Source organism: Sceloporus occidentalis, unplaced genomic scaffold (genome assembly GCF_023333645.1).
Source record: "Sceloporus occidentalis isolate IW3139 unplaced genomic scaffold, rSceOcc1.0.p SCAF_23, whole genome shotgun sequence".
In the NCBI taxonomy this organism is placed as follows: domain Eukaryota; kingdom Metazoa; phylum Chordata; class Lepidosauria; order Squamata; family Phrynosomatidae; genus Sceloporus; species Sceloporus occidentalis.
Window position 1 is genome coordinate 9,853,907 of NW_028317003.1, and position 288,358 is coordinate 10,142,264.

Sequence of the window (288,358 nt, forward strand, 5' to 3'; positions counted from 1 at the left end):
AAACACACAAATAAACACTTAACTCTACACCATGCTTCCCGAAGACCTGGAGGATGCTGGTGAAAGCTACCTTTTGGAGACCCCCCCCCCCCGATATACACTATATTAAGGGAAACTCTTAATGCATATGATAGCCACATGGCCCGTTTACAATTTTTGTGTTGTCTGTTTTGCAAATGCATGGACGCGGGATTTCACACCAACTATTTTCCCCTCTTGATAGGACAACCCCAGTGGCCTCCTGTACACACGCCATCACTTTCAATTGAAATTCAACGGAAGGTTACAACTTGTCTGGTGGCAGTCTGGTTTGGTTGTTTGGGGAAGCAATGAAAAAATAACTAAAAATAAAAAAGAATTAGTGTAATGTTGTTATAACCAAGAAGGGTTGGCTCTTAAGACTTTTTTTTATGGCAATGGAGATAAAGTCAAGTTGGTTTCCAGCAAATCTTCCCAGAGGATACAAACTTGTTTTTTTAACAGTCAGAGCAGTAAAGAGATGGAATGTAAAATGTGTTGGCAGATTCCGTTAATGCACAAAAGTTAGAACCGTTTACCTATAACCCCTTAAGGATCGGTGACCTAGAGGATATGTTACCAATGGAGCGCATCACTACATTTGCTTTAAAAAAATATATGGCTTGATAGGTGTAAATTAGATTGGCCTTTTAACCTCCAAACTACCCAACAAACCTATTCATGCGTGGTATCCCTGTAGTCAGGAGTAAATACCACCAAAAAGGCTGGCGGTAGAATAAGTGCATGGAAAATGTTAAATACCACCATTGGAAATATCCTGGGATTTCTAGGTTTCAAAGACATATAGTTTGATTTTGATAAATGTCCCAAATAGCACATGAGCCCAGGACGACCATATTTAAGAAAAAGAAAACAAAAAGTTTTGAAATAGCAAAACACTACTTGTGTACTTATAAAACTTGCAAAAAAAAAAAAAGCCTAAAATTATAAAAACATTGGGTATTTTTAAACTCAAGACAAATATTAGAATCTATTTAGCAGGCTTTCCATTTGTTTTTCTAGATGGGTGAAAGATTTTTAGATAAAAAAAAAAACAAAAAAAAACAAACAACTTTTATTTCCCACTTTTCACCATATTTTTCTTTTTTAGCAAATTAGATGACATGATGAAAATGGTATCCAAAGAAAGCATTTCTTGTCCTAATGAAAAAATATATATAAAATAGAAAAGAAAATTACAGGTAAACAAAAACAGCAGAAATATTAAAACTCAGGAGAGAAACAAACATATGAAAAATAGACCAGTCCTTGAGGGGTTCATTTAGGTAATGTTCCTAAGAATAGCCGGGTGGTCATGGAGTCAATAAGCATTTTGCTATCTCTTTTGGATAAAATGATAAAGTTTATTGGATAAGTGTATCATGCGTGTAGAAGGGTTTAACTTAATGTACCTTTTGTCTTTAAATATGTAAAATATATGCAACAACTTAATGACCCTTTTTTTATTATTACTAAGCAATGCCGTATTAAAGAACAGTAATGTTTTATCAGTAGAATATCAAGCATTTCTAACCTCCAATTGTGCTCTCTTGGAATTCATGAAACTGTCCCTTTACGAAGCGAAGAACCAGGCTGGACTTCCCAACAGCAGACTCTCCTAAAAGGACAAGCTTGAACTGACAGATTTTATTCCCAGCGTTTGGTCCGTTGGGTCTGGTGGCACCTCCTCGGCTAGCCATAGTTAAACTCTGTCACAAAAAAGAGTCTTTTATCTGTTCAAAAATTCCAGTAAAAAATAAAACGATGATGTGGTTCAGGGCTCTTCTATCCTTCTGATAATCTATAAATCAAGAGACATATGATATTGTAACAGTATGAAATACAAAGTACCTGCTAACATGTGTGTATACATGATGGGGATCTCTCCAATTCAACAATGCTTTTACATCATTTGCATCTGTGACGTGTTTACGGCAGTAAAATTGGGGTAAAGGTGATATATACTGTGTAAAATTATATAAATATATACACACACAAATCCATAAAAGCTAGACACTCATGGACACTTATCAAGATGGTCAATGCGTGGAAGTGAAGTCCTATGAGTGCTTTTGAGTATTAGTATCTACAAACACACACACACACATTCCTTAAAGTCTGTAGACCGCATGTTCTTATATTCATATACACTTATCAATGCTGGGTACACTTCATGTGCTGTTTTAATAGCTAACAATTATAATATGATTAGTGAATACTGTAAGCCTCATTTAGCTGTGCCATGTAACAGTCTGTTCCAGCAGCAAAAGGAGGTTTGCTTACTTGTGTAGGAGGATTTCACTTGCCGTCACAGTAATGCCATTGATCTGGCCAAAACAAAACAATGCTGCCCCATATCTTAAGACTTTTTCATGCAATCTAAAAAAAAAAACTAGACAATGCCTGTGTTGTGCTGTGATGTTAATAACCTCTTTACAACTGAATAATATCACAGGAATGCAGAAGGTTTTCCTGCAACAAAAAAAGACTTATTTTGATACTAGGGCAAACATTTAGAAAACTGAAGCACTAGTGATTAAATTATTAAAAATATAGCTTCTTCAACAATCATTCCATAATTTGAATGCGGCATTCAGACACAAATTAATTCAAAAGAAACAATCCACAAATGGCGTCAATGGAATACTTGAATCATTATAAGAGATTATACAAACAAAAAGTGCTATTACATAACTAAAAACATTTTGGGGGCAATGGGTTTCATATTTGTGTATAATACATGTATAGGCATTAGTCACTCTAAAGTGTTTGAATAAGACGCAAACAAGAGAACATGACAAAATCAAGTACGGAGTAAGGCCCAAGTCTTGCATCTACTTTGTGCCGAAAATACGGTGTAAAACTGTAGCACAATAAATATGAAAAGGGCTGTGGAATTAAAAAAAATAGGGTTTATCATGCCCTACAGAAACCATTTACTAGGAACCTGAAGAGCACTAAACGCTATATAGGGATAGGTTGACAAATGGAAACAACTAACACGTTAAAAGATCCCTTCCTGAAGTGGCCTCTTTTATGCTTCTCCGCAGAACCATAAGCTTTGGGACGGTGTAATGGAAACATGGTTTTCCAATAGCTTGAGAAATGCAGTTGCGCAAGAACGGTGAATTATGAAGGGACCCAAGGTCCTAATAATGTCATTAACTACCTGACCTAATGAGCCTGCCATTTTTTTAATTCTACACAAAAGCTACACACATCTATCACTACCTGGAATTATAGATGAGATGGAAACGGAATACTTGTGTATTTGTTTCAAGAGAGGTGGCAGAAGTCAGCACTGATAATGTATAAAGAAAACAATCTGAAAGGGCTCTTTACTTAATCTTCCTGTGGAATTCGTAGACACGCCTTAGGTTTTCAAGGTGACATAACCCTTCAGGCTGAAAATCGACATTCAAAATACTGCATTCACGCCAAGAAGTACATTGCCAAAGTGGCTAAAACTAAAAAAAAAAAAAAAAAAAAAAAAGGAAGTTCCTGTTCTCACTATTAGAACAACTTTACTGGAATTTTCAGTAAATTACACAACGGAACTATATATGTTTCAGTTTCGTAAAACAGCAGTCGATGATGTAAAAATGACAAACATTCTTCCCAGTTAAAATATAGTAAAGGCAGAGAGCATTAAATATTTACACAAACACAACTTGTCCCCAGCTATGTGAGCTCACCAGTTTGTATTAACAATGTACATATTAGCGGTTCCATTAACTTTAGCAGACATATATATATATATAAACACACACACGCACATATTACATAACACTATTTAAGATCTTGAAATCAAGATCAAAACATGTTTTACAATGAAAACACTGCCCAGAAATCTGGAAAGTACATGCAGCTCCACTTATTTCACAGAAAGTACCAGAATCTGCATGGGTCATACAGAGTGGGTGAAACAACCATTGATGGGGGCAATTAAATGATTCTGATGACCTTTTCATATCACGATCCATCCTGAAAAACATCTTTGCTTTAAGGGGAGAGACAGTCCGTCATTTACCCATCGTTTTTTTTTGGAAACAGTGTGAGTATTGCAGGTTGACATTACTATAGTAATAAACAATGGGGTTTATTTACTAAAAGGGAGAGATGGCATATTTGTGGTTTCAACTCTCACTGTGCTGTTTGTTACAAAGGGCAATACCATCGGGTTTCTCCAACTAACAGGGCCAATCTGGCCATGCACAAGGCAGAATTCAAGAGACTGAAGAAATGTCACCAGCTTAGCTATGCATTACACATGTATGGCTAACCTTTCCATGTGCGGTTGCACCTACCCAATGTATAGAGAAGTCAATTAGTGGAGACCACAAATCTCCCTTTAGTGAATAGACCCCAATGCGTGTTTCACTTAGATAATTGTTAAATGGGGAAGTGTCCACCAGCACATGAAACAAGACAGACTGAAGGTGTAAAGAGCGCACAAAGCAGCGGATAAGCGGTTATCAGTATGCCCTTCCAGTTTTTGAGCTGCCTCAGTTGTTTTTAAAAGTGCTTTAATAAATTGTGGGGGGTTTTAAATCCAGACTTAGACTTGTTTGAGGGGCAGCCTACAATCTCCGGTTAATTGGTAAATGACTCCATGCGGGAATCCAGTCAGCTGAAATAAAATTATCGCTAAAAAAAAAGCTTAGGGTTCCTGAGACGGAAGATAAGGGCAGAAAAGTTTCTACGACAAACATCAAACCCTTCCGAAGCAGAAATATTACTGAGGAGGTTATGGTTCACATAATCAATATAACGTAACAGCACCTAGATGTAGAGTTTCATCTTAACCCCTTGGATGCGTTCCTGAAAGCAAAGCAGTTGATATGTACTTTCACTATTCACCCATGTTTAAGGAAGCGAGACCATCTATATTTTCCTGATCCTATAGTACGTAAGCTTTTATATGTCTAAAGCAACAACATATACGTGTATACAAACGTTTCTAGACTGTAGGCTTGTTTTAGCAGGGTCTACTACCTGTTATGTCCTGCTTACCCACTGTACAGAGAGGGGAAGATGATCATCAACATTACAGCAGTATAAGGGTTCACTTTAATAACACAATACTCATAGGTATTACATGCTGGTCAAAATCTCCTGCAGTGAACAAAACTCCAGAGAGTCAAAAGAATCTTATCCTTACAGGAGGTAATTACCAGGGACCAAAAAGTGGAAAAAAGGAGTAGAACACGAGTCTTGGGTTGATTTTATCAGTGGGAATACTTGTTCACGTTAATATCCTTAATGTTCTTGCTAAATAGTTTTTAAAGTCTTGGAAGAAACATTTAGTGGCAATCACGGGACAGAGGGATTCTCAAACACATGCAAGAGTATTGCTCACAAAACACGTAGTTATAAGCGCAACCTCCTTCAAGAACATGGGATAAAATACAGCAGTCTGCCATTTGAAACAGGAAAAACCAGAAATAAAATGTATATTATACGATAAAAAAAAATAAACAACCTGAATGCTTCAGGTTATATAAGTAATAATGCAAAAACAAGGAAGCGATTATACAATACTTCCTCTTGTATGACACTGATGTACACCACATTCATGTATATGGTGGTAGTGTCGCAGCGTCTATTGTCTGTCAGTTGTGCAGCCTAATGGTACAATATGAGGGGCAGCATTTCACAACAATAAACACAATCCTCTTGGTGTTAGGTGTGCCGCTGTACCATATACTGGGTTTAAAACTGTCTGAAAACATGATGGTTTCCAACATAGTGGAGACTGTCAGGAATAAATTATTCTAGAGGGGAAAAAAAACAAACAAACCTAATCTCTCCAATGCTTCTTAACAATGGAATTTCTAACTAAAAATGCTCTCACTTTTCTGTTCTGCGCACAACAGAGACGTCACGTTCAGCTACGATTGGATAATACGTGCAGGTGATTGTGTTATTCGATCATGACATGGAATTTCCATTCCCAAGAGGAGCATGACAAAGTGTATTTCCTTGTAAACAGCGAAAGCACAAAACAGTGTATCCCAGTAAGGGAGGATACCGCACAGAAAGGGCAATAGTACCAAGTAAATAGTAGCAAACACACAAAAAAATCAAACAGCCTCACGACAGTTACAGAAAGATGCGCCACATTATCTGGCCACCCATTATTGTTTGTAACCCATTTCATAAAAAAAAGTAGCATCAGAATTATTTTTTGGCAGTGCTGAATGACCAAACCCTTCCCAGAAATCATTTAATCATGTTAGAAGTTGCCTAGTTACTTTTCAAGGGAATGCCTTATTATCATGTGACACATAACCAGGCGGTTGCCAGGGAAACTGGAAAAAAACCAAAACTCCTAAAGTTTCTTTATTGTTTTTATAAAATGAAATCTTCAGAGGAAACCTTAACATGACAGAACAGCCAATGTTAATTTGGTTAACATGCTAAAGACTAGAATCCATATTTATTCTAAATAAAACATGTACAAGTACCCATCATTTCTTTAGGTAAATGCGCTGTACTTGTACTGCCACAGCCAATAATCTTCTCAGCAGGCACATATTACAACGCTGCTCCTTTCTTCAGTGTCTATTTGTTTCGAATGAATCACTAAGAAGAATATTGTGTAAAAAAAGGTGTGCTTAACCATGTCGTAAATACAAATGCAACAGCAATGGAAAAAAATTATTCTAGTTAATTACTAGGAATCCAGATTTGTCATCACCTGCAAATCATATTAAAAAGTTACTTTGAATCACCAAAGCTCCTGGACGCTTAGCAATCAAAAAAACTATTTAACGACTGAAAAACTGAAACATCGGATTCTCTTTGCTAAATCCTCCCCTGATGCCTTCAGAGGAAAAGAAGTCAACTGAATGTGTGTATTTCGACACAACGTATATGCTTCAGTTATTAGAGGAACCAAACGGATCTTAAGATAAAGAGGAATACATTGAAAAGAGGTTTCTCTGGTATTACCGTATCAGCGCTATAAATTATGTAATTAGAGAATTCTAGCCACAATAATGTCATTTCACATTATAAGATACAATGCACTATATTGAAATAACTGAAACACAATAGCATAGCAGGCTGGGAATATATATGTATGCTCCTGTTCTGGGGCCAGTTTGCTGAGGAAAAGATTAGTGCGCAGCAAACTGGCCCCAGAACAGGAGCATACACAGAATGGCACTGTACCATGCAACACATCCCGCTGCAAACTTGTCCAACATATATGTGACAGCAACACAGCCAGTCACAACAAAACATACAGCATCAAAGATTCTTACTCATGTACATCGGCAAACGTGGTGTACATGATACAATGCTCTGCATGTGACAAGGGGTGCTACATTGGAGAAACGGGGCTTAAGCTGCACCTTAGAATGAACCTGCACCGAAGCTCCATCAAAAACCATGAGGAAGAAAAATATCTGCACCCCGGTAGGACATCATTTCACACAGAACAATCACTCCATCCAAAACCTAAAAATTAAAGTATTTAAAATTACAGAAACTCTCAGGAAAGAAAAACATTTGAGATGAAAATGGTAACACATTTTAACACCATAAAAGAGAGACTTAATGTGGATTCTGGTTTCCTTACACACTACCAGAACTTCATATGAACTTCATCTAGTCATCCAATGTCTAATTCCTGTTATTATCTTATAACTTATATTATTAACTTATATATCTTATATATCTTATATTATTGATGTTTTACTGTGGTTATTGGTTCCCTAAATTTATTTGTTCTGTCCCTGGGTTATCTCTCTACCTCTCTGCATTTCTCACCTCCAGACCTATTATTTACGACACCCCACTCAACCCCCCCCTTCTCTTATACCATCATTTGTTTTAAGTTGTAACCTCTATCATGTTGATTAGTATTGCTTTGGACCTGATGAAGAGAGGATAACTCTCAAAAGCTTGTCTTTTAAATATTATGTTAGTCCAATAAAAAAGGTACTCTGCAATACTCTATTTTTTGACATTGTGTCTACTGGACTAATACGGCTTCACCCTTTTACACACACATATACATACATATATATATACATACATACAATATATATTTCAGTATTCATGTGGCACGATGGTGGAAAAAAATCAGAACAATACCAAAGCACCTAATATTTCCTTGTCTTGTAGATACCGTATGCATGGAGGTAGCTGTATTTTTAGAAAAAGAAAAAAAAGTGAAAGAAAAATATACCATATATACCATCAATTAAAACACTGGGCACATTTGCATTCACAATTTCTTATATCTTCATTCCTCACTATGCCTCTAAATCACATAAATGGAACGAACAAATAGATTACCTGTAGAATATTCTCTAGCGTCATGATGGAAAATGTCTAGAATAAAGCTGGTCTGCGAATGTATCTATACATTTTTTTTTAAATTCCTCTAGATAAAAATATTGCATGTGCTCATTTACTGTCACTTTGGCCTTTAAAAAGCACCTGGGTATATGAACCTTGTTATACATATATATATATATATATATATATACACACACACACACACACACTCATACTAACACATTAAAGGCCTGTACTGTATGGTCAATGGGGAAATTCATTAACATCTTCACTTAAGAGACACTAATGGTTGCTGTCACCATGGTAACCATGCCCTAAGGACCTTTATCAAGTCTTGACTTAAAAGTGTTTATTGCCGCCTCTCTTTTCTGGTTGTGTTGCAGAGAAGCACAGAACGAATCCCGGGTCCCCTCAGTTACTCAACCCTAAAAGGCCCCACAGTGTGCTCTGGTAGGGAGGCGCAGGGTAGATTAGGAAGGGCCCTTAACACCTATCCGTGCACCCAGACCAGGCAAACTTATTCCTGAACGTGGACTCTCCGTGCACGTTTCCCGGGTTAGCCCTTCTTGTGCGGTAATACACCGTGATATCCGTTTCACTTGCTGGGTTGGCGCCATGTAAATAAAAACATACACGCATACAAATCTGGAGCCTGCCTCTGTCCGCGGCCTCCTCCCTCTTCAGAGCTCAGATTGCCGAGGAAACCCCCAGTATCCGCAGCACGTTATTACTAGTTACAATGGGAATCACTCACATCAGCCGAGCACTAACGACCATATCATGTGAGCGGTGCCCGCCCGGAAGCCTCTCCTTTTCTCTTTCCCTCTATCGCGTCTCGGTTCTCTGCCAGGTTCCTGGGCTGCCCGATCGCTCCGGTCTGGCCCGATCACATGACCGAAGTGACGACATCATGATTACGGGAAGTGGTTGGACCAAACCAGCTCAATAACCTTTAGGCGTTTTCTGGTGTGAATGGTGTAGTGTGAGGAGTTTGTTGGCGTAAAGTACGCAGATTTAGTTAACAAAAGCTTTGCAGGAGGAGAGAACAGGATAGAAGTGGTTAAAAGGGGTATGTTATGAAAGAAAACCCAGATGACCTATTATATTGTGTGTAGATGCCGGGTGGATTATTGGTAACAAAAACATTTATATATTCTGGTTACCGGCACGAATAGTCCATGGGCAGCAGTGGAGAAAAGAACGCTTTTAAAACTTTGCATCGGAATCAATTACTGCAACCGTCAATGTATTCTTTAGTTAGAATAATCAGGGCTGGACTGAGATAATGAGGTGGCCGTGGCTCTTTAAGGCCAGCAGCTGCCAACTGACGTAACCACAGCCGACAGCTGGATATGACAGCCCGCATGTTACATTGTTAGACTCACGTAGTGTGGGTTCTGCCATATCCAGCCAGTGGCTGCACACACGGCAGATCGGTGACAAAAGCAGTTATTCGTGGCCACCAACTCCAAGCCGGGAATTGACGGTATGATGCCACTATAGTCCTATTGGGTTCCAATGCATTGAAATTTTTTTTAAAGTAAAACATTCACACAGTGTAAGGGGTGATGGTTGTGTTATAATAACTTGTGTAAATGGACAATTTTGACAAAAACATTTTTCTGTTTTGGCCCATTAGTTTTCAGACAACAAATTTAGTTTCCGGCCTTTTCATTCCGGGTGTTCATTCAAAAATGAACTTTGTTGACGCTCAACCTCTCTTATGCTTTCACTCACTCACTCTCTCATTCACTCTAACATGCTCTTTAAATGTCTCCCTACCTTCTCCACTGAGAGCTTCTGTGTCCCTGTCTTTTTTTCCGCAGCTCTGCCTCTTCTCTTGCCTCTTGTTCTTTCTTCGTCTGCTTCTCCCCGTCATACAGATCCAATAACCAGTCCACCTGAAGGAATTCAGCAACAGGGGAAGCCTCAGCACGCACCCTGTCCCAAGAAGCCAGAGTATTGCAGATAGATCTGCAGAGAAATAGAAGAAATTCTACCCCTCTTTTTTTAAGTGAATCCAACTGTATTATCCTGGCTTCTCAGAGTACTGTACTTCCACAAAAGCCTGCAGCCACGGGGACAGCCTCTCCCCCGTTCCTCCAACAATCATTAAGTTGGGATCCCTTCAATCTTTAAGGCGTTTTCTATATACACATAATTGTAAGGAAGGGGTTAACAGGCATTTCCTGGAGCTTTTTATATATATTTTTTTAATATTCATGTACACAGTTTAATTTTCAGGCACGGTCTACCAAGCTGCCCCATTTTTGGGTATTGTGAGGATCATGGGCCAGTGTTGGGATCCTTGAAATCAGAAGCTCCCACATGGCCACCGTGAAGTGGATTGAAGCTATGGTGCACAAGGGGACCAGAAGGGTCACCTGCCTCTAACCAAGCTCTCAGCCATATCCTGATTCCTCCGCAACAAAAGCATCCTAATTTGGACGCCTGAAACATTATACAGAATAGTGACACTTTTAGGACTGTAAAAATGCTGTAATACACTTATTCCTGACCAAATTCTTCCCTAGAAGGGACTTTGGTGGAGAGAAGAGGAGGATAGGCATTCAGGTAAGAAAGTGGGTCTGTCCATTTATAAGAGGGACACTTTGGAGATGTGATTCCAGTGAAACTTAATTGAGCTCTAGTGTGTTCTATACAGTTTTTGGAAAAGTAGCTAAGTGTTAGCCGCACAGCCCAACTGACAAGAAAAACATATAGTTTCTTAAACTGGAGAAGTACACACCATGCAAACAAACCTATCCCTATGTTTGTACAAAACACGGACAAATCTAAATCAAGTATATACAAGGTCAGATTTCTCGTTAAAGGGGAAGTCCCGTGGAAAAATACATATTTTCTTTGAGCATTAGTTTGTCATTTTGTCATATACATAAATATAGCTTAACAATCAAGAAATGTGGGTTTTCTTTTCGGTTTGTTCTGCAGACCTTTAGTTCACCATTGCAGGCAGTCCTGATATGCTAGATGACTTTGGCTTCTCAAACGCTACGCTGAGATGATTCTCCATGGCAGTGCTATTGAAGTCCTCTTACCTTTCCTCCATATATTTTTGGAGTCTCTTTGGTTATTTAAGACTGCATAATATCATACAAGGCAGTATGATACGGATTCAAGGTATTTGTCTAGTAGATTGGGCTAACAAACCTAAAACTAAGATAAAAGGGAAACTCCGGCCATCATATCTACTTTATTACATATGATAGCAGCATGGCCTCTTCCACTTTAAGTAGTGTCCCTTTTGCAGTAACCCCCCCATAGCCATTCCAGGCAGCCACCCTCTTCCTCTGTAGTTCGATTCTTGAAACTGAAACCAATAGGAGTACTTTCAGCAAATGCACACAGGGGGTCGGAACAAACATCTGATACTGTCCTTTTACAGAGATTAGACTGGGGACCTTGCTTTTTGTTTGCTTGCATGTTATTTCTGTACATTGATAACTTCTGAATCTTAAAGGACACTCCAGTGTAGCCCCACAAACAAAGAATGCTTATGAAAGGCGTTTGAAAAGTTTCCAGACTTTTATATATATATTTTATATTAAAAAAGTGCAGAAACTAGTTGAATATCCCTTGTACTGGTACTGTACATTAATATGCAGCATTATATCCAGAGCTTGTCTTTGGGAAATAGACGTATGAGTGCTGCCAGCATTGCTGCAGAGGTTGAAGGGGTGGGGGGTCAGCCTGTCAGTCCCCAGATCATACACTGCACACTGCATCAGATTGGTTTGCATGGATGTCGACCCAGAAGGAACCCTCTTCTAAAGATGATGCACAAGAAAGCCCACAAACATTTTGCTGAAGACAAGGACATGGATTACTGGAACCATGTCCTGTGGTCCGATGAGACCAAGATAAACTTATTTGGTTCAGATGGTGTCAAACGTGTGTGGCGGCAACCAGGTGAGGAGTACAAAGACAAGTGTGTCTTGTAAAGCATGGTGGTTCATTGAGGGAACCATGAATGCCAACATGTACTATGACATCCTGAAGCAGAGCATGGGCTGCAGGACAGTATTCCAACATGATAACGACCCCAAACACACCTCCAAGACGACCACTGCCTTGCTAAAGAAGCTGAGGGTAAAGGTGATGGCCTGGCCAAGTATGCCTCCAGACCTAAACCCTATTGTGCATCTGTGGGGCAGCCATAAAAGGAAGGTGGGGGAGCGCAAGGTCCCTAACATCCACCAGCTCCATGATGTGAAGCTCTGGTGAACTCCATGCCCAAGAGGGTTAAGGCAGTGGAAAATAATGGTGGCTACACAAAATATTGCCACTTTGGGCCCAATTTGGACATTTCCACTTAGGGGTGTACTCACAGTTGTTGCCAAGGTTTAGACATTAATGGCTGTGTGTTGAGTTATTTGGAGGGGACAGCAAATTTACACTGTTCTACAGGCTGTACACTCACTACTTTTCATTGTAGCAGAGTGTCATTTCTTGAGCGTTGTCCCATGAAAAGATATAAGAAAATATTTACAAAAATGTGAGGGGTGTACTCACTTTTGTGAGATACTGTATATACAGTATACAATCACAGCCGGGAAGAACTGAAAGGAGTCAGCTCCAGACTGTGTGACCCTGACACTCGGGGTCAAACCCTTAAAGTTCACAGTTATGCTCGTCATCCCCAGTCTGGCCTTGGATTGTGTGGGTATAATGTAAGTGATGGGTTAAGGAGGGCAGATTCTTTCCTAAAACCATACAAATCAAACCTCCTAACAGTTCAAATGGCCAAGGAGGGACACCTTAGTTTTATGGGGTGTGGTAGAAGGTGTAGTTTGTGAGTTCTCAAGAGTGTGGTGTCTAAAGATTTAATTCAGCAAATAAATTCACTGCCTTTTGTGATCCATCAATTTAAACTGTGCAGGAATTACTTAGTAGATTTTTTTTTACCTAATAAAGTGGCTTCTGAAGTCCACAAAACAATACCAATAACCCCAGCAACTAAATAAAAGCCATTTTCAGCCATTGTGTTTTTACACAGAGATGGAGATCTTTGTGAAGATAGACTGAAGATCGCAGCTTTTATATATACAAAGTCAAAACATTGCTAATCGGGTTCCATATAAACCACTCATTTACGTAAGGTGGGAAAGCGGCTGCGTGCTTACGTCCAGCGCGCCCACGGAATTCCTGGGCAACAAGAGAGTGTTTGTGACCGCCGTTGCTAGGGGCTGATACTGGGAGGAGACGCGAAGCTGACAAGTTGTGCACCTCCTGTCGGTAACTTGTTCATCCCGTACAGATGGTAGAATGATGGACCGAGTCCCTGTCTACCAGGGGAGGTTCACAGACCGATCCCCTGGTGTTCGCTCAGTGAGTACCCGATGCACTGTTCTGTAAATGCGATCTTATTGTATTAATGGTGCTTGTGACTGATATTAGCAAATTCACAGCTTCCCTTCGATGTTACTCTGCAGAAAAAAAGTCGGATGGTAGTTATATGGTCACAGCCACAATCTATATTTTATCATTCAGATTGTGTAGATCTCGGCATACATTTCCCAGTTCTTTGTTGGGGTGATTAACGAACAGGAGAGAAAGTACAGAGTTGATCTTAATTATCAGTGAAGTCTTATTTAATTATTTTTGGGTTACTCCGTACCGTTTGATCAATAGTTTCCTACACCCTCGACACATTCTCTGAATTAATATAAAGTAGTAATTAACATGTTTTGCATTGTAGGCTGGAAAGCTTCTTCCTATCGGAGATAGAGCTCCAACCTGCTTGACTGAGAGATATGTAAGTAATAAGTTAATCATTCATATTTCAGTGCAATTATTTTAAGCAAAATCAGTTTTTCTCTTTGATTGGTCAGTTGACATATACCATTAAACAGCTTGTGAGTTTTTTCGTTTGCTCATGATATAAAATATGTAATATATAAATATTTTATATATATATATATATATATATATATATATAAATAATATGTTTAGTTTTTATTACTTTATATATATTGTCTCTTTTTCCCCTTCTACAGCCCTCTGCCCCGCCAGTGGTGCAGAAATTTCTTAATTTTAGACGTCCAGATCCTGGTGTTCGGACCATATTTTATGGCAAAGCATATGATCCCTATTTTGAGAAAGACATGACACATGGTGTCAAGAACCACTGTTTATTAAGTGTAAGTGCATATGCATTTTTTTATTACATAAACTATACATATATATCCTTACCTGTTGTTTCTCTCAAATTGTTATATTCTACTTGTTATGTTCTGTCTACCCATTGTACAGCGCTAGGGAATATGATAGTGCCATATAATATATATATATATTTATATACTCGGCCAGGCCATTATATGTTTTGCTTCCATTATAGAATTTATGCTTACCTTAGCAGATAAATTATGTTGTATGCAAGTCATTATTTTAACCCATAGCGATACAAATTGAAATTATTTATTATTATCTTATTAATTATATTTTGTTTCTCACTTGTTTTTATTATTCTCCATTTAGGCTGGCTCATTAATAAATTCACAACCCATAACATTATTCCAGCAAAAGCTTCTTGAAAAAAGAGAGTCCATATACTCCAACCACAAGCAAGCTCCCCTTGGAAAATCACATGATCAGTCAAAAGCTGTACCTGCTTATATTGACATCAATGAACTTACATTTGGACGAAAATACAAGAGAGGTTAATATTTATCTGATATTAAATATATTACATTTTTAGCTGAGCCCTTTTGGAATCTGACTCCAGAATGTATACCTTTTTGTGTTCATAATGGCATATTGGTAGTGATGTTCTATTTGCTTCAGTATTAAATGTTTCTCAGTGTATGTTGAAAGCTATCTGACATAGGCCATCAGTTCTAATGGAGTATCTGCCCATAAGTGAGGGTATATCATGTTAGCTGGCACCCCACTGCCCCATGGGCCTACTGGGAAGATCAGCGCTCTCCCTTTTAATGGATCCATTTACACTATGGAGAACTGTGCCAGCTACATTTCCTTAATGCTGTGCACTGGTAAATGGCACCATACACCGGCGAAGGAGTTGGAGGTAAGTTATAGGGCCTCCAAAATGTTTTGCTGCTGAGATTTCCTGACCATCTTGCTTTTTCGGTCCTTAAAGTGGAAGGTGACCAATCTTGTTCCTCAGGTGAAAAAAATAAAATGGACATTAGTTCATCTGTGTTTTGGGTATGAAGTAAGGGAATAACATTATTTTTGTGGTGGTTGTCAATACAGGCATGACAGTTGGAGGACTTATTAATCCACGTAAAACCTTTGATGAACTTGATGAAGAGTCAAAGAAAGGACACGAGTTGTATGTGGTTACACATAATGATTATAATGTTGGTGAGTACAATTATATATAAGAATATATCAGTTGGTGATTGTATTTTTTCGTATTGCGTTTTTCACTGAGTTTTCAAACGTGTCAACCAGCTTGATACATTTTGTTTGTTATGCCTGTCTTACATACTATTTTTTCTTAAAGGTGAGATAAAAGATAGACAATATGATTTGACAAAATTTAAAAAGGACAGACGATTTGGAATTGAAACTCCACACTTCTCTGATGGCAGGACCACTAGACGGACCATCCAGTGGCTTCAGGAAAAAAAGTAATTTTGACAAAATATAATTGAGAGGACATCTTGGTTGTATACATTTAGTGTTAACTAAATTGTTAATCCATCATTAGGTCTCTGTTTCTGTCCTTTGTTAGTCTCTACGTATAAAATGCTTGTTGTTTTTTCTTTTCCAGTAAAGAAGGTGCAGTCATTATATCTAAAAGACTACATGACTTTAAGGAGCGTACACAGCCTCAGATTGGAAAAGTCCTTGACCCGTAAGTAATGTTCAGTCGAAACATTTGAGCTGATAGATACAATGGAGTTTATCCACAAGATGAGACATTTGCAGATTCCCATGATGGTGGTTTCACAAAGTATCTTCAAGGACCAGCCTCTTCCAGAGGAGCTTTGTTGATCCTCATTAAACCGATAAGATTTCTTGCAAGTCACTCATCAAGTAAACTATGTATTACCCAGGCTTATAATAAAGTTTCTGGCTTGAGAAAATTGTCAGCATTTACATTCTATTGTGTATAGGGGAATCCAATGAGTTGAATCCAAAACTTTCTTGCAAACTAACCTACAAATTCTTTACTCAGAAATCTCTAATTTAACAATATGTGTCTATGGGTATTCAGATATAAAAACAGTCAAATAATTAGCACGATCTTATTTTGACTAGCCTGTTTCTGTTATTGACATATTAAAAAGAAAATGTTGCACTGCAATCTCTTGTAATTATGTAACCCTTAACTGAAGTGTCTCTTTATTACAGAAACGCAGATACAAGGAATCTGCCAGCAGACCACACATTTGGATTGCCTGTCCGTGCTGCACAAAACGGTATACATACTGGTTTACAGTTATTTAGTATGAACTCCTTATTTTTTAGGATAGCAAGTTAGTTAATATAACCACAGATTGACAATATGTAAAAATTTATGTTAAATGAGAATTTATAAAAAGTATAAAATATATATAAAAATACAATTATGGAGATCAAGTTAATGTTTTTGCACTGCTCATCCAATTAGTCTTCTAATGGAACATGGTCTACAAGAAAAATCTTTTCAAACCCCGTTCTAAAGAAGAGGATTACAAAAATAGTTCTTCAAACCGTTTGAATTCATATTTTTTACATTTTGTCACACATGTAATAATCTCAGATAAATTGTTAATATAAAATATGATTCATTCATTCTACCCTTTTTGAATCACCTTTTACCAGTTCTTTAGAATAGCTTTATACACATCATGTGCTTTGTTGACGAATTTCCCTCTAATATGAAATCATGACCTCTAGTTCCTTTTTTAACATGTTTTATTGAGGGCTTACATGGTGATTACAAAAATTCACATAATATTAAATAAAGATATATGTTGCTTTACGATACCATCCAATATTCAGTTTGAGCCCTCCACCTGCTATCTTTGACTCCATAGCTGTTCGAGTGCTCTGTGTCTTCCACCATATCAACAGCAGGTAAGAGAACAAATAATTAAGAACAGAACCTCAGTTTTTAAATTTTTCTATTTGTGCCTTCATGTTCTGCAGAGCTGCAGAGGCCTAGATGGGCTGCAAAAACCACATCAGAATTCTGATCGCTTAAAACTTCTCCACTGGGCGTGCATTACTAGATTTGTTATTATGCCATCTGAAGCCAAGTGTCTCGATATCCCAACACCGTGACATGATTTGTTAATAAACATTATAAAATAAAACAATTAAAGAAATGTCTCAGTGCCTATTTCTTTACATAGCAGTCACAGTAAAATAGATTGTTAGAAATCTTTGTTAAAGAGTCAATCTCCCCATTTTGTTATCCAAAGTCTCTGGTATGCTAGATGTGGGATTGTAGTCTAGGCATTGATGAGGTGGGGGGGGGGCTTTACTTGTTTCCATTCGTGAGTACAGAAGGGGGCTGCTTTATCAACAATGTGGGACAGTAACAGGAAGTATATACTATATCTACAAAGGTATTGGGACACCTGAGCATTACACCAACAGGGACTTTTATGACATTGCATTCCAAATACATTGACATTAATATTTAGTTGCCCCTCCCCCTTTGTAACTATAATAGCTTCCACTCTCCTTTGGAAGGCCTTTTGGTATTTATTCATTTACACCCAGGCCCGGACTGGCCATCGGGCACACCGGGCATTTTCTGATGAAGCTGAGGCTCCAGGCCCCTACCTTAAAATAGGCCCAGTCAGGACCGAACTGACTGGGCCTATGCGGCCTCTACGGCCGTCTATAACACAGAACAAAAGGGGCACCTGCCCCTTAATCCTGCAGCAACTGCAGCCGGGACCGCCACTCTAGGGGGCCCGGGCAACCCCCCACGATCAATTCCGCGGGGGCCCGCTACTTACTGGGCAGACTCGCGCGAGCCGCGGGTGTAGGAATCCAACAGAGTCACGTTACGTACGTGGCGTACGTCACATGACCCTGCTGCGCTTCTGCTTCCCCTGTACAGGTTGGTCTGCGAGCGGCACATACTTTTACATCTTCAGTTGTTCAGGTAAGGGGAGGCTGTATGAAGGAGTATTTGAGATTGAGTGAGTGAATTAATGAGTATCTGTGAAGGAGTGAGTGAATGAATGTCTGTGAATGAGTATATGTAAATGAGTATCTGAATGAGGGAATGATTATCTGTGAATTAGTGAATAAATATTTGTGAATTAATATGTGTGTGTGTGATAGCATGGATGTGTAAGGGGGGGGGTAAAGATGCCACAGGCGGGCTGTTTTGGTGGAAAAGATGCCACAGGCGGGCTGTTTTGGGGGCAAAGATGGCAAGTCCTATTCTTCCAATCTGGGTCCTAGGCAGATGGGGCAATACGCAAGGGTGCGGGGGCATTAATTCACAAGTGGGTGCTGGCTGGGGCATCACATAAATCAATACTAAAGTGGGGCTGGCTGGGGGCATAAATACACAATGGGGTGCTCTCTTGAGTGCATAAATACACGTGGGGCTGGCAGCATCAATACACAAGAGGGCCAGCTGCGACCATCACATAAATCAATACCAATGGGAAAGCGTCTGTGGAAACCCTCCGGATGCGGGTGTCGGTGTGACAGAGCCTGTCCTGGGGTGTGTGTTTGGGTGTTGGTGTGCCAGAGCCTGCCCTGATGTGTGTACGAACACAGAAAAGAACCCCAGCACTCCAATCAGCTTACAATCCTTAGGTTACTCTATTCAGAGAAAGCAAAACAAAAAAAGCAACGTTTCGGCCAAACAGGGCCTTTGTCAAGCTCAAAAGGCCCTGTTTGGCCGAAACGTTGCTTTTTTGTTTTGCATTCTCTGAATAAAGTAACCTAAGAACTGGAAGCTAATTGGAGTGCTGGGATTCTTTTCTGTGTTCGTATACTTCAAGAGGGTTTATGCTGTCCCTTTTTTCCTGATAGCACCCAGCTTCCTGGGAGTTCAGTGCTGGACCATTTTTTCTTTTTTAACTGTCCTGGTGTGTGTGTGTCTGCTGTTGGTGTGGCAGAGCCTGTCCTGGTGTGTGTTTGGGTGTCGGTGTGGCAGAGCCTGTCCTGGGGTGTGTGTCTGGGTGTCGGTGTGGAAAAGCCTGTCCTGGTGTGTGTGTTTGGTTATCTGTTTCCTTAGTTTAAAGTAGGAACTATTTCATTTTTACTTATCCAGAGATAAAACGCCCTCCTGAATTTGTAGTGACTTCAGGGGACAAAACATTCAAGGCCCTGAAATCATTTAGTGGAAAAGATAAGGTATTGTGTTATTTACTCTATAATATTTATTTTTGGTCCCAGTCCGGGCCTGTTTACACCAGTGGTGTGTGTTTGCTTTTCTTATGCAGTAGAGCATTTGTGAGGTCAGGCACTAATGTTGGACCAGAAGGCCTGGTTCGCAATCTCTGTTCAAGTTCATCAGAAAAACAGAAAAGCGTGATTAGTTACTCCACAGAATACGTTTCTACTGCTCCAGAGAAAGTGCTTTACACCACTTGATCTGACGTTTGGTATTATACTTGGTGATGTGAAGCTTGCATGCAGCTGTTTGGCTGTGGAAACCCATTCCATGAAGCTCCTATATTAATGCCAGTGGAAGTTAGGAACTCTTCAGCTAGGGAATCAGCAGAGTGTACGCAGCATGCACCTCAGCACTCGGTGACACCACTTGGTGACATTACATGGTCTTCTGCTTTGTGGCTGTGTTTAATTAATACCACTTACAGTTGACGTGGAATATCTAGCAGGGATGAAATTTCACAAACTGATTAACTGCAAAGATGGCATCCTTTCACAGTACCATGCTTGTAAATGCAGACTGCATGGCTAGGTGCTTGATACACCTGTGACAATTGGTCTGATTGAAACACCTTAATTCAATGTGTTAGCATGGATTTGCAGATGTTAGTGTTTGTGTGATAGTATAAATGTGTATGTGTTGGTGGTGAATCTGTACATATTTGAGTGTTAACATGGATGTGTATGTCTTAGTGTTCGTGTGTTAGACATCACATCCACTTGCTGCATGCTGATCAGTCTGCATATAGCATGGAGAACTGCTTCTGTGGAGTGGTGCAGACAGGGGCGCAGTCAGGCTGTTTGGCAGCACTTAAAAGCTGTTTGGTGGCAAAGATAGCACATGCAGGCTGTTTGAGGGAAAAGATGGCTCGGGAAGGCTGTTTGAGGAGATTAGCAAGATGTTTGCTGGAAAAAGGTGGCACAAACAAGCTGTTTGGAGGCACGTTCAAGCTGTTTGGGGACAAGGCAGAAGAATAACATATTTTACTTAAACAAATTGCTATTAACACAAATTCTGCTATTTCTTCACAGATTACTGTGACTTTTAGCTGGATATATAGACAGACAGACAGATACACCATCCCCATTAAACATTAAGAGCTTTTAGAAAAGAAGGACATAAGTGAAGGGAAATGGGAGAAAGGGATTTGCGTCCAAAAGAGGCACTATCCTTCCCAAATAAAACCTATGCAATAAGGAAGAAAATACATAGGTTCCATGATTACAATACATAATAACTTACCATGTTCTTAGAATTAAACGCTTACCAAGAGCTACTAAAAATCCATGCTAGATAAAATAGTATACATTTCTTCAGAAATTTATACACACAAACCCTTTTCATTTTGTTTTTTGTGGATTTTGTATGCTGCTGTTCTTAATTGTTTGATGCTTATTCATCTATAGACACACTGGTGTATTTCCTTATTTTTCTTCAGCCAAAATGTTCTACTCAGTTCCACTGCCGAGAAAAATAACATTGTTCAGACAGTGTGTCTGCAAAATCAAAATGAGGACTAAATAAAAAAAGACTCATTCCGTTTGCCAGTGTGTTCTTGCTGAGTGAATAGAGGCTCTCTGTTGAAGTCAGATTTGAAGTGAACTTCAATCAATGCTTCTCCAGCCTTTTCATCTCTCAGAAAATCCATTATGGGTAGGTCTTAGAACAGGCTATTGAATTCTGCTTTGACTTTGGCAATATGCACTAAACAGTTCTGAAAAACGCAGACACCCAATTGTGTAGATACGAGGGCATTGTTTGAATGTAAGTGACTTTATCACACGTAACACTGGGATTTTGAAGAATAACCAAAGTTGTGATTTAAAATTGCAAAAACTAGTAATCAGATATAGCCATCTGTATTTTATAGTTAATTACATTAGATATATTTAAAGAGAGCCAGCAGATTGTGTAGCACCATTACAATCAGAGAAGACTAAAAAAAACTACAACATATTATTAATAACTACATAAACTAAATACCAAATCATTATAATTTTATTTAAATACTGGAGACTATATTTTTGAGTGTAAGAATTTCATGGTCAGAGAAGCAGCCATGCCACCACATTATTAGTGATGTCATCATCCCATTGATTGCTATCATTAATTGATAAGACTACTTTTCAAATTTGCAATGGAATGCCTCCTTATCAATAACCCTGGCTCATTGTTTGCTTTATGTACCTACTAATACGAGGGACGTTCAAAAAGTTTCTGCATTTTTTGAAATAAATAGTTAAAAAACTTTTCGATTGTCCCTCGTACATTTGTGTACCCCGTAACAGTTATCTAGGGGACAGTATCATGAATAACTGACATTAAACATTCTGTTCCACTCAAAGAAATTAACAGTAATTGCTTTCAATATAGATATGTTATGTTAAACAAATAAATCTCAACCGGTCTGCCATTTTAATTTTTTACTTTAAATTTTAATCACATAAAAAAACAATGTGCACATTTTTATGGAGCATTTTCAGTTTTTGGCAAATGCTAATGTTTTAAAGGGTTGGGGTATTCAGCATTACTGAAAACAAAATATTAAGGAAGAGTGTATAGAGTGTACTGATCCACTTAAGGATTATTAAATTGTCATGCAGTGAGGTCAATGTGGTCCACATGGTTTTTAGATCACTAGAGGAACATCTGCAGGATATTGTTTGTATGATATCTTTTACCAGTGTGTAGAAGACAAGACAAGGATACTTGAAACTACAGATTCTACCTTATTGCTAGATTTCACTTCACTAGTCTTGTTGGTATATCTCACAAGGATTTTTTTTTTTTAAGTAGGCCATCCCTGTTTTTTACCTAAACATGCTTGGTGGACAGAAGACAATCACAATGTTATAAAGTATATTTTAAAAATGCCTTATAAGCAACCTTAATAGGTTACAGCAGCACATCAAAAATTATGATAAAGCTCCTGCCACTGATCATGTCTCTACACCCACCTCCTAAAACAAGTGTCCCTCTTTGCCTATTTGAACTGGGATATGTATAGCATAACAAATAAGTGTATAAAAATGGAAGGGATCTCAGTAAGTGGTTCAGAAGTTATATTAATAGGTATTTCATCTAAAGAGGGGCATTAGAATGCTGTAGGTTAAATCCACCCCCACACACACTAATGCATGGATAAATTTGTACATGGTATATCTAGGACACACATGTTAAATAGCAGTAGCTTTTATGGAGGCTACTGAAATAACAAAATAATGTGGATTTGGTGGTGATTATTAAGACCTGCTACAAAAAAGATGACTGGAAAGTTTGTAATAGGAGGATATTGCTATGTAGCCCTTCAGATGAAACAAATATCTTACATTTTAATCTGGTACAAGGCAAGGAAGAGAATAGAGACAATTGAGGGAACTTTTGGAAATAAAATGTGTAGGTGCAGGTGTAATCTATATATCACTGGCACAATCAAAGGTGATTAATCTTGTGCTACATGTGAAATACGTAAGATGACAATGACATGTGAGGTTATTATTATAGGAAACATTAACCCCCCTGATGTAGACTATAAAAACAATGTTGCTGGTTCAACCAGAAGCAGACACATCCTAAACTCATTGCAGGGAATCACATAAGTGTCATAAAGCAAGTACTTACCCCAGCCATCGTTCCCACGCTGACATCTCTGCTCCTTCCCGGCTTACTGACACAGCAGCAAGCAGGGCCTCTCCAGCTACACTCCCACGCAGCTGCAGCCGGAGGTTAACAGGAGGGAGGGGGCGCTCGCTCCGTTGCCAGGGAGACGCGTCTCTCTCTAGCTGCCGGCAGAATCCAGTGAGACGCAGGACACGCTCCACCGTTGCCATAGCAACACGTTTCAAATACTGACGTCATTTTGGCGCCAAATTCGAACGTATTTAGACGCTTCAGTCCCAGTATCCTTTGCTGAAGTATCAGTTGAAGTTGGATTCCTATACCGAAGCGTTCTCTGTGTTTTGACCCTTTGTGTACCAGACCCTATTCTCGCTTACTGACCATTATCTATTTGCTGCCTGCCTCTGACCCCCCTGCTTGTTTTTTGACTCTGCCTCCGCTCGTGCCCTATTGTACCTCGCCTGGATTTGTGTCCTGTGTGTATTGGAGTTTTTTGCTATTAGGAACCTTTCACTTACCAGCTCACTTCCGGATAGTGACAGTATACTTCAGCCATTACTATGGTTCCTGCAGGACTCCAAGCCACACTTTCAGATATGAACGACAAGATGGAGAAGCTGGCCCAAATGATGATGGACATGCAAGCTCAATATGGAAATCTTCATAATGAAGTAGCTGACCTCAAAAACCAAGTTGCTGCTCCTATTAACCCTTCTCCACCACCTGCTCCCTCCGTTGCAGCTCCAGAGTTAGGACCGTCGTTTGAACCCCAAGTTCCTTTACCAACCAAATTCTCCGGAGACCGAAAGACTTTCCGTGCATTTATTACTAATTGCGAACTCATTTTTTCTGTTAAACCACGTACTTATAATTCTGACTCCGTGAAGATTCGTTCAATGATTTTGTTAATGGAGGGTGAACCTGCAAGTTGGGCACATCGTTTATTATCTTCAAATGATCCTGTTATTCATAATTACACCTCCTTTATTGCTACTTTGTCCTCACTATACGATGACCCACACCTCCACTCCTCGGCATGTTCAGCTATCCGTACCTTATCGCAAGGCCGCCGTCCAGTGGAGGAGTACATTACCGAGTTCCGATGCCTCGTTGCAGATACTAAATGGAACGATTACGCCCTTGCTGACCAATTTCGCCTGGGTCTTTCGGATGCTGTTCGTGACGAATTGGCTCATGGCCAAGTTCCCGATTCACTTGAACCTCTGATGGCTTTGGCTCTTTCTATTGATCGGAGATTGCGAGAACGTAGGGCCGAGAAACAACGTCCCTGGACTCCCTCATGGAGAACATCTATGCCTCGTTCACAGGATCCTACTCCTACACCCTCACCTCTATCGGAGGTGGAACCTATGCAGATCGGGCTAGCCAGATCTTCTCTGTCCGTTCAGGAAAAGAACAGACGTAGGGACAATAATTTATGTTTATATTGTGGAGCGGATTCCCATCTCCTGTCGGCCTGCCCTATCTGTCCTAAATCACCTAGAGGTGAGTCCAGAAACAGATCCTATTGTATTTCGTCCATACTTCTGGAGACCGCTACTCACCTATCTGTTCCTCTGCGTTTACAGTGGGGATCTCATCAACTTCATCTCCAAGCCATCATCGATTCCGGGGCAAGCAGCAATATAATTGATAAAGAATACCTCGCCAAACAGAAGATCCCTACCTCTTCTAAGAAACATGAGGTATTTATCCAGACCATTGATGGCTCACCCGTGTCTTCCGGACCAGTGCATTTAGAAACTGTCCCACTCACCTGTTCTATAGGGAATAGGCATACAGAGAGAATAACCTTTGATGTCATCAATTCCCCTTTATTTCCATTAATCTTGGGCCTGCCCTGGCTCAAGCAACATGATCCCGTCATTCATTGGACTACAGGACAAGTAACATTTTCCTCTCCGTTCTGCATCCGCCATTGTCTCAGTACTGCACATATTTCTCTTCAAACGTCCCCTACTGTATCCAGAACCTCCATACCGGGTTTGCCTTCATGCTATATGGAATTCCAGGACGTGTTTGATGAGAAGGGAGTTGAATGTCTTCCGCCACACCGTTCATACGACTGTTCTATAGACCTCATACCTGGATCTAAAATTCCTTACGGCCGTATATATCCCTTGTCGGAATCAGAACTGAAAGTACTACGAGATTACCTCGACGAACACCTAGCCAAGGGTTTTATTCGTCCATCCACCTCTCCGGCCGGGGCAGGAATATTCTTTGTAGGAAAGAAGGATGGGGGTTTACGGCCCTGCGTGGACTACAGAGAACTAAACGCTATAACCATAAAAAATCGATACCCTCTTCCTCTCATCCCGGAATTATTCGAACGTTTAAAGCAAGCCGCTATTTTCACTAAACTAGATCTACGAGGAGCATATAACCTTGTGCGTATTAAAGACGGTCATGAGTGGAAGACTGCATTTCGTACTCGTTATGGACACTTCGAATACTTAGTGATGCCCTATGGACTATGTAATGCTCCAGCTACCTTTCAAAACTTTGTCAACGATATTTTCCGGGATTTATTAGATACTTTCATGGTTGTCTATCTTGATGATATATTGATCTTTTCCGCTACCCTCCAAGAGCACCGCAGCCATGTACACCAGGTTCTTTCACGTCTTCGTGCCCACCGTTTGTTCGCCAAAATAGAAAAATGCAAGTTTGAAACTAATAATATAGACTTCTTGGGATTTCACATTTCATCCAAAGGCATCGAAATGGACAAAACTAAAGTGAAGGCCATTGAACAGTGGCCACAGCCTCAATCACGTAAAGATGTGCAACGATTCCTTGGATTTGCTAATTTCTATAGGCGTTTCATTCATAATTTTTCCAGAGTCGTCCTTCCTCTCACAACCCTAACATCCAAAAATACCAAGTTTTTATGGAGCACAAAGGCCGAGGAGGCTTTCGCCACGCTTAAACAAAGATTTACCTCTGCTCCTATACTGGTACATCCCAATTCTGATCTGCCTTTTATTTTGGAGGTAGACGCCTCTACAGTAGCGGTGGGGGCTATCCTTTCTCAAAGACAAGGACCTAAAAATCTACTTCACCCTATAGCATTTTTCTCTCGCAAACTCTCACCGGCTGAGAAGAATTACGACATAGGCGATCGTGAGTTGCTATCAATAAAGTGTGCACTAGAGGAATGGAGACATCATCTCGAGGGGTCTCGACATCCGTTTGTTATCTTTACCGACCACCGCAATCTGGAATATCTTCAACGAGCCAAGAGACTACGACCTCGTCAGGCGCGCTGGTCTCTTTTTTTTACAAGATTCAATTTTCACATAACTTACAGACCAGGAAGTAAAAATGGCAAGGCTGACGCTTTATCTCGCCAATACGTCAATGAACAGGATGACCCCAACACCACCCAACCAATAATTCCCCCGAGACATTTTTTGGTCACCAAGAAAGATTTTATTAGCTCCCTGAGGGACTACTTCAAATTCAGAGTTCATCGTCCTACAGTTCAACCGTTGCAGAGGAAAGGAGGACTCTTTTACCATCAAAATAAATTGATAATACCTCCACCTTTTGTGACCGACGCTCTCCGCATCTGCCATGACGCCCCGTTGGCAGGGCATCCAGGGATCTCAGGAACGCTCAGTTTGCTTCGCCGTCGCTTCTGGTGGCCTAACATGGCAATGAATGCAAAAGACTATGTGAACTCATGCCAAGTTTGTGCAAGGAACAAGACCTCACACCAATGCCCTCCGGGATTGTTACAAATTATTCCCACTCCCCAATCGCCATGGTCCTCCGTATCAATGGACTTTATAGTGGAATTACCTTTATCTAACGGATATAATACCATCATGGTTGTTGTAGACAGACTGACCAAAATGGCGCATTTCATACCACTGAAACACCTCCCATCAGCAACTGAGACAGCTGACATGTTCATAAGAGAGATTGTTCGCTTACATGGAGTTCCTCTTCAAATACTGACTGACCGGGGTTCTCAGTTCACTTCAAAATTCTGGAGGTCATTTTGTAAAGGGTTGAAGATTGAACCAGCCCTATCTTCTGGTTATCACCCTCAAACTAATGGTCAGACGGAGCGAATAAATCAAAGTCTAGAACAATATATTCGTTGTTTCACATCTTACCTCCAATCGGACTGGTCCTCTTTGCTACCTATGGCAGAATTTGCACACAATAACATTAAGAACTCATCAACACAAGAAACCCCGTTCTTTCTGCTATACGGTTATCATCCTCCTGACCTACCTATATCCATAACCCCAGTAATGGTGCCAGAGGCGGCGAAAAGACTGCGAATAATACATAAAGCATTACGTATGGCAAAACAAAATCTGACGATTGCTCAACAACGATATAAGGGTCAAGCGGATAAACATAGACGTACTGGCCCTGACTATCAACCCGGGGATAAAGTATGGTTATCTACTCGAAATATGAAACTAGCCATACCCTCTTTAAAGTTGGGACCCCGATTTATTGGTCCATATACCATCACTCACCGTATTAACCCAGTCACTTATCGACTTGCGTTACCGCCATCTGTCAAAATCCATCCGGTTTTCCACACCTCTCTGCTCAAACCAGTTATTGCCAATAGACTGGCCACACGGTCTTCCTTACCTCCTCCTCCTGTCATTGTTGAAGGTTATCCTGAATATATCGTTCAAGACATTTTGGATTCCCGTCTTAGGGGAGGCCGTTTGTATTATTTAGTGGATTGGGAGGGTTACGGACCTGCTGACCGTTCCTGGGAACCGGCCTCTTTAGTTCACTCACCTGTCTTGGTTCGTCGGTTTCACAGGAGTTACCCCTCTAAACCTGGTCCTATCGGTTCCCGGAGGTTACCGTTCGGGAGGGGGTACTGTCATAAAGCAAGTACTTACCCCAGCCATCGTTCCCACGCTGACATCTCTGCTCCTTCCCGGCTTACTGACACAGCAGCAAGCAGGGCCTCTCCAGCTACACTCCCACGCAGCTGCAGCCGGAGGTTAACAGGAGGGAGGGGGCGCTCGCTCCGTTGCCAGGGAGACGCGTCTCTCTCTAGCTGCCGGCAGAATCCAGTGAGACGCAGGACACGCTCCACCGTTGCCATAGCAACACGTTTCAAATACTGACGTCATTTTGGCGCCAAATTCGAACGTATTTAGACGCTTCAGTCCCAGTATCCTTTGCTGAAGTATCAGTTGAAGTTGGATTCCTATACCGAAGCGTTCTCTGTGTTTTGACCCTTTGTGTACCAGACCCTATTCTCGCTTACTGACCATTATCTATTTGCTGCCTGCCTCTGACCCCCTGCTTGTTTTTTGACTCTGCCTCCGCTCGTGCCCTATTGTACCTCGCCTGGATTTGTGTCCTGTGTGTATTGGAGTTTTTTGCTATTAGGAACCTTTCACTTACCAGCTCACTTCCGGATAGTGACAATAAGCAACACGCAAGGAGGCCATGTTTGGTTGGTAAAAGCTGTGATGGTGCTCTTTCCCCTTATGTATATTTTGTCTCTCATAGCCTGGATGCACTTATTAAATACCAGTCAAATGCATACAGAATTCATAGATGGTCAGATTTAGATGGCAATAATAAAATGTAGGAAATTATAAATATACTACCATGAGGGCAGTGATTGGATATTTGGTCTGAAATGATCAGAAGTCTTACATCATGGCAGGACTGAGCACAGCAGAAAGACACAAGATAGTTATACTGCATCAGCAGTGATGAAAGACACATGATGCTTACTTTCCTTTGCAATCAGCAGTGCCATGAGCTCAACATTGGCAGAAAACAGTGGGACTCTGGTACATGTGTTTAATGTTCGTAGAAGTCTGGTCAGAAGTGGTGTTCATTTGTAATCTTGCAGCTAGAAAGCCATACCTTTGACATAGAAGCAAGGTCAAGAGCAGGGCCGGCCCAAGGCAAAATGCCGCCCCCCCCCTTATCTACCCTTCCTCTCCCTCCGTCCCTGCCGCCCCCCCCATTATCTACCCTTCCTCTCCCTCCCTCCCTATTATCTACCCTTACCCCCCCCCGTACTTACCTTTCAGCAGTCCTGCGGCGAGTCTCCCTGTTCGGTTTCGGTGCCGGCTTGTAATGCTGAGCGCCAGAAATGAGGTAATCTTCCGGCACTCAGCATTACAAGCCGGCACCGAGACCGAACAGGGAGACTCGCCGCATAGGAGAGAGAGAGGGGAGCCGGGCGGGTACTGACAGCTTGGTAAGCGAAAACCACTCGGCGCCCCTCTCTCTCTCTTTCGCTTTAAAAAAAAAGGTCTTCAAAAGTGCCGCCTGGAGTGGTTGCCCCACTCAGCTCCATTGTCGGGCCGGCCCTGGTCAAGAGACTCAACAAAAACACAGTGAGGCTAGGTTTCCACTTGTTTTTTTTTTGCTAAAAACGCCCATAAAAACGCCAATAGCGCCACCTGGCGTTTTTTTAGTGAAAAAACGCTGCGTCCAGATGTTAGCTGTTCTTCAATAGGAAATCGCACAATGCCATATCCACTTGGCGTTTTTCTGTTTGGCGTTTTTTCAGTCCTCTTTGGCGTTTTTCTGCTTTTTTGGGCTCTGTGGCAGTTTTTCAAAATCGCAGCATGTTGACACTCTGGCGTTTTTTGCAAGGAAATCTTGGCGTTTTTCTCCAATAGAAGTCTATGTGAGAGTAAAAACGCCATGAAAAAGCCATGTGGGTTTATTGCCTTGGCGTTTTTTTATGGCGTTTTTTCCACAGTTACAATGCAGAGGATGGACCCAGTATCTGTGTGTCCTACGAGAAATAGGCGGGAAACAAACAGTTTCACACAAAACAAAGTTCATATTGAATTCTACACCATTTGGAACAAACATGCCATTACAAACAAACATGCGCGACGCATCAACTGGATCCTGCGTGCCAAAAGCAACAGCAAACAATTTGCACCATCATTTGGGGCCAATCTTCCTAGAGGAGCAGACATTCGGAATAAAGCATGCCTTACAAACCACAGAAAAGTGACAAAAGAAAAAAAATGCAGGACAAAAGCCCAAGTGGAAACCTAGCCTGAGGCTAGGTTTCCACTTGGGTTTTTGTCCTGCGTTATTTTCTTGATGAAAAACACCAAGAAAACTGCCACTGCATTTACTTGCGTTTTGGCGTTCTTTCTGGAGTTTTTTCTGGCGTTTTAGCCTTTCTGTGCAAATTGCTTTTTTGACCTTAGGCAGTTTTTCCAGCCTTTACACATTAGAATTGTCACCCAGCTAAAAGGGATTAGGATAAATGGCAAGTATCTGCCCCCTCCTGATGTCATTTCCTTGGTAGAGTTCTACTTAAACACGCCCCGGCGGACCCTTTTGTCTCTTTTCTGTGGTTTGTAAGGCATGCTTTATTCCGAATGTCTGCTCCTCTAGGAAGATTGGCCCCAAATGATGGTGCAAATTGTTTGCTGTTGCTTTTGGCACGCAGGGTCCAGTTGATGCGTCGGGTATGTTTGTTTGTAATGGTATGTTTGTTCCCAATGGTGTAAAATTCAATATGAACTTTGTTTTGTGTGAAACTGTTTGTTTCCAGCCTATTTGTCGTAGGACACACAGATACTGGGTCCATCCTCTGCATTGTAACTGTGGAAAAAAACGCCATAAAAAACGCCAAAGCAAAAAACCCACATGGCTTTTTCATGGCGTTTTTTCTCTCCCATAGACTTCTATTGGAAAAAAACGCCAAGATTTCCTTGCAAAAAACGCCAGAGTGTCAACATGCTGCGATTTTGAAAAACTGCCACAGAGCCCAAAAAAGCAGAAAAACGCCAAAAAGGACTGAAAAAACGCCAAACAGAAAAACGCCAAGTGGATATGGCATTGTGCAATTTCCTATTAAAGAACAGCTAACATCTGGCTGCTGCGTTTTTTCACAAAAAAAAACGCCGTGTGGCTGAATTGGCGTTTTTATGGGCGTTTTTAGCAAAAAAAACCCAAGTGGAAACCTAGCCTTAAAGCAGCCACTGAATGTACACAATTTTGATTTGTTAAAGTTAGATCTACCACATGGGGGCACTATAGGATTGTATTGATGAATGTTAAAAAGTAACTCAACCATACATGATAATTCAACACTGGAAATGCTAGCAGCACGAAACAGTGAAAGCAAGTCAAGTAACAATAGTATACCTGCTAGGGAAATGGACATCTTAGTGCCTTACTGGTTTCTTAAACATAATTTGTTTACTTAAAGCACTCTAGAGATTGCTAAATATTAGGGCTTATTGCTTATTAACTATACTAATTGCTAAGCACTTCAGCTTCAGCTCTAAGGAGAACAGCATTTTAAGTGAAAAGCATTTTAAGTGAAATAGTGATACTTTGTTCTGTTTTAACATACTTTGCTTGTTTTATTCAATTTATTTCCCTTAAGAAGCTACATTTGTTCTTATTTAATATGACAGCTCTAAGATCTACTTTTAGCACTGTAAAATGTATCTTAATGTCTCCTTTTTTATTTTTGTAATTTAGAGGTAATGTCATTGTAAGTGAAATGCAGAGACAAGACATAATACGTTTTGCTAGCAGAGTGGGAAAAGGTCCTTATTCAAGCTGACAAGCAAGCTTGGGCCTAGTATGCAGAATTAGTAATCGTTTGTCCTTATATTGTCATAAATCATTTATACATAATTTAATCCTAAAAGCATGCAAAAAGTATGCATTTTTGCTTTTTACCCTTTTTTCTTTTAGCGGGTAATAAAACCTCATAACTTTTAGTGTTGATGTATAATAAATAGGATGGGAATAAATTATTGAATCATTTTTTTTTTAAAAGCAAGTTAGCGGAAAGAACAACATGAATATATATCTCACCTGAGTGGCTAATTTAACCATTTATCAATGTTCCTGGAGAAGGTATGTATTTTTAATATAGAAATTTCTTTGCAGAAAAAGGGAATTGTTCTGTATATCACAACTGGGGAATTCAAGTGACCTATTTATGATGATAGTAAGTAGCTCAGCGGCATTGATGTGAATATAGGAAATTATGAAGAAGCGTACAAATGAATGTTGCACTCCCAGGAAGTCCAATAAACATTGAATGCATTCTTTTAACCCAAAAAAGAAACCCTTGGAGCATTCGCTGAGCCAGAGCTTGAGCTGACTGGAGGTGAATATGGTTGGGTTGGGTATCAAGTTGGTGACTGTACATACATAATTTGATGTAATTTCACTGTTTTATACACTGAATAAACTTATGTGATTGTAGTAATCAATTTAAAAAATCTGCATAAAGTATATACTGTCTTGTAAAGCAGTATTGATTTTGTTTCCAATAGCAGCTTCACCTTAAAGCAGATCTATTTGTTTTCCCAAACACCACATTGTATACATTTATACACAAAATCATGTAAAATAAGCACTGTGTACATATATTAAAATCCCCACCTTATATGTAGGGACGTTTCTCGTCTCAGGATTTGCATAAAAGTTAGATTTTTTGATGTCTGGTAGCATGGAAATAAATCTACATTGTTTATTTTGTGTTAAAAATATCAGTATGTTGAAAGTAACAATATGACTAAAATCGACATGATTTGATTCCTGGATCTTCCTAAACCTGCTTATCCAATGAATAACTGATGCTAAGAGTCATTTGCAAAAGAACAGTTCACGTTTTTGGCATCATCATCCAAACTATTTTTTTAAAAAAAGGGCAAATTCCATTTTTTGTGATCATTAGCAATAATAAAGGGCCTGTGGTACTGCCAGGTAATTTTTAGTGTAGAGGGATCTCATTTGGTCTGGTGGTTCCCCTATATGAGGCATAATTAAAAGACTGGTGCTATAACACAACTTGCTTGGTCCTCTACTTCAAACTTCTTGAGTTAGCTCTGTTTCCATGTTTGTATCATGTTTGTGATCTACTACCATTATCTCATGGTATTCTTTTATTTAACAGATAAAAGCATGATCCCACCACTAAGGGCAGTTTAGACATCAAAAGGCAGAATTCAACTGGCGACTAATTTTTAATCAGTGAGGTACATTTTGGATCTCTTGGCACATTCTTGATCTTAAACGGAGACACTCTCAAATGTATCTGCAGCTTTTGGAAGAATTTAGAAGTTGTACCTAATTGTAAAAAAGAAAAGTCCAAACATGGACTACCTTACTGTGCCTACAAATGCACCAGCCTCACTTTATGAGGCCAATGAAGACTGAAAATTCATGCGTTGGGGCTTTTAATACTCATATGGAACTTACCATATGCCAAGCTTTTAGTGACACCATTTCTCATCAGTAACCTCACATTTTGGGTATGAACTGCTTTATGGTTGTTGGGAAGTTTTTTTTGTGGAGAGAAAGAAATCAGCCTTGAAAGCCTGGACATCGGAAGTGTGGCAAAAGCAAACTAAAGCCAAAGGGAAAGCAAGTTTGGCCAAAAGGTGTTTAAGAGAGAGAAGTATTGTTAGGCCAGGATTTCAGAAAATCCAATACCTTCTGGATGTCCCATAGAGACGAATACCTAGGACCCAGGGGACGAGATAACTCGGCCCTGCGTTAAAGACGGCAGACCAGAGGATGCCTACCCAGGGGAACACACCCAGGACCAGAGCATGAGAAGTCGAGATGGCTGATCTCAGACATTCAGGGTACGGTAAGACTTCCCCTGGGAGAAAAGGTGAGAGAGAAAGTGAAGAACAGCAATTACAGGGGCCTAGAAAGGATCATCCTGCTCTTCCAGACACCAAGACCCAGGACCTCCAAGCATAAGTGTAAGCTCGTCCGGGGCCTGGGGCAAGGGGGTCTCAGAGAAGCATGTGAGCATCCTCTGAAAGTTTGAACAAATCTGCAGGTCGTTGGAGAGGCTCCATGCTATTAAGGATCAGGGGGTGATACTGTCGGTCTAGATCCTGAAGAAGGTGCAGGATTGACAGAAGGAGAAGCTGTGTCCTTGCAGGCAGTTCCAGGAGTGACGGGACCCAAGGTAGAGGCAGCCAAAGTGGTATGGTGAGAAGCACAGATCATATAAAGCGCCTGAGGAATCAGAGCGAAGGGCGAAAGGAGGTCCGGATTGTCCGAATATAGGTCGGAGTCAGGAGAATCGCCTCACCACTCGTCTAGGAGTGCGTTGTAGGTGCCTGCAGCCTCGTCTTCCTCAGATGAGGAACCATGGATATCCCCACTGAGCTCTGGGGCGTAGCCAACGGGAGTGCATATCGCACATTGCTTCCCTTTAGACGTGTCAACATAATGCCCTTATGCGGGCGTTTGCTCACTGAGCCCTCTGGATCAATATTCTCAGAGTCAAAACAAGGTTCACCCATGGCATTGAGGGCACCAAAATCCTCTGGTATTGCAGCAGCTCTGGATGGAGTCATCAGATAAGAGCCTGCAGCCTGGGTATCCAAGGCCGTCTCGCCCATCCTGCGAGAGGTAAGGAGGTCCGGATTGTCCGAATCTAGGTCAGAGTAAGTAGAATCGCCTCGCCACTCGTCTAGGAGTGCGTTGTAGGCGCCTTGAGCCTCGTCTTCCTCAGATGAAGAACCATGGATATCCCCACTGAGCTCTGGGGCGGAGCCATCGGGAGTGCATATCGCACATTGCTTCCCTTTAGACGTGTCAACATAATGCCCTTATGCGGGCGTTTGCTCACTGAGCACTCTGGATCAATATTCTCAGAGTCAAAACAGGGTTCACCCACGGCATTGAGGGCACCAAAATCCTCTGGTATTGCAGCAGCTCTGGATGGAGTCATCAGATAAGAGCCTGCAGCCTGGGTATCCAAGGCTGTCTCGCCCATCCTGCGAGAGGTAAGGAGGTCCGGATTGTCCGAATCTAGGTCAGAGTAAGGAGAATCGCCTCGCCACTCGTCTAGGAGTGCGTTGTAGGCGCCTTGAGCCTCGTCTTCCTCAGATGAAAAACCATGGATATCCTCACTAAGCTCTGAGGCAGAGCCAACGGGAGTGCGTACCACACGTCGCTTCCCTTTAGAGTGCCAACATAATGCCCTTATGCGGGCGTTTGCCCACTGAGCCCCCTGGATCAATATCTGAATGTCATCCCGAAGAGCCCTGGGAGGCCGACAGGGGATGGGAAAGTGATGCTAGGGCTTGTTGGAGGGGCAAATCAAAAGAAGGCCATGGCTACGTAGAGCCATGATAACAGGTCTGCCGCTGAAGGTGTGTGGGTCTCGTCTGCCATAGTTAAGCACTACTCTTGGTGGTGTTCACAGCAAGAGAGTATGAGCAGAAAACATTTGAAGATGTTGGCACCAGAGATCCGGTGAGAGATCAGCAATAAATGTGCAAGGCACAGTATATAAAACCACAAGGTGGCGGTAGAGGCTAGTAGTACAGTAATAGTAAGGTCTCAGATGTAGTAAAAGTATCACCCAGATGGGGACAGGGACCAATCTTAAGGGAGGCCCACATCTGGTAGGTCTCTCTGAATCACCCTGTATAGCAATATGTCCTTTTTAGTATTAAAACAGGGGACCCGGTGAGAAAATGTGCCAGCAACCACCACATATGTCAGAAAAAATGTAATATATCGTTTCAATAAATAAATAATCTAAAAAAACTGAAAAAAGAGGCAAGATTCCTTAAAACAAGAATTAGGCCTAGAGAGACCACCTAGAAACTGTAAGAAACAAGGGAAAAACAGCCTGAAACAACTGCAAAAAAGCAAAAACTGAATAGCAATAGAAAAGAAAGTGAAAGTAAAATCGCAATTGCTTAAGAGAGAGAAGGAACCTAATGGGGAGCTGGCACCATGAGGTAGGAGGGCAGAGAAGCGGAACGCGAAGAGCAAGGGAAGCATCTTATTGCTACAGACAGGTAAGGGAAAACCTGTTAGAGAGGGAAAAAAAGCGGGAGAGCACAAGAAGAAGGTTTAGGGCCTAAAAGAGGGCCCTAAAAGCAGAGTCTCTGCAGGGAGCAGAGATAGGGAAGAATAGGAAACAAATAGAGGTGATGTAATTGCAATAATAATATCAGCAAAATAAAGATAATAACGAAAATCAATAATAGAAACAATCCATATAGGAAAATTGAATGGATAGCTGTTCTGACCTGTTGGTGGCATGCCCCCCAACTGTCCCAATTTACGCGGGACAGTTCCGATTTTGGGTCTCTATCCCTTCCTCTGTCCCGCTTTGCAGGGGCAGAGGAAGGGTGCGGCGAGAGCGATACTCACCTCAGGTGCAGCTGAGGGGGGGGGGGGTGCACAGCTGCAATCTCCCTCTAGTCGGCTCAACATTAGGGAGCGCGAGGTCTGTCACTTAAGCTTTACTGCTCCCTAATCACTAGCCACTGGCAAATATTGCACAGCCTGGGGATATGACATCATCCCTGTGCTCGGCAGCAATAGCCGGCACGTAGTGATGAGGGAGTAGTAAAGCGAGGTCTGAAGTGACAGACCTCGTGCTCCCACCGCAGGATACAGGATGGAGGCAGAAGGCAGACAGCAGAAGGAAGAAGGATGGTGGAAGAGGTAAGAGATGGGGAGAAAGGGGTGTAAGGGCAATGTATGTGTATGTATGTATTTGTAAGCTTGTGTGTGTGTGTGAGGGCAGTATAGGTATTTTGTTAGCTGGTGTGTAAAGGCAGTGTATGTGTAGATATGTGTGTGTAAGGGCAGTGTACATGTATGTGTGTGTGTAAGGGCGGTGTACATGTATATGTGTGTGTGTGTGTAAGGGCAGTGTACATGTATGTGTGTGTAAGGGCAGTGTACATGTATGTGTGTAAGGGCAGTGTATATGTATATGTGTGTGTGTATGGGCAGTGTACCTGTATATGTGTGTGTCTAAGGGCAGTGTACATGTATATGTGTATATGTGCATGTGTAAGGACAGTGTATGTGTATATTTGTGTGTGTAAGGGCAGTGAACGTGTATATATGTGTGTGTAAGGGCAGTGTATGTGTATATATGTGTTTATGAGCAGGTGTGTATAAGGGCAGTGTACGTGTGTGTTTATGGGCAGGTGTGTGTAAGGGTCCTGGGAGGGAGGCTAACATTAGCCTTTTTTCTGCTGCTGTGGACTACTCTTCCAATGATACTCAGCCAGCGTTATGGTGGACACCTGGCTGGCTAAGAATCATGGGAATTTTTGTTCACAGCTAGCATCTGCAGCTTTACTGTTGCTGCATTTCCCTAAATGCTCAGCCAGCATCATGGAAGTAGTGTGTCTGGCTGAGCCTCATGGGAATTCAATTCAATGTGTTGGTTATTTTTAATATGCATGACTGCTGACAAAATGAGGTGTGTTTTAAGTGGCGATGCAAGCGCTACATTGTAAAGTGCAATTGCTTGTATCGGTGATTTTAAAAAAAAAAGTGTCCCTCTTTCACATATAGTCCCTGTTTTATGTTGATTGGTTATATATTTTGATTTTCATGTTTGTCTCTTTGCTGCTATTGGTGGTAGAGTAAAATGTTATACAAATTATGAAGCCTCCTGTCTTGCTATAAAATTAAGTATAGGTGCTTCCAGGGCTATCTTAACAGCATTGTAAGCCCTGGGCCTACCCACCCAAAAAAACAAAACCAAAACAAAACATGATGTGAAACAAGGATTAATCAACTTTTGAACATTAAAAGCCTTCAAAAACACAAACATTTCATCATATAAATTATAATTTATTGGTAAATGGTACAGTAGGAATTAATGAATTATTTCTTATTAATCAACATAAATGTTTGTGAAATGTATTTGTTTTATAATTGGCTTGAAGTCAGTGGCCTTCAGGATAGGGTGACCACATGTCTCATGCCTCAATCTGGGACAATGCAATTGAAACGCTGTCTTGCAGAGCCTCTAACTTGGTGATGTCATATTCCAGCGCTCAGCATTGAAGCAGCGCGCACCGCGGCAGAGCAGTGAGGCAGAGGCTTCGCTCTCACCCACTGCAGGACCTCTACAATGTAAGTGAACTACAAAGGGGGGAATAAAGGGAGGAGAGGTAGCTAGTGAGGAAGGGGTAGTAAGAGTATTGAAATAAATAAAGAGTGAGAATGAATGAAAATTAATGAATTAATGTGTGGATGAATTGTGTGAATTAATTGTGTGAATGAGTGAGAGTATGAATTAATGTGTGGATGAATTTGTGAGAATGCATTAATGAATATCTGTAAATGATTTGTGTGAAAGAGTGATAGAATAAATGAGTGTGTGAATTAATTGTGTGACTGTAAAAGTGTTTGTATGTATCATAGATGTGTAATTGATTTGTAGAAAGGCAACAATGGCACAAGCAGGGTGTTTGAGCCTTGAGGACCAAGATGGCACAGGCAGGGTGTTTATGGGACAAAGATGGCATAGGACTGGCTGTTTGGGGACAAAGTTGATTTTGACCTGTGTGTGATCTCATGCGCTTCAAAGTGTGTCCCTGAATTACAGAAATAAAATGTGGTCTCCCTACTTCAGGATGGCAAATAAACGCGTAGCTCTCTTAAACAATTAGAACTACAAATGTGCAAATGATTCTTTAGAAGTAAATATGTGCAAAACATTTATTAAACAATATTTAATTAACAGTCCTAATAAAAATATGTTTGTAAGCTGTATTGCAAATGCCCAAAAACATTTATCGGTCAAAATAGACAGAATTGGTTACTTAATATGACCAGTGAAATGAATATGAATTTCACTTATTGTTACAAAAGTAACATGTGACTCTCTCAGTCACATTACTTCTATTTTAGTCGAGGTATCCATTGTTTGTATTATAAATCTTAATGATCTGTGAATAAAAAAGGAAATAAACCATAGTGTGTACTGAAGAAATAGCTTATGAGATGCGTGCATTTAATTCCAAAGCTCACGAGATAAAAGATATAATCAGACACATCAAAAGTTCGGTAAACACAAGGGTTTCTTTAAGTCTCGTGCTCACCACTCCTGTTCAAACAGTATCCGTTACCGGGTCCCCAATGTCTTGGGGCAATTGCTGTAACAACGAAAGTTCCTACCTGTGTGATGGCTGAGTGAGAAGTCCCAATCCATCCTGCATGGTTTATTCCTGCAAACCCAAAATTGCTTCAAATCAAGTGCCAGGGCAGGCACCCGAGATCAGTAATAGAAGCAAAGTGGGATAGGTAAAGGACAGTACAACTTTTAAATATTTGGCTTATTCAGAATAAAACACCTGATTGATCAAACTGATTGACTAGGTTATCTACATACTGACATCCCAGTTAGATGCTCCTCTGCTCTTGTTATACAGAGCGGGGAAGGGCTAGCTGATTTTAGTCCGGTGAGCAAGCACAGGCAAATGGCCCAGATGTAAGGCCGTTCCTACCATGGGTCCATTGGACCCAGACGGCACAGAGTGAGTTTGACAGGGGAGCGCCATGGCAGGTGCACCCTACAGTAGCATGGCAGCGGCAGCTCTGCTGCTGACCAAATGAGAACCACATGGAAAACTAGCGATCAACTGAAAATCACGTGCAAACCCTGCATTGAGGGTATAGATCAAATGAGAAGTATATTGAAACACATCAACTGTATGATATGTGCAAACCCTGCAATGTGGGTATAGATCAAATCAGAAACATACAGATTAACAGAAATCCCTATATTATTTTTTAATATAGTATTCTAACAAGACCTCCAATTAAATAAAAACTTGTATGTATGTATTAGTGTATAGTGTTCAGAGAGAGTGTGTATATTTGTATGTACGTATGTATGTGTAAGTGGCTTGAAGTGTCTGTGTGTGTACGTATATATATATTTGTAAAGTGTTAGACTGTGTTTGCGTGTGTGTGTGTGTCAGAGCCAGCCCAAGGCACTGTGCTGCCTAGGTCCAAGAATAAAATGCTGCCCCCCCAAAAAAAGAAACCATGCCCACATTCATTATGTGACACCCACATTAACACACACTTATGAACCCAGACACACAGACACTCACGCTAAAACATACCACACTAACAAACACACTAATATACATACACTTATCACACCCATCCACATCATAATTCATATAAATCATGTCCCTTAACTACCATATTCATACCTCCCACCATCATATTCCTCCCCACCATCATTTCCACCCTCTATCATCAGCACCCCTTATTGTACTAAAATCATCCCACTCCATCATTATACCCAGCATTATCTCCCCTTCATAACCACCTCCAGGATGCCCAATTCATATTTTTTATATATGTTAATCCCCTTACCCCCCTGTCATATCCGGTGCAGTGCTGACTGACAGACGCCCAATAGATGGGAGGTCTCAATCAGCACTGATTTCTTCTACATTTGCGGCCGCACATATAACCAGATGGGTGACCTCAAGACCAGCCCCAGGTGAGGCACCCTTCCGGGAAATTTCTCAGTATCCTGGTAAGCCAGTCCTGCCCTGTCAGCAATGTGAGTCACCTGTGCAACTGCCCAGTGTGCCCACACACTAAGGCAGCACTGGCTGCCTTCATTATCTGTCTTAATTCATTGTCTGATACAGAGTTATACAAACATCTCATATAGCATACAATATTGCTTGTACTTATCAATGAATTAAGACCACTCTAGAACATCCAAGCATAGAAATAGATACAGTACATAGAAGTATGTTTCAAAATTAAGAAGAAATTAGATTAAAGCTGCATTATCGTTTTCAGTGGGTTTCGAATGGATTTGAAAATTAGCTGTTTTCCTTTCTGTTGCTATTTGTTGAAATAGATATAAAAAGCCCCTCACAGGACAATGACAATGGGTTTGTCATTTCTCTCTTTATGAAGTTTATAGGCCACTGTAGGTCAACATTTTTTCACAACTGAATTGCACCCTAAGAATCTGACATTTAGTATACTTTGATGTTACTTTTACCGATATAATAAAATTTAGCTTTTAAAAGGTAAACACTCTGCAGCCACAGCAAAGAAGATATTGTCCGGACTACCAAGTACGTTTATATAAAACTGTCTATTGTTTCCTGCATGCTTTCAGGTGATGATGATTTCATATTTATATCATGGATACAATATATATTGCAATACAGGTATAAAGATTAATTTTTGGAAGACAGAATTCTTTTATACATCAGTTCACAGGTTCTATTGCCTTTTTCCTTAAAAAAAAAGTACATACAAGTTTTAAAGATAGTCATCCCTAAAATGTGTTGTCTTTTTAAAAAAATACTATATAAAATTCTTATTTTCTGCCTATACACTGCATAATGATTCTGCCAGAAACACAGCCCTTCCTTTTTACACACCCATCTGAGTCCTGAATCAAATGAGAAATGCATTTCTAAGCATTCAGAAGGGTATTTTCTTTGTATTTCCTAGGCCTAAGCCAGAGCAGTGACCCAGTCAGCCTTCATGATTTACTTCTATTGCCTACTGCCGCCATCTTTTCATGAATCTTTTGTCAGTCAGGGTCATGGGGATCTGCTGTTAGGAAAGTTTTATAACAGTAGATTAGCTCACAAAGTCTTGTGCGAGGCAACCACATCCAAAATGGAAGCACTAAGGTTTCTGTGGTCACATGCCAGGCATGTGTGACAGTGGTACGCCTCTGGCAAGGGGAAACGACAGGAGGGGAATAGTGACATGGCCTGGCATATATGAGAATTAAGATTTTGTCAAAGATGTTGGCTATGAGATGTTTTGCTTCCCACCATGCCAACATACTTGGTACATTATTGGAAAGTATTTACTGTAAAGAAGTGAAAAGACCCGATGAGAGTTAAAAGTTGAGTGTAAAACTGGGACACTGAGGGTTACTCGAAAACATCTTCAGGGATAAATGAAACAAGGATCCATTGAGTGGGAGAGTGGGTAGAGACTTCCTGAGCAAAATCATCAGCATTGTAGTTAGCATAGAAGGCACGTTTATATAGATTTATGGGGGGTTTAAAGTGATAAAGAAGAATTGAGTATTGGTGTAAAGTGTTTTTACGTTCTGTTTGTCAGGAGCCAAATAGTAAGGACAGTGGATAGATTTATTATATATACAATCTGTGGTTGAATATGGGTTTCAACTATGTTTAACAGCTTGAGAGCACATTTGGAAGAAACAGGTTTGTTTGCGTGAGTGACAGGATAACTGCAATGTGGTTGTAGCAACTTTGTTTAGGGTTGACATATGTGTGCGGGAAAACATTGTGTGTTTGTGGGACAGTAGACTATAATGTGAAAGAGGGAAGTATACAATGGAGAAGTTAGAAGGAGGGGGTTAAGAACGGCATTTCAATGTGGTAGAAGAAAGTGGGTCATCAATAGATATGTTGAAATTGCCTATGATTATGACTGGGATGTCAGAGGAAAGAAAGTGGAGAAGGCATGCAGAGAAGTGAAATATAAAAATTTAATTTTTCTGTAATAATATTAAAGCACACTGGTCTTTGTGTGTGCTAAGATCTTTCCCTATAAATAGCATCCTAATTTGTGACACAGTTGGAGGCTTTCCCTTCGTCAAAAATCTTCCTACTAGAGGATGCAAAATAAAAAATACTGGAAGGTTTAGGTCAGAAAATATATTCTAATTAATTCACCAAAATTCTTGAAAATATCATTAGGCTGTAAAATGTTACAAAATCTAAGGATGTCTTAATAGATTTTTTAAAAATAACTTTCTTTTTTATTCGTTTGTGCAGAAAGATAGAAAGCCTACAACAATCAATCCAAATGTATGTATGATAAATAGTCACATTCCATTAAATTAACATGAACAAAATCATATTTAAATTAAATCTGTACCTGTCCAAATGATTTAAAAGAAAGGGCAATGTTGCACCCTCATCTGTGCCAGGAGGTTAGAGTGCTTGGACTCCCTGTAATGTGCCCACTGTTATCTGCTCTATATCTGGTGTTACAAATAAATTTCACAGTTCCTATACCTTTATGTGCTTTGGACATTGTTCCGTGCCTGATGGGGTGCACGATTGTATTGCCTGTTTTCAGTTATGATGCTCTCAAGTTGAGCAACAATATGGACCTATTGTGATTTCCAATGTCTTGCTAGCATGTTTCTGTTTTTAGGCAACATATATAGTAATACTATACTGGAAAAACTATTGTTAGAAATATCTTGTTAAGTATACAGAAAACAAAAATGAGGATGTGAAACATATGACCCTTTATGTCAAAACACAAGAGTTTCTAATACTAACAACTACATATAATGATTTGACAGGCATCAAAAATAGTATACCAGCATTATTTTTATGTTTTAAAATTGACTGTAAGAAATTACAATTTTATGCCTGAGAGATATTTAAATGGTCATACCATGACCTGGACCCTTGCAGAGCTGTTCACTAATTGACCTCAGTTCCAAAGTACACAGACCCAATCACACAAAGACACACCTACTGACATACTTTCACACTAACAGGCCCCAAATTCACACACTATCATACCTAGACCTATAAACACACCCAGACACCCACACTAACACACTCACACATCCAGAACGTCAATTGAGTCCAATATAGGATGCCACCAGCCAGTGGTTTACCGGCAGGTGGGGGGACCCAGCTGTGCACAAGGATGAGGACAGCCGGTATTGGGCAAATAAATAGTTGGACCAGGACAGAACCAGACAGAGAAGACAGAGCACAATGATCTGCCCTGTTGGCTTGGGAATCACTTATGGTACCTGGGGTCTCTGTATATACCTGGATATGATTACAAGTCTGGTTAGATAATTATCCCCAAAATAAAAAGTAACAGATGGTCTGCTTAAATGTTTCATAGGCTTTATTAAACCCCAGGCGATCAAAGAACGTTAGGGGCTATGTAAGAGTAGCAATTCTGCTGCAGTGATAACGTGGAACAATCACCATAGCAACGACTGGAATGCCCCTGCTGATTGCTACATTTTTAGCACTTTGCACCAGAACTAACTTATATGAATAACCTCTATGGAGTTATAAATCAGAAAACTATGAGAGAAGAAATGTATACACTTACCATGTTTTTACTGTTTAGAATCCTATTTCCTACGTATTTAAAGCATTGTATTACAATGACAGCTTATGGTTTCTCTCATTGATTCCCGCAACCAGAGGGAGCAAGCATACATTCCAGCAAATGGTCAAAAAGGGTCACCTATGTAGTTAGAGGTGTACAGTACCTAGGGGGTATCATGGCTGTAGATGTCACCTGAATAGTTGAATAATCTATTGATAGTTGTTTGTCTAACACATTTAGAAAAATGTATTTTATTTATACACTATGTTCTAACATGTTCTTTACAGATTATTGACGTTCAAGGCTGAAGCAAATTGTTATATACTCATATTCAGCAATCTTTCTGAGTTACTAGCAAAGAGAGACATCAGGGAAATATAGAGGAATGCTGTCTCTTCTGTAATTGTCTTATGTAATTGTTGGTGTACGCTAGGTAGTTTTACCTTTTAGTGACTATTAAAATGTACACTGAGCAGTGGTGTATGTAAGGGGTGACTGCCTAGGCCAGGCCCAGGACAACTTCACCAAGTTCCACCTCAATCTGCATGTGGTTGTATGGTGTAATGTTTGTAACCAACTGTACCAATAATAAATAAATGACAACTGAAACAATTTTTGGATGAACAAAGGCCGTGGTCTTTTATTTAGCTTATATACCAATTTATTACACAATAACCAATCAAAACAATTTGTATCAACAAGTATCAAACCAAACAGAAACTCTTGGCCCAAACCACAGAGTAATCAAATAATTTTAATCAAGGCCAACTGCCCCAAAAGCCAGTCAGCCTGACACCTATAAAGACCCCCAATTGTTCACTCCCTTTGCAGAGAGCAACTTAACCCCAATAAAAGCCACGACAAAATAAAACAATATTCACTTTTTTTTTTTTTTTATTAAATTTTTATATACAATATAAATAAAATGGGAGGGCGGGCGACAATTCAGCAGCTCTTCTATGCTGCTCCCCGTGGCACTGCTGAAAACCGCCGCTCACCAGAATCTAAGTACAGTGCAGTCGGTTAGCGCTAGCCAGGGGTAAGTGAAACGGACGCCTCAGATGCCCTTCTTTTATAGTTTAAAATCCCGCCCAAACATAGCGCGAGCGCAACTAAATGCAAAAGCGCGGGCTAACTAAGTAGCGCGAGCTGCTCGCGAGCTCATTCCAAGATAAAAAGGCGATAAAACTAAGCGGCGAGAGCGCCTACCAGCACATTCTTAAGGTGTCCTTTGTTTGACCCCTTGCCATTAACCCTTACAGCTTAACTACCTTCCCCAACAACCACATGCAACCCTGTGTTTATTCCACAGGGTTTTCTCACATACTCTGTTCTGGGCATTGGGAAGGTACAGGACATCTACCTTTGTGGGAAAAAAGACTTAGCGTGTGCCAGTGAGTCCTAGGTCTATGCATTGATATTAACTCTAACAATTATGAAGTTGTTATGGTAAGTGGTTATTGGAACATTTGTTTTGTCAATGAGTGCTTTAGATATGACCTCTAAAAGTTTTGGTCATTTATTTTTATCCCTTTTTGTCCCCATTATATTAGGCTCTTTTTCATAAGACAATGCTCATTATATTACTGTTGTCAATATTTCACTTCCTGTTCATCTTATTATACTACACATGAGTACTTGTATTAAGAATTGTGAAGAGTAAACATATGGATGCTACTAAATTGTGTGGATTCTATAGCATTAAGAAAACTAGAGCAAGGCCACCAAGGGATTTAAGAACATGCAGTTCTATTTTTAGTAAAATGTTAAACCTTTGTATCCAAGCGGCATTTCTTGTCACTGCTCCTCCTGAGATCTTAATGTTTTTGAGCTAAATTGAGTTCAAATCATATAGAATTTTAATTCAGCATATCAAACAATGGATGTTACAAAGCAACGTAATCAGGGTCTAAACATTGGGACACATTCGCTTAGTCAGGATAATGAAAATAATATTGATTTTAAGGACACATATGCTGGCATAAAGGGCAAACAACAATTTATTCCTTAAATTCATTTACAGCTACTGAAAAACAGCATGGTAATTGTCATTTGTGTTAATTTATTATTCAGTTTTGACATACATTATTTCATTTCGAAAGTTCATGTTCGAGGTAGCAATTGCATGGTGGAATATAATGAAACTCTTCTACTAGTTAGTCTTGCAGTCATTCTCATAGTTGTACACAAATTAATATAGTTGGCAGCTTAAAAGGGCAAACCTTGCATAGGTGGTAAAAAATGTGAAAGCTTAGTGCATAAATATAAGGATTCATAATTAAAATAGTTAATTCTACACTTTTCTCCATTTTCAGTGAAATATAATAAATGATCATGATGATTCTTGCAATAAATATTTTAGGTGTAACATTTTTAAATCAATGTTATTTAAATTTATATTAAATTAACCTGTTATTGGTCACAAGGTACCTGAGATGGTGTATTGGGCTAATTGAATGTTTACGCACTGGCACACATATTTACACACACATTAATACACTGACACCCTCATGCTAAAATGCACAGATTTACACAGTCATGTTAACACATACGTGACCCTCTCACACACACACAACCATGCTCACACACTTACACATACATGCTCACACACAAATATACTCATTAATGTTCACACACACGTATGCACAAACATTCAGAGCCGGTCTTAGGTGTTCTGGGGCCCTGTGCGGACTACTCCTCTGGTGCCCCCCCATCCCCAAAAAAGAAAGGAAAAAAATCTTGTCACTATCTATCCCCTTCTCCCCCTTTATCACTATCTACCACCTCTGCCCCTTCTGACTGCCTTCCACCCTCTGTCCCTTCTGACTGCCTTTCCCCCCTCTGCCCCTTCTCACTATCTACCATCTCTGCCCCTTCTCACTGCCCCCCCGCCCCCCTTCTCACTGCCCCCCCTCTCCCTTACTTACCTTGTTGAGTCCTGCGGTCCGTCTTCCCGTTCTGCCGCGGTGCGCACTTCACAGCTGAGCGTGAAATGCCGGCACCGCGACTGAGTCATGGAGAGTGGGGGCGCCGAGCGGTTGCTGAAAACTTCACGAGCGACCACTCGGCGCCCCTGCCCGGGACTTAAATTAAAACATCGGGGGTTTTTTTGTTTTAACTTTAACATCCTCCATTTTAAATAAAGTTAAAAAAGAACTTTATTTAACATGGAGGATGTTAAATAAAGTTAAAAAAACAAAAAAACCCATGTTTTAATTTAAGTCCCGGGCAGGCGCCCCTGTAGCCATGGCACCCTGTGCGGCCGCACAGGTCGCACACCCCTAAGGCTGGCCCTGCAAACATTGATGCTTAAACACACATACACATTCATGCTCACAGACACATAAATTACGCATTCATGCTCATACACTTAAATATACACACTCATGTTAACACGCAAGTACTTACACATACATATTACTCTACTCACCTGTTGTCTCTGTAACTCAAATTGTTATGTTACATACTACTTGTTGTGTCCTGTCCACCCATTGTGCAGCAATATGGAATTTGATGGCGCTATATAAAACAATAATAATAACATTAATGCTTCACTAGACTTGTGCATTTTGATTCATACAAACTATATTTTTTAATGCATTTTGCCAATTCTGTGCGAATCTCTCATAGATAGGAGGGACCTCAATAAAACAAACAAAAACAATTGGCAAAACCTCGGAAATTTTGTTAAGATTGCTTCATTTATTTACCTGCTGTAGCTGAGTCATCTCTCCCCCTCCTTCTCACACATTTTCTTGAACGGTTACCAGTTAATTAGAAGATGCGACTTTTGTTTGGGGTCAAACAGTGTTACCCAAGCTGTGATTGGCAACTTTGCAATGTTCTTTATATTAAGTAACATCCCAGGGGTTCCCTGGACGTGAAGCTATATGAATGAAATAGTACTATTTTTTGCTACAGCTGTGGGGGCAGCACAAGATTCCCCAAAATCAACAAACAGTGGCTTGACTGGAAAACTAGTGCTGCCTTACTCAGCTGCCCTAAAATATGACATAATCCTAACTTACACAAAGAGGTTAAACAACTAACAGGGATCCCAAGTGTAGTGTGGATGAAGTGTAAAGATTTCCCTATGACTGTCATGTCTTTGACTAGTCCTTTAACCTCTGGGATCCAGAGAGGAGACTAAAATTGGTATCCAGAGGGCAAAAATTTGAAAACTAGTACCTGAAGGTCCACAGAACCCTTGGATTTGTTACTTTTATTTGATGTCAGGAAAATGTACTGACATCCTGGCAGACATGGTACAGACTATGATAAGTGAGGGAATTTAAACATGCATTGGATAGGTATATGGCTCCTGAATCTGAAAGGGCGTTTTTTTTTTTTTTTCTGAAGACGAATGAGCCAAAAATGAAAAAAAAAGTTAATCCAAAATGTTTTACAGACAGTTTACCCATTTCCACATGAGTTCCTCAGTTTTTTTATGGTCCCTTCAAAATTCTAGGACATATTTTGACAAATTATTCAGATTTTCTGTTCAGGTTCAAGATAACTACACATAATATGTTACATTGTGTTAAAGGTTATATAAGTCAGATTTTACTTCCAAATAAGCTATGGGTTCTTCTTTTAACCTTTTGTACTAGTTGCCGTGATTTATTAGTAAATAAATAAATGAGTTACAACTGAGAACAAAGTGACTTGTAAGACAGTTTTACTAACCAGAGCTTTGGTTCACTTTGTAAATTAGGTTATTACTTCTACCAACTTCAGTCGAACCACATATTTTGTTTGTCATATAAGATTGATTGAAAAATGCTGGTTCTTAGGTAAGAAAATTAGATCAAGACTAAAGTATATCAGAATATATTTTACCCTGTCATATTCCCATTTGAATTTTCTATATAGGAGCAAAAAGCATCATGCCAAGTATGGAGCCATAAATCATGCTTTGCCGCATGACTCTCCTACAATATTCTAAACTTCAATAACAATCGCAACATTTAAATGACAAACCTATGAGTAAGGTGGGCTTTTTCTTTTTATTTGGAGCTTCACTATTAGAATAATATAAATATAGTTTTTATAGCTTACTTTATTTTTAGTGGACATAATAGATTTTTACTTTAAATGAACTAAAGCATATATTTAATTGAACACAGGATATTACAAAGTGACAAGGCCAATAGTCACAGAAGTCAGAAGAGAAAACAAGTGTTGCTTAAAGGGTACATAGGGTGTTGATCAGGGCCATAACTAGAAACCACGGGGCACTGGTACGAAAATTGGCCCCGAGGTCCCCCAACTTCAACAGCAAGTCTGCGCCATCATTGCCCCCACACAACTGGTCTGTGCCTTCTTTGCCTCTTGCTCCCCCCTTCCAACATACAACATATGTAAACACACTAACACAAATTACACTTACACACTTACTCCATCCATGCTCACGCACAATTACACATTCATGCTCTCACACACACACAAGTACACATCCATGCTCACACACAAGTATACATCCATGCTCATACACACACGCACCCAAGTGCACATTCATGCTCAAACACACACACACAAGTACACATCCATGTTCACACAAGTACACATACATGCTCATACACACACACACACACACACACACGTGCACATCCATGCTCTCACATACACAAATACACATCCATACATACATATATGTAAACACACATATATATCCCACCTCCCACCCCCGCTTACCTCTCACCGCTCCTGCACCTTTCTCTCTGGCTGCTCGCACAGTCTGCATCAGTTTCACGTGGAAATACCTAGTGAAAAATAAACATTATGGGAGGTGACAGCCTGTGTCACAGCCAGGATTATCTAATCAATTTCCTGTCCTATGGTTCTCTCCGTTCTCTTCATCCACTCATACAAATACTTCCTCCCAGTTCTCTCCCTTTTTCTGGGATGTGGTTTTTGTATGGGGAGGGACTAGCTACACAACAGTGCTAGCCCCAGAGGGCCTTTAGTGGGAGGGAACTAGGCAGGGAGCAGGGGAAATGAGTGAGGAGTAGGCAGAGGTCATGCACTACTCAATTGCCAAGACAAAGAAGCAGACCAAGAGACCTTAGCTTTATCCAGAAAATTCTCAGGTATAAACAGTAACTTAAGGATACCTTTCACTTTGATGGAAAAAACGGTTAATGGATATGGATTGCTGAAAAAACCCCAAAAGGTTTTTGGAAGCCACACATCAGTATCCATTGTGTAGACTAGACTAGAAATAAAGAAACAGAATTATTTTAGTAGTCGTGATAAATTCTCAATGAAAATGAAATTCTTTGTTGGTCCCAGAGTATATAGATATATAATCTAATATAATACTATAATCTTTTAGTGCACCAACATATTCATTGAATAAGTTGTAGACTCATATACACGTTAGTACCTCAAGTGTCTTTTATTCAAATGTAACAATGAAATAACATTATATGGGAAAAATTAAATAAAATACAAAATATAAATATTTTATCCAGTATCAGTTTTCTAGCCTCGCAATAAAAGATAAGGGTAGGATATCTAGGGTAGAATATAAGTCTATCGCCACCTTTCTAAGAAACTAACATGAACAATTACACGCTAAAACATTATGAACGTTTAAATAGGATAGGTCATGATAAATCATGATATAGGGAAGCAGGAATAATATGCACTAATGGAGGAATTTGGAAGCACTGTATATTTCAGACTATATAACAGAAATTTGTACGAACGGAGAGTTTTCAAAGAATGTATTTTTAGATGACCTAGAATTTGACAACAATAAAGAAAATATCTAAGAAAAAGACTTGCATATTGGTTTTACAATTCGAAGAAATATATTTGTCTGTGCGTTACTGCTTAAACTTCCTGTTAATGAGAAAATGGATTAGAAATTAAAATTTAAATTGCCTTTGGGTTTTTGGCAGGTCTGAAATGCCTTCTAGTATAACCCCAAGCCAAGACTGAGCACGGAAATGACAGCTGTACATTTTTCAAGGAATAAATGAATATCTGTATTTTCCCTAGAGCATTAAGTCAAGTTGGCTATCTATACAGAGTGGGTATTATTTTAGACTGAAACTGCCCATTAGTTTCTTAAGAAAATGTCACTGCAGAAGCTTTGTCTAATGTAAAATGATTAAACAGACAGGGGGTTCCTTACTAATATAATGGTGAAAAGGTAATTTTCGGAACAATTATTAATTAATAGTTGTGGTAGCATCAAAATTGATTTAAAATCGAATTATGAATATCTGTGCTTTAATGAGAACATAGTTTACAGAACAGAATATATTATATACATGCAGTTGATTAAAACTATTCACAGCCATGCTGGCCTAAGGTACGCCCTGACACGAACATTTCTGCAAAATTCCCCCTCAGGGCAGAGACCTAAATTAAGGTCAAAACATATCACAAAAGTATTACAGTTACTTATCTTGGAGGAAATTGGTAGAAAATTTGGAAACTCAGGTTTGCCCTGTAAACAGTGAACACCCAGAATCGCAAATAATCTTGGGTAAATTGACATTACCTAATGATTTTTCTACATACTCATATGTATTTTGTTAATCCCATACTAATTCCTTGTTTATGCCTCACCTACAAATTCTTCTACAAATTGTAAAAGGCAACATATTGGATGCAAACATGGACCTCAAAACCTTGTCTCATTTGATTGGCCTTGTATAATTTTGCTGTGTCAGTGATATAATCCAGATATAGATAATTATCGAAATCCAAGAGGAATAATAGTACACAATAAAGAAGCAGAGGCTCAGCACTCAAATGGTAAGGTGAGTTTATTTCACACAGGCAGCTCCACTGCGAGGCTTCAGCCCAGGCCTCGAAGGACCGGCATGCGCAAGGAACAAAAAAAAGAAATAACATGAGATTGCGCAAAACGTCGTCTGTAAGCGCTCTGGCGAATGGTGAAAATTGCTTTGGATTCCTGAAAATTCTGATACTGCAAAGCTAATAGGTGAGCCCAAAGAAAAAACATTGCTTTTCAGCTTTCCAGTCTTCCACGGGTCAGCATAAAGTGTGTGGGGTTAATTGAAATCTTACCTGTTTTTTTTATCTCCCTCTTTCAATATAATAATTCTTCTCCCCAGTTCTGTCCCACATGTCCTCCCTACTGTCCAGGCCCGGACTGGGACAAAAAATAGGCCCGGGCATTTCAGACTGAGCAGCCCATTTTTATGAAAAAACATGTACATACATATACATAATACTTGGTCATTCAACATGGGAAGCCTGAAGCCACAATTTAGTGCGACTAATCCTTGAAATAAATATTATAGAGTAAATAACACAATACCTTATCTTTTCCACTAAATGATTTCAGGGCCTTGAATGTTTTGTCCTCTGAAGTCACTACAAATTCAGGAGGGCGTTTTATCTCTGGATCAGTAAAAATGAAATAGTTCCTACTGTAAATTACAGAAATAGATAACCAAACACACACACCAGGACAGGCTTTTCCACACCGACACCCAGACACACACACCAGGCTGTGCCACACCGACACCCAAACACACACCAGGACAGGCTCTGCCACACCGACATCCAAACACACACACACCAGGACAGTTAAAAAAAGAAGAAATGGTTCAGCACTCAACTCCCAGGAAGCTGGGAGCTAGCAGCTAAAAAAGGCAAAACAAAAACAGAAAGCATAACAAAAATATCAACGTTTCGGCCAAACAGGGCCTTTTGAGCTTGGCCGAAACGTTGCTTTTTTGTTTTGCTTTCTTTGAATAAAGTAACCTAAGGATTGGAAGCTGACTGGAGTGCTGGGGTTCTTTTCTGTGTTCGTATACACACCAGGACAGGCTCTGCCACACTGACACCTGAACACACACATAAGGACATGCTCTGCCACACTGCCACCCAGACACACACACCAGGACAGGCACACCGACACCCAAACACACACACACCAGGACAGGCTCTGTTACACCAACACCCATACACAAACACACACCAGGACAGGCTCTGCTGCACTGACACCCACACACACACACACCAGGACAAGCTCTGCCACACCGACACCCACACACACACACACACCAGGACAGGCTCTGCCACACCGACACCCACACACACACACACACCAGGACAGGCTCTGCCAAACCGACACCCACACACACAAAAGGACAGGCTCTGCCACACTGACACCCAATCACAAACACCAGGACAGGCTTTGCCACACTGTCACCCACATCCGGAGGGTTTCCACGGACGGTTTCACTCAGCCTGCCTGTGGCATCTTTGCCCCCATAACAGCTTGCATGTGGCAACTTTGCCACCAAAACAGCCTGCCTGTGGCATCTTTGCCACCAAAACAGCCTGCCTGTGGCATCTTTGCCCCCCCTTACACATCCATTCTATGACAGACACATATTAATTTACTTGTTCACAAATATTTATTCACTAATTCACAGATAATCATTCACTCATTCAGATATTCATTCATACATTGATACTCATTAATTCCCTCATTCAGATACTCATTTACATATACTCATTCACAAGCATTAATTCACTCACTCCTTCAAAGATACTCATTAATTCACTCTTTCATTCAATCTCACATACTCCATACGGCCTCCCTCATCCCCTTACCTGAACATATGATGTACGCGCCGCTCGCAGACTTCCGCAGATCTGGACAGGGGAAGCAGACGCGCAGCAGGGTCATGTGACGTACGTGATGGCTCCGTTGGATTCCTGCGTCCCCCTGGCGGTAGAAGAGATGGTGCTCGCGCGCGTCTGCCAGGTAAGTAGCGGGCCCGCTGCTAGAGTTGCGGGCCCGGTCGCAGTTGCTGCGGGCTTAAGGGGCAGGTGCCCCTTTTGCCCTGCGTTAAGGACGGCCGCATAGGCCCAGTCAGTCCGGTCCTATTTTAAGGAAGGGGCCTGGAGCTGCAGCTCCATTAGCCCCTAAGCAAATGCCCGGTGTGCCCGATGGCCAGTCCGGGCCTGGTACTGTCCCATTCTCTCTCTGCCCCACATGGTAACTCCTCCTGGTTTGCACCAGCAGGGAGATTGGTTATATGTAGACCTTGCTTTGGCTCACAGTGAACTCCATCAGCCTACTACCTTCATGCAGCTCGTCTTTGAGTCTGTCTTTTTGTTTTCACTGTGAGCTGGGATCATATAGATACACAGTCTTAGGGTTTAAAAAACCACACAGGGCAATTCCTCAAGTCTGCTCTTTTAAAGTTTGGCCTCCCCCGTCTTTTTCTCCAAGCGGTTATGGCCCTTTACACCTCCCCGTCGGCATGCATTTCTATGATGGGCTTCCTTTCCTGCCCTATACCCATTACTAACGGCACCCGGCATTGTTGCCCCTTATCCCCTCTTCTCTATGCTCTAGCCTTGGAACCTCTTGCCGCGCGCATCCGCTCTGACCCTCTTATCTTAGGTTTCATGCTTACTTCTACCTCTACCTGCACTCTGGGACTATTTGCTGACGAAATCCTGGCTTCCATAACGTCACCCTCTACCACGCTACCTGCCCTCCTGACACAACTGGGACATTACGCACTGGCCTCTTACCACAAAATGTTTCTAAGACCCAAGCCCTCTGTTTTAATATAGCCGAATCAGAGAGGCTGCAACTCTCAGCCTCCTACTCCTTTGACTGGAGGGATTCTCACCTCACTTACTTGGGCATTAAATTGCCCAAACACATGCACTCCCTTAACACCCTAAACATAGTCTCTACATGGCAGCAGATCAGACGCGTCATTTTGCGTTGGAAACGCTTCGAACTTTCTTGGTTGGGGCGTATCAATGCATTAAAAATGACTGCACTCCCCAAACTTCTTTATGTCATGAGAACTATACCCATCCAACCCCCTCCTTCCCCAAACGTTTTTTGTTGACTTTACCAAAATTCGGGGCCGTTCTCGTGTTGCCAACTGCACTAGATTTACCCCTCGACTTCAAGGTGGACTGGGATTACCCCACATCCACTCATATCATGAAGCCTGTATATTGTCACAAACCCTGATGTTCCACGCACGCACTAACCGGCCGGTCTGGGTTTCTCATGAAAATAGTCTTCTCTCCCCTCACACGATTCCCCAATTTTTCTGGACTTCACGCACCCATCACCCTCCCTTACCCCCTCTCCCACCCACGACATCATACATGCTGGACATGTCCTGGACTAAATGACAGAAACGGTTCCCTTCCCTTGCTCGCCTTTTTCACCTCTGGAAGTACTAGACTCCCTCATACCAGACTTACACGTCCATAACTGGCTCTGTCCATCCCTGAGGGTACTGGGAGACCTATATCACAAGGGGACCCCGACGTCCTTCTCTCACCTCACATCTTCCCATCACATTCCCCGTCATGATTTCTTTAAGTATTTACAAATTCGCCACGCATTATCTACCGCGATCTCCCCTGCGGCCCCCTCTCCCTTTGAGTTCCATACGATCCTCTTCTTGTTTCGTAAAGCCCCTGATGTCAAGGGGGCAATGTCTCACTGGTGCTCCCTATTGGTCTCCAAATTTTCCGCTCGTAAATTACCCCACATGTGAGCTTGGGAGAGCTACGGCAAACCTTCGTGTGAATCTGAGGCTATGATGCGAGGGGTGTCCCACTGTCTGAACCATTTGGAACTCCAAAAGAAAATTAGTTGTAGATGGTATCTGACCCCAGTGAGACTCTCTTATATGATCAAGGGCTATTCCAGACTCTGCTGGAGGGGATGTGGTCAGGAGGGCTCTATGCTCCATATCTGATGGTCCTGCCCGGTCCTATCCCCTTTGTGGGAACAAATTTTCTCCACCATACGCCATGTCCTCCACCTTAGGTTGGACCCATTGCCCGAACTCGCACTGCTACACATCTTTCCTGATCCCCCCCCTGGTCCAGTGCGCAAACTGGTTATACACTTTTTCATTGCCACGAAGCTATGCATAGCACGCCACTGGAAGACTAGCCCCTCACCCCAACTTGCGGAGGTTCGCCTCACTTTAGAAAAACATAGGATAATGGAAAAAATGGCTCACCACTCCTCCCACCCCCCCTCCTCTATCAGTCGGTTTGGTCTCCCTGGCTAGAATGTAAGGACACTCTGCCAGCGGCCCCATAGGTTGGAGACACATCGTTACTGCCCCATTTCCTCGTCGCTACCTTGAACCGCGCCTGGCCAGTCTCTCTCTCTTTCTCGCTATAGAGAGTTGCTGATCTACCCTTTCTGGTCCGCACATTTATTGTACTATTCCTGTAACGGCTGTACCCCTCATCGTATGACGTCTGGGAAGTTACTCCTGGAAACCGCTGCTCTTTACACTTGCCATTATCAACACTGTATGCCTTTCTGTTTTTTACTGTTTATTTTTGTTTATTGGTTCTGTTACTGTTTCCATTACGCATCACACACACTTGGAACGCCTGTACGCCTTTGCATATTCACTTTGCCTCGCCTTTTCCACTATCTAGGCGCTTTACTTTACATGATGTTCTACACTTACATGATTTATGTATAAACCACCATAAAACACTTCGGGTCCAGCTCATTTGCTGCTCTAGATCTCAGCACGCTTCGTCGTCATGACTGCTCCTCGTGGGCTGTCGTCCCATTTCCCAGAGCAGCTTCTTGTATTCTATTGTACTCTACATCTGGATGTGTACCTTGTGCTCATTCCTTTCGTGTTTATGTCAACTGTTACACTGTCCAACTGCATTACTGTATCTTATTTTGTTACATGGATCTGAAAAAAAAACCTTTTAAATTTAAAAAAAAAACCAAAAAAAAAAAACCAACACACTGGGTTATATCTTTTAGAAATTAGAGTCCTTTTTATTAAAAGGTCTGGCAAACAAAACAAATATAAAACAAACGAAAAAGCCCTCTTCTCTCTGATCACTAACAATTGAAGCTAACTATAGTTGGACGGCTCACCCGCTGCCAACAAAAAAACAATATGTAGCACAGACCTATTCTTCTCAAGAAATATTCCTGTCAACGCTTGTGGAGATAAATGCAGTCTTACACACTGCTTGGATTCCCCACCACTGAATCCCTCCCAAGAAACTTTGTAGCTGTCTCCTGCTGCTCAATGCCCACAGGTGATGACCCACCTGGGAGATCCAGAACACCCAGACTGGATGCCCCACCTGCTGGAAGTAAACTGTGGAGTGGAGCACTGGCCCTCCACCCCAGGGACCCAAACTAACTCACAGAATGTCTCTATTCTGCCTGCCACAAAATATTCACTGCCACCGCACACAGATCCCAGCCACCACCATGCCCCTCTCCCTGTCACATCACTTTAAGACAAATGTATTACTCTTAAATGCGAGGCTCTATATAGGGAGAAGAAAAGCCTGCTGTTCTGTCACAAATCAGCAGCTTCTCTGAGAGCAAGTGAAAGTAAAAAATATAAAAATTAAAAAAAATGGCTTTAGGAACTAATCAGAACTAGCAGTCGATTTGTCTCACTTTCACTATGGTAACCACTGATGCTACCGAAAATGTGACATGCTGCCAGCTGATCTATTGTGACATCAGATGACTGGCATGCTATTAGAAAACCTGACCTCTCCTGGTAACTGGAGCTGTGACATCTTTGGTCCCCACTAAAGAAAAACATCTGGAGTTGGGCAGGGTGAGGGCTGAATGTGCTTTACCGAGCTTCCTTAGGTGGCCACTTGGGAGCTGCAGTAGAGGTCAGTGCTCTTGGTATCGATTTTACAGTTCCATGGACTGTCAGTGCATATCAGAGGATTTTCCCAATAGGCCCATGATTTCAAAGCCTGCAAAAGCACGACAGTTTCCTGAAAATTGCAACTGCCATTTGCAACTGCAAATACAGAACTGAATGTATGTTAAAGGAGGTGGACATTTTTTATTTTGTTTTAGTTGTTTTTACTATTTGGTTTGGAATTTATTGTTTGCTTTGCTACTGGGTATGTATTTATTTTTTAATATCTAGATTTCAGTAAGGGTTTTGACACTGTGCTTCATAGAAGACTTATCAATAAACTGCAATCTCTGAGTTTAGACTCCAATATTGTTGAATGGAGTAGTGACAGACACTTGGTACCAGTGGAATACGCCAGGGATCTTTACTTGAACCCATTCTCAGAAGGTTGTGAAGGTAAGTCTTTTTGCTAATGACACAAAGACTTGCAACATGGTTGATGTTCCTGGAGAGATAAGTCAAGTGGGAAATGATTTAGATAAACTAGAAAGTGGTCAGAGCTGGGGCATAATGCTCTGGGTGGACTATAGAATATTTGATACTGTCCAAACCTCAACATCTGAGGAAATGGATTTAGGGGCAATTATCCATGAAGAATAATTTGCAAAGGCACCATAAATACATTGCTTGAAATAACATGTATACACTAACAGACCTAAAATCATCAACCTACCAAAACATTGTATATCAGTAAAAACCATTGAAACAAAACTTTTATTGCATCTAAATAAACCGTAGCTCTATATACTTCATTGAAACCATTTTTTTTACAATTTCATTTCTTTATTGTCCCAATGTTTCTCAGTTTTAATGAGACTTTAAACCGTTATGTAGCATCAATTCAGTCTTCTTACTAGGGGCATATAAATCCTTTTTTTAAAAGGTTTTAATAAAATAGTGAAATCTGTACATATGACAAAGAGTACAATAACTTTTTTTATAAATATAGATTATATTAAATCAATTTCCACTTTAAAAATTCATCAATATTGCTATTTAAAATCTACTGAGAGATTTACAGAAAAGAGCTAATTGCCTGGGCTAACAAGCTCCACAACATCTCGATCCTTGACAACCCATCCTGTTTGCTTGTTACTGTGACAGTGATATGGTACACACAAGATTCTAGATATGTGTATGTTTCACAAGAGAATATAATTTACTGCTCCCTCTGTTCTCTCAGCAAACCAACATCTATTATTAGCCTACAATGGTGTCAACACAGGGGGGATGACTTATTATTATTTTTTTAAGTCATCAGTTATAAAAACAATCTCTAAAGGCTCAGTGTTTTGAGCAATGATTGCCTGTCATTGACTTCGGAACAGGTAGTCTTATAAATCCTGATATATTATGAGATATTCCTCTTGTCAGTTGAGGGCTTATGATATGTCACGGAGAGAAGGAGACCTTTGCTGTAATGGAGAAAATTTTAATGACCACTATCTCTTCATCCAAATTCATCTTCATTCCAAAAGGCTCAGTTCATTTAATACAGAGGAACCAACACTGTATCTGTTCAACTATTATTGATAACTTGATAATGGATCCAATCAATTTCATCAAAGTCATCCTTAATAGAACTCCCTTTTAATTAATACCAACCATACAGTATAATGTCCAAACATGTGCAGGATAGCACTGTTAGGGATATTAATGAGACAAAATAGGCAAAACCAATATTTTGTCACACACACAAAATAACGACGCTACCAAATATTGTAGTACCACATCCACAATATTAATTTAAGGAGATACCCTATATTTTATCTCCGATCCTAAATTCTTTCAGATCGCCGAAAATTATAATTCAAATTAGATAGCTATCGCCACGATAGTCGATAAAAATATTATTTATTGTAAACACAATTTATAAAATATATATATGAGTCACACAGTGCATGATATATAGTTGGGCACCAGGTTTGCACCCAGCTATGCTAATTTATTTGTAGCGGAATGGGAAGATCAATCGGTTTGGAATAACAATCCATACGGTGCAGACCTGGTGCTCTGGAGGAGATATATTGACGACATTCTAATTATCTGGAAAGGGACAGAAGACAGATTACAAGGATTCATAAAACATATAAATGACAATAACTATAATCTCAAATTCACTTCAAACATCCAGACCACCCAAATTGAATTTCTGGATGTAGAACTATTCACAGAAAATAACCAAATTTTATCTAGAAACTACACAAAGCCCACAGACAGAAATGGCTACATTCACTATACCAGCTGCCACCACCCACAGTGGTTGAACAACATCCCTAAGGGCCAATTCACACGAATTAGAAGGAACTGCTCAAAAGATGACGATTTCAGGAAAAAAGCAGATGAAATAACAAAAAAATTCATTGATAAAAAGTATCCCATAGAAACCTTAAAGAGCAGCCTATCACAAGTCCAGGGACTAAATAGAGAACACTTTCTTGACCCCAAAAACAAGAAATCCGATCTGAAAAGAGATTATAGCTTTTCCTTCTTCACGAAATATAATACCCATGCCAACCAGATAAAAAGAATATTCAATAAACATTGGCATGTATTAAAAAATGACGAAATTTTGGGGACAGTCCTACCTGACAAGCCACAAATTATCTTTAGAAAAACAGGCTCCCTAAAAACCATGCTTGCCCCCAGTGTACTCTCTAAACCAAAGCCAAATATATCTTCAGGTACGTTTTTAGGGGCCAAACCTAATGGCTTCCACAAATGCGGCCACTGCAAAATGTGTAGTCCATTACCCAGAAAGACTGAACACTTTACAGGACACATAACTGGTTTAACATACACTATCAAACATTTTATCAATTGTTCCACCAAAAATGTTATATACTTGCTCCAGTGTGGCTGTGGCCTACAGTATGTGGGAATGACAACCAGACCCCTAAAGGAGAGAGCCTTAGAACATCTGGGCAACATCAGAAATAAAAACCTCAAACACAGTGTCCCCAGACACTGTAATGCTTGCCCTCTCTTTTCACAGGACACATTTAAAATCATAGGCATAGACTGGGTGCCCAAACATTGGAGGGGAGGCAACACAACGGAGAACCTCATCAAAAAGGAGACAGAATGGATATTTAAATTAAAAACCTTTAAAAGTGGGGGATTAAATATGGAGCTTGACATTTTAGCTCATATATAATAATATATATATTTTTTTTTATTTATTTTTTTTTATTCTAATTTTAATTTTTATATATAATAATTTATATACAATAACCAGCCTCAAAGTCTTTTTCCCTTCATGGATTCAGTTTATTTAATTCAATACACACATACAATCACATGATGCTCATTCATATATATCCATTTTAATTCATTCATTTATGTATTGGTATATATATCAGCATAACACATTTCATATACATCAGGCATCTCCTATCATCAGGCCATGCTTTATCTTCTGTTTCGTATGTTTCCTACAGATCCCCGTTTTTTTGTTTGTATATATATCTCTTTGTATCCCCGTTTCACTGCTCGTTTTCGGCAAACATCACCGCTTCACTGCCCCGATACCTTCACCCTTTGATCTCCGTAACAACCGCATACATCGGTACTAACACCGATTAAGATGTTCTCTCTGCGGGAGTAGCCTGCAACATAAAAGACAACAATACGATGACATTGCTTTTATACTTACCTCTAATCCTACGGTTCAACGAATCCTCCGATCGGGATCCAAGCTCCACTAAAGGCAGCGACCCCGGCATGTCAATGAATGAACTGAATCCGGAAGTAATTGTCCAGCTGACGTCAGACGCCACAACACGGAAGACAAGTAGATGGCGCCAAACAAACATTTAAAAGGACCTTCACTTCAGAGAAAATACTACTCCTGATGAAGCCTTACACGGCGAAACGCGTTGAGTGATTTTTCAAGGACTTTATGATATAATTTTATTTTATCAGTACTTTTATATGTTTTATCACTTTTATGTTATTTTAAATACTTTTTAAAGCTGCAGTGGATATGGATCCAGCTGGCTGCTAATTTAGAATAAATATTTCTTTTAATATACCTTATATGTGAATAGTGGTTGGTTTTATACACCACACACACATCGGTATCTCATCATTGGACTCTTCAAAGCAGAAGGATATACAGACGCGACCAGATTATCACCAGAAATTACGAGCATCTTGACACTTATTTTAGTGTAAGTATATTTCTACTTGTTGCGTATCTAGCGCCATATACTTTACACACTATTGGATCCTTTTCTGGTTTGTCTTCTCGGTTTATATCCTGGCATATGGACCTCAAGGCCCTTTCTATGACGCACTGAACTCCATCAATACACTGTGAGTGGGAAATCTGCGACACGCAGGGCAAAACATACTGTTTTACTCCTACACTATATATATTTTCTCTTTGTTTTATTTTGCATTTGAATGGAACACACGAGCTCCTTGTAGAAATTAATCCAGGTTCAGTGGCAAGAAATTAAGTAGGCAAGAATATAACTTTCTACAAATTATATAGGTTAAAACTCAAAGTAACTCTAAGAGTGAAATATGGTGCCAGGATCTTAAGATTCCAATTCTCTGGGGTAAATTTGGTGAATAAGTCCGTCAGGGTAAGTCCATTTCAGGGTGCGATTTTTATTTATTTATTTATTTATTTTTAAAGACATAAGCTTTTAAAGACAGGGCTTATTATCAGCCTCCACCTTTTGATTGGAATTCTCCAATCATAACGGTGGGTTTTACCCATTATAATTAGGATTTTTACTCATATTTACACCGTTGTAATTTCTTAATTTACCTGTGAGAGACGCTCTTGTCTAAGAATTAACTTAAAACCATTACATATGTGTTTGGAATTTCCTAGATAGTAACTCAGGTCTTGGTAGTCTTCCCATGTATCCCCCATTCCAAGTTACATTTCTAAAGATATGCAGTGTCTACTCCTTAACCCCTTTGCGACCTTTGCCGGTTCAGGACCGTCATGACAAGAACCGTCAAAAAATTAAATAAGCTTAGAAAGTGATCAACGATCACTTTCTTCGCTTAAACGGCGTTACTGTAATGCCTCAATGTCGAGGCATTCAGTAACGCCGAGATGGGCATCGGGGGCCATGTCTGGCCCCTCCCCGGGGCGTCAACAGGATGCCCGTTTTAAAAGCGTTTAGGAGGCGATCAACGATCGCCTCCTAAACTTAAATGGTGTCTCTGGAATGCCTCGATCAGGAGGCACCCAGCGACACCAAACACTTACCTTTGGATGGGCTGTGACCGCTCCGGAGAGCGGTCACAGCCGCAGCTGCCGGTGATCTTCGCCATCAGCAAGATGGCGGCGGCCCGGGAAAAAACCCAATAAAGAAGAAAGAGTTCGCTAGACGGTCTCCTGACCCTCTAGAGAACTCTGGCTCCACTTGCAGGTTGAATACAGGTACTGCATTCAACCAAGCAAGTCAATGGAACCCAGCTTTCTAATCACTATGTGATTAGTAAAATATTCCAAAAAAAAAAAAAAAATGGAAAAAAAATTAAAAAAAAATGTGCTAACATTTAAAAATAATTATGCAGTGATGTCACTTGATGAACCATCCAGTACCAGCAAAATGTGTAAAAAAAATATAAAAAAAGTATTAAAAAAATAAAATAAAATAAAAAAATAAAGTTTATTATTTTGAGCAAGTGCTAAAATTTCTCAAAAATCTCAACAAAGTTAAAATAAAAGCACTTCAAATACCCAAGGGGTGTCTAATATATATAAAAAATGGCTGATAGGGTAAATTGGAGTGGCCGAGCTCAAAGATAGGGCATAGGTACAGACTGACCAAAATGGAGAAAAAAAGCGCACTTCCCAAATGTGGCATTTTAAATCTCAAACAACCCGACAAACCCATGCATGTCGGGTATCACTGCACTCAGGAGATGTTCCTGAACACACATTGGGGTGTTGTTTGACAGTGGCATATACCAGGACCTGTATATCTATAACTAAAGTACAATTTGTGTGAAAAAAAATTAAAAAAAATTACTATTACAAAGTTTGACAAAGTGTAGTTCTATAATTGGTGCATGGAAAGGGTTAAAATAACAGCATTTGGAATACCCTGGGGTGTCTAGTTTTCAAACATATATGGTTTGAATGGGTTAAATTGAGTTAACCCGCTTCAAAGGTATTCCAAAGAGGAGATGGAGGCAGACTGACCAAATGACCACCTGGATTACGCATGCCCCAAAAGTAGCCTTTTACCAGCCAAACAATCTGACAAACCCATGCATGTGGGGTATCGCTGTACTCAGATGTTCCTGAACACATATTGGGGGGTTGTTTGACAGTGACATATACCAGGACCTGTATATCTATAACTAAAGTACAATTTGTGTGAAAAAAAAATTAAAAAAATTATTACAAAGTTTGACAACGTGTAGTTCTATAATTGGTGCATGGAAAGGGTTAAAATAACAGCATTTGGAATACCCTGGGGTGTCTAGTTATATATGGTTATATATATATGGTTTGAATGGGTTAAATTGAGTTAACCGGCTTCAAATGTATTCCAAAGAGGAGATGGAGGCAGACTGACCAGATTTGTTAAAAAAGATTTGGAAATCATAAAACGCTGCTTGTACTTATTGCCCTATAACTTACAAAAAACAGCAAAAAAACATAAAAACATTGGGTATTTCTAAACTCAGGACAAGTAGTAGAATCTATTTAGCTAGTTTTTTTTCTTGCTTTTTTAGGTGAGTAAAAGATTTTTCAAATAAAAGTCATAAAATGTGTTTTTTTTCCAATTTTTCACCATGTTTTTTTAATTTTTTTTATAGTAAATAAGATGATACGATCAAAATAATGGTATCTGAAGAAAGCCCATCTTGTCCTGAAAAAAACAATATATAACTTATGTGGGTACACTAAATGGGTGAGGAGAAAATTACAGCTGAACACAAGCACCACAAAAGTGTCAAAACAGCCTCGGTCCCACAGGGTACAAAACGAAAAATGAGCCCGGTCCTTAAGGGGTTAACTAAGTTATGTGGAAGTGGTCCTGAGTTTCATAGAATTTAAAAGCAAATAACCATTTGACCCATCTTGTCTGCCCATTTTCTTGATGTAAGGACTTAGACCTTAATCAGTCCCTGATAGCTTTATGCCTGCCCCATGTGTTATTAAATTCCCCCACTGGTTTAGCCTCTACCACTTCTGCTTTGAGGTTGTTCCAATTATCTACCACCCTCCTTTGAATTAAATGTATCCACGTGTACTTAGTTAAATCCCTTTGTGTACTTAAATGTGTCAATAACATGTTGTCACGGACCGAGTCCAAACAGATGACTACATAGACCCAGCGCGCCCAAAGATTGTGTGCAGGAGTTACGGTGCAGTAGTGGAGTTGGACAGGGCCTGGTTGCAGGGCAACCACACTCACCCAGGTATTGAGCACCTAGGGTCGTGCAGCCACATACCAGCACCCTGACATAGCAGCAGATGTATACCAAAATGAAACTAAGTGATATCCTGCAGGCACCCTGGAGCAGGCATGAAACATATCACTAGAATCACATGCAGGATGCTGCAGGCTGGAAGTATGGAAGCTAAGCAAAGGATATAGCAGAAACATAACAAGCAAGGGACAGAGCAAGGAACAGGGAGACCAGGCACGAAACGTAACCAGACAAGACATACATGATACAGGGCACAACAAAGGACAGGGAACAAGGCAAGGAACACAGGGGAAGGAGTGAGGAGCCGGAATCCTCGGACGCTTCTCCTTTAAGCAAGGATAGGCCATATTGACTAGGACATGGGGAGAGGAGAGAGGAACTAGAATCCTCAGATGATACAAGGCAGAAGGGCAAAGGTACATAAGAGACAGACAAACATGAATACAGGAACTAGCCTAGAACTATGTGATAACAATTGGAGATTGTCACATCATATGGCCATAGTATGCTTAGCCCACCACTACGCCAAAGTACTCCAATGACAGTGGGTCCTAACGCTAATCCCTGCTGACATTGGTATGAAACAAACCAAACATGTAATCCAAACACATAGCACTGAGACATACCTTTAGACTGCAGACTGAGACAAACAGAACACATGGGTGGAGCACACCTTATAAAGGATACAGAGCTGAAGCAAAGAGCTGAAGCAGAAGCAAGGAATGGAACATCAGAACAGAGCAAAAGGAAATCCAGGAATGGATCGAAGCAAAACAGGGAAACAGAAGCAAGACAGATATGCAGCTCCGCAGCCTGGGCAGAACTTGACACATGTCATCTTTCTCTTCTTTCCTCCAAATTATACATATTGATATCCTTTAGTCTTTCCAGATATTTTTTATCCTGCAAACCATTCTTAATTTTTGTAGTCCTCTTTTGAACTCTCTTCAAAATGTCAATACCCTTCTGGAAATTGGGTGTCTAAAACTCCAGCTGCCACACTCTCAACCATTCTTCTAATCATTTTTAAAACCTCTATTCATCTCCAAGGGCAGTCCAGAACCAAAATGGTAGGCAAATGTCCCCCTTCACAAGTGAGCCAACAACGCCAGATATTTGTTTTGGTCTTTATTGGCCTTTTTAGTAGGGTACAGTTGGTATCCTTCTAGGCACAAGAGAGCAAGGAGGTCTAGCTCTGGGCTCACCTTTACACTTGGGATGAGCCCCAAGAGATCCTCAAAGGTTAAAATATCATAAAAAACTAATTTGAGACACTCAACCAAGGACCGACTGCCACTTTATAGCCTGTCCTACGGTGTCCCCCTGCTTGGGAACATCTCAAGCTTTAGCTGTCTTATGCCATTATAGAGGAAAAATCTCCATCAACGTATCAGTCTGATTCTGCCCCAAGGGTAGTCCAGAACCAATATTAGAGGCAAATTTTCCCTGCACGAGGGAACCAAGAACCCCAGATGTATATACAGTTGGTATGTGGGTCTGTATTACATCACAGTGCATGATGCATGTTACTTTTTGGACCAGGACACTTTATGAAACACTAAAAGCCCAACATAGGGAGATTGGGCTTAAAATGTGTTGCGCACTGTTTCTAGTGTATTTCCAGTGGTATATAGAGTTTCAGTAGGATGTGTATATGCTCTCCGATCTAACAGAGTGAAGAGAAATTTACCTGTACTTAAATAGCAGGTGTCTAAACCATTATAAGCTTGCAAAGGCAAATTACAGATACATGCACAAATACAAACATATTAAGAAATAGCATGCCAAAGTCTAATTGTACACTAAAATTATTCATTTTATTAATTCTAATACTTCATTGTAACAATCATTCTACTGTACATATCCTTTTATCCCACTTCATTGTTTCTTATATAAACTTGAATTTAAACATACTGTTCAGTCAGAGGTAATTGTTGTTTGTGTGGTCTATAAAGTAATTTAAAACGTTAGTGTTTAGGATTTAAATAATCGTTAAGTAAGAACCGGAGATCATGTAATCAAATTAACTTTGGTGCATTTTTTGATTAGCCATACCTTCATCTTTAATAAACTTGGTCATTTATCTCTTAATGTTAATGCCACATTTCCCCAGGAATGTCACACTGGGCTGTAACAATTTTACAAAACGCATACCACTTAATCATTTTTGAAAGCAAGATTAAGCTAAGCTATAATTATGACCTCTATAGAACGGGAAAGCTAATAGTTGATATATGTGCATGGAAGAGGAACCGATCTTTTCTCTTAGGTGAGATAGACAGTAGTAAGATGAAAATTCTGGGCCAAAAACTCTCCCTAATTCTAGTAGTTGATAATTTTTATATATTACATTTGTTAAATATTTCTTGCCCTATACTTTATTTTTGCTGGTTTCTTCTAGTGACACGGAATCTACTATTCTAGAAATACCAAATACATTCCTTTAACCAATTGATTTGCAGCTTAATGTGGTATGAAGGTCATCCAAACTGTATCCATCCCAAAAAAATGTTTTACACTAATGATTTCAGCTACCATCTGTCCATATTTGGGAAGCCACTTGTATCTTGCTGTTCACATTTCATTTAAGGATATGATTGGCATTTTGTTTTTAACTGGGTCTGATTGTCTGCTACTAGCTGGCGTTCAGAGACACGCATTGCTAAATTGTGAACATGTTATTGTCTGAATTTATCAAACTTGCAGTCAATTAATTATACAAAATATACACGAAGCAAGCTGGTATTCTGGCTCGACTAGAATTTGTTTCATAATATAATCAGAACATTAGACTAATATGTTTTTCCAGCAGTATTCTATGAAATGTTTTATTGTAATTTATAATAAAGTGTTGCACAGAAAAAAAAATAAAAAATACTTATCAACATGAGAATTCACAGTATTTGAACATGGAAACTAAAACACAAAATACAACAAATGTGTGATTCTGTAAATGTATGATAATATAGTGAAAGGATGGTTTGGTGACCACTCACATTTACTATAGCCACAGAAATACAGGTTCTAGAATTGAAAGGTATGATAAATCCAATCCTCCTGATCGGTGAACGAGGAGTTACAGGAACAGAGGGTGAATCCACGTGACGCCAATACATGTAAATCACCCAATATGGTATGTGTTGGGTGCTGAAGGTGCCAGACGTTGGCTTACTGAGCACAGTGAAGGTCCTTCTAGATTTTACGTACGTTGATGTATGTCATATTGGAAGAACAGTCAGTGCTGCCGATTTTAAGATCTAATGTTGAAATCACCTCCTAGTATGATTCCTTCTCCAGAGTAACTCTTTTTTTTTCAGTTTTAAGGGGGATCCTGACTGCAGTCAGTAAGTGACAGCTGCTTGCAAGGAAAAAGGTAACAGGGAACGTTACTGTGTCAGGATCCCCCTTAAAGCTGCATGAACAAAGAGATACTCTGGAAAAGGAATCATACCAGGAGGTGATTTCAACCCAACTCTAGATCCTAAATTCGACTGCACTGACTGGTCTTCCAATATCACTGTCCTCAGTTAGCCAATGCCTAGCACCCTTGGCACCCAACACATACCATATTGAAGTGATTTACATGTTTTGGACCTGGATTGACCCTCTGTTCATTGATTCGTGTAACCCCTTGTTCATGATCCGGAGGATTGGATTTATCATGCCTTTCCATACTAGAGCCTTTATTCTGTGGCTCTAGTAAATGTGAGTGTAACACCAAACAATCATTTCACTATATTATCATACATTTACAAAGTCACACATTTGTAGTGTTTTGTGTTTTATTTTTCATGTTTAAATACCATGGATTCCCACATTGATAAGTATTATTTTTTTTTTTCTTCTCTATTTTCTATTATTATTTTTTTCCATCTCTATTTTCTGCGGAACACTTTATTATATACACCTTGTAGAATTCTTGGGGTTTTTCGGTGGAACACAGAGTGTTTGCAGCACTATTTCATACACTTTTGGCGCCACTGTCACATTTGGGACTGTGACAAGGTGTACGTGCAAAGCTGGTCAGACAGAATGGGCAAAATGGACCATTAAAGGGTTGGAAAACTAAATGAGAACCTGGGGCCCTATCTAACATGGGAAAAACAGCAAGTATGGCATAACCTGGCTGGATAATCAGCCTGGGTAATACTAATAAATTAAGACTCATATTACATTATATGTCACCCAATTATAGCTTTGCCCAAACAGACCAGTGCAAGAGAGGAATGGGAGGCGACTGAACAAATCTAGCATTTTTAAAAAATAGAAATAAAATATGTGTTGTAGAAAAAGTACATCAAATTATTCCTACAAAAAGCAAGAACATTTTGTTTTTAATTTTATAGAATGTAAAACATTCTATTAGCTCAACTATTACAAAGAATACCATTTAAATGATCCAACACATTGGGAAAGGGAACGGAGTACAGTGACTAATAATCACAAGCTAGCATGGAACTTACTGTATTTCTAGAAAGTTCTGGTTAGTGTGAATGACTCAGATATGAAAATTATTTCTCACCAACTTCATAACTTCCTATATCCATCTCCTCCATCTGTGCCTGCTGTCTCAAGCTGTCCTCCTATACTATTTCAGTGGCTTCCATTCTCATAATTCATTCTAGACATAGCAAAGTACTGCATTTGTCAGTGTCTTTTTGAAACCTCATTAGCATAAGCGCTTTCCTTTCCGTCCCTATTTTTTCTCTTTTATTTCTCAGCACCAGCGTTCTGTTCCTCTGTGATTCCAGATCTGCCAACTTTTTGTTCTTCCTATTCTTTTGTTTTCCTCTGTCATTGTGTATAATGTTTAAGATTATAAAATATAATGTTATAGGTTATACAGGTAACACCATTTATACACGTTACACACATTTCTTGCCCTAATTGAAAAGTTGGGCTTTCAGATATTCTGTATTACTAGCACATTATTTAAGGGAGATATTCTATAAAGTAAAATGTTTGGTTGGCATTTTTATGATGACAATGGTAAGTATATTTTAATGTATTTAAATATTTTAAGCAAATTACCTGAATACTAAATTTATAATAATTTTTGTTGTTATAATTTAGAATTTACCTTAGGTTTAATAGGGTATTATAGTAATTGCAAATGTCTTAATTAGGCTACGGTCCCTTGAAAACAAGGACATTTATTCATTTCATTTTTTTAGTTTTTACAGTATTATGTTTGTGTGTCATTTAAAACATTTCATGAGGTCAGCTCTGAAATAAAACTGCAAACTGGGGAGATGCTCTATTTATAGCGAACTGTGTCACCTGAAGTATACCAGGGGATTATTAATAATGTATATATGAATCGTATTGGGATGGATTACTTGCTTTCTACACATACAGAATTTACCTTTAGTGCTCAAGAGAGATTTCAACAAAGGCTAAATACAAAATCTTCATGATTATAAAAAAGGAAATATGGGTAGAGATTTTCCGGGACTTTAAGCATTAAGCCAAATAATCTAACGTTAAAGTAAAATCTTTTTGCCACACAAAATGTTAAGTAAGGTGGAATTTGTATAACAATGCTAAATAATATTTGTTTATGTATTTTATTGCAGTTTATGCAAGGGGATACATTGTTGCTATTTTCATGGCACCAAACTACATAAATATTTCAAATGTATCACATCTCAGAAAGAGATGCTTCAGTCATCATTACGCTCTTTAATGCATATGATAGCTGAGAGGTCCCTTTCAATTTCAGCTGTGGATTCCCCATATGTATTTGCCCCTTGTGCACCACCCTGCCATTTTATGTTAAGCCAAACATATATCCTTACATGTTATATACAGTACTTACCTCCAGTTAGCTCCACGGATGGCTTTGCGGACTCTGGAGGTGGGTGTATATCCAGAAACTTGCACATTCCCCAGGCCCCCTTACTCCCTCGCTTCCCCCACATTCTCCTGGCTCCCTCACTTCTTATTTCTCCACCACAGAAATTCAGGCTGCCTTCTCCTCATCATATCATTTCCTCCTCCTCCTTCCCACTATCTCTACTCATTTTTGCATTTCTATATATCTCATTTAATGCAACCAACCCTCAGAAAGTACAAAATAAATGTAAAAAATACAATAATAATTCAATATAATACAATATGTCCTTTAATACAAGACACATTTTTTGTTCATCTTAGGTATATCTTAAAGAATGGAGACCCCTTACTCCTTAAAGGGAACCGATACCAAGGGGACAGGGGGGAAATTGCCACCCACCGGGCCAGTCCAAAATTCCTCAAAAAAGGTTGATCCAAGTGAGACCATCTTACATGCAGAAGCATGGGGGTCATGTGACATGAGGTAAAAGCAAGACTGCCAGCACAGTGTGTGTGAGCAACAAGAAAGAAGGCTCCAGACAAGGTAAGGTATATGGTTGTGAGTATGCATATGTGTATGTATGTGTAAGTATGTGCTTTAGCATGAGTTTGTGTGTGTTAGCATGAGTGTGTATGTGTCAGTATGTGCATGGGGATGTGTGTGTAAGGGCCTTACCTGCCCCCCCCCTCACTTGGCCAGAAAGTGGCTATCCTCCCCTGGGCCTAAACAAGTTTTTCTATTCTACATTAAGTTTGTGCCCTGGTTTTACTTACGCTATATGGACAAAATTATTGGGAGACCTGACTACTACACCAACAGGGACTTTGATGACATTTTATTCTAAATACATAGACATTAATATGAAGTTGGTCCCATCTTGGCAGCTACAATATAACAGCTTCCACTCTTCTGAGAAGGCTCCTCACATTTTGGAGTGTCTATTCATTTATCCAGTAGAGCATTTGTGAGGTCAGGCACTGATGTTGGACAAGAAGGCCTGGCTTGCAATCTCCATTCCAGTTCATTCCAAAGGTGTTTGATGGGGTTGAGGACAGGGCTGTGTTCTTCCACATAAAGTTCATCCATCCATAGCTTTATGGACCTTGCTTTGTGCACTGGAGCACAGTTATGCTGGAAAAGAAAAGGGTCCTCTCCAAACTGTTCCCACAAAGTTGTTCCCACATAGCATGGTCCAGAATGTTTTCTTTCACTGGGCCTAACCCAAACCCTGATTTCAATAATGAAGAGGTGTGTCCCAATACTTTTGTCCATAGAGTAGTGCACAAAGTAAAGAGATCCTGGAAACAAGGATGATCAGGGGATTGTTTACTCAACCCATGGATTGCTTCTTTTGTGTTTGGAGAGATTTTGCTATCCTTTATCACCTTGTCTCTTTTATACACTTACCTGTTAATTGTACCCATGCTACACTTCCTTCCAAGATCAGGACTTCTCGACTGAGAAAAGGAAACCGGAAGTGACGTATCGCATGGTCCCCATGTTTTTGGTATCTTCTATTGGCGCCACTGTTTTTTTTTTTGTTTTTTGGGGGGCTTTTACCCCACAGCACCCAATCTTTGCACTAATGAGCATTATCTTTTTTTTGGTGTCTTCTTCGTGTTTTTGGGACCTTGGCTTGCTTCTTAACCCTGCTTGACCACTGCCTGCCTCGATCTCGGCTTTGTTTGGACTCCATCTCAGCCTTTCCCTTTGGTAACATGCCATGGAATTTGATCCCCAATCTGGGATGTGTTCATGCCTCTGAGTCTGGCCTGGCTCCTATAGTTCGCTCCTGATTTCTCCGTGTTGTACCCGTTTACTCCAGTCTGGTCAGTCCATGTGCCTTCTATTACTCTAATGGTTTTGGTGAAGTGTTCAGGGTGGGAGAAACAAAGTCCTGTCAGCCGTGGAGTACTCTGGGGCTCAACCTACCGAGGAAAAGGGGCTGTCAGTGGAGAAAACCCCCATCTGGGCACTGACCTGACTCCGCATAGAGGGTCCTTTTGGACTTGGCATAGCAGTCTCCTTGAACATCCTGGCACACACCATCATGTCTAGCATGGTACTGTACATGAAAGTAAACTTATATGTATAACAGCAAATAACAGATATGATGAATAACAGAATGAAAACTGTAAACACAAAACAGTACCTTTGTACAGATAAAAAGAGTTAAGGTATATTACCTTATCAGAAAGAGCTTTACAAGCATTCAAACTAGGGACTTTTGATGGAATATACTTTAACCATATAAGATGCCCATATAAGATGATTGTAATGAAAAGAAGCCTCTGGGTCACATACAATGTTTACTGATTAGGCTAACATTCTGAGGGATATCCGTGACTAGAGGTAGAGAACACAATAATGACTTGTCACAGACTTAGAGGATGTCAGCATGAGGTAAGGCTAGATTAAACAGAACATATATATCACAAACTCACAAGATGACATTGAATCAGTGATCACAAACAAACCTCTGGATTCTCGAAGGAAAGAAAATGTTGTTTCAGATACTTCTGAATTTAGAAAGGAAGCGATTCATCTGTAACACTGTTGTTAATGGGAGTAAAATTAATATGATACCCTGATAAAAGAGTTTCAGATTATAACAAAAAACATGTCCATATGTAAGAAATCCATGTTTTCTTAGCTCTAAGTACACTCATTGGCTACTTTATTAGGTAGACCTGTTCAATTGCTTGTTAACACAAATAGCTAATCAGCTAATCACATGGCAGTAACTCAATGCATTTAGGCATGTAGACGTGGTCAAGACAACTTGCTGAAGTTCAAACCGAGCATCAGAATGGGAAGAAAGGGGATTTAAATGTTGCATGGTTGTTGATCTGAGATACTGATCTGAGTATTTCAGAAACTGCTGATCTACTGGGATTTTCACACACAACCATCTCTAGAAAATGATCCGAAAAAGAAAATATCCAGTGAGCGGCAGTTGTGTGGACGAAAATGCTTTGTTAATATCAGAGGTCAGAGGAGAATGGGCAGACTCGTTCGAGATGACAGAAGGGCAACAGTAGCTCAAATAACCACTTATGCAGCAGCAGAAGACCACACTGGGTGCCACTCCTGTCAGCTAAGTCCACCAAAATTGGACAATAGAAGACTGGAAGAATGCTTGGTCTGCTGAGTCTCAATTCCACCTACAACATTTAGATGGCAGGGTCAGACTTTGGTGTAAACAACATGAAAGCATGGATCCATCATGCCTTGTATCAAAGGTTCAGGCTGGTAGTGGTGGTATAATGGTGTGGGGGACATTTTCTTGGCACCCTTTGGGTCCCTTAGTACCAAATGAGCATTGTTTAAATGTGACAGCCTTCTTGAGTATTGTTGCTGACCATGTCCACAGCATACCCATCTTCTGATGGCTATTTCCAGCAGGAAAATGTCACAAAGCTCTCATCTCAAACTGGTTTCTTGATCATGACAATGAGTTCACTGTACTCCAATGGTAGGCATTCAACACCAATTCAACACAAAGCACCTGCAAATGGTCGATGATCAGTATTGCAAATAGACTTCATATGTCATAACCATCAGAGGAAATTAGTTAAAATATGCCTTAGTGGCTTAGTGTGTTCAGCACATTATTTATGGAGTTATATCCTTAACGGATGGGGTTTTCCTAGAATTCTTGAATGTAGACGCCAATAGCTGGTCAATAGACGAAAAAGTGTCCATTTTGGCTTTATTTTTGTTCAATACAACCTCACGACGCAGTGCAATAGGTCATGTGTTGTTGTTCATCTGAGGTTGTATTTACCTAATTTTTAGACTTGCTAAGGAACAGAGGATTGTTATTATGTCCTGATATGTAAAACCATAGAATTCAATAGAATTTTTTTTTTCACACTGTACAGATTGCTCCAGGGCCCTAGAGTGGGTCCCCATCATGTAGCAGACTTAATTTGTAGTAGCCTGAGCTGCTCTACCTCTTTGATAAAGTGCAGTTCCTGCAAGATCTGGATTATTGTGATGGACTGTCAGACACTAGCAGAGAAGAGCCAATTTTACTGCAGTAGTTTGTACCCTGCTTCTGATCCTCTAATCGGGGAAATTTCAACTGAGGGTGATATGGCAGCGCTTGCAGTGATGTCATCTCCCCGATCCTCCAATCGGAGGAGAGGAGGTCACTGTAAGGGCCGTCATATTGTTCTCAGATGATTGGAGGAACGGGGAGGATATCACTGCAGCGCCGCCATTTTGGGGGAAGTTGGCAGGTTTTGTCTGCAGAGATGCAGACGAAGAAAGAAGATTGAAGATACAAGAGAGAAGAAAAGGGAGAAGATGCAGATGCTGAGGAAGTTGCGGAAGTGGTAGGCAGGAGCAGAAGTGGACAGTAGAGAGTGTGAAAGAGAGAGTAGACAACAATGAGAGTGTGAGAGAGTGAAAAAGCAAGAGAATGTGGGTGAATGTAGACCCATGAATGTCAGACAAAATTTTGGAGCTTTTTGATTCTTTTTCATCTGATTGGTGGGGGGTTTTGCCTCATTTTTGGGGCTTCGTACTAATCGCAGAATTTACCAGAATTCAAATTCGAAGTCTAATTATTATATTTTGTTCATATGGACAGGGTGTGACATCATAAAGGAATGTAGAGGAATCTGTTTAATTATTTAAATTATGTTTTATTTTTGTTACTCTAGAAAAAGACTTGGGTACAAATAAAAGGGGCATTTTTTGTATAGTGCTATAGGGCACCATGCAATTTAATCTGGCCTTGAGTGTAGCTCAGGAAGCAATATATGTGAAAACATATATACTTGTTGTTTATTACTTTATTTTAAATAGTATAGGTCTTTGGTATTAGATCATTTATGTCCAGCATAAATGATGTCTTATTGCCACAACTTATTTGAATTCAGTTTTGCCCATAAAGATTATTCTCCCAAGAGAAAACAATTTGAATTTAATTAACGTTAATAGCATCAGAGCCACCTAAATACTTTTTAAACTATTGAACTGAGGACAGCAGATGCTAGGAAATATTACAGTAATTATGCTTTTCTCCCTGCTGATTGATTGGTTTTTAATTTACTTAAAATCAAAACTCATTATACAAGATTTAAAGGCATAAAGGTACATTAGGTTGGCTTTCTATGTTTGTGCTTTGTCACTAGGACTAATGTTCTTTTCCTTTTTGCAGGATGGTAAGATACATGTTTACCTAACATCCTAACTATTGTTCTGTGAAATGATGCATCTCCAGCTTTAACACAGGGCCATTAATAAAACTGCTGGATTCCCCACAGGGTAGCTAGTTTCTGCTTGGCAATGCCAGATACAAATAATTCTATCACAAAGAGGGAAACCTGTTTATACAATTTAACCCCTTAATGACAAAGCCCGTACATGTACAAAATGCATTGTTTTCAATGGGTTTAGGGACCGCCCATTGTCCTTAAGGGGTTAATTTCATTCTTTTTCTTACCGACATGTCTCTTCCCTAGGTCAGAGAAACATCAGCAATTTGTAAAACAATAATTTTAATAGTACCGTGGTTGTCTATTACTGTTCTCTTATCGCCAAAAAAAGTCGGTCCTCTAAAATATATATTTACATACTAAACTTATCAATACATAAGTTAAAATATACCAATATATACAGTATGTCAATAATTCTCAACCCATTCCTCAAGGCACACTTATAGGTCTGGAACAAGTTGCTAAATGTTGCTACTTATGTAAGGAGAAGGAAGACAACTACTAGGACAGAAAATAGATTACGTTATACTAACATCGACACAGGCTGCTATAGATATCAGATTCTATCATATGAACATTTAAACTAAATATCTTCAAAATAATAACATTGTTTAGGTTTTAAACACCTTAACTCTTTCTTTACTGAGGATGTTTTGTGCCCAAACCTGAGAGTTTTCAGCATTTTTACACTATGATTAGCTTCTCATTTTTTAACTGCTCATGCACCCACACAAATTTAATGTATATCCCCTTAAGGACAACCGCAGTCTCAGGACTATTTTGTTTAACCTAAGACATACCAGATGCATCATTGGTAGGATTATCTTTTCATGACATACCTGGGACGTCATTGGTCACGAAGGAGCTAGATGCCATGAAAAACAACTTTGAGATTAGCGAATCTGTGAGCCGTTTTGCAAGTGTTTGCTTGCGAGTCTGATCAATCAGCTGACTACTCAACCTCTTACTGACCCATCTCCCTTCCATGCTCATGCCATTTTATCTTCTGGTTTTTTGCTGTACTTTATCTTGGCCGATCCATTAAATTTAGAAAACAAGATCTATCCCTTTTTTTTGTTTGTATGAAGCAAATATACAATATATCTATGCTTCGTTTTTACTGATAATGACTACAGCTGGTAAAAATATTTACCCATCTCTGAATGATGATAGAAAGTAACAGTTTCCATCTGATTTAATGCTCATCAAAGCTTCTACAGGAGCAAAAAATAAAGCTTTGCCTGGAAACTGGAGCATTTTTCAAATGTTCACAGCTCAAAAAATGGCATCACAGTGTTACAACTTACAGCTGCCCATAATGATAATATGGGTTAATTGTATATTCCTATTGTTTTGAAATGAGTGAATAAAAGTTGCTTCTGAAAGCAAAAAAGTAAAATAAAACAAAACACTGTTTGCTTTCAGGAATTATTTGCTGCTGGGCACAGATTACTAAAACAGGAGGCAGCAGTTGGGGGTATCATAGCTACTGAGATTTTTATGTCCCATTAGGAAGCCATTACAAAGGAGGCATACATTACAGCCATATGGAACCAGTCACCATTGCTAAAGTTAAGTATGAAAACAAGAACTACATGGAGATTTAACAGGAATGAGAATATGATGCCATTATAATTTCTGCTACAAACAATAGGTTGAAAAGTAAATTGTACTACGTAATTAATGACATGTTTATGTGCTGCTGTCTTTATGATCAAAAAGAAATTACCTAAATGAACATTTTCGCCAAATAAAAGCCATTCAAAAATGAACATTTGATATATTTTGAATTTTTATTTTCAATGCCAAAGGAAACATGTCCCGTTAGAATTCCTAGTTTCATGTTAAAAACGCTCTGATCTGTGATTAGCTAAGCACTTTGAATAGTAATTTTCCCCATGCTTTAGAAGAATAACTACCAGGGTAAGTCAAGGATGCAGGCACCTGGGTACAATATTTTCACAGTGCCCCACTGTAACTTACACATATACAGACATACATAGTAACACTCAAGCTCGCCCTAACACTCACAAACTCTAACATCATACACTAGAATTTACTCACTCCATACAGTTACACAGGCACACTATCTCTTTCCTTCTTACTCCGTACTGTGACACACTGATGCTAACACTGTACACTAACACCTACACATGCTCACACTAAATCCTACCCAAACACACACCCACGCTAATGCCATACACTAACATAAGCACACATTCATACTAACACTGTACACTAATATGCACACCGGATACTACAAAAATATAATCGATTATATCATTTTTCTCAAATTATCTAAACTCAGCTTAGTGAGTAAACCCCAAAAATAGTTCCCGTACTATGACTGGCCTCCCACTGTCAAAATGGTCAACTGTTTCCTTTAGATTTTAGTTAGTGAAAAAGTATTATACTGTATATCACCAATGTGGCCATTATTGTATCCATCTCTGAATGCCATCAGGGATTAAATTTAAATTTATAGAAAGTTCATGATTTCATCTCACATTTATTTTCATTTTCACTTTCCATATATCTTAGTGCATATTTAATTTTTTTTATTTTTTACTTTCTATATATCTTAGTGCAAAGCGCATCAAGTACAAAATTTGTCTAATTTCCCTATCACAATTAAGAAAATCAAAATAGCTGCTTTTTATAGTGGGCAAGTACCGTAATAAAGTTATCATATTAAATTGTTTAATGGTTTTAGAAGGGTGAATTGAATTGGAAATCTTCATCCATTTTACCTAATCTCATGAAAAAAATATGAAACACGGTTATTCATGCAGAAAAGAAATACACAAATCATACGTCACATAGTGTTTTCTCAGCTCTTTCCTAAGAATGCACTTTACAATACTAATAAATGATTAATAATCATCTGGGGCATTATTAACATGCACTTTTGGTTTGGTCCCAAGCAGATTCTACCTTTTCATTGTATTTTTAAATGTAATACACACAGATAATATCATAAATCTAACTTTGTTTAAAACCATGTATGCTAAAGACCAGTCTAACATGGTTTTCTTTTCATATGTAGGGTTGTACAACAGCCTTGGGTAAAATGCAGGACACCAAAGACTTATGTTAAACCAGTGGATTGAAATATTTTTTTTAAGCTCCTGGATACTCCATTGTAAAGCCGTATCCCCATCATTTGAAATGGCTGGTGGGACATTCTTGTTTTAGGAGGTGAGGGTAGGGTGTTGGCTTGTTGCAGGCTTTACCAACATTTTTCTTGTCACTTTGTGACCTGTTCATGTAACTAAATAAGGGATTTAAAAGTCCAGTAATATATTTTAGAGGGACATCAGGGAAAGAAAGAGGGACACAGGCTATCGTTCTAAAGAAGGTCATTTGGGAGGTATGGCAATTTAAAGACAACTGATAAACTGAGGATTATACCTACAGAAATCACATTATTCTGTTTTCTGAGGTTTAGTGCTCATGACCATATTGACAAGATAGAGGTTCCCCTCACTGAGGTACAGTAAGGTGTTATACTATAGATAAACCATTGATATAATAAGCCTTTAGATCCACATGTGAGCTGGAGTCTCTTAGCTTCAATGCCTTAACTTTTGCTTTTTATTTCTACCAGTCTAATGAAAAGCAGAGTGGGCCCCTTTGCCACTAGCTCTGCTGGAACTTGTTATCAAATGATGTTATTCTAAAGAATGTCCTTGTGGGATTGAGAGATCACTTATAAATGTCAGACGTTTCTGGAAACATCACTTAAACCTGCAGGCTCAGCAAACACAGTTACCAGATGCAGCATAGCAGGGAATTTAGCTCAATTCCAGTCTGTGCAATCCCTGGTTCACTGCTCCAAATAAGGTTAATTCATATACTAGAAGAATTCTTCTTGCAACGCAGAAGGTGGTCCAAAACTGTCCACGAGGCAAGCAGGAGATCATCCTGGCAGCTCTTCTAATTGGTAAAAATGGAATTTTGCAAATAACCTTCATAATAATAGTGCAGGTCTCACAGTGCACACCTGGTAATCAGTATTTTTTCACTGGCCAATTGTGGGGTTTAAGAGGCAACAGCAGTATCACGTAGTTTTGTCATGTAATTTAGCAATTTCTTCATATTTTATCACTATTCACAATTTCAAAAATAAAAGACATTGTATAAGAAAAGAATGTTTATTTTTTTTTATTAAAATACATCATGCATTATTTATATCATTTTAATTTATGAACATTCACAATAAGATATATTTTCACCCATTAGTATTTACATATATGTATATCTTCATATAAAAAGTTACCTTTCGTGTGGATAGTCATTTCATTCCATAAGTTATTTTTGAATTAAATGCACCATATATTGGAGAAAGGGCTTTTTTTTAAAATAATGAATAGTACTGTTTCTTTTCAGACAGATATCACAGTACATTAAGAAATAATACATCAGCCTATGATGTTTTACATAAATATATATATGTATAAATTATTCCACCAAAGCAGCATACACAAGCTATTTCAAGCTTTACAAGCCTATACAGGAAGACTCTAGATTTCCTATTGATATATGTATACATATATATATATATATATATATATATATATATATAATGTTTCCAAAATGTATATTTACTGCAACAGTATAAATTCTTACCACAGGATGTAGTTGTAAGAATATTTCTTTACTCATGTTCGTCTGCGTTAATAAAATATTCAGTTTTTGTTACTCCAACATGTTCTTTTATTATAAATGAAAATTTACTGGTTATACAAAGTGCAATATCTGACTGTTTAAAGTCACTTACTATAAAAAATAAATTTGAAAATACTTATTTTATCTATATTGCCTGTTCTTGTTCTGCAATGCAGAGTATTTTTTTAAATAATGTATTCAAATTATTTGTTTCTGTGTTACGACATTTACTTTACAATATATATTTTTACCCTATTACTTTTTTGGACATTGACTTATATCAGCTTTTTTTTTTTTTTTTTTAAATATAAAACAATGTACATAACTTATCAAAATCCAGTTCTAAAGAGACACAAGTAAATAATACCTACTTATTATTATTCCTAATAGTACACTTAACAGAACATAAACCACAACCCTGAAATTGAATATTACTTTCATTATTCAGTTATTTGAAATTGGCTATAGTGTATAATTTCCATTTAATTATTCCATACCACATTATTTATTAGAAAAAAGTTATGTATTATGCTAGGCCGGAGTAGACTAGGAAATCCTTGGAACTTCTCAGGGTAGGCTACCCAGACCTCTAATTCTTTTGAGGAAGATGCTTTGTGATGGGGCAGGGCTAGGCCCAGACAGCCTTTAGTGCAGGGGTGTCCAACCTGTGGCCCTCCAGCTGCTGAAGGACTACATCTCCCATAATGCTCTTTCAGCTAAGGACCTGGCAGAGGAGTATGGGAGATGTAGTGCTGCATCAGCACACCCCTGCTTTAGTGGGTAGGGAGTAAGTGGAAATTGGGAGGGGAGTTAGTGTGACCAAACATCACTCCCTGCCAGGAGAAAGAAAGAAAGAATTGACTCAGAGACTCTGGGACACCCCAGAGAGTTCCCAGGCATGTGTCTAGAGCATAATCTCTGGATGGAATGAAACTGGAGGGACGTGATCATAGACATGGCCTCTACTACACTTGCCTTTTCTGACTACATCCACTGATTTACTATCTGTTATAAATTCTCTTTGGTAGGCTTCTTTATATATTGAGTACAGTGTGCATCAGTGGTTTTTGTGGTTAGGATTATCTAAAATATTAATCCGGCATTCAAAGTGTGGCCTAATCATTGTCTCTGTGGCTATTATTATTTATGGTATCTACAGCTCCATCATATTCTGCAGTGCTATTATATCTGATGTTATCAATTATTTGGTTAAGAACTTCAGTGCCCACTTTTTATTTTATCTTTCAACAAAATACCGATACTAGACTATGTGAAGGCTAGTGGCAAAGACAATCCTCGTGAAATGTATACATTGAGAGTATTACAGATAATCTAGTAAAAGTTTTGCATGTAGGAGAAAATTATAGATTTTTTTTTATTTGTTTACTTTCTTGAGGGTATTAACTTTCCTTTTGACATTGGGAAGCCTAATTTATTTCCCAAAAAGTCACCCAAGACACACATTTTCATTGCATGACTTTGTAATTCATAATATAAAGGGCTATCGCTCTGAAAATCTGTGCTGGTCAAGAAGTGAATTAATTGTTGGTATTTATAAATGATCCATTATGTTACTAAGATTTCCACATAACCATTGAAAAAAATGAACACGGAATTGACAGCAGATAAGGACCATTTTGCCCATCTAGTCTGCCCATTGTTCCTTCTGTAAAGACTCAGACCTTAATCAGTCCCTGGTCTCAGATACATGTCTATCCCATGCATGTTTATGTTCCCTCACTGTATTAACTTTTACCACTTCTGCTGGGCGGTGTTTCACCCATCTACCACTCTCTCAGTAAAGTAAAACCAGGGTGTCTTATGTACATTTTTCTAAATTTCCCACAAGCCCCTTGTGAACATTGCATTAGAATCCATCTGTCAGTCCAAGCAGGACATTGTAATGTATATTGTGGACTGATTCTGCATATTCCAAGCAGTCTGCTCATAAGTTTCTATAAGAAGAAAATTACATCCGTGTAGATCAGCAAAACCATTATAATAAATATTTTCAAGCCGAGTATCAAGACAAGCAGCTCCAACATATGTATCACAACAGAAAATAACAGATGCCATTTTATATTAATATTGCGAGGAATAGGGAGAGATAATGGATATGCACACTGGGAATAAAATGAATTGTTCCAAAATTTAAAAGGTTATTTTTTAATACATAATACATGTTGAATGTATCCACCCTGTTTTACTATTCTGCTCTGCCAGAATTAGGAGTTTCCATAAAGCTATCATTTGATTAATGTTTTATTGTGTCAGTTGCATACAATTATCCAACTTGCATGCAAAGGGGAGATTATTTTATTTCATACAACATTTTTTAGTAATACAAAAATTTAATTCAAAATGCATAAGAATTGTGCACTTCTTAATGCAAGCTCTTACCAAAAAACACAGTTATAAATATTTTAAATTGTTTAAATACATATTTCATACCAAGAATATAAAAATAGCATTTTTTTTGATAAATAAATTAAGAGATTTCCTTAAAATGACAAATAACGTGCAACAACTAAACCACCATCTACCAGTTCTATTTGGTTGATTGTCTAGGAGATGACATGCAGCGATAATTGTCCCTATTTCTTGTCCACACTGACAAACAGACCAGCAGGTGTTATGGTCACCTGAAGCAAGCATTGACAGTATATTGTTTGCAAATGACAATCAGGCACTCAGTAAAGAGCTTTTGCTTTGAGATATAATAGCTCCCTATGACATATCTGGTCATGTGTTCTTTTGTGTATGGCTCCCAGCTGTTCTGACCCTTAGGGCCTTCAATCTGTAACAAAAGTCTGAAACACAGACCAATAGCTTACATAAGTAACAAAACGCACCCACTATGCTTCTAGATATATATGGTAAAATGCTTTCTTTTTGTCCATACGTCCTCTTTCTGTATTTTTCATGACAGAAATTTTCAAGAGCCACTGCTGCCTCATGCCCACTCCTTCCATTTAAAAATGTGTACTTAGAATGTTACCATTATACATTTATGGCTTTGTCATCTTTATAATCTAATGTACTTGCCACAACGTCATGGGAAAAATCTGCTGCTGATTGCCCAGAAATTGTTGTCCCTTCCATGTCCCAAGAACCAGGCAGATTTTCCAGGCTTAGTGAACTAATTGCTCCTTGGCTGAAGCCCTCCTCAGATTGACTAGGCAGGACAAGTTGCAATGAAGTCCCAGAGGATGAGCACATAGAAGGAGAAAGAGTTGCCGAAATAGACTGAAGGGGAGTTAAGGTTGTGTCTGAATGGGGTGATGTGCACTTAAGAAATGGAAAATGTTCTGCCTGAATAACTTGGTAATGCGAGGGAGAGTACCCAAGACCTGAAGCATAATAATATTCAGCTTCTAAGGAATTTTGTTCATTCGATCCATTCCTTTGTGGACTGCTTCCTACTGAAGATGGATCCATATTCCAAAGATCAGACACAACAGTACCTTGACAAAGTTGTGTTGGGGAGCCAACCAAAGTCTCACCTTGCCTTTGCATGCAAGGGTCATTAGTTGTCCATGTCATTCTAGTTTGTAACTGGTCCATTGGAGAGCCTATGGTAGTTCCCATTGCATCCAGTACCGTTCCATACGTTGAATAGAAGCCTAATGGCCTCTGTGCCACCAATAAATTCTCTAAAATATTCATAACAGTCCTCATATCTTTCCCCAGCTGGGAAACTTCATGGGTTAAAGTACTGACCTAAATGAAAGTAATGAAGATAATAAAAATAAATATCTTATGTACTGCAAAAGGATATTCAGTAAAATAGATCCTAACAATGCATACAAAGACAGATTCAAAATATTTCCTTCTGAGAGATACTGTATCTGGTGCATGCCTAGTATATAGAATGAATATACAGATATATTTAAGCTTGTCATGGAATTATATCAATGGTCACAGTGAAGTAAATAGAAATGACATGTCTCAAAATTCCTGCATACAGTATTATCCGAGGAAATTACTTGTAGACGAATGGTTAAGGGTATATCAGCATTTTTTTAAAATCCTTCTTATTCAATGTATCTGAAGAGAAGCAAATTTGATTGCAATGGACAAGGATAAAATCCTTCATTAATATGTATACACCAATATAGAAAAACATGTTCTTACTATTATAAATAGTCATGCAACAGAAAGTGTTATATATAGAACATAATTTACAATTAGGTGGTTATTGTATCCAGGTGGTATATCAGTAAATTCTAATTTATGTAGTCTTCTTTAATACAGATTATAGAGGTTAACAGACATGAGAGAACAAACCAAAAGAAAAAACATATAGATATTATAGTATATACTATCAGGAGCCTCGTCTCCTAATGTCCAGATATAGGTTTGCAGTGCAATGTAAATCGATGATTATGTGCCAGTAAGAGACCATTGTACAGCTATGTCTGCACTGAGATACCATACACAACACAATAACACACACTGAAATATTATTGTGTGTAAGAACATTTAGCCTACAGAGATCTGTGAATCGGGTGACATGTTCATATGTTTAAAGTAGCTTAAAGAAAGTATATTCTACAAATTCATGATTTACGTATAGATGCTCTATACACAAGCCTCTTATAGTGTAGTGTCAAAAATATGTTAATCCTCTGTCCTCAGCAATGCTTGATGTTGTAACTTAGTGTGTTACGAGAGAATGTTCCGATGACTACAATTAATCCTTGCCTTATGGCACTGCATGAGTTTAGAATTTCTTGGTTTGAAATAACTTAGAGGTGAACATGAATAAACACAGTTTCTGCATTACAGAGAAAAGACCAGCCTTCTAAGCCTGTTAAATATAACATGACATAAAGCAAGGTTTCATATCCTTAAATTTCTATTTCTGTTGCCTATGATCAACCACTTTTCAATATTACCGGTAGACTTGGGCACCAGGGGGCTCTTCGTCTTCGTGCTCGTCTTCGGGGGGAAAAAAATCTTCGTATTACGCGAATATTCGCCCGTTCCCGTCTTCTCTTCGGGCGAATATTCGTGGACATTCTTCGGTTTTTCTTCGTTTCCCCGGTTAAGGGGTTAATACAGGGTTAACGCAGCTCTGGCGCCAGGAGTTTAAATGTACGTATGAGCAACTCTATTGGTCGGCAGCAGGGGGCTCGTCTGCCATTGGTTGATGGCAGACGAGCCCCCTGCTGGCAACCAATAGGGTTGCTCGTACAGACTGTTAACTCCTGGTGCCGTAACTTACCCGGCACATCCCACTGGTCTCCCTTCCTGTTCAAATAGTTAAATGTCCGTACGAGCGACCAATAAAGTCGCTCGTACGGACATTTAACTAATTGAACAGGGAGAGAGACCAGTGAGATGTGCCGGGTAAGTTGCAGCATTGGGGTTTTAAAAGTCTGTACGAGTGACCAACAGAGTCGCTCGTGCAGACTTTTAAAACCCCAATGCTGCAACTTACCCGGCACATCCCACTGGTCTCCCTCCCTGTTCAATTAGTTAAATGTCCGTACGAGCGACCAATAAAGTCGCTCGTACGGACATTTAACTAATTGAACAGGGAGGAAGACCAGTGGCATCTGCAGGGTAAGTTGCAGCATTGGGGTTTTAAAACCCCAATGCTGCAACTTACCCGGCAAATCCCACTGGTCTCCCTCCCTGTTCAACAATTAGTTAAATGTCTGTACGAGCGACTTTATTGGTCGCTCGTACGGACATTTAACCCGGCACAGACTAACTAATTGAACAGGGAGGGAGACCTGTGGGATGTGCCGGGTAAGTTGCAGCATTGAGGTTTTAAAACCCCAATGCTGCAACTTACCCTGCTGATGCCACTGGTCTCCCTCCCTGTTCAATTAGTTAAAGACCAGTGGCATCTGCAGGGTAAGTTGCAGCATTGAGGTTTTAAAACCCCAATGCTGCAACTTACCCGGCACATCCCACTGGTCTCCCTCCCTGTTCAATTAGTTAAATGGGATGAGCCTATTGGTCACCTGCAGGGTCTTCCTCTGGCATCAACCAATTGGAGGTCCCTGTAGGCGACCAATAGGCTCATTCGCACTTCCCTGTAACCCGTGACGGCAAACCTGCGGATTTCCACTTCCGGGAACTGCCGCGATGCCGCGAAGACAAGGTAAGTTAGAAGGGGGGAGGAAGAATGGTAGACGAAGACGAAGACGATCACGAAGATCTTCGTGGTGTGTGTCTTCGTCTTCGCCTACGTTTTACCGCCGCTGTCTTCTCTTCGGCGTGTCTTCGGAACGAACACGAAAACGCACTTTTCGTGTTCGTTTTCATGTTCGCCCGAAGACGAATGCACAAGTCTAATTACCGGTATATTTAACTTATATGTATGTCTACCTATAACAAATCTAATGAATATAATATACATTCATTTCTATAAATCTCTGAAATGAGAGGCACTCAAAAGAATCATTAGTACGGTCTACAGGGACATATTAAATACACTACTTTATTAAAAAACAAACTGTGGTTGTTTTCTAACTTTATGTCTTAGACCTATGTACCCTGATCCTTCCAAAATCTAGAGCCAATAGAATTTAGGTTTCTACTTTCCTTGGGATATAGGCTTTTTAAAAAAAATTTCATGAGGAGTGGCCACAATTTTCAAAGAAGCTGAGGATGTTCTTCTTCTATTCTCTTTTTTGCTATTGAAGAATGATCCATTCAGATAATGCCTTTGTACATGGTTACATGGTGTGTCAAGGTGGACATTTTTTAAGGATCTGTTATACGGTATTTATGATGATTTGACAGAGTGTTACTGCTGTTGATGTCTGTCTGGCAAACCACATTACTTGATTTAAGCTTATCCATGATGGTATCTCATGACATATCTCTTTCTCTATGTGTAAGCACGCCTTGCAATAGCTTTGTATGGTGTGAACATTAAGTATGGCTGTCTAGAAATGGATCTTTCAAAGCTCTTTGTATTTCTTGATATACTGTATGTTTCATGTTTGGCTTGTGAACCTCATTTTAATGCTGGTTATGTTCAACATTTTAACCCCATTTCCAGTTTACCGGTTCGCTTCAGCTTTTCAGAAAAAAGTGGTGTAAAAAATAATAATATTTAAAACATACAATAAGCATTTATGTTTCATGTAGTCACAGACATAGTCTTTCTATGATGCATACCACCCTATTTTCTTTAACTGCGAAAAGATGATTTCTTAAATAAAATATTTTAGGTCACTTTAATTCCACTAGTCAGCTGAAAATAAATATTGCAATTTGTAAAAAAAAAATGATGTTACCCTGACATGACAGCACATCCTCATTATAAACATAAATTCAGCTGTCAGGCAGATAGATAATGTGACAGCCACATTATTTACTGGCATTCTAAACTATGTATACCACCAATTAGACTCAATAGTATAATTGCTTATTTATCTGATTTCTGGCACACATCTGACAGTTTAATAAATTGTTATTATGAATATTGGACAAATTTACTATTATTAAATAGCCATGTTGCGTAACATAAAGCTAAGTATATTTTGGGAAAATGGTGACATTAAGGTTGCATATTTATTAACCACCAATAAATAAAGCACTTGACTCAATGTGTCTATCTGTTACAAATGTCATGAATATTATTGGAACATGTATTTGCCAGTTCAACATGCTATAAAAAAAAGTAATATTAATAAGCTTTATTATCATTTCATATAATGATTACAATTAAGAGTAATGTTCTCAACATATGATTCAGAAGACTTAACTTTCCAGTTTAACAACTGTCTGCTGTATGTAATGAATAACCGATCACTTGGTCTGGGGTGACTAGGGAAGGTCTAGGAGAGAAGGCTGCTTCTCTCAGAAATCATAAACCTTTGATGTCAAAACTGTTGTGGCAGACCGAGTACAAGCAACATTGGTAAGACAAGCCAAGGCCAAACACCGGAAATATCAAACAGCATACCCCAAACCCACCTGATTGGCCCACTACACCGGCAATATATGGGCAGCAAAGGCATAATTTTATGGTAGTAGGGCAGCACAATGTGTCTGGAGAAGATGCCAGATCTACGTGTGACAGAGAAATGATTGAATGGCATCTATATATATAGTCTTAGAATTTTAGTAACAATGGATTAAACCTATCTAGTATATATCAATGGCAGGACACTTAATTATATTGTTCTGCTGAATGTAGCAAATCTTTATCACATTTTCTACAGTTAACACAGTACAACTCACCCCTTACTGAAATATAGGCTTCATTTGTTTTTCCATTTTCTCCCTATTGGACAAGTGGATTTTGTTTTGTATGTTTTTTCTTTTGTTTGTGATTGTTGATTAATGAGGACTAACAGTAGATTGTATCTTTCTTTTTGGTAGCATCTGTTAAGTAATGTTGGTTCAAACACATGTATATTAATGGAATATACATGTAGTGGCAATCTAATTGCCAACAAATTAAATGGGTGGAATTTTTGGATGAATTTACAAAATCATGTCTTTGGTCTACAAGAAGTGTGTGGGGTACTCAACAAATTCAAATACTGGCTCCTACAAGTTGTTACTCGCCATTGGTTTAGACTGGTGCGGCTCATTAGAAAACTTGTGGCATCTGAACTGTCATGAATTTATTGTAAATTGGGGTTATTGTATTGGGGTTTTGTAAATACATTGTGGTTTTCCCACTTTCCCAAAATTTTACCACAAGTTTATTCCCCAGACATGTTGGTTTTTCTATTTCTATTTCTATTCTATTTCTATTCATTCCTCTCCTATCTCACATACACATCTTTTACTTTTAACAATTTCGGCAAATCCTAGGTTTTATGAGGATTATTTTACTTTTAACAATTTCGGCAAATCCTAGGTTTTATGAGGATTATTCCATAATAAATAAATGCAAAAACTGACTTCATGTTGTCCCTTCATGAGTTATGTTTATGTTGCACCGAAGTGAATAATGAAAGTCAGTTGTTCCACATTAGTTCTAATGGAATAAACCTTTGAGGTTCACATTTATGCACTTTAATGAATTAGATGTAGAGATTTCTGACTAATGCTGTGACTAATGCACCGTTCACTTGTAACAAATACTATAAACAAGTGTTTAGCAGTGCATTGAATGCACTTTTATTACCCAGGAAAACTACATTGCTTCCAGGGTTTGTAACTAGCTATAGAATGTAATTTGCTTTTTACCCAGAATTTTTTGTAGGTATATAAAAATGTGGATGCTTTCTTGGAATTTATATGATTCTGCTGATTTCCTGTGCTATGCAACCGCTCGATGTATAAAAAAATATTGCAGCATTTTTTAAATAAATGCTATAGCCAATTAGATATCAAAATATGTGAGCCCTGTAATTTATTTGATGATTATAAAATTGTGGTGCCTTGTCTGAAGCATGTACAGTGCAAGGGGCAAGGAAGATCAGGGATAGTATGGCATGTGGCTGTCCCTCTTTAACTCATCAGAAAAGGCACATGCTTTTTCTGCATGTATAATTTTACTGGCCACCAGAGTCAGACCGGGGATTACAATCAGCCATGGTACTTTAAGGTAAGCAGCTGATAAATGATGTAGGTATGGCTACCACAAAGTGGTGCTGCAAAGTGGAACCATGTGTATGGTTCTGGCAATAAAGGTAAGTAGGAGGAAATCCCACCGGGCATTTAAAAATAAAATAAGTGAAAAAAATATATTAATTGATAAACCTTAGGAATAAAATGTACCATACCTCATGGTTCAGTCTTGTTATCTGTTGTTTGGTTTCTTCAGCAGTAATAAAAAGCATTGCCGGATTGAAATCAGAAACTTCTGTAAAGGATAGCATCAAAAATATAATCACATGATCTAACACACCTCTAAGAAGCAACACTATTAAATAAATGAAAACATAATGTAAATTGTTAATAAACCACTGCATTTTAATTAAATTGCATATTTCAGGTAGACAAAAACCTTATTTTTGATGAGGAATATATTTATGCCAAAAGAAAATGTTACTTGTATATTCCCACATATACTTAGTGAACTTCTTTATTTTTTCATGTCAAATGACTTATCCATTACTGGCTTTGTTAAGTTATATCTTCTCTCAATATGGATATATAACACTTTTTTAAGTTATAAAATGTGTGTGTTTGTGTGAAATACTTCTGCATAATAAGCCAAGTGTGTTTATAGTGCGCAGAAAATATATTTGTTATAAAAAGTGTCAGTTAAAGTATCTTATGTTATACAATATCCAATATATATCAATATATTACATTAAAGCTCATTTAACACATTTAATGCCCAAAAGTGCATTCAATATACCTAGTGTATTGTTTTTTTAAAGATTTATTGACATAAACGTCCAGGGTGCAGGGGGTCACATTCTATTAATTAATGAATAAACCATAATTAGCTGCTGACTAAGGCTATTCTTAACAGAGTCTGTGGGTCATTTCTGACATTAAGAGATCAATAGCATAGGACAGGATTCCTTAGTAATGTCAGATAATTAATGCAATACCATAACCACATGCTGAGCGGAAGATAAAAAAGGCACCGTATAAATAGGATTGATACGGTTGGTTATATAAAAATTTCTAAAATTAGATAAAAGAAGCATGCTGTAGACGTCTTGAGCAATCTTTGAAAGAGTTAACACTTATCGCAAATTTGTATAGATTATGGGAGATCATTGAGATACATAGTTTTTGGACTGTTATGGAAAATATATAATCATTTTATTTCCAACGAGATAAAAGCTCTTGTTTTCCACATTTTACAATGTGGGACATTAATAAAGGTGGCTGAACTGCATTTTTATGATAGCATTTAGAAGCATAACAACATACCTTTTTTTTTAAAATAAATAGAAATGCATTATTCTTATATGATGAGTTAATACATCGTTCCTGAAATAGATTGAAACTAACCAATTTACTTACTTGATTGGCCCACCCTCTACAGACTCAGACTTATGCCACAAGAATCCAGTGTTCGGTGGGGAATGTGCTCCCTCCTTGCCCCCAGTCAGCCCCTATATTACATTTTATTGTCTGCTGAGCTGGTATTGTTCTGCTTTATGTCACACTGTGTGATATTGGCTGCATTTATTTTTTGCAACACTTTTAGTAAATGTAACATATTGTTGTTATACTTTTAAATGCTATCATAAAAATGTAGTTTAACTACCTTTATAAATGCTATTTTTTGTTTAATTTTCTTGTTTACTAAACGTTTTGAAAAACAGGAAAGTAGCCACTATATCCAACAATAAAGCACAGAGCAGCACAATCAATCACCAGTGGAGATCAGCAGACAATAAAATGAATGTGTCGCATGTGAGGTGTTCTCCTTTTGCTAAACAATTTTGTGTTATCAGATGCCTTTATAGTACATTAATAAATTTTTCATTCTCTACCGATACCCAGGGATAATTGATTGTTTCTACGTATGCCTTAGTAGGGGTTTTATTGCCCTTTCCGTAAATTCTTGCTCCGTCTGCGGTTTTGGGACAACCGCCCATACTGTCCACTTGAAGACCATGGTGATATCTATTAATAATAGTAAAATCTGTTTATATTTATCATTAAAAATGATCACCCACATAGACTAAACCTAGTGTAGCCTTGCAAAAGTCTCCATTAGTTGCTAATCTGATCTTTGGCATTTGGTAAAGGTCAGACTTGCATCTTAAATTGGCCCTAGCACTTTAAGGCCAGCAGGCGCTAAAAGATGCAATGTGGCTGCTGGCTGTATATGAGCAGAAACACACTACGCTCTTACTCTCTTGCAAAGTGCAGCCGTGTATATCCAGTCAGCAGCTGAACACTAAAAAAAAACAGATTGACTGCTCAAGTGGCTGTAAAGGTGTTTGCCTGATGGCCATTCGGACCGACCATAAAGGTTATAGTCTTACTAGAGAGCTAACTGTGTTCTACCCCGGCATGAAAATGTGTAATATATGTGATATCTTCAGAAACAGCAAATGCTCTCTTTAAAAAAATAAATAAAAATAATTCCACTCCAGTAATTATGATGCTGCGCATGGAAAATAATGGAAATTATACAAATTTTGGTGGCAAGCTCTTGATTGCAATACATACCTCTCATTGTTTGATTTAATCGTGCTTCCTGTCTCATTTGATAAGCTTCAAAATCAAAAGCTTGACCTTCGTCATTGCCATTGCAATCTTCAATTCCATCAACAACTCTGTTTAAGGTATAAATAATGTTACTGATTTTCAAAACTGAGTGTTGTATGGCCGCTATATGTCCAAAAACTATTTATAAAATCTGACTTGACTGAATATTAACTGAACTTCCTTCTTTGCAGTCACATTCTTTATTTTTGTGTGTCATGATAAAGGAGCATGTAAGATGAAGGTTGTGTAGGGAGCATGCCCCCCAATGTCTGCCCAACCCCAGTAAACTTTAGCAAGAGGAGCAACGATAATCCTGCATGATCTGTGAGATGATTTCAATAGAACTGCACACATTAACACATAAAAGTAGGCTCAGTCCACAAATAAACTAAATGTCTTTACCTCCATAACTCTATTCCCATGATTACATTCCCCCGAACAAATGCAAAAAATACCTCAACATACACTTGTATTAACAACTACAACAGGGGAGGTCGGCAACTCTGAGTTAATGGAAGGCAAGAATCCACAGGTTGCAATGTAATGAACTAAAAAAAATCTTTATTATAATCCAAAAATAGAAAAAAAAAAATGTATTAATAATAACAGACAAACGCTACTTGTGCAAAAGGAGGAAAGAGAACGCTTGACGTGTTTTGCACGACTGCGCTTTATACAAAAGCAACTTTGACAAAATGGATCCCCAGGCATTTAAATACATACCCAATGCCATAAAAAAACAGTTGAAGGAAATTAACACACACTACCTCACAAGAAAAATAGCCCACCTAAACTGAAAAGTGTCAAAAACATATTAACACAGACAGGATAAATATCCATATACTAACAAAAACACATAGCATTCGCTTTTTTTCTTTCTGCACGAATAGCGCTTGTCTCTTCTATTATTACTACATACACAATAACAATTTGGGGTACAAAGTGTTGCGCAATAGAAAAAAAAATCACTAAATAAAGATATACTTATCAACCAATGTCTAAATGATCTTGTAAGCCTCAAATCATCATAGAAAAATTAAAAAAAATACCAGCAATATGATATTAAAGATTAATTTTACATTATCATGCTACCACTATCAAATTCTTGCCAACCTCAACTTTTGGAGTCATTAACTGTCCACATTAGCTATGCATTTTACAGTTCTGTTTAGATTTTATTGCAGGAGAAGCTAATAAGTTTGGTCTTCATAATAACTAGTGACATCAGTAGCTGGAAATGTTCAACAGATTCCCACAAGCTACCAGGGTAGTGAATATACCTCTTATAGCAATAGGTATATTGTGTTTTCACTGACAATTAATTAATGGTTGTTTTTGCATAGCAACTTGAAATCAGGTTCATAGGTTAAAATAATTGTATTACCTGGGGCTTAGATCAGGAGGTCCAAGACTTGTGACTGTTGGCAGGTGAAGCATTAGGTTCTTCTCTCGTTTCCTGATATTAAGGTTGGATTCATTGTCCGACCTTCCCTTTGTAGCATTACTAGATTTTATAGGGGATTTAAATGGAGTAGTCCCTGAGAAAGGCTTCAAGTTAATCCCCAGAGAACTATTGTTGTTGCCAGATTTCTTGAATTTAGAAGTGGTATTCCTCGTACGAATTGGAGAGGGGGATGAAGGCTCCTCCTCTCCGGTATCATCTTCTTCATCTTCAACAATTGAGGAGAGCCTTTTATTAATGCTGCCATTCCCCCTGGATTCTGTCTGAAAGAGAGAATAAATAGTATTGCAGAATGGCCTACTGGCCTATTATGCTTTTATGACCATTCCGTGTTATAGTTATTTAGTCACCAAAATCCTGATTTCATTTGTGTCTGATATAAACTCTACTTATACAATATAAATGATAAAAATTATGGAACAAAACATAAGAAAAAAATTGAATACAAAAGGGATAAAATGACTGATGGACAGAAAATGGGAAAAGACTAGATGGACCAAACAGTTCTTACTTTCGACGATGCACGTCTATTTATCCTTAAAAAGGTTTTTCTTGAGTGTAGACTTACTTAAGGTATTGGTAGAGTTGAAGAATTAAGTCCACTGGCATAACTACAGAAGTCGCAGTGGCGACCTCTTCTTCCTGTCTCCTCGTACCGGTTTAAAATCATTTAGAAAGGGCCCTTCCGACCTGGGCCACACCGATCCAGGTCAAAAGTATTGGGTATGGGTATTTGTGCGTGTGAGCATGGATGTGTACTTTTGTGTGTGTGAGCCTGGATGTGTACTTTTGTGTGTGTGAGCCTGGATGTGCAATTGTGTGTGTGTATGAGCATGGAATGTGTACTTTTGTGTGTGTGAGCATGGATGTGTACTTGTGTGTGTGAGCATCGATTTGTGTGTGAGCATGAATGTGTAATTCGATCTAGAATTACTGCGGAGAATGCAAGTTCCTCCCTAGCCCATTGGTGTATAAATATTAAAAATAAGAAAGAAGTCCCCAGACCAGGGGGTGATGATCACCCGTTTACACAACCTTATTTCTGTGGTGCGGGGGAGGGGTAGAGCTAATCTATGATGCCCCTCATCTCTGATTCTTTGCTCAGTAAATATACCATATGACACAGACATTATATTGTGCCTCACCCAATGGGTTAAAGTGCTAAATAACCTTTGGGAAGGCAGAGTACCATCCAGTGCATCTCCCCCTCTCTCTGCTCCTGCCCTGTTGGATTGGGGGGTAATGCTTTAAATAAAAAATAAAAAGTCTCAAATGGTTGGCGGATGCATTAAATTGCATCATCTACCAATTTGATTGGGTCCTCTTCAAGTGTATATATTTCATTTGGGGCATATGTTTTCATTTTTAGTGTCTTTTTTTCTGGATGCCCTTTCCCACGGACAGAAGGCGAGGACTCAAGTAGTTTGCTAATCATCAATGCATAGACAATAAATGCTAAAGGAATATATTTTGTCCACTGGTTGAACCTTTTGAGTGTCAAGGGGTACTGTCTTCTACTTCTGCACAAGAGTGCTTGGATGGACCTCATCCTCGCTACCTGAGGGACATAAGGTAAGAAGGTATGTAGCTTTTAATGTTTTTTTTTTTTATTTTTTTTATATAAAACACTACCCCATCAGGACAGAGATGAAACAAGGGCACGATGCATGGGCTGAGGTGTGTGTATTTCCAAAGGGTTATTTAGCACTTTAACCTCCTCACCCCACTGGGCAGGCGAAGGTAGTGAAAGGGGTCATAGCATCCGGCCCATGCCTCCCACAGGAACTTTTTTTAATTGAATAACCGCCCCATCCCACTGATCAGGAGGTGGAGGTTTAGTTGGAGTCTATAACCTCAAGGTTATTTTATTACCTCTGACCTCATCACACAGGGGTACCCCAAATGTTATTTGCTTTAATTAACTTAATTTTAAATGTGTATTGCAGTGGGCTGTGTCTATTGCATAATGGAAAATGAGATCTACCATAGCAAGTAATATATCAATTAATTATTAACTACCAAGGTACTTGATTACTGTAAGTAGCCACACCATATTTGTGTTCAATCAATTAAAATAACAAATTTCTTTTATAAGGCATGTCACTCAATCGTATTTGTTATTCACTAAAAGTTGAGTTGAGAGGAGAGTTGTGGAATTTACTCTCTTACTTCACTAGGCTAACCCTAGCAAGTTTCTCCAGCAAGAAGGGCTTCACTAGCCCTATAGAAAGCATAATTCAGTGGGGGAGGAAACTTTGAACCTTTGAGGAAACATTCACAAAGAAATCTCACTGATTTAACTATACATTAAACAGGGCCAGCCAAGCTCTTCCTGCAGCAGAAGCTCACCGGGGTTTGACCTTCACAATGAAAGTCAAAAAGCTGAAACACACCTCTCCTGTCAATTCTACCTTTAGTGGATGCACCCCACATAGTAGGCAGAACAGAGCAAGGTATGGGTGGATCTAAATCAGTTTTTCATAAATACATACATTGAAGAGCGTTACCAGTTTGAACCACTGAAACCTATGTTAGAGCTTGTAACAAAACAATATGACACAAAAATCTCATAATGTACTGTACCTGTGACAAAGTAGATTTGCATGAGAGTCTTGACATTCTCTAAAATAACAAAAAAAGAGTAGTTTACTACTATTTATAAAAAATATTATCGTGTGTCATTTTAAAACTATATTAGGATTGGCATAATATTGAGTGAAATAGCAAAAGTGATTGAATTAAATGCCATGTTTTGGTATGCTAACTAGGAGTTATATTGTTTATATTGTTGACTGTATTAATAATTGGTTTCCAACAAACATAGAAATGGTTCATTTAAATTTAAGAATTACATTAGAATTGTATAACTTAATGACATTTCACTATAACAGTCAACAATTGATACAAATAATGTTTTTGCAATGCCCCCAGTTCTCTAGTAGTTTGTATATAGGTGGTGCAGGGGTTGACATTTTTTTTCTCTGTTTATCCCTCATTTCATGGAATAAACATGGAAGTTGCACATGATGCTTTTCTTTATCACAACACTGGCAGTCAATGTGTGAGAGAGGGTACAGAAAAACTGAAATGCTCAAAAAGCCATTTTAATGATGAGAATTTATGTAATTCATGAATACACAAGTGCAAAGGAGCAGAGTGCATTTTTTCTTCATAAATCACAGGTTTTCTCTCATTGCATTTCCTCCAGTAACAGATGTACTCATTGCTATAAAGCTATAGCTGACAGGACTCTAAACCGAGTTACTTTAGACTGAGAGCAGCAAACAACTGGCTCTTCAGCTGTTGCACCTACTGTACGTGGCCATGAGCCAGCTCATTCCCTGTGAAACCTGGCTGAGGACCATGGTGACCTAACATTAGGAAAGCTGTTGGGACATCCCTTATCAAGCAGTAGTACAGGCCAAAAACATATTTGGTGGACAACATGCTCGAATACATACACTGTCCATGCCTTCACCAAAACTTTCTGAAGAGAAAGCATACAAGTAGATCAGAAAAAGGATCACTTCAGGGCATAAATGATGCCTTAAGAACTTGAAAATACTGGCCCAAGAACTTCAAATCAGAACAGATTAGAGGACAATTGTCAGTCATGCGCTGCTCTTGGTCAACGCTGGATTCTTTGAAGCAAACTACAAAGTTTTGTTTTTATGTGTTGGACACTTGTAGTCCATTTATGAACAGTACATGCTTTTAACCCTTTAACGTCCATTGCCGGGTCAGGCACGTCATGCAAAACAGTCACTTAACGACCTATGTCGAGGCATTCAGCAACACCGAGATCGGCATGATGGGCCATGTCTGGCCCCTCCGCGGGGCGTCAACGGACGCCCGTTTTAAAAGCATTTAGGAGGCGGTCAACGATCACCTCCTAAACTTCAATGGTGTCGCTGGAATGCCTCGATCAGGAGGCATCCAGCGACACCAAATACTTACCCCAGGGTGGGCTGTGACCGCTCCGGAGAGCGGTCACAGCCGCGGCTGCACCCTCTAGAGAACTCTGGCTCCACTTGCAGGTTGAATACAGGTACTGCATTCAACCATACAAGTCAATGGAGCCCAGCTTTCTAATCACTATGTGATTAGTAAAATATTTTAAAAAAAAAAAAAGGAAAAAAAGAAAAAGCTTAAAAAAAACATGGTAACATTTAAAAATTATTATGCTTTAGAGGAACTATCCAGTTCCAGCAAAATGTTAAAAAAAAAGTCCAAAAAGACTAAAATAAATAAAATAAAAGAATAAAGTTTATTATTATGAGCAAGTGCTAAAATTAGTGCTGTATCTTCCTAAAAATCCTGACTTGGAAAAATAAAAAAAAAAGCATTTCAAATACCCAAGGGGTGTCTAATTTAAAAAAATGAATGGTTTGATGGGGTAAATTGGAGTGGCCGGGCTCAAAGATAGGGCATAGGCACAGACTGACCGAAATGGGGGAAAAAAAAGCGCACTTCCAAAATGTGGCATTTTAACCCCAAACACCACACAAACCCATACATGTGGGGTATGACTGAACTCGGGAGATGTTCCTGAACACATATTAGGGTGTTGTTTGATAGTGACGTATACCTGGAGCTATAAATTTATACCCAAAGTACAATTTGTGTGAAAAAAAAAAAATATATACTACCACAAAGTGTGGCAAAGGCCATTTTAAGTACCTTGGGGTGTCTAGTTTTCAAAAATATATGGTTTGATGGGGTAAATTGAATTAGCCGGCTCCAAAGATGGTCCTATTAGGACATGGGGGCAGAATGACCAGATGTAAAAGTTCCAAGTTAAAAAATGTGCACTTCCTAAATGTGGCGTTTTACCTCCCAAACAACCCGACAAACCCATGCATGGGGGGTATGACTGTACTTGGGAGATGTTGCTGAACACATATTGGGGTGTTGTTTGAAAGTGATGTATACCAGGAGCTGTAATTCCATACCTGAAGAGCAATTTTAGCGATAAAAAACACAAAATAAATTACTACCACAAAGTTTGACAAAGACTGGTGGTAGAATTAGTGCATGGAAAGAGTTAAAATTCTAGCATTTGAAATACCTTGGGGTGTCTAGTTTTCAAAAATATATGATTTGATGGGGTAAATTGCATTGGCCGGCTTCAAAGATACCCGAAATGGCACATCGGGGGAAGAATTACCAGATTTGGAAAAAATGGTTTTGAAATAGCAAAACGCTACTTGTACTTAATGCTCCATAACGTGCAGAAAAAAGCAAAAAAACATAAAAACATTGGGTATTTCTAAACTCAGGACAAATAGTAGAATATATTTAGTAGGTTTTTTCATTAGCTTTTTTGGAGTAAAAGATTTTTGGGGTAAAAGTCAAAAAATGTTTGTTTTTTTTTACATTTTTCATCATATTTTATTATTTTTTTTATGGGAAATTAGATAATATGATTAAAACAATGGTATCTGAAGAAAGCCCTTATTGTCCTGAAAAAAACAACATATAATTTGTGTGGGTTCACTAAATGAGTGAAGAGAAAATTTACATCTAAACACGAACACCGCAAAAGTGTTAAAACAGCCTCGGTCCCAATGGTACAAAAGGTAAAACACAGCCTGGTCCTTAAGGGGTTAAGTTGCAAATATTCCTTTAATTTATATATGATACATATACAGTTATATGTGGGAAAAGGGGCCTGGATCATTAAATTCAATAAAAAAAAACCACTTAACAGAAAATATTTTATTTCTGTCATAAAAATAGCTATCCAGATCTTTTAACAAGCTTTTTCTCTAGATCTGACATTTGTGGATGCTAGAAGAGCAATACTTGCATTACACTTAACACGACATTTCCCTGAAGACTTCATTAAGATTTATGGATTGGCAGTTCTACATTTGTGTCACTAAACACATGAGCTGTTCCCTATTTTTACATGGATCTGGAATTAAATTACACATTTTAATAACCTCACATTGCGCCTTTTTTTGGTTATGTATAGGTTTTAATGAGGCAAAATACAGATAAAATTAAAGCCATTTTACAGTGATTTTTCTTTATTATCTGAGAATTATTATCTATTTTATGATTTAAATTGGATGCTTGTGATGAAGAGTGATATGAAAATAACTTTAGGTCATAATTATACAACCTGCTGGACCACACATTCAACTGATGGCACACGTGTATGTAATGTACATTACATTAATATGTATAGATCTGCCAAGTAATAGCTAACGGAAAGTACTGTGTAGGAGCTATCATTTCTACAAAGGTATCAACCTTTGATGCCATAAGAGTATACAAATCAAGTTATCGTATGGCAGATGCAGTGGCACTACTTAAAATTAATCAATAGAGAGAAGTGGTGTTTGTATTGTAGATTTGATACTACTTGTGCTTAACTTCAGATGACATTGATGTATGTATTTGATTCTGAAACAGTGGTGGTGAAAATATTATACTTATCCTTGTCTTTGTATCTAGGTTGCTATACTGTGAGTTTTGGTAGAGCAAAGTGCAATACTTATTGCAACTCATATTCATGGATATGGCTGATGCATAGCCCTTTAAATGTTTGTGGTGTCCCCCTTCCAATTCAATTTGCCCCTTTGATCCACCCCCTGAACAGGAGATGTAAACACATCCACATGCACACGATATACCTACCCCCAGTCAGCACTGCCTTAGTTTGTTGTCTGTTGAGACCAATGTGTGTTCACAGAGGGTGCTACCATTGATTTCAATGGGAGTACTTTCCTGCTACTGATTGTCTGCTTCAGGCAGCCAATTAGTGGCAAGAACCATTGGGTCACCAAATAGGAGGGCATCTGCAAAGCTTTACTTTGTAACTCGGGTAGGTGCTTTTTTATATTTTTTAATTTTGAATAATGCATATTAGAATATTACTTTAAATACATTCTTCCTTAGTAGGGTTTTATGAGGGTTTTTGTTTTACCATTGCTTTCAATGGAAACTTATGTGGGGAGAGCATAAGCCACCAATAGAATACAATATAATAGGATCAGCATTTCTTTTAATATTCTGTTTTTAGTTACAAATCATTGTATGAGAGAGTAAACTTGCCTCTTGGGCCAAGATGCAGTGTTTTTTAATATTCACATGAGCACCTATACGACAAGTTTATTACCAACATTGTTGTTACTTACTGTGCGTGATTTTATATATCACTGAAGATTTAAACTGCTTTCTAATTAAACTTGTTATAGCTTAGGGACTTGTAAAGTTGCTATAGCATTCTTTATATTTTTTTAGTTTCCATTTTATTTTCCATTTCTTTATAATAGCATGCTTATTCAACCTCAGTTTTTAATTTTAGTAATTTGCAAATATGCTTTTTTATTGGCATAATAGATCATATAGAGCACATTACAGTTTAATGTTAAATAAAGGTTGTATGAAGAAAAAAATTATCTCAGAAATGGAATGCTCAACTTGGAGCTCAAAAATCTATCAAGCTGTCATCATTATTCTTTAAGAATTCATTATAACGTACTTGACATGTTAGTCTTTCTCTAGTTATCATCATAGGTGTGTATAGGCTATCCAGAGGTTTCCTTCCTCATGGAAATGGCTTCATGAGGGGCAGAGATAACCATGCAAAAAAGAGAGGCTAGCTGAGCGAGGGGAGTGCTTAGCTATGCAAGGGGCAGGGTTAGCCACAGATAGTAGTGAGAGTGGCAGGGGAATTGAGTGGGGAGTGGGCATCACTAAATGCTGCTGTGGTGCTCATGTAGCTGTAATTTTCTTCTCTCTCATTTAGTGTACCCACTTATATATTGTTATATATTGTTTCTCAGGATAAGAAGGACTTTCTTTAGATACCATTATTTTGATCATATCATCTAATTTACTATAAAAAATATAAAATATGATCAAAAATTAAAAAATGACTTTTTCTGACTAAAATTATATTATGTACAAAAGCACTTAAAAAACCTACTAAATAGATTATATTATATGTCTTGAGTTTAGAAATAACCAATGTTTTTTTTCTCGCAGGTTATAGTTCAATAGCATATTGCTATTTCAAAACATTTGTTTTAATTGGTCAATCTGTCTCCATGTCCTATTTGGGACATATTTGAAGCCAGGCAGTTCAATTCACCCCCTCAAACCCCTCAAAGGCATTTCAGCATCATCATTAGAACTTAGGAGGTGATCGTTTATCCCCTCCTAATGTCTTCTAAAGTTGGTGGCCAGAGCATATGTTGTCGCACTGGGATCAGACGAGGCCCCTGTTGCAGTTTTCAGTGTTGGTGAATGGCTCGACAAAACCTGTTTAACCTCATGACATGCTAGGCACGTCAATTGTCACCAACAGGATGAAGTTCCTTGATGTGTTAGATATCAACATGAAAACTCAACACCTGCAGCCCATGAATGTGTTAATTCAATCAGCATTACTTTAAAATAAAATGTAGTTATGAAGACAAACATAAACCCATGAAACAAATAACTATTTGCAGAAACACCCACAAGAAATTGGTGAGGCGCAACATAGTGAAGCGGGAAATATTTTAAAAATTTATACTAAATTGTAACACAAAGGTGGAGTTATTTGATTTTTTCCATTGATTAGCCACATTATCAACCTAGAAGTCATGATGTGAATATATTGTATGGTTGGAAAATACCATGCCTTATTTATAGGAAGGTTACTGAAAAGTTTAACAATATTTTTATTGATTTGAAATAAAAACTTATAGAATTACAGACAGTTTATCCACTGAAGAAGTTTGCCACAGATTTGAGCGTTTCAACTCTATGATATCACTATGTATTGTGAAGTGAGAGCATGAGCTTCTACTGCAAGAAGGATCACGATTGACCCGCATAATGCATGTTCAATGCGGGAGATTTCTTAAAACTTTCCTCACTATGCAACAATGCATTATAAAACGGACATTATTAATATACTGTATATACTAATTTGGTCAACTTCCATTACAAATACCAACTTTTAATGAGGTAAATCAACTTACATCACTTTCATGGCCTTCTCTGAGATTGTATGTAAGATCCTGTTGTATGTCATCTACAAACTTGTGTGCATATTCTGGATAAAAGTCCAAAACTTCATAAAGACCTTTAAGGATAATACATTGGAGGTCGCAGTAAGTGAGAGCTTTAACATCTGCATTTGTTTTGATCACTTGATCTTTAATTGATAAATTTGCTCCAATTAGGTCTCCTTTGCCTGTAAAAAAACAAAGCAATGTTAAACAGTGTAAGCTATATATGTAAGAAATTAAGGGTGCCTTTAAAATGGGACATTACATTTATTGCATAATGTTTTGGGGACGATTTGGGTTTCTATAAGGTGAGATATCTGGTTTTACAATGTAAGGTAATTTGCATAGTAATGCATTACAAAGGGTTTGGAACAAAGGCTCCAACAGAGGTGGGATACCCCACAGGGGGTCAGACAACTGAAGCCGATGTATATTAACATAACTGTGTGCATGTTTGCATAGACTACCTGTCTCCTCCATAATTGGGTCATACAGGAAATGTCTGAAAAGAGGGGTTGGGTGAACCACTTTCTGGGAGGTACAAGGAATTCTGGGATGACTAGTTAGGGGCTGCAGGAGAAAGAGCAGTCTGAGAAAAGGAGAGTCTGAGAAAAAGAAGAGTCAGAGAAAGAAGAGTAAGAGAGAAAGAAGAGGGAGAAAAGAGAGTCTGAGAAAGGAGAGCGCAGCAAACAGAAGTGTCCTGGGTCAGGAGACTCAGAACGAAGCTGCGCAAGATGGCGTTCGGGAGAAGCCTGTGAGCTGAGAGAGGTTTCCCAAGAATGTGCTTAAGTATCCCTTTTGTTTTGTATTATTATCAAATGTTTTCTGTATGTTATATGTTTTATAACCTGTAACAGTAGCCTAGTTCAATATCAATATACATTTTTCTATGCGCTTGTATTTGTGCTTTATTCGTCACACATTCCCTAAAAGAATAACCCTGTAAGAGGGTCATAATTTCTTACATATATATACACACACACACTTTATGATCAGAAGTAGGTGGACACCATCACACTTATATGAGCTTTCTGAGAGATCCCATTCCAAAACCATGGGCATTAATATGAAGCTGGCTCCTACGTTGCGGCTATAACAACCTCCACTCTTCTGGGAAGGCTTTCAACAAGATTTTGGAGCGTGTCATTGGGAACTTGTGTCCATTCATCCTAAAGGCATTTGTGTGGTTAGGCACTGATCTTAGATGAGAAGGCCTGGCTTCTAATTGGGGTTTCACTTCATCCCAAAGTTGTTCCTCCACATCAAGCACATCAAACCTTGTCTTTATGGAACTTGCTTTGTGCACAGGGGCACAGTCATGCAGGAACCGGAAAAGGCCTTTCTTAAACTTGTGGCACAAAGAAGCAAGCATACAATTGTCTAAAATGTCTTGGTATATTATAGAATTACCTGTACCCTTCACTGCAACTTGTGGTGGCCCATGTTTCCACTGATCCAGTAGCGACCTGCTTTACACCACTTGAGGCGGTGCCTGGCATTGCACTGATTATGAGCTTGTGTGCAGCTGCTTGGTTGTTTCAAGAGTCAGTTTGGAACTCTAGTGAGTGATAATAGGGAGTAGACTTGGGCACCAGGGGGCTCTTCGTGTTCGTCTTCGTCTTCGTGCTCGTCTTCAGGGGGAAAAAATTCTCCGTATTCCGCGAATATTCGCTTGTTCCTGTCTTCTCTTTGGGCGAATATTCGTGGACATTCTTCGTGTTCGGTTTTTCTTCGTTTTCCCGGTTAAGGGGTTAATACGGGGTTAACGCAGCTCTGGCGCCAGGAGTTTAAATGTACGTATGAGCAACTCTATTGGTCGTCAGCAGGGGGCTCGTCTGCCATTGGTTGATGGCAGACGAGCCCCCTGCTGGCGACCAATAGGGTCGCTCGTACAGACTGTTAAACTCCTGGTGCCGTAACTTACCCTGCAGATGCCACTGGTCTCCGTCCCTGTTCAATTAGTTAAATGTCCGTACGAGCGACCAATAAAGTCGCTCGTACGGACATTTAACTAATTGAACAGGGAGGGAGACCAGTGGCATCTGCAGGGTAAGTTGCAGCATTGGGGTTTTAAAACCTCAATGCTGCAACTTACCCGGGACATCCCACTGGTCTCCCTCCCTGTTCAATTAGTTAAATGTCCGTACGAACGACCAATAAAGTCGCTCATACGGACATTTAACTAATTAAACAGGGAGGGAGACCAGTGGCATCTGCAGGGTAAGTTGCAACATTGGGGTTTTAAAACCTCAATGCTGCAACTTACCCGGCACATCCCACTGGTCTCCCTCCCTGTTCAATTAGTTAGTCTGTGCCGGGTTAAATGTCCGTACGAGCGACCAATAAAGTCGCTCGTATGGACATTTAACTAATCAAGTCACTGCAAGACCTACTTTTCCAGCTTGAGACTAAAAATTGTGTGCATCATCAGCATATTTTTAATTAAAATGGAACAGCACAAGATGATATACATAATAGATTGATAGATCAGATAGATAGATAGATAGATAGATAGATAGATATTGTAAATGTTAACTTGGGGAAACTTAAAAAAATATGAATCAAGTCTAAAGTTTTACATATCTTTTACTGAAATGTACCGCATGATAGGAAAGATGGATTTGTTCAGATTTTTGAATTCCAGTCAATTAATCTCCAGCAGGGAGATAAGCAAGCTGCTCACACACAATTATCTGGATATCTGTCTCTATACCTCATACAACATTGCAAAACTAATTGATAGCTTCTTTAGATAGATTTACTGATATTTTTTTTATTAGATTTAGATTTCTTCAGACCAGCAAAATGTCTTATAACCATGCGCAATCAGAGCCGGCCTTAAGTGTTCTCGCGCCCTGTGCGGACTACTCCTCTGGTGCCCCCCCATCCCCCCAAAAAGAAAGGAAAAAAATCTCCCCCCTCTGCCCCTTCTCACTGCCTCCCCCCCCCGTCCCCTCTCATTATCTCCCCCCCTGCCCCTTATCACTATCTACCAGCTCTCCCTATCCTTACTTACCTTGTTGCCGGAGTCCAGCGGTGGGAGCGGGAGGCGTCCGTTTTCAGCAACCGCTCGGCGCTCAGCACGAAACGCAGGCACCGCGACGGAGTTTGCTGAAAACTTTACGAGCAACCGATCGGCGCCCCTGCCCGGGACTTAAATGAAAACACCGGGTTTTTTTTGTTTGTTTAACTTTATTTAACATCCTCCATGTTAAATAAAGTAAAAAAAACTTTATTTAACATGGAGTATGTTAAATAAAGTTACAAAAAAACAAACAATGTGTTAATTTAAGTCCCGGACGGCGCCCCTGTTGCCATGGCGCCCTTTGCGACCGCACAGGTCGCACACCCCTAAGGCCCGCCCTGTGCGCAATAAAGTAAAATAATAATCCACAGCTTGTGTTTCCCATCCCAAAATTGTACTGGTTACATTTGAAATTATAAGCAGGAAAATAAAAACATTTGCAATGTCGCCTGCGTACAATATACCGTATTGGCTCGAATATAGGCCGCACTTTTTCCCCCCACTTTAAGTTTTTAAAGTGGGGATGCGGCCTATATTCGGGGTCTAGCGCCCGACGCCCGGGACATGCAGTCCCGGGCGCCGGGCAGGCAGCGGGGTTTGGATACAGATCCCCCGCAGCGGTGCAGGGGATCTGCATCCTAATCCCCGATACGCTCAGACAGCCTCCCCTGCCAGCACTTCCCACGAGGGGGGGTGCCGGCACCGGAGGTTGTCTAAGTGCATCGTGCGGACCGTCCGCACGATGCGTTTTACCTCTGCCCCCCCCGACTTACCGGAGCAGACTCCCTGGATGTGCCGGCACCGGAAGTTGTATACGCGTATTGCGTAGATGTCCCCCGCCGGCCCCGCAAGACACCCGGGAGTCTGCTCCGGTAAGTGAGGAGGACAGTGGTAGCATATCTCGGGCAGGGAGGAGGACAGTGGTAGCATATCTCGGGGAGGGAGGACAGTGGCAGCATATCTCGGGGAGGGAGGACAGTGGCAGCATATCTCGGGCAGGGAGGAGGACAGTGGCAGCATATCTCGGGGGGGAGGAGGACAGTGGTAGCATATCTCGGGGGGGGAGGAGGACAGTGGTAGCATATCTCGGGGAGGGAGGACAGTGGCAGCATATCTCGGGGGGGGGGGACAGAGTGGCAGCATGTTTTTTTGGTGCTTTTTTAAAGAAAAAAACTTTTTCTTTAAAAAAGCACCAAACTTTTAGGGTGCGGCCTATATACGGGGGAGGCCTATATCCGAGACAATACGGTACATAATGGCCATACATTTATATGCATGTTTATATTAAATCCTGTCCTTACATTTTCTCCAGCTCTAGAAGTGACTATTTGGAGAACTGCATGTATTGAGCTCATTCAACCTGTCAGAATGTAAAGCTCCTCATTTTTGCCAATGTGATGTGTTAGAATTTGATGGCAAATAAGAACCATTCGGTCCATCTAATATTTATGTTTTTCTGCTTTAAAGACTCAAACCTTAATTAGTATAGGGTCTCATCTTAGATTATAGATAGCTGTATGCCTACTTCATGCATGTTTAAAATGACTACGTTTTCCCAAACCTAGTACAGGATTCTATGCTGTTGGCTTAATGGACTGAGTTCCTGAAGAAATAGAGTGTGTATAATTATATTTATTCCATTTTTTATAGCTATGCATGAAACCACCATACTGAAAAGACATACCTAAAATAGCCAGGACCATTCCATCCTTTAACACTTCCATGGATCCTGAACATACCAAATAAATTGCCTGTAATGCATCTCCCTGCCGTAGAAGGTACTCTCCAGGAGCACAGAAAGAGGTTTTAATATGCAGAGACAAAGACCTGAGACATCCACGACTTGCACTCTCAAAAAGGGATAGTTGTAGAATCTCCTTGTTCAAGTACATGGTAATGTCTGAACGCAGCTCATCTGGAAAATCTTTCAAAAGCTGTCAAAATATATAAAAGGGAATTAATAGGACTCAAGCTTTCATGTAGCTTTTTATGTGTAGAGAGAATTGGAGCTTTCACTTTTCGTGATTTGTGACAAATATCTCTTGTGTGTACTTGTCTGGTCGCCGTTATAAAGGAGACAAACTAGCAGTGGCGTCGGCAGGGGGGGCCAGAGGGGGCCATGGCCCCCCCTACATCATGCTGTGCCCCCCGGTGTGCCCCCCCAATTGAAACGCCGGCTTTTTTTTTTTTTTAATAGACCCGGAGGAGACAGTGAGAGGCGCCGAGCGGTTGCTGAGGAATAAGTTCTGAGCAACCGTTCGGCGCCTCTCACTCTTCTCCGCGACCGCGAGGCCTCTTCCTGGTTCGCAGTGCCGGCATTTCAAGCCGAGCGCCGGTATATGTCGTCATATCCGGCGCCCAGCAGTGAAGCCGGCAGAACCAGGGATACAGAGACCTCGCGATCTCACTGCTGGACAAGCCCAAGGTAAGTGAACTTCAAAGGGGGGGTTAGAAAGTTAGGAGGGGGTTAGAGAGAAGAGGTAGATAGGAAGTGAGAAGGGGTAGATAAGGATAGATTGGGAGGGAGAGGGGGTAGATTGGGAGGGAGATGGGGGTGGATGGGATACATTGGGAGGGAGAGGGGATAGTTAGGATTGATTGGGAGGGAGAGGGGGTAGATAGGATTGATTGGGAGGGAGAGGGGGTAGATAGGATAGATTGGGAGGGAGAGGGGGGTACATAGGATAGATTGGGAGGGAGAGGGGGGTATATAGGATAGATTGGGAGGCAGATGTGGTAGATAGAGAGGCAGATGTGGTAGATAGGGAGGGAGATGTGGTAGATAGGATAGATTGGGAGGGAGAGGGGGTAGATAGGATAGATTGGGAGGGAGAGGGGGTAGATAGGATAGATTGGGAGGGAGAGGTCTTTATGGGACAAAAACGGCGTACGTTCAGCTGTTTGGGGACAAAGTTGACATAATGTGTAACTTAGGTGCTGGTCAGGTTCTATATGGGCAGTGTGGACACCAGGGCTGGCTTTGGGGTGTGTGACCAGTGATCTATGCCTGTAATTTAGGGGGGTTTATCTATACCTTTAATGCAGAGTTTATATGTAATTTCCAATTGATTTATATCTGCAAAGCTGGGTTTTGTGTCATTCTGTTCATCTGTATCGGCTATATTTCCATACATTATTAATGTTTACCTGCAAATATAGGATTTGCATGTCTTATTCAGTTGATCAATACCTGGAGTGCTGTTTCCATGTGTTGATTATTTGATCTAAACCTTCAGTGCTGAGTGTACATGTGATTTCCAGTTGATATATACCTGCAATGCTGGGTTTGTGTGTTCTGTTGGTTTATACCTGCAATGCTATGTTTCCATACATTATTTATGTATACCTGCAAATACAAGGTTTTTTTTAATCTCATTCAGTTGCATGTGCTGTTTCCATGTGTTGTTTATTTGATCTATACCTGAACTACAGGGTGTAAGTAAAAGAGCGCTATGGTTTAGTGAATGAGGGGACAAAGGGACTCTGGGGATGATTACAGGGGAGAGGACCTCTCAATGTCACGGTGCAGTCAGAAGGAGGGAACACTGCACTGACTCTCACTGTCTTCCCCTGATCTGCAGTCAGTGTGGCAAATATATTGGCAGCAGGGTCTAATATTAATATATATTGGCTGCAGGGGCTAATATTAATATATATCGGAAGCTGGGACTAATGTTTATATATATCGGCTGCAGGGCCTATTATCAATAAATATTGGCTGCAGGGGCTAATATTTATATATATTGGCTGCAGGGACTAATAATATATATCGGCAGTAGGGGCTAATATTAATATATGTTGGCAGCAGGGTATAATTTCTATGTATATCGGCAGCAGGGTATAATATAAGTATGTATCCGCAGCAGGGGCTAATATTAATATATATCTGCAGCAGGGGTTAATATTAATATATATCTGCAGCAGGGTCTAATATTTCTATATATCTGCAGCAGGGTCTAATATTTATATATATTGTCAGCAGGGGCTAATATTAAATAATGAAAAATAACTGTCACTTTAGCTGTTATTTTGAAATCATATTTTAATCACAGTCTTTACTTCAAAGAGATAAGTGCATATTATGTAGTTAAAAATGCACGTCTAACGTGTGTGTGTGTGTGTGTATATATATATATATATATATATATATATATATATATATAGTGTATATGTACCGTTTTATAATTGGCCCCCCTACTTTGGTCCCTGGCCCCCCATGTGCCCCCCCTAAATATGAAACCTGGAGACGCCACTGCAAACTAGATCACAAAAGGGAAAACTGGGGTTGTGATTTGAATAAACTTGGAAAATAATTACCAGAAAATAAAGCTGAAGAAATACAATTTATTTAACCCTTTTTTGTATGCTGAAATGTATTAATAACACTACAAACTGGGTTATTTGTACACTTAAAATACATATTTTTGATCGTGCAAGGAAGGGGCATTTTTTCAGCCCAATGAAAAACATACTTTATAGTTTTTGTAATTGGCATTGTTTTTGAAGATTCCTTTATATATTTTGTAGAGATTTGTCTTCCGGTTTCATTATAAACAATTGAGTTAGATATGTTGTCACGGCAGCTGGTACATTGTATGAAGTCAGAATGAAATCAAGTGATTAATATTTCAGTCCACCCTTAGGATTCTTATTGAACTATAATGGTCGTTTTCACATCATACAAATATGGTAGGTGCATAGATTACCTCGTGAGAATCTATACCATTATTGACAGACCAGTTGGTTTGGAAATATTCAAGCATTCTTTGCTTTAGCTGCTGTGGTAGATGATGTACCCGTATAAAATCTTTCAGATCCTTAGTTCTTGTGTGATAAAGCGACCATCTATTATACAGTCGTTGGATTATAGCAGTGACATTACCAAACACCAAGGCATGCATCAAGGCTGTAAAAGAAAAGACATCATTCAAAAAATCTGCTCTTTACTGTCTCAGCTTAGTTTGGTGAAAAAAGGAAAACTGTATGCTAAACAGTATCACTTAAACCAAAATCCTTAAATGTATTTTGCTAAGATATTTGTTAATAAATCTCTTATGTATTATTCTACAAAATAGTTTACCTCTATTATGTAAAACAGCAAAATGTTAGATTACAAAAGTAAGTGGGTCTACTGATATTTGAATTTAATATTATCTGTAATGCGTGTATAGCACTAGTGCCAATATTGTATTAAAAAAACCCAGTAAACACTAGATGTCACATGGAAATTATTGATACAGACTAGAAGTGATTGAATTGTCATTTTCTATACAGAATATTAAAGAAATGGGGAATACTTATTTTATGACCTGGTTAAATAACTACATTACTATGTTTAAGTAGCTTATAGAAAGATAAAATGTGATGGCAGATAAGAACCATTAGTCAGCCCTGATGTAAAGACCTTAATCACTACTTGGTCTTGGCTTAGAATCAGGATAACATTAAGCCTATCCTATGCATGCTTATATTTTCTCACTGTATTAGCATCTATCACTTCTCTGTAAAGACAAAACGTATAATATTTAAATTTTAATAATGTTTTTTTTTAATGAAGTAGAAAAATAAGACAAGATATGTAACATAGTAAGAGAGATCTTTTAACTATTTGCACCAATTTAAAGCCATAATAATGCTTGTAAATGTATGTAATTCTCATTAATTATATTGCAAAAAAAATTACCCTTCCAAGGATATCTCTGATTATAGTGTTTTAGATCAAGTATATGCTATGATGCCTTTCTTAACCTTTTTGCACATATAAAGTTCCAATAAAATGTTTTTGTATCATTCCATAATAAACAGGATACTCTATAGTACAAATCAAACATGTATAATATGGCTTTTTTAAAAAGGCACATTCGCTGCACAGGATAGGGAGCTACAACCTTTTTAATACTTGCCAAAAACATAAATCGTATCAATATTTAAAAAGTATGTATTAAGTATTTTGCCTACCTCCAATCAGCATGATACAAATTGAGAAAATCTTTTCAGCATCGGTGTTGGCGGAAACATTTCCAAATCCAACACTAGTTAGGCTGCTGAGTGTAAAATACAGTGAAGCAATATATGTACTTTTGATGGTGGGGCCACCTTGGGTATTATTGCTATAAAATGGAGATTCTAGTCGTTTTCCCAGCTCATGAAGCCAGCCTAAAAAGGGAAAAATATAAATATGTAGTTAGAACATAACACTAATTATTTTATCTTAAAATGTGCTTAATATTAAATTATTATGCAATATCATAAATTTGAGTACAGTTGACATATCTTATATTATCAAACATGGCCTTAACAGAATTAAATTCTTTTAATAAAACTGCCGATGGCTTCTTCTTTTTGTTGCACGCTGCTCACTAATGGTCTATTGAGCTTGGCCCAACCCTATGCAAAATCGCTCAACCAAAAAAGGAAGGTATAACAGAGCAGTAAGAAATGACTTTGTAAGAAATCAGGATTGTAAGAAAAGTATTAGTGTAATTCAATATACTAATATTGATAAATACTATCAATGGTGATAAAATAATTGTTTCTTTTTCACATTACATTTTTTTTCCATTAATGGTCTGAGGTGGATGTGGAAATTCAAGGGATGCTCAGATATAAATCTAAACCAGTACCCACAGTGATGAACAATGGCCAAAATATGCTCCGATCACAGTCAATGAGCAGAAATGCAAATAATAGAAGTATAATTTCACCCCATTTCTTTTCACATAATAATGTTTAATGGAGAAACTATAATTATATAATTGGGGGAATACATTGTGCGGGTTCTGTTACATTTAATGACTATATGTAATTCTACCTTATCCAAAGAGCAAAACTCAATAACCTGCCTATCTCTTTCTCCCGGCCATTCTGTCTCTCTCCTAATTGAATAATATAGAACGATTAATAAAATGCTGCTTTGTTTTAAAAAGGGAATGTGTAGGCATTGGTGTAAGATGGGTAATACTTCATAAACTGTATGTAAAGGAGAGGTATTTGCCAATTCATGGTTGTACTGGCTCTCCTAAGCATTCATGATAAGCATACATAATTGTTCTGGAGAAAGAAATCCATCACTCAAAGTATGATATAAGTTATTAAAATGTGATCTTGAGCCCAGTATCGAGATAAGAGAAAGAATGCACACTGAAGCCAAACTGGCTAAAATGCCTCTTGTTGGCAGGAGAGTTTGCAGTTTCATGTCCCTGACTTTACATTGTGATTGGCCAACCCCAGCCTCATAACCTAAACATAAACCTCATAACACCTCAGTTTTGCATTCTTCTTAGATTTTCCACTTCTCTTGAATTTATGTGCACAAATATTTTCCAAATAGCTCCAAAAAATAAAAATTTTTGTGAAACTCCACTAAAGATCTATATGACGTGACTTAAATACTCTTGGTAATGCATTTCCACTAAACATCTTTTGAGATAAGAAATGTAAAATATATGGGAGGACATTTGTGTTGGCAGTAGACTGTTAACTAGACATACAGAGAAGAAAAAACAGGAGAGTACAGCAAAAAGCTTTCACTTAATTCTGTACAGCCTCTACTGTTAGAGTAGTTTGGTTTTCTCTCGTAGTCTTCTTCTATCTGGTCTCTTCCAATTCACTCTGGCAGCTGCTCCTTCACAGACACAGAGTCTCCACCATGGTAGCGATGCAGTTTATATGCTGCAGACTCAAGGTAGTTTATTTTAAACATGCATTGCAGCTAGGGTTAGTTAATACTTCAGCTGATGAGACTATAATAAGTACTCAACAACTGTACTGCCAAAGGTTAGGTAGTTTATCATTAAGGATTGATACTGCAGCTGCTGTGGAATGTACATCTCATGATTCTCGGCCATCCATTTGGTTGGCTGAACATCATGAGAAATGTAATAACAGCACTTTGAGTGCCAAATGTTAGCCACAACTGCTGCAAAACTACCAAGGGTCATATTTTGGTTCTGAGCTATTTTTTCCCTTTTTTACTACCCTCTTACTAGATTGGCTACTTTAACTCTATAGGGCAAACACTAACTTCTGTTGACTGTATCTACAATGATATCCAGCAAGTCATACTGCTAGCTGAATTGGGAATAGTTGTTATACTCTAGAGTTTTGGTGACCTACACTGATTTATTTACTTTTGTTGTTGACTTCAGCTCCCATGATATACTATCATTTATCACGGCCTGATGTAGTTCCGCAACCGGGCGGAGTCAGAGCACACACCCTCTCCCCGATTGAAAGAATGGGGGAGATTCTGTCCCTGTGTTGTGCAGAGAGGCTCCTCTCTTTTGCAGAAGTACTATACCAGGCCAGAATAATGCAGATGGATCAAGGGAAAAAGAGAACTATTATTACAGGATACTGCAGCAGAGAGCTGGGAAAAGAAGATGAAGAAGAAGAAGCAGAAAGGAACAACAAAAGGAGCTGCAGAGAAGGAGACGGAGAAGCTGAAACAAGGAATCGGCTGTTAGAGGAGATAGGTAGACACTGAAAACAAGGGGATAAAAATCAGTGGCGTCTCCAGCTTTCATATTTAGGGGGGGCACATGGGGGGCCAGGAACCAAAGTATGGGGGCCAATTATAAAACGGTACATATACACTATATATATATATATATATATATATATATATATATATATATATACACACACACGTTAGGCAGTTATTTCTCATTCTGTAATATTAGCCCCTGCTGATGACAATATATAGAAATATTACACCCTGCTTCTGATATATATTAATATTAACCCCTGCTGCGGATATATATTGATATTAGCCCCTGCTGCGGATATATACTTATATTATACCCTGCTGCCGATATACATAAAAATTATACCCTGCTGCCGATATATATTAATATTTGACCCTGCTACCAGTATATATTAATATTAGCCCCTACTGCCAATATATATTATTAGTCCCTGCAGCCAATATATATATAAACTTAGCCCCGGCAGCCAATATATATTAATATTAGCCCCTGCTGCCGATATATATATAAATACTAGACCCTGCTGCCAATATGAATATAAATACTAGACCCTGCTGCCAATTAATATTAATATTAGCCCCTGCTGCCAATATATGTTAATATCTCCCTCTCCCTCCCAAACTATCCTAACTACCCCCTCTCCCTCCCAATCTATCCTAACTACCCCCTCTCCCTCCCAATCTATCCTAACTACCCCCTCTCCCTCCCAATCTATCCTAACTACCCCCTCTCCCTCCCAATCTATCCTAACTACCCCCTCTCCCTCCCAATCTATCCTATCTACCCCCTCTCTCCCTCCCAATGTATCCCTATCTACCTCTTCTCACTTCCTATCTACCTCTTTTCACTCTCTACCCTCCTCCCCCCCCCTTTGAAGTTCACTTACCTTGGGCTTGTAGAAGTCCAGCGGCGGGATCGCGAGGTCTCTGTCTTCCTGGTTCTGCCGCAGTGTGCGCGGCTTCATTGCTGAGCGCCGGATATGACATCATATACCGGCGCTCGGCTTGAAATGCCGGCACTGCGACCAAGGCAGAGGCCTCGCGGTCGCGGAAAAGAGTGAGAGGCGCCGAACGGTCGCTGAGAACTTATTCCTCAGCGACCGCTCGGCGCCTCTCTCTCTCCTCCGGATCTATAAAAAAAAAAAAAAAAAAAGACGGCGTTTCAATTGGGGGGGCACACCGGGGGGCACAGCATGATTTAGGGGGGGCCATGGCCCCCTCTGGCCCCCCCCTGCCGACGCCACTGATAAAAATAGATAATTTTTTTCTGTTAAACTGAGTGTAATGACATGACATGTACACTTTATTATTTCAAGATGCCATTGTGCCATTAATATGGGCCTTGGTGAAATGTACAGTAACTGGATGCTTTTAAAATTGTTTATACAGAATAGGTTATGCGACATCTGTCATACAAGGCTTTATACTATTATTTAACCCAGTGTTTAAAATTATATCAACACTTTGTATATTATTCATGGATATTTGTTTTCTTACAGATTTTGTCACTAAATCAAATCACTGAAATATAACTCTCTAGTTGAGGGCTAGCATTTTCGAGTAAAGCTCAGTGCCCACCCCCAGGTTAAATCGTACACACTATAACATATTCACTCTAAAATACTCACTCACTGACACCGTATTTGCTCGATTATAAGACGACCCTGATTATAAGACGAACCCCCAAAATCTAAATATTAATTTAGGAAAAAAACAAAAAGCCTGAATATAAGACTACCCTATAGGAAAAAAAGTTTTACTAGTAAATATTAATTCATGTAAACAATTTTTTGATATTTAATAAAAGCTATGATTGAGAAAAATATATATTTTTTTATTTCCTTTTATTTGCCAACCTGCCCCCCCCTAGTTATGCACATCTGCCCCCAGGGTTGCCACTCTGCCCCCAGAAATGCCTTATACCCCCTATGTATATGTATAGTGGCATATAGGGGGTTAAAAGGCATATCATGGGGCAGAGTGGCATATAGGGGGTTAAAAGGCATTTCTGGAGATATATATATATAACTTCTAACAGCAATCACACTCCTATCAAGCCAAGGCAGCCAGTACATGCTGGAACCTGGGGATGAAAGGAGTGTGAGTACAGCCTCCCTATGCCATGCTACCACCACCACCCCCCTTACACATACTGGAGTCAAGCTATCAGACAGTTTCAAATCAGTGGTCATGCCATCAGACGCTTTTTCTTAAGATTAGCAAAATGTGCCTTAGACCTGGAAATGTGATAATAATCATATAATGTTACAATTTTTAGTGGATTTTGCAGAGTTCTCACACAAATATATCTCCCTGCAAAATTAGATACGTTTATTAAACAAATTAAAGGTAAATATCCGCTCATTTCTAGCAAATTACCTTTTATAACATTTCTGCATATATTACAAAATTCCACCGTTGGACCAACACATTTACACTGCACATATCTCACACACACACCCCTATATAATATCTTACAATATGGTGCATTTTTACTGTGGAAATTTAAAGATATAGCACCCCAAATAGCAGTGCAGTACTTGATAAATGTCATATTTCAACATTCTACATGGAATTAAAAAAAATTCCCCCATTGGACCAATACAGTTACACTGCAGATATCTCAAACACAACCCCCTCTATTATTTCTGAGAATATGGTGCATTTTTACTGTGGAAATTTAAAGCTATAGCGCCCCAAATATCATCCCAGTACACAGCAACTGGCATTTTTCAGCATTCTACAGAGGGTTAAAAAAAAATTCCCCCATTGGACCAATACAGTTACACTGCAGATATCTCAAACACATGCCCCTCTATTATTTCTGAGAATATGGTGCATTTTTACTGTGGAAATTTAAAGCTATAGCGCCCCAAATATCCTCCCAGTAGACAGCAACTGGCATTTTTCAGCATTCTACAGAGGGTTAAAAAAAAATTCCCCATTGGACCAATACAGTTACACTGCACATATCTCAAACACAACCCCCTCTATTATTTCTGAGAATATGGTGCATTTTTACTGTGGAAATTTAAAGCTATAGCGCCCCAAATATCATCCCAGTAGACAGCAACTGGCATTTTTCAGCATTCTACAGAGGGTTAAAAAAAATTCCCCCATTGGACCAATACAGTTACACTGCAGATATCTCAAACACATGCCCCTCTATTATTTCTGAGAATATGGTGCATTTTTACTGTGGAAATTTAAAGCTATAGCACCCCAAATATCATCCCAGTAGACAGCAACTGGCATTTTTCAGCATTCTACAGAGGGTTAAAAAAAATTTCCCCATTGGACCAATACAGTTACACTGCAGATATCTCAAACACATGCCCCTCTATTATTTCTAAGAATATGGTGCATGTTTACTGTGGAAATTTAAAGCTATAGCGCCCCAAATATCCCAGGAGAAAGCAACTGGCATTTTTCAGCATTCTATAGAAGGTTAAAAAAAAAATCCCCATTGGACCAATACAGTTACACTGCACATATCTCAAACACATGCCCCTCTATTATTTCTGAGAATATGGTGCATTTTTACTGTGGAAATTTAAAGCTATAGCGCCCCAAATATCATCCCAGTAGACAGCAACTGGCATTTTTCAGCATTCTACAGAGGGTTAAAAAAAATTCCCCCATTGGACCAATACAGTTACACTGCACATATCTCAAACACAACCCCCTCTATTATTTCTGAGAATATGGTGCATTTTTACTGTGGAAATTTAAAGCTATAGTGCCCAAAATATCATCCCAGTAGACAGCAACTGGCATTTTTCAGCATTCTACAGAGGGTTAAAAAAAATTCCCCCATTGGACCAATACAGTTACACTGCAGATATCTCATACACATGCCCCTCTATTATTTCTGAGAATATGGTGCATTTTTACTGTGGAAATTTAAAGCTATAGCGCCCCAAATATCATCCCAGTAGACAGCAACTGGCATTTTTCAGCATTCTACAGAGGGTTAAAAAAAATTCCCCCATTGGACCAATACAGTTACACTGCAGATATCTCAAATACATTCCCCTCTATTATTTCTGAGAATATGATGCATTTTTACTGTGGAAATTTAAAGCTATAGTGCCCCAAATATCATCCCAGTACACAGCAACTGGCATTTTTCAGCATTCTACAGAGGGTTAAAAAAAAATTCCCCATTGGACCAATACAGTTACACTGCACATATCTCAAAAACAACCCCCTCTATTATTTCTGAGAATATGGTGCATTTTTACTGTGGAAATTTAAAGCTATAGCGCCCCAAATATCATCCCAGTAGACAGCAACTGGCATTTTTCAGCATTCTACAGAGGGTTAAAAAAAATTCCCCCATTGGACCAATACAGTTACATGGGCAGATATCTCAAACACATGCCCCTCTATTATTTCTGAGAATATGATGCATTTTTACTGTGGAAATTTAAAGCTATAGTGCCCCAAATATCATCCCAGTACACAGCAACTGGCATTTTTCAGCATTCTACAGAGGGTTAAAAAAAAATTCCCCATTGGACCAATACAGTTACACTGCACATATCGCAAACACAACCCCCTCTATTATTTCTGAGAATATGGTGCATTTTTACTGTGGAAATTTAAAGCTATAGTGCCCCAAATATCATCCCAGTAGACAGCAACTGGCATTTTTCAGCATTCTACAGAGGGTTAAAAAAAATTCCCCCATTGGACCAATACAGTTACACTGCAGATATCTCAAACACAACCTCCTCTATTATTTGTGAGAATATGGTGCATTTTTACTGTGGAAATTTAAAGCTATAGCGCCCCAAATATCATCCCAGTAGACAGCAACTGGCATTTTTCAGCATTCTAAAGAGGGTTAAAAAAAATTCCCCATTGGACCAAGAGTTACACTGCAGATATCTCAAACACATGCCCCTCTATTATTTCTGAGAATATGGTGCATTTTTACTGTGGAAATTTAAAGCTATAGTGCCCCAAATATCATCCCAGTAAACAGCAACTGGCATTTTTCAGCATTCTACAGAGGGTTAAAAAAAAATTCCCCCATTGGACCAATACAGTTACACTGCACATATCTCAAACACATGCCCCTCTATTATTTCTGAGAATATGGTGCATTTTTACTGTGGAAATTTAAAGCTATAGCGCCCCAAATATCATCCCAGTAGACAGCAACTGGCATTTTTCAGCATTCTACAGAGGGTTAAAAAAAATTCCCCCATTGGACCAATACAGTTACACTGCAGATATCTCAAACACATAACCCTCTATTATTTCTGAGAATATGGTGCATTTTTACTGTGGAAATTTAAAGCTATAGTGCCCCAAATATCAGCCCAGTACACAGCAACCGTCATTTTTCAACATTCTACAGGGGGTTAAAAAAAATTTCCCCATTGGACCAATACAGTTACACTGCACATATCTCAAACACATGCCCCTCTATTATTTCTGAGAATATGGTGCATTTTTACTGTGGAAATTTAAAGCTATAGGGCCCCAAATATCAGCCCAGTAGACAGCAACCGTCATTTTTCAACATTCTACAGGGGGTTAAAAAAAATTTCCCCATTGGACCAATACAGTTACACTGTATATATCTCAAACACATAACCCTCAATTATTTCTGAGAATATGGTGCATTTTTACTGTGGAAATTGAAAGCTATAGGGCCCCAAATATCAGCCCAGTAGACAGCAACCGTCATTTTTCAACATTCTACATGGGGTTAAAAATATGTCCCCATTGGACCAATACAGTTACACTGCAGATATCTCAAACACATGCCCCTCTATTATTTCTGAGAATATGGTGCATTTTTACTGTGGAAATATAAAGCTATAGTGTAATTTAGTTATAAATATAAAGGTCCTGGTATATGTTACTGTCAAACAACCCCCCAATATGTGTTCAGCAACATCTCCTGAGTATGGTGATACCCCACATGTATAGGTTTGTCAGATTGTTTGGCTGGTAAAAGGCTACTTTTGGGACATGCGTAATTCAGGTAGTCTTTTGGTCATTCTGCCTCTATATCCTCTTTGGATCATCTTTGAAGCAGACTACTTCAATTTACCCCATCAAACCATATATTTTTGAAAACTAGACACCACAAAGTATTTCAAATGCTGGTATTTTAACCCTTTTATGCATGAGATTCTACTACCTGTCTTTCCCAAAATTTTATTTTGTATTTTTTTCCACACAAATTGTACTTCAGGAATGAATTCATAGCTCCTGGTATGCGTCACTATCAAACAACCCCCCAATGTGTGTTCAGCAACATCTCCCGAGTGCAGTGATACCCCACATGCATGGGTTTGTCGGGTTGTTTGAGATTTAAAATCCCACATTTGGGAAGTGCGCTTTTTTTCTCTATTTTGGTCAGTCTGTACCTATGCCCTATTTTTGAGACAGGCCACTCCAATTTACCCCATCAAGCCATTTTTTATTAAATTAGACACCCCTTGGTTATTTGAAGTGCTTTTATTTTAACTCTTTGTATGTTGAGATTTTAGGACTTGCTCAAAATAATAAACTTTTTTTTTTTAATTTTTATTTATTTATTTTTTTTACACATTTTGCTGGTACTGGATGGTTCCTCTGGTGACATCACTGCATAATTATTTTTAAATGTTTTTTTTTAAGCTTTTATTTTCCTTTTTTTTTATATTTTACTAATCACATTGTGATTAGAAAGCTGGGCTCCATTGACTTGCATGGTTGAGTGCAGTACCTGTATTCAACCTGCAAGTGGAGCCAGAGTTCTCTAGAGGGTCTGGAGACCATCTAGCGAAATTTTTCGTCTTTATTATTTTTTTTTCAGGACGGTCGCCATCTTGCCGATGGTGAAGATCACCGGCAGCGGCGGCTGTGACCGCTCTCCTGAGCGGTCACAGTCCATCCCAGGGTAAGTGTTTGGTGTCCCTGAATGCCTCCTGATCGAGGCATTCTGGCGACACCATTGAAGTTTAGGAGGTGGACCGTCAAAGGTCGTTAAGTGACCGTCTTTCCGTGATGGTCCTGAACCGGCAAAGGTCGTTAATGGGTTAAATAATATAAATATTTTTTTTAACCCTCCGTAGAATGCTGAAAAATGCCAGTTGCTGTCTACTGGGATGATATTTGGGGCGCTATAGCTTTAAATTTCCACAGTAAAAATGCACCATATTCTCAGAAATAATAGAGGATGGTGTGTTTGAGATATTTGTACTGTAACTGAATTGGTCCAATGGAGGAATTTTTTTTAACCGTCTAGATTTTTTAAAAATCCCATTTTCTATATATTGGGCTAATATTTGGGGCGCTATAGCTTTAAATTTCCACAGTAAAAATGCACCATATTCTCATAAATAATAGAGGGGGTTGTGTTTGAGATATCTACAGTGTAACTGTATTGGTCCAATGGGGGAATTTTTTTTAACCCTCTGTAGAATGCTGAAAAATGCCAGTTGCTGTCTACTGGGATGATATTTGGGGCGCTATAACTTTAAATTTCCACAGTAAAAATGCACCATATTCTCAGAAATAATAGAGGGGGTTGTGTTTGAGATATCTGCAGTGTAACTGTATTGGTCCAATGGGGGAATTTTTTTTTAACCCTCTGTAGAATGCTGAAAAATGCTAGTTGCTGTCTACTGGGATGATATTTGGGGCGCTATAGCTTCAAATATCCACAGTAAAAATGCACCATATTCTCAGAAATAATAGAGGGGCATGTGTTTGAGATATGTGCAGTGTAACTGTATTGGTCCAATGGGGAATTTTTTTTTAACCCTCTGTAGAATGCTGAAAAATGCCAGTTGCTGTCTACTGGGATGATATTTGGGGCACTATAGCTTTAAATTTCCACAGTAAAAATGCACCATATTCTCAGAAATAATATAGGGGGTTGTGTTTGAGATATGTGCAGTGTAACTGTATTGGTCCAATGGGGAATTTTTTTTTAACCCTCTGTAGAATGCTGAAAAATGCCAGTTGCTGTCTACTGGGATGATATTTGGGGCGCTATAGCTTTAAATTTCCACAGTAAAAATGCACCATATTCTCAGAAATAATAGAGGGGCATGTGTTTGAGATATCTGCAGTGTAACTGTATTGGTCCAATGGGGAAATTATTTTTAACCCCCTGTAGAATGTTGAAAAATGACGGTTGCTGTCTACTGGGCTGATATTTGGGGCCCTATAGCTTTAAATTTCCACAGTAAAAATGCACCATATTCTCAGAAATAATAGAGGGGCATGTGTTTGAGATATCTGCAGTGTAACTGTATTGGTCCAATGGGGAAATTTTTTTTAACCCCCTGTAGAATGTTGAAAAATGACGGTTCCTGTGTACTGGGCTGATATTTGGGGCACTAAAGCTTTAAATTTCCACAGTAAAAATGCACCATATTCTCAGAAATAATAGAGGGGGTTGTGTTTGAGATATGTGCAGTGTAACTGTATTGGTCCAATGGGGGAATTTTTTTTAACCCTCTGTAGAATGCTGAAAAATGCCAGTTGCTGTCTACTGGGATGATATTTGGGGCGCTATAGCTTTAAATTTCCACAGTAAAAATGCACCATATTCTCAGAAATAATAGAGGGGGTTGTGTTTGAGATATGTGCAGTGTAACTGTATTGGTCCAATGGGGAATTTTTTTTTAACCCTCTGTAGAATGCTGAAAAATGCCAGTTGCTGTCTACTGGGAGGATATTTGGGGCGCTATAGCTTTAAATTTCCACAGTAAAAATGCACCATATTCTCAGAAATAATAGAGGGGCATGTGTTTGAGATATGTGCAGTGTAACTGTATTGGTCCAATGGGGAATTTTTTTTTAACCCTCTATAGAATGCTGAAAAATGCCAGTTGCTGTCTCCTGGGATGATATTTGGGGAGCTATAGCTTTAAATTTCCACAGTAAAAATGCACCATATTCTCAGAAATAATAGAGGGGCATGTGTTTGAGATATCTGCAGTGTAACTGTATTGGTCCAATGGGGGAATTTTTTTTAACCCTCTGTAGAATGCTGAAAAATGCCAGTTGCTGTCTACTGGGATGATATTTGGGGCGCTATAGCTTTAAATTTCCACAGTAAAAATGCACCATATTCTCAGAAATAATAGAGGGGGTTGTGTTTGAGATATCTGCAGTGTAACTGTATTGGTCCAATGGGGGAATTTTTTTTAATTCCATGTAGAATGTTGAAATATGACATTTATCAAGTACTGCACTGCTATTTGGGGTGCTATATCTTTAAATTTCCACAGTAAAAATGCACCATATTGTAAGATATTATATAGGGGTGTGTGTGTGAGATATGTGCAGTGTAAATGTGTTGGTCCAACGGTGGAATTTTGTAATATATGCAGAAATGTTATAAAAGGTAATTTGCTAGAAATGAGCGGATATTTACCTTTAATTTGTTTAATAAACGTATCTAATTTTGCAGGGAGATATATTTGTGTGAGAACTCTGCAAAATCCACTAAAAATTGTAACATTATATGATTATTATCACATTTCCAGGTCTAAGGCACATTTTGCTAATCTTAAGAAAAAGCGTCTGATGGCATGACCACTGATTTGAAACTGTCTGATAGCTTGACTCCAGTCTTACACATCCATGCTATCACACACTCATTCACAAACATTTAAATACTCATTCATTCCATGTATCACACATACTTCACACATTAATCACAAAAACCCTCCCCCACCCCCTTACCTGAACTGCAGATCTCTCACTCCAAGACTTCTGCAGAGGCCCGGCTGTGCGAGCAACTTCTCTGGCCCCGCCCCCAGAGGAAGGAGGGGGGAGGCAGAGTTATGTGACACTCTTCTAGCTTCCTGTTCTCCTGCCGCTGGTAGAAGAGAAGCTGCTCGCGACCAAAGCACCGGTAAGCAGCCTGGCCCCAGCGGAGGTCTGATTAGAAGACGACCTCGATTATAAGACGAGGGGTATTTTTCAGAGCATTTGCTCTGAAAAAAACCTCGTCTTATAATCGAGCAAATACGGTACTTTCCTTGTATGGAGTAAGGTGTATAGGCTGCTGCAATATTACCTCTGGGTCTTGTCACAATGCTTTACGTGACCCCACTGCACTCTCACCTCAGACCTACCCTGTGTGAAGAAGTTTGGACCGACCAAACTGCCTGCCACTGAGGGTTATGTTTCGATAATAAAAATATAATATGTTCACATTCACTGTACAGGACCAGGATTACCACAGTGAGCTTCACTGAATGAATCAGTTCAGTAGTTCAGATGACATATACAATAAAAACAAATAGACAATGCCATGCTTATATACTACTGAAATCAGAGACGCAAACTTGAAAATTTTCAGAAATGCATAGGTTACTAGATTGTAATAACAGAGGGTTATATAAGTAAGTCAATGTGTATCAATTAACTGTTCCAGTCCATTTCAGTCTACTGATAAGAAAATAATAGAAATAGTGTATTTTACAGTTAGCTAGCAAAATGTACTCTCCACAGCATTCTTCTAATATGGCTGATATAAAATTATTATTATCACATTATTGATTAGAAATGGTTGGACACCAAAACAGCCAAAAGTCCTTTGAACTGTAACAAAAGCAAAATCAGAAGACTATTGAGCAGTCAAGTCATAGCTTCATGGTCTCTACAGGGTAAAAAATGATTCTATATAGAATATATTGTAATATAAGTAGTTGTGATGTTCTAGATGTTATAAATAAGGTTTATTTTATCAAGCATTTCTTGCTTTATATGATGGTCAATAACATGAAATGTGGTGGCTTTTTGTTATTGAACTGATATTTGTCAGATAAGAAGTAGAATAGTCAAATAACTAGCAAATTAAAAAAAACATACTCCTTTGCTGTACAACAAGATTTTGGTGTATGAAACAACCGAATTGGTCACCAAGGCAATCATGCCAAATGCCTTGTTAAAATATAGTGCCTTGCCAAACATAGAGAGAAAGTAGGTACCACTTGGGGTGCCAAGCATTTGGGAGCGGCACTTCCCTGTGTAAAAACACATATATATCTTATTAGAAATGTGTATAGTAATTCAAATATGAAATAATATTGTGTAGAGCTACAAAGAATACAAGTTAACCTTCTAAGATAAAGTACTAACTTCTAAGATGTTCTGTAATGTTTTTCCTCAAAAAGGTGTTAGATGGCATAATTTTATCTTTGAAGACATATTTAACTGTTTATTATCTGATGCCAACTTGTAGTAGTTGCATAGTTGTGCTTGGTCTTACTTTACTTACTTTTTATGTACTAAACACCTTATATATAAATATTGTTACCCATGAATAGGAGATCTAAAATCACGCAAAAACATTTTTTTTTCTGTGATAGCCAGTACATTGTGTGGCTTAGTTAAAAAAAATAATGATTGATGCAAAAAGTGTTGTAATAATACATTTAGGGTGGGTAGGGGGGCTTAGTTGGCATTGGCCTACCAGGCATTTTATCAGTGTGTCGGACTACCAGGCCTCACGATCTGATTCAACTCATCTTAGCCTCTATTTTATTTATCCTGCTTAAAATGTCTGGACATATGACCAAACCCTTTAAAGGATCAATTACTTTCCAAGAATGCTCTAAAATGGTGCACAATCACACTATTCTAATTGTAAATATTACATAAACATAATTTAAGGTCAGTTAAAGGGAGACATACAGACATCTTTACTGACAATGCTTAAATTAATAGATTAAATGTTTTACCTAACATAACATAACATTAACCTCACATTTGTATAAAGCAGCTGCATCTATATGCAGTGTATGTGGGAATTTAAACATTATCCCTATATTGGTTGCATCCACAAACGAAAAACTACAATATGTTTACAATGTATCTTTCATTTAACTACACACCAGCTAGGAAACAGAAAATATTCTAATTTAAAGCTTCTCAAATTGGCTTTAAAACCCATGAACTTAAAATAATAAGCATCCAATCTTTAACTGACGCTTTCCTATTAAAATAGAATCTTTTGTGGACAGAGCTCAGTGATATGGGTTTATATTACTAATGAATACATTTTGCGGTCTAGAATGTTTTTTAATAATAAATATCTGTTACTGATGGCTGCTACTTAGAATATTAAATGGAAAAAACAATATAATATTGAATTGTGGGTAAAATTGTTTAAATTTTTTGTTCGTTACATGAAAGGTGGGCCAACTTGTAACTGACTTATCTATATATGCAAAAAATCATGATAAAATAAGGCACTTACTTTTAGGGCGAATTTTTAGAGCCTTAGATTCAATGATGTTTGATTCAGTTACAATCCACTTTCCAGACTTATTTGTTTCTTCTTGTGAATACACCCCGAGAAACAAGCAGGGAGAAAAATGACAAGAAAGAGTGGTGTAATAATGATCCAGGCTTTGTTGTTTTGATACTTAATGTTTTCTAATGTGCTTCAAATTAAATTTTATTAAATATGTGGGTCGTTTTTAAACAAGAAGCAGGTTATTATTTTGACCAGCTATAGTAGGTTAAACTATGATATTCTACCAAACTATATTTAGCTCTGCTGTGCAAATATTTCTATGTCAGGGTCAATTATACACTGTTGCTTTGAATCACTTAAAACCATATTTATTGTGTAATCTAACATTAAATTAAGATTGTTAATTTTAACAACAAGAGATCAATTTTGGTATAAGCAGGAGGTGCATGCAACAGACAATTATCAATAAGCAGGCATCAATATTATATATACCGTATTGGCTCGGATATAGGCCGCCCCCATATATAGGCCGCACCCTAAAAGTTTGGTGCTTTTTTAAAGAAAAAGGTTTTTTCTTTAAAAAAGCACCAAAAAAACATGCTGCCACTCTGTCTCCCCCCCCCCCGAGATATGCTGCCACTCTATCTCTCCCCCCCAAGATATGCTGCCACTGTCCCCCCCGAGATATGCTGCCACTGTCCTTCTCCCCCCCCGAGATATGCTGCCACTCTGCCCCCCCCCCCGACTTACCAGAGGAGACTCCCAGGTGTCTTGCGGGGCCGACGGGGGACAGCTACGCAATACGCGTATACAACTTCCGGTGCCGGCACTCAGCTGATGTGCCGGCACCGGAAGTTGTATACGCGTATTGCGTAGATGTCCCCCGCCGGCCCCGCAAGACACCCGGGAGTCTCCTCTGGTAAGTCTTGGGGGCAGAGGTAAAACGCATCGTGCGGAGGGTCACTGGCTGCGGCGATGCGGGTAAACAACCCCCGCAGCCGGTGACCATCCGCACGATGCGCTTAGACAACCTCCCGTGCCGGCACCCCCCCCCCCGTGGAAAGTGCTGTAGGGAGTAGGTCCCCTGCACCACTGCGGGGGATCTGTATCCTAACCCCGCTGCCTGCATGTCCCGGGCGTCGGGCGCTAGACCCCGAATATAGGCCGCACACCCACTTTAAAGACTTAAAGTGGGGGAAAAAAGTGCGGCCTATATTCGAGCCAATACGGTATTCAAGGATAGGGAAGTCATTGTGTGGGTAGGAGCCACAGAGGATAGAGAGAGATGATGGTACACTTGGGAAGGTCAAGCATATATGATACAAATTATATTAAAACTGTCAGTGGGCAAACTGATCTTGATTATTGGTTATTTTTTTGACATTCGGATAAAGCTCTAATAGTGCTGTCTGTAGTAACACACAGTGTTGGCCCTAACATAAAGAGAAACTAGGTACTGCTTAGGGTGCTAAGGTTTTGGGAGAGACAGTTTGCCTATGGTGAAATAATTCTAGAGCCAGCCCAAAACACAACTCTAGATGTCTTATTAGTCATTATTCTATTACAAGTATCATCTGATAGAATCATTGTCACCAGACTGAGAATATCGATTGTCCTACATTAAGGTCTATTCACAAAACAACCTACCTGGGTGAAAATCCAACTTTGTAACATAAATAATTGGACTGAAGTTAAACAACCATATTCTCTACTGCCAGCTCATGTGTACACTTGACTTGCTCAATGGGATAAACCTCAAGTTAAAACAAGTTAAAAAGAATAAGCAACTTGAAAACATATGAACCACCACATTGCTTGTGAGTATACACATGGGCATCAGCAGACCCAAGTGGTCAGAAAATGCATTAGATTCTCCATTGGCTTGAATGGAAGTAAAACTCTTCCATCCAGTCCATGTACCTACAGCTTCCATCCTTCTTCCAGTTCTAATTTCTTTATGTTGATGATTTATCGATAGTTAATTTAAAATTGGAAACTCTCCCATAATGCTGTATGACTTTCATCAGCTCCAATAAGGAACTTTCTGGGGACCCTAATGTTAATATCATATTGTCTGCATAAAATGCTATTGATTTGTCTTGTCCCTATTGATACCCCCTTTATCTTTTCATTTAATCTGATTTTCTGGGCCAGTGGTTCTGTTGACAACACATAAATTAATGGTGACAGGGGACATCCCTGTCTCGTGCCATTATATATGCTAAACCAGTCAGAACTTATTCCATGCCCTAAGCAAATGTTCCATAAACTCCCATCTGACCCTGTCAAATGGTTTTCCAGCATCCAAAGACAGGGTCAGAAGGGATGTCTTGTTTTTCAAGTCTAAATCCAAAATATCTACCATTCTTCGCATACTATTTATAGCGGATCTATTTGGGATAGCATTCATCCTATTAACCAGAAGTGCAGAGTAGATTTTGGAATCTGAATTTAAAAGGGAAATTGGTCTGTAGTTAATACGTTTTTCTGGGTCTGCCACTTTTGGTATCGTATATAAACTGCGATAGTATTTATTAAAAGCTAGACCTATTTTTTCTGGGGTTAAATATTGAACCTTGTCATCTACTGATTGATAGTCCTCTTTGATCTCTTCCTATTAACCCTATTTGTGAGGAGCTTATCCGCACGATTCCCAAAATAATAAAACTTTGTTTTTAGGTATTCTATCTTCTTTGCTGTTGATTCTTTGTTGATTCTATTTATTTTCTCTTTAATTTGTGCCAGTCCAATAGTAGGTGTTTACTTATTTTGAGCAGATACTTCATGCATGGATATATATAGTTCTGCTAATGATAGGCCCCTAGTTCATTTTATTTGATGTTCTACTTTAATCAAATGGGCTCTTATTACTGATTTGTATGTGCACCACACACCACAAGTCTGGCACTTGTTCATTATAATTTTCTTTAAAGAAAATTTATCTCAGGTGATCTAATATTTTTTTTTCTTTTAATAATGCCCCGTTTAGTCTCCAATTTGATCTTAAATATTTTTTTCTTTTAGAAGGTTCTATCTCCATAATCACCATATAATGGTCCGACCAAGAGATGTCACTAATCAAGACCTTTTTGACTAAGTTAACTAGAGACTTGTTTCATAGGAACATATCTATCCTGGAATAGGACAGGTATGTCTTGGAAAAACATGTATAGTCTTGTTCTAGTGGATGGTACACCCGCCAAATATCCACCAGGGACCAATTATTTAGTGCCAACTGGGATGTTTTTGCCTTCTGTCTTAATTTTTTATCTATCTTTATTCCCCTCAACGTTTGTTTGTCCGAGTCTGGGTCAAGTACACAATTGAAGTTACCAGCTATTATCAGGATTACCTTGTTTTAATTTTATCTAATTTATTTAGCAATGATTTAAAAAAGACCATTGGTGAATTATTGTCTAATTCACATACCATAATTACCATAATTACATATCTCACTTTTTATCAATTTCTCGGTGGATGATTTTACAATTTAAAGATTTTTTGATCATTATAGCTGCTCCTCCCTTTTTTGCATCTCCATTGAGGCTGCTAGCATCATGCCAAGTTGTTCAATCCTATAATCTCATTTGTCTCCTAGTCTCCAGTGGGTTTCTTGTAAGAAAGAAACTTCCACCTTCTCTCTATTTAAAGTTTTCTGGACCATATATTTTTTTATAGTGGGTGTTCAAATCTCATACATTTGAGGTCATAAACCTTCTGTGTCCCCATCTCCTTCTCCTTAGTTCTGCTTTTTGTCTTGCCTCTTCTTGTTAATCTGTATTCTTTATTTTGTATTCTCTTTTGGTCCGCTTCTTCACACTACCTGTTCCATTGACATGGCAGTCCGGAGCATTTCCGCAAAAAGGGCGAAAGCCTCCATGCACACATTGTCCCTTGAATGGAGTAATGAGGGACATGCTGTCCCCTTGGGGCACGTTGCGGCTCCGTCCTTTTGCGTAAGTACTTCAGGAAGCCAGAATAATGCAGATGGATCTGCAGAAAAAAATTCTGCACCTGGATTTCTGCACCTATTGCATTATATGCATTATTCTGGCACCCTGAAGTACTTCCACGAAAAGGCGGAGCCACTGTGCACATCATATAGACAACCTCTCCTCTATTCCTCCAATCAGGGGAGAGGGTGTGTGAGTAGACAGCCCTTTTCTGGAAGCTCTCTAGGCGGCCAGGTTAGGACAAGTAAGGCAGAGAAAATATGGAGACATTGAGAGAGAGAGAGAGTGACATGAGAGTGAGTAAAAACAAATTTTGTTTCCGAATTAAAAAAAACTCTTCAAATTACGCCCGAACCGAAAGAGCAGGAAACAAAATTTGTTGTCTAAAAACAAATGGACCAAAAATGAAACAAAAAAAATTCTAAAATGTGTTTGGTTCCTGTGCACAAGTCTAATTTCTTTTTTTTTTTCAATGTTATATACTTTTACAATGTTTATGGGATAAATAAAGGTATGATGCTCTCCATGCTACATAAGTTTTCTGTGTGCAGAACATTGCTGTTACTTTTGCACAGCTTCAGACAATATGTTCCTTGTTAATAAATGTTTGGAAGAAGTGATCATATAATATAGTTTTGTACACTTCAATGTAACAACAATCCCACTTGTTTTATCTTTACCATTGCCTTTGCTTTCTAGCTAGCCGAATCCAATTTAAAATGAAAACTTTGTCTGCAGGGCAGACTGCAGATAATTTGAGTACGATAATTGGACAGGCACAAATTGGGCACACTAATGTACTAGTTCATTTCAAAGTTATAGTGATTTTGGTTATATTTGTGGTGAAGTTCTGTAAACATTTTCTCATCTAATGATTATGGTTACACATTCATTGCTTAATGTCTTCCAGCAAACAGAAACAATAACTCTAAAAACTGTCCTCACTGAATGTCCTTTATAAAATGTATCATATCTCAGAAACACAGATATACTGTAATAGTGAAAGTTTTCTTTTATCATAGCAAGATGTCTGCTCGTTTGAGGTTAATAATGAATACAGAGTAAGGAATCCAAGCTCAAGTATTGCAATCATTCACTAACATACCCCAAACATGAATAGCATTAGTTACATATGTCATGGTTCTTCAAACTTGAGGTTGCACAAGGGCTCTTATTCTGCCTTCAGTGTACTGATCACTGCATGGGACAATAATATTTAACATATAAGAAGGTTTGAGATCAACTGAACTAAGATCAGACAACTGCCTAATATCTTGTCCTATGGTGCATAACTGCTAAGGAGCATCTCAAGTTGAAGCTCACTTGCGCCAATACAAAGGACGCATCTCTATTAATACATCAGTCTCATCCTGCCCACACAGCCAGTCCATACCCAAAATGCCAAAATGTTCTCTGCATTAGAAAACCAACAACCCCAGATTTACATTTTCCCTTGCTAGTAATACCCAGAGGAGTGCTATAAGTATCCCTCTGGGTATAAATTGGCAAGGAGGTCCACATCTGAACCCACCATTACACTTAGGATGAACTCCAAAACATATTTGAAGGTTCAAAAACATACAAGGTTTGAGAAGAACTCAACTGAGAATGGACAGCCACTTCATAGCCTACCCCATGGTGCATCTCCTCTCAGGAGAATCTTAAATTTTTGCTCACTTGTGTCATTACAGAGGTAAAACTTCCATTTCAGCTGTTGTTATTCTCAAACCTATTAGTATGTTATTTCACCATTTGTTTACACTAAATGTAAAGGTGAGTGCAGACATGGACCTCCTTGCTCACTTATGCCTATAGGTATACCAACTGTACCACACTAACGAGGGCCATGAAGGCGACAATATACATCTGGTGTTGGTTCTCTTCTGCAGTGGAAATTTGCCTTGCATTTTGGTAGTTAGCTTCTGTTGTAAACACTTGTAAAGATTGTAATATTATTGCATTGGGGTATGTCTATGAAGATTTTTTCCTTTTCTTCTAACACAAATGAGCTAAAATGTGAAACATTACCAAGAAGGGCTGCATCATTAGTTAGGTTATTAAGCTGTCCATTCTTGGTTGGTCTCTTCTTAAACCTTTTTGTATATTACCATAATATTTAACACGATAGCTTCTGTAGTAATGAAATAGTAAACAATGAATTGATTAATATCTTCCATAAGTGTTTTATAAGTTTTTATTTTACTGGGCTATATCGTTGGATCTGCCCCAAAATTGTGCCAGAAGTTACTCATGGTCCCCTGTAAGCACTTGAATAGAGTCATGATGGGATATGTTGAAAAGATTTTTCCTCTCAAGTGAGTTAAAACTTGAGACATTCCTGAGCATGGCTGGACTGTAGGCTATTTAGCATCTCTATTTCAGTTTTTGTATGTTATTTCACCCTTCAGGGATCTCTTGGGGTCCACGTGTAACAATGGGTCCAGACGCAGTAATGTCCACCCCAATTGTAATAGTAAGTCCGCGACATAGATCTTATTGCTCACTTGTGACTAGAGGGTAACCAATCACGCCCCACTGATGAGGCCCATGAAGGCAGAAAGGTATGTGTGGGGTTGGTTCCCTTGTCTAGAGGAAATCTGAGACATTCCACCATATGGCAGGCTTCTTAGTCCCTGTATGTTCCTGGTTGAGTTCTTGTATGTCACAATAATATTTATCATTAGATACTTTTACAACTCCTAAGGTAATGTGATACTCATAAGGATGAAACTCCTCTGATTAATTTGTTATGACACCTTACTGTGAATGTCTAGGGCTAAAATCAAATAACAAGATAACCATGGGGTGTATTAACTAAACGAAAGTGCTTCTAGGTTGGCAAAAAAAATCAAAAGTCAACTGGCATTAGCACTGCCTACAATCACTTACAACCTGCATACACACACCTGCAGGAGAGTCGAGTGTGTGTGAGTTATGAGTGATTTTATTTGTGAGTAACTGGCAGATTCATTAACTTCCTGTTTTTGTATATACAAAATAGGAAGCATGTATCTAAAAATCATAGATATCCTAAAATTAGGATTATGGATTTTTGGATATACAGGGACTAAGTAATGGGTAAAATGCCATGCCAAGAAACACACAATGCCAAACACAGAACTACTATCCAAACGTTCCCTTAAAACATCAATATTTTGCCAGAAAACACACGTTAAAAAAAATGTGTCCTCCTTTTGTGGTAATAGAGAATTCCCACTCATCTTTTTTGGAAATAGTATATGATTTTTCATAAAAATAATTTCTAATATAGTGTCTTTGCTCTTTTTTCCCCCCTGTATTTTGTTATAGAAATGTCATGTTTGTATGTGTAATACATGAAAAATGTTAATGAAAGCATACTCCACGTTTGGAATTCAGTATTTGGAATTGAGAGCTCCTTTAGTTAATAGCTTTTTTTATACACAAAGTGATAATTAGCATTAATCACAGGGATTAAGCTTTTAAACGAAACACAACACACTCATGAAAACAATTCAACCAAAAACGGAAAAAAAAATCAGCTCTTAGAATTCTTGTTATAACGAGATAGAGTCAGCAACAACTAATTATATGTTTGCATACATAACAAAATTAAAGAAAATTTGTTAATGGTTAAAAAGGATAATTTTAGAGAAAAAAACAGTGCATAACAAAATTTGTTTTCATTATATTTTTGTAATGTGGTATTGCAGACCCAATTGAGGGACACTGGAGTAGGATGATGACCTAAATAGGGACACTTGGGAGGTATTAAGTATGGAATAATATTTTTCTGTACACAAAGTGCTGCCATTTCATTTAACAGTGCTGGGGTGGATGTGTAATTCACACAAGAAACCCTGTAATAGCTGGTTTTGGTTTTTTTGATGAGTAGAAGCATGGAACAGTAGACAACATATAGTAAAAATCAGTTCATGGCCTTAACCCTTTTAGAAGTAATTCAAAGATTATGCAAGAAAAAAGACGCTTTAAATGTGTGTAAGACGCAGTGCATACATTGTTTTTGCTATATAAATAAAAAGATTATATATATATATATATATATATATACTAGGTAAACTTAATTTCAAATTAAGAATTAAAAGGACTTCATTAATACTTGAAAATTATTGAAACTCTAGGCTACTGATGATGATGACTCTCTCCTCCACCTTGTGATGTTGACACACTTAGGTTTCCGCATAACATTTTTTTGGTGAAAAGTTTAAAACCTGGTCTTAAAACCATGGCAACCAACAGCAAAGACCAACCAGATGGAACATTCTATGCGTTACTATGGTGATAGGTCCCATTGCCTTTGAGCAATACCTGCCTCATTCATTATTTGTCTAAAATTTTGATTTGTTATTCTTATTTGAAATTCAAGATTAACCCTTTGTTTTTCCTCTCGACAACCAATGTGGCCTAAAGCTTGTAAAATGTGGTCTCCTCCATGAGCTAGTTTTGAAAATGTCTAGTTCGTAAATGACGCAGACAAAGCAGGGATCCAGGACTGATACAATCTGTTCAAAAGCTTATTCTACTCTTGCCAAATGCTGTTCTTTCTATTTCCTCTAGGAATGATTTATGGGTTCTTTGTATGTCCGAAATAAACAAATCAGCCCCTCTATAAAATATCTAAAAAAGCATGCAACAATTATATATGCTACAGAGACATAGTGACGGGAAAAAAAAGTCCACCAAATAATTGGAAGTCATTACGGCATTTAATTTATTCCTGCAATTTGCATCATTATATACTGCTCAGTAGTAATTGCCTGGTAAATGAGCAGGAACTCGAATTTTAATACATAATTTTCCTTTCATTTCTTTCATAAATGAACACGCCTGAAATAATTATAAAATGAAACAATTATATCCACAGTACAACCTAGAGTAGTTTTGATACTAATGTGTGTCATGTCTGATATTTTTGTAATATTTGTGTGCCTGGATCTTATGGTTGTAGAAGATTAATGTGTTTATTAAGTAGATATGTTACCTGGTCTCCATTGGGTGATCTGCAATCACCACAACATAGTACACCAGAACCTCTAAAAAATGAAGACTGGGCACATCAGGCAACTGCACAATGGATCAGTGCCACTTATCACCATTTCTCCACACTTATGCGCTTATCTAAGAGGCAACTGAACTCTCAAAAACTATAACACATGGTGGCACGCTAGTGCCTTATTGGCCGCTGACCTTAAGGTACCAGAGCCATGTTTACTGTTCTACTCTATATGTTTGCAGTATTAAACTGTATATTCATAATCAAAAAGAGATTACAATTCTGGCAAACTTTGACTGAGGCCTATTTTCAGGAAGACGTCATCTTTAGTGAAAAAGGTTATCCAAGCTTTGGTCCGACTGTATTTAATGGAGCCTGTGGGTTAAGAACCCAAATATCATTACACTAAAATTATTTTTGTACAATTCTGACTAATTAGGGCTATATCATTTACTGATGAGATGATTAAAAAAAACAGTGGGGCTACCATTTAAATAGCTTCTCTGGCTTAAAACTATGCTTTTAAGGTCATAGTTAAGTACTGATTAACCTTTTGTTACAGTTCCACACGGTACAGACCCAAATGTCTGTATTCGTATTCACATTTCACCTAGAATGCTTCTTGTCATTATTCTATCACTTATTTTGGGTGTAGCAGATGCTGGCTGAAACCGTAACAGTGTTTTCATTTAGTCCCATAAACTAGGATGAGATCCCGCACTACCATGATTCAAGTGAGTCTCCTTCCATTCTGAAAGATGAAAGAAGAATTTGTATCTTGTGCCACTTTACCACCCTCCTTATATTACATCTAAACCTATGACTCTCCAGTTTTGGACTGTGGCGTCTTTTTCTAACATTTCTCCATTATCCCGTCATGTACTTTGTTAAATCCCTTTACATGCTTCTATCACAGTTGCCCTCTCTCTGCTTTCCTTCGAACTATCTATACTGAGATATCAGTCTTTTCTAGTATTTTTTTTTTTGCAAACCATTTACCATTTTAGTAGCCCTCATCTGATATCTCTACAATATGTGAATATGCTTCTGGAGATGTGGTTTCCCAACTATGAGGTCTGACCAGAGAGTGCAGATCCACCTCCCTCTAACTGTAACCATAGCCTCTAGCTATAAAACCCAGCACACAACTTGCTTTTTCCAATACTTAATTACATTGCCTGCTAAACTTTAAGTTATCAGGATCAATTACTCCCAATTCTCACTGCTATTTAATGCCTTAGTACATGTAAGTTGTTATGTAGCCATTGAAATACCATGGGCTTTGATTGGTAAAAGCAATGCTTGGTACAATAAGGAAGTTCACTCATCCAAAGTGAACTCATCACAAGTGGACAGGTGAGATTCAGGGGATACATGGAAAGATCAGGTGGGGCCCCAGACTAATACTTCAGTAGGATAGATACATATGGGAGCTTTTTAAACAATAGAAAGTCACAACAAAATTCAATCACCTGTGGCTCCAGAAATCACATAGGGGACCACAGAAAAAGTTAAAGGGCCACCAAGCAACAGCAGGTTTTTATTCTCACAAAAAATTAATTTAGGTTAACTGAATGTTCATACATATTCAACACATTACTAAAGTAAATATTGACATATGCTATAGTAGATACTGTTTATTTCCTGCAGGCAATTTGCTGGAAGATCCAGACACAGTAACTTGATTTTCCCTTACACAGAGAGACACTTGGAGCCCACTCTTACTGACTGCAACATATGACTACAAAGGAGATTCTTACAGGCTGATTGTGTCAGATGACAGGAACTGAGAGGCCCTTCCTTCTGCCGTTACGATCATACTCCAATGGATATTGTCTGTTCCTCTGCAGATACCTTTGCTGCAGGAAAAGGATCACTTGCACAAAGTGGGCATCATAACACCTAGCAAAGGTTACCTGCTATGCAGTACAGGCAGTACAGTACAGGATAAGGAACCTTGCTATCAGGCACCCTGAGGCAAAAGTTCCCTTTGACCCTTTGTTAATGTTTCTGATGGCGTTACAGTGGGCATCAGTTGGAGGGAAACTGCAGACAATGCTGGTACAAGTACAGGAATTGTGGAATTTTATTTTATCTCACTACCGCCAACATTCTATCATGATTCTCCTAAAAGATTCCAAGCTCACAAGAGCAGGGCTCTCTTCTCCTTCCGTACCAGTATGTTATTGTTAAACTTGTATTCTGTTCGCTACAGCAAGTAAAATGTGATTTAATGTAGAATGGCTTTAATACTTACTTTTGTGAAATACCGCATTTGCCCGAATATAGGCCTCACTTTTCCACCCCACTTTAAGTTTATTAAGTGGGGGTGCAGCCTATAATTGGGGTTTAGCATTTAGCAATTCCAGGCGGGTGATTTTCTTTTTTCTTTTTCATTGAGCCCTGCTGCGGCCAAGCTCTGCAGGGGACCTGGATCCTCCTCTCCGGCATCCGTGCACGTCTGCGCGATGTGCGTAGACAACCTCCGGTGCTGGCACTTCCGCTGGGGCTTCTGTAGTGAAGCACCGGCGTGACATAACCTTCCGGTGTTCCTCCATAGAAGCCCGGCGGAAGTCCCGGCAGCGGAGGTTGTCTACGCACATCGACCCGGAAGCCGATTTCAAGCTGGCCATGCTAGACACCAGGGAGTCTGGGGGTGCATTGGTAAGTCGGAGGGGGTGGCATATCAGGGGGGCAGAGTGACATATCGGGGGGTAGAGTGGTATTTCTAGGGTCATAACGCATATTTGGGGGGCAGATTGGTATTTTTAGGGGGCATAAAGGATATCGGGGGGGGACAGAGTGGCATATCTGGGGATAAGACAGAACCCTCCATCACTGGGGCCCCTGGAGAGGCCTGACTGCCAGCCTCCTCCTATTGATTATGGGCCCTGACTTTGTAAAGACTTCTGTGGCTACCCCAGCAGTATATCATCCCATCACTTGCTGGTGTACTAATATGTTGTCCTCCCTTCCCCCCAGTTCCACCACTACAGACATTTATCCTGGCCATCCCTGGAACTGGTTTCGGCCAGTAATAGATAGTGGAGGTTGGGACCATATTGTATTGTTAATCCCGTTACTGCCCCTGTTGTCTCTGGGAGGCAGAATAAGGGGGCTGTTTGTATCCCAATATCTTGCTTCAACTTAATGTGTGTTTTGCTGGATATATCCAGCCCTGTGTGTGAGAAATAAATCAGTCTTTGTTTTGGTTATACCCTACACTGAGTCTCGGCTAGTGACTGGGAAACTGGGGAAAGAGTGTGTTGTCCCAGACTAAGGGAGCACAAGTCAGCCGGACTATCCAGCTCCATGACGAGGGGCATATGTATAAGTAAGGTGCATTATGAATTAAGGGGGGACCTTAAAATGGCTATTGGTTTTACAAATTTCTGTTTATATATAACATATAGTGACTAACTGCATAATAGATGCCATAATGTTAAAATACATGTATTCCTGTGTATTAGATAAAATACTGTTTTACCATTCCACTAATGTGTATTTTTTCTTAAAAAATATATCTTTTTTTAAAATAGCACCAAACTTTTAGGGTGCAACCTATATTCGAGACAATATGGTATAATTTGTTTTGTGTGCACTCAGAACTCAATTAAATCTCCTCATGTTTTCTGCACCACTTACACAACATCAGCTGTGAAGAGAATTAAGAAGGTGAAGTTGTATGTCGGCTATAGCATCTTCTTAGAGATTACTCTAACCTTAAAAACGGTATGACGGTATTTCAAATGCGGTATGACGATTTGAAATATAACATGACATATAGAAAATGTAAAAAAAAATGTATTGATTAATATCAATTACATTTTTGCTGAGATTCACCTCAAGTAAGATGTTTTATTTTATCAATATATGGGTTGTAATTAGACTTGGGCGCCAGGGGGCTCTTCGTGTTCGTCTTCGTACTCGTCTTCGGAGAAAAAAAACCTTTGTATTCCACGAATATTCGCCCGTTCCTTCCTTCTTTTCGTGGCCATTCTTCGTGCTCGTTTCATCTTCGTTTTCTCCCGGCTGCGTAGCAGGGGTTAATACGGGGTTAAGAACACATCGGAGCAGCAGCAGCAGATGCGATCACGCCGTGAAGGTACGTGTGTGTGACTCAAGGGGGCCCAAGCCAAGGGGCCGCCCGAAATATTTTTTCCGTTTTTTTTTTTTTGTTTGTTATTTTTTAAATAAGGCAAGCCGGGCCACAGAGCTGGCGACGGCCGCCTAGTCATTGATGCAGCGTGAGGGGTGAAAACTCCGCCCCCTCACGCTCAGAGTGCAGGAGCACCGGATCGCATCAAGCATGAGCATGAGGGGTGAAAGCTCCGCCCCCTCACACAGACTGCAGGACCAGTGGATCGTGCCACGAGAGCTGCATGAGGGGTGAAAGCTCCGCCCCATCACACAGCTGGAGCTGGAGCACCGGATGTCTGTTTTAAAATAAAACGGCAGTCTTCATCTATCAGGGCCCCAAAGTGGAAGGAATAGTTAGGTCAGTACAATAATGTATTTTAAAAAAAAAATTGTATGTGTGTATATGGCATTAAATTATTATTTAATTATTATTTAAATTATAAACATAAAAATAAATCTATGTGTGTGTCTGTGGAGGGGGACAAAACGCATAAAGTTTTTTTTTTAAATTCTTAAAAAAAATGGAGATTCCTAGATTTATTTTTATATAGATATAATTGTCTAGACACATAAACACTTATATATAGATTAGACACACAAGTTCAGCTCCCCAGTGTCACCTTTGTCCCCATCCAGTCAGGCACAGGATGGGCTGTTTGGGGAGAAAGATGGCAAACCCTACGTGTGTTATCTGGGTGCTGGTCAGGTTCTATGTGGGCAGTGTGGAGACCAGGGCTGGTTTTGGGGTGTGCAACCTGTGATCTATGCTTATAATTTAGGGGGTTTTATCTATACCTTTAATGCAGAGTTTTTATGTGAATTCTATTTGATCTATATCTGCAATGCTGGGTTTGTGTGTTATTCTGTTGATCTATATCCGCTATGCTATGTTTCCATACATTATTTATGTATTCAAAGAAAAAGGGGTGCATGTACAAAAGGGGCCCTTTGTACATGCGCCCCTTTTTCTTTGATTTTTTACAGATATGATTCAATATGTAAATTGAATTTGTTGAAAAAAAATTGTTGGGTAAAAATCATGTTTTTTGGGGGGGGCCCTTAACAGATTCTCGCACCCGGGCCCTGAGGCGTCTAGTTACGCCCCTGATGCACCTCATTCGTTGATGGCAGGCGAGTCCCCTGCCGAACCGACCAATAGAGTTGCACACACGTACCGAGGTGTACTGTGCACAAAATGACCTAGACAAATGCTCCAAGGAACTTGGCCTCCTTTTTATCATACACAGTCACACATCCATAGATGTTTAATAAAAGAAAAGGGATTATTTTACATTTTTAAATTGATTTTGGACCACTTGTAATACATGCCTAACATTTTCTACCTATTTATAATGGCATACTTTGCAACAACCCAACTTTTACTGGACAGGACTGGAAAAAAGCAGGACTGTCCATGAAAATGTTGGGTGTGTTGGCAGGTATGCGAATGGAAAAATGTTGGACAAGAACTAAAAAATAGCTTAGGTTTAATGTACGGTTATTTTTAAGATTATTAGCAGTGCACTGTTTTGGTTAAAGATGTATTATGTCTAAATAATAATTTAATTTTAATTTTAATGGGTTTATTGAATTTTATTTTAAAGTTATATTTATTATTATTTACTTTATTATATTTATTTAATGTTGTAGTGCTACCCTACCCAGCTATACCTATGTGCACTAACATACCTAGTTAAGCTAAATTTAATGGGACAGGAAAAAAGCAGGACTGTCCCTGAAAAAGTTGGGTCTGTTGGCAGCTATGTGGATGGAAAAATGTTATAGGGTGAAGTGTGAGTTATAGCGTTAATGCTAGTGAGTGTAGAAGTGAAGGTCAGGGCAAATAACTGTTGGAAAGGTCCTTGTGATTTGTGAATTGTACATGTGTGTGTTATGTGTGTTATGTGTTATGTTACTGTGTTATATGTGTTATGAGTGTTATGTGTTATGTCACTGTGTTATATGTGTTATTGTGTGTGTTATGTTTGGTAGGTTGTGTATCAGACGGAAAAAAATGAAATGAAAATGGAAAAGGAAATGGAAAAGGCGAATGAGTGGGCAATTGGCGACCCACTCACCTGTTTCACCCCAGGGCAAAGCATCCAAACAACTGTCAGTCCTAGACGTTTGGCAGCGGACTTCCAGAGCTCAGACACTAGGCCCTAGCGTAAGCTGGCTACTCCAGCGGAGGTAGCAGGCGTTGCCACACCGCAAACAGACGCAGCCAGGGGGGAGAAACTACCCTTACCATTAGGGACATTTTGGGCATGACTCTAACCAGAAAGGAAACTGGCATTAAAGAGACGCTGGCACCACCACCAGCAGCAGCAGCAGCATTGGGAAAGGCGAATGAGTGGCCAATTGGCGACCCGCTCACCTGTTCCACCCCAGAGCAAAGCATCTAAACACTGTCAGTCCTTGGCGTTTGGGAGCGGACTTCCAGAGCTCAGACACAAGGCCCTAGCGTAGGCTGGCTACTCCGGCGGAGGTAGCAGGCGTTGCCACACCGCAAACAGACGCAGCCAGGGGTGAGAAACTACCTTTACCATTAGGGACATTTTGGGCATGACTCTAGCCATGAAGCGAACTGGCAGAGAAGAGACGCTGGCACCAGCAGCAGCATTGGGAAAGGCAAATGAGTGGGCAATTGGCGACCCAAATTAACTTTCCAAGCTAAGAGCTGGGTAACCCAACTTGGGCAGATTGAATTTAAGAAAGGCAATCTGCTCCATCAGATGAGGTGCCATGCGTGAGCGCTGTGGACTCAGTATGTTTCCAGTCATAGAAAACACGCGCTCACTTTGAAGAGTGGTTGGCGGACATGATAGAAGCTGCTGCGCAACCCATGAGAGTGCAGGCCACATACTCCTCTTTTCATCCCAGTAGCTAAGAGGATCAACATTAGGTGCAGAAGGAACTTCACAGAGGTAAAGTCTGACCATTTCAGCAGCACTACTCTCCTTTCTGCTGCTAGATCTGTCAGATGGTCCAACTATACTCCCAAGTGCCTCTTCCCAAAACGCAGCTGCTCCACTCAACTGTGTTGTTGTGATGCTTGTGGCACTGCTGCTGATGCTGCTGCTAGGAGTAGAAGACCACATAATCTCTTCCTCCTCCTGCACCTCTCCCTCCTCGGACAGCATTCCCATTTTACGCTGCCAGTCACGCACCTTGTTGACCAATTGCTCCCGGTAGCTACTGAGAACATTGAATTTCAAAGCTAGATTTCCCTTAATTCTTGGATCGCAAAGGAACGCTAGCATCATTTCGGGACTCTCTTCCATGCGTTTGCGAAGGTGTACTTTTAGCAGATCCTTCAGCTTCCTGACTATGGCTGCTACGTCAGGATGTAGAGTGCCACCTTGAACAGCCTCACGGTTTTCAAGGAACACATCCATCTTGCTGCCTAGATGGGAGAACACTGGGATCACCTGGGCCAGACTGGCAGTGTTTGAGCTTAAATTTTCAGTGGCATCCTTGAATGGTTTAAGGACTGCCACTAGCTGGGCGATCACTGTCCAATCCTCCCTATTCAATGGAGATGTAATCCCAATATTGTGCTCTGAGGCAAGATTATGGATTGCCCTCTGCTGCTCCAAAATCCTCTCCAGCATGTCTAACGTGGAGTTCCACCGTGTACTGACATCCTGACGTAGGCAGTGTACGGGAAGACCTGACCTCTCTTGCTCTTCCCTCAAAAGTTGGCTAGCCTTAACACTATGGTGAAAGTGCCCAGCGATCTTTCTGCAGCGGGACAGAACTACTGCTGCCACATTAGTTCCTTCTGACATTGCTGCCTTCACTACAAGATGGATGATGTGGGCTGCACAGTGCACACCAACAATATGACCATCTCGCAGCGCTTTCACCATATTGGCACCTCCGTCAGTTACCACAAAACCAACTTCAACATTGGTGCCTGCCTCTGCTCCCATCCAAAGGCTAAACATTTTCCTCATCGCATGCAGAATATTTTGGGAAGTGTGCTTTTCATCCATCACTTTTGCATGGAGAAGGAATGATCGGTAGCCTGCTGCAGCAGCTTCCTTGGGCACACCGGGCTGCCACCAGTGTGCTGTCAAAGAAAGAAAGGCATGCTGCCCACTAGGTGCACTCCACAAATCTGTTGTGAAATGAACAGACTGACCAGCAGCCTTGGAAAGCTCCTTTTTCACTGCTGCAACACAGGACCGATACAATGAGGGGACAATGTTCCTGCTGAAAGTGAAACGTGACGGAACTGTATATTGTGGAGCCACAGCCGCCATCAATTGTTTGAAAGGCTCCCCTTCGATCATAGAGAAGGATGCCCCTCCGACAGCAATGAATTGACCAATAAGTGGCGTTACTTTATTGGCCTGCTGTTTGGGCATTGACCTTTTGGATTGGAATGCCACAAATTGTTCCAATTTGGTGGGCTGGACATGCAGTGCTCCAACCTGCCTTGGTCTCTGGCTGCCAGCACTAGCTGCTGCTGCTGCTATTGGCTCAGAAGCAGCTGTTGGGGTTTTTCCACGGCCACCAGCTATGCTGCCTGCACTAAGTTTTACTTCTGCATCTTTTCCCAATAGCACAGCGTTGTGTTGAGTGCTGAGGTGATGCTTCATGCTAGCCCTGGTAAAATGGCCAGACACTTTCCCTCTGCTTATTAGCTTCCCGCAATGTTTGCACTTTCCATAGCACCCTTCTTCAACATTTTCAAAGCGCTCCCAAATTGGGGCGCGCATAGCCTTGGAGTGTGCCTTGGGTGCTGCTCCTACTGCTCGGGGTGGATGAACAGAGGCAGAACTAGTGGTGGTGGGACTGGTGGTAACAGTACTGGCCATAGTGGGACTGCTAATTGCTTTAACTTTAGATTTGCTAGGTTTTGCTGCTGCTGGTGGTGGTGATGGTGATGATCGTAGCGGAGAAGGTGGAGGCTCAGGGGAAAATTGTGCACTAATCATTTGGAGACTGCTCCCTGAGGAATCTGATTCCTGACCACTCATCTCCTCTACTTCCTCTGGCTCATAGTCTAGTTCTTCATCAGCCAGATCGAATGGAATTCCTGCTAGGCTGGAGCTAAGACTGATATCGTCGTGAGACTCGTGACTAGTAGTAGTGCGAGCAGGAAGAACAGACTCTGTACTTTGCCTCTCAGTCTCAGGCTCCTCTGCTACCTCACTAGGTGGAGTTCCACTATGTGTAGCCCTCTCTCTAACTGTCTTTACAAAAATATTGTAAGGACTTGGTGGCTTGCTAGAGGTACTAGGAGGACATGGCGTGGCGGTACCGGTGGGAATAGTAGGCGCAGCACTAGTGGTGGTAGAGGCGGTAGAGGTGGGGGTGGTGGTGGTGGTTTTCCCTACAAAGGAATGAGATCGCTTTAGTTTTGGACCCCTCTGAGTCTTGCTGCTAATTTGGCTCTGCTTGGTACCTTGCATGCTGCTTGTGGATGGGGAAGATGCTGCTTGGGGCAAAAGGCACTTCTTTTTACTCACTGGGCTAGTAGAAGTACTAGTTGTGCTACCCTTTAACTTTGAACGTGCTTCTGGTGCTTTAGGCTTTCCGTAAAAAACCATAGACCTTGTGGGCCTAGCAGCACTACTACTGCCTGCTTTTGGTGCCTTTCCTTTACTTGATGATCCTTCAAGCAATGCTTCCCCAAATGATAAGCGAGAACTTGGCCTACTTGGCCTACTAGACTGACGCAAAGGCTGCATCTTAGAACTGGTGGTGGTGGTAGATGGAGCTTGTCCCTCCTTAGTCCCAAAAGGAGGATCCATTTCAAATTTTGTGTTGTGTGTGTCGTGTAGTGTTTCAAAAAACGTAAAAAAAAAAAAAAAAAAAAAAAAAAAAAAAAGGGGGATAAAAAAAATTAAAGACTTTGAATTTACACGGGCCTAAGAGCCTATCCTACTACTATGCTAAACCTAAAGCTATATTAGTATTCTAGTCTAACTCTAGGCAGACGCTCTCAAGCCCACTAAGCTAAAGTGAGATTAAGTTATATATAATATTATATTATTAATAGATTAGAATTACTTATATTATGGATTATAGATAGAATATAGATTATGAATTAGAAAGAATTACTTATATATATTATAGATTATGAATTAGAATTTATATTATATTATATATTATAGATTAAGAAGATTAAAGATTAGAATTATTTTAGTACTACAGCTAGTAGCTTGAAGCTTTGCTTAGTACAGTTGTTGTCGTCACACAGTCAATTTTTCTTGAAAAGAAATTAGAAATAAAATAAAATGTCACAGCAAAACAGTTAGCTTCACTGCTTGCTGAAACACACAGCACTTATGCGGCTGCACTCACTAGCCCAACAAGTTCACTTCACTGATGGACTGAGGTGAGCAAAACACTAAGGGTACTTTTTAATAAAATTAAAATAAAATGTAAAATAAATGAGAAAATCTTTGCAAAACAGTTAACGTCACTGCTTGCTGATCAAAAAAGAACACAGCACTTATGCGGCTGCACTCACTAGCCCAACAAGTTCACTTCACTGATGGACTGAGGTGAGCAAAACAAATGAAATAAAATGAAATATTATTCATTAAGAAAAATTGACTTGGTCTCTTGCTGTTGCTAAAACAAAGCACAAACTATACAGCTGCCGCACCACTACTAATAAGATTAGCTGAACTATAAGCTAGTAGTAATTATTAATTATATTTATAGCTAATTTAATTAACTATTAAGATAAGAAAGCATTATAGAATTATTGATATTACTGATTTTAGATTAGACACTAGTAGATGTCTTGAATGTCTACAGTACACTCTACATTAGTATACTATTACTAACTATAGTATATGTAACTGACAAATATATATATAATTTTATAATGTATTCAATTATTAATAATATATTCTATTAAATTATTTATAAATTCTATTATTTAATTTATTTAAGCAGGACAGGCAGTAGGCACTAGTGCCAGCCCAGGGCAAGGGCACCCCAGTGCCAGTGAGGCACTGAGTGCACTGTCAACTCAACAGCACTACACAGTTGATGACAAATTAAATAAAAAAAATATTAAATCAATTAAATTATTATTATTAAATATTATTAATTCAGTAGAATTGAAGTCAGGAAGATTACACTGTGAGAAATGGCAGGCTGAGGCTTACCAGTCTCACACAGAACAGAACAATCTCTCTGTAACGCTCGGATGCAGCACAGCAGTGTTGCCAAAGCAGTCACAGCGAAAAATTAATGGATCTCTCAGGCAAGCTCTGGTCTTATAAAGGCGCTTTCAGAATTCAAAAAACAGCAGCACAGGCATTGGACGAGACCCTTAGCGTGACGTCACAAGAGTGAGCTGATTGGAGAGATGAGGATCAGCTCACTCCTGTTTGAAATTTTGGCGGCTGTGCGGCAAAAACGAAGACTTCGTCTTCTCCTACGTTTTGCTGGCACTGTATTCTCTTCGGCGCTTCTTTGGCACGAACAAAAAAACGGCCTCTTCGTGGTCATTTACATGTTCACCCGAAGACGAATGCGAAGTCTAGTTGTAATTATTTTATTCTTAGAATAGTAAGGGTGAAAGAACCATTACTCCATTGTAAACTATCAAGGTAGGTAGGCAAGGCTTACAAATGAAGCATACAAAACAATTATGTTGTACCCAATATAAACCACTGGCATATCTTTGGTTCCTATATCCATACCTGGAAAGTTCCTAGGGTTAGGCTCCTAGTGCTCTCTCTCATCTGAGGGAGTGGCTTTGTGTGGAGACAGGGCTAGTCAGGAGTAGGGTAGGCATAAGCATGCATAGGGTAGGACTAGCCACACACATATGAGTAGGGCTAGTCTCAGGCTGCTTTAAGTGCTCTGAGGATAGGGTAGGGAGTAGAAATAGCTAGACATCACTCCCCTGCCAAGAGAAAATAGTAGGTTACCTGGAGATCAGGGGGTTCAGAAATTCCCCGGAAAGTCTGGGTCAAACCTTAAATGTGTTCGCAGGTATGATATAATCCTTTTTCTATGGGTATAGCAAGGATGTGAGAACAGTTTGGGGTCACTGGTTAAGACCAAATGGGGTTCAAGGTTTATGATTTAAATCAACTATAAATCAAATAAAGCTATATATCAACCATCCTGCCAATAAAAATTGTAGGACTTGTTTCTAGCATTTAAAGAAATTCCAGTCAGCATTTTACATGGCTCTAAGAGCTAAGAAGCACTATTCTCCAGATAAAATCTAAATGTACTCACAAGTGCTCTAAATCAGAATACCGTACACAGACTTTAAGAAACAGATACACTATATGATCAAAAATATGTGGACACCACTTGTAATTATTGAGGTTAGGTGTTAGTCACAACTAACAGATGTATAAAATCAGGCACACAGATGTGCCATCTCCGTAAAAAAACAAATGAGCGGGGCGTGTCAAGGAGGATTTGGGTCTTGACCCGTTGAACCCGAGAAGCGGTGCTTCACCCGGCAATTTCTGGGCAAACCTGGAGAGTTCCCAGGTATGACTGTAAGTGCTATTATTGTGAAGTGAACACATTTAGGAGTAACAATAACTTGGCCACGAATAAGCATTACTCACCACCGATTTCCAAACTACACATGCACTGTACATCAAGAGTTTTATGAAATGTGTTTTCATGGATGCACAGCTGCACACAAGCCAAAAGATCACCACGTGCAAAGCCAAGCATAGACTGATTTGGGGTAAAGTTCACCACCACTGGACTCTAGAGCAGTGGAAACATATTCTCTGGAGTGATTAATCATACTTTACTATCTTGAAGTCTGATTGACGAATCTGGCAGCTGCCAGGAGAATGCTATCTATGAGAATGCATAGGGCCTACTGTATCTTAACATTACCCATTGAACAGCTTTGGGATGAATTGGAACGCTGATTGGGAAGAGGCAAATTAAACTAATGTTCAAATTCAATAGCTTAAATGAGTGATGGGGAATTTCTTCCCAACAATCACATTGTAGACCAGCCTGCAGAAGAGAGGGAAACTGCAAACCACACCTCTATATACCACTGTTCAATGAATTTAGGCATGAACTGAATTGATCTAATCTGCTTTACGATGTGATGTGTATTTAAGAGAGATGCTTTTCACATTTATTTTGCATAATAATAATAATAAGGAAAAGACATGAGAGCTTTTTTTAGCTGAATGGGCACACATTCCAACAGAAACACTTTAAAATCTTGTGGAAAGTCTTCTCAGAGGAGTGAACACTGTTATAGCTTCAAAGGCTGGGCAACTCTAAGTTATTGCGCATGGTTTGATATAGGTATATATATAATATAGGTTTGATGGTCAAGCATTCACAAACTTTTGGTCATATAGTGTAAGACAAAGACTTAAAGGACCACTGGCTGTGTAATCATAACATAGTAACATAGTAACATAGTTCATAAGGTTGAAAAAAGACCATCAAGTTCAACCTATATACATATTGTGTCCCTACTGTGTTGATCCAGAGGAAGGCAAACAACCCTTATGAAGCAGATGCCAATTGCCCCATACCAGGGGGAAAATTCCTTCCCGACTCCAAATATGGCAATCAGAATAAATCCCTGGATCAACGTTCTGTCCCTATTAATCTAATATCCATAACTTGTAATATTATTGCTTTCAAGAAACACGTCCAGGCTGCTTTTGAACTCTTTTATTGAGTTTACCATTACCACTTCCTCTGGCAGAGAGTTCCATAATCTCACCGCTCTTACTGTAAAGAACCCCCGTCTGTGCTGGTGTAGAAACCTTCTTTCCTCCAGCCGTAGAGGATGTCCCCTTGTTATAGATACAGTCCTGGGTATAAATAGGTCCTGGGAGTGATCTCTGTACTGCCCCCTTATATATTTATACAAAGTTATTAAGTCCCCCCCTCTAAGCCATCTTTTTTCCAAACTAAATAACCCTAATTCTGATAATCTTTCTGGGTACTGTAGTCCTCCCATTCTCCTTATTACTCTGGTTGCCCGTCTTTGAACCCTCTCCAGCTCCACTATATCTTTCTTGTACACTGGTGCCCAGTACTGTACACAGTATTCCATGTGTGGTCTGACTAGTGACTTGTACAGTGGTAGAATTATTTCCTTGTCGTGGGCATCTATGCCCCTTGATGATGCACCCCATGATTTTATTTGCCTTAGCAGCAGCTGCCTGACACTGGTCGCTACAGGTAAATTTACTGTTAACTAAAACTCCTAAGTCCTTTTCTATGTCAGTGGTCCCCAGTGTTTTCCCATTTAATACATATTCCCAGCCTGGATTTTTCTTTCCCATGTGCATAACCTTACATTTATCTGTGTTGAACCTCATCTGCCACATCCCAGCCCAAGGCTCCAACTTATGCAGATCCATTTGTAATCGTGCACTGTCCTCTATTGTGTTAACGTTACAGAGCTTAGTATTGTCTGCAAAGATTGATACTTTACTATACAATCCCTCTACAAGGTCATTAATAAATATATTAAAAAGAATAGGACCCAAAACTGACCCCTGTGGTACCCCACTAGTAACAGTCACCCACTCAGAGTATGTACCATTAATAACCACCCTCAGTTTCCTATCACTGAGCCAGTTACTTACCCACATACACACATTCTCCCCCAGCCCAAGCATTCTCATTTTATGTACCAGCCTTTTATGTGGCACCATATCAAATGCTTTGGAAAAATCAAGATATACGACATCCTGCGAATCACCCCGATCCAGTCTTGAGCTCACCTCCTCATAAAAGCTGATCAGGTTAGTTTGACAGGACCGATCCCTTGTAAACCCATGCTGATATGGAGTCATACATTTATTTTCATTGAGATACTCCAAAATAGCATCTCTTAGGAAACCCTCAAACAGTTTACATACAACAGAAGTTAAACTAACAGGCCTATAATTCCCCGGGTCACTTTTTGTCCCCTTTTTGAATATTGGCACAACATTTGCAATGCGCCAGTCCTGAGGAACAAACCCTGTCACTATAGAGTCCTTGAATATTAGAACTAGGGGTCTCTCTATTACATTACTTAACTCCCTTAGAGTTAAGCCAGTCTGTAGACCCCAGATGGACACTGACCTGGGTAATTACTACCAGGCACAGATAGCCTATGGTGTTTAGATATACATAAATGAACACAGTTAATATATTCTGTTATTACAAAAATGACATAAGTAAGTATCTTACCTATATCCCAAGTAAGAGGATTATTTTCTTCCATTTCCATTCTTCCGATGACATACCAGATGCAAGCCATCCAATGAGCCAACAGGGCAAACATGGACATGAGCAAAGTAAGCACTATAGTACTATGCTGGGAGTAACGATCCAGCTTCTGAAGAAGACGTAAGAGACGTAACAATCGAATGGTTTTTAGAAGATGAACAAGGGAAACCTACAGTGCAAGCAGAGTAACTGTTAGAACTGATCAGAGGTAAATCCTTTTTTTAGCTAGGAAAATGTCCTTTCAATTAATAACAACACATGTAATTTACAGGATGCAATAAAAATATGTTTCTAACATTTGTCAAGGAATACAATGTGTTTGTTATTTTATATAATGTTGATTTGTATTGGATATCTGTTTTTTATATTGGCATGCCCTTTTGGAATTGAAAAAAACTCAAAATATTAGTGAATAAAATGCTCTGATACTTTGGAAACAAAAATGTAAAAACAAAACAAAACAAAAACAAAACAATGTAAGCATGCATAGAACCTTTCTCTATGTGCTGTAAATTTGTATATACAAACTACTTATTAGCTGATTTTATTTTGGTTTGCTCACCTACATAACAATTTAACTTTATCTTGGTTGAATACTCACTGATGTATTAGTTATATCAAAAAAATATCCATTTACAAAATAAAAAAATATGACAGCATTAGCAAAAGAAAATCACATAATGGTATGCAGACAAAAATGTGAAATGATATGACATGGAAAGCAAATAACTATGGATTAACGTACACAAACACAGGTTATGGTTCTGTATCTTAAGATATGCTTATACATGCTACTGAGTTATAGACATTATACATAAAATAGCTGGCCTATTTAACTAAATCTATCTGATTTGGTTGACTTTAGAACATTTTTTAAGTACAATCTGACTGCCAATTCTTTAGCTAATTAATATATATTTTATATCATGTTTTATATATTCAACGGCCTTTCTATGTTCATGTACCTACTAGAAATATTTCAGTAAATAATGCGTATTATTATAAATCGGGAACCAGTTTTAGTGTTTTTACAGTAAAATTTAAATGTGTTTATTTAAACAAATATTTTCTGGATAAATTCTGGAAAAAGGTATTATATGATGTAATTTAAAATAGGATTAGTTCTAATAAATACATATTTGTAAATGCTTCTAACATTAATGGTTTCTTTTTTAAGAATTCAATTAATAACCAAGACCAAAATCTAGAAAATGATGACACATTTCACCATTTAGTTAATGTATTACCGAAAAAGATAAGTGCACAAGCAATTCTTAGCTTGTATTAGATTGCAGTGTATAATCTTTACTGAATGTAGTAAATCCCTATACCAAGAGATTAAATAACAACCTGTAAACCGAGGAACAAATCAAGCTAGTATAATTAAAATATGTCATTATAGAGGAAAAAAAGGAAAACGGTATTTAACGGTTAAATGTAATTAATTGCATCCTTGCTTGTTGCAATAGCAGGGTGCAGATGTTTTATAGTAATAAATAGGCCCCTTGTTTAATAGTGGAGAGATAAAGACTAACATTTGGCATTCATTCCTTGGTGCATACCAGGTTGTCCTTTTGAAGGCATAAGCCAACGCCATTTGTAGAAGGCAGCATTGGAAGCATAGTAAAAAAAAAAAAGAAAAGAAGAAACAAACTGTTTCAAAATCTGAACTTTTTGGGGTTTTAATATATTTTCTTTTAAACTGATACAAATCATGGCTATTTTGTAAAGGAAAATACCCTGTAGTATTGTCCTTCTGAGGTGTTCTGGCTCCTTTGATACTGTTACCAGTTTTGTGTGTTTCTAGTCCAGGATGTTTTATTTTTAAAGGGACCTTATGCCAGGGTTTAACAAACCCATGGTTTTGTAGGACAAAGGGGTTAAAAACTGGCAGGGCTGCCATCGTTAATCCAACAGTCCTGTGGGGGCATGGCAAAGTGGTCGCCGTGAGACACCCAGCGGGGTCACGTAATACACGTTACACAACCCTGCACGGTGATTCACAGGAATGCGTACAAGGACAGAGGCATGACAGGTCTCCACAAGGTGAGAGGAGGAGTAGTGTATGTGACTGTGCGTTTATACTTTAGCGTCAGTGTCTATATGTGTAAACGTATAGTGCCAGAGTATAGGGTCAGTATGTATACTGTATTGTAGTGCCAGATTCAGTGTGTATAGTTTACACACTCTAGTATATAGAGAGTATATATATATATATATATATATATATATATATATATATATATAGATTATACACACTCTAGTGTGTATTTTAATATTGTATTAGCCAGTGTGTGTATGTTGTTGGATGGTGTGTGCACATGTTGATGTAATGTGTTGGAATTGGGAGTACGTCAGTACACTAAAAAAAAGTCATCATACACGGGACTCCAGGACAGGCTCTGCCACGCCAACAGCCAAACACACACCAGGACAGGCTCTGCCACATTGACCCCAAACACACACACCAGGACAGGCTCTGCCACTCTGACACCCAAACACACACACCAGGACAGGCTCTGCCACACCGACACCCAAACACACACACACACACACACACACACACACCAGGACAGGCTTTGACACACTGACAGACAGACACACGCACACCAGGACAGGCCCTGTCACACTGACACCCAGACACACACACACACCAGGACAGGCTCTGACACCCACCAGACGGACTAAGCTACAACAATAAAAAAAAAATATTTTCCACACTGCTTTGTCGTTGACCCCCCTTTTAGTGTTTTTACCCCCTTTTGTGTAATGGCCCCAGTTGCTACCCTTGTGTATTGATGCTGCCAGCATAGATAAAATGCTGCCCTGCAGTATGGGGGATGTATATCTGACTAGTTTGTTCCTTCCATGAGTCTATAAATCCCCCATACTGCAGGGCAACATTTTATCTGGGCTGGTCAGCAGAATGTAAAAGCTTTATGTGTCCTGGAAAAGATGGCCAATGCAGTCACCCTAATGCACCCACACCCTTATGTATTGCCCCCAGCTAGCCCCACATTGTGTATTTATCCCACCGCCTAGCCCCCTCTTTAGTATTGATTTATGTGATGCCCCCAGCCAGCACCCTCTTGTGAAATAATGCCCCCCTTTAGCACCCAGATTTCACTCACAGGATCTGCCCAACACCCAGAATGGAAGCATAGGACTTCCCACCTTTGCCCCAAAGCAGCCTCCCTGTGCAATGCTTTCCCCCCACTTACACATCCATGCAATCCCACACGTTTTCATTCATTTATTATTTACAAACATTCATTCACATATATTCATTTCCTCATTTACAGATACTACTCATTTACAGATACTCATTCATTCACTCATTGACAGATACTCATTAATTTCCTCAATCAGGCATACTCCCCCACCCCCTTACCTGAACTGCAGATCACTCTGTGCCACTCACAGAATTCTATATCCCTCTGCATTCTTCTCTTGTACCGCCCGGGAAAGCAGGAATGGAGCGGAGTCATGTGACGTGGCGTAAAGTCGCGTGACTCCGCTGGTTTCCTGCTTGTCCTGGGTGGAGCAAGAGACGCTGCTCGCACAGTGAGCAACGCACAGGTAAGTGGCAGGGCCTCTGTGGAAGTGATCACGGGGGTTGTGACCCCTGCCATCACGGTTAATGCAGGCTTTTTTTGTGATGAGGCTTCATTGGTCAGAAAGTCAAGCAAAAGCGTTGGGTCAATTGTATCTGTTACATTCATTTCTCCCATTTCTCTTTTAGGTATACTAAATGTATATTTAATAATAATAATTATCATTATTATTATCTTTATTATTATCTTTATAAGTAGTAGTAGTAATATAAAATGTTATAGTTGAAAATGAAAAGGTTATTGTGTCTTCAAAATGCCATTTTTTGCATTAATGCTAATATCTCAAAATATTCTAATATTTGGAACTAATTTCACTTAAGAGCAATGTTCCAAACTACAATATCATATGATTTGTGTGACTTGCTTTTACAGATTGCATGATTATCCATAGGTCAATTCAAATAGTTTCGTTTAAATTGAGTCCATAATTTAATTTTAACAGGATCATGTAAACTGAGTAATTACCGTATATTCTAAGTTTTTTTAAAAACTTTTTTGTGATAACATTTTGTGTTATCTATCATATAAACACAATCTGAAATGTAGATGTGTGACCCAAAATATTTTATTGGCCTGTATGGGTTACAATAATTAAGCTAACTATAATATCCAAATCAATATTCCTATGAGAACATTAAATACATATCAGCAAGTAATTATATAACAATATACAGTGAATTAAAATCCCACAAAATAAAAAATACATCTACCTATTTTTAAATAGATTTGCTTTTCATTCACTATACTGTTACTCTTTTTTGTGTGTCGTACCCTAGAATTAACAAAGTCTTTTCGTTTTCGTTTCTGGTGTTGATGGCTGTTCTGCTTTTGGTTATTTTATGTGTGTCTTATGCATATTATATATAATGATGACCTATATAAGGAATAGCTGTACCAAAATATAGTATTTTACTTACATTATATCTATCATGAGGGCCATGACCTCTACAATATGTGATGCCCTAGATGCTTTTATCCAAATATAGATCGATGTTTTTTATATGAACATCATATTTCAAAGTGTTGTGCAGGAAAGCTTAAGCAAGTAAGCCAGGGATGGAAATGGTAATATATGGAAAGTGTTGAGACCTACATGCTGATAAATATATTTAGGCAAACACATGGATGTCTTGTAATCTATTTTGGCAAAACAAATAAAATGTTTGCTTCTGCCTACAAAAAGTATTGTATAGGTGTAACAAATTGTCTTCCAACCTGGTATCAACTTATTTGCTACTATGAAGTTTAAACTACTTTGCATATGGTGGCAGTGGATGATGTCATAGAGGGTCATGACTACTAATTCAAATCCCATTCATAGGTACAATAATAATGCAACAATTACTTACTAATTAAGCCCTTCTTATCAGGGGTTTTATGAAACAAGTAAAATACTTGGTAAGGGTAATTGTTTTGAAGTCTGTTTTTGGGAAAAAGACCTACTTATGAAAGTTATACCAATTACTTATGACCTACTTATGATAGTTATACCAATTACAATGCAATACATTTTTGAACGGCAGGTAGTAAATTTGATTTCTATAGATCAATTTTTTTTTGCTTCTGCCTACAAAAAGTATTGTATAGGTGTAACAAATTGTCTTCCAATCTGGTATCAACTTATTTGCTACTATGAAGTTTAAACTACTTTGCATATGGTGGCAGTGGATGATGTCATAGAGGGTCATGACTATTAATTCAAATCCCATTCATAGGTACAATAATAATGCAACAATTACTTACTAATTAAGCCCTTCTTATCAGGGGTTTTATGAAACAAGTAAAATACTTGGTAAGGGTAATTGTTTTGAAGTCTGTTTTTGGGAAAAAGACCTACTTATGATAGTTATACCAATTACTTATGACCTACTTATGATAGTTATACCAATTACAATGCAATACATTTTTGAACGGCAGGTAGTAAATTTGATTTCTATAGATCAATTTTTATTTTTTTTTAGAAAAATGAAGTCAGTATCTGTAGCCAGAACAACCCTGGAAGAAAAAAGAAAATGTACTCTAATCTCTTAGGTAAAGCGAAACATGCAAGAAATAGTTTTACAATAATTTGTAATATATTTGTAATATTTTTTTTCAAGTGTAGGTGATTTTCATAAAGGAACTCATATCCCCCTAAAATATACATAAACATACACATAGACCTGTAAACAGTCAGACACCTAACTGATATTTTGGAAGTTGTTTGTATACTATAATGACTGACTGTTGTATTTTTAATCAGCAGTTCAAAATAGCAATTGGTATATGGTATCATAATGATTATGGCTGAACCAACCTGATACTTTTAGATTTGTAATCTTTAAAATCGCAAGTCAAATTGCCCTTAAAAAATTGATTGAAATACATGCTGCTTGAAAGTTAGAGCAATTACACATTACTCAGTGGTTATGATAGCTCAGCATAACCTAGTAATGTTCTGACTGTCTGGAAATTATAATGCAAACATGAATAGAACTGAATTAAAAAAGTTTACTACAAGCAGCAAATTTTAAATCGTGCATGTATAAAATGTAGCTGATTTCAAAGGCCACCTAAGGATGTGCAATGCAAACACAAAGGGTATGGGTTATGCATCTAAAGGTACGGTGACAGAGGGATCTACTAAATATAAAACTATGTCTAATGATAGAAGAATGGCAAACCATACTGAAAAAAATTATATTTGATATACCTAGACAGTACAGTACATTATGTTTGAGTATCATAAATAGTAAACAATATATAAATATTATTTAAATAAAAAAATATATACATTTTTGTTGGTTGGTAATTCAACAAATGCTATGAAATAGCTTAATCATTGAACAGAATGCATATTATTTAAGTTTTGATTGGTATACTCGTCTCCAACTAGGAGATTCCACAAAGTACTCACCACAGTGACATTAAATGCATAAAGAAGATCAAAGGGAAGGGCAGCAATTAGGTCAATGACGAACCAAGTTGTTACATAGTGGATACAAATAGATCTTGCTTTAAATATAACTTGGCCAGACTTGCTGACATAGGTTGTTCGGAAATTTAAAATAATATCTGCTTGACAAAGAGAAAAAATATCACATATCATTTACACGCAATTCGCCCATTTTAAAGGGAAACTGTCACATTCCAAATATTCTCCAGTCTAACGATTATATCTATGTACAAACGAGTGATCATGTTTTTCTCATGTTGCCCCTGCTCACAATCATGTTGTGCTTTTTGTGAGCAGGGGCCTTAGAGTTGGTTGTCTGATTGGAGACATTAGAAGGCAGTGGATTCTACCTCCATTGCACAATCTAGACCTAATCCAGAATTGTATTTCATCACTAAATTTGAATGCACTGAAAAACAGATCAGTAGATTGTAAATATATATCTCAATAATTAAATTTAAAGTAACATGGACAATGCTTTCATTGCTGAATTCACATAATAAGAAAATTTGATATTGCTGTATTAACCCACGAGAAAAAAAAGTTTTTAGTTGAAGTTGATACCTTATATTGGGTACGCATAGAAAAAGATGTAAAGTTACATAGGTTTTTGGGACCTCAGAGGAGTCTTCTTCTGATGAATTCAATTTTGGTTTTATCTCAGGTGTGACAGGTTCCCTTTTATCATGGAAAGGCACAGCTCTATTATATCATACAATGTGGAATTCAGTGGTTCTATATAATAAAATACCCGTATTTATATAGCATGCAGTTGTAAAACATTTAGTCCTTGTTGGATGCAATTCTCGAAAAAGAGTACTATAATAATAGCACATGAACTCCTTTTTTATACTTTAAATTAAGTACTTTAAATGTTTGCTTCATTTTACTGTTATTTGAATTGATTGCAATTTATCACAACTATATTTAGTGGGTTATTGATATCCTTATATTTTTAGCAGATTTCAGTATTCATTGAAATCGTTTTACTGGCTTCTTAAACTGAGACATGCTTTTTTGATGAAAAGATATGATTTCAGAATGTCACTTAACAGCTCCTGATAAAAAATTATGTTCCTAGCATGTTTCATATGCACATATTTTCAATAAAGTGTAGTCACTGAAGCGAGTTGGATGTTTCAGATGAGTAAATATGTATTTCAACATTTCCATTCAGGATATTTTTGAGCTGCCATTTGTGAACAAAAATATAGGTTTGTTGTCAGTGCTACAAAAAGCTTTGCTGAACTGTCAGAAAACCTTTTCTTTCATTACTTTAAATTAGGTTTAACTGCCCACCTATACACAAATTCAAAAATCATGCATAAATCATATGTATTTAATTTAATGGATATGACAGCTGAGTATCCCTTTTAAAATAAGGATTTTTTTCACCTTGCAAATGCAAAGAGGGGTTCATCATAAATTATCCTCAATAATGTTATCTCTTTCACCACCCCCAGCAACTTGGCTTGCAGTAGATGGGTTAATATGAACACATCTCCTGCTTACCAAAGCGAATGGAGTCTAATGGGACCCCTGCATTAATGGGTTCAGCGGAATTGCTTTTCTGCTATGGATTGACTGTTTCAAGCAGCCAAATCTGACAAACCTGGCATGAAAAACAGAGGAGGTCCTTGTGCTACAGATCCTAAACTGTTGCATTTTAACAAAGTAAGTACTTTATTTTCCTTTCAGGTAAAGAATGCATATCAAAGTACTATCAAAGTCCTTCAATATGCATTCTTTGCTGGTGAGTATGTATAGGGTGCCGGAGTGTCAATCAATAGTGTTAGATGTCGGACCAGGGAGGAGGCATTTCACTGCAGCTGAGTTCCACTGAAGTTGAATCATTTTTTTTTTCTTATTAGCTTTATTGAATGCATGTTAATGTATTTAACTATATGAATAAGAATATACAGTCCTTAGAAACATAGAACTTGATGGCACATAAGAACAATTTGGCCCATCTGGTCTGCCCAATGTCCATCTAGCCTGCCCAAGACCCATATAGTTTGCAATTGTTGAGGAACCTGTCTGTAACACTGGAGTATCCTTTTAAGTGATCCAATAACATTGCTTCTTATTATATTTTAATAAAAAATTAAATTAAACTGTTCTAAAGCTCAGTATATTAAAAGTCAAAATGTTCACATATGTAAACTGAATAAAATCCTTTTATTTATGAAAATAATACCCAAAGCCCAACTTGGGTCAACTGACATGCAATTTAGAATCATTACTTTGAGGTGGCATTCACAGAACTTGTTCATACAATCAATGTTATACCCTCTCAGAAAAAAGCATTAAGTTTGTTAAGAGGTGCATTACAAAAGCGTTTTGTTTTTTTTTTCAATTATATGTATATACGTTCAGCATACAGCAATGAATGGGTAAAATGCAAAAACAAATACCTTACCTATAATAAAAAGAATTTCCACTGATATATCACTGACAGTTGTGCTTCTTGTTGATGACAGATCATCATTGTCCACAAAGGAAACATTGTAAGGTACGGTAACAGCAACATAAAACGTTGCTAATAATATAAGCCAGTCCCAGGCTGCTTTGAAAGTGCTAAAATGTAAAATTATGAATTTCGATTTTTTTGCATCTGAAACTTTATATTCGGGAAATGCTGGTTTATCTACAAAAACATTCTGCAAAAAAGTAAGAAAGAAATATAATTTTGTTAAGGGAAAATAAAATCCATCAAATACATATGAATATATAAATACAAGATAATATGAGAATAATAAAACAATGTATAATAAATGTGTAGGGTGTTTAGCTATGGTGTGTATATAAGCATGATGGGATATGTATGGTTTATGCCTTGAGACCTGTGTACTTGATTTGTAAAAATCATTTTTATGCTTTTATTCTTTCCTATACATATACACTGAATGTAACCTGAATGCTAGGAACATGTTAGAGTGTCTACTTTGGAAAGCCAGTGTATCATATGAATGGTCCAATAGGATTTCTAAAATTCACATATTGCTCATATACAGTAAGAACTTATACCCTAACTTTTAATGTAAAGGGATTCTTTCCCATCTTTTCAAGAATACAGAGCCTACAGCACCTACAACCATTGTCTCAATTCCATCTACCATAAACCTATTTAACAAGACTTAGAAGCGGTGGTCTTGATTGCTCTTTGGTCATGGAAAAGTTTAGATATTTAAGACAAATGAAGATCTAACAATTAGTATTTATGGAGTAATCAGTTTTCAGTTGAGCGCATTCTGAATGTACTATGTTATGTCAATGCAACCCATTGTTGATGGTGGATAGAAAATACATTTATAAGGACACTGTGTCTGTTGGTATTTTTATTGTGTCTCACAAATGTACTGTGCATTTTTAGTGCGGTATATTGATGATATATATTCCTCTACATCCTTATATAGGCAGTATTGAGTCTCAATACTTACAAGTAAACTGTGAATTATAATAGAGTAAAATGTGCTGTGTGGTTTCAATGGAGAAAGTAATATTGTGAGCTGTTATATATTGTAAAGTGTATATTTACTGTTTATGAGTTTAGGATATTTAGGATAACAATCTGCTTACATTCCAAACTTTTGTGAAATTGGCACTATCCTTGGTAAGGTATTCCTAATGTAGAGCATTAAAAAATGGAAATTTGATGGTATTCCATTATACATTCTTGGCAGTAAAACCATAAATCTTTCTAACAGTCATTTAACATTGGTATATACTAGCTACAGTGTAAAAACCCCCTTTAATACTTGATGACATTTACTTCTTAACCATTCACCTCAATACCTCTTCCCACAAGAGGGGAAGCTGTTATGACTGCAAAGAAGGAACCAACTACATATTAATGTCTATATATTAAGAATGCTATGCCATAAAAGTCTCTGTCAGTGTAATGGTCAGGTGTCCCAATACTTTTGTTCATATGGTCTCTCTTAATTTTTATAGCATTGTAATATACAGTATGTACCAACATTGCATAATTTCTGATGGCCCTTAGACATTTGATGCTAATCTACACATAAGAAAATATATACATATAGTTATATATACCATTCTTACATTATTGAGCTTTAATTTATTTTTTTCTCTTCTTTGCAGATGACCAGAGATTTGATAAAGGACAGCTCGACTTCGTCTCCTTGCAGCATCAAAATGTGACCCTGCTTTCCCTCTCCCTTTGTATTTTTCTGCAGAACAAAAGTAACAAGCAATTAAATATCACCACATGCAACTTTAACCTATTGAAGTTGAACTTCCGTGACACTCTTTAAAATATAATACAGTATAATGACAGCCTTCAATACTTTTCTGTTCTTCAGCAAATTGGCCCTAGACTTATAGGATAAAGTATCTAAAACCTTCCTCTCTGGGGAACAATTTGCAAAGCAAGACAGAATTCTGGACAGTAGTCCAAAACACTACATTACATGTATAGAAAATATATAGAGAAAATATTTGTAGAGCCTTAATTAAGAAATTAATGCCCCTAAATATCCCAAAATGGCAGCATACAAGTTTGAGAATAAAGTATTTAATTAGAAAATGTAATGCGTTAAAGATAATTACACCTGAAGGGGAAGGAATATGCACGTCTGTGCTGATGAAGGTACAGACCTTGTACTCTTTCCTTTGCAGTTGTGGGACAGTGAGAGATTTGAGGTACCCAAAACAAGTTCTGCTGCCTGCATATGTGAGATGGGCACGGTGGATCCTGTGTACCCACCTCAGCATATATATATATATATAAATATATGGGAATCTAATGATTTACTGGAAACCATTGAATATAACCTTTTGGTTTACAATGTATGTACATTAATGATTGACACTGAAAAAATATTACTTGAAAGTGATCTTTTTTAAAATGAAATGTGAATGTTAAATGTACATGTTGTAAAGCTGAATTTAGAATTAAAATGGGCTTTTACTTTTTTAATGGGAAGGGCTGCAAATGGCCCAGGGATCACTTACAGTGTAGTATATTGGAAGTTTATTTACAACCCTAACTCATCAACCAGGGGAAATTTGATCTGTAGATTTTTATTTGTTATGATCTAATCTGGCTCTAAAAGTTGTATTTATCTGAAAAATATGGGTTTATAAGGGATTTCCCTTGTGCGTGGTTTCAGATCACATCACTGTTAGAACCACAGGCAAATTAATACACCATGTTGTAGTACAGAAGTTCTGAAGGCTGATAAGAAAACAAAAATGGTTACATTAAATAAGAAAATATTCTCTTGATCAAAACTGATGGATATTTTTGTTCTTTGGTTAATTACTAAGCTTAGTAATCACTAATTAATAGGAGACCACGCAATTCTCTTGCTGCCTTCAGCTGTAGCAGATATAACCGTTACAAATGACAGTCCAATTATTTCTCTTTTCCCTGCAGTTCCTTAAACACTGATAATTATTTCCACACCTCCTTTCCAGTGACCAAAAGTAGAAAATAGGTCACACAATTAGGCACAACAAGCAATTATTAATGCACAGAAAAAAAATTTAAAAAATTGAACCATGACCAGGGCTTCTGTAGACTCTTGGATCTAGATATTTTTAAGATGAGTTGTCTATATTTCCAAACAGAGCCCTTAACAGCTATAGTAACCACATTGCTTAGCTGCACCATGTCCAGAATTCTTCAGCTACCAATGTCCATGCCATAATTGATTAATGTGTTATAACAGGGGTCATTTTAACAGGTGAATTTAACAGGAGACCACACATCAACATTAATTTAGGCATAATCAAAGGTTTCATTCACAGACTCACATTTGAGAATGTTAGTTGGCATGAATCAAGGTGTTAAGGTATTGTTAGCTTGGTCACTGTGACAGTACTGGAACTTAATTCAGCTAAACATATTAATATGTCACATACACCTTAGATTCCTCTTTTGACACTCTTCTTTCAAATGGATATGTAAACAGTTTGTTAATAACTTAATTAATATATTTTTCCCTGATATCAAAGAGATTTGGAACTTAACATTTCAAAACTGAGCATGGTATATTAAGGATATCATAAGCCTTTAAAGGAGATGTGACCAGCAGGGTCAAGTGACTATTATGCTGTTTTTTTGTGGTAGCATACACCACATTATGAAGTCTATTTATTAAAGGGAGAATTGTCAGAGAATTTACTGGACACCTCTGCATTCAATTTCTCCATGTCATTGTTCTTTATGAAGGGCCAACAATGGCAGGTTCTTCAGCAAGTAAGGCAGAGCTTGCCCTATATAATGTATAATTCAATTGAGGAGGGGACTCACTGATTAAACTACACCTTACACAGCAGTGCTCCTCAACCCTCTCCTCAAGGCACACCTAGTAGTCCAGGATTTAGGTATTTAAGGTGTTTAAGTTTTTTTGTTTTTTTAATTGTGAGACAGCTTAGACAAACTAGAAAGGGAAGTAAAATATGCAGAAGGCGTTCTGCTACAAATTAACTAGCAATCATAAACCTTCCGAGTTGTTTTGACACACAGATCTTATCAAATATCAAATATTATCTGTTTTATTACGCATTCACAATAAAAAAAGTAATTTGGATTGGATAATTTCTGTTGAATTAATCAGGCACATTAGTATGATGAATATCCTACATATATAACTTTTCTTGAGAAAGAAATAGCAGTTGTTGGGCACAAGAAACAGTCTCTATGAGCCCCTGAGGAACACTTGAGGGAGCTGCTCCTTAAGCCCTACTTCAGACAGCCCTGCAAACATGCTTGAAAAGGTTAAACCAATACATGCATTGCTGTATTGCCCTTATATCAATATTTAAAGCAGCATGATGTGATGACTATGTTTCCATCCCTGTTGCTATGAAAGGTGCATTTTTAACAAGAATGGTGATTCATCTGTATTACTGTAGTATTTGGAAAAGTTGAATTTGCCTGGTACTTAGCACCTCATCACAGCATAAACACTCCATTTATTTTTTTATTATACTTGAAACAAAGGAATACAGCCAAATCCAACACATCACCATTCGACTAAATACATAGAGCAATTAGGTAATTTGTTACAAACCATCTTTTTTATCCTCTTGGGCAATCTTGACTTTTGTGTCAGTAATATCCTTAAATGAGGACAAAAATAGAACCACATCTCCTTTCTCATTCTTTATGGGAACAATGTCCAGTAGGCACCAGAATGATGTACCTAAAATACAAAAATAAAGCATGTTTAATTCAAGCTCTCGGCTCTAGTAGAAATAAAAGTACAAATCCAAATTCTAAGAACTGCAACTAATGTAATTTCAACTAAATCTTATTGGAAAGGTCAATCGTCAGGAAACCACAGCTGCTCAGCATATGTAAATCTTCTTGTCTCATCGGATAGAGCTTAGCAGTCCCCTTCTTTGTGGAAGTAAAGCATTGATTTAAATGCAAAATGTATCTACTGTGGTCATTAACATGGCTTAATGAAGCTTCTTATATTTTTTTTCTTTTCAAAATCACGGTTTCCCTTTGAAGCACTTTATTGAGCATATCCTGATTTTAATGGGATAATTCTCAGTATGCCAAATACAACATCTGACGTTTCCTATTTACTATGTAGCATCTTCCTCTGAATAAATCACAAGTTTTTTGCATTTAATTTAAAAGATAAGTAATTCCTCCAGATATCACGTATTATACATTTCTCAACTGCATTAACTCCCATGTAGATATGAATCTATCTATCTATCTATATTTTTTTCTGATTAACTCATTACTGTTGAGGACTGTTCCTTTGAAATAAAATGTAAGACGCTATATCCTACATGTTCTATACGGAACACTGTGTAGAACCTCTTGGCCTCCCCCTCTTACATGATGTTATACTCTAACCTGTCTAGCAGGAAAGTGTGCGCTGACCATGGATAAGGCATGCATTCAGCAGCTTTAAAATGGGAAAAATGACTGGGAACCAGGCTGTGTGTCTGTGCCTGCACCTATACCTTTTCCTAAGCCATTGCTGGTTAAAACATAATGAAGCATAATGCAATCTGTCATTCAAGCTGCTGTGATTCCTTTGTCCCTCTCCTACATGTGTGCAGTCTAACCTGTCAATAGCCGTGTAAAGTTACAACATTAAACGCAAACGTACAGTATGTATCCATCTGTCCACTTCCAGTGTATGAATGTGATGTCATTATACATACTTAGAAATAACAGGCAATTTATTATATGAGCTATCTGATACGGCCTTCACAGATATCAATATCAATATATTTAAATATATGCAATTAATCTAATCAGTCATTTCTATTCTATGACTCGGGTGGGGGGGGGGGGACTATCTCTTGCATATCTGGTAACTTTTGATGTTGAATTCATTCATATATTTTCTATAAAGTATTACTTTTGTCCAAGGTTTACAGAAAACTAATAGCCTCTTCTGTGCTACCATTCCAATATGTACTGTCGGGTTCCATAATTTTGGCTCTCTAGGCCAGCACAATGCAAGATGTGATTGAAGTGCAAACTTTCAACTTCAATCCAAGGGGTTTCCCAAAAATATCATATGAACCATTAAGAATTACTGCAATGTTTGTACATAGTGCCCATTTTTGAGGAGCTCCAAAGCAAGTCGACAAACTAATGTAATCATAAATGCAATGATCATTCTCAATACTTGGTTGGAAATATTTTGCAGTGAATGGCTGCCTGAAGTCTGAAAACCTTGGCCATCACAAAATTCTAGGTTTCCTCTCTAGTTACATGTTGCCAGGCCTTTAATGCAGCTGTCTTAGGTTGCTGCTTGTTTAGGTCTTTCTGCCTTCAGTTTTGTCTTCAGCAAGTGATATCAGGTTACTGACTCAGCTATTAAAGAATATTGCCTTCTTTTCCTTGAAAAGCTCTTTGTTTCCTTTTGCAACTTGTCTTAGGTCAATGTCAACCTGTACTACAAAGCACCTATCAGTTTTGCAGCATTTGGCATATGTTTTCTGCCAAAGTCTAATCTGGCATTTCTATTCTTGAAGCTTACCAGCAGAAAACCTTCTATATTTACATTCACGGAGTCTTCTCTTGATTGTAGACTTTAACAATCATACACTTACCACTTAGAGAGTGTTCTTGGCATGGCTAGATGTTATGAAGAGTTTTTTCTTCACCAAGGAAAAAATTGGCATTTAAAGTTAAATTGGCAATTCTCACATTAGTGAATTTGGGAATTGTCCACTCTTTTAAATAAGATGCACTCTCATACTCTCTTATTTCCTACATGCAAGTGTATGCAAGCTTTTTTTTTGCTAATGCAACTTGGCTTTAGTGAAGTATGACTTTTGTCCAACACATGCAAGTTTACTGTTGCCAACTCTCAAGCAAACAGTAAACAGACCTCAAAGAGTCATAGTTGGGAGTTTTCCCAACTCCCTGATAATACTCAAGAAAGACCCAACAAGCTTCTTCTGCTACAAGAAGATATGAGTTAATCCAGTATAATACATAGTTAAATTAGGGATCTTAAAAATGACTTTACTGATTGAACTATATACTACACAGAGCCAGCTCATCCCTTCTTGTAGGAGAAGCTTACCAGAGTTGGCCCCTCATAATCCAAAGTTTATTCAGTTAGTTGAAACCACAACTATCCTGCAAACAAAAGAGCATGTATACATAATTTAATACTTTTACACAACATAAATCTATATTGTATGTTGTATGATAACATTATATCTATTTCGATCAGCAATTTTAATTGATATTACACTGATTATTATTAATTCTTGTGTATCATTGTGCATGTTTATTTGCATTGTGGAAAGTTAGTTATTTCTAATAGCTGTGTTTGATTTGTAATGCTAGTGTCTGTTTTCATAAGACTTTTCCACCTGTGGTTTTCACTTGTTTAACTTGGTTGCTAAGCAACAATACCTGTTGTATTGGTTTATTTTTGTTTCAGGTCAAATACTATACTGGGGACATTTAAAATTCTTTCTGTGTGTCATGTCGCTCTTTTGATAACCATATCAGCTGGGATTTGTGTCATTGATCTATTTTTGTCAGCTGTGAGGAAATATCCTTCCTACTCGTGTTATTATTTCAGATAACAGTGCTTTGTGACTAAAGGTTCGATGCTGTTTCTATGTGCAGTACAAACACAATGCTAAGATCAAACCCAAAATCTGATTACAATACCGCCTACCTTAAAACTACATTTATATGTTTCTCTACTGTATATATTTTAAAACAAACCTCTGCAGCCCCCTACTTTTCAGAGAAAAAGTTAAATCTCTCAGAAGTCTCCAGCTGCATTTGTGATCCGTTTCACTTCATATGTAGAACACACAGACCATAGCACATAGCAATTAAACAATGTTTCCTCATACAAGCTTTATCCGGTGCGGAAAATCTTTGGTTCTTTTTACTTTGGCTTGTATACCTATTTAAACGTGTTGAGTAGAAATGTTTCTAAAATAATACATCAAATAAAGATATATACAACCTATTTTGTAACTGACATAAAAAAACATTACAGAAATCACAGTGGTTTCTGTTTTGATATTAAAAGCTTCCAATTAGTAGCACAAACATTATCTTACAATGACATGATGATGGCCTTGCGTTCCTTTGAATAGACACATGCTACCCTATAATAATATCCATTCTACTTAGCTACTTTGCGGTTTGATATTTTTTATTGTTCTAAAATATTCTAATCAATAGTTGATGGGAAGAAGGTATGGGTGGGGTCCGTGCCCCTGTCAACAATTTCTAATACACATACCCTGCGGAAGCCCTATCTGCCCCATTGATTCATAGAGGGTCTTGTAGGCCATCTTCTTGAAGTGGGATGTGAAAAGTGCTTAGGCTGCCTAAGTAAGAATAATAGCAGGAATCCTATTCTCAAGAAAAGCCGATAAGATGCTAGATATATCATGTTGATAAATTTGTGACTGAACAACTCCCAGAATAGACTGGAAAATACATCTCCATACAGTTTTTAATTGTATTTTAGAAATGTACCCAGAAATTTACTTAAATGGGATAACAAAATCTATTTTTATTCCTGGAAATATTAGTGTTGTTTTTTTGATACATCAAAGTCAAATTCATCTGCATTTATATTAAGATCTAAAATAATAAAATTCTACTTGGGATGAAGCTTGTATTTCTTACCAGTATGACATTTCTCAATGCATCATTTATCCTAACCATCAGGGAACCTGAAAAGTGTATCACTATGTCCTTGGACTGAACTAAGGGTGAACATTTTTTGCTGTGGGAAAACATCTAGGAGCTCACAAAAATCAATCATATTTAGTGGAACTAAACAACTGAAACAGTTCACGTGTTCAATACATGCCATTTCTGCCTTGGTGAATGCCAACCACCTAGGTTATCACTTTGATAGCTCCATGGATTTTATTGTGCTATTACACTGGTGCTACTATAATGTTTAATAAACACCTTGCTTTTAATTTAAAACTCCATCCTATTACATTTACAATTGATGTTTAATGGAGTAATATTCTTCCCTGTGGCATATCATAGTCAAAAGTAGCCCTGCAAGCTGAGGGATCTCATGATGGAGTGTATAAACCCTTCACCCAGACAAGGTACCAAAGGGTTAAAGCTCCCAAACAAGGGCAGGGAGCAGGGCCAAGCCTAGGGTCAAAAATTGCCTGGGTACAATTTCTTTTTTGGTGTCCCAAGTGGGAGAGGCTATATAGTTAACTCATCCCCTTAACAAACATAAACTCTCTTACCACAATCATTTTCGATGATGACCACTCCACCTTTTTGGGCCTCCCGACTTCACCGTGTAACACATCACTCACTTCCCACACTGCCAGCTTTGTCCCAAAACAACTTACCAGTGCAATTTGTCCTCCAAACATACCAGTGTCATTTTTGCCCTCAGCTTGTCAGTGCCATCTTTGTGCCCAAACAGTTCATCAGTGCCATCTTTGCCCCAAACAGCTTGTCAGTGCCATTTTTGGACCCACACAAATTATCATTGACACCTTTGCCATCAAACAGCATTGCACCGAATGTGTCAGTGATATCCGTTTGCTCTGACTTTAAAGAAGTCGCTGAGCGAGAGGGGCAAATGCCTAGCTATCTCTTTTTGCACCCGAGGCATGAATAGGAAATTGTATCCCCCACTAAATTCTTACAGAGGTTATTTTGAGAAAAAAGAAAAATAAATAACAAAATTAATGATATTAGAATTGCAGAGAGTTAAAAAATAATAAAATACATTTTCTCAAACCCAGTGATTTGTGACACTATATATACTGAGTATGACAGTTGTACAGTATAACACCCATCAATATATACTGAGCTTGAGAGTGGTATATCACAACTCCCTTCACAATAAACACAACAGTATAACTCCTATCATTATATAGTGATCCAGACACTGAAGGTGGTACCGTAAATCTCTTATTATATAGCCACACAAACATAGACAGTGGTACCACATAACTCCTATCGCTATAAACTGCGCCAGACACTGACGGTGGTACAGCATAACTCATCAGTATATTAATATCACTTTTTAATTATATGTGCTGTGCCATTGGTGTAAGTCCAAAAAGTTATTCTTTATTGGATAAGCAACATCAGGATTAACATTTGGCATGTTTATTCAGAAAACACATTAAACAACGTAGACTATGGAGAGATTGGAAAATCATGCATGCTCTCTAAACACCTAGTGGTTACTCATGCAACAACTGGCATGGTCAATGTAGTTGTCAAACACATGTTACCCAATATTCAAAATATTCTCAAACTGTACTCAGAGTGTATCCTATCCTTTGAAAAAAGAGAACATAGAAAAACTACTGGAAGACACTGATAATAGGTGATAATGAGGTGAGATATCAACTAAAGACCGTTTAAATCCTGAAACCCAATAGTCTGCTAACAACATTTTCTCTAACAGCAAAGTCATTAAATTGAGTTCATTGCCCAATCAAAAATAGTTGCAGTAATGAGTTCATTGTTTAGAAATGTAACAGTAATTTAACAGAATAATACAGTACAAGAGGATGATCAACAAGGTATTATTCACATAACCTAATATGTATTAATACACTTCACACCAAGGACTTAAGGGCTCAGGTTCCAAAAGAAACATCTGTAAATCTGGAAAACGTTAAGTGAAAATTAAGTCTAAGCAGGGAAGGGCAACCAATTGTGTTACAAATAGTGGATTAACACAGGGCACAAATACACTCACCTTATACACTTTTATTAAAGCCTAAAGTGGATGTATAAATTACATTCTCCAGTTTGGGGATTCATTCACTAAAGCAAACATTTATACATGGGACTGTAACATAACATAAGATTACTTGTCTCTTGCAAGAAGACTTGAGGTTCGACCTGGACCACGCCGGAAAATACATAATCCATGCGGTCACTGGATCTTGGTATGGATCCACATAGCATACACAAGGACCACAGTGAGATTAAGCAAGGGTTCAATAGGCAGGCCGAAATTCTGAGAGCAGCCTAAATCTGGTAGCTTCAAATCTAAACAAAAGGGGGGAAAATATCAAGAGTAGGGGGTGGACAGAAACTAAATGGAAAGGGAATTTCAGAGAATATAGAATGCTACAAAAACTATATTCTGCATTACTGATTTGCCAAAGAACCGCTTAAAATGGCAGGGACATCATGTGAGCAGTTGATTCTAAAAATGATCTTAGAGGAAAAGGTTTAGCAAGTCTAAGATCAAATCTTTACTGAATGTACCTGTGTAAATATACACGGCATGGGTCTCTGGAAAAGATACCTTTATTATTAAACAAACTTCTGATTTACTGCATTTGAGCTATCTTCCAGCTTCAGGTTTTACTTAAAGTTTCAGGTGAAATTACAAGATTAACATCTACGATTATGCTAATTTAGACAGACTTGCTTTAATAACATTTGTACTATTACACTCACAAAAAGGCTTTTCACATTACAGGGACAAACCACCAGTAACATTATATTTATGCCCTAAAAAATCTCACCATTAATACTAAATATTTAACATTTATGGAATGGTTCAATCTATATATATATATATCATTTTTTGCATACAATATGGAATGCCATCTTAAAAAATATACATTTTTTGTCTTGCTTCAGTCTTACATTTGCCTATAATTGAAATAAACATTATCTTAATGAATATTAAAGGTTATGTTTACGAGTAAGTAAATATTTATTACCCATCCACTTTTGCAGCCATGGATATCAGCGATGACCTTTCCAATTTTACTGCTATATTGTTAGCTGAACCAAAATTATGATCATACATAAAAGTAAAACCAAACCTTGGAAAGTATTTTTCTATCTACTTGTGTTGTGTCTTACTCTCATAAACATACAAAATGCTTATTAAGGCTATATTTAAAACATAAGCCCATTTGAGCCTTGAAAAAAGGAATCGGCTTACCATTTTTCTTGTAAAACATTATTTCCCCCTTGAATTCATTCTTTTCCTCTAGTGACATTTCAATTTCAAGTGTTGTCTGTTCATTTGTTTCAGCACCAAATAAAAATTTACAGCTGCAACTTTTCTGCATGACTTCTGTTCGTGCAAATCCAGCAAGTTCGCAGAAGCCATCTGAACAGTAAACTATGGGGAATCCCTTGGCCACCTGAGCATTTGCAAGGATGAAGTTACTGTCTGTAGGAAGAAAAGAAAAAAAAAATGAAAAAAGGAATTACAAGCTCTATATTAAGTGTTTGTAAACTAATTCCCATGGGTATATTTAGTTCACGCATGCATTACAAAAAGAAATCAATATACCGCTTGACATGCATGTCTATTAATATATCTATTAGCTCAGAGGAACACTCTAATTACCACAGTCAAGTTGAGAAGACAGTTTGCTTTCTAAAACATATAATTTCATATTGTGTAATGTAAATAGTATATAGAAAATAGAAAATGTATCCCTTACAATTACTTTTGAAGTGACAAATTAAGATTCTGGTTGCCCACCACCAGTCACTCTTGATAACGTTTATTGTAAATAATATAAACACAAAATGTACTTTTCTCCCTTCAGGATAAATGTTAAATCAGGATTAATGCCCTGTTCACGTTAAATTTAGCCCAGGGTTCATTCAATAATATTAATGAAAAAATTGATATCTCCTGTATCTATACTGGCTAAATGTTTATGTATTCAATAAGAATTTGTCATAGTGGGAATAGTCAACTCTGAAAAAAGTTACATATTTTGACACAGTTTGCCCCTAGGCTCCTTGCATCACAGCTAATTACCAGGCCTCTTGGCTAATGCTTTACCCTTGGGTGAGTGAGTCAGGGCTGTCATCCTTACTGCTGAGCACTGGGGTATGACATCATAGCACAGCACCTTTTACTACATTCTATAAAGGCTGTATCACCTTTGCACAGTCATCTACATTATAAATGGGATGTGTGGGAAGATCATAGACTTCCCTTCTACCAAGCTCATTGAGCAGTGATGTGTTAGGGGGCCCAATTGCCAAAGTCAATAAGCCCCCCCAGTTTTGCAGTAGCAGCACTGCCCCCTTGGACCTGCCTCTCTAGTCATCCTTGGCAGTACTACATCACTCCCTGTTTTCTGCCCTATTCTGCCTAACCTTTTGTTTTATAAAACTGCAAAACAAGCAATGTTTGAGTAGCCTTTCCTTCCCTAACAAACTCGACTCTGACCCAGTTCATGTATACAGCAAGATCAAATGATGCTGGGAAAAGGATGCAGGGAAGAGTCTCAGGGATGGTTACTAAATGTCTAAACAGTTAAGAACAATAAGTGTTTGAAATGTAGAGCAAAAATAATTAGACATGTTAATTACTTTAACATAAAATAGTTAACTGTGCCTGATTATTTACAAAAATACTATGCAAAGGGAGTACTTCCACTTCATAAAATGGTCTTCATGTTTAATATTTGAAGAAAATATATAGTTCGGTACTATCATTTTCATATAAGTATATATTCTCACACCACCCCACTGTTTTTTTCTGGCGATAATTAAACAGATTCATTATTAAAGTATGAATATTGAATAAATATAAAAATGTTTGTTGCTGGTAACTTATTTTACAGACTCAGTTTTAAGCCACATCAAATATATTGCAAACATAGGGTCACGACAGAGGTGAAAACCCACTGGAAAAGTTGTTAGTAATACCACTGACATTTTCAAGCATTTTCAAGACATTTTCAAGCAAGTATTTTCAAGCAATATTTTCAAGCAAGTATTTTCTGGATGTGTACATGCATCATTATTATTACGCATCTACTTTGAAACATGAGACATGTGCATGGCACATTTATTTCTGACGATTTTACATCTTACTTTGTAGACTTGTGTATTTTGTGCCTGTCATTTATGCATGTTTTCTATTTTTCTATGCATGGCTTTAAAAGATAGTACTTAACAATGGAAAGGGCTAAATTGGGTCACCACATTACATAGTTATTTAGAGATTTCTTGTAAGTTATCTCACCAATATAACAATGCATTATGCAGGGTGAACCCAACCCGTATTGCAGAAGCTTGATGTGGTTGTGGTTGGGTCTTCACAATTCATAGTGAAGCTTGTGAGGTGAGATGTTCAATTCAATTGCCTGCTTAATGAATGTAACTCATCAGAGATCACACCAGCTATAAACCTTATATTCGAGGAAATACGCTTTGATGTGGAGGAACCTGTCATTATGGATGGAGTGATAAGGTTTAGGGTTTTTTGACTTATGATGTATTGTTTCCAATAACGAGCAATCATTACATGCCGATCTCTAGTTTTATGGATGTTTTCATTGTATCAATTTCAGAAAGCGAGACCGTGGGCTGAATACGGTAAAAAACGATAGATCTTCCCCATAGGACAGAGAGCATTCCAAGATATTGTACCACACAATGGTTGATTCTGTTGCATAAGTACTTTTATTGCAAAATGGGTTGAATTTACTCTTTTTATATAAACATTATATAATTATTTATTTTGTTCTCAGAAATGCAATATATAGGCAGACTGAAATAGCTAAGAAATAGAAGGAGTTTTTGCAATCTGCGGAAAAGTTGTTACCAGAGTTTGTGGACATTTTGACATTAGCTTTTCCAGTTAATTAAATTGGTAGTAAGATCAGCATAGCTTCCTCGGCAGTCACAACCCCAACATCCAATGTACAGCTAGAACTGGTTGAATACATAAAATATCAGCCTTAAGCAATGCTTTGCCTCCTTTCAACATTACTTGCAGTGTCCCTGTCTTAGAGGCAGTAGAGCAGAATGGTTAAGCCGTATGAGTGATTTAGCTTTTTCAAAGACAATCTCACCTAAATGATAATAACATAATGGCATTATTATAAGATATTGTGGAGAAGGTATGGTAATAGTATACATATTCTTCTTTTTGAAGCTTCCCTGTCATGACACAGATACAAAAAAAAACCAGATATATAGAATAAAGTTTAAAATATAAGCCTAATTAATAAATGTGTGGCTGAGTAGGGTATAGTTGTGGAATTAGTCATCAATATTTCATATTATTATTATTACATATGCTTTATAATGAATAACCCCAACTAACTTTATATAAGCATTAACTTAAACATGATCACAGTCCTAAGACTGTGTACTTATGTATATCCTATAAGAAGCGGAAAATGGTAAATTACATAAAATAAACAAATTCAAATTAAACTGCTTGTGAGGATGATATTTCCTTATTTTTCTGTTGAGGGGCTGCTGCTCGCTGAACTTACTACCTATTTACCATTTGACCTATTGATAGCTGTTTATGTAATTTAGTAAGGTCTTTTTACGAAGAATAATGTATTTTATTTATGAAATACAATTTCAAAACACATGCTATGCAGTAGGACACTGGTACTCTCATAGCCAGCAAACAGTATGTGCTCTTAGAAAACAGGGTCATCAAGGGAAGAAAGAGTGGCAAACGGATTTTAAGCACAAAAAGTGACAAGCCCTCCTCAAGAGAGATACTAGGGAAGTATGTAGGGTTGCCACCTGTTCAGGTTGGGAAAGCAATCTAGAACCTGCAGCAGCTACATCAAACACTGCTGCTCTAGGTGTGTCATGGGAAACAGGCATACCTGGAAAGTTCTCAGAGCTTTTTGCTTTGTTTTTGTCTACTTTGGGTCTGGGCTCTTTTTTGGTGATTCGTATGAATTGATGAAATTGGTAAATTTTGTTACATTTGTAATTTGTACGAGTTAAAATGTACAAGTGTATTCATTCCTGCTTCAGAAAATGTATACTTCATAAATAAAAACAATTTAAAAAAATGTAATTAAAGTTTAACTAAACAACTGAGTAATTAAAATGTAAATCAAAATGTTTACAAATAGATGTATGCATTAGGATCATGTGGAAATAAAAGCATTACAATTATTTTACCAGAATATTTTTAGGCACTGCACACATTACTTTAAATAAATGTGTTTTAAATAAATAACCAGTTAAAATCAATGCAATGGGAAGTTGTGTAAAGCTTATACGGCATAATTGTTTTAAATTTTTTAACTTAATTCCAATTAGCAGTTAAATATTATTTATGTAGGTCATCTTTTTGATAAAACAGTCAGTCATCAGAAGTGACTAGATGCTGTGAAAAAAGCATTATGGAAAATAACAGATTTTTTTTATATTCAGATAGCATGTGCAGTAATTAAATTAGTTTACTCCTGGGTACCCTGTTGTTTATATTACAATTAGCTGTGGTAAGGCCATTAATCTTTCCTATCTAATCTGACTTAAATTCTGACCTAAGCAAATGTGAATGTCAAATGGAAAGGAAAAATCCTTTTGCATGTTACAAAAATATATTACTGTTACAGCACTTTTAAGTGTATAGAATACTTTAATTCTTGAATGATAAGCATTTTCTAAAAATCTAAAATATATAAAAATAAAGATTATTTCTTTGTATTTTATTTTTAGGTACATGGTTCATTTATTTATAGTATATATTTTGCAAATATAATTAAACAGCAAATATAATTAAACAGCAAAATAAACAAACAAACAACATGCGGCACAAACATTTAGATAAATAATTGACATAGAGATAACTATTATTGATCTGTATTACATCTAGAACAGGAATTGTGTATGTTGTAATAAAACATAACAACACAGGGCATGTGAGTGAATATATTTGGAGTAGTCAACCTGGTCTATACTGAAAATGTATTGAAAAGGCACTATAGGACTTGTTGCAGCTGCATCACAATCTGCTGCCATAAATGTGCCAAAGAATACCTGAGTATTTTCCAGGGTAGGCTACCCAAAGCCACTCCCTTCTTTAAGGCTAGCTTTCTGTGGGGTTAGACAAACATGGGGTAGGTAGTCTTTGATGGGAGGAACTGGGCAGTTAGCTGGGGAAAGTTGGTGGAAAGTAGCCAGAATGTGGTCAGAAAAAATAAACTGACTCAAATACCCAAGGTAAGCAGGACTCCGGGGGGGGGGGGGGGGGGGGAGCCAAAAAGTTGTCAACTATGGATACAGGAAAAAAAACAAAAAACATGATTTCAATCTACAGTAGTAAATTATGTTTTAATAATAAATTACTATATAAATAAAATGAAGTGCCAGTGAAGATGAATTAAAGGAGGCAGGTATGCAACCCTAGTGTAATATTTTGTAAACTGACAAAAACATCGTCTTGTAATATGTGCTCATCAAACATATTGTAAAATAGTAGTGAAGCATTCCTTATCTGCTATAATCATCAAATATTTTCAGCTTCAATTAACAATAACAGAATGTAGACTAGATAATTACTTGAGTGGAACTTACAGAATTGTCAATGTTTAGTAAAGCTTCTTTAAGGGCCACTCCCCATATTTGTATTACTAGTATCAGGCTGAAAATAAGTTTTCAAAAATATCATATTTAAAAAAAATCAGTTTCAATGTTTGAATGATATAATGTCTTTAGACAGCTGCATATTAGCTATTTGTATGTGTTGTAGCCCTGTTCATTTGGTCAATTGATTTTGTTGGCAATGATGAAAGAAGTAAGTATATCAAATATATAAAGGAAAATGAAGTCAGAGAGCCCTCAGATGATAAATATATAATTCAGATGATTTTCAATGCTTTAGAAAGTATTCCTTGGTGATCTAATATATATATCATTATGAAAATGTTCTTCAGTACCATTGGGATACTTAGATGACTACAAAGCAGCAACAGTTCTTACACTGAATAATCTTACTATCATAAAACGCATCCCTGTAATTTGTGTATATAATGAAATTATTGATTGTTAAAAATGCAATGTTAAACTAGTTTACAATTAAACTATTATACTTGTCTTAATCAGTAAGGCATAGGTTTCCTATACCATTGCACAGTAATTAGGCCACTTTAATTGTTTAATGAATTGTTTAAAGGAGTAGTAACCATGTCTTAAGTCAGGGAGTGTATGTGAAAAAACTGAAAAATAAACTGACCTTCAGACCCAGTGAAGCAGCTTAATGGGCCAACTACTTAATGGACCATCTAAAAGAGAGAGTCTTCAAAAGCATTAAAAAAGGTGCCAGATATGAAGAGCCACTCCGAAGAAGGGCGCAGCCCAAAAGGCATGGCTGGTGGCCTAGGGCAGCCCTGAGGATAAATAGACCAGTTGTAAGGCTATTATCCACAAACAGCTGCAAGATGGCAGTTACGTATTACTTGTTATTTATTTGTACCTTGTTGGAAGAACATTGGTACAGTTTTTCATTTTAGGTGTAAGAATTAGGAACATGTGGAAATTGGTGTAAGGGCTTCCTTCTATGGTACCGTAGAAGGTTTTTTTCTCTAGGCCGCTTTAGTGAAAATGTATTTGTATATTATATTTTTAGTAGCAATGGATTGAGTAAAATGTAGACAGCAACAGGAATGTTATAAAGGACTGAGAAGATGCAAGAAATGAAAGACTGCAAAGGAGAATTATTTTCTGGTGAATGCAGACTTTAATAGGGAGCAAAGACAGTGATTTAATCAAAAAGGAAACGGACACTGATTGAGGAGGATAATGTTTTTATCCTTTCAGCAGCCTTTTCAGTAAGTAACTGTAGTCAAGATGAGAGAGAATGAAAATACACATTAGCATTTTAGCAATTGAGAGATGTGGAAAATGTATGTATTAAAAGTTGCAAAAAGAAAGGATAATATATACCAAGTATTAGAATATGTAGAGGAAAAAAGTTAATTCAACAAAAATAATGTGACCTGAAACATTTCTAGCTGCAGTCGAACAAGCATAATTTGGCATTGTGATTAGTTCATGTTTTTTGGCATACTCAGTTCATGTACAATGTATCTCTGCCAAGGACAAAGAAACTGAAGACTCCTGTCATTATGTAAAGCGATGGGAACTAAATCTCATTCTGCTGAAGGTAAATTGGACAAAAGTTTTGAACGGCAACATAGTGTGCAACTGGACAGTGGTTAAATCTCCAAGGAACATAGTTTCAAATCAAATTATTTTAGTATTGGTATTACTAAATGCATGAGCTGATCATCTTCATTAATAACAATTTCAACAAAATGAGAAAGAAATTTTAAATTTATAATTGTGTTGTTTATATGTGGGAACTTCCTAGGGTAGGCTACATGGAGCTATTCATCTTCATAAGTAGTTAGGGAGAGGACATGCCTACACGCTGCTATCTGAAGAAAGAAGAAACTGAAAGAGACCCGGGGAAGCAGGGCTTCACGCGGTGACTCTAGGAGAAACCCAAAGATATAGTCATGTTTTGTGGCAATAAATAATTATAAGTAATATAAACACAATTTCAACAAAGAAAGTTAGTGATTGGTCGAAAAAATGGTCAGGGGAGTGCTGCCACCTTTTGACACAGGAAAGGTGTGTCTTTATTTTGAATTTAAAAAAAATTAATTAATTACCACATTTTGCTTGTCAATTATTAGCCAATTATGGACAGGAAATAAGTAACATTGAAATAATTAGGACTACTTTCCAAGCACGAGCACAGGGGGTGCTGTTAGACAACCCCCAATGTTTTCTGAGTCAGTAAAAATATATCACAAGGCAATATATCACAAGGAAGAAGATTTAGTCTGCTGAATGTATCTCGTGCACACAAAACAGTAGGGAATGTGTGGACAAAGAGCCAAATGCATATGAGGGTACCTTACAGAACTGGCACAGAATGATAATTTCAAAATACCTCTCTGTTATCATTTGCATTAAAATACCTATGGCAGCTGTAGTGCTCTTTTAAATATGCTTCTCTCTATCTATACAAGTTAATTATGCATCAAAGCCCCTAAAGTAACCTCAGACAATAATGGCATTTTAATTTGAATAACGTTTTAGTATATGCAGAGGAAACCAGTTAATATATGATCAGTTGACAGTTGACTGTGACCCACCTTCAACCAAAAACGGTTTTATTTTGCTTTCTATAAAACCACGGCTCTGAATCTTGTTAATCAGCACTGTACTTTCATTTTTCTGAAACACATTTTCCTTGTACTACTTATTTTTATCTCCTGGCACTTATTAAGAAAATCCCATGTGTATAACAGGCATTAGCGGGTAAACACACAGATCCTGTGGTAAGCATTTTTCTGGTTAATTAATTAACTAATGTGTCTAATCTACTTTTAGCTAAATCTATAAATGGACCAGGTTACTTTGCATACTGCACACTGCACATTACTCTGGAAATATACAGAATTTAAGTTTAAATGCACAGACATATACAAATAAATACAAACTAATATGAACATAAAAGATGTAAACCTTGCATTGTGTATGCCAACTAATAAAAAAATATGCTTTCTATTAAAATGTGTTATTCTGCACTACTTCTCTTGGGGTTCAATTAATGGTTGTGGTATGGAAATGTTTTCTTAGTAATACATTCAGGAAGAAAAGTGTAGCTTTGTACATAATAATAAATTAAAAATGTAAAAAACTGGCCATTATCAGGTGTCTCGGTGGGATGTATTCAGTAAACCAAGACTTTACCATGTTCTTTATGCATTATAAAATTAAAGCCCTAGTGAGCTTCTCCTGCATCCATAATCCATAGTTAATATAGGGAGGTTTCTTAAAAGTCATCTAATTTATTTAACTATACAGTATACGAGGCTAAATAGTCTCATGTTGTTGGAGAAGCTCACTGGTGGTGATTTAAATGATTTGTTAATTTCTTCTGCAAACCGCTCTTTTCTGAATTTAGTAAATTAGAATTAAATGATTAGAATAGGCCATCAGGGCCAAAAAATAAGGTAATTATTATAATCTTGAAACAATGATTCTCATGGTTATAACCATACTATTTGAATACTCTTGTAGTTAGTAGTAAGAGTAAAATACATACAAGCTACTACACACTTTTTAGGTCCTATCTCAATGCTGTACCATAATATCTGTTGCTTGTAATAAAATGGATATGCTATGATCAATGCCACTGTATATTATAAATATACATGAACACAAATTATTTGATTTAAATATGAACAGCATTACTGATTGGGAAAAACATGTTCAGGTATATGATTCTTATTCTTTTGTGACATCAGAGCCACTTGCTTCATGAGAAGCCCAGTCCTTCATGCTCCCTCACTGACACTGCACACTGGATGTGTTGAAGTCTTTTCTAGGAACACAACACAGTGAGGGAGTTCTAGGCCACAGTATTTACATGATGTGGCCTGTAGCTACCTCAGTGACACTGTTTGTCATATTCGTGCATTCGGCACTATGGCCTTTAGCCCCCTCACTGTGCTGTGTGCATGGAAATGACGTCACTTGCCAGCAGGCAACAGGCCATAGTACTGACCACCTTCTGTAAGTACTGAGAGGTATCAGGCCATCACAGTGCTCCTGCTCTGGAGCAATAGCTCAGTATACTCCTCAACTAATCCAGCCCTGACTAACTAGTTTTTATGCTTAGATCATAGCTAGGTCATTGTGATCTTTTTGAAAGGTTAACTACCCTAAATTACCAAAATGTTTCAAAAAAACGATAACGATCCTTGAATGATGTCTTTGGGGTCCTTCCCATTTGTCTTTATTTCTACATTTATTCTGACATTTCTGTCACCAATACATTAAATCATAGCAATCATTCTAGATTTCATTACAAAACATTCTAATTTATATCATAGAGGTAAATCGTAATATTTATTACCCTTTGTGTAACTACAAAACTACAAAAAACTACATTTTTTTGATAACACCTTGTAAAATACTGATAGTTTTATAGCCAGTAGTAGGTGGTATACCATACTAACAATACTCAGAATTTACAAATATTTAATTATCTGAAGGCTAATAATTAAATGGAAAGTCGATATAACAAACAGATCATTTCAAATGTTAAATCTTTATGAGTACTAAAAATCAAATTAAATTAAGGTTTGTAGTTCATTTGAAGGAAGTGGATTGGGAAATGAGCAGCACTGTTTCCATAGGCCAAGAGTTATACAGGTAAAATGTTACACATGCCATAACCCTCACATTCTAACAACATTAATCTACCACCTTATCTAAAACTAGAGGAGCATCGTCATCTGGTTTATAAGACAACCTGGAATAATTGTATCTTTGTGTATTTTAACACAAAGAATATAAGTTCATTTGGGAGAAGCTAGGGAACTCAGGTGTAGTTTTGTTGGCATTTCACATGGAAAAATAATTTTCTGGCATTTGCATGCCCTCACTTGAAACTTGCAACATTTAGTATTAATGAATTCTGAAAGTAAAATAAATACATCTTACAAAATTATGGGGAAAACAATTACTCTCCCTTCGTGTCGGGCAGGTGGTAATGGGGGATGGGATGGGGTCCCGATATTATAAACTAGGGGAGGCACAAAGCATAGGCTGAGCCTCTGCCCATGCCCACTATTCTTTGCCTGTGGTTACAGGCACCATCTGACGTTGCAACTTAACGTTAAAAGTCAGTGTCAAACCAAATGTAACTTAATATAAAAATGCTTCAGGTGCTGTTTTACAATAACTACAAGTCAATGTGAGCTGCACTGGCAACTCAAAGACTTGCTACTGGCTTGACATTTGTAATCACGAACCAGATTTTGCATTTAAGAAACAGCTTGTGTTTTGTGAATCAACACCACAAAAATAATTCTTAATATCACCATTCAAATACCACCAAAGGTTACATAACGGAATAGGCTGACTCACTTGTATTAAAGGTATTACACAAGAGCATGCTTCAGAGATAATTAAAAATAATAATTTGAAATATAAACTTGAGAGAGCAATAATTGATAAACCATGTATATACAACATCGCAAGAAAACTTTCTTAATAGAAACAACCAGTTTCTTAATTTTTCTAGGCTGTACCACACTCTCAGGCATATATATCCTTTATACCCATTTTACTTAAAATAATTGGGTAGAGAGACATAAAGCTCTTTTGTATAAACAGCCGACACTACTACTACTTATAAGAAGTATAGTTCTGAGAGGTCACAGAAGAGGGGTTTATAAAACCTGAAATATATATTTACTGGGAAAACATATTATATTTATTTACTGATATACGGATTTTATGAATCTTTTATAAGTTTCTCACATTTCACTCTTGAGTTGCTTATTTTCTTCTAGGACCAATAAAAACAAAGAAAATAAATGTAAAAAATCTTTACTTTAAATTGCCTTAAGGAGCAAATGAAAATAAATTATCTTTATTAGAAGCAGGCTACATTGTAAAGCAGATTACCTGAGAACACATGAGGTTTGGCCTGGAGTCTTAGTGTGAAACCCCTCTTCCCTAGGTCTCAGAGTTAGTTTCTTAATTTTTCTGGGAGGAACAGTGCATTTGGCCATGCCCATTCCACCTACTCCTGATGCACTTAAGGCTGTATGGAGCTAGCCCCACCCCTATACACAGCTTGTCCTGCCCCACACCACGCAGAAAGCCACACCCCCAGAAATGTTAGATGTTACAGCTTTTTCTTTTGAATAATAAGAGAAAGGACTGCATGACTGGGTCAGTATTCACAATAAGCAGGATAGGGTTAATGTGTTAAAGGGGTTATTGGCATATATGTCATGTCCTTAACCCCTTCGTGACAAAGGCTGATTTTACTTTTTGTACCCTTCGTGACAATGGCCGTTTTAACATTTCTGCGCTGCTCGTGTTTAGCTGTAATTTTCTTCTTTCCCGTTTACTGAACCCACACACATTAGATATTGTTTTTTTCAGGACAAGAAGGGCTTTCTTTAGATGACATTGTTTTGATTGTATCGTATTATTTACTATTAAAAAAAGTATAAAATATTGTGAAAAATTTAGAAAAAAATGACTGTTTCTAACTTTTAGTTGAAAAATCTTTTACTCATCTATAAAAGGTAATAAAAAAACCTGCTAAATAGATTCTACTATTTGTCCTGAGTTTAGAAATACCCAATGTTTTTATGTTTTTTTGCTTTTTTCTGCACGTTATGGAGCAATAAGTACAGGTACCGTTTTGCTATTTCAAAGCCATTTTTTCCAAATCTGGTAATTCTTCCCCCCATGTGCCATTTCGGGTATCTTTGAAGCCGGCCAATGCAATTTACCCCATCAAGTCATATATTTTTGAAAACTAGACAGCCCAGGGTATTCCAAATGCTGGTATTTTAACCCTTTCCAAGCACTTATTCTACCATCAGCCTTTGTCAAACTTTATGGTAGTAATTTTTTTGCATTTGTTTTTTCACACACATTTTACTTTAGGTATAAATAAACAGGTTCTGGTATATGTCACTATCAAAAAACACCCCAATATGTGTTTAGCAACATCTCCTGAGTACAGCGATACCTCACATGAATGATTTTGCCTGGCTGTTTGGGGGCAAAAGGGCCACATTTGGGGCATGCACATTTTTCAATGTTGCACTTTGGCATTTGGGGATCCACTGCCCATGCCCTATTTGGTACATCTTTGAGCCGGGCCATTTCAGTGTGCCCAATAAAGCTATATATTTTTGAAAACTAGACACCCCAGGGTATTTCAAATGCTAGTATTTTAACTCTTTCCATGCACCATATCTACCACCAGTCTTTGTCAAACTTTGTGATAGTCATTTTTTTCCATTTGTTTTGTCACACACATTTTACTTCAGGTATGAATTAAAAAGTTCTCGTATATGTCACTATCACAAAACACCCCAATATGTGTTCAGCAACATCTCCTGAGCGCAGTGATACCCCACATGAATGATTTTGCCTGGCTGTTCGGGGGCAAAAGAGCCACATTTGGGGCATGCACATTTTTCAGTGTTGAACTTTGGCATTTGGGGATCCACTGCCCGTGCCCTATTTGGTACATCTTTGAGCCGGGCCATTTCAGTATGCCCAACAAAACCATATATTTTTGAAAACTAGACACCCCAGGGTATTTTAAATGCTGGTATTTTAACTCTTTGCATGCACACATTTTACCACCAGCATTTTTTTTAAGTTTGCAGTAGTATTTTTGTGTGTGTATTTTTCCCACACACACCTACTTTATGTATGAATTTACAGCTCCTGGTATATGCCGCTGTCACACGACACCCCAATATGTGTTCAGCAACATCTCCTGAGTACAGTGATACCCCACATGCATGGGTTTGTCATTTTTGGGGGGAACTAAAAGGCCACATTTGGTACGTGTGCATTTTTCTAATTGGAAATTAGATGTGTGGCCATCCTTCCCCCCGTGTTAATTGGGACCTTGTTGAACCCGGCCAATTCAATTTACCCCATCAAATCATACATTTTTTAAAAGTAGACACCCCATGGGCATTTAATATGCCAGTATTTTAACTCTTTCCATGCGAGAATTGTTTTAAGCTAATATGCTAATTTTAGGACTTGCTCACAAAAATATATTTTTTATATATATATATTTTTTTTTGCCTTTTTTTTTTATTTTTTTAACATTTTTTTTCAACTTGAAGGTTCCCCTGATAGTGACATCAGTGGGAAATTATTTTTACATTTTACTGTTTTTTTACTATTTTTTTTCTAATTATTATTAATTTTATTTTATTTTTTATTTATTTTTTCTAATCACACTGTGATTAGAAAGCTGAGCTCCATTGACTTGCATGGTTGAATGCAGTACCTATATTCAACCTGCAAGTGGAGCCAGAGTTCTCGAGAGGGTCTGGAGACCGTCTAGCGAACTCTTTAGACTTTATTGTTTCTTTATTGAATTTTCCCGGACCGCCGCCATCTTGCAGATGGCGAAGATCACCGGCAGCTGCGGCTGTGACCGCTCTCCGGAGCGGTCACAGCCCATCCAAAGGTAAGTGTTTGGTGTCGCTGGATGCCTCCTGATCGAGGCATTCCAGCGACACCATTTAAGTTTAGGAGGCGATCGTTGATCGCCTCCTAAACGCTTTTAAAACGGGCGTCCGCCGCCATACAAAGTATGGCGGATGTTGACGCCCCGGGGAGGGGCCAGAGATGACCCCTTTGTGCCGATAATGGCGTTGCTGAATGCCTCGAGGTCGAGGCATTACAGCAACGCCGTTTCGGTGCAGAAAGCGAAAATAGATCGCTTTCTGCACCCGTTTAATGACGTGCCGGTCCTGGCACGTCATTTGTCGTTATCGACATGAATTTCCGTGACGTGCCCGGACCGGCAATTGTCATCAAGGGGTTAATGCCCTGTCCTATTGGGAGTGATCAAAAGATGTTATTTATGTGCTATTTTCCCTGCCATTTGGGCCAGAATAAATTTTCACGGACAGTGCGAAGCAATGAATTTTCCTCCTCCTTCCCTTGATATATTCAATACAAGCAGACGTTTTTTTGGAGATGGGCTACCTAGCAAAGTTAGGCTTGGATGTTACACCAAGATTCTGTTCATGGAGAGAACGGTTTATCTGGTGTACACTCCATGGGTTTAGTCCCTGGGGGGTATTTGGGGGATATCTCTACAGAATGTTTTGATCTCCGTTTTCATATTGGCAATGTTTACAAGAAAGCTACTATACCCCATCTCATGTTTTATAAATGCCTGTTCTATTATAATTCCTCACAGTAATAAAGCACTGTGGCCTTACACTTTCAAACAGCCTCAAGTGTCAAGCTGCATACGTCACTATATAATAGGGTTTATGTAATGGGGTTTATGCTAACAAAATTTAATTTTCAGCATTAAAATCATACTATATACTTAATTATTTAGTAATCAAATGTCAATAAAGTCACCCTATAAAAGACACCTACTGTGCTGAATTTAACATTTTTGTAATATCATATACCATTATAGACAAAATTTCTAGAAATCTTAGATCCCCTAGAGTACCTAGAGTATATGGCACCTGGGGCCGATCGTGTATGTGGCACCTCCCCACACACAAACACTTTAAAACTGCATAGCTTCTATCATTATATACTAATGCAGACATTGACGGGGGTACAGCATAACACCTATCACTATATACTGAGGCAGACAATGACGGTGGTACATCATAACACCTAACACTATATACTGAGGCAGACATTGACGGTGGTACAGTGTAATCCCTATCACTATACATTGAGCCAGACATTGACAATAGTGCAGCATAACTCCTATCACTATATACTAAGCCAAACATTGATGTGGTGTAGGCCTACCACTTCATTGTCTGGCTTAGGGATGCACCGAAATGAAAATTCTGGGCCCGCACCATAAAAAAAAATCTCACACTTTTATTTAAAGTAAGTAACACACCAAAATAGGACAAAAAAACCCAACAATATTAATATATATATATATGATTGTTTACAGCAATCACACTCCTATCATGTCCACATTCTAGCATGTACTGGTTGCCTGGGCATGATAGGAGTGTGATTGCTGTTAACAATCATATATATATTAATATTGTAGGCATAGAATCAGACTAACAAATCCTGTATTTGCAGGTATACAATAATAATGTATGGAAACATAGCAATAGATAAAACTACAGGCATAGATGATAGGTTGCACAACCCAAAGCCAGGCCTTGCGTCCACACTGTCTATAAAGAACCTGACCAGCACCCAGATTACACACATAGGACTTACCATCTTTGTCCCCAAACAGCTCAGCATGAGTCAACTTTGTCCCCAAACAGCCCGGCCTGTGCCATCTCTGTCCCATAAACACCCTGCTTGTGCCATCTTTGCCTTTCCACAAATCAATTATACATCTATCATGAGGCCCGGACTGGGACAAAAAATAGGCCTGGGCATTTAAGCCCGAGCAGCCCATATTAATTTATTTATTTATTGTTAAATCCCACCCTTCATGTACCATCTTTGCATTTACTCATTCACACAAATCACTAACACGTTAATTAATGCAGTCTCACAAATCATTCAAGCAATTCATCCACACATGAATTCATTAATTGTCATACGCATTCACACAATTCATCCACACATTTATTCATTCATTCATTCTCATATGCATTCACACTACCCCCTCTCCCCATCTTATCTGCCCCTTCTCACTGTTCCCCCTTTTCACTATGTACCCCTTTTCACTATGTACCCCCTCTCACTATCTATCCCCTCTCCCCATTTCTCACTATCTAACTGCCCTCTGCCCCTTCTCACTGCACCCCCCTCCCTCACCCTACTTACCTTAGAGTGGCGGACTTAACGGGCAGGTGCCCCTTATGCCCTGCGTTAATGTGGCCGTAGAGGCCGCATAGGCCCAGTCAGTTCAGTCCTGACTGGGCCTATTTTAAGGTAGGGGGCTGGAGCTGCAGCTCTATCAGCCCCTAAGTCAATCTGGCCCGGCCCACCGGGCAAACGGTTTGCCCGATGGCCAGTCCGGGCCTGTCTATCATACACACAAACACTTTTACAGTCACTCACTAGTTCACACTTTCATTCACATTATTAATTCACACAATCATTTATTCTCTCACTCATTCACACAAATTTACACATTCATTAATGCATTCTCACAAACTCATTAATTATCTCTCATTCAGACAATTCATCCACACATTAATTCATTCTCTCACTCATTCACACAATGCATCCACACATTCATTCATTCTCTCACTCATTCACACAATGCATCCACACATTCATTTATTATCTCACTCATTCTCACTGTTTATTTATTCCAATATACTTACTACCCTCTTTCTCCCTATCTACCTTTCCCCCTTTTCTACCACCGTCTCACTATCTACCCCCCTCTCCCTTGCTTCTCACTATCTACCCCCCCCCCCTTGCTTCTTACTATCTACCATTGGATCCATCATTTTCCAGAGAAAATGTAATTGTCATGGGACACAAAGGTAGATAAGTTTTTTGCCATAGAAACTGAAAACATGTTTAAAAGGTTTGGATATGTTTTATGTAGATAAACATACAAAGCAAAAGTAATAACAGATTTGCTAAGTTTCATTTGCTTACAATACTGGAAAATTCAGGTGAGGTTTTGCGTTAAAGGAACAGCAACTTTAAATCAAAGTAATATTTTCTGTAACTCAGTCCAGTTTACAGGAAAATATTTAGCTATAAAGGATCTCATCAATGAAATAATCTCTCTTTTTATTATACCCATTTGCTCATCTTGCTTGAATGTATTATTGTCAACATCCCCCTTAATAAACACACTACATTAATAATGGTCCTTGTCTGTGCCTTTATCTCCTTTCAACCATAATAACGAGCCCGCCTAGTATTTAACAACTAGAATTAAAACCTGCGAAACACAATCAACTAAGTACTGTATATCCCTTTTAATGAAATTGCCTGTGGAACAATGTGGATAAGAGCCAAAATAGACATTGTAGGGAAACATAACAGGTCTGTATTCATAATATTCATCTTATCCGCTGAATAAAAAAGCACAATTGTTTTATAGAAGTTTAAGTGCAAGAAGAAACATTCACATTTAAGAAAGTAAAAGAAGAAATAAAAATAAGAAATGAGGAAAGGAAAGCAAAAGAACAGAATAAAGCAAAAGAAAGGAAACAAAGAAAGGAAAAAGGGCATGGGCCAGCACACTACTCATTCTTTATGTTAGGATGCAAGGGTCAGTAAGAGATATTGGAAATTGGCTTTACATTTTTGTAGGGGCAACTCCAGTGTGGAATTATAGACTGGGGGTAGTTGTGGCTAATCTTTGCCACCCTAGATATTGTAAAGTTCCCATGTTGGACAGGTACATGCTGGTCTGTAACTACTACTGCCATGGTCATATAATTTTTTCCTATTAAAGGATATATTTGCCTCCCACCGGGAGTTCCCTCTCCTGAGGCAGCAAAGGTAGGCAATGGGGAGGATGTAAGGAGGTATTGGGGTGTTAAAGGTGAAAGGTGGACAGGATATTTTGCTTCTCCCCTGGAAAAAATCTGGCAGACACTCATGCTCCGGGTGTCTTTGCCTTGTTATTTTGGAAAGAAACAAAATATTGTTTATATTCCGTGTACTGACACTACTGAAGAATTGTTTTAGGTGGAAGAAGCTGTCATTTAGTGTTCTGGCAAACACACAGATGTAAGCACATTCTAGAGAAAATCTTGGAGGATTGAAGAAAAGTTTTTGCTTACAGATCTGAAGTCTTTCATAATGGCGAAAATCTCCCAAGTATTAGCTGCATCTCACCTCAACTTTAGCATTTAGCATGTATGCTTTCCATCAAAATAACCCTATAATGTTTAACTGTGGTTAATGCTAAAAATCAACGTTCCACGGGTGAGAAAAATTTGGTGGCCATGCTGTTAGAATGTCACTGCATGGCTAGCATATTTTGGGTGGTGCTCTAGTTCTTTATATGTTTATTATGAAAATATTATTATTCAAATGCTAATTATCACTTACATATATCAATCATTTAAAATACATGTCTCCTAAGGACCCTAATCCCTAGACACACCTCTAGACAAACACATATCCTTCTTTGGTCATGTAGAATATTGAGAGGTATGCACAGAGAATAACAATAACATGGAATAATCTGTTTATTATATCGGTGACTGAACAGAACTTTTCTTTAAAACATTTCATTAAGAATTTATTTTCATTTCGTAATTGTATATTTACATTAATACTATATAGAATTATAATACACAAACAGAATGTTGATAAAAAAGCCTTAACGTCTATGTTCTATCTTGTTTTCAGAAGGAATTCAGTCAATTATTTGAATTCAGTCAAATAAAGATCATTGAGCTTAATTATTTCTTTAGAAATTACAGAAAATTCAGGACTAATGGCTTGAGATCTGGAATACTTTTGATCTTTAATAGAGAAAATGATTCTTTCTACACCCATGGCTGCCTTCTTACATCCATGTTATATGTAATTGTAAACCAATCTTCCCTTGTTTAGACAATTCAAAGCATCACAAATTGACATAGTTTATTTACATTCCAGAGAATAACTATTTTGCCAGCAGTAATTAAGTTGAACATTAGATGTTAAAAGACTAATGGGATCATCTGGTAATAGAATTCAGAGCACTGAGAAAAGGTTGACCCATAAAGTAATGAAAAATCATAAGAAAATTACTAGTGTAAAAATGGCAATGGATATTTGACTTGTGCATTCGGATTTGTACAAACTTTACTTTTAACAAATTTAGTAATTTTGTGCATTAGTATGAATCGCCGATAACAAGGAGGGTAGAAATAAATTTCATTTCAAAGTTTACTCGTTTGCCACATTTTGTTTTGTTGCAAGTTGATGAGTAGAGTCAGATAGGGACTGTGTGTAGAAGGGTAGATATAAATGATTGCTAGGTAGCAAGTGGCCACAAAATTGGGGGAGGGGAGTCTCATTGATGATGATAGCTGTGATGGGATGGGTCCAACAACCTGTGGGTTTTTTCCTTACTTTTTCTCTCTGGCCAATCAGGATCTTACACTGTTTTAAGTTGTTGGTAGCAGTTTCAGACTGCTAAGATTTGTAGTCAGCGACAGTGACAGCTAGTTACAGTGTTGAGAGGCAGGGAATAATGCTGAGATCAGTTCTTTTTATTTTTTTGAATATTGGGGAAATTCAGTCCTGCACCAAGTGGCTGGATGCACCTGTCTGCCAGTGCCTGCCCAAGGCCGGGGGCTACTGCTGCTCCTCTGTCTCTTTCCTCACTCTGGGAGAGCAGTTCTTTTAATTTGAATATTAAGGAAATTCAGTCCTGCACCAAGTGGTTGGGCTTGGGAAGGCACTGGCAGACACATCCAGCTACTTCCTTACTCTGGAGGACCAATTATTTAAATGTTTCGAATATTGGGGAAATTTAGACCAAGGTCTACATCTGCCAGTGCACACCCAAGCCTGACTACTAGTGCACCTCTATTTCCTTCCTCTGTTTTTTTTTTTCCCTTTTCTAATATTAGGGGGAAAATCAGTCTTGTACCAAATAGCTGGTTGTGTCTTTCTGTAAGTGTCTGCCCTGTGCTCTGCTTTGCCTCTGTTGCTGCTGTGACTCAATCTGCTTCATTGAGTGCGAAATCGAGTCTGGATCTCTTCCTAAACCTTTGAGATGGTGGTGCTGAAAGTGAATGGTGAATCCAGAAGGTGTCAGAGACCTCCTACTTTGGCAACACCTCCAAAAGCCTCTGAATTTTTTTCTAAAACAAATGAACGTAAGCAATTTGTTGCCTGAAAATTTGGTCCAAAATGATTTTGCTTGTTGTGCACCAGTCTACTGAATATGTCTAGAAGGTACATAACATACATTTAAGGCATTAAAATAATTGGAGATATAAAATGTAGACATCATTAGTGTCATGAAATGGAGTCATTATGGAATCATACAGCAATGCTTTTCTAATTTCATAGATTGTGATTTAAATGACTGGCACCCTTAAATGTCTAATAGAATGACCACTTGAAGACATGAAAGAACAGGAAGCTATAATTTGACTATATTTCTTTCAAAGATTTGTATCTGTACAGGCCTTCTATATATCCTTCTGCAATTATCTTATTTTCTATGGCAATATGACTTGAAAGGAAAAAATCTGAATGCAAAGGGAATAGAGAAAGGAAGCTAGTCATAGACAGTTCTGTAGTTAAATATACTTTTGCTCATGTAGCAGCCCCTCTGAGAAATCATAATTAAAGGATACTGAGCTTTTTTTATAAGGACCAGCCACCTTCCTTCAAAAACCATAAAGAAATATTCACCACAATCACATAACTACCCAAGCTTCATAAAGGGAACAGAAAAGGGCAAAGGAGTTACAGGAAAAAATATATTGTATTACTTCATTACCATGTGAATTTGCTTTAGAAAACATATATTTGATTATTGAGAAAAAATGACAAATTATTGTGTTAGTAAAACAGCTTATGTTAAATAACCAACTTCAATTGTGAACCAGAAAAAAATCTAAAAAGTAAATTGTACACAGCAAATGCAAGTGAAACTAAGTGTACAATAATTTAGTTGTCTTGAAAACACCATCCTTGCCATTTACAGCTTAGTATTAGGGGGTGCGCATCACTTTTTGCCTGCTATATTTTTTTCAAAACTGATATGCAAGTAATGTCTTAATAGTGCCCACACACTGCAATATCACCAAATGATGTGTTCATGAAGAACAAATAACATATGCAATTACAGGTCATATTATTACTTTTCATGGAGCCATATCCCCACCATTCTCTAAGTATGTGGCACAAAAATAAACACATTTTCAATAACCTTTTGTTTAGCAATTCTTTTACATGTAAGGTATCAATTATGAGACCTAAAAATATTTGTAGCCGCATCTAGACTAATGTAATCAAACTATTCAGTTGTTTGTTTTGTTTTGTAGTAAGTGTAATTGTTGTGGAGATATTTAAGTGTAAGGCAGGACCAGTATTAGCTAACAAAGATTTATTTTTTCTGTTACATAAAAAATATATTTTTAATGAATTTTGTTAATTGGTCCATTTAAGAAATATATGACTTTCCCACATGTGTGCTATGTTTCCAAAAAAAAAAGAGAAATAGCATTGGTTATAAAACTTTCCAGGATATTTCATTACTGAGTTACTTTATATATAGTAAGCAGCTTACAAAAATATTGCAGAGAATTCAATTTACATTTCCAGATGTTAAGCAGCTTAGAATGCTGGATGACTGGAACACATATCACTAACAAAAATCTGATATAGGATGAGGAGACGCTTACCTCTCACCATTTAGTGAAAAACATCCATTATCCTGTGGGGCCAATGTTACTTCTAGTATATGATTATATGTTTTAGTAAGTATTGGAAAAAAATAAGTTCACACAAACATACTGTGAGGGAACCCTCCATCACCTCCATTTACAAAAATCTCAATCACCTATCTATATCAATAGATTGAAATACCCATGTGAATTAAAGATGTGTTTGTTTACTTGTGTATACATGTGAGAATGTGTGAATGTAATTGTGAATTTGTGTATGTGTCTGATTGTGTATATTTGAATGAGTGAGTATGTCTATGCTACGGTATAAAATAATGTAGAACAAGGGTAAAAGAAAACAGATTACAATACAGGAGCTGAGTGGAGAAAACAGGGACCAGGGGCGGGCTGGCCGGGGGGCAGGGTGGCAATTGCCCCCCAGGCCGCCCTTAATCCGGGCCGGCAGGCTGGCCGGCAGACGAACATTCATGGCAGCTGCAAAGTTAAAAACTAAGCGGCTGCCACCGGGACTTCCGCCGTGCCGGTTGCGTACCTGGCGAGGGGCGGTCCGCCTGGAGTGCCGCTCACTGAGGGGTGCCGACACGCCTCCAAAACCGATGTGTGTGGCAACTGTGGCTGTGCGTCTGGACTTGATGTCAAATCCCGGCGCACAACACTGAAGCCACGCCCACCGTCTTCCGCGCTCTCTGCACCGGAAGGACGGGACACAGAAGAGGAAGAAGAAGAGGAAGAATGAAGAGGAGGAGGAAAAGTGACAGTGCCAGAGGAAAGGTAGGAAAATATTAGTAAGTGTGTGAGAGTGATGGGTGTTATGCTATAGTTTATGATGAATGCTTGTGAATGAGGGTTTGAGATTGCATGGAAGTGTGGGGGGATAGCATGGCTGTCTAGGCATGATAGGAGTGTGATTGCTGTTATCAATTTTTTTTTGTCCATCTGTGGTGTGTTAACAACACTTTTATTAAAAGTAAATTACATACCAAAATTGGACAGAAAAATTCAATAACAGTATTAATATATATATATATATAAGTGCAAACAGCAATCACACGCCTATCATGCTAAGTCAGCCAGTACATGCTAGAACCTGGGCATGATAGGATTGTGATTGCTGTTAATTATATATATATATTGTGAGACTGTGAACCCCAGGGAGATGATTAGCATGGCATCTGAGTACAGCTGCTATGCAGATTATACATATGGGTCCCTGGGTTGGAGCAATTGGAGAGCAGGGTGGGCCAGTGCTCCGTTTCCCCATTTTGTGGAAGTTCCATGCCGGGTTTTCCAGGAGGCAAGAAGTCTGCAGGATCCTGTCCGGGATTCCTATGGGGCCGGCGTCAGGCACAGGTGCTGGGCATTAAAAACCCCTGGAGCCTGATACACAGGAAGACTGTTGGGGGAAGAGGAAGTTCCCTGTGCTCCCAGGGCAAGGAGAGGCCCTGAAGAAGACAATCCCTGAGCCAAGTGAGGCAATACCTGCCTGGACATTTTGTGTGCTGTCTGGGGGAGGTTTTCCAGAGCCTGGCGTAGCTGGGTCTGGCTGGGAGGTTGAGTTAGTGGGTGATTAGGCTGGTCAGTCTGGACCAGCATAGTTCAGTTAGAGAGGGCTCCAATTGGGAGCTAGGTTTTCTTTTTATGATTTGGTTTTTTGGGGTTTCAGCAATTAAAAATAAAGATCTGTTTTGTTACAAGCTGGTGTTTCCGAGACTGATTGCCCTAGAGGACTGTGCTTAGGACCCCTAAAAGTGACATGTATGGCCCTCCTGCTATAGGGTTTGTCACAATATATATATGTATATATATAGGTATATATATATATTAATATTGTTATTGATTTTTTTTTGTCTAATTTTGGTGTGTTACTTTTAATAAAGTATTTGGCCAAATGAATGCAGAATTTTCAGTTTCGGTCCAGAATTTTCATTTCGGTGCATCCCTACTATGTATTAAGCCAGTCACTGAAGTGTTAGGCCTACACCACATCAATGTTTGGCTTAGTAAATAGTGATAGGGGTTGTACTGCAGAATTGTCAGTGTCTGGCTCAAAGTATAGGCACACATTGACGGTGGTACAGCGTAATCCCTAAGTATATAATGATAACAGTTATGCTGTACCACCGTCAATGTGTGCCTCAGTATATAATGATAAAAATTTTGCTGTACCCCTGTCAATGTTTGCCTAAACATAGAAACTATTCAGTTTGAAAGTGTGTATGTGTGTGTGTGTGTGGGTGGGGGTGCCACATACAGGATCTGCCACAGGTGCCAAATACTCTAGGTACGCCCTTGCGTCGTGCGGCAGTCAGGCCCAATGGCCATTCCTCAGCTCTTCGTCCCACGTCTTAAAAGGGGTGGGATAAAGAGCTGAGGCACGGCTATTGGGCGGCGCGGTGCATGCACGCCGGCCGCTTTAATTTCAGTAGGCGCCGGTGGAGTGACGGCCGCTTTCAATGTCGCTCACAGCCGCTTTGGTGGCGCAATGGGACACTTGACTAGACTTGCCCCCCAGGCCTTAGGCTGCCAGCCCTCCCCTGACAGGGACTGACAGGAAATATGACTAGGGGTTTATGATATGCATCTAAGGGAAAACTATAGGAGGTAGGGTGTCTGAAAGATGGCTTGGTATATGATACAGGGACAAGGGACTTGACAGGATGGGAATATGACATATAGGGAGGTATAATGGAGAGGTGTAAAAACATGGATGAGAGAATGGGAATAAATAGAGACAAGAGGAACTATTAAGGAAATATTAAAGTATTAAAAAGATATGATCACCAAGGAGGGAGTTAATGCATATATATGGGGAAAAGAGTAACAGATTGGGACCAATTTTCAAGACAATTGTATGTTATTTTAGAACTATGGCCAATAGACCTGTGCATTGGGATTCATAGGAATTGTAAATTTACAGAATTTTGGCAAAGTCGGCGAATTATATCAAGCGACGACATGAGGCCAGACCTACCACAAAACAGACAAAAACAAAGCAAGAATCTCTGAATTATCTTCCGAAATTTGCAGACCCTTTCATTCACAATCTCACTTTCTCACACTCTCATTCTCGTTCACTCTCTTGCTCACACTCTCTAAATGTTTCCCTCCCTTCTCTGCCGACCACTTCCGCTTCCTCATCTTCTTGTTCTTCATCTTCTATCCTTTATCATCTCTCTTCTACTTTGTCAGCATCTCCATGGACATAACATGGCACGATCATCCACCAATCTTCCATCTAGGTTGGGGAGCGTGATACGGAACACAAGCAACTGGTGGAAAATGGTCCTTTGATGAATTGTCTAGAGCTACTAGCAGGATCTTTTGCACTACATTTTTGTAGTGAGAAGGGGCAGAGGGGGGAAGATAGTGAGAAGGGTCAGAGAGGGGAAGGCAGTGAGAAGGGTCAGATGGGGAAAGCAGTGAAAAGGGGGAGATGGGATAGATAGTAAGAAAGGGGGAGAGAGGATGGATAGTGAGAAGGGGAGAGGGGGTACATATTGAGAAGTGGGGATAGGGGTACAAAGTGAGAAAGGGGAGAAGGCAGTAAGAAGGGGAGAGGGGGTACATAGTGATAAGGGGGTGCATAGTGAGAAGGGGCAGATAATAAGAAGGGAAGGGGGAGAGGGGGTACATAGTGAGAAGGGGCAGAGAATAAGAAAGGGAGGGGTAGATGGGGAGAGGGGATAGTGAATGAATGAATTAATGTGTGGATGAATTGTGTGAATGCGTACGAGAATGAATGAATTAATGTGTGGATGAATTGTGTGAATGCGTACGAGAATTAATTAATGTGTGGATGGATTGCTTGAATAATTGTGAGACTGCATTAATGAATATGTGTAAATGATTTGTGTGAATGAGTGAGTAACTGTGCAAGTGTTTGTGTCTATCATAAATGTTTAAGTGATTTGGGGAAGTGCAAAGATGGTACATGAACGGTGGCCAGTTTGCCGATAAAGATGTCTTACACTGGGCTGTTAGGGGACAAAGTTGGCTCAGGCTGGGCTGTAATATGTGTGTAATTTGGGTGCTGATCAGGTTCTATGTGGGCAATGTGGACACCAGGGCTGGCTTTGGGGTATGCAACCTGTGATCTATGCTGTAATTTAGGGGGTTATCTATACCTTTAATGCTGAGTTTATATGTGAATTCTAATTGATATATACCTGCAAAGCTGGGTGTGTGTTATTCTGTTGATCTGTATCTGGTATGCTCTGTTTTCATACATTATTATTGTATACCTACAAATAGAGGGTTTGTATGTCTGATTCTGTTTATTTGATCTATACCTTGAACACTGAGTTAACATGTGATTTTTCAATTGCTCTATACCTGCAAAGCTTGGTTTTTGTGTTGATTCTGTTGATCTATACCTGATTTGCTATGTTTCCATGTTTCCATACATCATTTATGCATACCTGCAAATATAGGGTTTGTATGTGATCTATACATGCAAGTGTGGTTTATATGTGTTTGATCTATAGCTCACAGGGAGGAAGGAAAAGAGAGGTATGGCTTAGGGGATTTCAGGGGAGAGGACCTCTCAAAGTCATGGTCAGGGTGAGAAGGGGGAAGACTGCACTGACTCTCACAGTCTTCCCCTAATCTGCAGTCAGTGTGGCAATTTTGTTTTGGTGTGGTAGTGGAGGGAGCCTGGAGCAGGGCCCAAGGAAATGCTTTCTGGGGTCCAATTTTTTCAATATTTAAAAAATGTTTTTGTTACAGCAGATTAGCTGTTTTTTCCTTGTATTTAATGTATATTATTGTTTCCAGTTATATATTACTGTATTTGTTTGCACTTACACATAAACTATCTTTAATGAAAGCTAGTTGTTTGTTACAAGATGGGGGGCACCAGAGGAGTAGTCCACACAGGGCACCAGAACACTTAAGGCTCTGTCCACATGGACTTGTTTGCTAATCATCTGAATTTCCAGATACCAAGGTTTTTCAAATGGAGGCCAGATCCAGAAGCTCTAACAATGGATGCTTTTCTTCAAGAAAAAAGCAAGCGAAAAATTACACCTTCCTGCCATTCTCTTTGATTCCCAGCATTGTTTTTATGGTCAGAACTCAGGGAGTAACGTCTGTTTTAGCACAGTCAAAGATGGTATCCCACTCTTCTGGAATTGAATATAGACTCTTCTCGAATAATCTCATCATAACCAGACATTCCACTCAATCCTCTGGGAGAAAGACATCCCCTAGTCCTGGATGAGTCCATTGCCCTGCTGGCACGACTGATTTCAGGAATCCCTGCTTTATCAAACGACTTTCAAAATCGCCTATGGACTTATTATCAGACATCTAGGCACCAGGTATGAGAATTGTTTATGGAGTAGCCTGGAAGATATGGTCTAGCTGGTGCTTGTAACAAAATCTAGATTACGTTCAAGCAGGTGTGAAGGAAGTGACATGGTTTAGTGGATTCCTTTTCCACTTTGAAAACATCCCTTAATATATCAGGTTTTGAAAGGAATTAAGATACCTCTGATGACTAAATATCTACAAACATGGGGTTTGGATAATGTTGTTCATTTTCTTTCATCATGGCTGATTAATGAATAATTATCACTAAAGCAATTGCCTGCAAAGCTTACTATACTTTTATGTCTTATCTCGTATAAAGTGTTTCAGATGTTTATGTGCTTGATTTTCATAATAAAGCTTTTGATCCTACCAGTGTCCAGTTTTTCATACCTAGCAGAACAAAAGCTTTTATAAATTCAATCATTTATCCTAGTGTTCATAACGATCCGAACTTGTGTGTTGTGTGTGTCGTGTCAGCCTGCTCGATCGCAGCTTTTAATTTCTTATTGTACGCTTGTCAGGTGGATTAAATGGGTGATGGAAATGGCAGGTATTGGTGCTACAGATTTTAATGTTCATTCAGTCATAGGAGTTATGGCCTCTAAGGTATTCTTCTCTGGAGCTAGACCTGAGGATATTCAGGAGAATGGTCTAGAAAATCACATTTAAACTGTTTTATTTTAAACCTCTTTCCACACTTCAACATCCTTGATTTTAAGGCAAGACAGGAGGCTTCCTATTTTGCATATCTTCCTTTACTCCCACCAGTAGCAGCAAAGAAAGTGTTAACAATATGAGTGGAAACAACCAATAGAAAAACAACACATAAGAGGTATATAAACCCCTAAACCATCCTCCTCTTCCTCTTTCTTCACCGTAGCTGCAGGTCAGTCCTCTTCCTTTTTCAGGAATTATACATATTGTTATCATACTGTGACTTGCTCATATTTGCTTAAACGTATATTGCTATGTCTTTTTTGGTGCGGTTTATTTAGGTTTTCCGGGCGATATCGGTCCGTTTTGGGGGGGTTCTTCCCTCGTCTCCCCGGTATCCCCCCCCTCTCTCCCTCTCCTCGGTCCCTCTACCTTCCCTAGTTCTTTCCTTTTTCGGCTTTCCGCCTTCCTTGGTAACCGTACCTCCCGTTTCTGTATCTCCTCTATGACCGGCTATTTCTCCGGTTCCCTTCCTGGTCCTTTCCCCTTCTTCCCGCGTCTTGCGGGACTGTACTTTTCGCGGTGTGGTTCATCCGCCATCTTGGTTTAGCGGCCATCTTGCTTTTCTCTTCGCACGCTTTCAGCGGCCATGTTGCTGCTCCTGTAGCGCGGTTCAGCTAGTGGCCATCTTGTGCGTGGCGGCTGTGTCTTGCAACGTCTCTTGCGAGTTCTGGGCGCCATCTTTGAGCCGGTACATGCAGCGTTTTTTCCTCACTTTGGCGGATTTTCCACTTTGGCGGTTGTTTCTACCTCATCGGGTGAGCTCCTCTTTATATATCTTTACGTTTTATTCTATCAGTATCCCGGTTACTATATTTTGGCAGGCTGAGTCCCTGCTTTGGATTTCTCACGGATTTGGGGATTTATCGGCTATATATGTCCCTGCGGATATAAAGATTATATATCAGAGTGCCTTATTATACATGTCCCAGGCTGAGCCCTTGTGGATAAAGATTATATATACGAGTGCCTTATTATACATGTCCCAGGCTGAGCCCACGGTGGATATATAGATTATATATAAGAGTGCCTTAATACTTCTACCTGCCTGCCCTTTACACTACCTTCTCTTTTTCTCTCTGCAGACAATATGTCTCAAGATAACTTGCCCTCCCAGGATGCCTTTATGGCCTGGTTAGAAGCAAAGTTCTACTTTTCAAAACTGTCAACTAATCTACCTAACCAAGGGCAACCTCCAGCCCCTACAGGCCCTACTACTGTCCCATCAGGGTCAGAATCTGACAAATCAGAAGGGGAAGTTTCCGGCTCTAAACGCACCTGGAAGGGCAGTAGCATTTCTGCCGGCAAGGGCAAGGCACCCGCAAAACGCCCAAAAACCTCTGGCACTCCTATTAATGACCCACTATCCATAGTGGATGAATGGCGGGCAGATTCATCTAACGAGTCTGAAAAATCTGCTAATATGGCCTCGTCCAGAGAGTTTGACTCCGGGTTCGTCCGTGAGTATTTGGTGAATGAGCCTCACCTTGCCGATCCCCAACTAGCTCATACAGCTTCCACTTCTACTGACCTCCCGGTCCTCGACCCTACTGGGTCTTCTCTGTTTGACCCCACAACCATGCGCCATCCTAGGGCTACTGAGTGGGCTCCCCCTGAACATATCGCCCTTTATATACATAAATGGCTGCAGAAACCTCTTCCCAAGGAGGTCCGCAATAAACTTAGGGCAGAATGTCCCCGGCCGTCCATCCCTGATAAGGTGGCCCTTACTCCGGAGTTCGATCCTAATGTGATCGCTCTGTTATCTGTAAATAGGAGAGATCCCAGGAAGGGATTAGAGCAAGGCCTTAAATCTGCTCAAGATAAACTCCTAGATTTGGTGGGGCCGGTCACCCAGATATTATCCATGGCGGACAGGGCATATTTACAGAATACTCCCCTTGACTCGAAAACTATTCGGGATTGGGCCCTTTGAGTAGTTTGTCTCCGCATGGACCCCCGCCTGACCGAATTGGGTACCAAAGATTTAGGGGCTGCCGCAAATGGTCTACTTTTCGGAGACGCATTCGTTAAAGAACTGAATCGCCACGTATCACTGATGACGTCCTGGAACAAAGCTAAGCTTTCTATGAAGAGGGTTTTTCAACCAACCCCCCGTTTTTCTGGGAGGGCTGGACGACCGCGGGGCCGGGCCGCCAGCTGTTCATCATCCCAAGGCTCCCGGAATTTCCCTCAGACGCAATCCTCGTACAGATCATACCACCAGAGGTCCTTCAACCCACGTGGAGGAAATAGAGGCAGAGGCGCTCAAGGATTCCCCAGGGGACGCTCAATTTTTGCTAAGGCCAAATGTTTCCTATCCTTCTTCCCCTCTTCGGGTTGGGGGCCGTATATCCCGTTTTTTCCACAACTGGGTGTGGATTTCGTCAGACCCTTGGGTCTCTCCCCCCTTTCAGGTCCGCAGACCTCGCCCTTCCAACAAATCCCCGGCCGATCAGGCTTTAATAGAGACGGAACTTCGTGCCTTACGCGACAAGGGGGCTATTCAGCGGGATCCCGGCCCCGTTGGTTTCCTCAGTTCTATTTTCCTGGTGCGCAAACGCACCGGAGACTTCCGTCCCGTGATCAATCTCAGGGCTCTCAGCGCCTTCGTAGTCTATTGCCACTTCAAGATGGAAGGCATCCATCTCCTCCGGGACCTTATGTCGGAAGGCGATTGGTTCACCAGGTTGGATCTCACAGACGCGTACCTCTCCGTTCCGATCCACCCGGACCACAGACGTTTTCTCCAATTTCGCTGGGGCAGACAGGTCTGGCAGTTCGGAGCTCTTCCCTTCGGCCTAAGTTCAGCCCCCTGGTGCTTTACGAAGCTCCTGAAGTCGGTCATGGCTTTCTTCCGATCTAGGGGTGTCAGGTGTATAATATACCTAGACAACATCCTGTTGTTTTCAGGCTGCCAAGAGACTCTGATCACCCAGACGGATTTCGTGATTCAAACCCTTCACCAGCTCGGCTTCATCGTCAATACCCTCAAATCCGAACTCATCCCGAGCCAACGCATTCTTTTCCTGGGCTTCGAAATAGACTCCCAGGCGGCCATGCTTCGACTCCCGAGGGCCAAAATAGTCTCCATTCGGAAGGAAATTCGGGCTCTTCTTCGCCAGGATGTTTGCTCCCTTCGTGTCCTAGCTCGGGTGGTCGGTCTCCTCTCGTCCTCCATTCAGGCGATCTTTCCCGCTCCGCTCCACTATCGGGCTCTTCAGCGCTTAAAAGCTCACCACTTGAGGAGGACACCTTCTTACGACCAGGTGGTCCATCTTACTCTAGAGGTGCGACAGGAGCTTCGCCACATGGAGGCTTGGAACGGGCGAGCAATCTTCGGCTCTCGGCCGGATTTCGTCCTCGAATCCGACGCCAGTCTACTAGGTTGGGGCGCAGCCTCAGACTCAGAGGCGACCGGAGGCCGCTGGTCTCCGGAGGAACACTCGCTCCATATCAACTGTCTGGAGCTGATTGCGGGTTCATTCGCGATCAAGAGCCTGGCCAAGGACTGTTCAGACTGCTGTCTCCTCCTGCGGATGGGCAACTTTTCAGCAGTCTGCTATATCAACCGTTTGGGGGGGCACTCGCTCCAAACGCCTGACGGATGTAACGAAGGACATCTTCGAATTTTGCCTTGCACGCAATATCACTCTGCAGGCGGAATATCTCCCGGGCGTCGAGAATCTCCTAGCGGACTGGTTCTCCAGGCATTGGAGGGACGCGAGCGACTGGAGGCTCCACAGTCAGGTCTTCCAGGATCTCAGTCGTCGGAGAGGCCCGTTTCACCTGGACCTGTTTGCATCCAGGACGAATCGCCAGACGGTAGACTTTTACAGCTGGCTCCCAGATCCGGAAGCATTGGCGACAGACGCCTTCCTGCAAGTGTGGCCGCCCTCGGGGACTTACGCGTTTCTCCCTTTCGCCCTCATTTCGAGGGTTGTCCATCACCTGTGTCGCAGCGGGGGCTCGCTGGTTATGGTGACTCCCCTCTGGCATGCGCAGCCGTGGTTCCCAGCTCTGTTGCAGTTGTCGGTCCGGGATCCTCTGGCTCTCCCATGCTTTCCTACACTGCTGGCGGGCCCAGAGGGCCAAGTCCACCCCCTCATTCAGGAAGGACGTCTCCTCCTGGTGGCGTGGAGAATTTCGGGGGACCCCTATCAGGCTCTGGCTTATAGGACGTAACCAGCAAAATTCGGGGCGCATGTGTACATAGAAAAAAGAAATAATCTTATAGTGTAATATTGTCAAGAACAAGAAGCTATGTAAAAGGTGTGAAATGCACTCACAAACAGTGCCAGCACAACAGGCTCGTCTGAGGTATGAAGACTGTTCTTTATTCTTTAAAATCTCTAAGAGCATAAAATAAAGAAAACAACCATATGGTGCAGTATCTTCCTTAATAGTATATGCGCAAGTTAAAAAAAGCACTTACAGGATGGTTGAATTCAAGTCGCTATTCAAACTAAATGTCCATTGTAGTGGATCAGGAACATGCAGATTAAAAAACTTCTCAACGCGTTTCGACGCTCACTGGGCTTCCTCAGGAGAAATAAATATCAATTGATGTCATCCGCTATGATAATCCGCAATCGTGGTGAGTAAAAATAGAATACTTAGAGTGCTTTTTTTAACTTGCGCATATACTATTAAGGAAGATACTGCACCATATGGTTGTTTTCTTTATTTTATGCTCTTAGAGATTTTAAAGAATAAAGAACAGTCTTCATACCTCAGACGAGCCTGTTGTGCTGGCACTGTTTGTGAGTGCATTTCACACCTTTTACATAGCTTCTTGTTCTTGACAATATTACACTATAAGATTATTTCTTTTTTCTATGTACACATGCGCCCCGAATTTTGCTGGTTGAGTGTTTGAACGCCGAGAGGAGCGTTCTGGTTGGGCTGCGGCAGTGATACATTAGAAAAGTAATTTTTGGTTCCTATTCTTTTACCATCACCTTACACGTGTTTTTTGGGTGTTTTTAGTTTTTCGTTTTTCTGGCTTATAGGAGGCAGCTCAGTCCCTGCTGCGCGAATCTTGGGCTCCAGGTACCCGAAAGTCGTACCGGGCAGCTTGGCGAGTCTGGGCTGCTTGGTGTTTGGGACGGCAAGTGGATCCCCATTCGGCCCCTCTAGACTGTGTACTTAATTTTTTGGCACTTGACTGTGTACTTGATTTGTTTTCCTCGGGAAAATCTTATCGTACGGTCAATATTTTCCGTTTCGCCATTTCCTGCGGTCATGTGGGGGTCTCGGGCGAACCGGTTGGTAGGGCTCCCTTGGTTTGCTGCCTTCTCCGCGCCATTGGCTTATCCCGCCCTCCGGCTCCTCGCTATAGTTCTTTGTGGGATGTTGCTATAGTGCTGGATTTCCTTAGGTCCTGGCCGGACAATGATTCCCTTTCCCTACGTCAATTATCGGCGAAACTTACCCTTCTTTTGTGTCTTTTATCCTTTCGCAGGGTGTCAGACGTTCAGGCTCTCGATGCTCACGCCATCTCTTTCTCCCCGGAGGGTCTGGTCTTTCAGATCCACAGGAGGACTAAAACGTTTTCTTCGTCTGTTGCCTACCCCTATTTCCTCGAGGATCCAAAAATCTGTGTGGCCAGATGTGTTTGGTCGTATTTGTCTCGCTCTGCGCTGGTGCGCCCGTCCTCGGTGTCCCAGCTTCTCATCTCATATGTTAAACCTTTCAAGGCTGTCTCTTCTCCTACGTTAGCCCGTTGGGTTCGGTGGCTCCTCCCCCTTGCGGGAGTGGATGCTGGCTTTGGGGCGCATTCTGTTCGAGGGGCAGCAGCGTCGTGCGCCTTTCGGGCCGGGGGCGCCTAGGAGGACATTCTGAAGGCGGCAGATTGGTCCCGGGCTTCCTCTTTCAGGTCATTTTACTTTCGCCCGGTATCTTCGGCAGCCGTGGCTTTAATTTCGGGCGTTAAAAATGCAAAATAGGAAGCCTCCTGTCTTGCCTTAAAATTGGAAATTATTCTAGCCTTGGTGCATGAATAATTATAATTTTAATAAAGACAGGAGGCGAGTATTTTCCCTCCCGCCTCTCCCGTGTATCTGGGTAAGTATATTGGGGGTTTTCTTATTATGCCATGTTTTTCTGTGTGCTTATGTATTGGCTTGTTATTCTGATACTGGTGTATCTGTTTACTGTGTTGCTATGGTGCTTTCCCATGTTTGGAAGGATCTGGTCCTGTTATGGTTTTCTCTTTTGTTTCAGCGTGATGTCATCTCTGCGTATTAGCGACTCGGCTACCTGTTTCAGCTCTGTTGGCTGACTGCGGTATGGCGCCACCTATTCCCTGAAGATTCGGGTTCTTGTTTGGTGTTCGGGTCGGTTCTACGCTACCAGCCGGTTTGGAGGACGTTTCTTCAGTCCGGTTCACAGAGACGAAAGAGGAAGAGGAGGATGGTTTAGGGGTTTATATACCTCTTATGTGTTGCTTTTCTATTGGTTGTTTCCACTCATATTGTTAAGACTTTCTTTGCTGCTACTGGTGGGAGTAAAGGAAGATATGCAAAATACTCGCCACCTGTCTTTATTAAAATTATAATTATTCATGCACCAAGGCTAGAATAATTTCCAATTAATTGATATGTCTGCTTTAAACTTGCATAATATGATGCAAGTTTGATAAAATATTTTTAATCAGAAGAAGAATATTATGCCTCCCTAAGAATGTTTTTCTAACCATCCCTTGTTTTTATTTTTCTTATATTTTCTCTTAGGTTAAAAATGTATTGCATATCTTCAAGGCAAGAGGTTGATTGTTATCACATCTTCTAGATCGTGTTTTCCAGTTTCTGTGTTCCATTGATATATGCATGAAGCTCTACATGATTTTGGTTGCCATTAGATAGACAAAGGTAGAGGAGTTATGGATGTTTGGGGAGATTTATATATACTCTATTGTAATATTATTGGTTCAAATTGAGATTCTATAACTGTCATTTGTTCTTAGGTGATGTCCAAAAATGCATGGAAACTAATAGCATAGTAATGAATGTACAATGCAAGATGAATGCAACATCACTGGGCATCAAACATTATCTTGAGGTGCCTAATATTTATAACTATTTCAAGGGTAAAGGACAATACTATTAATACTATTAATATATATAAAAAGTAGACTTGGGCGCCGGCCAACTCTTCGTGTTTGTCTTTGTGGGGGACAAAAATATTTGTATTCCACGAATATTCACCCGTTCCTCTATTTGGTTCGGACGAATATTCATGTACATTCTTTGCGTTTGTTATTTTTCTTCGTTTGTTTTTTTAGAAGGGGTTAATATGGGATTAACGCGGTACGCAGCGGCTTTGGCGCCAGGATTTTAAAGGTTCATAAGATACTTGAAATGTAGGTCTGGCATGATACAAAGGAGATTTCATCAGAAATGTTTGATTTCGAATGTTTGCAATGGCTGATAATGTAATACACAAATCAAATTTTATCAAACAAAAAGCACAACATGGGGCCTAATGCAAATCAAAGGAGGATGCAATGTAGCTTCTAACCACTTGGGGAAGCTGGTGCTTAGGAGGAGACGGGAAGGCATAGGATGGCCCCTGCAATACATAAAAACATTGCAGGACTTTTTACTTACTTTAACCCCATCCACCCCGATTGGCAGGTGGGGGATCAGGGTGTGGATGAGCCTCAAGGATTTAAAAAAATATTTTAAATCCATACCACAGGGTCTATGCCTTTCTTAGGGTACTTAATATATATTACCTACCATTTCCACTGAGGGGTGTAGGGGTTGTACTTGGGCCATATGCCATATTAATAACACAATGCTTACCACATACAGGGTAGGGAAAACAAGGGTGGCATATACCCCCCACCCCTCCGTCGAGATCCTGGGAACTTATTTTTATGTATTGCAAGGGTATGATTTTACAAGTCTTAGGACTTTCTATCAATTACTCCTCGCCAGAAAGGTTTATATGCTATATTTAACATTATATATTGACAATTTAGCTATAACAGTGGTTCAGAGCAAAAGGGTTAACTATTTTATTTACTGATAGCATTGTGGCTTTAGGTAAAAATCTACATATAGCCATTATAGAGGAATTTCTATTGAATCTACAAGGGTTTCAAATGTTACTTGATTTGAAATGCAAGTGGGTCATAGCTAAAGAATTATACATTTACTGCATATCTTCTTTGTGGCTTTAGGTGAAAATCTGCATCGCCATTATAGGGGATTTTCACTGAAAGCTACTAGATTTCCAGCTTATACCCTATTGATTCAGACATTAAGAAGACACACAGCTTACATGTAATCATGCAAGCATCCACAGTAATGGATATAGCATTTTTCACCATAAGTTCTCATGCTCCGAATGGCTTTATGGTTTGTTCATTAACAAAAATTATACCGAATATTGAAAGGGAAAGTCTAAAAATCACCTTTTCTGTCTCAAACCCCTTTAGAATACTAATGTGATCGTTAGGAACATTGCACCTATTTATACTTTTTACTTGTTGTAGTTAAGAAAAAGATTTGATTGGTAAAATGTATGAATGGGAAATGTAATGGAATAAAACATTGGATTATTTGATATATATATAAATATCCTAATTTCTTGTTTTGGCTTTGTAAAAGGTTGTCATATACGATGGATTATTTCTCATGATCCATGTAATGCCGTTGTGTGCTAGTGCTACTTTATCCAGTCACTGCAATTAAATCCTGAAGAAGTGGGTCATGTTGTGAAAGTGCTGATAAATTACATATATCAGCTTGAGTCCTTTCTGAACAATTTCTCTGCAGACCAAGCACCATTTTTTAAACAAAGCAACTGAGGTTTCTGTGCCAATAAAATGTAACAAAATATTAATTAGAAGCATGTATCTGCAGATAAAAAAAATGACTAGTTATGGTTTCCTAGGCTCAGACAATACTTTCAAAGGTATGCCAATAATGCAAAACAGACTTACAGGAGAACATTCGTATAAAAAGAAACAAATATGAATGTGGTTTGTTTGAGTCATGTAAATGTTTAAATTCATAAAGATGAGGTGAAATATGTTTAAAACAACCATTGATTTTAGGGCCACATACTTACTACGCTTACTGTAACGTGTAGCCCCAAGTACGCAACCAGTGACGCACATGTTATTTGGCGGCCACTGGCTTTTAAGTGTCAGTGCTGTTTGGTCATCCCCAGTCCAGCCCTTATAATAGTATTATGCATTAAATAAATAACTCATTTATGAGAAAAATAAACTAAACATAAACCATCCTTAGAACTTTAATAGGATGTCACATACTCCTAAGCACAAAACCTACTGGTGCTATTAAAATAACTGTAATAAAATAATAGTAAAATAAATAAAAGTATGATATTATTTAATCATTTATAGACAAAGTATAGGCAGAAAATAGACAGAACACATACCAACCCTGGAAATTATAATTATAAATATGCATTTAATCTGCAGCATCAGAAACATGATTCCTAGTACTGATGAATGTCAGAACCATTGCAATTAATAATGCTTTAACTGTGGATAATTTTGCCTTGTTCTGATTTTTTTTGCTGGTAACAATTAACGGCCATTTGATACAAAAGCAGGCACTGATAGGGTGTTTCCATAGAAACAGAAAAGCTTCATAAATGTTTTTTCTGTGGTTTTAGGTTAATAAATCTGTATAAGAATAAATCTAATGATTGGTCTGCTAAGCTTTATTTGCTTAACATACAAGAGACTGCAATTAATATTTTGTCTAAAAGACAATAAAGTAAATGAAGACTTAGGGGAGAACTATCCTCATTGCTGCGCAGTCATTTGTTATTACCAATTCAAATATTTTTACTTAACCCCTTAATGACAAAGCCCGTACATGTACGGGCTCAAAATGCATTGTTTTCAATGGGTTTAGGGACAGCACATTGTCCTTAAGGGGTTAAACAAAGAAAGTTTTTTAGACTTGTTATTATTGGCCATTATCTAGCACCAAGGAATTACATAGAAAATGATAGTTCCATTGGACCTATCGATGACAACTGTTTAGCATTGCCTTTTGCAACATATGTAAGATTGACTGTTTATAATATATTAGTTGCTCCTCAATGTACAAAGTAGTTAAATAATGCAGTTTAGGATATTCCATTTTGTTCACCATTTTTGTTGGGGTTGGCAGGAGAAATTTGTGTTAAAGTTAGCATCCCAGTAACCACAAAACCTTGCCTTAGACTTGACCTGATGAATGCAAAATAACGCCGTCTTTTAATTTTAAAATGATGTACATAAATGAGTAAGAAGTCCCAGCTAATGGAAATGGCCACATAAATCAAAGTTAGATTATAGAAATTGCATGATTTTCTAAAATTCTCCATTTACATACAGTATGTGCAAACAGAAAATTGCCACTGGAATTCCAAAACAGGGCCGTAAATCTCAGGCATAATTTTGCTTTTTGATCTTTATGCTTTGAATACTCGTGGGCAATATATCTTATAATATAACACTACTTGGTTTTTCTTTTTTTACGCCCCACTGTTTTTGGTTGATTTCTACATATTTGTGAATGAATGTGTGAGACAGCACAGGATTTGTTTACTCCCTTTATTACATATTTCGTTATTTAATCTTAATGGCTTTACCATGTATATTATTTTTTTTCAGAAACATTTCCGTTTAAATCATTTCTAACAAACTGCTTAAACAGCAAGGTCAATCCCCCTTCTGCTCTTTTGCTCTTCTGCTATTGAGCTTTAATACATAATTTCATCAGCAATTTTCATCCACTCCATAGAGTATTGACTTAAAAGCTTTTCGATAACTAATTTGAGCTTCTGTGTGAACAGGTCAAATTTGAAAAACTAAACTATAATATGCCACACTAAATCAAGATACATAAGGATTTAAGGTATATATTAAAGGTAGATTAGATTTTAATAGCCTGTAGTTTTCTATGTTTCTAAGTAGTCTTGTATTTTATTAGTCTTTTCCTAAAGCAACAATTTTTTTTAAAATAAAAGTAAAGCTCTATAAAAAAAATGTCTAACTCATATTCATAACCTGGATTTATTATTGTTTTAAGCTCATTCAAAAATAAAAATTGAATATAAATATGTGTAACCTCTTCATCTGTTAATAAATAAGTTAATAGTTGAATTTAAACTTAGGACTAATGATATGCAAATTAAATAGCGATGAACTAAATTATTAAGCACTTTAGATGTACTTTTATTTGTGAAACAAACTTCTAGCACTTAGATAAAATTAAGGGAATAAGGAGATAATACGTTTAGACACAATTTTGTCCAGTTATCCATGCAGAGATCAACTTTAGAATGTCACATCTTTTTGAAATTTGAAATTTATCACAAGTCTGGTCCTCAGCTTCTTTTGAAACAATAGAAACAAGCAAAAAATAACAATTGTAAGTGCTAGTGTGTAAAACCTTGTACTAAAACAAAAAACAAAAAACAATTGTATTTATTTTTTTGCAATTTTGCTTACAATTTCTTGTACACCGTAGGTGCCACTGATGAACAATGACTCAATTTTTGTTCTGCCACATCCCATGATTACAGACATACCCCAAATCTTATGTATGCCAGTGATGTCAAAATTACATCACTGAGTTCACTGTGCTATTTATTTATTTTTGATCTTCTTTGTCATTTTTTAAATTTATTTCATTAAAAAAAGTTACTTTTTTGCTCATTCTCACATTTTAGTTGTTACTCTCTACCCTCTGATCCCTTGATCAACAACCAAGCCTCCGTAGACTTGTATTGCTGCTTGAAGTGCGTGCAATTAGTCAGCAGGGAGAACAATCCAGTGACCTACCCGGTGGGTGTCATCAGTGACAATCGGGCATTCCTTATGCAATGGCGACATTACAAATGATTGGTCGGCCGGAAGTCAGCTATGCTGGTTTCTGTTAACAAGGCAAGTCCTGTGTAGCTTCAGGGAGATGTCTCTGCTGTTACAATAAATGCAGGATGTAATGGTACATCCTAATAGGCATTTTTTAGGATGTACTGGTACGTCCATATGGCACCGAATGGTTGAAAAAATATTGTGCTGTTTTCAGTTATGTTTCCAAACATAGGATAATGTTTGCAGGCAGCTGTATATTAGCCATTTGTATGTGTTCTAGTTCTTTTATCTTAGCCCAATCTACTAGACAAACACCATACTCCGTTGCAGTAAACAATAGGATGGCACATTTATAACCACCTAGACCTTGTCAATCTGACTGACGTCTGTGAAGGAAAATTCAGTTTTCATTTTTTATAAATAGAATTTCTTTCATGTCAGTATAGGTGTAGACATTCCAATCTGCAAAGGCTCTGATAATGTGGGTCTATGTTATTATTATTGCATTGACTTGCATGCTCCATACACTAAATTAACAAATAAGAATGAGTATCCATTAAATGCTACAGGAGCGTTTAGTTTGAAACATTTTTGTCTGTTTTCAATCTGACAATACATTTTGGAGTGATTTGATAACAAATGCCATTGTGCCATGATCAGACATGACTTATGTTATACAAAAAAGATAGTACTTGTGTGACAGAAGGACCTGTCAGACAGGGCTCCCAAGGTACCAATGGGGCCTCTGTATCGGCAACAGGCTCTAATCGCCTTGAATATAACCATGTATTAAGTCCCTTAGGCAAATATATTATGAGACACTTTTGGCCCCATCAGGTGTAGCTTCCTTAGTCATGGAGCACTTTGTTATCCAGTTCCCCACTCGTTGTTTCGTGTTAATGTTATTCCTTCTTTTGGGTTTCGCCAACCCTGGGCCGTATCTCAAGTCATCAACCCCTCCAGCGCAACCTTAGCTGAACCACTGCGCCCCTATTGTATAGTGTAAAGATATCACCCCGAGACACTCAGAGATGGTTCCAGCCTGGCTGCCAAACAAAGATAGCACAGGCAGGAACTCCATTGTATAAACTAATCCCATTAATAGGATTGCTGCCATGGGGCGATTCAATAGCTGAATGGGATTAAAGGTTGGGTTGTATACATGTATCTGTTTATCTATGTTAATCCCACTCTGTGGATATATAAGGCTATGTTTTACAACAATAAAATGTTCAATTTGTTCTTCACAATCATGGTGGTCGTGACTACTTTTGTGATCTATTAGCCTCCTGAGACTGGAGACTATCCTGAGGGACAGGCGAAGGGTTAATAGGCTATCCACAGCCCTAACTAAGCAACCCATTACAACATGTTTTCTTTTGTACACAAAAAGGTTTGTTTTGACGTAAAAGGCTGAAGTTTAGATGGTATGTGAGCAGTTTATAAAGGACTGTCACAAAATATTGTGCTCTTTTAAAACCATTCTAGTTTTTGCAGAATGTTTTCAGACACATATTAGTCATGTGTATGTGTTATAGCTCTATTATTGTAGCTCAATCTACTACACAAACACTTTAATTCTTTAGCATACTCCCTTGCGGTAAACAATAGAATGTCTCGGTTATAACCACGAGACCTTCACAATATAATTAATGAAAGTCTGTGAAGGAAATTACTTTATTGGACAAATAGGCCTTCTTTAGCATTGTCATCAACAGTGATTTCAGTGTAGTGTTTCAGCAGGGAAAGTAACCCAAATATCACATATCAACTATGGCAGATAAAGGAAGCGTATGAGAACAAAATGACATAAGACGAGGTTTTATTCATAGCTAAACTACATTTCGTCACATAATGTGGGCATATTGGTTACATTTACATAGAGGTCATGTATTTTACAGACCATAACCATCTATGACCCCTTGGATACATGAAGCCTTTTTGACCCTTTTTGTGCATTCATGGTCACACAGTGGTGACTATATTTTATACAGTGCAGCAATATATTTGCTTTTTAGGCACAAGCCATTCCTTTTCCATGGGATTAATAATATTTGTATTTGTCCTGGTTATAATAACAAAGCAGGTGTAATTAGACTTGTGCACAACAAATATCATAAATATCTCCTAGCTAATCTCCCTGGTCCCTTCTCCCAGGCACGACCAATGAAGACCAGCTGCTTACCTTGCCCTGCCCTTTGGCAGGGGGACTAAAATACCCATTCCTCCCAGGCAAGTTGCTCAGAGCAATTGTCTGAGTCTGAGACAACTGCTCTGAGCAACTTGGCCTGGGAGGAACATAGCTAAGAGGGGAGTGTGGTCGTCCCGGGTGCCATTCATCAGGGGGGTGCCATCTACCGGGAAACCGAAAAGCTGTCAAATGCGGGCCTGCAGCTTTCTGCTGTGGAGCTTGCACACTGTGCGAGAAAACTCTTTTCCCACACAGGTTGCTCCTGGCTGCTTAAGCTGCAGTGATGGCACAGACAGACTGCTTAAGGGGCAGAGGTGTTGAGGGACAGATGTGGCACTGGTAGGCTGTTTTGGGGGGAGAGGTGACACTGGCAGGTTGGTTCAGGGGCGGAGATGGAACAGGCAGGCTGTTTCAGGGTCAGAGGGGGCACAGGCAGGCTGATTTAGGGGCAGAGGGGCACAGACAGGCTGCTCCAGGGGCAGAGGGGGCACAGGCAAGCTGCTTCAGGGGCAGAGGGGAAACAGGCAGGCTACTTCAGGGACAGAGGTCTACCACCTCAATGTCTGCCTTAGTATATAGTGATATGGGTTATGCTACACTACCAAAAGTGTCTTTACAATTTAAAGTAGGGGGTGCCACATACAGGATCCACACCAGGTACCAAATACTCTAGGTTATGCCCCTGGGATTAGAACTCAGTTGTGACTAAATCACTTGCTGGGTGAATGCCTGAAAAAAAAGTCAGAACTGATTGTATCAATTCACTAAATAGACAAACAGTAACTCAGCTTTTATATCATAATTCACAATTTCAGGTTGATAGTCTGCTCCAAGTATCAAGATAATCTTAATTTGTTGTACAACTGTGTTTCTTTGTGTCTCCTTTTAATACCACTGGTTTGTATTTTTATTTTGTGGTCTACATATTATAAGTTGCAAGAATGTTCAAGTAATTAAACAGCATGCTCACGTCAGCCAGTAATAAAATTGCTAATTTTCTATTTCTCATGTGTATTCTTCCATTTACATGTAAATTCATCACAAATCTGCATATTTCATGAAAATATTTTGTGTTTGTTTGAAGCTAGAAATTGGCAGCAGGTTTTAGTCTACGTACCTTGTAGAATTTTCTACATAGTGTGGAAATGTGTTTTTCCCCAAAATAAAATGTGAATTTAGTGCTTATTTTCATATTTTTTTTAACGAGGAGGGCCACATAGTAAAACAAATCAGCTTGGGAGCCAGATTCCTTTAAATAATGGTGACATAGAAATGAATGCATTTTTCTGCTTAAGGGCCAAGATATCACAAAAGAAGACCTCAGATCACTTTTAGCACAATAGTATTCTACAGTAGATCATAGACTCACATGGATTCTCATGCCTCCCATCTGTCCTGCTTTGCATGAGACTATCATGATTTTGCCACCCTATCCCATTGTCCCGCCAAGCACTTATGCCCCGCTTGAATTCTCCGGTGTCTGGAATACCAGAGAATGCATACTCGCATGCACAGAATTGTGCCAATGCACAGTAGCACTACCATGTCAAGTGATGACCCTCTACCTCCCAATGCTCCATCCCGTTTCACTGGAGGTAGAAGTTGGGAGGTATGGATTCCCACAGCATTAACCAACCATGTTTAAAAAGGGTCCAAGCATATGTAAGCACGAACCAACATAAGCATAACACACTGTCAATGTTAGGTCATACTAGGCCATTGCTGGTTCAGTAGAGCAATATTTTGATATCCAATTGGGAGAAGTGGTGCACAGCAATGAACACTCCCTGTCCTGTTCTATAATTTTTTTGTTGACATCCGTTCACCAGGGATGGTATTTGCATAAAAATACACATATACATATACAAGCTAAATGCTATAAATAAAACTTGGATGTTAGTTTGAAATAGTGTAAGTATTATTACTAAGAATGAAAATATGATGCATATGTCATAAAGTTCTTGTTGCTTTCAATATAATTTATATAGACATCTTTGTTTAATAGGTTCTTCCAAGTCTATTTCTTTATCTCATCATCTTTAGAGCACATGAAACAAATAAACTATACCATACTGTATTCCAGAAGCGTTATCAAAGGAGGTAGAATGCCTATATATAAAATAATGATGGTCAATATAATTAGTTTCAGTTATTGGAAATATCAATTCACTTGTGCTCTGTATTTTTCCTGGAGCACATTTTATTAGATTCTGGGACAAGACTTATAGTTTGTTAATAACAAAGTTTGGCTTATGACCAATTTGTCCTGTTCTTTCCTGCTTTTCACAAAATAATTGCCTACTTGGTTATAGTCGTACATAAAATAAAGGTCATTTTTTTTCTCAGCTTCACTTTTACCACTGGCCTTGATAAGAATAGAAACCTTGAAAGGTTTGAAATATGCTAACATTGGTTTTATTCTGTTATACTGAACAATAACATTAATAAATTCAAAATGTGTGCACTTTCCATTACAAAAGGACTGCTGAAACGCAGCCTTTAGTCATATACTCTGATCCTAAAAATGATGTTTTAATAAACACTGTATACATATTGAAATATAAATTCTAGTAAATATCAAAACAAAGGCTCTGTTTTTCTGCTCTTTAAGCATACCTAAGAATATATATTTTGCACATAACATTTCTTTTTTGTAGATATTCCTTTGGCAATGAGTAACAGTAAACTAGGTCCTGTAGGAGCATAGGGAAATGATTAATTATGCCTGAGTCTGGGGCAATACCTAGGCGGGTCCTGTGTGAATTGGACATGGCACACATTGAACTTTTATGTACGAAAACATGAAAGCAAGGGTGATAATCTGCCATGATGATGTCATATGCCATACATATGAAATCTAAAAGGATACCATGCCTGGACTTTAATAGGAAGGGAGGCATAGTGGTTGACATGGGGACAAATAGACAAGAGGCAGAATTTTAGGTGGAAAGGGTATATAAGAGAACTAAAGGAAGGTTGTACAAAAAAATAAAAGGTAGGGGGCATAAGTGGAAAAGCAACAAAGGGAAAAAACAACCTTCGTGAAATTACAAATATAAGAAAATAGTTTTTTCCATTAGCTTTTTTAGATGAGTAAAAGATTATGCATATAAAATATTCACATTTTATAATTTTTTATAGGAAATTAGATGATATGATCAAAAAAGTCCTTCTTTTTCTTAAAAAACAATATATAACTTGTGTGGGCACACTAAATGGGAGAGGAGAAAATCACAAGTACAGTAAGGTAAAGATATTAAAACAGTTTTGGTCACAAAGGGTAAAAGAAAAGCCTGGTCCTCAAGGGGTTAAATTATGTTCTTTGCTGTATAAGCTGCTATATTGTATGATGGTCTTTCATTTAAAAACACCAAAATGGATGACACTAATAATCAAAGATATCCTAAAATGTCACTTTTATTAGTAAATATTAGACTTGTGTGTTGATATTCGGCCAAATTAAAATTTCAACAAAATGTCTGAAAATGAGGAAGGACCCCAATGAAAGCCTCAATGTGCTCATTTGAATAAACTGGGCAAATGCCTAGTGGACTAGTGTCCAGCGGTATCTCCCGCATACTTAAAATGCTGCTCATATGACAGGTTCCATACTTTAGTGTGCAATCATCAGCTTGATACAGATAACCACATACTGCAAGATTGTAATCAAGTAATGTCCCACCCTGTGTATCCATTAGGCAGTCGCACAAACGTCATCTGCTGCTGACCTCAAAGTTCCTTTGCTGATTTTAATCCCAGACTCATCGCTAGTAGGAAATTAGGAGGCCATCTGTACCAACTGGAAAACAGGACATGACCGATGGCCTCTGCCAGTAATGTAAACAATCCCGGATTTACTAAATTCAGATTGTCTGCCTCATTATGTGGGTGAGGAATTGCCCATTGGCTATTGGTCTAAACCAGCATTTGCTAGTACAGAAGATGATGGTACAGAATCCTTGCAATGCTATACTTTAGGATTTTTATTACAGAGGTTGGATAACAAAAATACTTTTTGTATAACAAATCAATTTTGCTCTAATATATTAGACCTCATTATAAAACCATTAAGAAACAATGTGATTGAAAAGTGACTTATTATCAAGAAATCAAAATGAAATAATGTATTGTGATACAACGTAATGATACGTTGAAATTCTTTCATTATTTAAAGGTCATTAGTCTGAGAAACAATATATCAAGTTAGACTGATAACAGCAAAAAAAGCTGAAGTCATCTCATATTATTATCACCTTGATCACACCTATATCTCCCCTGGAGAGAATAATAAACCTCTCCTTCCAACCATTTATATCCTATGTTCACAGATCTAATGTATATATTCTTTTTGAAGCAAGTGTTACCATACAAAACACATGCGGCACAAAATTTAAGGATTAGAAACAGTTTAGATAGCATTTGATGCCTCAATATTATGTATCAGTACCTACACTGCTTTTTAACAATTGAGGGCAAGAACATTTTCAAGATAATGTTACACCTTCATACTGTTTGGTTACAGAAGTTTATGTTGTTTTTTTGGGGGGGTATGAATCAACAAAAGTACATAAAGTACTTTATACAATATGTGACACAATTGTACAAATTTAATTTAAATTAATTTTATTTTAAATGGTTTTAAAAAATAATCCTTGCAATTCTGGCACCATTTTAAAATGTGGATTGTGGTTATTTAATGTATTTCACATTGACATCACCAATTTGTAAGTAAAAATAATATTCATGAATATGTAATTTATATGTACTGTATACCTTTAGACCAACAGCTGAAAGTTAAATCTCCCCCTCTGACTCCCTCCCTCTGTCTCTCTCTCTCCCTATATATATAGCAACAAAACCATATTATAAGAAATAGTTTTTGCTGGGGACACAGAATAAAAATAGCTGTAATGTTCCATATTGAATAATTAATGCTCCCATCACTGTGAAATGAAAAAGTAAAAAAAATTGGCTGTACCTGTTTGCATCCTGCAGACCAAGAATGACAAGAGTGGCAGTACTCTGGTATATTTTTGGTGGATGCATAACTGCTTCAAGGGAATATTGCTTGGTTGTTATAACTTATATCAGTTTTGATAAAATACTGGGGGGGATTCTTTTGAATTTAACCTATTTGTAATGTAAAATGCTGTAATGTAAAAATCTCAATCATGGGACTATCCTTTGAAAATGGAGACATTTGGTCACCTTATTTTACAGTGCTGTTGTTCTTTCAGAGAGAAAGAGGTTGGATCCCAGTACATTATAGCCGCCTAAAACCTCTGCCTTATTCACCCTTGCTTATCCTTTATGAGTTCAGTGGACACTTTTGGGGGAATCAGCATAACAGAGAATTTCCCAGGGCAGGATACCAGAAAATCCCACCTTATTAGGGGAGTGTCTTTACATGGAGTTAGGGCCACCCACCTCTCTTTTTTACTTTCTTTTTTACTTTCTCTCATTATTTTTCCTTCTCTCCTTATTTCTTTTTCCCATCTATTTCTTCCTTCTTAACTCTTCTCTCTTTTGTCTTTCACTCAGTCTTTCTTCTCCCATTCTTCTCTCGCTCTCTCTTTTCTCTCCCCACTCCTGTTTCTTTCATCTCCCTCCTTTTCTCTTTTCAATTCTTTCTCTTCTGTTGTTTCTCACTTTTTTCTCTCTCCCTGCTTTTTTTGATTCCTTATCCTGAAATATCTTCATTTTTCCATCCTTTGTCCATTAGTCTACCGTGTCTTTTTTCTTTCCACCCCCTTCTATTTCTTCCCTATTCTTATGTCTCTCCCTTTCCCTTTATCCTTATCACCTTGTTTATTGACTTCCTCATACCACCCTCTGCACACATTACCCATCAGCATGTTTTTACACTGCTCTCTAACAGGTATACCAAACAGGTGCCAATGATTAGCAATTCAACATGTGTGTTGAAATACAATTATTAACTCAAACCGAAACGGCTGTGTAAGAGGTATGAAACCGGGTGAGGAACAGCAAACCTCACTTAAAAAAGTGAGGTTGGTCATTCATCATGGCAACACTGAGCACAGCAACAAGACACAAGGTAGTTATACTGCATCAGCAAGGTCTCTCCCAGGCAGGGGTTTACAAATGTTCTGTCCAAGCTCTTCGGAAGAAGCACAAAGAATTGGAAGTGTTTATGACTGTAGACTCAGTGATCAGCCAAGGACACATAATGCTTACTTCCCTATGCAATTGGAAGATATTCAGCAGGGCCATCAGCTCAGCATTCTCAGGAAATAGTGGGACCCTGGTACACCCATCTAATGTCTGCAGAAGTCTAGTTAGAACTGATCTTAATGGAAACAAGGCCAAGTGGCTCAACTATTCATGAAAACACAGGGACTGGACTGTAGAAAAATGACAGCAGGTTCTATGGACTAATGAGTCAAAATGTAAAATACTTGGTTGTAGCAGAAGGGCTGGAGAGCAGTACAAGAATGAGCGTTTGCAGGCAACAGTGAAGCATGATTGAGGTTCCTTGCAAGCTTGTAGCTGTATATCTGCAAATGGAGTTGGGGATTTTGTCAGATTTAACGGCCTCCTCATTGATGAGAAGAACAGGATTCTCCATCATGCAATACCATCAGAGAGCTATCTGATTGTCCCCAAACGTAATTTGCAGCATGACAACAACCCCAAACATATAACCAAAGTCATTAAGAACTATTTTCAGCGTAAAGAAGAAGAAGGCGTCCTGGAAGTGATGGTATGGGCCCAACACAGCCTGATATCATCGAGTCTGTCTGGGATTACATAAAGAGAGAGAAGCAACTGAGGCTGCCTAAATCCACAGATCTGGACCAGCAACCTGTCAAGTTCCTTAAAAAAAAGTGTAACTGTACCAAGAAGAATTGATTCTGTTTTGAAGGCAAAGGGTGGTCCCAGCAAATATTGATTTGATTTAGATTTTTTCTGTTCATCCACTTTGCATTTTGTTAAATGAAAAAAAAATAATATTGACATGTCTATGTAAGCATTCTTACTTTGCAGTATTTATTCACACCTGCCTAAAACAATGGGACCTGCTGGCTTAGACACTGGTTTAAGTTGCCTTCTTGATAAATTGCTATCACTTAATGGAAAAGTCGGATACTACTACAGCTACAGTGCTAAGATATTTAGGAAACATCTTGTATTGACCATATACACCTATTATCTTATATTTTGGATTAAATCACCAACTTTGAGATCAAGATTAATACAATAAAAAATTGAGAAGAAGTAAGGTACCTCGTGGAATTTAAACCAGTCATTTCTTTTCATCTTGTTGAAAGCAGCAATACATCTAGCTATGATGGCAGTACATTTAAATCCTAACTGTAATTAGCTCATCCAAAACAGGACCACATCTAATGTTGGCATTTAGATAATCATCATTTATCTAAATAACTAGAAGTTATGTAAGGGAATTTTTGCAACCATTTGTCATGCAGAATTATGCAGTATTGGATCACTGATGTTGACTAGTTGTACATGCAATTTACTTTATAGCAATTTTGTTCAAATTACGTAGATCATTTGTGAAACAATGCATTGTATTCTGTCAAAGACTGATTACGTTCTAAGTGCACTTGCTGAATTTATTGAAAGTGTTCCTCAAAAAGCCCTGGAATCTTGATTATAATCATAGCTCTAACCCTACCTTATATTTTTAAAGCATTAACCAGAATGTTTCATGATGTTCTTGCCAGCCAATTTTCCAATGTTCTTTGAATTGTGCTCAAATAATTAATAAACTACTTTATTTTCTGAAAAAAAATAACATGATAAGACAAAAGAAATATGAGATACATATAAAAGTACAACAAAGAATTCGGAAATATAATTGCCACAAGAGCAAAAAAGAAATGGGAAATTTGAGATTGCCAAGAAGAGATTGTCAAGAATGCATGCTATTTATTCTTATACTCGTATAGTGAATATGATCAACAAGGATCGACTGTCAAAGAAAATATTAATATGGTTTTCCTCTGATTTAACTGTTGATACATATAATTTTATCCAGCTAACAGCTTTTTTTCAATTTCCAGCTGCCATTAATTGATTTTTCAGTTGTGCCCATGAATAGTTTGGAGTTTGTTTCCAGGTCCTTTCTATGATGATTTTAGTCACAACAAAACAATGAATCATTAGATCCGTTTGTGAAGTATTTAACGGAGCCTAGTTTAAATGGAGAAGGGTCACATCTGGCCTTTTTTCTAAACAGACATTATTATTATTTATTTTTAGCAAATCCTAACCAGAGTTTTTTTTATCCTTAATATATCCCCACTATACATACATATACTGTACGGTGTTATGGAAGTACCACATCTCCAACAAAGATTTGAAATATGAGCATATATTTTTACTAACTTTGAAGGGACAAAATACCACCTATTGGTTAGCTTAAAATAAGTTTCAAACCAGGATAGGTTATGTGTAGCTTCGTTAGCCTTCATTCAGGGAGGTAAAACAAGGGAAAGCAGTAAATACAATTATTTAGTGCCCCTATATAAATGTTTCCCCAGTAAATGTTTTATTCTGAAGAAAGATATCGGCATTAAGTAGCTGGAACTTTTGAGGTAAGTTGGGGAATGGTTGGATATGTTATTGTATCATGATGTCCTTCAAAGAGTGAATGCCTCCAATTTATTACATTCAGATCATCAATATTATGCTCCAATACATCAATAGATACACAATCAGGGATTTATTATTTAGATTAAGGCTTATTTATATTTTATGCCATAAAGGTGGTAATTGTTCCAATATCATATTTTTGTTGTCTATAGTTTTCCTATACATTACTTTTATTATTCCATATTAAATATAATAAGTCTTTAACATTACATGAGTCACATTCAATTTTATACCAAGGTTTTTGCTTGGATATAATTAGTTGCATTTTATATATGTGATAAATAATGTCTTCATAGTATCTTTGGATGACTGGAAAACCTGTTTCTTATTAAGAAATTTGGGGTGCTAACTTTTGTAAACTAATGTGACCCTATCAAAGGCCTTTTTGCCATCCATTGATAGGATCAAGATGGGTTCACTATTTTTTTTTACTATATATTATGTTAAATATCCTTCTCGTATTGTTACAGGGCATTCTGCCATGTATGAAGTGAATTTGGTCTGGATGGATTACTGTCAGTAAAATCTACTTCATTGTCTAGGCTAATACTAAAGAGAAGAGTTTTGTGTCTACATTAATGATGGAGATTGGGCAGTAATTGGAAACTTCTGTAGAGTCTTTCTGATGTTCTAAAATGGATAGAATATTGGCCTTAACATTTCGACTGGAAAAAAACTACTACCATCTCATTAAAATGTTAAACTTTATTTATTTTTATTTTTTTTGGGCGGGTTATCTGGATGAAATACTCTGTAATATCAATCATGCTAATATAACTACCTATGTATAGAAGATGACATGCCCATAACTTTTTATTTGGTTTATATATGTATGTATGTATGTATACTTGTGTGGTTTATTTTTGTTGAAAAAAAAAAAAAAAGTAGAAAAGGAAATAAAGATTATTAACAATAAAAACTATTGAAGGCAAATATATATATATATTTATGTACAGTATATAAAGATCATAGAATTGCAACTACAAAACGAACAATGTTTTTTTGATGAAGTAACAGTCCTGAAGAAGAAAATCAATGTCTGATATGAGCCTTGAATTATTGATCTACTTATTTCATTACTTTACTATTTTTAAGGCTTGGTACTATAGAAAACCTAAGCTATATAACAGAATGATTTCTAAACACTGCTGAATACGCTTATCAAAAAGTTAAACACATTTTTCATTTTTACACACCAGTAATATCTGCTTTCGACTATAAATCTTTAAGGCATCAATACCAAAAAAGAATAACTCATACATTGTTTTATGTTTTAATAAGTTGTATATATTGGGTAAAGATTGTTACTGACCCTTTAGTATCATATATAAAGTCTTTAACCCCTTCGTGAAGAAAAAAAAAAAGACAAAAATGGTAAACTGAATGGTATTATTTTTGTATAATTTTTAAAATACACTGGTAAAACCATATGGGCTAGGAGTTTTTTGTTGAACTAAGTTATCAATGGCATTGATTTTTTCCTTGTGTGTTGGTCTGTTTAATCTGTTTTTGTTTTCTGCTGGTATTTTTGGAATATCTAATTTTATAACTAATGTTGTATTTCAGCTTCGGTAGCTACTTCCAGTTTTTGAAAGAAGTTACTCATGATTTTTATAAGAAACAGTTAAACTGGTTATTCGATTATTAATAATATTTTTCTTTTAAAAGCCCAGAGTGGCATATAGGGGTATAAGGCATATCTGGAGGCAGAGTGGCATATAGGGGGTATGACTTGGGTATGTATTAGGGGTGCGTATGGGTATAAGAGCATATAAACTATATGAGGCTAGTCCCAACTCTCCTAATTGCCTGAGAATTCTGAAGCCTCTAGTGGTAAGTCCTTCATTCACACCAAGCTCAGTGTATGCTGCAGCCAGCACCAGGTATGCAGGGCAGGACTGGCCCACAGGGATACCGGGAAATTTCCCGGTGGGCCGGTCGCTCCGTGGGCCGGTCGGCAGCAGACCAACCTTCAAAATGCCATTGCAGCCGATGTGGCTGCGAGTTTTAACGCAACGGTAAGACATAATTCAGTCAGGCTCTTCGTCCCGCCCCTTTGTAGACGCCACGTGCCGCTCAAGGGGGCGGAGTCACACGAAACAGCTCCTGGTGACAGGGAGAAGAACACGTCGAAGGAGAGCAGGAAAGGAAGGCAGCAAAAAAGGAAGTATTAAAAAAAAATACACAATTTTGGTGAGGTGATAGGAGAAATACTGCACAGAGACTCCACTAACCCTAGGCTTACTTGTGAGATGCATTGTTAATATATATGGGCTGCACCTGCAAGGCTAGTGATACCGGTCTTTATACAGGCTACTTCTATACCTGTAATTATATATGTTGTTATCACTGCTGATGATGTTACTCAAATTTAGAATCATAAACCTCACATTTTACCAAACTATGTTTCCAAACATTTTCAAATACGCTTTGCTGTAGAACAGAAGCCATATTTTATTTTTTCATTAAAATCCAATTTGAATGTATCTTGTGAGTACAGAAGAAAAGAATATTCAGAAACAACACATTGCTCACTAAATTGAAGAGTGTTAAAGATTAATAAATGCAATAAGTAAGAGGAAAATGCTATATATATATGTGTTGTTAAGATTTAATTATGAATACTTGTTATTGAATTTTGTAAATACACATATTATTTTATCTGAATATGCAAATGCAATTTTAGAAACATTATTCTTCTGGAAAAATTAGTTCATCGTTCTTGGTTCAGAGGACTACAGTATACAACTGTCAAATTACTCCAGCTAAAAGTATTCAACTGTAGAACATTTCAAGCAAGTTCAAAATCAGATTACATAATTACTAAAAAACTGTAGAAAGGGTATGAAACAGTGAATGCCAATTATAATCACTACCTTATACATGTGGATTTAGGTCATCGTGGCACGTCTAATATAGCATTATAGTATTCACATTTCATCTTTAAGAACAAACAGAATGAGTATTTCACAAAATGGCATCCACCATTTATTGCAATGCTAGTGCTACCACAACATTCTCTAGTTTAATTATAGTGTCAGGGTCATGGGAGCATCATCCGCACCGCCCTTCAATAAGTTCTTCTGATGGCTTGGAATGCGGCAAGGGAGAGGTGTGCAGTCATCAGTCTTTCCATTCCAAACATCTAGCTGCTAGCCCTTTCACTTAGCGCAAGGAGTAGTCTCATGCTCAGATGTAAAGCTTCTTGTTGCTATCTTGCCTACCTCCCTTAGTTTGACACTGGACAAAACTACCATTTGTGAGACCTGTCACATGCCCTTGACCTTTGGCTTGCTTGACTTCGAGAGTGGATCCCCCTGGTACCTTGCACTTGACCTCCCTGCATTTTGGGTTCGTCCACCTAGTGAATCCAACAGTTGTTAGTTTTTTGAATGTGTCTTTGGTTCTATACTGTAGAAACCAACAAATTATTTTAAAGAAGTGGTAAAAAGGAAACAAGGAGCTTGTTCAGTCTAAATGGAATGAACATAGAACGCCCTGAAGGAGAGGGTCCTGAAGGGGGTATAAATACTCCCCGATGTCCAGTGGGTCTGACATGTGCCTAGACCCAAAGCATCCCCTCTGTAGGTAGGATAGGAGCTAAAGAAATGTACCCATGCTGAATGTAGGAGCAGAGTAGGATTTATGAAAAATGCTGTGTGAGGTCTTTAAAGGCTCTTCTCAATTCCCGTTTCAGGAACGGGATGTGCACTAAAAAGGGAATTGTAAAGGGAAACCTTATGTTGTATGCCTGCTATGTATAATTTGATAGTGTTGGGGGGAATTTTGATAGATCATCTTGAAACCCATGTCTGCCTTGACCTTGTCATGGTGTATGGCTTTTGATATTAAGCAACCTTCATCAACCTCACAATGTCAGTGAGTTTGGTTGTTCCTCACCTAGTATTAAACCTCCTATACAGCTGTTTCAGTTAACGATTATGTGTCAACCTACATATTAAATTGATGATCATTTGGTATGATTTTTAATCATACACCTAACTATATGCCTACAAAATACTTGACTTTGTGCAAGGGTGCCTAGGAGAACTGATGCTGTTTTGAAGGAGGCAAAGGATGGTCAAACTAAATATTAATTTGTCTCATTCACTTCATATTTTGTTAAATAATAAGCATAAACAATTAAGATGTCTATTTTTTAAAACATACATATTTTTTCCACACATGCCAAAAACTTTTGCACAGTTCTGTAGATAACTAAATGTAATTATCACCATAAAATAAATAAACTTAGCAGTGTCAGTGCTGTTGGTGGAAGTTGTTAACACAGTAAGCCCTTAGGACAGTAGTTACAGAGAAAGGCTTAAAAAGAAGGTAACAATAGGAAACATCCATTAATTTTTAATACGTCCTTTTGTTGTCAGTTTCAATATACATTTTTTGTATATTTGGATACCATACACTGCTCTACCCCCAGGTAGAGCACATGGTATTTTATCACTACAATCATAGGACATACTTAGTAACCTTTTTCGGCTGTCCCTCATTACTGACACTGTTGTAAAAACACTCTTTCAGATAAATACAAGATATTCTATTTGTCATATAGTGCAATAATGAAACCTGACACTGGTCTCTATTAACTGTTTCATATCATTTGAGAACACTAAAATACTTCATGCAAATATAACCATCAGAATTTCAGCAAGATCTTTTATTATTTTAATAACGTTTTGTGCATGTTTAACACATATTAAGGATGGAAATACACAATCTGTTGCTCTAACAAATGTCAGGGGCTGACCTTTGCGCTGCTACCCAACAATAACATGTTTTCAATCAAAGGTGACCCTGATGTCAAAAGTGTGGCTACTACTTTCCTTCTTGTAATGTAGCTCTGTCAATCAAAATTGTCCATCAACAATATTATTAAGCCAGGCCAAGCTGCTGCTCTGAATAGCAAGTGATTTTATAATTTATTTAACTTGCATAAAATGTACTGTATATCTTAAGTCTTGCTCTTTTAAAGTATAATAGCTGATAAGGGTATGTGTAAAACATATGGATGATTCTTGACCTTTAATTGTGTTTGTCATCACTAAGACTTGTCCTGGAGTTAAATGAGGGACAAATATCACAGGCTGCATTATGCAGTTTTATGCAATGTGTATGCATAGACCATGGGTAGTGTCCTGGATCATTCTGACGTTAGCCTACCCTAGAGTGCTGTTTGCAGACAAAAAAGTTCAGTGATACAATCAGAAACCTTGCATACGGCTGCATTCTAGACATGTGCAAATGTACATTCCCTGCCTATTTGGTTCAGATGAAAACTGGGGGGGGGGGTCATTTGGGAACAAAATTTGTCACCAGGTTCCCACATGCACTCACTCTCAGTTTCATTCACTCTCCCTCTCACAGTCTCTAAATGTTTCCCTACCTTCTCTGCCGACCGCTTCTGCATCTTCTTGTTCTTCATCTTCTCTTCTTCATCTTCTCTCTTTTATTGTCTTTCTTCTATCCTCATCCGCATCTCCATGGAAATAACCTTGCACAAACTCCTGGTTACGTCGTTTCCCAGCGATCCTCCAATTGGGGGATAGGAAGCCACCGAAAGCGCCACCATTTTGTCAGAAGTTCACCTTAGGGCAAAATGGCTGTGCGGGGAGAGGAAGTCATCGAAAACGCAGCAATTTTGGTGGAAGTTCACCTTAGGGCAAGATTGAGGCATTGGGAGAGGTCATAACCAGAAGCCCTGCTTTCGGTGATGCGCTCTCCCATAATTGTCACCAAGAGAAGACGGAAAAGGAAGAACCACAAGGTAGGCAGAAGGCTAGGAAAACATTTAAAGAGCAAGAGAGAGTGAATGAAGTGTGTGAGAGAGTGAGTTTGTGTGAGTTAAAGGGCCCATGGATTTTGGATGACAATTCTGATCTTTTTGCTTTGTTTTTGTGGTGTCTTACAGGTCCTTTCACTATAACCACAACAGCCCACAAATCACAAAGTTACAAAGTGTGTAACTGCCCAAAAAAAAATGTCATAAATAAAATACATTATTTTTCCACAATCTTCAAAAGCTATGCCCTCACTGTACCTGAATAGGAAAGGACAGAACCTTACTAGGCAAGCATGCAATGAGTTATATTATATTATTACCAGTATGACTGACTGACATAGGCCAGCAGTTTTGTCTACCATCGGGATGTGTCTGGGGTGCTTTACTACTTATGCCTATAGCTATTGTTACCCAATCCCCCTACCAAGAACAAACATGGAAACCAAATTGTCAGAATTCCTTTCAATAGGTTGGCATGCAAATAAACCACTATAAGTTATCACCTCTTTCAGAGCTTGACTACCCTATTTCTACCTCTCACTGTCCTCGCTATCCACGACCACTGGCCAGGAAACATCCTCTGTCTGCATCCCTGGCATAAGCTTGCCTAATGCCTGTGCCCTGACCATATAAATTGCTCCATGAATACTTGCCTGAAGGTCCAATTTGAAAATACCTAGCCTAATCTCTCACTGGTGAACTTTGGTCCCTGATTTTCACTCCCGATATCATTGCCCTCAGTATGCAAAACCAGGATGAAAGCGAAAAGATCAAGTACACAAAAGCAGCAGCATTCAGAGTAAATCTGAACCATAAAAACATAGCTGGAACCTAAGAAGTAGCCAGACTAGAAGGGATTCACTAAACCAACCGAGAAAAGTACTATTTTACTGTACATTTCTGGAGATACTAGGGAAAACGGTGAGGGGAAGTCTTGTCTATCCAACACTTTCCAGGAAGGAAATTAATTTAATTACCAAAGCCCACCCCTACCATCTAAGTTGTCCTGGCCACCCACCTCAGAGCAACAATAACTGTACATCCAATATTCACAGGGTACCAGAGTCCAGGCAACCAGAGAGGACTCTAGCTGTCTGAGAATCTGAGCTGCTCTTGGCTGCTGCACTACTGACCTCATTACCAGGTGCTTCTTGGAGCTGCTGACTGCTGCCATACAGAGGAAACTGTGATCACCCACCTCTCCATGTTCTGCACGCTTCCCAACGTTATCACTTGCACTGCCTAATGTAGAACAGGAGACATTAGGCTCTAGCAATTGATATAAGTAACAGTGGATCCAGGGCTGTCTTTTTCCTGCATTACATTAACTGTGCACCAGGTGAGAACTCTTTTACCACTCATCCTCTTCTCAGCCTTGGCATCCTAGCCCTCCTCCTACTGCTGCTCCATGGATATACCCCTGTCCACAGTTCTCTGCTTGCAGGCTGCATGGATCAGAGTTGTAATGAGCTAGAAAAATGAATTTCCGCTGCAGTCGCAAGTTAAAAAAAAAAGACCTAACTAGTGCGAGCCCCCATGCCTGCTCCAGCCACAGACCCTTTTGCCCATAATTTCTTAAAATGAAATAAAGCATTGCCCTCAGATTTTATTAAAATATCTGGTCAGTTTATTATATGAATATATTAATAGGCAAATTATTCACTGAACTGAAAGTTTGTCTGTGATTTTGCTATGCATTATCCCCCTGCTGAGCTACTAATGCAGGTTGTACTCCACAAAGCATAGCCATTTGCATAGTAAAAAGGCAAAATAGTAATTTTGCTTATTTACATACTTGCAAGTGTTTGTCAGCTGAGCTGTCCCGCTATCCTGCTTTTGCAGATCATGGGCTAGTTAGGGAGTTCAGAGGATCTCCTCTAACCCGCCCACTGACTTATGAAATCAATCAAGATCTGTGCACAGACCATAACTGCATCTCCCACTTGGCCCCTTGATGTTCTGAAGCAGAGCACCACAAAATGACCCCATGCCCCAGAGTTTTGCTTCAATGCTTGTCAGGGGATAAGGAAAGTGGATGGTCTTGCTCCTGGCCCTTCCTACCTCTAACCATGGCTTATTTTGAATCTAACCATGCTCCCCAACAAAGGTATCTTGCTTGACACCTGAGCTGCTGGGGGTATGGATTTAACTATGCATTCTGGAATTCTTCCATAAGAAGATCATTGGATTTGGTTATTATAATGTGCAGTGGGGCTGGTGAGGAATTTTGCAACTCATCTGCAAATCTTCAAATTAATGAACAGACCTCAGGAAGAGACAGTATAGCTTGAATTTTTTAAACATGTGATGTACACCAATTACCATTCAATAGCACTTATAATTAGCAGCCTTAATGGATTTCACACTGTAGTGCATAGGAGCTAAATGACTTAATAAGGATGTTAAGTGAATATTTGTGTACATTTAATGACACCTCTCATAAATAACACTTAAGATTATGAATTTGATATTAATGACCATTTGAATAATAACTTAAATCAATTACAGCTTGACTTTAGAGCTGCTTTATGAGGCTTTTACACCGTACAACGGAAATAATTGATGGAATATCTCCCCATCAATAGCCATATGAAATCTTAGCTCATATTAGGAAGAGCGGCGATAATAGACAAACAAATGTCTGGTACTATTTTTGTGCATTCTAGTGCATTTTGCTGTATTTTAAAGGAAACATAATAGTATGTTCACAGCAAATTACATTTATTAAGCAGTCATTTCAGCCTTCATATGTACTGATGCCCATAGGGTCAGAAGAGGCCGGAGGGGGCCCTGACATGGATGCAGAGCAGAGCTAGGCCAGGGGGTCAGGTGAAGTTCAAGGGGGGGATAGGACAGGGGCTTATTTAAGGCAGTAAGAAAAGGGGTTTGTGCTATTTTTGGTGCCATTTTACCCACTGTGTTTGTCCCATCCTCCTTCCCTTATTATTATGTTTCTTTGCTGATATATATATATATATATATATATATAAATATATATAGAGTTACATAGTTACATATTTCAGAAGGTCTAAAAAAGACCTAAGTCCATGAAGTTCAACCCTTCTACCTAACCTTCCTATTCTTGATCCAAAAGAAGGCAAAAAAACCCTAATTAAGCTACTAAGAATTCGGCCATCAGGGGAAAAAAATCCTTCCTGAATTCAAGAGGCAATCAGATTTCTCCTTCGATCACGAAGTTCTAAAATATTAATGTTATTCTATTTATAGCACTGTATGTCATGCCTTTCTAAAAAAATATCCAGACCCCTTTTGAAGGTATCTGTCACGTTCTGCCCAGGCTGTGGAACTGCATATCTGTCTTGCTTCAGTTTCCCTGTTTTGCTTCGATTCATTCCTGGATTTCCTTTTGCTCTGTTCTGATCTTCCATTCCTTGCTTCTGCTTCAGCTCTTTGCTTCAGCTCTGTTTCCTTTATAAGGTGTGCTCCACCCATGTGTTCCGTTTGTCTCAGTCTGCAGTCTAAGGTATGTCTCAGTGCTATGTGTTTTGATTAGCGTTAGGACCCACCTTCATTGGAGTACTTCGGCGTAGTGGTGGGCTAAGCATACTATGGCCATATGATGTGACGGAATCTCCAATTGTTATCACATAGTTCTAGGCTAGTTCCTGTATTGATGTTTGTTTGTCTCTTATGTACCTTTGCCCTTCTTTCTTGTATCATCTGAGGATTCTGGTTCCGCTCTCCTCTCCCTTTGTCCTAGTCAATATGGCCTATCTTTGCTTAAAGGAGAAGCGTCCGAGGATTCCGGCTCCTCACTCCTTCCCCTGTGTTCCTTGCCTTGTTCCCTGTCCTTCCTTGTGCCTGTATCATGTATGTCTTGTCTGGTTATGTTTCGTGCCTGGTCTCCCTGTCCCTTGCTTGTTATGTTTCTGCTATATCCTTTGCTTAGCTTCTATACTCCCAGCTTGCAGCATCCTGCACATGATATGTTTCATGCCTGCTCCAGGGTGCCTGCAGGATATCACTTTGTTTCCTTTTGGACTACATCTGCTGCTATGTCAGGGTGCTGGTATGTGGCTGCACAACCCTAGGTGCTCAACACCTGGGTGAAGGTGGTCGCCCTGCAACCAGGCCCTGTCCAACTCCACTACTGCACTGTGACTCCTGCACACAATCTTTGGGCGCGCTGGGTCCTTTCAGTTATCCGTATGGACCTGGTCCGTGACAGTATCTAATGTATTTGATAACACCACCTCCCTTGGCAGTGAATTCCATACCATTATTGTCCTTATTGTAAAGAATCCCTTCCATTGTCGTCTATGTTAGGTTTTGATATGTTTCTGTTATAGGCACTGTGCCACAGCTGATGGGCACTAGCTTGCCAAGTAGCTGGAACTTTGGGTATGAGTGGAGCATCACAATATGCCCCCCCTAAGTGGAATGTATTGTTTGGCTCAGGTAGACCCTGGCAAGCTTTGGGGTTTTATGTATGAAAGTCATTGTTGTATTAACACACCTTTATGTTTACAGGTTGCGCGACAATGGCTTTGTAAATAAAGCGGCTGTGGCCGTTTTTACGGTTCTGTGTGTATTTTAAGAGGTCATGGGATAATTGGGCGTGGCATAGCCCGGGAGTCGAGGTTACACTCTTGCTTATGATAGCTGCACAGAATTTTCACGATGTCCTGTTTGTAAATGCATGGGAAGATTCTGCAGAATCCCTCACATGCATTTGCCCCATCTATTGCAGTACAAGAAATACGTTCGGCTTCAAGTAGCTAATCAGTGGCAACAAACGTTGGACTATATATTAGGACGATAGCTGCTAAATCAGGCCTGCAACTTCTAGGTCAGGTAAGTACAGAGTTCTTTAATATGCATTCATGGTTAGAGGGCATGTCAGGGACATTAGACATAAAGGAGTAATTTTTAACTACTTACTACCAGTTTTTTAAGCAACAAAACTAAGTATGCTTAGCAAATCCGAAGGAATGGCTTGATTAGCTAGGCAAGGGACATAGTTAGCTATGGAAGGGGCAAGGTTAGCCCCAGATAGGTTTAAACAGGTTAGCAGTGGTAGGGGAATTGGGTGCGGAGTGGACATGGCTAAAGACTTGCCCCAAGAGAAAGAGGAGAGCGACCAGAAGAGTTCCCAGGCATACCTATAGGTGCCCGTTTTTGTGTCGCATGACAATTAAGTGTCCTAGGAAAAATAATAGATGAAGCAAAATTGTACAAGAATATCGCAGTGGCTCAATTATAAGATGACCCTGATTATAATACGTTACCCCAAACTTTGTATCTTAATGAAAAGAAAAGGTTTGAATAAAAGATGACCCCACTAGAAAAAATCAAAACCACTGTTTCTGCTTTCGTTGCTCTTACACGCTCACCCTCATATTCTCTTTCAATGTCTACCTATCTTGTCCCTTTTCCAGAGCTCCACTTTTTGTTCTTCTGTCTTCTTTCTTTTCCACTTTGCACCGTTATCAGCTCAATTAACAAGGCCTCCTGGAGCACTTCAGCAAAAAGGGCAGAGCCTCAGCGTACTCCAAGAGGCCAGAATATTGGAGACAGGTTTGCAGAGAAATAGAAGCATTTCTGCACTTTTCTCTTCGAATTGGAATATTCAGGCTCCTAGGCTTAGTCAGGTGTGCGGCGGCGGATCTGAGGTCTGAATAAAAGACGACCTCCATTATAAGACAAGAAGGTTGTTTTTCAGATAATTTTTTTCTTAGCATTTTGCGTAGGAAATACTGCAAAAAACTATTTCTTGTAAGGATATTCAGCAGTACCAGGAATATTTTTTCTAATGCTGCACTTAGATGCAAAAGTGTTATGTTCAGCAGGGTAGTTGAAAGAGTGCTTTTAGAATAAGGCTGAGTGACCTTGCCTGTGTTTTTAAAAGAAAAACAATTGCTGTTTCAAGACTTTGCGCTAAAAACCTCCAAAACACAACAGTAACAATTATTAAAAGATAAAGACATATTTGCTATCATTATGTATGCTATGAAATTCTAGATTATCTCCAAACATTTATTTTTTTCTGTAATCTCAAGATCAGAATGGCAAAGCTTACAGCGAGCAGAGGGCAAGAAAACCATTAAAATGTAAGATTGACTAAGTAAAGATAGAATGGGATACCTAAGAGTGACATATTTAAAGAACATACATTGAGAGATAAATGTACCTAAAATAAAGTACATACATTGATATAACGAGGGGATGGGAAACATACATATATATATATATATATATATATATATACCGTATAGTATAAAGTAAAACAGTGACCTGATTAAAGTGAAATATTATTAACTAGAATTTCCTCGTAAGGCATCAATCAGCAAATTTAAATGATTTTATGAAAGCAGACTTCATCTAGAGCAGCTGGTATATGCTTTCTCCCTATGTGTTGTGTGTGTCTATATTCTGTGCTTATACGCAGTGCTAAAGCAGCTGCTCCTAATGAGCTGTTTCTTCAATTAACTCCTGACCTTTAATCCTGAAAGCCCCATTCACAGCCAAGCTGCTAATGGTTACTTTTCACAACCCTCTGCTTCACAGACCTTGTTAATAATTGTGCAGTCAACCAAAGTATACACTGTCACCCCAATAAAATAACCTGCAATCCCACATAGATCAAGCAGAAAGTAAGATTATCCACAGTTAGGGGATGATTAGTTTGGTAGCAACTCTCTCTCTCTTTTCCTCTTCCTCCCATATCACCTCCTTGCTGTCAATTTACAAAAGGAAAAGTTATCATCCAGTTAAAGTTATAACATTACTGAACGTGACTTGCACTTGCATGGATCTAATGCCTTGGTAGGCCAAATGCCCTTATCTTGCCAACTGCATACACCCCGACATCACAGGTGTCCAAACCAAGATACCTTTGTTGGGGTTGTGGCCATGGGGATGGAGGGGCAAGGTTGAATGTAAGGCTGGACTACCCTCTTACATTACAGAAAAGCCCAGTAGTTTCTGTCTTTCTTCTACCATGCGAGATGTAAGATTTTAAAAATATATTTATTGAATGACAACTACTATGATTAGTAATGGCGAACGCTGTGGGCGAGGATCTTTTTCATAAAGCCAATCAGTGGCAAAAATCTTCAGACCATGGACAAGGAGGACAGAGCTGCAACTTCTAGCAAAGGTAATTATTTTATGTTTTTGAAAAATGCATATTAAAGTACTCTCTATGTGTTTTAATATGAATTCTTCTTTAGTGGGGTATCTGGGACAGTAAGCTTTTGGGCCTCATTGTGGTGCATACGACTTTTAATAATCTTTGGTAGTTGCCTAGAAAGGATGCAAGTTAATCTAGCAGGCTGATATTATACAAACATTTACGTCTAGCTTACACATACCTGACTCAAACAGCACACCTCTACACTGTATTAATATTAATAATATTTACTTTGACCCTAGGCCTGGCATCCCCAGCTGCCCCCTCCACAGTCACTTTTACAGCATTGTTTTCTAGCACCGTGTCTCTTAAGAATACACGGTTTTCAGTACACTGTGCTATCGAGGCTGCACCAGCTAGGCTCATAAGTGTCTCATTACGCAGCGGGGCACCAGAGAGCCTGATCAAAGCAACAAAGGAATTTGCCCCAGGTTTTGTGGCAGAGAGGCTGCCTCCCTTTAAATCCTGTGTTAGGCCTAGCCTAGTCAGCCTAGGCCAGAATATGCCAGTAATTCTTTGCAAGGATATGCAGTAAAATACCAACGTGAAATAGAAATGTAATCTTCACTCTCCTTTTGTGAAGACAAAGCAAGACAGGTTTTGGGGTTGAGCCAACATTGGTTCATCCATTAGTTGACATTTAAATTATTTGAATTATTTCAAATTCAACTTTCTAAATAACAGGCCATCTGTAATATATAAATATATATATATATATATACGTGTGTGTACAAAACATATAATAAATAGTGTTCAATATGATGAAAATACCAAAAGGAGCATGAAAAAAATAAATATCTGCTCAATCAAATGTAAAGTAATTTGATTGATATGTAAGCTTACATGAAGTTTCTCAAGATTACGTTTGATTCCTGCATCAGTGAATATGAACACTGCATATCCAAGTTAGCCATAACCTCCTCATTAATGGAGCTTGATATTTTTTTCCCTACTTAAATATTTTATTTTGTTCTGCTAGGCAGAAGCATCTCTGATCCAGGCCACTTGAGTAATAAGCATATGTCATGTTCATGTGTATTAATGCATTGTTCATTCAGTAGAGAGCTGCTATTTCTAAGTTGACAGGGGAAATGAACTTTAGAATAATGGCATTACCATCAGTTTAAGGGTCACAGTTTAAGTGTAATAAGCTCTTTATCTTGCCCGTATTGTCTCCTTGTCTTGTTGGACTGATTACAATATAAGTGCCTTGTATTTCATAGGTATAGATTTTAATAAGCATTATGTGTCACTGCAAACGAGACATATCTTCATCTAGCACTTAATGTGTTAAGAGAATTTTTCCCATGCAGTTTGCAATATGTTGCCATGTTGCAGACGATTGACAGTCCTACGAAATAACTATGGCTGTAAATTGAAAGGAAATTGGAGCAATTACTAAATTGCACCATAACAAATCCTAACCTATTAAAGACACTTCATTTAAAGGTACTGTGCTTGTCAGGAAAAAACATTTAGAATAGCATAAGAGGAATGACTGTTAATTTGCTGGTGTAATGGATTATAACAGATTTAATGAATGGATGTCAGTGTTATTTATTGCTTACATAGTCATTAAACTCAAGCTGATTTTAAAATTATGACCAACAAAGAAGCTCGAAACAACCTGTATTTATTGTGATTGATAAGTAAAAAAATTTAATTTTCCTAAAATAGCTTATTTTTAGAACATTTTATGGGCAGATCTATGTAGAATTACTGGTATTAGTAAAAAGGAAAATATGTTCTTTTTTTCCTTTTGGGGGGGGTCATCCATATATTACCATGATTAGCAGAGCCAGATTTCCAATAACGTAGACTAGGCATTCATAAAGAGTGCCATTTTCTGCCCTGACCAGTTTAATTGACGTTCTGCCTATGTTGACTATGCTCCTCTACTTTCCATACACCCCACCCCGTCATGCTCTACCCACTTTATGCCTCTCTTACAAAGCTTATTTAGTGTCTAGGACTGCCTAAAGTTTAATTCTATGTCAATGAGAATTATGCATTTTTTTAAATTATATCTTCTTTAGCACCGCATTGCCAAAAAAGGTCAGCAAGGGGTAGGACTGAACTGTCAGTCACTTCTGATTCACTTCTCAATATGTAATCTAGTAGTTAATGCAGGGATGTCTAAAAGCACACTAGTATTTCAGCTAGCGTGATATCTCAGTGAATCCAGCACCACAGTAAACATCATGGATAATACACGGACACATATACACACACAAACATAATACATATGTGTGTAGTCTTTCTTTTCCAAGAGAATGGCCTCTTAAACTCCTTATCCAGTGGTTAGGCTGTAGAGATGGCTTCTTGTTTCCTTTATTTCATTCTGTGGAATCCATCTCAGTTGTAGAACCTCATGTTCAAAAAACCTGCATCTCAGTTATCCAAGAGGTTATGCACATACCTGGGAAATTTTATGTTTAGACTATCTGGAGCATGATCAAATGTTACTTTTCTGCCAAAGGAAAGAAGAAATTGACCCAGAGACCCACGGAAGCAGTTCTTCACGCTATGATTTCAGATCATTTATGGCTATGTATTACAGACAGATTTCACTGCTACAGTCATGAGGGCGAGAGGAATTGCCATGAAATCGCAATTGCTGCATGATGCTGGTTAATAAAATAAAATAATACATTTCCCTCAGATTCACGTTATCAACTAAGCTGAAACTCGCCAACAAACATGAAATTGATGAACAGTGTTGAGCGAACTCAAGTTGCTGTTGAGGGCACACTCAAGTTGGCATTACCCACTGAATGTGTAAATGTGTCAAATGCACTTGACTATAAATGAATTAATGCATGCCCGATTGGCAGCAAACCCACATAGGGCAGTTTTAAAGTGAATTCTAGTCCTGAGATTTTTAGTACTAACAAATTAAAATGGTAAACTTCAGTCTTTTTCTAACAATAAACAAAAAGAGAATACACAAGACTTAGGAAGGTTATGACGTGTGTATATGTGTAATTTCCTATAACTCCATCATTTTGACCTTAGAAATGTTAATATAATAATCTACAATGAGTAACTGGTAGAACCATTAGTTTTATCAACCTTTAGTCACATCAAATATAACATTTTTAAAGAAAACGTAAATAGAAGCATTTTTTAGATTAAATCTGGAATCCTTTTCTGCACTGTTGGTCAGAATTATAATTAATTCTCTCCTGGATTAGAGATTCAGTAGTGGATTAGTCTATCATTGATGACAGCATACCGAATCAATCCAATGTGATATGCTTAAATTAAAAAGGGTGCATTATCTTCGGTCATCTGTGTATGATCTCGTAAAATGAATACTTCATTTAAATACATCATTATCAGCAGTTGCCCACTGATTAGAAGACAAAAACATTTAATTATTTCTAAACAGTCTTTTTACAGATAGTGCCCAGCAAATGCTTTGTTTTGCTAAAATTTTCCTTGTAGAATGTTGTTTGGAAAGAACTTTTATTAATTATATTTATAATTATTGTAATTGTATGTTTCAAAAAAATAAATGTATACCATATAAAGTAAACTATATAGTTTACTGCAACCACATAATTTTATTCAATTTAGCCAAAGCTCATTTAGTGGATAACCTACTTATTAATTTTTAAAAAAGTCCCAAAAGGTTAATTTTGTGAAAACAAATTTCCATTTTTCATTTACATGAAAAAGGGAGTTCCTTGTTTTATAAAGAAGTTTAAGAAGTTCTGATTCATTTCATACTGTAAATTCAGAATTAAAATGATCCATTAAACATAAACAATACATGTATATTAGCAAAGCATTTCATAATGGCAAACACAATTGGGTAGTTATTCCTCCCATTCTTCAAAACATTAGTCTTGAGATTATCTTTATTAAATATGTTTCCCCTCCAATCTTGTTTAATGAAATCACTAAGCTTTTTCCTAGAGAACTGGGGATTTACAGGAGAATAATGTACATCATCACAGAAATAGAACATTATCATGGCAGCTAGATGTTTTATTAAGTTGCATCTCGTAATGTCCCCAACCTGCGCCAATTTATGTCCACAGAGATTTATTAATATGAACTTTTAAAATAACCTTGATGGAGCAGAATGGTAGCTACATGTAGCCCATTCTTCAATCAATCATGAAGATAGCAATACATACAGTATTCTGGGGATAAATAGCAGGAAAGTAACTTACATTAAGGCTTTTCTCTGCACGGAATTGTTGGACAAAGGCAAGATAAAGCCTCAGGGATATCTGATTAATTTATCAAATGGAAGTCAGCTTTATGGTTTTATGATCAAGGAGCAGGTAAATGAATGAAACCAAATAATTGCATTGCATTCAAAACATTTCAAACATCACTCTTCTTACCTTCAGTAAGTGTAGTTTATTCATAAAAAAAAATGTGTCAAAGTATTTTAAATAATATTTTGCCATACACCATTAATCATAGTGTTTATTATGCTTATTGCACTGCTAGCTCCAAATACATTGGCTGGAACATTAACTTCAAGGTTAACAGGACTGTGGGTTTCACATCAAATAAAACTTTTTTGAGTAAGTCAGCTTTCAAGAACAGAGCATCAATTTACTGATTTGTCTCAAGCTGCATCTTTTATATGGTACACCCTTTCCACGTTTTCTTTTTATGTTTCCTCATCCAAAAAATACACTTGCATGCAATATATATATATATATAGAGAGAATTTTTTTTTTTAATTATTATTATTTATATTTATTATTATATTTTGGGTTTTCTTTGCTGCTGATTAAACAAGGACCTGCACTGGAACCTCACAGATGTGATTGTCTAAATAATTGCCATAGGTAAACTTGAGAACTGTCCATGGTGCTGAAGTGCATTAAGCTGATCTGCACAACATCAGCATCTCTGCAATCAAGTTGCGGCGACTGGCTTTCTACACACATTTGTGAGCTAACAATCAAGCATAATCATCAGTGGGTCTGTGATAAAAGAGAATGATTGCATGAAAGAAAGATATCGAAGTTAGAAAAGGAGACAGAAACGAAACCCACAAACCTGACATCACCATCTACCGAACTGTCTCATTCTGAAATCATCACTCAATACAAACACAATTGTTCAAATAAAATATATGGAATGAAATGATGCAAAATTCTCAATGTCTACATTTCAGCTTTAAGTTCATATTTTTTCAGGTTAAATACTTACGAGTTCCGTCGAATCTAGTGGCTATGGTATCTAGGAAGGTGTTCTGGGGTGCCAGTAATCCTTTCATAACAGGCATTTTTCCAGCCCGGTGTGTAATTCTCCATCAAAGTTTATAGACAAGGATGTTTTGGAAGAAAGTGCAGAAAGGGGGGAGGGATGAAATGAGGAGGAGGAGGTGGTGAGTGAGCGAGGTGGCTGTGGGAAGAGTAGGAGGGGGCACAACCACCGGTGACTCTTGATTATCCCCGGGAGCGTCTAGTCCACCAGAATTCTGCCTTTATCCTGAACGCTGCAGCACAGATGTGACCTTCCCCAGCCAGCTCTCCAAACCCGAGGAACGGATTAATGTAATCTCCACAAAATACCTCAGTACTTTGTATTACCCAACCAAAGTTACCAGGGCATACTTTCCACCACGCAATAAAGACCTGCACCCCAAAGCTAGAGTGACCTCCTTCGAGGAGAAGAAAGAATCAATGCAGGGATCGTGCCAAGCTTTCTTCTTTTTTTTTTTATTCAAGCCCTGTACAGATCGCTCACTCTTTATTTGGTTTAAATTCTGCCATAGAACACTAACCTTCCCCAGAGCTAAAATTAGATCCACACACACAAAAAAAGAATGAAAGAAAATGAAAATAGTCTGCAACACAAAAGCCAAGAAGCTGATAGGGAGAGGAATCCTGGCCAGGAGAGCATCTGGGACCTGTGATAGCAGAATATGGAGACCTTTTTTTTTTTCTATTTCATTTTGCCATTTCTCATTTGAAACGACGTTCTCGACAAGCCTACCCGACAAAAGCATAACAGACCTCCAAAGGAAATAGGAAATCTTTTGTGCCTCTGCTGACTGAGTTATCTAGGGCAACTTCTACACCGCACTGACTTCCTCACACAATTATTTCTAATAGGTTTTGCAAAGGCTTTTGAACAACATATCATTAGCTACACCTTTGCCACTGATTATGGATATTGCTCTTAGTGGATATGATTATTTCCATAGGAATACATAGAATATCTTTTAAAGCCTAATGCTACTTATCACTGGGCAAAAATTGTGTAAAAAAAACAAACAAAAAAAAAATATTGGGATTTATTGTTTACAGAAAAAACAAAAGGCAAACAGGTTCTCCTCTCCTAATTCATTTTTGAAAATTGCTCCACCTCATCAGTTTGAATGGAGCGATTTATTTACCCCTTAGTTATTACCTGGTACATACATTAAGATGAAATCTCAATTGTCTATGGAGAGTTTACTTTAGTATGCCTGTATTTATTTATCCATGAAGCATACAAAACTTCCCATAATCAAACATTTGTTACACACTAATAAATAATGAATCCCCTTCATTCTCTGTGCTCGTGTTCATCACTCAGATGCTGCTGCTAACTTTCTCTGTAACCCTTCATCTGCCGCCTCCTTCCTCACTAACTGTTCCACTGCACTTTCACACCTCTGTTACTGGTCCTTGCTACTTAAGTAACCCTTAAATTGATGATCAGATACTTTGTAACCCGTCTGTTGCTGTCATGCTACGCTGTAACCCTGCAGCTGCTGCTCCTTTGTTGTGCTCTTTTTCTACAGCTGCTTTTATTCTCTGTAACCATTTTGTTACCAGTTCCTCGCTCTGTAAAACTAACATAGTGACCCCATTGCAGTATAAGCCCTCAGTTGCTCCCCCTTTGTACTGTAATCTTTTCACTGCAGTTTCTTGCTCTTGTAACCTTGTAATGAATCCTTGCTTAGTAACCCTTTCACTGCAATTCTGCAATGCTCTGAAACACCCCTGATCCCTCCTTGCTCTGTAACCCTTCCATTGTTGTCTCCATGCCCAGTGACCTTTTGGTGTTCTGTTCCATGCACCCCAACCCTTCTACTACCACCTCTTTGCTCTCAAAGAGACAGCTGCTGCCTCTCACTTGTTCCTGAACTCTTCAATGTCTGCTCACTTGCCCAGTAACCCTTCCACTGCCAACCACTTGCTGTTTACGCTCAATTCTATTTTTCCTGGTAGGATATTTGTCTGTTTAAATGGAATGGGAACAGCACCACCTCAAGCATATGAGCTCCTAACACTCTTGAGATTCTATAAAAGATCTATTTGTACGTCATCTTATAAAAAAGTTTAAATTTGTGATGGTGAAAGTGCAACAAACCAGTTCTCTCCATAATTTTAAGATGCTCCAATGTTTTAAAATATTGGTAACATTTCTGCAACTATAAATGGGAAAATAAAGAATCCCATGAAAACAAAACTTTGAAGAAACTGGATACTTCACACTGTGTAAAAATGTAAAACAAAATGGGATGCCACACATCTTATTTTATCTCCAGCCTTATCCAAGGACCAGTATAAGAACCAGGTGGCCCAAAGAAGGAACAGGGCAGTTCCAGGTCAACCACAGACACATACACGGCTTGCCTGATCATCTGCATTGTGCTGTGCAGAGTAAGTGGAATGACATCTAATACACTCAGGGCATGCCTTCATATCTCCAGTTAAATTTGTTTTCATTTGTGCATGAACAGACTGAAATGAGAATGCACTTTTATTCTGGCATGCCCTCCCTTTAGAAGAGAGGTTTAGCAAAATATTTAGCAACTGTATTTACAGTATGTGTTTGCAGTTTTATTTTGTGACATCAATTTTGTGTTACATATTTATGGAGAAGGCATTCATTCCTTAGGCTGCAATGTATGTATTTTTTCAGATTTTATTGTTAGTTGAGTTTTATGGTAGTGACATAAAAAGTGATTCAGAGATTGAAAAGTACCCGGCCCCTGCACCATTCCATTCCTTGTTACGATGATAAGGCCACTATACAAACCTCACACCAAAATGACATTTTACTATTTGACGCATTTGTAGTATTATATGTGTAAAGGGTGCAGTTGCCTTGCAATATGACAAACACAAGGACACTAGACTATGATATATAGGAAATAATAATACACATATGCTGCTCACACAATACAAGGTTAGGGTTTAAATTCAATAGCAGTCTTCAAGCAAAACAGTTACTTAAAGCCCTAAGGAGAGATTTCAGCAGTCTGATATTGGAAAAAATGCATCTAGGTGAATAACTGTTCTCTGGGAAGATAACATATTTGGTAACCCCAAAACTCATAGACTCATGTCCCTCATTTCAAGGAGCTCAGAAGTGTTTTGGTTTTTTTTACAGAGGTCACATTTATTTTGTATATTTGTTAACATTTGTGTTATGTGTCTTATGTTTACTATATGATATTTCAACCATAATTATCTGTGTGTGTAGATAGATACAGTTGTGTGAAAAATAAATTCTAAGGTTTTACATATCATACATACATAACAATCATCTGTTCCTTAGCAGGTCTAAAAATTAGGTAAAAACAACCTAAGGTGAACAACACATGACATATTATTGTCACGAACCGGGGGAGCAGGTCTGATAGAAGCCCAGGTGCAGGGGATACAAGGGGCTCTGTCTGTACCCCACGATGCATGATGGCTTGGGGTTGGTACAGACAGGCGCCGGAAATAAACCACAGACAGAAGATGCGGATTAAGAGTTGTATTGTAGATGATGGTACAACATACAAACAAGGAAAGTCTCTTGGCTGAAAGCCCTCAGGATGGGGCACACACGGCAGGAAGCCCTCGGGATGGGGCGCACACGGCAGGAAGCCCTCGGGATGGGGCGCACACGGCAGGAAGCCCTCGGGATGGGGCGCACACGGCAGGAAGCCCTCGGGATGGGGCGCACACGGCAGGAAGCCCTCGGGATGGGGCGCACACGGCAGGAAGCCCTCGGGATGGGGCGCACACGGCACGGCTAGAAGCCCTCTTGCAGGGCACACACGGCACGGCTAGAAGCCCTCTTGCAGGGCACACACGGCACGGCTAGAAGCCCTCTTGCAGGGCACACACGGCACGGCTAGAAGCCCTCTTGCAGGGCACACGGCACGGCTAGAATCCCTCTTGCAGGGCACACGGCACGGCTAGAATCCCTCTTGCAGGGCACACGGCACAGCTAGAAGTGCTCTTGCAGGGCACATGACTAGAAGCCCTCTTCCAGGGCACACGGAAAGTTGCCCACTTGCAGGGCACACGGAAAGTTGCCCACTTGCAGGGCACACGGCACGGCTAGAAGCGCTCTTGCAGGGTACATGACTAGAAGCCCTCTTCCAGGGCACACGGCACGGCTAGAAGCGCTCTTGCAGGGCACATGACTAGAAGCCCTCTTCCAGGGCACATGACTAGAAGCCCTCTTCCAGGGCACATGGCAAGTTGCCCACTTGCAGGGCACACGGCAAGTTGCCCACTTGCAGGGCACTCGACTTGGGAGTCCACTTAGTGGGGCGCTGGCCGCAACGCAGGGACAGATCAGGAACCAAAGCAGGGACAGATCAGGAACCAAAGCAGGGACAGATCAGGAACCAAAGCAGGGACAGATCAGGAACCAAAGCAGGGACAGATCAGGAACCAAAGCAGGGACAGATCAGGAACCAAAGCAGGAACAGATCAGGAACCAGATCAGGAACCAGATCAGGAACCAGATCAGGAACCAGATCAGGAACCAGATCAGGAACAGATCAGGAACAGATCAGGAACAGATCAGGAACAGATCAGGAACAGATCAGGAACAGATCAGGAACCAAACAGGCAGTCCTATAACATCAATGTCAAGGCCCAGACTGCAGGGCTGGGCAGGTTTATAAAGGCTGTCTTGATCAGGTAATCAACTGCAGCTGGACCTGATAATCAGTCTGAGTGGTTCTGAGTGGCAAGGGCGGCCACTAGTGGCTGGAAACGTAAAATGAGTAGCACCAAGTTTAAACAAGTCCATACAGCGAAGGGTGAAGGTTACAATTATACTGTGTCATGATTTATTCAACAAAAATAAAGCCAAAATGGAGAAATCATGTGTGGAAAAACTAAATACCCCCTTACTGTTGCCATAAAAATTAAGATGCTAACTTGCAGACGGGTCCTGCTAAGCAAAATACCTTTTATTAATTGATCATCACCAAGTGTGGCGATCTCTATAAAAGTCAAAGTTTTAGCAGCTTGCTGGCCTGGAGCATTCAGGTGTTTGTTAACACAATACCAAATAGGAAAGACATCAGCAATGATCTTATAGAAGCAATGGGTTATAATGCCATTTCCAAACAATTTAAAGTTCATCATTCTACAGTGAGAAAGATTATTTATTCAAGAAATCTTGCCAGGAATTGACATCTGTTTAGGAGGATGTGGAGTCTGGTGTGCAGGATGGCAACAATTTGTAAGTAGATAGTAGTGCGGATGATAGGCAGGGAGGAGTAAGACACTTCCCCAGGGATCAGGAAGGTCAACAAGGTCAAAAAGGATAGCCAGGGTCAGGTTCACAGAAGTCAGCAAAGTCAATAGGGAATCCAAGGTCAGCAACAATACATATCAAACATATAAACAGCAAACAGAGAGGAGCTCAAAATAGCACAATTACTGAGCACTGAGCTGGGCTTTAAACTTGCCGCTCGTGGAAGCTCCCCCTCCCCAGTGCGTGACATCATGCAGGCATGCTCCATGTCGCCTCCACTCGTGGATGAATAAAGTAGGTTGAGACAGTACGTGCGCATAGAAATGTCCGTTCGGAAAGCTGCGGAGGAGGGAGCAGAAGAGGCATAGAACCAGACACCTGTGGTAGCAGGTGACTGACTACATTGGGGTCTCTGATAACGTTCCAGCAAATTCACCCCAAGGTGAGACCCAAATGTTTGTAACCCAAGCGTTATATCTGACACTCTGCAGGCCTCAGCCATTCATCACAGCAAAATTACAAAAAGGCTAAACATGTATGATTAGTTTGGAAGGGAGCCAGGAGAAAGCATCTTCTCGCTAAAAAAGAACATGCCAGCACAGCATAGGTTTGTTCTGGAACAATGTCCTTTGGGCAGACGAGACCAAAATTGAGATGTTTGGCCGTAATGCACACTGCTACATTTGGCGAAAACCAAACACAGCATATCAGCACAAACTCCAACTGTCAAGCACAGTGATGGAGGGGTGATTATTTGGGCTTGTTTTGCAGCGACAGGACCTGGGAAACTTGGAGTTATTGTTTCGACCATGAACTCCTTTGTGTTCCAAAGTATTGTACAGTCAAATGTGAGGCCATCTGTCTGACAGCTAAAGCTTGGCCAAAATTGGGTCATGCAACATGACAATCATCCCGAGCACACCAGCAAATCTACAACATAATGGCTGGAAAATAATGCAGGTGTTGCAAAGGCCCTGTCAAAGTCCAGACCTCAACCCAATTGAAATACTGTGGTGGAATCTTAAGAGAGCTGTGCATAAACAAATGCCTGCAAACCTTAATAAACCAAAGCAAGATTGTAAAGAAGAGTGGGCCAAAATTCTTCCACAACGATGTGAGAGACTGATAAAGTCATACAGAAAACGATTACTTTTGTTTAGCAGCAAGTTTTTGCAAGTTTTTGCTGCTAAAGATGAGTCTACAAGTTATGCAATCATAAGATGTACTTGTCCATTTTGGCTTTATTCTCTTTGAATAAATCATGAATAAATCTTTCTTTTTCATATGACTGTAGGTAATATAAAGGGAATTAAAAACTGCCAGTAATTTCTGCTATAGCCCTAAAACCACCCAAAATAGCACAACAGGTAAAGTAAAATGGGCTGGTGAGGGGTCCATGGTACACCTGCCGCAATAATGTGGCATAACACAAAGTAATGAAGCTGGGCCAGAGGGCTCCTGGGAACTCAGCTCCCTTTTTTCCAGTCTCTGAACAAATAGACCAAGTTCCAATTTCACAGATACTGCATTTAATTAACCTGAGGTTATATATTTCTGTTTTGTGCAGATTATCATGTATGATCCTGTTTTAAGGAACCGGATACTTTAGCATGACTTCTTAATAATTTTGGAAATTCCTTTGTTCTAATTATTATGACCAACCATCAGATGCACACACGGATTGTGGTAAAATGTCCTGATTTAAAAAAAAGAAAGTTGCATATGCTAAAATTAATATTTCAGTACGGCCATTCCTACTCTGACATTATGAAACAGTATCCTATATACTTCCAGCTAAAAGTGAATAAAAGGTGCAATTTAAAGGATATATTGTGCATCTATGCTCTTCTGCAATGGTATACTCTCTGTTAAAACAGATTAAGATATGATTGTGTAAACCTTACTTTTTATATAAGTAACATTTGCTGAATCATTTTCTTAAGGATTACAACAAAAGTCTAATTTCACTTTAAGGTGTCTTCATTTAGTGTTCCTGTGCAGGAGTAAACTGGGATGCAAAATGGACCCTGGCAATTTAAGATCAGTGCAAGGATTGAGAAACTCAGTAAATGTCCCCAATAGTTTCTTGCTTAGATGTCTTGAACTTCCTCTGTTCTGTTTCCTTTAATAGAAAGTTATGTGAATACAACGGGATTATCTAGAGCTTCTGATCTTATGAAGCACATCCAGTTACCAGAGCTGGGAAATCCCTACTAGCTATAAGGAATTCATTACCACATTCAGTGTTTTATTCATTACTATGTAAGGTCAAACCTCTGAGTGCTGGCTCATATGATCCTGCATAGGTTAATGCAATGTAATTTTCTAAAGAGTAATTAAGCTTGATTTGTGAAAATAAGAATGTATGAGCTCTCAGTTTAACCAGCTCAGAACCCAATGGAAGTACAATGACTTCCAAAACAGGTATAAGTAACAACCCTTAGACTGAAACAGCATGTTGTAGATATTTGTCATCAGTAGGGAGTTCTCCTTGTTGATACACATGAGATACGAGTGTCTGGTGGCCAACTTTTAACAGAATATTTACAGTGTTTAAATGTCCAAATGTCTCTTTGAACGTTGCTTTTTTAAGTAGTGCTCGCTGTGACACTGTCAAAAGTATGATAAAGTGATAGATACTTGGAGTCTGATGACACCCTCTGAAGTTGATTAGACCTATTGCGAAAAGAGATTAAAAATAAAACTCAATAATTATTGGCACCCCAGTGATGGTACCACGACATAATCAGAGGTAAAAGGGAAATCCTTGAAGTCTATAAAGACCTGAAAGGGATTTTTCTAGTCATGTTGAAAGAAAAACAATGATAAGAAACAAATATATCAAACATGGAAAAGGAATCTTGGAATTTATTTTAAGTTGTGTGTTCAAACAGCATATACACAAACCTTCAGCCAGTGGCTATGCATACGTCATTTAGTCCCAGGGATGCTTTTCTTCATCTCTCCAGCCCTATTCATTACTGTAGCTGTAAGTGTGACTTGTGCATTTGGATATTTATGAATTGCAAATTTACCGAATTTTGGTAAATTCGGCATTCATACGAAGACCCAAAAGCAAGGCCAGACCCCCCTCTGAAGTTGCACATTCACTAACACTTTATCACACTCACTCTCCTATACTCGGGCTTTTATTCACTCTCTCTCACCAACCACTTCCGCTTTCATATCATCTTCATCTTCTTCCTTGTCTGCTATCCTCATCCAATCGAGAGAGAGCGCTTGCATATTGCCCTCAGTTCACTAGAGGGCAAAATGATGGTGCTTGCAGTGACGCCTTCTACCGATCCTCCAATTGAAGGAGATGACATCACCGCAAGTGCTGCCATATTGCCCTCAGCTCACCTGAGGGCAAAATGACATTGCTTGCAGTATCCAACAAGTAAAAAAATAGCACATTGCATCCCATATTTATCAGGATGCTATCACCTTAGATACACAGCATGTGTTAATAGTATCCAAGATTTACACAACGGCACCAAACCAGTTTTTCTTTTTTCAAATCCACTCAGCAACAAGCACCAAACAATACAGAATGCATTAATTAGGGTGGTAGAAAAAAAGAAATCACTATATCACACTGTACTAGTTTGTTGCAGTGCTACGGATAACAACTTAAAAGGGCAAGTACTCAAATGAACCTGCAATTTAGCAACTTCTACAGATTATTAATGATACATGTAATACATTTAAATAATGTCACCTTCAGAAGAATATTCTAAGATTTTAAGTAAAATTCTGCACTCCCATATTTTCGAGTTATAAGCACCTGAGAGCTTTCCAGGTTTTGCATGGAGAACTCTAGGAGAATCTCTGATTCTCCAGTTCTCCGGGTTAACACTAAAATCCTACAGGTCGCAGGAGAGGGTCTTGACACGCCCACTTCTCTCCCATTTCCCCTTTAAATGGTGTGTGTTTACGACGATGTCAGCGGGACTGCCCATCGATGTCAGTGGTCGGTGGTTATAACATAGAGACCCATTAGCTATAATTTGTAATAATGAATTATACTAATTTTCCAAAAAAAGGGATACAATATTCTAGATGTTGAAGAAGGCAAAATTCACTTCTGTTTAGAGTGATAACACTATCATTATATTTATAACCTCTTGTTGCTGATGTCAAACTGGTATCTGTTGAAATAACTTATCCACGACTTGGCACTGATCTTCCCCCCAATTTTAGATTTCTTCTTTCTTGAGTGTTTTTTTTTATTATTGCATAGTTATCAATAAACATTATCATCTTCTATTTCCTCTCTTTCATCTCCTCTCGTTTATCTTTTATCTCCTCTCTTTCATCTCCTCTTGTTTATCTTTTATCTTCTCTCTTTTATCTTCATCTGCATCTCAGCGGACATAAACTGGTGCAAACTTTTGTCAAAATGGCAGCACTTCCAGTGACGTCTTCTCGCCTGATCCTCCCCACAATTTTGTTCTAAGGTGATCTCCTTTAGAGAGTGTGAACGAGAACAAGAAGCAGGAAATTCATGACATCATCTACAAACAAGACTATTTTTGTATATTCAACCTAGAGTTTTTCCTTATATACCACTGGAAGGTTATCAAATTATTATATACTGTACATGCTTCTCACTCTTCTCACAAGCTGAAAAATGAAACAAAATAAAAAGAGAAAAAAAGGTGTTAGTGATTTTTTTTAACAAAAAAGTGAGCTAAGCGATGTCATTGTGACATCACTGCCATTACTAACATGTTCAAGATATATATATATATATATATACAAAAAATAAAAAAATAATTTTAAAAAAAAAAAAATTAAATAAATTAGAAAAAATAGATAACTAAAAAAAGAAAAAAAAACTTGCATCCCATGGCCCTAGCACAACATCTAAAAGGTATAACACCCTGTTTACAACCCCCAAACCGTATGAAAAATACTACCCTATACTGTATGCACTTTTTTTTCACCAGCACTTTGCTGCTTAGGATTCTTTCCACAGGTTATGTGTTATGCAGAGATAGCTAGCCAAAGTTGTTCAGATGCATCTACAGAAATACCCCACATGCATAGGTTTTTTGTTTTAATTTTGAGGGCAAAAATGTATTGATAGGATTTTTTTTTTACGAATCTGTGCCAATTTAAAATTCTCTCTTTTGCTCTTGTGGCTCACCCCAACTAAACACAGAAGAAGACAAATATATTATATATATAATATAATATAGATATACTTGTATGATATGACATAAAACAACCATGTGCAAATAGCCAAAAACAATTCAGATAATTTTTTTCGTTCGGTTTTGGACAACAAATTCAGCTCCCTGCCTGTTTGTTTTTGATGAAAAATCGTGGGCTGTTTAGATTGTATTGTTTGATGCCCACATTACTCTCACTCACCATCTCACACTCTCTCTGATTCACTCTCTCACACTTTTGTTCACTCTTTCTCTCCTTCATGCTCTCTGAATGTCTCCCTACCTTTTCTGCCAAACACTTCCACTTCCGTGTCTCGCAGCTCTGCTTCCATATCTTGCTTATTCTTGGTCTCCTTTCTCCTCTCTTCTATCTTTCCTCTTTTTTCTTCTCTCTACTTTCTTCATCGCTTCTCTGTAGACATAACCTCCCTGCAAACTTTGCCAAAATAGTGGATATTCTGGTAATGTCCTCTCCTCCAATCCACTGATACCTGAACCTGCCTGTAACATAGGGTAAAATGAGCATAACCAAAAAAGGGTCTGTACTCCAACAGAAGAAGATGGTTTGGCTTTTTTTTACAAGGTCAAACTTTTGACTTGCCTCCTTAGGCATAGGCCAGACTACATCAACGATGAGGTTCCATCATAAAGTACATCGCAACACAACAAAAAACAAATTAGTTATAATGTGCCAAATATGGTACAATGTGCAATCATAGATCTTATTCTGGATTATACTGGAATCTTATATATAAATATATAGTCCAGATTTTTTCCAGATTTCCAGATTTTTACATTTACAGTAAATATGTAAAATAGTGTATATTCCAGAATGTCAGAACTGATGATAGTGTGAAGATGGGAGAGGACACATATGTTGTTTGGTGACAAAACTGCACAGTTGTCTTAGGCATCTGGTTCATGCAGCTGCTTGTGCAATTTATACAGGAGCTAATGCCAGTTTTAAACTGTTAACAGTTTAATTAACTTTGATAACAATAACTATTGTAGCAGATGTTTTCTATTACTTGGCATGTCATCTTTTCCTGAAATTATTGCTGAAAATTTTCAAGGCATGATCAAGGCATTGCTTCCACATGCTAACACTTTCCTGACATGTAGTGTTTTTTTGTAAGGTAATTTTTTGGTTACTGACAGGAAGTGGGCATTACCAAAAAGAAGAAAAAAAGAAGATAATGGAAAGCTGGTAAAATTCACCATGAGGTCGAGAGAACTAGAAGAGACTGGGTTGATGGGGAAGAAATTTGAAAGTGAACGTGTTCATAATTATGTGTTTGTAAACATTTAATGATTGCCCAGGAGGGAATGTGGGATTAATTAAAACAGGTTAAACAATTACATTAACACGAGACTTTAATGTCAAATGCTGATATTCTGCATCACGTTCTACACTTGACTATTCCCTAGGCACTTAGCTTATAATTCTATATAATTATTAATAAAACATATATAAAAATGATAGTACATTGCAGTATCATTTTTATTAACTAAGTTTTTATTTCAACTATAAAATGACTGTGTCCCTTTTAAAGATATATATGCAACACCATTATGTTGATTTTTTAGTTAGTATATAACTATTGTGGATATTATTTATTTGCTTTAAACAGTAACTGTTTTGTTTTATCTATTTTATGGAGTATGCTCGCCATCTTGTGGTGTGAGTCAACAAAAATACATTTTATTGAAATATCTTAACACTAAAGAGTTATATGTTTTATTTTAAATATTATAAGCCCCTCCAAGAGAGTCTCTCCAGACCCTCCTGAGAATATATTATATATAAAATATATATATAATGTATTTTTATGAGCACGTCCTAAAATAAGCGCTATGTATTCAAACAATTCTTGCATGGAAAGAGTAAAAATATTGGTGTGTTAAATGCCCATGGGGTGTCTACTTTTAAAAAATTAATGATTTGATAGAGTAAATTGAATTGGCGTCTCAATGTCCCAATTAACACAGGGGCAAATGTACACCTCTCAAATGTGGCCTTTTAGCCCCCAAACCCATTTGTCGTGTATTACTGTACTCTGGAGGTGATGTTGAACACATATTATGTGACAGCGACATATACCAGGATCTGTAAATGCATACCTGAAGTAAAATGTGTGTGGAAAAAACCACCAAAAAATGACTACCACAAAGTTTGACAAAGACTAGCGCAGGGGCGTACTTAGAGTATTTGGCACCTGGGGCGGATTCTGTATGTGGCACCCCCCCACACACAAACACTTTAAAACTGCATAGCTTCTATCATTAGGCAAACATTGACACATGTACAACATAACTGTTATCATTATATACTGAAGCAGACATTGACAGTGGTACAGTATAACTGCTATCATTACATACTGAGGCACACACTGACGGTGGTACAGCATAACACCTATCACTATATACCGAGGCAAACATTGACGGGGTTACAGCATAACACCTATTACTATATACTGAGGCACGCACTGCCAGTGGTAAAGCATAACACCTATCACTATATACTGAGGCACACACTGACATTAGTACAGCATAACATCTATCACTATACACTGAGGCAAACATTGACAGGGGTACAGCATAACACCTATCACTATATACTGAGGCAAACATTGACAGGGGTACAGCATAACACCTATCACTATATACTGAGGCACACATTGACCGTGGTACAACATATATTAGACAAAAAAAATCAACAACAGGCATACCCAGATTCCAACATGTACTGGCTGACTTACCATGATAGGAGTGTGATTGCTGTTAGCAATTATATATTTTTCTGTCCAATTTTGGTGAGTTACTTTTAATAAAAGTGTGGTTGGACCAAATTTGGACAAAAAAATCAACAGCAATCACACTCCTATCATGCCCAGGCAGCCAGCACGTGTTGGAGTGCGGTGGGTGTGGCTTCAGTGTTGTGCGCCGGGATATGACATCAAATAAAATAAATAATAATTTAAAAAAACAACAATAAAGTGAGCTAAGTGATGTTATTGTGACATCACTGGCATTAATAACATGTTCAAGAGGTCCCTAAGAGGACCTCTAACCATTTAAAAAATATATATATATAAAATACAAAAAAATACATAAAAAACCAAAAAAATAAAATAAAAAATAAAATTTAAAAATTTAAAAAAATATATAAAAAAATAATAATAAAAAGAGAAAAAAACCTTACATCCCATTGCCCTAACACAACATCTACCCTGTAGAACTCCCAAACCCGTTAAGCCATAAGCATAAAAATTCTACGAATAATGTACACCTTATAGTATGCTCCCTATAAGTGCTGGAAAAGTATGGAAATCAGGACACCTGAATTGATAAACTTGGAGGGGATTTTCCATCACTTTGCTTAATTTTGTGAGGATTCAGAGGGAAAGTTTATAAAAAATTTGGTTTTTTTTCTAATTTTCGCTAGTTTTTACTAAATTTCTCATTCTAAATTTTCAGCTAATCATCTAACTATGGTATCAAAAGAAAGCTCTATCTCTCCTTGAAAAACAATATATAGTTTACATAGGAAAAGAGAATAATCGCTGGCCTTCATATGGTGTAAGCCAAGCTTGGCTGAGACTGTCATTGTCACACCAATGAGGACTCTCATACTGGATTTGAACTTGTTGACCAGGAAGTCAATGTTCATACTCAATGAGTCATGGGGCGAACTGGCTGCTGCTTCCAATTCATAACCATTGTCCTGGTCTATCTTTACCAATTATGAGACCATTGTCTACAACTGTAAACCCATCTGTTGCCATTAGGCCTATGTGAACCCCATTCAAGTTCAATGCTCAGTTATTGCACTCCATGTGCAGGTTTGCTGGGATCCAGTGTGACTGGTTCCAATTATCAGTGCTCCTGATTCCTGCTTTCCTGATGGTGTTGCAGTGTTCCTGGTGGTAGCTTCCATTCTCCTTTGATTCGGGTTATTACTGCCTAACGTGGTTACCTGAAGTCTTGTCTGCTATTCAGATCCAGCTCCACTACAAAGTCACAGCCTCATATGTATATAAACAAAGTGAATATTCTGTGGACACTATACAGTGAGATTACATTCTAAGCATTATTTTACCGTTTTAGTTATGATAAACAAAAACAAATTTAAACACATAAAAGCAAGTCATATTATATTTTCAAGTGAATTCCAGGAACAATAACCACATCTGACAAATAAGGGTTTGCCAATTGAAAGCAGGAATATTAGTGATTTATATATAATAAAATGCATAACAATACATTTGGGGATTTCTGGTGGTTTTGTTTGAGCAGAACAATGGTTTGTAAAGTTTTAATACAACATTAAGAATTCACTGACTCGCATATATTTATAAAATATTTTATTGTGTGGCAATAGCACCACCTAGTGCACCAATGCATAATTTTAAGGTAAAAACAAAGATGATTACTATTTAACAAATATTTATAAAATATATATTTATATTTAGATAGATTATGATAATAGCGGGATTGCAGCAACTTTCCAGTACATTTTTTAGAATTGCTTGAATGGTTTTTGTTCCCCTCACCAGGTCTACTTAGATACATTCTAGGACCTTAATGTGGACACCCATTGCTATATATAAAATCTAACGCATAGGCATGCCAACATTGGTCGCAGAATGGGTCATACTGAAGAGCTCAGTGACTTTAAACATGGTAGTGTCACAGGAATGCCACCTTTGCCACAAGTCAGTACCTGAAATCTCTGACCCACCATATTTGCTCGGGTCCACTGTGAGTGCTAAAACAGCTCAGCTTCAAAGTAGTAGACTCACTACTGAGTTTCAAACTGCTTCTGGAAGCAACATCAACACCAGCATCTTGCGTTGTGAGATAAAAAAAATGGGTTTCCATGGCTGAATGTTGCACACAAGCAGAAGATCACTATGTGCAATGCCAAGCATTGGCTGGATAAGTGTAAATCTCACCACCACTGAACTCTGAAGCAAAGTCTGATGGACGAATTTGGGTTTTGGCAGAAGCCAGGAGAACATACCCTACCGAAATGCAAAGTGCCTATTGTAAACGTTAGTGGAGGAGGGATAATGGTCTGGGGCTGTTTTTAGGTTTTTGGCAGGATAATGTTAATCCTACAGCATGCAAAGACATGTAAGAAAATTGTATGCCTTCAACTTTGTGGCATCAGTTTGGGGAAGGCCTTTCCTGTTACTTGTCAACAGGTTTGACAATTTTGGTGTTGAGTAACATGCAAGACAGGCTTTTTTCGTCCAACGTGGGCAGGAATTCCCACAGACACACTCCAAAATCTTGTGGAAAACATTTGTCATATCCGTAAAAGGGCGTTAACTCCATATTAATGACCACATATTTGGAATGGGATGTCCAACAAGATGATATAGGTGTGATTGTCATGTTTCCATATACTATATATACTATAATAGATATTTAATATATATATATTGAAGCCATTCTACCTCATATGGGATGGAGCAGGAAGTTAAGATGTAATATATACACCTCTTCTGTATAGAACTGTAAATGTAAGATTACTGAAAAGCGATAGACCGCTTTAAGGGGTTAATCAATCTTTTCTTATATTTTTTATATATTGCCTACTTGAAATTAGGGGAGATATTGTATGTGTTGGCATGGGACCAAACAAAATACTGCATAACCATTGCAATAACTTCAGGAAACTAAAACGTGTTTAGACTATGCAATTTGTTTGTGTCAATATGGATGTTTGATAACCAATTATTATTTTATTTTCCACCATACTAAATATATATTTCTGTTCAAATTTCACTACATATGGACTGTTGATACAGGTGCAAAATTGTTCCTTATAACTTAAACGTAGTTGCACATGTGTGCGAATAGCACCAAAGGGCAAAACATATCACATCCATGCTACTATTATAGACTGTGGGTCAACAACACTCTTTTTTTAATTGCTAATGCTTTATTGTCTTTTAGTATACATAGGAATAATAATGGTAATCTATGCAGATATTTTGCATGCATAACAAATAATGAGAGACACCTGGAGAAATTTCCCTTTTTCTCTGAGTTTAGCAGCTAATTATATTTTAAATAATGGCTACCATTGAACACAATTATCCAAATCACTTTAAGTAATGAAATCTTTTTTTAAGGTGTTTCTGAAAATTTTAACACCGTTTTAAATACTCTTTTATTTCAATGTGCAAATTAGAGACACAAAGACTTGCAAGTACATATCATGAATGAAAATGATTTTGGGAGAAAGCCGAAATATTTGTTGATATGCTAACTGCTGCTGACTATAATAAATATTACTTGTATATTTATTATGTGTAATTCATGGTTTTAACACAATTTAATTTAACACTTAAATTGGTATATCCAGAGATTTTAAAGTGAAATATATTAATATCTGCATTTGGAGTCTGATCTGTAAGAATCATATTAGCAGTAATTATTTGATTATATGTTCTCCGGTTTTGTATTAACAATGTATGAATATGCATAGAAAACGTGTAATACTATGGAGAAAACTACAAGTTAATAGACCAGAACAAATGTGCTTATCAAGGTGCGAAAATTCTGAATATCGCTGCAATAAAAGTGGGAGTTAAAAAGTTGGAATAGTAAAAACCAAAAGTTTATTCCATTAAAGCAAATGTTTGCAGTACAGTAGCCATTTTAACTCACTGAAACCACACTAAATATTATAAAGCATCAACCCCATGTGTTTCTCCTGTAAGAAAGGTTGCATAGTGCATTCATTGAGAAGACATCCTGGATTTACTATGCATTAAACAGATTAAACCAAACACATCTTACAGTAGAAAGTCATTGGCAAGCCCAATGCCAGGTGGACCTCTACATTGGTCTATTCATACACGAAGGCCTTAAAATGCCAGGGCCACCTGTTATCCCCGGTCCACCCCTGGTCACTGGGGTTGGCTTTCCATAATGCCCAGAGAAGTCAAGAACTTGCAACTACAACTGAAGAGCAAACTACTCCTGTTTCACTAAATAAGCCCTACTGAGAAAAGAAAAGGAAAAGATGGAAGAATAAGATGAAAACGAATAAGGAGACAATGGAAACTCAGATCAGCATGCAAAAGAGTGAAGAAAACAGGCAATGAGATAAAGATCTAAGGCACCAGTTTCTGAAAGCTAAACATGAAGGAGATGGTAAAAAGATGTGGAGGGATCGAGAGTATAACAGTTATAAATGAGGAACATATACTCTCTATGTGATGAACTTTAACATCACACAATTAAACAATTATTGCTGGAGAAAATGTTGGCATTTCAAATAATATGCACATTGTTTTAAGGCTACATTTAGTTATTATATACAATAGAGCAGGATAGGCATCACCTTTGAAAGATTTGCTGTTTATGAGAAAAAATAACATCGCTCGTATCAGGTGCTGTACTCATTTCAGCCACTGGAGGGAAGTGTCGCTCAACACATTTTCTGAAATACATTGGAATAATCAGGACAAATACATCAAGTGAAATGAGTTAGTTATTTTTATGTTTTTTTGTCACTTTTTTCCATCTGTCTTTCTTTTTACTTCCTTTGTTTTTTTTCTACCACATTTTAGCAAACAGAAGTGTGTAAAAGAAAAAATAAACAAGCCTGCAATACAGTTTCTCTGATGTGAAATGCCCAAGCATTACACATAACAACATCATGTCAGTAACATACATACATGTTATGTTCATATTGAATCTAATATATAATATTCTCAGTTGGATGAAGTGGAAAAAATTAGTTTTAGGGAGATAATTTGATTCACTGGTAATAATGTTTTTAACTTCAGCATTATATTGCAACATTTTATTAGTTGGATTAACAATTTATGGCTATTAAATATTTTTGAAATTCCTGTCTCTAGGTATTCCAAAATTAGTCAATTAACACTTAAGTAAGAAAACTCAAATGCAGCTGGGGCTCAGTGGTGGAGCCTTCATGCAAGGATAATGCAAACTGAATAAAATAGTCATTACAGGGAGCGTGACCTGACAGCAGCCGTAGCTAATGTAATGCAGCATCAAGCCCCTAAACTTTTGAATTTTACTCTTAGGAGTTTGTCTTTAACCTACCAGTAATCATGAACTCTTACATGTACTTTAACATTGCACACTTCTTCATTCCATGAAACTCAAGGTGACGGTGGCACTTGTGTCCCCCCCCCCAACCATAACAGTTTTGTAGTTTGGAAATTGAAATGGAGGACTTGAGAAATGGTCTACTTAGTGATCTAAGAACACCTTACACAAGGACTTTAAAACTGTGATCTGGCATAGCAACAAAAGAGAACAAACTTTACACATAGAGTAGAAAAATGAATGAATGCTGCCTATCCCACACATCGTGGACAGAGTTAATGTATGGAATGAGGAACACAGAGTACTGAGTGAGACAGAATAACCTGCAGATAGGTGGAGATGAAATTACTGTCCCAGGACTGATTATTTGGGAAACTATTTCAAGGCACTATTTCAATGCACTTTTTCAAGGCACTTTTTCAAAGTTGGATCTGAGTAAATCTCCACCAGTCTGAACCCCATGAAGCATTATTGTAACATTACACGTGTAATTGGGCAAAGGAAAAGGGCTTATGGGACCCGTTTTCCTGTGTATTGTTCCATTGTATATCAACTTACCTGTTAGACTTATTTAGTTGTACAGCATTGTGGAATATGCTTCCCATAAAGCCTTGTGTCAGCTAAGCCTCTAACAATAATAACAATAACTTAAAATATCTGTCTTGGTCTCCTTTGACCCAGTATAGTGTATGCATGCACAGTGCCACTTCACACAAATAAAGAAAATATAAACAGTTACATTTAATCTTTTTAATGTGGTATGCAGAAAAGATCAAGGAAAGCAATCATTTATCTCAAAGCATATCAGGGTTTCTCTAGCAATTGTGCAAACATATTCTACATAAATTCCTAAACAGAAGTAATTTGATTCATTTCTCAAAACAATGGTCTTCTATCTAAATGTTCTAGTTGGTACTTTTCCTAATGAAACGCTTTACATTAAGCATATATAGTTGCCATAGCCAGCAGTTATAACCAATTATTGGGAAGTGTGAATCTACCACCTTTTGGCAGTTTTATTTTGGTTCCAGTTTTGAAAGCAATCTGGAAGCCAACTTGTAAACCTACACTATATATTGCACTAATCATTGCAATTTAGACAAATTATGTCATGTTAAAGTGAGATTAAGTTGTCTAATTTCCAAAAAATAATACTGAATTAAAATCCCCAGCTTCAAATCCATTATATCGTAACAACCATTGAGCAGGGCCCTTAACGTCTTATGTCTCTATTTAAAACAACACCTAGCTATCTGGTCATCACAGTGTAGAAATCAGTATACTCCATGTCTGGATTACAATCCATCTGTTCCAATTTAATCAACTCTTCAAAAGACTTAAAAAATAAACTTTAAACAAGGCATCAATGAGATATTTAAAATCTATTTTCTATCAACCCTATGTGGGTTCCCAATTATTCTGAATGCCCCTTTGGCGTTACTTAATATTGACATAGACCAATACTCCTACTTTCATAGAACGATTATTATGCACACACTGATCTCAACAAGATACAATATTACTAAACGCTGGAACACGAATTCGATACCCTCTCTTAAAGCGATCATACAAGGAATTAACTCGAACTGCTGGCATGAGTATAAGATTTCTTCTGCCCAAAATAGGACCAACGACTTTTATTCAACATGGGACATATGGCTAACCAGCACACACAATACAGTTCAACTACTGTAACCCTTCACACCAAAACTCAGAGGCTACCACCCGGTCCTTTATCATACACTAAAGTATTATATGCTGATCACAAATCTGTATACTTATAAGTATTGGATATTCTTAGGAGTGCAAACTCCACTTATATCTTATCTTCATTTCTTATTTTTCTTCTGTTACCCTTTATTTTATTTTTTATGTTTTTCTGGAATTGTTTGACACATTCTCCACGATGTAAACAACTCTACTTATGTACCATGTATACCTTACTTCAGCATTGCCTATCTATATGTATAACAATATGTAACAAAAATGTTTTTTTTCTTAAATGAAAAATTTAATAAAAAATATGTTATAAAAAAAAAAAAAATCTATTTGCAATTGGTATTTTTTTCCAAAACATTTTCTATTAAATGCTATTTCACCATTCATTACATTTTAGCCTTTTTGTTAGCTATTCTAAAATAACTATAATATGATAGCTTGCATACATCAAGCCTCATTTCTTACATATTTTGAAATAACCTGATGTATCATATTTAAACCTAAATAAGCTGGGGCAATAAACAGTCTGACCTTTTCTCACATTATACTGCATGTTTAGGGTGAAAGGATCTAAAATAACTCTAGCAGGAGCCAATACCACCTTTATTTCATCTTTTCCCATGTGCTATAGATTGGAGCGGGGAAATACAAGTGAGCGTCCATGTGACTCTTTTCTTAATTTGGGCATAAGGTTGACCCATACCCTTTTTTCCTGTGCACATATGGTGTAGAAAAAATAATACGGGCAGCCATCCCTGAAAAAAAATGTGACTTTTTAAAAAATATTTTAACCTCCAATAGGATCACTCAGATCTCTTTGATCTCCTTGTACGATTTCAGCAATTCCCCATCAATATATGCAAGCGTCTGTCTTTGTAAAGATGGTTTGAAGATGGTAGGATTTTTTTTTCCATATACTTCCTTGATGTATAAAATGACATTTTGTTGGCTGAAGAAATAACCTTTTCCTTTCCACGTTCATACTCTTTTAGTTATGTTCAAATGTGAGATGAATTCAAAGCTGCAACTCTCACATGATATAATAAAGTTAAATTATTGTGTAGCCCAGAGGAAAACATAATGTATGAGCACAGATTTTTAATGGATTACACAAAAACAGTAGCAGTTGAGATTCCTATTATTAGTATATTTACTTGCACAGTGATATATTTTTTCAATAGAACTACTTACTTCTGATGATTGAAGGCACTGAGAGATAATTCACTAACTACATGTTACATAATAACTATATAGTGAGGTCATCAACCCTAATGCTTTGTCTTTATAAAGCTGTATGTTATGTTTGTGCTGTCAACAAAATTTTCGTTAAATATCTATATAGAAAACATTGCATTTGGTCTTAGTGTAGCTTTACTAACGTGTGTTTTTTTGCGTTAGGTATCATGAAAATTAGAAGGGAAAAAATAATAATAATAATAATAATAATCCAATCGGATTCCATTTCAAGTTAAATACTGTTGTCCTTTCAAAAATTTTGCAATAATGTACATTTACATATTTAAAATGCTGTAATTCAATACTATGTTATTCATTAAGAAAAGCATCCTTATGCACGATGCATGAATAACATATCATGCAATAAACAGCAATCAGCGCAAAGAGGCTATGTTAAACAAACCACGTTTTGTTTTGCTAAACTAAGCAAAACTAGTTGAATGCCCTGACTATAGCTGCTGTATTTTATTGTGAATTATTTTTTCACTTGTTTTTGTGTCTATGCATAAATTAAAAATCTGCTGAAATTTATTATTCATCTGAGATGTAATTAATATGCAAAATTATGCAAATGAAGATGCAATTAGGCTTCAATTCTCTAGTGGAATTTTCCATTATAATTTAATACAAAGTAATAGAGTAATTGGTGTCACGTGTAATTATAGTTACTCAAGTGTACTTGCAGACGTGCAAATGATGTGGTATATGTTGGTTATCCTATGCAAATGTTCTAGCCAGTCATTTAACATTTGGATACAATGTAAACAAAGATTGGAGGAGAGAAATAATATGATTAATAACAACCCCACTTTCTTCTTTATTTCAAGAGCCACATGACTAATTTTAACTAATTTTCTGCATTTAGTTACAAAATTTTAATTAGTTTTTATACAGTGAGCTGTTTATTACCTTGAATTTACATGATGCTATTATTTATATTCATAAAAAATGTATTAAATAACCATAAAACTGAGGGCTTTTTTTTTTGCAAATAGCAATATGTATAGTATTAAATAATATACACCTTATGGAAGTTTACGTGTATGTGTTATTATTCAAAAGCATATTTCACTAAAAATATGTATATATCTTTTATGATATCATCACTGTGTTAATTTAATATAGGCAACCCAGGCTTCTTCATGATTCAGGGCTAACCCTAGGTTTTCTAGCGTTCTAGATATATTTCTGGTACCCCCTACTCCAAGCCCTTGCTTGAAAACGGATGAAAGAACCTCATGACAGCACCCCTACAGGCTCAGTGTCATAGGAAGCTGTTTAGTTTGCTATATGGCAGGTTAAGCCATGTTCTTAACAGTGTTAGCTATCAACACTTTTCGCTTAGTAGAATCTAAAAGCAAGTACTAAAAGCAAGTATTTATTACCAAAATTATTCCAAATACATATCTTATAGCTACATGCCTTTACATTTGAATTCCCATTTATCTGAAGCTATTCTGGGGTAAGGTGCTAATTCTGGGACAACAACCAAATAAAGTCTCAGAATTATTCTGATTGCTTTGCACCAGGTTTGTTCCATTCTTTCCTTAAAATATGCCCTACAGAATTAATTATTATTTAAGTACACTACAGTATTAAGTGGTTGCTTTTTTATTTTGGCAGTAATGTCATCCTGTTTCAAGATCTCTAAAAAAGGAATGGTTTGTGGAGGATTGTCCAGTACCTCTTAATTATTACACTGTACCTTTTAACACCATGATAAAACACCATGATAAAACATGAATGAAAGACTAAACAAATCCATAATTTGTCATGTTTTAAAGAGAACTGGAATAACTAAATATTTAATACCAAGACCACAAGCTTCTGCCTTTTGCCAATCAGAAAAGATGTGAAAATTGTTAACTATAGCTAAATATTAGGCATGCAAATGGGCCGGAAACAATACTGACTCATTTTTTTATTCATTTGTGGGTCTTTCATTTTCGGGCAAAGAATTTAATTCCCTGCCCATTCGTTTCACATGAAAATTAGGCAACATTTTTGATTTGGGAATGAAATCACTGCTCGGAGCCCACATTCTCTCTCACTCACTCTCTCAGGCTCTCATTCTCTCACACTCTCATTCTTTTTGAAATGAAAGTGTAAGAGAGCGAGTGAGAGTGAATGTGGACCCACAAAATTCAGCTTTTCGTGGGGGGTCTGGCCTCGTTTTTGGGCTTCGTATGAATTGCCAAACAGGCAGCCGCTATCCTTAAAGTTCCAGAACCCGTCCAGTCATCCCCAGTCTCTGTCCATCCATGTATGTGCCAGGTGTTGGCTGGTACCTTGCGTTACATGGAATAATACACCAACTTTGCTCATATTCTTCGTGGTCCCTGCAACATTTTATCAGTTTATAGCTAATGATTGTGTCTAAATTCTGATGCGATTCTGAATCTTAGTTTTGAATGTGTAGTTTCGGTTTTGTTTTCATAAAAATGTATGTTACTATTAGTATCATGTCATGTTGTACTGTAATCTATTTCACCCCTAATGAATATTCAGTAAATGTAATGTTTTACATTTTCAAGTACCAAAGGCAAAAGGGGAATGATTTAAACTAGGGCAACTCATTTTAGTTCATAAATTTTAATCATAGAGTTAAGCACAGTATATTTTGAAACTATTTATTCCAGTTCTTTTGAATATTCTAACTGCACTAATGCAAAGACTTGTAAGAAATCTCATAAAATGTATTATTTGTCATTCACATCACACATTTTGAGATCTACTGATGAAACCACCCATCACGTGACATCCACCTGTTCACCCAGATATACTGTACACATTTACCATCACTGCTAATTACCCTGCAATCAACGCTATTCATGTTTCTATCAGTCTGTACAAGTGACATTTATTATATACACTAAGCAAAATTATTAACCTAAACAACAACTATTGTTGATTGGTTATGATGGCTCTGGTAGGAAATTGCATGCATTACTTTTTGAAATGCTTGGGGATCAATCTTATCTTTACTGAGTTTATGGCATTTGTATTAGACTTGACAGTAATATTTGATGGTACAACCTACTTTAATTCTATAAAATGAAAAATATATTAAAAGTCACAAATTTATTTTATATCATTTTAGCCAACATACATACAAAACCATATGTTAATTACATAGTTTTTCTTTTTAGAATTAAAATAAAGATCACTGATATTTTATAGGTAATTTAGCAAATGTTAGCTGCCTGGTGTCAGTAAATATTATTATAGATATTGCATTTAAATAAAGTAGAAAGAGTAGAAAATAAGATTTTACTTTATTACACAAATTAATTTGAGCAATAGATTTATTAACCATGAGAAATCTCTGTTTCCTTGATTATTGAAAGACAGAGTCATGTCAATTTATTCTACAGTAGTTCAAGCAGAGATGTTTTACAGATAACTCCCTGAGTTAATAATTAAGTGTTGTTCTAAATAAGAGAAGGACAAACCTATCAAAGGCCATGAATATAGTGAATAATGCACCACAAAATACATTTGGTAGGCAACATGATCACTGTGCCCTGCCCACTACTGTTTGTCATTCACCAAAAAGAAGGTAAACAGGAGACTCTTAAAGGAAGCACATAACTGACCTAATTTTAATGTACAACAATGTGAAAAAGATAGTACACCTACTTTGAATTCTATGGTTTTGGATATCAGAAGAAAATAACAATCATCTATTCCTTAGCAGGTCTAAAAATTAGATAAATACAACCTCAGATACAACACATGAAATATTATATTGTGTCATGATTTATTTAACAAAAGTAAAGCCAAAATGAAGAAGCCTTGTGTGAAAAACTAAGTACAGCCTTACTGCTTCCTGCTAAGTAGCAGACAGGTGCTGCTAAGCAAATGTGGCCGCCTCTATAAAAACCATAATTTTAGCATCTCGTGTTAGGAAGGGAAGAATGCGGGCAATGTTTTTAAGATGGAGACAGTCGTTTTTTTGAGACAGACTGAATGTGGGGTTGAGAGAGAGTTCAGAGTCAAGGGTGACACCAAGGCATTGAGCGTGAGGGAGCAAGGAGATGATTGGACCATTAAGTGAATGTTAGCATTGGAGGGAGGAAAGGTGAGAAGTTCGGTATTGGAGAGATTTAGGAATTGTTCAGACATCCGGGTATATAGATATAGAAAGACAGATGCAAGGGAGTTACTTACATGATCTAAGACAGAGGGAGAGAGATCGGGAGAGGATAGGTAGATCTGGGTGTCAACATACAGGTGGTATTGAATGGCAAATAATAAGATTAGTTTGCCAAGTTAGGTAGTTTAAATGGAGAACAGAAGGGGTCCTAGAACTGAGCCTTGGTGTTCCCTGACTAAGAGGGGGAGGGGAAGTGTTAATGGAGACAGAGACGCTGAAAGTAAAATCAGAAAGATGTAAACAGGAGAGAGCAGTGTCCCGGAGACCAAGATCATGAAGAGCTTGAAAGAGAAGAGGGTGGTCCACAGTGTCAAAAGGTCTAGTAGGATTAGCATAGCGTAGTGGCCCTTGGATTTAGCAGTGAGTAGGTCCTTAGTAACTTTAGTAAAGGTGGTCTCAGTAGAATGTCGAGAGCGGAAACCAAATTGAAGATGGTCAAGTAAGGAGTTGAAATAAAAAAAACGTATTTAATTGGGTATAAACAATTACTTCACAAAGCTTGGAGGCGAGAGAAAGTAGAGAGATGGGATGGTAGTTGGACAGATTATTCAGGTCCAGGGAATGGTATTGAATAAAAGGGAGTATCTATTTAAATAATAGCACCCACCGTTCTGCCATAACAAAGCCAGTGAGTTTTGTTATTTGGATCTTATATAGTTTTAGTTACACAAACTGTATACGTTTTAACTTAAGGAACACATGCATTTTCTATATTATGTGGTAGTATTTTGAGAAATCTGGTATTTTAATGTAATTTGCTATGTTTGATTTGATGCATCATTGTGTTCATAAGCCAGGAACTAATATTTAATAGCCAATTAATAATACACTATATTCTAAGTGTTGCTATATGTTGACATGTTTTGAAGATAATTTTTCTGTTGTATATTATGTACTGCACATGGATCATATAGATATCTTGTAGATTTTTGTCTTCACAATAAATTATATTTATATTGAAATATAATTTTATAAAACAATCTGAATTATAAATTGCAATGTGATGAGATAAATTATAGGGTATCTCTTTATATTAATATTGTGGTTCTACAATAATTAATAGTGCCATTTTTTTTTCATCAGAATTATCCCTATAAGTCACTGGAAGTAAACACTGAAAACGCTGTTTCAGATGGACATAGGAGGGAAGGCAGGGCCCTAAAGTCATCATAATGTCACCATACAGTAAAGATTCTATTTTGATGTCTTTTGCGTAATAGCATAGTAAATACTGGGTCTGCTGCTCATTCTTGATATGTGCAATTACCGTATTTGCTCGATTATAAGACGACCTTGATTATAAGACGACCCCCCAAAATCAAAATATTAATTTAGGAAAAAAACAAAAAGCCTGAATATAAGACTACCCTATAGGAAAAAAGTTTTACTAGTAAATATTAATTCATGTAAACTAATTTTCATATTTAATAAAAGCTATGATTGAGAAAAATATATATTTTTTTATTTCCTTTTATTTGCCACCCTGCCCCCAGAAATGCCTTATACCCCCTATTTGCCTCTCTGCCCCATGATGTGCCTTTTAACCCTCTATATGCCACTCTGCCTCCAGAAATGTCTTATACCCTCCTATATGCCACTGTGCATTTCTGGAGTTATATATATATATATATAACTGCTAACAGCAATCACACTCCTATCAAGCCAAGGCAGCCAGTACATGCTGGAACCTGGGGATGATAGTAGTGTGATTACAGCCTCCCTATGCCATGCTACCACCACCACCCACCTTACACATCCATGCTATCACACACACACTCATTCACAAACATTTAAATACTCATTCATTCCATTAATCACACATACTTCACACATTAATCACAAAAACCCTCCCCCACCCTCTTACCTGAACTGCAGATCTCTCACTCGAAGACTTCTGCAGGGGCCCGGCTGTGCGAGCAACTTCTCTGCCCCCGCCCCCAGAGGAAGAAGGGGGGGTAGAGTTATGTGAGGACTTTGCTAGCTTCCTGTTCTCCTGCTGCTAATAGCAGAGACGCTGCTCTCGACCAAAGCCCGGTAAGCAGCCTGGCCCCAGCAGAATGAGGTCTGATTAGAAGACGACCTCGATTATAAGACGAGGGGTATTTTTCTGGAAAAAACTTTGTCTTATATTCGAGCAAATACGGTAAATTGATTTCTTTTAGCTTTTTATAAGAATTAGAATGAATAGGGAATCATTTGTCCAGTCTGACACATACATTTGCAGGAATGGAGAACCAGTTACAGGGGGTGATAGAAAGTAAGTGTGTGAGTAAGAAAAATGAAATTCAAACGAAAATGTGGAGCTTCCTGCTTCATTTTTGTTTGCTTCATTGGGGACCCTCCTCGTTTATGGACATTCATACAAGTTTAAAAAAATGGCAAAAGGTGTTAAAATTAAAATCTGTAATAATCTAAATACACAAGTTTACTTTAAGACTGCAAATAAAGCTTAGTAAAAGTTACCTATTAAAATGCATAAATGAAAGACCTATCTTTAGGGTTCTAGAGCTGGACCAGGGCAATATTGTTCATCAAGACTTGGTCGTCCCTAAAAGAAAAGAACCAACATTATTAGTCTTTGTAATAGTATTGCTAAATTCACTTCAGTGAGTTACTTTTAAAATGTCAAGAAGTTGTTAACTTGCCAAGCTTATTGAATTCAGTAGTAGGCAAACAACAACCTTTTGTGTAGCAAAACTGTATAAATAGTAAATTAATAAAAGTATTTCCAAAGAATTATTTTCATTAATTTATACTGATTTTGTTCTGTTTATCTGTTACTAAAGGATATCAGTTTAAAGTATCATGTTAACATGTAATACAAATGACAACACACTTAATAATCTATCTATATATTAATAAGAGACATTTTGCATAATGTTTCTTATTGCTATATTACAATAGAACAGCTGTTGGCCTATATGTATTTTTATGCAATATTCTACTGAATGATTAATCTGCTGTACATAATAATATAAATATACATGACAGTTTTAAATGCAAGTTTGCCATCTAGTGGCGTATTGGTATTATACATCAAGAATACTAAACAACTGAAAATGTATAAAATATCACATACCATTTATTTTTTATTTTTATATAGATCTGATCAATGATGTCATGACACAAGCAACAAATCTGTTTATTTTTTGAGATGTTGCGTGCCCTGTGTTAATAGCAGAAAAAGGACAGATTTTTGCCTGTGGTCAACAGTTAATGTAAAATGCGCTGCAAAGCAAAATGCTTTCAATTTAGTCTTGTCTTACATCAATTAGTACAAATTAATACAAAGTCTTCCTTATGATGTACGGCAACATATGTAGGACTAGGCAGACTAGGTCTAAAGCAGCCTCGGAAGTTACCCCACACTTGACTGTCATGAAGGGAGCTTTGTGATCTTCCAGAACTACCCTATCTTATTCATATATAAACAGAAGATGGAAAAGTTTTAGATGGTGTTGCCCATCTTCAGGCTAAGGATCACACCTCATGTGTTAAAGATATAAACATAAGGTCACTTTTTATAATGAATGTTGATATGGTTTTGTAGACAGGTCCACTTAACAGTGAGAGAGGACATTTGTTATATTTGGATAACCAGCCAAATCAAAATCTGGCGCTGCATAGTCCATGAAGAGTGGAGGAGTACAGGCTGTAGACAACCCTTTCCAAACACTTTAATTGAGTGTTTTGGTCCTAGTGTGGCTCCTATGTTAACTTCTACACAGCGCCACATCCAGAGCCCAGGTTTGGCTCAGCACTCACCCAACATTGGCTTAGGCATGAAGGTAGTGGGGACTATATGCCACAACCTCCACAATATAGACCCGTTACCGCCAAGTAACCACAGACACCAATATATGGATGGAAAACAGGCCACAGCATTTATTAAAGTCTTCATAGGAGCCAACAAAGTAATATGTGAACATCCACAGGTTAAAATAAATTACTCTGATTATCACCAAATTAATTAATTCAATAACTTAATATATAATCGAATATAGTATAGGAACCTAAACAGTCCTTGTCAGTCAATCAATAGAATTTCCTAGAGGTGCTTATATTCCCCCTTGTCCACTACAAATTCACCTCCAAAAACCTTCTATTCAAAATGCTGACCACCAGCTGTTTTTAAAGCCTAGTGGGCATGTCTACTGTTAAGAAATCTTAATGCACAAGGGGGTAGGAGAGGGATTGAGACTCAACTCCACAATGCCAACACTTGTTTCCTTCTCTTATACTTATTATCCCTGACTGACAAGGACATGTCACTCACCACCAGCCACACTGTTTAACCCCTGAAATCAGTTAGGTCCTGAATGGCCAAGTAAAAAAAATATCAGGGCCAGCCTCATTCAAATGAACCCCATCGACACTTAACAGGTTTGCAGCATTCTCCGGGCCCAAAATATAAAGGAATAGGAAAACCTGTGCAAACTAAAAATGGAACAGGAAGGAACTCTCCTTATGTACAAGGAGAAGCCCTGGAGATCAGCATAAGCTGCACACTAACTAAAAATGGTGACAAAGGGCTTATCACCAACCCAAACACCCAAGGATCCTTCCCAAGCCCATCAGTCTTAAAGCGCGAGGACCAACCAACATCTCCCAAAAAATCCCACCAGAAACCTACTTGCTGAGGCTGACCAGCTCCTCAATCTGCATGACAGTAAAGAAAGCTAAAGGAAGACAGACACTGGCCTCCTCTAACCACAAGAGCATTTACCTCATGCACCCCTTCATAGCCTGCATGACCACAAATTACTTAGTGCAACCTGGAAGGCCAGTGAGCTTGAACAAAAAAGCAAGGGCTGACAGCTGGGCTGACACAGCAGAATAAGATAAATTGGAGGCCTCCCTTTGGCAACTTCATAAACTCAGTTCCACTGGTCACAAAACCCCCATGATTTCTTGAATAAAGCCCACTCATCCCAGACCTTACCATAGTAACCCCAAGTGGACTTGGATCTCCCGAATACACTCAATCAGTTTTACAGCCCAGCCCAGTTTTACGTCCCATCCTTGCTTGCATTCAGAGTGACCATCCAAGCAGTCCACTCAAGAACCCATAGCTTCACCAGACAAGCCGTCTCATCATTACCCGCGTGCAGAGTGACCACACTGAAAGCGAGATAGAACATAAGCCATCACATTACGGAATATGCACTGCCTTACACGCCACATTCAAGAAGAGGCATCATAGCAACTGAACAACCGGGGGAGATGATGCAGACAGACTGTTGATGTCCTGGATCACCCCGAAGATAATGTACTATTACCTCCTGATCCTGAATGCATTTCCCCAAAGGACCACCTGCAACCAAAATCAAGAACAGTTCCTTGTGAGGCTGGTATCGCACCACAAATCCAAAAAGCTGTCCACAATATGGCACCAAAAGCTGCGAACTAAGTCGCATCTGTATACAGGTGTAATTGCATGCTAAAAACCTCCATGGCTTGCAAATAAGACCTCCCATTATAGGAGTCGAAAAATGCATCCCACAAGGCTCCCATTATAGTTCTCCTAAAATGTATCCCATCAGCATGACCTGACAGGCAAAATTCAACTTCCCCAGAACTGACGATTATCGGCAAAGCTGAATTTTCCTAAGTGTTCGTATTTCTGAAACTTCAGCCTTAAAGTTGCACTGAAACAGTACCACTAATGGCTGCCTGGTGCCCCCTATACCACACTCCCCTCAGGCAACCACAAATCACACAGTGCTTACCCACACTCATACATGTGCCCCATCCACTAAGTTACGGTAGCTCCCAGGGGCCTACCTGCCACTAGCCAGCTTATCTACCGTTATTTAAGAGTTTGTTTCTTTTTCAAAATGTAAGACCGTTACTTAAATGTATTAAAACTGTATCAGCATTATTCATAATTATAAAATATATAAGGAGCGGTAGAGAACTGGTTGATAATTGTTATAGCTGTATCATGCAACAAAATTACTTGATCGTTCTAGGTACAGTAGCAATGTCTATTTTCTGCATATTTTCTTTATGCCTAAATAACCCAATATTGAAGACAAAAGATATTTTTTGTTAAAAATACTAGATGAAAGAAATCTGAGCTAAAACATTCTACTCCTAAATTCAGATGATTCAAGCATGAGGGAGAACAGCTTAGCAGCTGCTTGTTGTAATCAAAAAGATTGCCTAAATAATTTACAAAATAAAGCTTTCTAATTGGAGCATTTAAGTGTTTCACTCTACCTGCTATATATTTGTGCACACGGAATTATATTTATAACAATGAGTCTTGCCATTTTCTTAAATGATGGGGAAAGTAAATTGGGGATAGGATGTATGGTTAAAATTGGAAAAAAATGTAGCAATGAATTTGTCTTACACCTGGAACCATTTTTATTCTTAGAATATAAATTATTTTTTAACTGTTCATCGATTTAAGACTTTTTTCAAATGCAGGTGGTGTTTTTCAGTAAGTAATAAAACACTTTCTTTAATTTGTCTATCTCAAGAAAAATATTTCAAGGATGCAGTATTACATCTAAAAAAACACTTTGTCTTAAATAATATATATTATTATGTATTATTCTAACTATTCATTTCTGTCATTTTTAGTAATACTGTCATTTTGTATAATGTATTTTTATACTAAAATGTTTTAGATTGTCTGGACTTGCTAAATGTTTAAATAATAAAAAAAATACAATCATATTATGTTGTTCAGCAAAAACTATACTGAGCAACAAAAAATCCATAAAAGTTTTTCTACAACTATGACAAAACGTGTCTGTGGTAAGGGTAAACAAAGAGCGTCCAGTGGGTCTGACCCCGGTAAACAAAGATCGTCCAGTGGGTGTGCAGACCCCGAAAATGCCCCCCTTAGTAGGTAGGAAAGGGGCTTACATCTCGTAAAGGAGAAGGAAAAGGGATAGGAAAGAGAGAATATAGAGAATAGAAACTGAGGGGGGAGAGTAAACTGGGGGGGGTGCCATGAAGAAGAGGTTCCTGAAGGCTGAACACAGCCTTTACATTTGTGGTAGGGGTAAAACAAGAGCAAACGTCGAGTAGGTCAGAAATGTGCCTAGACCCCGGAAACGCCCCCTTAGTATATAGGATAAGGGCCAAAGAAATGAGGCAATGCTGAATGTAGGAGTAGAGTAGGATTTATTAATAAAAGCTGTGTTAACCGTGATATAATTTGTGAGGTCTTTAAAGGTTCTCCTCAACTTCTGTTCTGGGTTTGGGATGTGCGGGGAGAAACTGCCTATATAATGTATAATTTGATAGTGTTGGGGGAAGTTTGAGATTTAGTGTGCAGAATGTGGCTAAAGGTAGAACTGACTTGATAAGCGCATAGTTGAGATTGTGCCCAGGAAGACCGTACCCCATACCAAATAATGACACACACACTTTATTGGGTGCAAATATATTTTCCACAGCTTTATTAAATTATACAATATTTAAAGGTCATTGTCAAAACAAGCCACCCCGGTTAGAACATAAATAACAGTTTTCCTTTTTATTAACACTGACAATGACCTCCCATAACAAATACATTAACCGTATAACAATGGCACCAACACATACCAGGTGCCTCCACATTAACACATTAACCATAATAAGGGTATACCAAGACACCCCTACCAGACCGTTTAACCAAATTATAAACCATGTAGGGGCATACCGAGACACCCCTACACCACCAATTTAACCAAACCACCAATGCAGGGGCATACCTAGACACCCCTCCACCACCAACTTAACCAAACCACCAATGCAGGGGCATACCGAGACACCCCTACACCACCCCAGGTTCTGAGCCACAGGCCAGCTCGAAACCTACCAAACTAACTTGAACCAAGTCAAATTAGTAAACCAAACCATAAAAAAACACTGTACTAAACAATAATCCCCAACTATCCCTGCCGCTGTGACCAAATTGGGTAGTCACCCCCACAACCCACCATTAAAGGGAGGGAGGGTGGGACAACCAGGATTTAGAAAAGCAGTTAAGTGACCGTTTACAAAATGGTTGCCACTTATATACCTTGATAATAACCCCACCATTACAACTTTGAACCAATTAAATTAAATCACTCCTTATGCACACCACCTAGCTCTGTCAAGGCCCACTCCACCTAAGCTGCGCTGTTCCATGGGCTTCAGTAGGGAGAAAGGGGTTTTTTTTTAATTAAGCGCCCTTAAACCCCCCTCCCTGCACATGAAACAATCTAAAGAAGCCCACATGAAATGAGTAGAAAACAAGCCTTCCCTGCACATAAAACAAGTAGAGCTGGTGAGCAGCTCTATCTAAAGGACCCCCCCCCTTTCTCCCTACCTGCACAAGAAACAAGTAGAAAATGAGCCCCCTCCCTCCCTGCATATGAAACGAGTAGAGCTGCTGAGCAGATCTGTCTAAATGAGCCCCCAAACTCCCTGCACAGCTGCTGCCCATGCTGAGAATAGCAGATGAAAAGGAAATAAAAGTGCTTACCCAGTCGGAAGAGAAGAAGTTGAATGCTGAGTGAGAATGTCAGGAGGCACAGAGAGGGACGCCCACGGAGTTGAGAGACTACACGAGGTGCAGCGAAATGCACAATTGTGAGCAACAAGACACCCCAATGAGTAAACGAGAGGCCCCAGGGAGTGTGAACGGAACGCCGTGCAAGCTTTAACGAGACGGCAAGCGCTACAGAAACGCCCTTAAAGCGCTAACAAAATGCCTTGGAGGAGAGAGTCCTGAAGTGGTATAAATATCCAACAATCCACTTTGTCAACTAGCAATGTGCATGCATAAATGGAGGACAATTAGGGCTATTCATACTTGGATAATATGATGTTATTCTGCTGCCCACATAAAGTGAAGAAAGTCCCACCATGGTGTAAGATAAGTTACAATACTTACATTTCACACTACTAGGTATATTAAGTATATGTGTATGGCTAACTTAATTGAGGGATATTGCATGATGACATAGATTTTTAGTACTCTGGTTACACTTCAGGTAAAAATAAAATTGACCTTTTGCCATTCATCATCTCACCCTTCAAGGTAGCCTTGAAAAAATGTCCATCTTCCATATTTACTATACATTTACATTTGAATGATACCACCGAATGGCTGGTGGACACTCTCAAACAACTTTAAATAATGCAGATTTCCACAAGTGCCCTCTCTTCTCATACCACATGTACGGTGAGGGCTAATAATTTATAATTTAGCATGCTAGTAATCCCTTCACAGATGCCCAATGGGATGGGGGGGGTTGAGGCAACCCTACCTACCCTCTTTAATTCTGAGTACCCCAGGTGGAGAGAGGACAAGGTGAATCTAATGTACCCTTGGCATACATTTAAGTTTTTGGGTGCCAGAGGGGTGGCCAGTCCTTCCCCTTGGCACCCCTATTTGCAAGGTAATTTTCATTGTCATGCTTTGCCCTTGAGTTTCTTTCTTCAAAATAGAAAAATAAATCCCAATTTCTTCTGCAATTACCTTTAGTGAATTTTAAAATGCTTTTGGTTTTGGTTATGTTGGCATATCTATCTATCTATCTATCTATCTATCTATCCATATCAATAGATAGATAGATAGATAGATTACTGACATCATTTATTCACATAATTTACACGTCTGCTTTGTACGTGTCAATTGATTACACCTGCTTAGAGGAAAAAGGTAGGTGGAGGTAAATATTGCAAGTTGTACATATTTTCTTTTTTTAGCAGCACAGGAGAAACATGAGCCCTTAGCAACATCGAATGTATGCCTTCCAAGAAAACTCTGTAGAACTAGATTTGTGTATACCACTGGGGAGCCACCAGTACATCCTACAGTGCCCATAGTCTTTTCAAATTTAAGTGATTTGCTCATGTGTAAACATCCCTTCATCTTAGCTCTCCCCAAAAATGAATGACCCATGAGCTGAACTAATGATCATGTCATATGAATCTTGTGGGTCTGAAATACAGAGAGCAGACATCACAGACAAACTCAATATAATGGATTTTTTTTTGGAATTTAGCTATACTTAAGACTGTCGATCAAATGTTTGATTGGACAGAATCTGGGCACAGAAAATGCAGAGGGAGCATGGGTATGACCACCAAATGTCACAAATTATGTGATGTCATCAATGATTCCAAAAACATCATTTGGCACATGTGAATAGATGATATTTAGAACCACAATTTATCTATGCTGTCCAAAATTGCTTCATATATTCATATACATGGTAGCCTTACTGCTATTTAAATTGATAGTTATTTACAGTAGTGAGTTTTTAGTTATTTTGATTATAATTTGCTACATTCACAAGGCTATGTGAACCAAACTTGAAAATAAGCTGTGCGTTATGCTACTTTGCTTGCATATTAACAGAAAGATGGCTATTATAACAAAAGCAAAGGTCAACAAAAACAGACATGTTGTAGATCAAAAATTGTTGGAGTATAACGTTAAAGCTAATAATTTTGAATAGGAATTGATATATAGCGCTCGTACCATTTATTTGCAAACAAAGGTGTTAATTGGATGTAGTTGTGGAAGATACATGATTAATGTGTACAGTGACTATAGCTTGAGAGTGAAATATTAAAGCATTTCAAATATTATATTTCAATATATTTAATATGTTAGATATGTATGCATACATACATTATTAACTCTTTCGGAATCAGGGAACGTGGTTGCTTGTTTACAATTATTATTAAGTGTTTGGATGGGAGATGCCAAAACAGGCTGGATGTATAGTGCAGGAATGAGGGTCTGCTATTAACAGAGACAGAGGCGACAATTGCCTCCTCTTCTCTACCTTGTGCATAGTGGGGTGGGGGTAAATAAATAAACATTGGGAAGTACATACCCCCTTTTTTCATCCCTAGGGATGAGGGGGTGATCTAAAAACTCCTATGGGAGACACAGGCTGTGTCTGTTGGGGCCTATTAAAGTCTATGAAGCCCACTGAACTCTATGAAGATGCAATACAAGCTTACACCATTGGCGAACATAAGTATATAAAGAGTGAGCAAAAATATATCGCGAGATGTAAAAACTTTAAACTCCACCAAAAATATGTGTATGGCTTTAAATAAGCAAAGGTTACATCACGAGAGTGAAAAATAAAATAAAATAAACTATACTCATATAAAACTGTTCTTTCTCATGATTAAAAATCTAAAATGCATTTAACAATTTTGGTATACTATGCTATAGTCGTTTTCTTTTTTTTTATTTAAGATTTTATACAGAATTTTTGTAGAGCTAGTTAAGTCTGATTGCACCTGGCTTGGTCCTTGGTTGTGAACACAAGACAAATAGTGTTAGCCAAGCCAACTCAAACTCTTCCCTTCTTGAAGATTTTTTTTTTTTTACTTGTGAGCATCTGTTGTAACACACCACCTGCAAGTGGCGTCCACAAACACAGAGTCAAGAAAGGGAACACATACTAGATCATCTTGAATAATATTTTTGAATTTATTGGCCATTTTTATCTGTTTATGCTGTGGAAGGGTGATGTTGTTAGTGGTGGCCGAGGGCTTGCAAGTTGTTTGTCATCTCGCATGATCTGGACTGCAGTTCTTAAAATTTAGTGAAGGACTTTTACAACTGCTCACAAAGGACCAGTATATTAATTAATATAAATATTAAAATCCACTTATCAGTAATTTATAGCTGTAAGTGTGTTAAAGGGATAATTCTACTGTAAGGCTATAAAAGTAGAGCACTCAGCAGGAACATTTCATTGGTTGTTATGGTAACTTCTCCCACAACTACCAGCTTACATCAGAATTGATCATCATACATTTTGAGGTCTATTCACTAAAGTACAAATGCTTGCGAGAAAAATGCGAGTTTGCCGCAGACAATAATCCAGCTAACAAATTCACTAAAGCCAACTTGCATTAGCATTCACAAAAAAGAAAAGAAATTGAACACGCATGCAGGAGATGCAAGTGCATGCAAGTTGAACAAAAGTTTCAAGTTGACTTGAGATTCCCTCCTGAACCTCCTGAAATGAAATGAGGGTCCCCAGGGTCCCCTATTAACTAAGAGGGAGCTGGCAATTGCCCCCTCTTCCCCACCTTGTGCATGATCGGGTATGGGTAACTAAATAAACCTTGGGAGGTACATGTAGAATCGGTTCTGGTCTGTCTAGCTGACCCTTAATTTGACTTACCACTCAAATTCTTTGCAGCTTAATGTGTAATACACACAACACAAAGTAAAATTCAAAACCAAGCACTTCTTTTGACTACATTTTTAGCTTTATAATCATAAATATTATCATATGATCTATGTTGTATGTATTTTCTTATAATAAATAGTTATAATAAATAGTGTAAATAGTATGTAATAAATTCTCTCCATTTTTAGCACACTAAGTATTATAGATAAATGTAATAAAACAAGTGTAAATCCTGTCATGTCAAGAATTTAAAAAAAGCACAAAATGTATAAAAAAGGAGCTTTAGCAGCTTCGTGTATTTAAATTATGATGAATCAAATGCCCTTTCCTCCTTATAAATAAGAATATTAAAGAAAGAAAGAAAAGCCCCCATTAATTAATTTGGACCATTGTCTCACTTGTGATAGTCCTTGGTGTCAAAAAGATAATTAGAACTTTATAACGATAATTGTTATAATTATGTCTGAGAAAAAAAATCATCAGGGGGTAGGCCTATTCAACGATGCTTAAATTGTTCCTTCTGTTTAATAATAAGGTCATTTTTCTATTAGCCAGCAGCAGGAGCCCATAGCGAAGAGCAGACATACTAAAAATCATTAGCTTGTTTACCTCTTTATGCTACTGCAATTAAAGATCTTTAATTAAACCTAATAAGAAACATGAAAAAGGAAAAGGGTAGGAGAACCAACATGAAATCAAAGCCAAAGTTGCAAATAGATGAAAAAAAAAAACATTGTCTTCATCCTTTATATGAAATCTCCAACAATTACACAGTGGGAAACAATACAAAGAAAAGGCTTATATCTTTACAAATTATGTTCGAAAATACCATGTAATTTCAAGGTGCAAACAGATTAACAAACACTGGAATATAACCTGAACATTTTTATGACCCACTGTTTCTCCCAATAAAGGCCGCATGTGAGATCTAGCCTATTTGCCTTGTTGGTCACAGTAACCCCCTAGAAGCTAATCTGGGTTTTAGAGAACCTATGTTATAATGGAAAATGCAACATAAATAACATCCTGAGACAGAATATTAATATTAATGCTGGAATATAGTCTTTAAACTAGACCTGGGCCCCGGGAAAAAGTTCGTGTTTGTGTTCTTTTTTTGGGGGGGGGGATTTTCTTTGTATTCAACATTTGTCTCCGGCTTCGATGGAATCAAGAAATAAAAGCATAGAAGAAGTTCAATAGGGAATCTGAGACCAATAGATGAAAGAAAGAGGGTCAAAATTAGAGAGTCTTTAGAGAGTCTTAGACACTGTGAGAAATGGCAGGCTGAGGCTCACCAAGTCTCACACAGAAGAATCTCACTCTGTAAAATGCTCAGATGCAGCATAGAAGTGTCACATAAAGCAGTCACAGTGAAATGCACGGATCCCCTCTCTGCTCTGCTCTTATATAGGCTCTGCTTATTACTAGTCTGCTTTTTTTTTCTTTGAAAGATGCATCGCAGCCATTGGACAAGTCCTCAGCATGATGTGACAGGAGTGAGCTGATTGGACAAACGAAGATCAGCTCACTCAATATTAGTGTAGTTAAAATGGCAGGCGTGGCGACGGGACAAATGAACAAAGATTTTTGTATTTCACACACTTGTTTTCCCTTTTTTTCTATTTTATATAAAAAAATGAACAAAACGGCAATATTTGGCACCAAAACTTATTTGTCTGAAAACGAATGCACAAGTCTACTTTAAACCCGACTAGATTGTAAGCTCGCAAGAGCAGGGCCCTCCTCTCCTTTGTATCAGTTTGTTATTGTATGTGTTTTTGTATGTGAAATTGTTCTACTGACTGTAACAACGCTGCGGAATCTGCCGGCGCTTTATAAAAAATTTTTATATGATAAATGAAATGTAACCTAGGTTCTTATGACAGCAGAGACCATCCCTAGTCTGTAAGGGTTTAGAAAGGCAGCCAGTGTATCTAATATTTGGAGAGGAACCTAGAAAGAGGAGAAATAATAATAATATATATTTTTTTTACATTAAAGCTCTTCACTTTCTTTTTGCGCTTGCTATATTCAAGGGCAGCGAAAAAGGTTAAAACAGTGATACAAAATGGTGGGAGCGAGAGAGCTAGATCTAAACCATTTTGAACTTATGGTTATGGTGTATTAACCTTAATAACGATGGGCAGTCCCTAAACCCATTGAAAACAATGCATTTTGAGCCCGTACATGTACGGGCTTTGTCATTAAGAGTTTAATTAGTCCACAATAGGTTCTAAATATTGGCAGAAAGATGCATATAATATTAATTATATAAATTCACACTTTGGATTATAGCTTGTTTTGCATTGAATATCTTAAGGTATAATACACATTATATACTATAAGGTATAAAATAAAATTTGCAGGAAGTTAAATACATCAGAGTCCATGCAATTAAAAATGTAATATGCAATTATACATTTTAAGAAATAGAAGAATTCAGCCTTCCATAGTATGCAATGCTGTCCTTGGAATTAATTGGTTAAAAACACATATGGTAAATTAATTAACACTGGAATAATACAGTGTGAAACGTATGATATTTAACAGATCCTAATATATTTTCTCAACACTATTAGCAACACCTTATACATATACTTGTAGAAAAATGGAAATTGTTAGACATCAATATATTTACTTTAAAAACAAATAATCCAAAAAGGTTATTCTTCCTTTTATTATCATACTATTTATAATGCATTTTAATTCTCACTACACCACAATGTGGTTACAAAGTGTTGTTAACAGGAATCACCTAGAGCCCCAAGCAGAAATTGTTCTTAATACAAATTGACTGATTTCTGCAGCTGAGCAGTTATGGCTTGCCTCTTTGCCATGTATAAACTACCCTCTTATCATGTTAACCAAGTAATTAAGAACCCTTTTCTTAAATGTATTTCTCTCTCTGTTTGTTCCTAAGGCAACTTACTAAGTGACTAGAACTTAGTGCTAGAGTACTAAATAATTACCCCCTGATGATTTTTGCTCTTTTGCCGAGTCAGAAAGACTCGGTGGGAATAATTAGCTGTTAATTACTCAAATCTTTAAGGAGGTAAAATAAATAGTTGAGGGAAAAGTGGGTCAGAGACTGGAAATACCATATAGAATAATGGTAAACATACTATTGGTATGGTTTATTATTTCAACTCAATATCAAAGAAAGTATAGAAAACCCTCACCAATGTCACTGTCCTCTCAGGTTATCCATATTCAAGTTTTTAAAATAAGAATAAGAAGGTGTATTGTCACAACCTAATAAAATTGTACTTAATCTTCCAAAACCTCCGTTGTGCCTACATTTCTATTTTGTGGCTCATTAAAGAGAACAAAATTACCATGTTTGGTTAGTTATTACGTTATTAAGATATATATCTTAAACTCTCACTTTATTTAAATTTATTTTATACACTCTTTATGATGGTCTTGAATCTGATCAAATTAATATTATAACAAATAACATAACAAATAAGCTAAAGGTTTATTATAGAAATGGAAGTCTTGTAAATCAAAAATCTAATAATTTAAAACTAACTGTGTGCTTCATGTTGGTTTAAAATGCAAAAGAGGTTAGTTATTGTTAAATTTGTCATCCATTAAAAGGTTATTTGGACACATTTTTAATTAAGGACAGATTCACAGAGAAAGAGAAGTGTTTCCGCGCTTCTCTTTCTCCTCTTATCTGTCTACATTATTATGGCTGCTCGGAGTATTTTTCCAAAACCTCGCGGACAGCCTCTCACAGTTCATCCAATCAGGGAAGAGGGTGTCCGTGGAGGCTCTGCCCTTTGGAGGAAGTGTTCCAGGAGGTCTGGTTTATGGAGAAGCTGACAAAGAAAAAAGACAAGATCAAGAGAAGGCAAGAGAAGAAGTGGAGCTGCAGGAAAGGAGACGGGGACAGTCTGCAGAGAAGGTAAAGAGATATTGAGAGACAGCGTGAGCAATAGTATGAGAGCGTGAGAGTGTAAGTATGTGTGAGTGAGAGTAAAAAAATCAACAAAATGCAAATGAAAATTCGGAGCTCTCTGCTTTATTTTTGTTTATTTTGCTCGGGTCTGTCCACCTTTTCTTACGAATTGATGAAAGTCATTGAGATTAAAATTTGTCCAAATGGGCAGCTACTGTATTATTGTCCCACTGTAGGATGGTAGCAAATAGACCAAAAACAATTTGTACAAGTATTTTGTTTTGTTTTTGATTAATTTGTTTCTGGACAAATTTGAACAGTTTTTTCCATTCATGAACGAAATGTGTTGTTACTCACAAAATACACCAAAGTAACCTAAGTGAACAAAGTATTGCTTAAGTTTATGGTATATTAGTGCATCAGGGTGCCACTTAACATTAATATGTTAAAATATCACACAAATTGGGAGTAACCTATGTGGAATATCTAAAAAAAACTATTAGAATACCATCTGAAAAGCCATCTAAAACATTATTTTTAATCACAATTACCCCTAAAACAGATTACTAACCTTGTAATTATTGTAAAACATGGACACTGGTGGAAAGAAACTCACCTTCATTCACACACTCACACTCCAACTCTTTCTCACACCCTCATTTACTCCCTCTCACGCTCCCTCTAAATGTCTCACTACCTTCTCCATTGACCGCTTTCCTGTTTCCTTTTCCTCAGCTCCACTTCTTTTCTTGCCTCTTCTTGTTCTTTTGTCTTTTTTCTTCTGTGCCCTTTCCTCATCTGCTTCTTCCCAGTATCAACTCCATTAACCTAGCCTCTCGGAACACTTTTGCAAAAGGGTGCAACCACTGCGTACACCCTCTACTCTATCTGCCCTGTGCAACTCTCGTGTGGAGCACTTCCAAAAAAGGGTGGGGCCAAAGGGGACAGCCTTTCGCTGTTCCTCCAATCGAGGGATAGGGTGTGCGCAGAGGCTCCGCCTTTTTTGCAAAAGTGCTCTGGGAGGCTTGGTTAATGTAGTTGATTTCGGGGAGACACGGATGAAAAAAGAAGACAGAAGATAGAGAGTATGAGTGAAAGTGAAAATTAAAATTTGGAGCTCCCTGCTTAGTTTTCGTTTCATTGGGGGTCCTGTCTCATTTCAGGCATACGAATTAATGAAATTCTTATGAATCAGAATGCACAGGTCTAATAGTAGCCAATATCAGTAAATTAATAACTCTTATTTCTCTAAAAACTGCGCTTGGATATTATCTGTTCCACTTGTTCTGCTGAATGTAATAGTTTTGCATTTCTAGTCCGGCTTAGTCCGCTTAGTCCGCCGCCGCCACCACCGCGGGGTCTGACGCCACCCTAGCGTACCTAGCGGGGGAGGGGCGGTCCGGACCGGGTGTCGCTCATCAGGGGGCCACCCCTCCAGAGACGGACAGTAATGTCCACCGCTGGAGGAGCAGGCTCGCAAGGGAGCGGTATCGGAGGTCTTTAACAGACCTCCAGCTTACTTGAGTGATTTTAAGACGGTTCAAGGATCTCCCTTGAACCCGGCTTAAAATCACTTAAGTGATCACTTAAGTACATCCCTACTACTAAGCCAGACAATGAAGTGGTAGGCCTACACCACATCAATGTTTGGCGTAGTATATAGTGATTGGGGTTTTGTTACAAGTTTTGTTACAAGTTTTTATTCCTTTCTTTTTTGGGGAAGGGGGGGGCGCCAGAGGAGTAGTTCGCACAGGGTGCCAGAACACCTAAGGCCGGCTCTGGTAATGTATAGCTTGCTTAATGAGCTTTCTTTTCTGTATTTCAGAATGATGCACTGCTTCAACGTTTGCCGCTCTTCATGTTGAAAAGACTGACCAACTCTATTACCAACTATACTATTGAATCAAAGAAACTTGTAAAGAAATATAATGCTTTATCTTTTGTCAAATTCTAACCAGAAATGTAATAATGTAATGTTCGCTCACAGATTTATTGATGAGAGATACAACAGATTGACAGATGATTAAGCGATGCGTACTATGCATTCAAAAACATCTATATTATGTGGAATGATTTGTTTGAGAAAACTTGTTTGAAATTAAGTAAGTAGCTAGTGAATGATGTTTTCCTAAACTATACCTAAATATACTTTTGGTGAGGTATATATATATATATGTGTATATATATATATATATATATATATATATATACATATATATATATATAATTAGGCCTGGACTGGCCATTTGGCATACCGGGTAAATGCCCGACACTGCTCCATATGCACCCTCCATGCACGCCCTGTATATAATTTGATATATTATATACATTTGTTTACATTTGCCTTCCTGATTGTAATGCAGCACGCATTCAGCACACACACATCACATCAAATTTTACTGTGCACTTGGGTATTTTTGATTGAAAACAGTTTACTGAATAGGCCTAGCACTATTTTAGACATAATATTATTGTATCGTGGTTGAGGTAATTATGATTTTTACAGAACACATATGTAATTTCTGATTGTATTTCAACCAGAAAACAATTAGACACTTTTGATATTCACATATTTAATTATTTTAGCAGCACAAAACTCAATCCCAAATATTATGGGAGATAATGTAAAAAATGCCTACATCATAGCAGTGAGAAGCGGATTTAGAAAGTATTTAAATCAATAGGGGCTAGATTGAATAATCCTCCTCAACATTGTCACAAAAGCAGTATGTCCTAATGATGATTTTATGAAAGTAAATGGATATATGTTGATAAGAAGATTTAAATACATTTTGTAATTGAATCTGGATTCCTGCGTGTTTATATATCAAGCATTATATGGTAGTTTGATGCAAACTAGATTAAAATAGGAGGAAAAGGCAATTATCCTTATGCCCCAACATATGTATTCAGGGTATATATTTATACTCGAGTCTCGAGGGTGCAGTGACATTTGTAATATTTGGAGGAGAGATACAGGTTTAAAAAAAAAGAAAAATAAGACATATCTCATTGCGTTAAAGTTTAAAAATTTTACATAACCCCGATCATATAGATTGTATATTCTGTGCATAAAATGCTTAAATGCTTTTTTGGTGGATCTTTTTTTTCCCTTTAGAAAACCAGAATATGAATTGTATTGTTTGATTTATTACACACCTGCACAGCAAAACCTGATAATGTTATATCTATGTAGGTCACCAATGCTTATGTTGGTAAACGTGGGAGGTTAAAATGTGGGGCCTTATTCTTTTTCTTTACCCACCTGTTCAGGCAGCCCCAAAAAAACCAGTTTAGATGTATAATTTCAAATTTGTAAGAATCTTTGATTACATTTACGTATAGATTTTAATCTTCATAGCTTTTGGTAATATGCGTAGGATGCTGTCTGTATAAAATATACCTATGGCACATAGGTTGCCATGAAGCTTATATGCAATTTTTTTTTTCCATTCGTACATATATAGGCAATTTTGGTATACAAATTTTTATGCGTTTAAATTTGTTTGATTCACCACACAGAGATAAGGAAGGATACAGTGTTGCACCACAGATGAAAGATAATGTAGTTAGAATAGAAAACGGTGTCAGAATTTCAGAAGTTATGTATAAAAGATCTAAAATTCTGCCTTTTTAAAAATACTGTTATCCATTTATAGTGGATTTAATTGTTACTGGAGAGGCTATGCTACCATTTTTAATATCAATATATCCATATAACAAGAATTTGACAGCACATAAGAACCATTAGGCCCATCTAGTTTGCCCATTTTTCCTTATGTAGAAACTCAAACCTTAATCGACGCTTGGTCACTAGATTTAGGATCGCTTTATACCTATGCTTTGTCCCTTTTTTTGTTAGCCTCTGGCAGTTCGGGTAGGTGACTGTTTCTAGTAAAATAAAACTTCTTTACATTACATCTAAATCTCTGATCCTCTGCCTACTTACCTTTAAGTCCTCAGAAATAATGACTGTTGTCACTGACAGAATAGTGACCCCAATGCTATATTCTGCCTTGCGATTTTTATGTTTTATGTGCATTGTTTTATATTTATCAACATGAAGTGGCAACTACCATAATCTGAAACATTCTTCCAATTTCATGGTATAACATTCTGAAAATTATGAAAATATACCATATAAATGTCATCATGTTAATTACAAGCTGATGAATATACATCTCAGTGCGATGGAGGGGGTTGACATATGATAAACACTATGGGATATATTTTGGGCCCATCCCATGCCCACCTATATGATCTCACCTATATCACAATGAGCAAGATAAGGGGCTAAACTGTCAAGTAACTCTTGGAAAGGTGCACCCCTATGTGTTTTTGTCAGTGAATATGTTTTTTTCTACATATAAAAAAATGGTTAACAGATTACACAATAGATTGCTCTGCTTTTTTATCATGTAGAGAATTTAGTTGTCCACCGCTTTCTTCTTACAAAATGCTTAACTAACTGATTAGGCATAAACATAAAAATAAACATAATAAAGTACTGAATGCATGTGTTGTTACATTTTTACAGAGAGAGGGAATGGCATGTATGAAAAAGTGACTAATCTTACATAATATAAACATCCATATGGTATTGTAGAAATACAGATGACCCAGAAGACACCTTAGAAGGAATGTAAACACCCACACGTTGCAGAAAAAACCCTAGCTTAAATAACATAAATGATTAATAATAAGCAAAAAAGCCTCTGTGTGTGTGTAAATATGCAAAAATTTGTATACATTCTATAAACCAATACCAACCTAGAAAACAAATCACAATGATGACAGCTTTGAGCTTAAAGTTTTGCTAAAATGAAAAATAAATGTGTACCATTTATATCAATAAATTTCAAAACTAGACTTGGACGTGTTTGTCTTCAGGGGAAAAAAAATCTTTGTTTTCTACGAATATTCGCGTTCCTATCTTCGGTTCGGGCGAATATTCGCGGACATTCTTCGTGTTCGTTTTCATCTTCGTTTTCACCTGGTTTCCTATCAGGGGTTAATATGGGGTTAAGAAACACATTGCAGCAGCAGCAGCAGCTTTGGCGCCATGATTTAAAGGTCCATGTGTGCAACTCTATTGGTCGCCAGGAAAACCCCCTGCCAACGACCAATAGAGTCGCACACACGGACCTTTAAATCACGGTGCGATCCGAGGTGCCCCGAAGTGTACATTGCCCTAAACTGAAATCCCCGTTCCTCCCAGGCCAAGTTGCTTAGAGCAATGTATTTATGTATTATGTATTATGTATTTATCATATAATAATTATATTTTAGACCACTTTTACATATTTGCCTAACATTTGCTACTTATTTACAATGGCATACTTTCCAACAACCAAAATTTTACAGGACAGGACTGGAAAAAAACAGGACTGTCCTGAAAAAGTAGGGATGGAAAAATGTGGCACAATAACTAAAAATAGCTTAGGGTTAATGTACGGTTGTGTTTAAGAGTAGTAGTAGTAGTGCACTGGTTTGGTTAAAGAT

At 38.3% G+C, this 288,358-nt stretch overlaps 2 protein-coding genes across 4 annotated transcripts in view; both read right to left on the reverse strand.

The window, feature by feature from the left end:
* Positions 1–1,718, reverse strand: part of LOC149300780 (ras-related protein Rab-5A-like) — an 8,316-nt gene extending 6,598 nt beyond the window's left edge. For both annotated transcript variants that reach the window (XM_089484853.1, XM_089484852.1), the window contains exon 1: positions 1,553–1,718. In XM_089484853.1, the coding sequence (XP_089340979.1) occupies positions 1,553–1,718 (166 nt within the window). The remainder of the gene's footprint in view (positions 1–1,552) is intronic.
* Positions 1,719–84,042: 82,324 nt separating this feature from the next.
* Positions 84,043–241,202, reverse strand: LOC149300781 (voltage-gated delayed rectifier potassium channel KCNH8-like). 2 transcript variants are annotated; one of them, XM_089484803.1, is made up of 17 exons: positions 241,127–241,202; positions 172,617–172,850; positions 165,258–165,389; positions 162,280–162,407; positions 160,631–160,871; positions 158,173–158,330; positions 151,624–151,831; positions 112,607–112,804; positions 111,355–111,554; positions 108,320–108,582; positions 105,499–105,509; positions 103,594–103,808; positions 97,196–97,234; positions 94,535–94,875; positions 93,112–93,218; positions 90,750–90,826; positions 84,043–84,762 (listed from the first exon to the last, which is right to left on the reverse strand). In XM_089484803.1, the coding sequence occupies exons 1-17, from the start codon at positions 241,200–241,202 to the stop codon at positions 84,043–84,045; spliced, it is 3,348 nt and encodes a 1,115-aa protein (XP_089340929.1). The 2 variants fall into 2 exon arrangements, with proteins under 2 accessions (XP_089340929.1, XP_089340930.1); XM_089484804.1 differs by lacking the exon at positions 105,499–105,509 and having other exon boundaries at positions 108,333–108,582.
* Positions 241,203–288,358: the final 47,156 nt, after the last annotated feature.

Excerpts from the sequence above, each read along its gene's own strand:
- LOC149300781 (XM_089484803.1), bottom strand. The coding sequence starts at position 241,202 with ATGCCTGTTATGAAAGGATTACTGGCACCCCAGAACACCTTCCTAGAT. Across the intron at positions 94,876-97,195 it reads GCAAATCTACTTTGTCACAG|ACAGAATCCAGGGGGAATGG; the intron begins GTACAGTACATT and ends TCTCTCTTTCAG. Across the intron at positions 90,827-93,111 it reads ATTAAATCAAACAATGAGAG|TTTCTGATTTCAATCCGGCA; the intron begins GTATGTATTGCA and ends CCTTTACAGAAG.